Raw genomic sequence first — 288,358 nt, forward strand, 5'->3', positions numbered from 1 at the left:
ACCACCTACGTATGTTAATAGATTATATAATATGTACTGTATTTGTTTTTTAGTTTCTTCCAGATTATCCAGATTTTTGATAATCCGGATCAGTTCCGGTCCCACTTAATCCAGATAAACAAGGTTCTTGTGTACTGTCCGCCTCCGTAGTGTAGTGGTAAGCACTATTAGCCGCCATCCTTGGAGGCTCGGGTTCAGTTGTCAGAAATTTGAGATTGGCAGGAGGGTTGGTTTATTATTAAAAATGTGTACACAGTTCACCTCCATGTGTGTGCCTAAAATGAGCTTACCAACCTGGGACAAGGACACAAACAAATATTTTTACCGATATGACAGGATTTAATCTGGAAACTGAACCCAGAGACTCTGAGTAAGATGCAGGGATGGTACTACTACATGTTGGGGCTAGCTTAGAAATATGTTTCAAGTGTTATGATCAGGACGTTTTTTCTGCCAGTATGCTTCGGTACACATACCGGTAAACATAAGATTATAAAAATTGTGCTGGAGATTTGCATTTATTGTTTTAAGAAAAAAGTGTCTCCACTTAGGTGCTGCCATCATTACTTGATGTTGAATTATGGTGTCAGGAAGTGTCGATAGATTAATTCTCATCCATAGTTATTGACCATATCATAAGGTATACTATATCAATCCGGTTCAATAGGATTACACTTTCGACTGTATGTGCTTGCCACTTAAAATTAGAGGACTTTGTTCTTGTGACTGTGATCAGCTGTACCACATTGGAAGAATTCTAAATACTCATTGAGTGGATCCAAGTTACAGAAGTGTTTCTGCAGTTTCAAAAAACTATGGATTACTCGTGACACATTTTGGAAGTGCAAAACAGGAAGAGAACATGGATAACAGTGAATTATGTATGATGGTCTCTTAAGAAAAATTACGAATATTGATTTTATTCTTGATCTTCGTCTTGGTCTTATGCTCCTCGAGAGTTGTCAGAACTCAGCATTGAACTACAAGCATCCGCTATGGCTCTTTATAAGGTTCATAAAGTAAACAAAGACAAAGTCACCTCCATACAAGCCATGAAGGCCCTTGGAGGAGTGGAAGGTAAAGGCTTCCACCATTGTGAACCATGGCACGTGATGGGGTAGAGTGGTTAGCTCTACGCCCGGCCGCCTTTTACCCCCAGGAATTAACCTGGTACTCATTTTTGGTGTAGGCTGAGTGAACCTCAGGGCCATATGCACCTCCAGAAGTGGAAATCTCGCTTCTGAAATGTTTACGACTTCCTGACGGAGATTCGAACCCACGTCCTTTCGGGCGAACGAGCACGCCTTTACCGCCTCGGCCAGGCAGCCCCTGTTCATAAAGTAATATCAAATTTTTATGTTTGTAGATAGGAAATTTAATTGAGGGTCTTAGCATTGTGAAGCTTCAAAGGGCAGCCAATGTGAAAAAGCTATCGTGAAATGTTCCGTAACAGCTTAAGATGACAGGTGGAAAATAGTCTCTTAACAAAAGAAGACACACGCAAATACCAGAATGGACAAAAGTACTGTATCCTGAATGTTGGCCAGATAATGTTCAGATAAATGTCACATTTTGTGGAATTGAAGTACAACATTTGTATAGGTAATTACGGATTCAAAATAGGCAAATTCTAAGAGGTTATTGTGAATTCCTTGTTGAGAATAAAATGCCAGCATCACTACTACCACCACTTGTAAACCATTAACAGCATTCCCATTTCTACCTCTGAATGTGAACGAGGTTTCATGCAAATTAACTTAATACTGGCACCAATAAGGGCTCCCTACACCTGACAACTGTGAGTTCATTGGTGTTTAACAAGTGGTAGGTCCTCCTCTAAAAGATTTTTGACCACTACAGTGACAGTCTGTCGATGTTTATTACGGTCTGGGTTACCCGCGTGTCGTCCACTTCCCCGCCTACCTTTGACTAATGTGTATAACAGTTAAAATTGAAATAATTGACAAAGAGATTTAACCTATTCAATACAAAAGAATAAGAAATGTAGTGAATTACATTCCCATTTAATAATAGATAGAAATGGTACCGGTTTCGACCCTAGTCCAGGTCATCATCAGCCGATTAAGACGAAAAACAATGCATAGGATCAGTAGAAGAGGCGATATAAAAATGTAATGGGGGTAGACACTGTAAAACTTAGAAGAAGTAAAATGCAAATCACTCAAAAGAAAACAGTGCGCAATTCTCTGAGCGGCAGCATAGCACACGCAGCGCTAGGCAAAGTCCCACAATGTTTACAAATAGCGGAGAACGGTTAAATGAGCCAGTTTTTAAATACTGTCAGGCATAAAGTCACATCACAATCGAACACATACGAAGATTCATAATCGTGCAGGAGTTGAAGATGAGTAGATCCATTGAAGCAACTTGCCAGCTCCCGGTGATCGTACGTGTTCGATTGTGATGTGACTTTATGCCTGACAGTATTTAAAAACTGGCTCATTTAACCGTTCTCCGCTATTCGTAAACATTGTGGGACTTTGCCTAGTGCTGCGTGTGCTATGCTGTCACTCAGAGAATTGCGCACTGTTTTCTTTTGAATGATTTGCATTTTACTTCTTCTAAGTTTTACAGTGTCTACCCCCATTACATTTTTATATCGCCTCTTCTACTGATCCTATGCATTGTTTTTCGTCTTAATCGGCTGATGATGACCTGGACTAGGGTCTACCTATTATTAAATGGGAATGTAATTCACTACATTTCTTATCCTTTTGTATTGAATAGGTTGAATCTCTTTATCAATTATCTCAATTTTAACTGTAATATTCTTCAATACGGAACAATAAAATGTTTAACTTTTAATGTGTATAAACATACTAGACTGCAATGGTGTATGGAACGACTTCACTGGGGACAGGAATGGTAGCAGATAATGTTTCTGGACTAATCCAGGTTTTATTTGTTTGAAAATGAGGGCCGCATTTTGGTTCGCACAGACAGGGGGAGAGGCATCACATTGATTGCATTCGTACAAGATATACAGCACTGCCTTATGGTGTGGGGTGCTAATGAATACAACCACAAACCACAGTTGGTGCGTGTCCAGGGCACTGTGACCAGTTTGACCAACGTGAATGACATCCTGCGACCCGTAGCTATACCTTTTCTGCACGACACCCCAGACGCCATATTTCAGTAAGACAATGTGCGACCACATGTTGCTGCATGAACACTTGCCTTCTTGTTGTCACAAAACGTCGGACTGTTGCACTGGCCCGCCCAATCACCAGACTTGTTGCCAATCGAAAGTGTGTGGGATATGGTGAAACGACGGGTGCTGCGCTGTGACCCAATGCCAACCACCAAAGATGAACTGTGGAACCAGGTGAATGCAGCATGGATGGCTATACCCCGGGACTCCATTCGCGCCTCATACGCATCGATGTCATCACACATGGAACAAGTTATGAGTGCCCATGGAGTACCCAGTGCCTACTAGGCAACAGGACACATGCTGAACTTAAGTGACTGAAATGCTAATTGTTTCTGCAGAACATACTAATGAACATGTCGTATGAATATGAACTTCCTATCTCTAGTCTTTCAAGGTGTTCTGTTTTTTTTTATGAACATGAGTGTATTTATAATTGTGCACTTCAGCATATAGAGGGTGAGCAGGAACTAACAAGTAGTGATGGGCAATGCTCTTATTTGAGACTCTCAAGATTGATGTCGCAGATCTCGAGACTGTCACGAGAATCTTGAGACTGATTCTCTTTTGCAGCGATCTGTGTGATGTCTCAATAAATATGAGTGTAAGCTTGATAGTGTTTCATCAGCAGTTAACTGTGTAAAATAATATTCTCATATTTAACAATGTGTGCTGATAAATTTTGTCAAAAGCTTGGATAGGTAACTGCATGTTCAACTATGAGTCCCTTAATACTATTAATGAAAGGTAAAACAGAATGTCATTATCTTTAACAGTTCATGAGTTATCTGAGGTAGACATCTAGCTGAATTTGTTAATAACTGTAGATAGGATGTATACCTACTTGGATACCTCACAACTGTTGTCGACAGGGTAGATGTTCAACAAATTATTAAATAAATTTAGTGGACAGCTTGCAATAGGATAGATGTTAGCAGAAATACTTCTGGGATAATCTGGCTCTTAAAAACACATATCGCTGAAGGGGAACAGTCACAGAGAACACCTTCGGCCTGGTGTGCATCACAAGAAGAGTTGTCCGCTCATTGTGTGGCGAGCAGCCTACAGGTAGATGGAGCTGAATGTTGTTTGTGCCAAACATGCAAATAGCCAACCACGGGCCTTCTCCATGCCATAAATACGTGTCAGCAAGTGACTAGGCTGTTTGTTTCTTTCATTTCTATCGAGATCTATTTTGACACAGTATAGCATAATTATAAAGGATACGGGTTCTGGCATTGTATGCAACTGTAAGTACACAAATGAGTAGACTAATTACAGAAATTGACGGCTACCGTAGGCGTTCATCGTTGTCGGACTCCATATTCTATATCCATTTGACCAGTGCTTGTGTTTACCGACATTATGGTGACGAAGGAAATAATTCCTTACAAGATAAGGAAATGTTCAATAATAGCACGGCTAATAATAATAATTTCGTGTGGCTATTTCTAGCCGAGTGCAGCCCTTGTAAGGCAGACCCTCCAATGAGGGTGGGCGGCATCTGCCATTTGTAGGTAACTGCGTGTTATTGTGGGGGAGGATAGTGTTATGTGTGGTGTGTGAGTTGCAGGGATGTTGGGTACAGCACAAACACCCAGCCCCCGGGCCAAATGGAATTAACCAATTAAGGTTAAAATCCCCGACCCGGCCGGGAATCGAACCCGGGACCCTCTGAACCGAAGGCCAGTATGCTGACCATTCAGCCAACGAGTCGGACATAGCACGGCTAAATCAACATGACATGCGGTTTCTGAAACTAGACTCTTGAAGGGGCACGATATACAAGGCTTTAAAAAAGGAATGGAATTTCTGCCCACGGAAACCTCATCATGCGCAGGAGCTAATGTCTGAAGGCTACACTTGCAGAATGGAGAGTTGATGTGTTGGCACAAGGATTGGCCTCAATTGTTTCAAAACATTTCCTAGAGTGGCAAGGCCATATTCTATTCCATGTTGTTTGAGAAATTAGAGGACATCACAGGTGTCAACACCAAATTTTGAGGTATACAGTTGTATTCCTATTTAATAATAATAATAATAATAATAATAATAATAATAAAATTTTACATAAAATTTCAAGAAATTTACTTTCTAAATATAGAATTTATACTCCTTTTTCAATGTCTAATTACCTACTTACCTCCCATCCACTTTGTAGGTTACGTGATGTTAAAAAATATTAACCTTTCAAGCAGTAATGACAGAATAAATAGTCATAGCCACATGGCTTCCTAAGTGGCCATGATGGAATATTCTGTCATTACATTGTAAATATCTTTTGGCAATGGGTATGACGACTTATTCCATCGTAGGATCCGAGATCGCTTTCCTTTGTGCGTGTATGTTAGTTTTGAGCTTTGCCTACAGCAGTACTCTCCTAAAACCATGTGACGTCTGAGAGAAGAAGAACTGTTTGATTTGTTACACTGTGACAATTTGGAGAGTGATGTGTCATCTGATAGCGAGACATGTTGAAATATCAGGAGACAGCGAGTGCAATGGTGAAAGCGACTCAAGTGAACATGACGGTAGCACTAGTGGTGATATTCAGCTCGGTGTGTGTACAAAGGTAGGATCTGATTGGCCGGGATTTATATTTATGGTGCAACTTGGACTAAATGTACAAATTGAAGACTTAAATAATCTGCTAGAATATAGGATGAATTTCTCTCCCTGTCATGTCAACTGCATGTGCATGGTCGTATCTTTGTTTGCTGAGTACTATCGAAGGAAAAGGGGGGAGAAAGTAGTGAATTTTGTCGAAGTAAGGAAGGAGCTCTTTCATCTGGAGTCAGGTTAAGATGACGCTAGGATCTTTGCTAAAAGCCTGTGAATAAGAATAATATGGGATAGACGAAGTACTCAATTTTAATGTAAAGTAATAGTATTTGCTGCATGATAGTTTAAGGCTTGGCTGCATCCTGATGTGTGTGAAGAATTAATTCATCATGCCGAGGTGCGAATGTCCACCCAACCAACACTAGCTAGGGCCCTGTTAAAGAAAACTCTGTTTGTTTGTGCTTGTTTAATTACCTTTTTTTTAGTTCATTTTATTTTATTTAAATTAATTAAATTGGTCAGATATTTTATGCTGATTCAATGAAGGTAGTATACATTCATATCATGTACACAGTTGTTATTATTATTATTATTATATTATTATTATTATTATTATTATCATCATCTGAGATAGTAGTAAACTCTAGCTTGCTAGCTTGCGGGATTGTGGTAATTCGACGATGAAGGGTATGAATTTTTGAACCCCGGACTTCCGTGAGATTGAGATAATATGAAGTGATATTACGGCCCAAATATTGAGAGATTTATTGGATGAACAATGCCTGTGCTGATTTGAGCATGATTAGAAATGCATCAGTTTTATTGCGGGAATAAAAAGACCCATTGAATAGGCATTGTAAACGCATCAATGTTGGTTTTAAATAGAGTAGAGCCCGTTGGGAAGGCGAATGACAGGCAATATTTATTGCAAGCCGCCCCAGTGGGGTCGGAGCTTGTTTGTTTTGGGTAACAGCAGGCCAGCTGAATGGAGGCCGAGTCCGTTTCGTCAAGTAGTGTAGTCTACTCAAACATTCTGTTCTTATGCTAGTAAAATGTTATATTTTACGTGATTACCACATTCTCAAAAGGCTAGGTCAAATGAATGCAGGGACCTTTAATTCATACACCTGTAGAAGCGATAGATAGGGTCTTGATCTTTTTCAGGATACCCGATGTGGGAGAATTGTTGTTCTCCTGTTCATATCTCGGGCATGGTGAGAGGAGTAAGTCACACAAACGGCGGATGATGGTAAACAAAATGCAGCCACTATTGGTGTAAAATGTGATATGTGTTTTTCTTTTTTAGGTGTTATAAAAGTGTAAATAAGAACGTTTTGATAATTAGTGATTTATTTAATTTAGGCTTCATATAATAATAATAATTTCGTGTGGCTATTACTAGCCGAGTGCAGCCCTTGTAAGGCAGACCCTCCGACGAGGGTGGGCGGCATCTGCCATGTGTAGGTAACTGCGTGTTATTGTGGTGGAGGATAGTGTTATGTGTGGTGTGTGAGTTGCAGGGATGTTGGGGACAGCACAAACACCCAGCCCCCGGGCCACTGGAATTAACCAATTAAGGTTAAAATCCCCGACCCGGCCGGGAATCGAACCCGGCACCCTCTGAACCGAAGGCCAGTACGCTGACCATTCAGCCAACGAGTCGGACTTTAGGCTTCATGAAAAATCCTTTGATAGTTCGTTTAAGTGGAGGGTTTCGACCCTATGATGTGTATAGTTAGTCCTCAAATGAGGTGATTTGTAGCAACTAGAATCGTGTTCATTTTAGTGTTTTGGGAACAGGTTGTAACTCCGTAGAGTTTGCATATCATTTTATAATTTCATAAATTCTTTAAATATTTTATTTCTCGTGTTATGTTCGATTTAGGCAGCCAGTCTAAGTCGAATCTCAGAGTAAACCAGTGTTACTTGTTGTATTTTAAATATGTAATTTGGGAACTCATCCCGCGAATGTTTATGTCCGTAAGGTCATAGTTTCTTTTTCCCTGTGAATAAGCTAGGTTCATTATAATACTGTTTATCGTACTCAACAGTTAAAATGGTTGGGTTAATTAACATTGAAACAAAATTAAATACTGTGAACACCCAAGTGCTTAATTTGAGTATGTAATTTTTGTGTTGTTAAATTCAGCAGCGTAATGTCAATAGACCACATAAAGACTCTCATAAAGATGTGGATCGAAAGTTCACTTGGGTGATAGCACGGACATCATTGCCCATTGCTGCTAATTAATTTAAATGTATGTAATTTTCAAATTGATAAACAAGGTTGTAGACTGTAAATTTGTTCAATGAGAGTTCATTAAATGTTTGTAAAATTTTATTCGCGCCTGTTTTCATCAAAATTAACATCCTGACCTCTTCCGTTTGTTTTAGGCCAATAGGTTAGTTTTTTAAGATTTGTTTCTATCATGCCGCGAACGCACCGTGCCCTTGAGAGGCTGGTGTTCTGATTTTCAAACGGGAGAATAGCGGAAGACCTCGCTATGCCGTAAATGGCATTTGTCGCCCATGTGAGTGGATATTTATATAAAATCCCAATGTGGCGACATTGTCATCAGGCAGAAAAAGGTCCCTCGACTGTCGTCTTCTATGGAGCATGGTCCGATGTGTTTATGACCCGAGAGGGTTACATCTATGTTGCCACATGGTCTCATGAGCTATGGGAGGTGATGGGAAAGGTCCCAGTACAAACAGGTGGAAACAATGGCAGGAGGGTACTCAGAATGAGGAAATAAAGGCTAATTTAGGAATGAACTCTATGGATAAAGCTGTACGCATAAATCGGCTTTGGTATTGGGGTCATGCGAGGCGAATGGAGGAGGATAGGTTACCTAGGAGAATAATGGACTCTGTTATGGAGGGTAAGAGAAGTAGAGGTAGACCAAGACGATGATGGTTAGACTCGGTTTCCAACATTTAAAGATATGAGGTATAGAACTAAATGGGGCCACAACACTAGTTGCAAATCTAGGATTGTTGCGATGTTCAGTAAATTCAAAGAGGCTTGTAGACTGAACACTGAAAGGCATAACAGTCTATAATGATAATGTATGTATGTATGTTGGATTTCCATCATTCTCATTTGAGGTTAGGGCTTCACCGATATCCTTGGTAGCCCTCAGTATACACCACTGGGAAATACCAACAGAATAGTGTATTCTATGAAAAGAAGCATATACATAAGAGGAAGGAAGTAATGTATACTACACAAATACCGTATTCCAAGATGACCCTGAATGCAAGACAACCCCCACTTTCTCCTTCAGAAAAATTAAACCAGCCGTAAAAAGTGCCTGGTAAAATCATGTGAATGCCTTTCTTGTACAGTACCGGTACACATTTTTAAGACTACTTTTGTTTTCACACCAACACCAAATATTGGCTTTAGTTTTGGTGCACTTTTTTTTTTTGCGGCTGCACAATTATTCTTTATTTCCATGGGTTTAATAATCATTCACTTAAAATTGGCATCATAATATCAAAGAGAACCCATTGAAAATTTACCTACCTGTTCCATGATGATCCATCAGGAAAATATTCCTGCTGTCTACAAAACCGTTACTTTTATTCAGCGTCAGGTACAAATAGCTGCCGCTATATGCACATCTCGCTTGCCGGGTTCGGCCGACTTCAGCTGCTAGCGATGTATAGCCCTAATAAAGATGCAAACGTTGAAGATCAAGGAACAAGTTTATTGCGTCGTGGTATGGCCATTCCGCCTTTGGGTTTTTTCACGCACATACCTCGATTTCATCTTTGACTTCTTTAAAGCATCCTTGTTGCGGGCCACTGAATGAATTGTTTGTACAGCACGCATTTTTTAAGCTATCTTTGACATCACGCTAACGCCGAACATTGGTTTTAGTTAGGCCTAAGCCGTATTTTCTTGTGGCTGCACAATTATTCTTCATTTCCGCGTGTTTAATAACCATTACAGTTTTGGCTAATGACATCGATGAACTACAAACTCTAATACAAGATCTTGTCTCAGCCTGTCAAAAAGTGGGACTATCCCTGAACCTTTCTGAAACCAAGGTAATGCTCAACAAATGGGCCGCAGAAGGAAAGCTCAGTGAGTATCTCTCTCTTGGCAAGCTTGTGAACATAAAACGGGACTAAAGGCCAGAAATCTTCCGACGTATCAAACTAGAATGGCAAGCCTATGGAAGAAATTCTTCAATCTTCAAATCCAACATGCCAACCCACCTAAAGAAGATAGTCTTTGACCAGTGTGTTCTCCCGGTACTGACTTATGGTTGTGAAACCTGAACATTGAGAGAGTTTGTTAACCCTAAATATTACATTGCCGAGCACGTGGTGAATTTCGTTCACCATTCATTTTTCTTAGTCTTAACAACTGGTTAACAAGTACTACCTCTTAAAGGATTGATATTGTTACTCCTTATGTGCTTTATAATCCTTAGACATAACAATTACAATACCAAATTACAAGTGACAATACATACATATAATAATAAAATTTAAAAATGTTCTGGGGTTGAAGAATGAAAATAAAACTGAAACAGATGAATACTTAACTCAAGAGGACTTAAAATGAAACACTTCTAACAATCTTCATTAAACCGAGCTCGATAGCTGCAGTCGCTTAAGTGCGGCCAGTATCCAGTATTCGGGAGATAGTAGGTTCGAATCCCACTGTCGGCAGCCCTGAAAATGGTTTTCCGTGGTTTCCCATTTTCACACCAGGCAAATGCTGGGGCTGTACCTTAATTAAGGCCACGGCCGCTTCCTTCCCACTCCTAGCCCTGTCCTCTCCCATCGTCGCCATAAGACATATCTGTGTCGGTGCGACGTAAAACAACTAGCAAAAAAAACAAAAAAACAAAAAAAACTTCATTAATCATTATTATTCTCACAGCTTACACATCTAATGCATCTTTTAGTGTGTGTTTTACACACACAGTTATGACACTGATTACATTTCATTGTGGTGACTTGATTTTGTTTCTGCTCACAGTGAATGCATCGTCTTCTCTTCGATGGCACTTAATTCTTCTGATGTTTCTTCCTGACGGACATCCGGAGGCAGTGTTCCTATCTTAGCTCGTTCAACCAACCACTTATTCATGAGTTGAAACGAATTATTCTTCAAAAACACGTGCCTCTTTACTGGTTGGTTCTTCGTATTCCCTTTATGAAGTACCTGACTATTTATTCCAGCAATGTTGAGTATTGCAAAAAAGACACGCATGGTCCACTGTGGGGTTTCCCGGGCTACTGAGTACTTGCCTTCCATTTGGTCGACTCCGCCTTTAGTTAGATTATAATCCAGTATAGCATGGGGTTTTGAACTGTTGGGTTCGCCGTGCATAGAAGAAAGTAAGATAACTGCTTTGTTCCTTTTAGGAACCTGTGTAATGAGCATGATTTCATACTGAAACCCAAATGTTGTTGAACCAATTGGCCTATCTTTTTGAGGAAGAAACTGCTGTTGAATTTCTCTTTTATTCTTCCTGAGAGTGCCTATACTTGTTATTTTATCTTCTAAAAGATCAAGGACTAGGTCATAGCTGGTATATCAGTTGTCAATTGTTAGATTACAATGTTTTTCCCTTCACGTGGTCTATTAGATATTTCACTATATCATATGGTTTATTAGAGAGTTAATGGGGGCCAGGAGGTTGCTTACCACAGTATAACTCCAGGGATGAAGTATAAAAAGTTTTTGCATCATTCAGGGCGTAGAATTTTAACCCATACTTCGCCGGCTTACTTGGCATGAACCGTATAAATGCGCATCTCCCTCGAAAAAGCACTGGTTTCTCATCTGTCGTTACATATTCAGTTGGTGTGTAGCTCTTTTTACAGGTCACTACAAAGGAATCATACAATGTGCGAACTGCTGCAAGTTTATCTATTCACAGGCGATCGTTACGAGCAGTTTTATCATCAAAACAAAGACTCCGTAACAAAAATAGAAACCTCCTCGATGACATGCAGCCTCTTGCTATTTCCATTCCAGTTCCGTCTTTTGCTCAGATTTCTTCCACAGATGTGTAGTGTTCACCTTTCAAACCAGTGAGGAACAATAAACCAATCAAAGCAATTATTTCTTCATGGCAAGTTGGTTTAGCATCACGCTCACGGCTGTAAGTCACTTCATCACAATACCTTGCAATATAAATGTTAGTAAAAGAAACTATTTCATCAATCATTTCAGAATCAATTATGTGTAGGAAAGCATCCATTTCACAAGACACTGTTTTAGCATCTCCTTTTGAAGAAGGAAATATTTTTATTATACTTTTTGATTTAATCCTAGAAGTAGCCCTTGAAAAGCTAGTGGTGCACCACATTGTTTCGTCTTTCCCAAAGAAAAAATCCCTCTCTAGCTAGTCGTGTTCATAGCTATCAACTAGACCTACATCACCTTGTTCACACTCACTGTCATGACCAATGTTTGAATAATTTACCACTTCATCTTCACCATCAGAAAAATCACAAACTTTAGCTCCCTCAGATCCTTCCTCTTCATCAGATAATTCCTGTAACAGCGTTTGTATGTCCTCATCCTTCACAAAATTTGCCCTACAATAAAAATGGATAGTTACTTTTGTTTCCTCTATAGTCTATATTTTAAAATAATGAAACTCCAAGAATGTTTAAGGTACAATTTTACTTACATTTCCAGGCGTGTGGTGAAGAAAGTTCCCCAAATGACGGCACGTGCAAGTCAAGGTCGAATAGTGTCACGCACAACTTCCTGAACAGATACCGCTACACTGTGGCTATTGATAAGACTTTGCCGGAAGGTACTAGCAGCGCCACGGCTGTAGCTCTTACGAACTAACAACTACAGATGAAACATGCAGGTTGGTGAACGAAATTCACCAGTGCACCCGGTTTAGGGTTAAGCAAAAACTCAGAACAGCCCAAAGAGCTATGGAATGGTTTATGCTAGGCTTCATGAAGAAAGGCAGGAAGAGAGCAGATTACATCAGGTCTGTCACAAAGGTCAGTGACATTTTAGAAAGGGTGTTTACCCTAAAATGGCAGTGGGCAGGCCATGTTGCTCGGAGAACTGATGGTAGGTGGACAAACTTGTGCTTGAGTGGAGTCTGAAAGATCATCCGAGATCAAAGGGAAGACCACCGGACAGATCGGATTAAGAAACCTGGAAGATTACTGGGATCAATTGGCAGAACATCGCCCGAGACTGTCCCAGATGGACAGACCTCATGAAAACCTACCTTGCTTCGGATTTAAAGAGGCCACATCACAAAAATGATTGAATATGGCTGATAGTGACAGTGATTAACCATTGACTTAAAACTGACATTATAATACAGAAGAGAACCGATGAAAATTTGCCTGTTCCATGTATCTTTACAATACGACGATCCATCATGAAAATATTTTTGCTGTCTACAAAATTTAATTTTACTAAGCGTCAGGTACAGTAGATGCATTATAACTGTCACCAAGTATCTATGGCCTTTCTAAGAATTCGAAGGCATGTTTTGATGCCACTCTGTGGATTTGAAAAAAGTTTTTGTAGAGGCTAATAGAACATTATTCTATCATCATTATTTACCAAGATCCAGTGATGTTACACAGACGCATTGTACAACCGGTTGCCGCGGCTAGCGATATACGGTACAATAAAGAGGCGACGTTGATTGTCAACAAGTCTCATGTGTGCATACGCAGGTGTGTGTGTGTGTGTGTGTGTGTGTGTGTGTGTGTGTGTGTGTGTGTGTGTGTGTGTGTGTGCGCGCGCGTGTGTGCGTGCGAAAACTAGCAGCATGGTTACCGTGGTAGCTACCAGTGGTGTTCATTATAGTGATGGGCAACGCTCTCGCTCGAGACTCTCGAGACTGACGTCGCAGATCTCGAGACTCTCGCGAGAATCTAGAGACCGATCCTCCAGTAGCGCAAGCTGTGCGACGTACCAGTAACTACGGCTGTAAACTTGACAATATACGCAGTTATTGCGTAAAATAACATTCTCATATGAAAACGTGACAGCCAATACATTTTGTCAAAAGCCTGGATATTCAACTATGAACCCCTTAATACCATCAACTAAAGTCGAAACAGAATGTCAGTATCTTAAACTGTTCACGACTTCTTTGGGGTGGACATCTTAGATGAATAACAATGCATAATTTGTGAATAACTGTAGATAGGATATACACCTACTTGGATACTAGAGGCGTGCATTATTCGAACCTGAGACGGGGAAGATGTGCTTTGCTACATACGCAACCCCCATTACACACGAGTGGAATGTGTAATCTAAAATGCCCGACTTTACTCCAATTCTTTCAGAAGGGGTAATGGGCAACGCTCTCGATACCGATTCTCGTGTGCTGCGAGCTGTGCGACGTCCCAGTAACTACGAGTGTAAGCTTGATAGTTATCATCAGCAGTTTTCACATGGAAACGTGTGCGACGATAAATTTTGTCAAAATTCTAGGAAAGCACTGCATGTTGAACTATGAGCTCTTTACCATTAACAAACGTGAATACAGAATGCCAGTATCTTAAACTGTTCACGAGTTATACAGGTGGATTTCTTAGTTGAATAACCCGTGTAATTTGTTAATAATTGTTATTAGGATGTAAATCTACCTGGATGCCTCACAATCGTTGTCGGCAGGGTAGTTTCTTGCGATTCAGATCGAGCCGGTGGTGTTCTGTGATGATTCCTCTTCATTGATATTATGCGTTTGTAAGTGCCGGATCATCCCAGAAGCATTTCTGCCGATGTATTTTACTTCTTTTGAATAAGCAACACAGTGGGCTGTGCTATGTGACATCTCTTAAAAATAACCGATATCCACGACTAACGTTGCATTTCGGACATCGTCTTCAAGTTGTCGCGTACAATTAGACACAGTTCACACAGTGCACCGTCATATATAGAAGTACCTACCTAATTATGACGCCAATACTCTATAGCATTGTAGGTAGGCTAATTATTTCCTTCGTCACCAAAATATCGGTAAACACAAGCAGTGGTCATATGTTATTGAATGCGGGGTTTGATAACGATGTACACCTGCCTGTCGGAAGAATTGGAGCAAATTGAAGCAATTTAGATTGCACATTCCACTCATGCGCAATGGTGATTGCATATGCAGCAGGGCGCATCTTTCCTCATCTCGAGTTCGAACAATGCACGCCTCTAGTATCCAGTTACGTGTACCTACAGTAGCCGTCAGGTTCTGTACATAAACCACTCATTCGTGTACCTACCAGTGCATACAATGCCCGAATGCGTATCCTTTATAATTATGTTATACTGCGTCAAAATAGACCTCAGTATAAATGAACGCCCTAGTCATTGTTGACATGTATTTTCGAAAATGAGAAGGCCCGTGGTTGGCTATTCGCATATTCGGAACAAACAACATTCAGCTCCGACTACCTGTAGGCCTACGACACGCTGCTCGCCGCACGATGTGGGGACAACGCTCTCGAGATTTCTCGAAATTTCTCGCGAGAAATAATGCCTGCGCTAGTCTCGAGAAATCTCGAGACCTTGTCTCAGACTGCCCATCACTAGTTCATTACTGTTAGATCGCGAATGCAAGACGACCCTTGATTTTTCATACGTCTGAACGTAGTTTAAAAATTATTGTAGTGTATTATAGTAACTTATTTGGAATTAGAGTGCTTATTTTGAGGAGTCTTGTGAATTTCAAACATAAATTGTAATTTTCTTTTCTGTTTGTGCTTAGTAATAACCTGTTGCAATTAGAATACGTCTGAACGTAGTTTAAAATTATTGTAGTGTTTTATAGTATCTTATTAGAAAATAGTGTGTTTATTCTATTACTGTGAAATATTTATGTAGTATAGTAGAAGTATCTGTACCTAATAGTAACTCTCTTACTAGAATTCTGTTGTAGTAATAAGGGTAGACTTAACTGCAGTTTAGAATTGTGTAATTCTTGTGTATTATTCCCTGTTTCCAGTAATTGGGTAAAAGCAATTTTCATCCTGTTACGGTGTTGTAGGAAAACAAATCATACAACTAAGCAGTATTGTAGTGTAGTAGTAGCCTATATTAATTACCTTACTGTCGTGTGATCTTTGTAAACTATCCTAGACAATATTTCTTTCCTTTCATTTTTATTTTACACAAAATAAATTATCTTATTTTTTCTTTTCATTATTCAGTAAAGAATGGCTAAGGAGTGCAAGTGTAGGAATTGTGGGTGTGGGAGTATGAGGGAGGAGTTGGAGAGTTTGAAGGAGATAATTAGGATTCTCTTAGAGGACAGGAAGGAAAGTAGGCCTCCCTCAAACAATGTACAGGATACAGTAGGTGTAAAAGAGGGATGGGAAGGAAAGGGGGGAATTGTAGAAGATAGGTGGTCTAATGTTTTAAGGGGAAGGAGATTGCGGACTAAGGGCTCCATTCAGGATCAGAATTCAGGACAGGACAGGTGTCTGTGAGAAATCGGTACGAGTCACTGCAGGTAGAACAACCGAGGAAAGATGAGGAACAGGGAACTGTTGCTGAGAAGTGTGGAAGTAGGAGAAAGCAGAAAGGTAGGAAATGGAAATCTGGAGTAGTGGATAGGAAAAGACAGGTGGAACAGGGTCATGGGATGGAGAAAAGGGAGGAGGAAGTAGCTTCTGCAGCTGTCAGGAAAGATAGGACTGACCAGGAGGGGAGATCACATGAGGTGGGTAGGGTTGAGGCTCTGGTCATGGGGGTTCCATTGTTAGACATGTCAGGTGTGTGGAGGAAAGAGTACCAGGGTAGAGTGTTATCCAGGAATTAGGTTAAGGCAGTAGTTTAGGAAAGTCAAAGAGAAGGAGGAGGGAAAGGAGGAGGTGGCAGTGTTTTACGTTGGTACTAACAATGTAAGACAAGCAGGTATAAGTACCAACATAGTTGGGGGCATGTGGGACCTGGTAAATGCAGCACTGATGAACTTGAAGGAAGCAGAGATTGTTATCAGCAGAATACTGTGTGTAGAAGGGATACTGACTGGAAGGTGATTGGAGATTTAAATGAGACTATAGAGTGGGTATGTGGTAACTGGAAGTGAGATTTCTAGATCCTAATGGGTGGGTAGGAGATAGGGATCTGCAATCAGATGGCCTTCACTTAAACTGCAGTGGTACATATAAGTTAGAAAATTTGTTTGGGAGGGTAATAGGGAGGTACATTCAGGGAAACAGGGTGGTCTAGGGAGCAGTAATAAGGGAACAGGGAACTGGAAATCAAGTAGGGATGAGATAAAAATGTTAGTGCTGAACTGTAGAAGTATTGTAAAGAAAAGAATAGAAGTAAGTAATTTAATAGGTGTATATACTTACCAGATATTGTAATAGGAGTTGCATCATGCTGAGAAATGATATAATGGATGCAGAAATTTTCTCACGGAACTGGAGTGTGTATCGTAGGGATAGGATGGGAATGGTAGGAGGGGGAGTATTCATTCCGGCGAAAGAATTTGTAAGCTACGAAAAAGTTTAAGATGACAAACATGAAATTCTAGGTGCAGGGCTCATCTCTAAAGATAGCAGGGAACTTGATATCTTTGGAGTGTACAGACCGAGAAAGGGTAGCGCAGATGCTGATTCAGAATTACAGGGTTATTCTAAACGATTGTCGGGGTTTCATGAATTTTTTTCTGAAAACGTGGAAAACATACCATTTTTATTGTTGAAGTAACGGTTAGACAAACTCTCAAAGTTTTTGTTTTGCATCAACTGTAGTACATAAGTTACCACCAGATGGCAGTAATAGCAGTGTTTAACAAAATGGCGGTTAGCGATAAGGAGAAAGCTTTTTGTACTCTTGAATTTCATCAACACCGATCCGTTACCAGAGACCAGCGCCATTTTCGGACAAAATACGGGAAGGAGCCTCCTTCCGACAACTATTTGCAGATGGTACGTACAATTTGTGGATACAGGTTGTTTGTGCAAAGGGAAAAGCAGTGGGCATCCCGCTGTGTCAGAAGCGGATGTGAATCGTATTAGGGGTGTTTATCTCCATAGTTCTAAGAAATCAACTATGAGATGTAGCAGGGAACTGCAAGTTCCTCAAACCACAGTATGGCACGTGTTACGAAGGCGCCTAAAGGTAAAGCCATATCGCCTACAATTGTGTCAAGCCTAACAGCAAATGACAAAAGGCCTGTTTTTCAACTTTTGCGTGGCACTGCAGGAACGGATTGAAGAGGATGATAGTTTTCTTGACAGAGTAGTTTTCAGTGACAAAGCTACTTTTTATGCAAGTGGAAATGTAAACAAACAAAACGTTCGCATTTGGGGTGTAACGAACCTCCATTGTTATGTGGAACATGTGCGAGACTCTCCTAAAGGTGAATGTGTTCTGTGCCATTTCAAACACGAAGGTCTATGGCCCGTTCTTCTTCAATGAACAGACAGTAACAGGGCTAACTTACCTGGAAATGCTCACAGAATGGTTGTTACCCCAGTTGAGTGACGACAGGGATGATTTCGTGCTGCAACAGGATGGTGCACCACCTCATTTCCACAGGGAGGTTAAAGCATTTTTAAACCAAGAACTTCCACAACGATGGATGGGATGCGGAACGGAAGGTGATCTGATGCTCTTACCCTTTCCACCACGTTCACCAGATCTTACACCATGTGATTTCTTCCTGTGGGGATATGTTAAAGATCAGGTATTTGTTCCTCCTCTACTGGTGGATATTCAAGTGAAGCAGCTCAGCCAAGCCACCTTCGAAAGCATCACCGCTGCCATGTTGACTCGTGTGTGGGAAGAGATGGACTATCGAGTAGATGTGTGTAGAGTGACACAAGGCGCACATATCGAGCATTTGTAATGTACTATGCATGTCAAAATAAGTTTATGAGTTACAGTACACAATAAAACAGGATTCATATTCCTACGTCAATTGCACTGTGAGTTATGAATTTTTGTAACCCCGACAATCATTTAGAATAACCCTGTATTTAATAAGATAATCAGCTATATGGGAAACGATAAGGAAAGGAACACGATTGTAGGTGGTGATCTCAATTTAACAAATATCCATTGGGAAGGTAATGTGAACAACAGGAAGCATGACCAACAAATGGCAAATAAGTTAATATGGGAAGGGCATCTGATTCAAAAAGTGATGGAACCAACTACAGGGAACAATATTCTGGATGTGGTGCTGGTAATCCCAGTTGAGCTCTATAGAAAAACTGAAGTAATGGATGGTATTAATGATCACAAAGCTGTTTTTGTGGTAGTTAAAAATAAATGTGAAAGAAAGGAAGATATTAAAATTAGGACTATTAGGCAGTACCATATGGCTGATAAAACAGGCATGAGGGAGTTTTTAAAAAGTAACTATGATCGGTGGAAAACGGTAAATAAAAATGTAAACAGACTTTGGGATGGGTTTAAACTTAAAAGCAATTGTTGAGGAATATGAAAATAGGTTTTTTACCTTTAAAGGTGGTAAGGAATGGTACAGATTCACTATATTATAACAGAGAAGTAAAGAGTAAGAATAAGGAGGTGCAGGCTGGAAAGAAATAAAGTTAGAAATGGCCGTGGAAGTAAGGAGAAATTGGAGGGGCTTCCTAGGAAATTGAATCTAGCAAAGAAGTCAGCTACAGATAACATGAAGGCAAGCATAATTGGCAGTCATACAAATTTTAGTGAAAAATAGAAGAGTATGTATAGGTACTTCAAGACAGAAACAGGTTCCAAGGAGGATATTCCAGGAATCATTAATGAACAAGGGGAGTGTGTATGCAAGGATCTTCAAAAGACAGAAGTATTCAGTCAGCAGTATGTAAAGATTGTTGGTTACAAGGATAATGTCCATACAGAGGAGGTGACTAATACTAAAGAGTATTAAAATTTACCTATGACAACAATGACATTTACAGTATGATACAAAAGTTGAAAACTAGAAAAGCAGCTGGAATTGTTAAGGTTTTGGAGGATATACTAAAGATAATAGGTTGGGATATAGTACCATATCTGAAATACTTATTTGATTATTGTTTGCATGGAGGAGCTATACTAAATGAATGGAGAGTTGCTATAGTAGCCCCTGTGTATAAAGGAAAGGGTGATAGACATAAAAGCTGAAAATTACAGGCATTACAGGCAAAATTACATGACATGCATTGCATGTAAGCTTTGGGAAAGAATTCTTTCTGATTATATTAGACATGCTTGTGAAATTAATAACTGGTTTGATAGAAGGCAGTTTGGGTTTAGGAAAGGTTGTTCCACTGAAGCTCAACTTGTAGGAAACAGTAAGATATAGCAAATATCCTGGATTCAAGAGGTCAATTGGACAGTATTGCTATCACCTATCGAAAGCATTTGATAGGGTAGATCATGGGAGACTACGGGTAAAAATGAGTGCAATTGGACTTGACAAAAGAGTGACTGAATGGGTGGCTATGTTTCTAGAAAATAGAACTCAGAGAATTAGAGTAGGTGAAAATTTATCTGTCCCTGTAATAATTAAGAGGGGAATTCCTCAAGGCAGTATTATTGGACCTTTATGTTTTCATATATATCAATGATATGTGTAAAGAAGAGGAATCAGAGATAAGGCTTTTTGCAGATGATGTTATTCTCTATAGAGTAATAAATAAATTACAAGATTGCGAGCAACAGCAAAATGACCTTGATAATGTGAGATGGACAGTAGGTACGCAATGGTATGATGATAAACGGGGTTAAAAGTCAGGTTGTGAGTTTCACAAATAGGAAAAATCCTCTCAGTTTTAATTACTGCATTGATGGGGTGAAAGTTCCCTTTGGGGATTGTACCGGGTGGTACACCTCCACGTCGCTAATTCGAACTTTGCGCCAGTTGAAACCCCTCTACTGGAGGAAGCCGGAACTTTATCTACTGTGTTAATTTTCAAGTTTCTCAGAAGATGTCACTACTTGGAAATTTTGAAGTTTCTGAACTGGGTCGTTTTTGATGTATTTTTGTTTTGCCTGTAGTAAGAAGTGTGGACATTCTCTTCTAGATGGCACTACTGAAGAAATACAATTATGCACCCTGGTGCGAAGTGAAAGAACTATGTTTTTGAAGAAATTTGGTGTTCATAAGTTTGTTCTTTGTTAAATTTCTTTCAGTCATTGTTTAAGTTGGCAATATTAACCCTTTCTTTCCCCATGTTTTGAATTTACCAATCCCGAATTTCTCGAATTAATTTTCCACCAATAATGTGTTTCTTCTTCATCTTGTGTAGGGGTTTTCTTGGTTAGCCAATAAAATTCTTGTGGGAGGGTGTTCTCATTCTTGAAACGCCTCGAACTTTCCGCGAGAGTATATAAACTGCTGATTTTCGGGTCTCCGCGCCACTTCAGTAACATCTATCAGTGCGTAAAGTACGTAGCAGGGGACGGGAAGCGCCTCTTTCTTCGGGCAGCAGTTCAACCACAAGGTAATGGCCGTTTAATAACTTATTTTCTTGTTAGCTCAGCAGTTTAACTCTCGGGGCAGGTCCGAAGCTTTTCCACCATGTAACTTTTCCCCTAAAATGTAAAGACACTTAGTATCTATTCTATCTTTTAAACTACATATTGGGATAGAGAGTGCTTAACCCTCTCGAGCTCCCACTCATATTGCATTGAGGTGAACTTATTTTTCACAACCGTTTCTTCCTTAACGTAATGTAAATTGCTTCCTTCTAAAAGTCACCTCTTTAGTATGGGATTAGCCCTTGCAGTAACGGCCTAGTGCCAAGTAGGTTTTATATAAAGTGCGTTAGGAGTGCAAGAACGCCTCCTCTCAAGTTGGTATTTTAGAGGCCACGTAATTAACCTTTCCTTACTTAATAGGCCTCAGTAGGTTGGGTATTTTACCCCTGTTTTCATATCCTTGGAGGACAACTTGAAAGTGGAGTTTGGTGTGGCCTTGGATAGACTCTTACTTAAGAGCAGATTGCTCTTTCTAAAAATTTTGTTTCCTGCGCGCCTCGAGGAGGCTTTACTGTGTAATTGGGAGCAAGTGCTCCTGGGCATGATAGGGGTCTTCTGCCCCTTTGTTGAATTGTGTATATCGTAAAGTTGGGCTAATTGCTCAAGAATTGTGAGTCCGGGGCTCGAAGCCCAAATCCTGTGAATACTGTAATTGTACATTTGTTACCTTGCTACTCTGTACCTGCCATTCTTGTTATTTCTTGATTTTGCTGAGAAAATATAACCTTGTTAAATTTTATCTTAACTTTAATTTCGTATTCTGAGACCTGTTCACCCCCGCACCTTCTTTCACCTCTGCTGTTCCACAGATACCTCGGAACAAGTGGTAGCAGAGCGTGGTTGAATGGGTCTCAATTTAGCCCCTTTTGACGGCTAAACATTGCCTTATTTTTGAACTCTAACAATTTTCTCAGTTGCTGGAATTTTTTGATTTTTCCGTTTGTTTTCAAAATTGCTTTGTCATCATGCCCGGCCCTCGCGATGTTCTCCATCTTAACTATTTGCGCAAGGAGGAGTTGATCTATGAATTAACTATTATAAATGTGCAATCTGGAGGCACGGTTGCGGTAGACACAAATAAGGTTAGAGAGTCCTTTGATTTGCCCATTTCTATCCCCACTTTGGGAGAGAAAGAAATTGACGACTCTCTTTCCACGATCACTGACAATACTACTGAGCTAGCATCTGTAGTTAGTTTTTTTGAAGAAAATGATCCTTCTCCTAATCAAATTAAACGTGTGCAAGCCAGGTTATTTCATTTTTCTAATAGAGTTAATGATCTGTTGTCTCTGAAGTTGAATGACGTTCAGAGGAAGGAAGCTAGTATGGTTCTTGAAAATCTTTCTGAATTGTCCAGTAAGGTTACCCAATTGTTAACTGGGGAAGTTCCTCCCAAAACTGATCAACCCACTACGGTGAATGTAGGTAGCGAGGAAGAGCCTCCTAAGGGAGAAGTCAATAGGAAAACCGTTGGAGCTCAAACAATCTCTGCCCCATTGGACAACGAGTCTGAACACCGTACCTCGTTGAATAATGTACGTTCTGAATTAACGTCTTCGGGAGATGTTCAATAAATTTCCAATTCCTTTGCAATTTAAGAAAAGGCTAGAAAAACAACAGATAGGGAATCTGCCACTTGGGTGACTGCCCTAAATGCAAATCAGTAGTGATTGATTGATTGATTGATTGATTGATTCTGAGAAAAAACAGTCTTGGATTCGGAGAAATATGGTATTTCACAACAATAAAACAAGCAAGAAACAAAATGAAAAAATAACTACCGTAGGCCTACTCTGCAGTTATTCTACTTAGACTTGTTCTAATTATAAAATACTAGGAATAACAGGCTAACTATACAAATGTGTAGCTACACTAAGTACGTACATGTATGTATAAAATGAAGATCAACCTGAAGAAGCTGATCTTGAGTAAAGACAAATCTATGAAGCCACAATACTGTACTATAAAGACAAATAAAAGCTTGAGTCCATAGGCATCACTGGCCTCATGATTGGTGCTCCAGAGACCATTCCCAGCTCCTCGTGGACTTACTGGAAAGATCTGGACTAAGTGCTGACCTTCTTGACTCCATTGTGACAGCCGCATTAAAGGGGTCGATAGCCATCTTCAGAAACCACACCTATACACCACCCTGAAGCTACTTCATTTAAGTATTAGAAAATCTTTTGTGAAATAATATCTATTGGTTAAGGTACTCTTTGCTGGCCCCATGGTGTAGGGGTAGCATGCATGCCTCTTACCCGGAGGCCCCGAGTTTGATTCCCAGCCAAGTCAGGGATTTTTACCTGGATATGAGGGCTGGTTTGAGGTCCACTCAGCCTACGTGATTAGAATTGAGGAGCTGTCTGATGGTGAGATAGCAGCCCCGGTCTAAAAAACCAAGAAATGCGGCCGAGAGGATTCGTCCTGCTGACCACACAGATCCCCATAATCTGCAGGTTTTCGAGCTGAGCAGTGGTTGCTTGGTAGGCCAAGGCCCTTCAAGGTCTGTAGTGCCATGGGGGGCGGGGGTAAGGTACTCTTTGTTCTTGTGGCAGCCTGCAAGTTTTTTAATAAGATACCTAAAATACAGATTATTATTATTATTATTATTATTAATATTACTATTTGCAAACAAAAATGCACTACTATTACTACTGCTGAATCTAATAACTACACTGCAATTCTAAACTTCACTTAAAGAATATCTTAATTTCAACAAGTTAACAGAAATATAACACAAATGTGATGAAAACTAAATACTTACATTATTACAGCTGGTAGATTACTACTATTTTTCCTACTACACAGGACAGGAATTAAAACTGCCCTTAAATGCTGAAGAAAAACAAAAAGGATGTCTATAATAATTTCTCAATAACCTCTCTCAAAACTATGCTGGAGACTTTAAATGCAATTATCGGTATAAGATTCTAAATTTTTACTCTATCGTATGCTGACAATATGCCTTTGCTGGCAAGATGTGGTGTTTACACTGCACTCTGTCTTGTGGTATGGGCTAGAATCAATTTATTACTTTCAATGACCTGTCTCAGTCTCATCCTTGGCTTTAACAATATGAAAGTGACCGAGGTATGTGTGATGCTAGTAATACCATTCCTTGTGCAGACAGTCCCTGTTATGAATGGTGTGAAAATGTCACTCATAGGGTCGGTTGGTGCATGCACTTCAGTGGGCTTGGCAGCCTGATATGTAATAGCAACTTTTGGCTCTGTGAGGGAAGCAACGGGAAACTACCTTACTCATTTCCCTAGTATGCCTTTTCAGTGACGTCTAGGCTATCTATGACAGCTGAACTGTGCTGCAGTAATCATCAACACTACACAGACCGTTAACTATCTTGACAGTGAAATACTGTATATTCACTTCAACTCTTTATCAACAAAACTGACACTATTGTATTATTTATATCAAGAAATTATCACCTTCGTTGCAGGTGCTTTTGATCTTAACAATGCTAGGTAGACCTACTGTTTATGAAATACTGTGTCTAGTACCTAGGCCTATACGGATATAATTAAGCCAAAAAAATTGAATATTATATCCTATTTCCCCCAACTCTGATATGAAACAAAGTAAAGCTAACCTACGTAACCTGCAATACAAAATCTACCAAACACCAATGGAACTACTCAACGTGAAATTTTCATAAATGTTGCTAATCTTGGTTATTATCAACAAATACTAAAACATCAATATTTATTTCAGTAAATGGATCATACATACACAAAACTAACCATCTTTTAAAAGGTACTAACCACTTTACCTCCAGGATAAGAGTATTTTCAACAGCTGGCTGTCCACCAGCGAGTCCATATGACATGCCTTTAGGTCTTAAAAGTAGGTCTCGTTGCAGTATTTAATCTGGAAAGTATATGAGGAAATTTGGAGGAGGAAAGGAGGAAATCTTGTCTAATACAGTGTCCAAAAGAAATGACATTCAGTGTCCAAGTCCTCTTGTAATATGCCTCTTCAAACTAAAGAAGAGTGACAAAAGCTCAATCACTTGTATGTCTTCAGTTGGGAAAAATTTCCCCCAATATATTTGTCTCATCGTTGCTCTATTAAATCTTGCCGTACCATAAATTAAAACCAAATCACATATTTCATGATTTGACAAAGTCATTTTGCCTGCACTCAGAGCTCTGCAGGTGCACTGACCTCGAGACACACAGACTTGGAACACTGCACAACCTTGGAGGGGAAGGTGACCTGGGGAAATCACAGCTGTGTTAATGTTCTGTTTAGCAGTGCCTAGACTTTCCAAAAACACTGACTAAGAGTTAGCAATTTGTTTTCTCCAACACTACGTAAGATGCTGGTTTACTTGCTTGTTGTTCAAAGGGCCTTAACATCTAGGTCATTGGCCCACACTAATTAAGATAAGAGGAATTTGTTTTTAATATACACTGGTAGAAAAAAAATATCCGAACACCAAGAAGGGGTTGTGCTAGATTAACGAACGTTGGTAGGCATGTTTATACGTCTGAAAGATGACGTTGATTTAAATTTCCTGCAAATCGCATTAGTGTGGCGCTAGTACTGTGCGAGAGCATTAGTTACCTGCGAGATTGAACGGAGTGACTGTGACTGGGTCAATAATGCCTTTATGACAACAAAGAGGCTAATATCAACAGCTCACTGTGGTTGAACGAGGTCATATAATAGAGCTACGTGAAGGTGGATTTTCCTTCCGCGCTATTGCTGAACGGCTTGGCAGGAATGTCTCCACTGTGCATGCTTGCTGACAGAAGTGGTCACGAGGAGGTATGCTTGCAAGAAGACCGGGCTCCGGACGTCCCCGTGGCACCACCAAGAGAGAGGACCACCGTATTCGGCGTATGGCTGAGGCACAGCGGACTGCGTCTGCAGCAGCAATTCGAGCAGCAGTTGGCACCACAGTGATGCAACAAACTGTTCGAAATTGGTTACTTGAAGGACATCTCCAAGCCAGATGCCCTGCAGCGTGCATTCCACTTATCCCAAACTACTGCCGTCTGCGACTTCAGTGGTGTCAAACGAGAGCTCATTGGAGGATGGAGTAGAGGTTCATTGTGTTTTCCGATGAACGATGGTTCTGCCTTGGTGCCAGTGATGGCGGTATGTTGGTTAGAAGGAGGCCAGGTGAGCACCTGCATTCTACCTGTCCGCAGCGTCGACACAATGGATCTACACCGGGAGTTCCGTTCTGGGGGAGCAATTTTCTATGATAGCAAGAGCACACTCGTGGTTATCCCACGCACCCTGACTGTATCATGTTGCCTTGGCCTGCTCGATCCCCCAATCTGTCCCCAATCAAGCACATATGGGACATCATTGGACGACAACTCCAGCACCATCTACAAGCGTCATTGACAGACCAAGTGCAACAGGCATGGAACTCCATCCCACAAGCTGACATCCAGCACCTCTACGACACAATGCATGCACATTTTCATGCCTGCATTCAATAGTCAAGTGGATACACAGGTTCTTAACGGACCAACATGGCACATTTGCGATGACATTTCTCATGCAGATATTAACCTGTAGCCTTATAGGCTACCTTTAATCAAATATGTTACCTCCAAAAACATATTGTCAAAATTTCCGTATTCTACATTCCTTATTTCATGGGGTTTGGATAAATTTTTTCCTTCAGTGTTTTGACTTAGAATTCCATCTTCCACCACCATCCAAATGACATACCTTATTTCAATTATACTCTCTATATAAATGATTCCAGGAGAAGATTCCTTAGGTCTTAAAGTAGGTCTCATTGCAGTATTTAACATGGAATGTATACAAGGAAATCTAGAGGAGGAAAGAAGGAAATCTCAACTAATACAGTCTCCAAAAGAAGTGGCATCCGGTGTCCGAGTCCTCTTGTAATATGCCTCTTCAAACTGCATGGCTATGGAAATAGGGATTCAGTATATGTACACAACAAAAACCCTAGAGACAATGAGTGTTAGGTTAAAATTTCTTTCATTGTTCTCAATGTACAAATTATCCAATCTCATTTCTGTATGTCACACTATATACTTACTCCAAATTATCCAATAAGAAATAAACTTGCAAATTTTCACTGATGAACTTTTAATCTTTTGAAGGAAGGTTAAAAATCAGTGTATTTTCAAAACTTTGTGTTTGACTATGTGCCTTTTCTTTCAAATGTTAATATGAAAATCTATTAATTTTTAATCTTTTGGGCATTTCTTCATAATAAATACATCAGATTTTGAAATTTAATTTCTAATGTTGGAACTCTTCACCAATCACATAATTTACATGGAAGCATAAAGCCTAGAGCAAGTTTGATTAAACTTTGTAATACTAGTGTGACAACTAAGTGGTCATCTCATGCTGCCCACGATATTCGGACATAGTTATATTTTTCTGTTTATTCAATGAAATATTATGCAACAAATCAGTTACCATTATATCCTTAACCAATATGACTCATACTGTCATTATAATTTTGAAAATGAAACTCAATAATAATGTGCAAGTACAACTGTAAATATAATTTCACTTCTATATTGCACAGAATGAATAATCATAAATTACTGTACATAAAAATTACTTGCATTCTAATTTTTAAGAAATGTACAATACAATGAAGCAAGTAAGTAAAGAAATAACTTAACCAAACAACTTATACAAAAATAGGAGTGCAAATAAAGTTCTGACATGTTTCTATCATCTTTCTTAATACAGATAAAAAAAACAACTGATTTTACAATCCCTTTTCCTAAATGTGTTAATGTCAATTTCTATAACAAAAACTGGGTAGTAATGAAGTACTGGTATTTAATGCATATTTTCCATTCTCCAATTATAAGAGCACCAGACTCTCCAAATGAAACTTTCATGTGGGCTAAAGTCAGCTACAATGTACCGGTATCCATGTTCAGGAAATTATTGTTAACAATGAATGAAATAGGTGATGGCAGAGAAGCGACTTGGTTATCTCAAAATATGTGGAAAAATAAATAAAGAGAACAGACCACACAGTACCGGTTTCCCAGCTATTGATAAGGAATTATTATATATTGAATGTGATATTTTTTATTAACTTTTTTTGTGTTATAAGATAAATAAACTGAAGCCAGAACAATTGAAGAGTAAGGATTTTTGTAGAAAAAGATTAATAAATCACAGATTCTCATTTAGACAAAGAAGGAAAGTTAAAAAGAATCTTAGTTCTACAGCAAACCACATGACTTTTCCACGCAATGATTTCCCAGCATAATTTATTCTTTTGTCTGTCTAAATAGATAATCTAAATAATCTAAAGAAAGGGAAGATGTTCCATAATTTAGTCAAAGTGGTTTCGTGGGCAATGTAACCTACTCAGGCACATTAGGAAATGACAACTAATGTGAATAGGCCATAAGCTTTGGCATGGCAGTTTGATGACTGAAGTGAATGAAGGCAAAATACCAGACAAGCATCTCCATGGAACACCAAGAAAGATCTTCATGAACACATTCCTTGAGAACATTGGACTGAAAAGCTATGGAGAGGCAAAATATGCTGCTCAAAACCAAGCCAAATGGAGAGGACTCATTACAGGGGCAAACCAGTTGCAAGACGAAACCCCTCATGATGACAATGGTTTTGAGTAGCAGTTTCTTTATTATTATGTTTTATTAATTATGTATTATCCTCTTGTATTAATCTTTCTGAAAAAAAAAATTAAACTGTTTTGTGTTAATGTAATTATCCTTCATTATTAAAAATATTATATTGTATTTATGCTCAAATAGTTGTTGACACTATGAAAGTTGCAAAACAGAGCTAATATAGTGGATGTAAACTTCTTTTCTTCTTCTTTGTAAAAATATACAAAACAGAGCTTGAGAATATCCTCTTGCCAACAAGCATATATTTAAAAAAAAAAAAATGACCATTAATATAAGCTTACTAATTGTTAATTCAAAAGTTATGATGTATTAAAAGCCTTAAAACTCTAATTGTGCTCTTGGAAGTTAAAGAAGTGCGAAGAAATATAAAGCAATGTTAACCTCATCTTTCACGAAGGTGAAAGAAAATAAAGAAAAAGTAAAGCAGTAAGGAAGGAAAGATTGGAAAAGAGCAGTATTTGATAGAAATAGGAAAAGAATATAAAAGTTTGGAGAATGAAAGCTTATTATTTCATTGTGTTGTATCTAGGAATGATAATCTTTCAGAGATAAAAAGCAACCAATTCTGACTTACATTTACTTAGTATGTCATATCTTGTGAGACGCTTCAGATGTTTTGAAACAAGAGAAGATGTGACACATTCTACCCCACACATATTGAAAAGTAATGTTATATTTTAACTTGACATATCTGATATAGTATCGTAATTTTCAACTCAAAAGTAAATATGGTATAAATTCTTGAAGTCTGAAAAGTTTGGAAGTGAATTCAAACTGTAGGCAGTCCTACTGAATACAATCTACTTCAGAACCATATTATAAATCATCAAGACAAATGCTGTTTAATCTTTCTCAACAGTCTCTAGTAAGAATGTAAGTACTGGCAGGCCTATCAATAAAAGATGAGAAGTGGGAATGAGATTACATGAGACAGCCCATCATATTACTGTACCCATGGGCTTGTACTTCATCAGCTATCATTCATAACCATGAAAGAATAATTACACATAAGATGTCTTGATCAAAAAAGCCAGAAGAGGGCACTATTTTAAGAATAATAGCAGTTTAGATTTCATAAAAAATTCCAACTATTGGATGGTGGACAGTTTTATAATGCAACATAACTTACAAGCTTTTCAGTCTATCAAACATGAATATACTATTTAGAAAACACAAAAATTCCTGTAAAAAGGAACTTTTTTTTTTTTTAAGTTCCATACTCATGATCAAATACATCCAACATATTTTAACAGTGGTTGGTCATAAGACCCCCATCATTCTTTCAGAAGGCCACTACAGACTTCATAGTAGGAAAAAAAAAAAAAAAAAATCTGCAAAATGGTACCGGTATACTGATGACAGCTCAGAATAATAATAATTATTATAAATATAATAATAAAATTATTATTATATATTATTCATTGGGGCCATCTAGGACCATGTTACATTTGGCAGTGTGCTTCACTTTCTTTTGAGTCCAGAATTCCCTCATTCTCTGTGAGTGGGCCAGCTTGTGTTCCTCTGTCCAGGTGGTACCTTGTCTTCGTTTCGGTTGTTTGTCTCAGTTTAGCTAATTCGTCAGTATCTTTTTGCGGAAGAGATCCCTATTGAAGGAGTCTTCGGGTTTTATATGCAGCATTTGGAGGTCTCCATTGGTGTTCATAAACTGGGACATTGTGGTTTTGGGTTTGAATTCAAAAAAGTGAAAGGTCTGTTTAGTCAACCTGTTTCCGTCCACTCGTTTCAGATGACCATAATATCGTGCCCGTCTCTTGTGGATTGTTTCTGTAATTTTCTATATTTTACTGTACACTTCTTTGTTGGATTTTTTATAATGGGTGCCATTCTTATAATTGGATCCCACGATACTTCTGATGATTTTGCGGGTTCTTTTTATTTTTATTTTTTTACTCCAGTTCTTCGAGGAGTCCTTTATTAGCATTTAGGGATAGGGATTTGGCTGCATACATAACTACTGGCTTCAGAACAGTTTCATAATGATGTAGTTTTGGGATAGGCATTTTTTGTTGTAGACTGAACGCGATGTTTGATGGGCTATTTCAAGTTTGTGTACTCGTTTCTTACGTGCTTCTTTGTCCAGTCCATTTTTCATTATAATCTCACCCAGATACTAAATTTTTCTACTCGGTTGATCTTTCCGTATTTTGTCTGGGGTTTTGCTGGGGCATCTTTGGTGTTAGTCATTACTTTGGTTTTCTCAAAAGATATCAGCAAGCCAGTTTGTTCAGCGATTTCTTTTAGAAGGTCGATTTGCATCCTAGCAGTTTCTACATCGTTTGACAGAATGGTGATGTCATCAGCAAACGCTAGACAGTCGATCATGATTATTATTATTATTATTATTATTATTATTATTATTAACTAAACAATACTGTACAGCGAAGAAGTCTGAAATTTTTTGGACACATTTTTAGGATGGATAATAATACTCACAAAAAGATTATTTAATGTAACACATTCCCAAAAGAGGGGAATAAACTGGCTGAAGGAAACAAGAGGGAAGCTGAATGAATTGAACATCAGAGAAGACATCTTGACAAAAAATCACAAAGTCTTCAGGACCTCAGTAAATAAACACACATTTGTGGTAAAAAGTAGCAGCAGGACTGGTACATAAGTGGTCAGAAGAACAGACGAGGCAACACAGCGGGTTGATGAAGAGATTTTGGAAGAATAGGAAGGTGAAAGTTCATCAAGCCAATGAACAAGTTCCACATGCTCTGTGAATGGGCATAAAGAAACAAGAATAATAAACTTAAATTTCAAATCTGCAAAGACTGATTACATCACCAGAGGGCGACACAATGGAAAGTTACCAATAAACAAGCCAGCTGACATCATGCCAGTGACAGCGCATTGCACATAATAGTTCTAGGTGGACAAGTGAGGAAAGAAGAACAAAATGAGGAGAACTTCATTAATAAGTTATAACATTTCAAGAATTATTAGAAGAGTGGTCACAGGTTATAAAATAAATGCTTTTACACTTCTCAGTAACATTAATTTAAATAAAATAAATTTAAATCATTATTAAATTATAAATGTGATTTGATACAATCTGATGATTTTCTTTCAAGAGTGAAACGTCATTCCACGGTGAATTTCTCTCATCGGTTAGCCGGAAGGCGTGCCCAGCTTACCTGCCTCCTGTTGATCATCATTTCCCATTACACAGAGCAGTGACAGCAGTGAGGAATGCCTGCACTTTGCATTTCAGGTCCGTGCGTAGAATGTGTATTAAGTGTTGATCTGCCGCTCCAACTGTTCTCGAGTTTGTGGTATAATTCCCATAATGCCCCCACATGTGCACACTGTAGAGGAAAGGGCATTTATGTACAATTATGCAAAAACAGAGTCTTGCAGAGAAGTTATTAGGCGAATTGTAACAATTTCCAGGTGTACGCCCTCTACATAGAGAGACCGTACGGAAACTTGCAAACAAATTGAGAGGAACTGGTTCGATAAGAAGCGAAGTGTTAAAAAACATGCACGTAACGAGGATAAAGTAAATGAAATCACAGAAAGATTAGAACATATGCCCACAAAATCCCTAGGACGACTTGGACAAGAAGCTGGGGTTTCGAAGAGCTCAGTATCACGGGCTACGAAAATGTTAAACATTTTCCAGTATCTCCTGTCATAAGGTACGAGCTTATTTTCTTAATTACTAATTTTCTTAATTTTAATATTATCTCATGTCATGCACGGATAAAGCGAGCGAAGTGCTGGCCTTGTTGTTATGCCGTGGAATGGGGAGTTATGAGTCAACAGGAGGCAGGTAAGCTGGGCGCGCCTGCCGACCAACCGATGACAAACTCGCTGTATTTTTAATTAAATTTCTTTTTTCAGGTATAATCTCTCGTTAACTGTTTTCTTTTTCAAGTTTTTCTAAATTTCATTTCATCATAAATTAGTTTTCACAGACTGAAGAACCTAACGGAGTTGAAACTGAAAAGAAATGGCTTCCACTATAAAAAATCTGAAGATTGTACGTATGATAGCAATATGCTATTCCTTTTCTGAGACACTACACTTGACAAACTAGTGACAGAAACTCTTATTCATTGTAGAAGTCTTAAAGGATAGTTCACATTCAGGTTTCCAATTATACAGTCCATGTTCTGTACCAGGATTACTTGGTACAAGAACTGGGAAAGATCCAAAGGAAAGCAGCATGATTTGCTCTGGGCGATTTCCGATAAAAGAATAGTGTTACAAAAAGTTGCAAACATTGGGCTGAGAAGACTTGGAAGTAAGGAAACGAGCTGCTCGACTAAGCAGAATGTACAGTATAACAATTCCAACTTGTTATGTTTCAGATGTTCCACCTTTCCACCACTTTAATGTTTTCTATGAAAAACAGAACATGTACCGACTATTTTTTTTGCTATTTACTTTACAGTGCACCAACACAGATAGGTCTTATGGCGACGATGGGATAGGAAAGGCCTAGGAATGGGAAGGAAGCGGCCGTAGTCTTAAGGTACGACCCCGGCATTTTCCTGGTGTGAAAATGGGAAACCACTGAAAACCATCTTCGGGGCTGCTGACAGTGAGTTCCGAACCCACTATATCCCAGATGCAAGCTCACAGCTGCGCGTCCCTAACCGCTCGGCCAACTTGCTCGGTGTACCGACTAATTTTAACATAAAATATTATTATTTTAGTCTAAGAAAAATCGTAAGATTTTTTAAAGTGGTAGAAAGGTGGAACTTCTCAAACTTATAATTTGGAATTTGTTATATATAATAATTCCACCACAGACCAATATGAAATTCATTCCTTGTAATAAGCAGAATATTTCAAGCTGTCAGTGGAGAGATGGCTTGGAATGACTTAGTAGACGAATCACAACTCTGCTATTTCATGGGGTTCTAAACAAATACTCCATAATTATTTGTAGAGAAGACTAAACGCCCCATTCACAGAACTAGACCCATTTACTTCGGGTACCCAAATGTTCTTAAAACTAGAATTCTCAATAAGAAGTAATTTTCTTATTAACTTCGACAGACTTTTTTAAGTTGTCCTTGAGAGCAAGTAACGCAGCTCCTGGTAGTGCGGGCACCACATATCCTAACCAACCATCTAGGCACCTACCCATGCAAATCACCTCCGGTGCGGACGTTACCTTAGGGAAGCTATTACCTGGGTGACAGCCCTAAATGCAGATCAATGGTAACTCACTGACTGACTGACTGACTGACTGATTAACTGACTGACTGATTCTGTGGGAATTACTGTATTCATTTAGTGTAACAAACTTGTATAATTAAGTGAGCTGCATAAAATGGAGATAGATTATATAATGATCAGAAATGTACCATGGATGGAAGAAAACTTCATAGTAGTTCTCGTAACAGTGGTGGTGGTGGTGGTGGTGATTATTGTTTAAAGAGAAAATACAACTAGGCAACCATCCTCTTCTCATAACAATGTGCCTTACTGAACTATGAATATTTGGAATACAAGAAACGCCGCATATTTGTGGGGCAATTCAAAGACAAAATGCCTGAGCAATTGCATACTTTTCAGTATGAGAGCCCAAGTCGGCAGGTTCAAATCTGGCTCAGTCCGGTGGTGTATTTGAAGGTGTTTAAATATGTCAGTCTCACGTCAGTAGGTGGCACATAAAACAAGTTGCCTATTTTTTTTTTTTTATCAATCAATACTGATCTGCATTTAGGACAGTCGCCCAGGTGGCAGATCCCCTATCTGTTGTTTTCCTAGCCTTTTCCTAAATGATTTCAAACACTTGTGGGAAAAAACAGCACCTCGGCATATCCAAATACCTTAAGTAGATGGGACGTGAAACTAATATCATCATTTATCCAATGATATCCCACTTTGGACCCGTTTTCCATTTTCTTGATGATGTCTATTCTAATTTAAAATAAACTTTGTGTCTCCCTAATCTATTTCTATTATGCCTGATCATCTTTACATTTTTAAATTAATATTTTTGCAAGTCTAATATCATCAGAGTGTAATCCTATAACATTTTTCTTTTAAACATGCAATAATATAAGTGGGACTATAAAATGCTAATGAGCTAATGGCTAATTTGATATTGTCCCTCTTCTGTCAATTTTAGTTGATATTCCTGATATGTATGGACTTTCATCCTCCACTTTGACATTCTTGCATGAATTTCTACTCTGTACTGTATGATGGAATTAAAAAAAAAAAAAGAGAGAGATGTCTGATTCTCCTCTTGAATGTTCTTGGTTTTTCTAAAAAACCAAGAAACACTTCAGATGATGCCAGAAAATATCTTCACATAGAGGAACCATGTCAGAACTTTAACTGCTGAAGGTCAATTTTGCTGACAATTTTCCTTATAAACTTTCATATGAATTCACAATGAAATGACAATATTATACAAAGAAAAACTATGTTTCTCAAACCATTGCAGCACATACCAAACAGTAATATATACGTATATATAGATATATACTATTACATAATTGACACACAGGATTCAGTTCAGATAATTTATATCTAGCATTATTTTCATATTCCAATATAATAGGAATAAACTAATGAACTACTGGAGTTCCAGAGACCAGGAAACACAAAAGCAAAAGATTACATTTGATGAGCCGTCCACTTTGTATTCATTTCAAATTGAAACGAAGGAGGTGAACTATTAGGAAGTAGTAATATTACTACTTTTAAAGGCATTGATGGTCTTAAATGGCCCGTCTGTGGAACTCCCTTAGTGTTGGTTATACTAAACAACCAATGATGTTGTAACCTCACATGTCATTTTTAACATGGAAATAAAATATTGTATTGCATTGTATGCTTCATATTGAGTATATAACACACATGTGGGGATAAGCACACTATTGGCGTAGTTTATGTATTATGGATTTATTTTTAGTAAGTTGATTTATTCTGCCAACTAGCTAGCAAACTATTTATTTCACTGCAGTTATTTTATTTTCATTACGAGATGTAGGCCAAAAAGTTAACAACAACAGCTGTGCAGTGATTATTTTTCTCTACTCATTTCTTGTAGGGTAAGGACTGGGCAGGATAAGGTGAAGTTAATACAATTATTATGCTATTCATATGATCGCTCACCACATCAGAAGTGAGTTGATGTAATTTAGATTAACAAAGTAAAAAAATTCATAAATCAATATTCATAAATTAACAACATATGTAACACAAAGACATAACTTAACAGTATAAATTTAAAAATGTAATTTAATGACAATGATTTCTTATGATCAGACATCATATTCATTGTTCAATTTTAATACAATGTGGTCACTGGCAAATTCAAAGGTGAGTTCTGTCAAAGTCATCAACTTATATCATAATGCAGAAGTATTTAACATGTCATTACTTAAAACATGAGTAAATGATGGAAATATAATTTCACACTTGTGATGAAGACATTCTGTTTTAATTAATTTAGCAACTTCATAATGAAAAGTAAACCATATTTTGTTTTAATTCCTTTCATGTTTGAGCTCATTATCAAAAGTAACAGCTTATTTTCATTTTACTTATACAGTATATAAAATGTTTTTTTTTCCTTCTTTGTAATATGAAACCATGACATATTTTATGCAATAATCTTCTTGTGTAGTGGTTTAAAAGAATGAAAAATAACAGACAGTTACAAGTAGGGACAGGTTAATGTCTATCATTCATAAAGCCAAGAAAATCTATTAAAATTTTAGACAAAGGTCATAACTTAAAGCCAACCCCATTTTGTAGGGGGTAGTGTACCTGCCTATTTCCCAGAGACCCCAGGTTGGATTCCTAGTCAGCCTAGGGATTTCAATTCTGGAGCGACGGCTGCTGCTGTTTTGCTACTATATACCAGAGACACAGCTTACCAAATCCATCATAAATAATGATAATATTTGTTAATTGTTTATACAAACATAATGTCGAATAATCGCTAGAGTCAGTGTTGATATTTTCTACCAATGAGCAAAGGTTTTTCTTATTTATTTCTGAACTAAACAGTATGTTTGCCACCAATTCCCCTTGCACTGAACAGAAGGCCATATGTCTCTGTTGCTGCAACTTCCATAATATTTCTCCTTCAAAGAAGGAATCCAGCTTTGATAGACATTCTTTTCCTTATAAACATTTTCAGCTTCATAGATTTTGTTTCAATGCATATTGTTAGGTCAAGAATATAGACAGTGTTACAATGTTTCTTCGTCACTACAATATCTACCAATTGATTTGCTCCTGTATAATTTAACACATTGGTGATGGGCCCTGAGAATTCTCCTAGTTTCTTGGCCAACCGTACGTGACGGGCTACGAGAATTCTCGTTTTTATAGACCTCGTGTTTCCTTGATCGCTGCTACAATCTGGTGGAGAAATTATAAGTTTTAAACACTGTAATCATGGAATAAATAGTATAAGGCAGATTTTGCTCCATCTTTTTTTTCTTTAAACCTTCATCTAGTTATCAAAATAATATCTGAAATGTTGAGCTATTTCTTGGAGCTTCAGGGCAGCTGTCGGCATGGCGCGGTGCATGCATTTGCTAACAGATATGGATATTTGTGATCAATTATGTGCAGACCAATTATCAGATGTACCTAGAGAGAGTGAATTAGATATTTCTAATTATGTAACTGATTCTTACAATGATTTTGGTCCTTCTATGTCACATCGTAGGCAACAATCTCGTGTTTTGGAATACCGGTGCAGCAGTGACACAAATATACACAAGTCAAGTATAGATAGCACTTGTAGTATGTAGTAGGTACAGATACAGTTTTGTAATATAGAAGTTTGAGGTCATTACCTAGAATACGTTTCATGTTACATTAGTTTCACTGGAGCAATGTAGTTTTGTTCTAGCAGGCTTGAACTATCCAGTCAACGGGGGTAGCAGCCTCCGTTCTGAACCGGTTACCAATGTCTTAAGACATGGACTTCTTCATAGGTGTCATCCATTATCTTTCGACAACTGCAGAAGTACATGCTTCACTTTATGATGTCTCTCGTTGATAAGCAATTAAATGAACGGGCATGATCAGAGTACATGACAGTTTCTTCTTTGCATATCTTCTGCAAGGGACGTTCCGTTCATTCCATTATCATTACCAGGAACTCCACAAAGCTTAGCATAACTTGTGTTCAGTTTCAATAGGGTTGTCTACTCTGATGATGTTAGGTGGGTATTATCTGATCTAAAGTTGTTAGTTAACATGAATTCTTTACATATGCCTTGCCAAGGCATCAGCATACCAGCCTTCAAATGATTTTACTTTCAATAGCCTGCATAACTGTTTACTATTTTAGCAGCAGCAGCAGCATTAGTAGTAGTAGTAGTAGTAGTAGTAGTAGTAGTAGTAGTAGTAGTAGTAGTAGTAGTAGTAGTAAGAGTAGCTCCCAGTTCCATTAGCCTAACAGAACATTTTTTAACTTTGTGGTCATAATTGAACATGTTCAGAAAGCAAGGGTCATCACTTTTAGAAATATGTTTGAGATAAACAGGTGCTGTAATGGCATACAGTTTATTAAACCACGTCCACCGCATCTTTCATGGAGCATATAACATGTTAGCAACTGTCTGGAAGACAAAGAATTTCTTTGACAGTGTGTAGAATTGTGACATCCAGACTTTCAAGGATATAAAGTGGAATCTTTGGTAGTGGTGCTGCCTACAGAGGGTAAATGAGGGAAGAAAAGAAATATTAATTATGTTCAATTTTTAATTCGGCTTTAAAACTAGTGACTTTGTTTAACTTCTCTAAATTTTGGTAGAAGGGCACAAACACATCTTTATTAAAAATAAAGAAATCTCTAAATGTGAAGCCTAAATATTTAATAATTTCGTTATATGATATAGATGATATAATGTCTCCTAATTCTAAGTGTAGGTTGGATTCTGACAGCTTGACATGTATTACAATCGCTGAACTTTTGCTGGGGTTTACTTTGAGATCAATCAATGACAAGAGATTTTTTCTTGCATCAATTATCTGAACAGCTAATCTGATGCTACTAGCAGATATAACTTGATCATCAGCGAATCCTGTAAGGCAGACAGCTTTAACATCATCACACAGAAAACAGCCATACTGACTAGCGAAACTTGGATCACAGATCTCACCATAAACATGGTCAGGCTGAATAATGTAGGTGACATTGGTCCACCTTTGAGGGCACAACATGAACAGTAATTTATCTAGTGCACAGACTGACAATTTCTATTTGTATATAGTTTTCTTTAGGTAGATAAGAGAATCAGATTTATAAGGCAAGATGAAACTCCTTGGGCAATAGGACAGTTCTCGATATGAGCGTGAGCAGTGTTATCAAAGGCAAGGGAAATATCAAGTGGCCACAACACAATCCCTGATCTTAGATTTAGCATTCTTCCAGCAGCCAGAAATTAATCAGGAATTTATACAGTATCGTGCTAAATTTTATATAGATATGCGCTTAATTTTTTTTTTTTCATATTTATTTGAGATTTCAATTCATGATCTAGGACTCTTTCAATTTCTAATTATGAAGTCAACTGTTATTGGATGCTGAGAAGATAGGTTATTGATATCTTTCTTTTGTAAATTAACATAGATAATATGTCTTAATTTTGAGGGTACATATCAAGCAATGAGCAGTGCTAGTACCATAAATCTGAAGCTCTTTTGCAGTTCTAAGGAGTCCAGCAGAAGAATCCAAGGACAGGCCTTCAATGGCTTTTTATTTATTTATTTATTTATTTATTTATTTATTTATTTATTTATTTATTTATTTATTTTTTATGCTTTTGGTAGACGTTTCAAAAAGTACTTTGTTAATCATTCTGAGTTAGATCTGTCCTGATAGATTCATTTGGAGAGCCAAATATGTTTTGGAAATTCTACTCCATTTCACCAAGAGCTATAGGACACTTTTGTGGATTGTTTGCATCCATGATGTTTCAAATTAGGACTTTTCTGTTATTGTAGTAATTGTACCGAGCCATTTTGTGTTCGTACCTCCTTTGCTTTCTTTTCTTTCTTACCTTTGAGGGTTAGACAAGCATTTTCATTCATACCAGATGATTCTTTGTGTCACTTCCTCGTATGGTAGTATTGTTTAGCTGGATGTTCTGGTCCAGGTAGCGTGTCGACTCAATCAATCAATCACTACTGATCTGCATTTAGGACAGTTGCCGAGGTGGCAGATTCCTTATTTGTTTTCCTAGGCTTTCCTTAAATGATTGCAAAAAAATTGGAAATTTATTGAAGATCTCCCTTAGTAAGTTATTCCAATCCCTAACTCCCCTTCCTATAAACAAATATTTGATGGGCTTCATGCAGAAAATTAGTAATTTTATACTCAAAATGATCAGGATCAAAATATGAAAGATTATTATAAATTTCCTGAAATTCTTTATGCCATTCTTTTATCTTTGAACTTCTGGGGTTATCTCTATCACATTACTGGGGGCTGCATGAATTTGGATCTTCTTGGAATTTTTCAAGCTTAATCTGTAAAATTACCACCATCAAACTTAGTATCAGTTAAGATAAAATATTTTTGTCTTCATCACAAATTTACTTTTGATTAAAAAACTTCAATTTCCATCATTAACTCATTTTCTCTGTTAAAGTATGTCATCTTCCTGCAAGCAAGGAAAGATCTTTTAGAGAATGGTATATGGACTGTGTGCATTTACACCAAGTTATAGATTGCAAAATACTTCATTCCTATTTTCATAGTCTATTTTAAAAAATAAATAATACATGACACATTAATATTCACTGGAAAAATATATGCTGCAGAAAAAAATGCAATGACAAAAACACACACATACGAACAGAAATGTCGGTACTTTCATGATAGTTATGAGGTTAGGACACTAATAGGCTATCTGACCGACAGAGGTAGTTTATGGAATCATGCATCTGATGATTTGCAATTTACAAAGTTTATATTACTTCAAAGTTATGAACTGCATACTATACTTTGTACTCGTTGCTATAGAGATAATATACGTAAATAGGAAGCATTTGGCCTGCCTTAGCAAACTGCTTGGAGACTGGAATCTAGGGTGTGTTCCAGTTTGCTTTTTTTTACAAGCACAGCATGGTTTGGTATAAATTTGTTGCCATATAAAAAAATGTCTTTCCATTTCATTCCTATTATATAAACAACAATCTTTGGTTGAAAACACAAGTATCACATACGAAAAACACAAAACACAAGATTAATATATGTACAAAATATTATCACTGTTCAATCAGTCCATTTTTCTTCTAATTCATTTACGCTTTTCTTTCAATATTTGGAAGTCCCATACTTACCTTCTGAAATATTTACGAATCCCTTTCGAGGACAAAATGAGATCTTGAGATTATACAATACTTACACATTCATTATAGATCACTTTATACATAATTCACAAAATACATACATCTTAGGGACTTGCTAATCATTGCAGAAATGCACGAATTCATTTTGTGTGATATAGGAACGTAATATAGTGAATTTCACTTTGGCAGACTCCTTTGCTAGCTACATATATATATAAATATGCTATACATTAGGTATAACAATTCAGCCTCATTTTCTTTATAATTTCTGCTAAATACAACAGAATGCATTCTATTGTGTAGTTTTACAGTAGCAGGTCACATGCAATTGAAACCATACATGCTGTAAATTTCTGCAATTGGGAAGTCCCTAAATTGAAGCATTACCTTCAGTGACAATTTAACAGTCATAATCTCTGTGATTCACACGATACAGCTGACCCAGAGCTGTTGTGATATTTATAATCACAACAGCCAAGCTACCCAAACTTAACACAAGGTCTTGTTAATTTTGCACATTATCAGCCAAACCTTTCTTTCACCAGGAACATTAGTTTTTTCTTGCCTTTATACGCAACTTTCATATTTTCCACAAGCTGTGTAAATTGTGCATGGCCATCATGAGCAAGAATGAAAGTGTCCCTTGCTTTGCCAAGAAAGTCTATGAAGTCTCCATAATGTCGAGGAGAAATATGCGTTAGCCGAGAATGTGTAGTATTTACATATGCAGCTACAGCAGCTTCCAAAAGTTGACGAAGAGGTGGTCGATCGTACGAGAGAGGTTTCACTCCACCTCCACATCCACCACGACTGCTACTCCGATGATGATGGTGGTGATGGTGATGCTTGCCTCCATCCGTGGTGTTTGCGGGAGGATGAGGGCAAGATATTCCAGGAGCAGTCATCGAACACCGCCGTAGGATGTCTGACAGCACTGTCGCACACTGAACATTCTTCACGAGCAGAGGAATCATGTTGGTCAACTCTGATTTGCCAAGAGAATGACTCAAGGCACATGCCCAATGAATGTCATTAATAGCTGGATGAGTGTCCTGGAAATATAATTGACAGTTTTAGTTCATAGCAGCCAATTCATCTGAACATTAACTTAAACGAGAAGAAAAAATGTTTATGTGTTGAACTACATTCATTCATTCATTCATTCATTCATTCATTCATTCATTCATTTATTTATTTATTAGATACAGCCTATGGAGGGCCATTTTACATTAATAAAATAACAAATTTAAGTAAGTATAATCAGATAACAATGGGTGTAAACAACAATATTAAGTATCAACAGTAAATGAATAACAATATCAATGGAACAACAATGGCAATGATAACTGGCAAGAGTCAGTTACAGAGTTAGGGGAGTATCGCTTTCCAGTAGCAATTTACAGCATCCTTCCTACAACAGTTCTACCCATGGCACATCAAATGATTCCTGTCTTTCAGCTTCGCCAACCAGGCTTGACTCCTGAAACTCACATTTCCACAATCATTATCTCAGTGGGTCTTTCAGCATGGTGGGTTGCTGCATCCAAAGGTCAACTATTAACCCTTTCCCGCCCACATTTTTGCTCTGTTTATCCCCGCTTGAAATTGAAGCAGAGCACATGGTTTCAGAAAAAGTTAAATAGAATAAAAACAATTGATCACAATGTATTCACATTTTCAATAGCATTAGAAGACATACCATCACATCCATTTCTTTATTTGTAGAGTCATAAGGTTGTTGGTTCAAACCTCCAACCCCACTATATTGGTGATACTCGACACAGAGGTAGGCTGCATTCGTCACATTCTCATGTTGTCTGAATCCCTCTAAAACAATGATCACGTGATTCCGGAAGTGAAATGATGCCCATTTATATCATTCCTCTGAGCAACTATCTTCCCATTCTGTATCTATTTTACCAGAATGTTCCTCTTCGAATGCTGCATTGATATATATATATATATATATATATATATATATATATATATATATATGCAATTGGCTATGTCACTGAATAGTTTGTCTCTTCCTAACATATGTAAATAATAATCTATTTCTCGTAATACTCTTTCCAAATTATGGACAAGTTCAACATCATGCATGTAATCATTCGGAGTAACCAAACATTTGTGTTATCTGAATTGCTGCAGCATCGCAATCGGGTCAGATTTCTCGATATCCATTTTCACTTATATCACTATTATCACTAAAATTATCTTTGTTGAAATGTTATTCATTCACTAAAAATTAACCTCCACCCCTATTCAACGATTCTGTGTCACTTTCTTCACCTGCATTCAGCTCAGCTTCAATATCCACAGTATTCAATCCTGTCACGTTTACGAATGAAACAGCTGACCCGTGCTCGTGAAAATTCAAGTCTGTTGCCTAGGCAACGTCAAGACAGATTATTGCTCTTCTTTTATTTCCTAAGCCTTGTAGATTGTACTGCAGGTTCATAAATGCCTTATAAACACTTCACTGCTGAAAAAATACAAAACTATTGCATAGAATAATGCAGATAATGCAGCTAGGCACTTTCGGGCGCTAAGGACCGGAAGGTAAAGTGAACAGACGGGTGCTTTCGGGTCCTATGGTGGGAACGAGTTTAATTGCCTAGGTGATAAATTCAAGCCCCAGCCCTGACCCAACGAAAACCCAGTACCTTTCATCACTTAATATCCTGGTCTCAACACAGTCAAAAGTATTTTGAGGCAAGCTTTTAACCTTATCTCGTCCTTCTCTTACACCAGATTTTCTTTTCAAACATTTTTACAGTAACATCCAGCCGACCACCAAACCTCAAGAAGATTCTCCTTTATCATTAAATATTTCAAACTCCACCTTCTTGTGCTATCTCCTTTGAATGTGCCTATAAGAATTGTGATCTGTATGCACCGGTATAATACGAGGGTAATTCCAAAAATAAGGTCTCCTATTTTTTTATAAATACAGAACTCTGTTCGTGTGGCTGATGGTCACAATATTGTAAAGAGTGTTTCCCACGCTTGCATATAAACACACGCACGCCACATTGAGGCACTCAGTCCCGGCTTGGCAGCCGTTGAGAATGGAGCTCCCGTTGGATGTTACTGCCAAGTACGAAGTCTCTTGCAAAGTATGAAGTGCGCGGAGTTATTTGGTTTTTGAACACAAAAGGTACTGAACCGATTGAAATTAATCGCCAATTGACGGAAGTGTATGGCGAGTCGTGCATGGATGTCAAAAATGTTCGTAAGTGGTGTAGAGAGTTTGCAGCCGGTCGGACTGAAATTCACGACGAACAAAGGAGCGGGAGACTATCAATTTCCATTGAGACAGCCGTGAAGGTTGAGCAAATCATGAGTGAAAATCAGCGGATCGCCCTGGATGATCTCTGCAATTTGGTTCCTGAGGTTTGCCGATACGCCACTCAGAGAATTTTAACGGAAAAGTTCAAATATCGGAAGGTGTGCGCAAGATGGGTGCCACGCATGCCGACTGAAGACCACATGCGTTAACGAGTTTATTTTTCCTGCACATTTCTTCAACGCAGCCGAACAGGACAACTTTTTGGACTCTACTGTCACGGGTGACGAAACCTGGGCGTTCCACTTTACACCTGAGACCAAGCAAGAATCATGCCAGAGGCGTCATCCCTCTTCGCCAAAGCTGTGGACATTGAAGCAAACAGTCTGCCGGTAAAGTAATGGCAACTGTGTTTTGGGATCGAAAAGGGGTATCACTGGTCGACTTTATGCCCGCTGGGACCACAATTAACACTGACAGGTACTGTGAGACCCTGGAAAAACTCAGGCAGGCAATTCAGAACCGGAGAAGAGGAATGTTGAGCAAGGGCGTAAACATTCTCCATGACAACGCTCGCCCGCACGTCGCCCGGCAAACCGTTGCTCTCCTGCAACAGTTTCAGTGGAACATCATCCACCCACCCTATAGTCTTGACTTGGCGCCCAGTGACTATCACTTGTTCCCTAAGTTGAAAGAACATTTGGCTGGAGAGCAATTCAGCACCGACGACGAGGTGAAAGATGAGGTTCACAACTTCCTGAACAGCATGGCGGCGAGCTGGTATGACATGGGCATACAAAAACTGTCACAGCATCTACAAAAATGCATCGACCAAAATGGTGATTATGTAGAAAAACAGCTAAATGTTCAAGCTGTAAAGTGATGTAAACCATTGTAGAAATAAACCGGTCTGTGTATTTATGAAAAAAATAGGAGACATTTTTGGGATTACCTTCGTATTTCTAGCAACACCATCAATAAGGTTATCACCACCATGACTGCACCTCAACAAACAGTATGTTTAGTGCCCAGTCACCTGACTTATACACTGGACTAATTGCTATCACCTTAACATTTTGACAAATATTTCCTTGCTTAATGGACATATTTCAGGTAAAATTTAAAATCTTAAAATTGGATGGATTTTTATATACAATAAAACTAATAAATGGAGATGTCTGGCTCCATGTCTAAATGGTTAGCATGCTGGCCTTTGGTCCCAGGGGTCCTGGGTTAGATTCCCGGCAGGGTCAGGAATTTTAACCATAATTGGTTAATTCCGCTGACACTGGGGTTGGGAGTATGTGTCGCCCTCATCATCATTTCATCCTCGTCACGACACGCAGGTCGCCTACGGGAGTCAAATCAAAAGACCTGCATCTGGCGAGCCAAACTTGTCCTCTGACACTCCCGGCACTAAAAGTCATACGCCATTTCATTTTTCAATGGAGATAAATGGCCACACACTCAGTTGTGCTGAGCATACAATACTGTACACTTGCTGCAAAGCATAGCAATTATTTCTCTAGCATATACGTAAAGGAGATGACAGATTGTAGTAATTTTAGAGTGAATGCAGTAATTATGGGCAATGATGGGAAATGAAGGCAGATACACTGACAATTCAGCCAAAGAGCGGGACAAAACTTTGAATATGATTATTTAAAGAAAATTAATATACGACATGCCTCACCCCCTGAAGTATAACGACCTAGTGGGAGCAGCTGTACCTTTTAACCACAACAGTGGGTCAGTGCCAATTTTAGCACCAACTACAGGAAGTGGATCGAGCAGTAATTCTGAATATCTATTACATGAGAACAACTTTCATCACAGTCTTATCCCCCTCCCTAATATATTGTACTAAGTCATAGCGAAATAAGAAATAATAGCATAACTTCATATATCGTATGAGGTCGTACCTGTGCTTTATGAGCACATACCTCTGCCATCTCTTGGTGAATTTTAGAGTGAACTACTGGCACTCTTAGCACAGAGTATTTACAAAAGATTGCTATGTATCTTAATGTTTGGTGATCTTTGGATAGTAGTTTAAATGCCTTTGAAAGTATGTGACGCACATATCGTAGCAAGGTCGCACTCAATACAGTATAAACAGAAATGGTGGCACGGTGAGCGGTGGTTTGTGTTACTGATGAGGAAATACCATACTTGCAGAATGAATGTGTTGATTTAAGAGGTTATACCGATGAAAGTGATAGCTACAGCAGTGGTGATAGTGATTTTGAAATAAAAATCAAAATATTTGAAGATGACTATTATATGAAGGAAGATAATGGACCTCCGCTGGCAAAAATCTCAATTAATTAGGCCTACACCAGTACAATGGTCTAATAATTTAGATTATATCACACCTGATCCCTTCACTGAAGAACCTTCACCTCCTTACTTGTAGGATCAAGTGTGTTGGACTAGTTTTCAGTATTTTCCAGGACTTTTTTGAACTTTTGAGAGACAATACAAACCAGAACGCAAAAATGAAGCAACAAAATAAAGAGGATCTAAAGTGGGAACCTAGAAGTATATAATTTGTATTATAGTGAAAAACTATTCCAAAGTAAAATATGCCCTTAGAAATAAAAACAAAACTATTATATTTGAACTATGAGTTAGGTCCCTCCAGTCGTTCAAATTGCCCACTACATATTTTCTAAATTATTTTAATCTGTCAGAAATAATCTGCCCAGTTTTGGTTAGTGAAATTTTCATTTTCCTTTGTCACAATGTTACATGCATCCCTCCTAAAAATTACACTATATCGGAATAGTAGTGTTATTTTACTACCGTTCAAACATTGGCTCTACAGATCTGGAGTTGTAAGGAGAAAAAGATGTCTGGAAGGTTGCATTTGAGTAGTCTCAAAGATCCGAGGCAGAGGGTTAACAAAAGTATTTGTCACCTAATCTTTGACATGAGAAGAAAAAAGTAAGGATGGCTAAATTGAGACCACATTTGCAAATACTGCACTCCTTTTTTAACAGAAATTGAGACCTTTCTATATTTTAGTAGTTTGCCATTTGTATTTTCAGCCCAAACTGCAACTACCAAAATAAAATCACACCATCTTTCCAGTAACTTTTCCAAGTGGGGTGGCGATGCTGTAAATCAGTTTTCTCTTGCTACATAAAACGCATAAATTTGGACTGAGAAGTTTGTTATCACCTGATTGTATGCTAGGTGCACATTTTTCATGGCAAGCATGGCAAGCTTGTACGCTCGGGTTGGATATCCTCTATGTTCCATGTATCGTGCAATTGTGAAGAGTTGCGAGGACGTCATGATATGCGATGCAGCATCAATAACAATCTGATAAGCTGTCTCAAAGGCGAGGGCTTCATTCTCGCAGAGAGTCAGAGCATTCAAGGCACAGTTTGGGGGATCCTGAAACAGTAGATAATGCATAAATTCAAAGAATATCAGGTTATAAAGTGCGTATAAAATTATCTTTGGGGTCATATGTGTGTAAAGGGGACCTTTGTTTTGCACAGTAAAATGGTGAAGGGGACTGGTTGAGCACCCTATGGATGGCCTGGCTCTTTAGTACACATATCTCACTGGCACCAGAAAAAAACACTCGTTTGTATTTGGAGTGTGGAAAATTATCCATACTCTTGTAAAAAGATGCATGGTCTGCTCTGGTCGAATTCCGCATGCAATTGGTCATTTGGCTCCCTTATTCTGGAAGGGTGATGCGTGTTAATAGTGGGGTTCATTTCCTAAGATACAAAGTTAGCATCGGCATGTCCGGCCCCACAGTGTAGGGGGAACGCGTCACCCAGCGTCCCCGGGTTCGATTTCCGGCCGGTTCAGGGGTTTTTAATTGTAATGATTAATATCCCTGGCCTGGGTTTTTGTGATGTCCTTAATCTTCCTTTTCTCACACACAACATTCCACACTACCACCATTCCAATTACACACAGGTTCATACAATATGGTGCCAGTAGGGGCAAAAGATTCACATGGGTCGACGCCCCGAACAAATAGCATTTTTATATTATATTATTGTTAGCATCTGCATTCTCCTCTTGGTTCTCTCTCAAGGCGGATTTGTCCATTTCAAGCTCTTGCTCCACCAGGGAGTTCCTGCCTAGGTAATGGGATAAGGTAAATTTTACGTTTGTAATTATGTCTTAAATTAACTTGTTTTTCTCTCATTCTACAAGGCAGTCTCACATCTTCGATGATTTAATTTAGGCGAAATAGCACTTTCCAGTGCTATGATACATTTTTATTTGGGAGGAGGCAACTTTACCATATAATACGTAATATAAAAGTCATGCCATTGTATTTTCTTTGTTTGCCTGTTTCCAGTAGAATGGGGCTAGCCCACTGAATGAAAGCAATCTTCAATTCTGAAATAGGTTTGCAAACAGATATGTTGCCAGCTCATGGTAGGTATTCATTATATGGAATTAAATGCATGGTCATATCTTTGAAATCCCCTTGATGTCTGCTAGATTACTTGCGTTTCCTAAGCTGCTATTGTTTAACTTTTGTTTCTGAAGTTTTAAATTCCTTTGATAAAATCTTTAAAACTGATTGTGTTTATTTGGTGCAAGGAACATCACCCAGGTTCTGAGGGCAGGACCACGAACCCAAGTGCTTGTGCACACTTCCATAGCAAAATAGTTCATTTAACAATTTTGTATTTCGTGAATTTGTGTATTTTAACAGTAGACCAAATTTCCCACGTTGAAGGATAGACGTTTTATGTTTAATAAATGATATTATAAGGAACCCGATTGTTTTCTTCAAGATTGCAAGTGTTACCAGGTTACGTTACTATGAGGGTTGTCTAGCACCTTCTACATCCTATTGTCTGTCTGTTCATATCTTCTTTAGTTGTCCCTGTTATTTGTGCATTTTATTTTTCTTCCCCTTGTTTTGTTTTTATTTTGTGGCACATTCTGTTCTGGCACCAAGAAGACTTGAGAACTGAAGAGCCAAGCATTCTACAGGGTGCTAAATCAGTCCCTTTCACCATTTTACTTTGCAGAACAAAGATCCCCCTTTACACACACATGATGCCGAGGATAATTTTACAGACACTTTATAAACTAGTACAAAAGGAAACGAGCAAAACAAGTCTCAAATTATATTTGTATATATAAGAAAAATAACATTTAAAAGCAAGTTAAAATTTTATACTGGATTGTGTGAAAGTAATAAATGTGAATGGGCAAAAGGATTCAAAGGACAGGAATGGAAGAAATGGGAAAGCAAGAGGAAACAAGTGAATAAAAATAACATTCCTTACAGATATAAATATAGCATTAACCAGATGTATTAATTTTGTTTTATGTTTCTCCTGTCGTCTTCTAACAATATAAACTTCTTCATATTTTTATCTGTTAATTTTGCTCTGTTTATCCAGCACTTATCATTTAATGACCAAAGATCTCCCAGAATATCGTTTAAGAACTGGAATTTATCTATGTGAAGAAGTGGAGAGTTTGTTCTTTAGGTTACCATGTTTGTATCTGTCTGTTCTTTCTGTTGCTTCCCCTTCCCACAGTAATCTCTCACTGGATTTATAATGTATCTTCCTGCTTTCTTTCTATAACTGTCATTGCTTAAATAAACATGTGGTTATGAAAACAGGCAGGATTTTTTTCTTTTTAGGAAAGTATTAAAAGATCACAAACAAAGAGAATTCAAATAATTTAAGGAGTAAATTGAACAGCAGTAAAACACAGGGTTTATTTTTAAAAAGAATTGCCTCTAATTCTATCAATGTTAAATGATAAAACAAAATTTTGTTGCAGAATGCTTAACCCTAGAACTGACAACTGTCGAATATTCAACACTTTGATCCCTGCTGTAGTGGCACTGTTGAATATTCAACATGTTCATAGTCCTTCTCGTAATTTCCTCATTTATTCAACAGATGTCATGACAGTCTGCTTCTTAACATACAATAGAGGAAAATGTTGAATGGGTCTGCTTCTTGTCATTCTTGATGTCCACAGCAACTATGAGTTCAGTTTCATTCATATTTACCACCTCTTAGGGTGCAATTTCACTGAAATAAATGAGTGCAGTTCTCCAACAATCTGTTTGAGTGCCTTTGTAAACAAACCTTCACGGGCTCTGCTTTGCTATTCTATTTAATTTTATTTCATAGTTTTCCGTTTGGTGCTTATTTCTGTATATATATAATTTTATTGATTATATACAGTTTTAGCAGAGCGAGTGAGTGAGTGAGTGAGTGAGTGTGTGTGTCATATTCACTTAATTACAGAAAAGTTAGTTATGAAGTAGTATAAAATTTGTTGGAAGATGAGTGTGACAGATCTGACTTTGAGGGTATTGAGAATGAACCAACAGATTCAAAGTCAGATTTGGAATGTTCATCAGCTGTTTCTTTGCCTCAAATATTGCAAAGTGAAAGTGATGACGAACCTAACATAAAGCAACTTATCATAAGAACGTGGTTTAAGGTTACGCCTCTAAATGATTGCATGCCAATACATTTTTCCCTAATATTATCAAGAATATACCTCTCAGTTTGTTGAAACCTTTGTCAATAATATATCTGTAATGCACTAGCAATCTGTATATCTCACTTTGTTTGTGACATGTTCCAGTTTTGTGTACATAAAAGTTTTAGTGTTATTTTGAATTTAGGCACTACACTTTCTGAATAGATTGTACATTTTTCCAGTCAAAACATTTATGCAATTTTGTGTCACTACAAGAATCTTCAGATTATTAGCTTTATGCAGACACATAAAATTTGGTAGATTTATCTCATATCTCGTTGATATTTTGTATTTTATTCAGTCAAGTAAAGGCTGCCACTACAAGATTTAACATTGCCAGTTCTAGCGTTAATATGTAATATGAACAAAATACACGAATTAATGTAGTCTATCTGTGTGTAATTCTAGGAAATGTAAGGCCTTAAACAAAAAATGGAGATGAAGATTAAGGTGATTTGGAGATGGGATAAAGCTTATAATAAGGGAAAGAAACATAGCAATGAAAATGCGGAACAAAACAGCAGAAGAGGATGAATAAGAAAAAAATCATGAAACGTTTAGAAGACTAGTATACTACTATTTCCCAAGACATACAAATTAAATTAAAGAAAAGAAATTTAAAACTACCATTTTACTTTACTCTGATCTGCATTTTGGGCTGTCACCCTGGTGGCAGATTCCCTGTAAATTGTTTACCTTGTCTTTTCTCAAATGATCTCAAAGAACTTGGAAATTTATGAAACATTTTTTTTGGTAAATGATTCCAATCTCTAATTACTCTTCTAAGCAAGTTATGTGAACATACATGCTACAATTTTCAAATAAAGACCTTATTTTTTAATATGATATCTCCATAGTAACTACAGATAAATATTAATTGCTGTGACAGGAGGAGGGCGGGAAAAGAAGGTAATATCAAAATAGGAAATCCGAAATCCAAAATGTATGTATTGTTTATGGGCACTCACTTTATTAGCACACTGCAAAGCCAGGTTTCTTGCACAAGTGGACAATTCTTCTTGTTGAGCAAAGGTCAAGTTGAGTCTCATGATAGTACTATGAGACATAATGGTGGTTGCTACTGGACCTAGAAATTATGTGAATGCAATCTGTTAACCATCTGTATATTCAACCTATTAAATTTTATAGCTGTTTATGAAAGTATTAAGAACTTAAACTCTTAAAATGCTATTCACCTCAACCTGCTATCATTACCTCAAAACTTCATCATGCAACCCCCTCACCTACCCTAAGATGGGAATTGTTATTTTGGACTCGCCTCCACTTTGCACCATTTTATCTTTGTTTACAAACAGAGTCTGATTTTGATGATTTCCTTTCTCAACTGCAATTTTTTTTTTGGAAAGTTGTTCTAATTTTTAGAACATATTGTATTTTCCAGATCTTTATATCACACGGCTTGATGTGGTTCATAGCGATGGTACAGCTTGTAGACAGCTTTAATTTTCACGAAAATATTACCTCTACATTGCTGACCGGGTGCTCCTTATACTGCCCATACCCTGTGTCCAGCCATTTCCTGAGCAACTTATGAAAGCTCATGCATAGAATCAAATGAGCCTGGCTTCACTAACATTGTACCGAACGCGCACCTTTTAGCGATACTACATGGACACCCTAGTGCTGAATAGGTCGACATCGGGTATCTTCGAGATTCGTATTGGTAACCTTTGAAACACAAACTATACTATGAATCGCAGTGCGACATCTGGCTTACACTAGTACTGTTGCTGTTTATACAGCAAAGCCAAACTATAGAATTCATGCTGGAAACAAGATTTGCATCGAGAAATGTTATATAATGTGTGTGGGACACAGTTGTTGGCGTAAATAATAACTGTATAGAAAATTCATATTGATCGATCATATTATCGATTCAATTCAGATTTAAAATCCATTCTGTTGGCAGTATAACCGGAACCCAGAGAGTTCCCTCCTTACTCCTCACCCCCGTACAAAGTAATATCGATAAAAGGTGCGCGGACTATACTGATTGTGATAACATTTATGGAAACCTTCTGAAGGAGTCCTGAAAATGTTTTCTGGTGTGTTAAATTTGTGTAGTAATGACCTCGGTGAAGGGGCACACAGCAACTTATACAGATATCACTGTTCTGAAGTCTGTATATCTTCAGCATCACTACTCACACTTTCATCAGAAGAGATTTCAATATCAAACTCATGTTCTTCAATGTTACTTGGGCATTCCAAACAATTATCTAATTTAACATCAATCTATTCTGTCTTAATTTTTCACCAATTGCTCTTAATTTCATAAAAGTGTTCAACAAATTATTTAAGATCTTCAAGACAGTGATTTAATGAAGTATACCAACATATAAGAATTTTCAAATGTTGTGTTACATCATCACGACAGCGACTTATTTTAGTGTACACTGAATATTAGATCAGAACTATTTTCAAGTATTATGCTATCAATTTTTGTTATGTTTATAGCCAATTAGTTTTTTTACATGTTTTAAGATCCTATGGCTGATGGCCTAATATCAATAGGCTGAAACTAGTACCATGATGAAAATAAATTAAAGTACTAATTTTATATGTATTGATTAGGTGAATTACCTCATTTGTCTACAGTAAGTATATTGTCATCAATACAGAACGTGTAAATTATAAACTTTGATAATTATCTGCATACAGTTCATTAAATATTTTGTCCATGCAGTCAGTCTGGGAAACACTATCTTATCCACCACATGGCTCTTTGAACAACACAAACATGAGGTCAAAAAACTAAGAAAACGAATCATAAAACAGAAGAAGAACAAAAAGTAAACATAGCATGGAATACACAAAAACTTCAACAATGAGATATCAACCTTGACCGCTAACTAGTTTCAAAAGTTCCAACAGATGTCACCGAATGTACTAGTCTTGTAAACACAAGTTAACTCTGGACCCGTCATCAATGTTTGGCCAGCCAAACACACGTAGACTCGTCCCGTCAGCAATGTGTTGCTACTCTCACGATTGATTTTAGCAAGGCATTACAATTTCCTTTGCATTAGCTAAAGTTAATATGGCGATTGTATTTTTCAAACTGACATATCACCGCCCTACCCCTCAACTGGTTATTTTGTAAACTAAATATCAAGAGCAAGCATCATAAAAATTTTTTTTGGTTGTTAAATAGTCCATAATTTTCACGAGTCTTGAAATCTTCAGATATGTTTGTATCGACCAAAACCCATGCTAAATAGCAACTAGCATAAAAATGGATGAATACTGAAGTTGTATAAGGGATAATTTAACAAATGTATGTTAAAGGTAATGAAACAAAAGTAAATTTTAAAATTATATGGTATGTCCTAATTTTATGAATTTCATGGATTTAACAGGAAAAAAACCTGAACATGTGGAAAAAAATTACCTGTAGCTTCAGTTGGAGTGAACAATTGGTACCAATTTTGCATAATGGATACCAAAGCCTCAACACCAACTTCAGTGGCACAAGTTACAAGCCAGCGAACCATTTCTCGTCGCCGCCAGTTCAGAGATGACAGCGTCATTCGCATAACCTGCAAAACAAAATGTAAGCGGTGCATAAAATATCACAGTTGGGCCCCACCAAAATTATTAGGAATTGGTCAAATGTAGGTCTTTACCAAGGTTTAGGCTGTTTAAAAATGAATTAGTAATTTCACTTTGTCCTACAAGTATATAAATTATGTTTGTAGTGAAACAAATTCTTGAACAAACTTCACAAGATACGAATTATGGTATGTTTCACAAAAGAAAGCAATACTGTCTTACTTCAGCACAACGCTCACCTGTAATCCTAGTTCAAATGCCACACTTAAGAGTGTTGGATGCCGTGGTCCATTCTCGGGAGTAGCAAACCTAAAGGCATCTTGTGCCAACTTAAACAGATGAGAGGAACTATGGATATGTCTTTGTGCAGATTCCAACACAGTACGGAGCCTCAAAACTTCACCTGAAACAAATTGGTAATTTTATAAGGTGGTTTAATTAGTTAGGAGAAAACCTACAGCTTGTTATCTGAATACTTAAAAATATTGATAATAAAATCAATGTTGTACATCAAGACTGAAATTTCTCTATTCTTTATTTCTACACGTTTTTATTTACCTTATACAATATTAATTACCTTTTGCTGCACTAAGCATAGTTGAAGCCAGAGCACACTGCTGCGTCTCAATGTGCCCTAACGTGAACCAACGAGGGTAGCGACTAAGCACAAGAGACGACACGTTTCCATTTACAGGATCATCAGCGTCTTCATGCTCTTCTAGGATGGGTAACCTTGAGAATAAGATTTAATTTATTAATCAACGATCCTTTTCCAACATAACATGTTCTGTTTATGTCAGAGAATTCAACAGCAAGAAAATCAAGATAAGGATAGGAAAGTTGTCTATCCCTTAGTCCCGATGAGATGAAATTATATGCCATGTTTCTGTGACTGGATGCCCTTCCTCACGTCATCAAGTTTCCTACATTTATTGAACAAATTAATTGCACAAATAATAAAAATACTTCTGTGATTTGCTCAGCCTCAGTCCAATTCCTTGATATGTATTTTGATTTTTAAAAAGTTTTATACAAGGATCCGTTCATGTCAAGCACAACATTTACATGGAAATTTTCATAAAATTCACTTCCCTGTAACTCTTTATGATTCTATAAATGAACAAACAAACAGGAATGTGATTGTAGGTGTTGTAAGTGTACCAAATGTTAACTGGGAAGGTAATGTGAATGACAGAAAGCATGACCAAGAAAAGAAGAAAGAAAGAAAGAAAGAAAGAAAGAAAGAAAGAAAGAAAGAAAGAAAAAGAAGAGAAAAGGAAGGTGGTAAAAGTAAGAATAATAAGTATTACCATATGCTAGGTAGGAGAAGCATGAGGGATTTAAAAAAAAGTAATTACGATTGGTGGTAAACAGTAAATACAAATGTAAATTTAAAAAAATAAAAACCCCTATGGAATGGGTTTAAAGCAATTGTCAAGGGTCTTGAAAACAGGTACAGTATGTCCAGTTGCTCAAAACAAAAATGAAGGCAGGGTATTGGAAAATGTTCACAGGCACATCTGTGCATGTCGATTAGTATTTTTGACACATTGCTGAAAACAGGTTAATGAAGATATTTGTAGGTTGTAATAAGGATGTGTAGGACCTTAAATTAGAGTATGGGGCCCTCACCAGGATTAATGATTCGAGAACTGGAGAAGACCAAAAGCCAAGCAGCATAATTTTTACTGGGTGATTTCTGACAAAAGAGTTACGTTACAAAAATGTTGCCAACTTTGGGCTGGGAAAACCCTGGAGTAAGGAGACGAGCTGCTCGACTAAACAGTATGTTCTGAGTTGTCAATAGATAGATGGCGTGGAAGGACATTAGTAGGCAAATAAAACTGAATGGAGTTTTTAAAAGATGACCTAGGAGAGTGAGGGGAGAAATACCACATGAGGAGTACTTCATTAAATATAAGTCATAACATTTCTACTATTATTAGAAGAGTAGACACAGGTTTTAACATAAATTATTTTTGCACTTCTTAATCATATTAATCCATTCATAATTATTTTTGTGTGATTTCAAAGAATCTGATGTTTTTCCACGAATGAAATATATTATACAGAGTGCATCAAAACTACCGACAAAATATCAGGGATGCTTTTCCTCTTATGTTAAGAACAATCATGCAATTGGATTGATGGAGAAAATTTTTCTTTTTGAGAAAATGAGGTTACTTTTTTACTTGCAGGGGCGCGATTCAAATTGATGAACTCACCGTATTTGTATCCCTGTTTTTTTTTGTCTGTATAGTTCTGATACACCCTGTATTCTAATTAAGTTGTTTCTTTTTTCAGGTATAATCTGTAGTTAAATGGTTTCTTTTTCAGATATTTCTAATATTTTATGTATTCATAAATTAGTTTCGTCAGACTGAAAAACCTAACTGTTATAGACTTCAACTCTGACATGAACCTACTTTGTGACCATCCATAGCATCACTACAACTATCCAACAAATAGTCTTCGATCTGCTTTATATCCCTCAGAAAATTAGCTTGAATACTTGTCATGCTCTTGAAAAATCTTTCCTGCCTGTCAGTATGCAGACTACTGAATGCCCACAACGATATACAGATTAATGTGCACAAACAGAAGCAGCAGGAAACAAAATATTTTATAAAGAAGGCTGAGCGTCTGAGAGTATAGGTCCCACTATTAAAGATTTATGTAAATTCCTCCCAACAGCACAAAAGCCAAACATAAATGACAATACTTTGAGAGTTCCACTCATCAAAGAATCCTAGGACATGGATAATTTCACGTGAATTGCCCTTGTCAAAAAAGCCAATGGGTAAACAACCATCTTGAGGATCAACTTTTCTTTCCACAAACTTTATCTCTAACATCCCTTCTGAACATGTGTTAAAATGAAACTAAATTTGAACTTATTGTGCAGATACTTTTCTCAGTGCAAATCCGAACATAATTATGACTTCTTTAACATATACTATATTAAACAGTTCCACTAAACATAAAGGGTGTATGGTTTGTAATTCTAAACATTATCTACAAGATCAACTCATTACCATTCTATTACATAATTAATTCTAGAAAGAAGTAACATAACCTCACCATATTTAACTTACCTCATGGCTCTGAGCCCAACTTCATAAGCAAGGTCGGGATAGTAGTTGAGCAGAGCTAGGAACAGGAACCTGGCAAACGTGTGCATGGGGATACTTTCTGGATGAATACCCAAGCCCAGCCCACTGGATGGGCCACCCTCGAGCAACACTATTGCTTGCCTTCGTAGAACGGCCACTAAAGTGTTGTCTAGTTCGATCTCTTGGAGTTTTGCTATTAAACGATCTTCCTGCTTGCATGATTTTTCCTGAAATAAAAAATTCTTAAGTGAAGTGAAGAGTGAGTTGCATGGGTCATAAAGAGTAAGCCAGGGGAATTAAATCTTGCTTCCTTCCTTTATAAACTACATCCTTTCCTCCTACAGCTACACCTTATTTGATGCCATTATGGTCCTTCACTGTGTACTGTGGCCAGACATCAGCAGGGCTGAGAGAAATAGTATATTCCAGGATACCAAGAAGAGCATCCCACAATCTCAAATTATTTATTTTATGGACCACTGTCTTAATTAAGAAGAGGTCATTAACAAGGAGGAGCCACAAAACTTTGATAATATATCCCAATCAAATTGTTTTATACACGTGTATTATAAAGTCCACATCTTTCAAAAATTTACTTCCAATGAAGTATTAGAGATGCAACTATGAAAGAATGAATTTCAAATTACAACCACTGCTATGTTAAATTACAACTTTGTCAAAGCTGTATGTGATAAGGGTTGCCTTGGGTTGCCATTTCAGTGATCTGAGAGACAGAGTTTTAGTTTACAATTTCCTTAATATTCTAAATAATGGTGTTGGAACAACAACTTTTAATTTGTTTTTTGAATATCCTGATAGTTTGAACCCTATTTTAAACGAGTACCATTAGGATTATAGTTTGGAACAATTCCTCTTTGACTGATAGATAAATGTTGCGATATCTCTGACGTAGGACTGGGCAGTGACTTAATTTATGTTACGTATGACAGGTCAATACAAGAGTTTGCACAATTATCAATTCTTCATTCCACCAGAGGTTTTTACACGATTTTTGAAAAAAAATGTTCGGTAGATCTCCTTCTGCCAGTTTGTATATGGAATCAGTTAATTAAACAATTAAACATCAATTAAAATAGTTTTTACATGATTTACAGAGGCTGACTATACAAGGTTCACACTGATAGTAGACAGTATTATTGTATTTCCTCTTCATTTCATTTTCCATTCTATTTCCTGAAACTAAAACTATTATAACTCCAATAAATAGAAAAGATCCTGCCAAACAAAGACTTATAGACACAGAATTATTTAGTATAACTTTATGGATAATAGCTCAAGAGTGTGTCAAGCATTTAACTTTAATGAAGAAATGAATGCAGGATCAGAACTGCTTTCAAGAAGATGAAATGTTTACTATGCTTCGGTGACCTGAGCCTAGTCCTGAACATCAAGGATTGTCAAATGCAACATATCCTCAACTCTGTTATTTGGCACTGAAGCATGGACTGTTTCTGCAGCTACAGAGAAAAAAAAATTAAGTTTATGAAATATGGGTGTAGAGATAGATCTTGAGGATCTTGTGGATCAGCCAGATCGTAAATGAGGAGGTTCTTTGCACAAAAAACTGTCAATCTCACCTGATATTGCATATTAAAAAGAGAGGGCTTAAATATTCTTGGTATATTGCAAGAACCAAGGAAAAATATTAGCATCTAAAAATCATAACACAAGGGAAACAGGACGGTAGAACAGGACCAGGTAGTAGATGTATTTTACAGTTAGAGTACTTTAGAGAATGGTATGAATTGTGGACTTTTTCAACTCTCCATGACTGCACTCAGTAAACCAAAGGTACTGTATTTATGATGCTGTGATGACAGCCAACATCCAGAATGGGTCAGGCAATCAAAGAAGAAGAAGAATTATGCTGTTTTAGAGGTGTGGGGTATCACAGTCAATATATATATATATTACATAAACTTATGTTCTAATACCGTATTTAAATATTCACACTAAACAGAAAAATAATTGCAATCGTAGTTTAAGTGATTATGAAGAAATTCTACTGGACATTTGCAGCTTCTGATTCAATAATAGATTTTTCTTCCAGGGAAATAATATTAAAAATGATATCATCAGATACTTGTATCTAGAGCCTTACAAGAGTGATAAAGAGGAGAGATAAAAGGAAGATACAGTGGCGTGCGATGAACATATTCATTACCCCAGCTGAAAAAAGTTTTTTTTAAATATAAACAATCGTTGGCCCACTACACTCTCCAAAATCAACATTACCATTTTATAAGGCTGCGTTTTTCATGGAAAGGTCTACCTGAGAAAGATCTTTCAAGAATATTTTCAACCACATGCTCGCACATACTTCCAAATTGATATCCACAGCAGTGACGACACCATCATAACTTAATCTATAGCAGATTTTAAACAACGTAGTTACAGATTCATCCGGTGACACTTCGTGATAGTACAGTCATGGTTTTCACAAAAATACATTGGGACTAACTATTTGTTTTTTACTTAAAAAGCCTAATCCAAACTAATCAGCAAAATTTAACTGGTATTTTACCGTCGCTGAAGTTATATAGTTTCACTCGCATACTGAGGGTACGTGCATCAACGACAAATGAGGGATAATATTTGTCATGATTTATAACACACGTTATATTCATGAAGAATGCCACAGAACCCGCAAAACACTACAAAAAATTCACTAAATACCACCATCACAGACAACCAAATGTAAAATTGTTTTACTTCGCGCTTAAATCTGTGTTCATGCTGGGCAACCTAAATATTTTTCTGCGGCTATCGGAACACATACTCTACATGTGTCATCAATGAATTGCTCGAAAAAACTGTATACATGCCGAAACCCAAGACTAAAATATATTCTTCTATATTACAATTGATTTCATATACTGGCTCTATTTTTATTAGCAAGACAATGTGCAAAGTGGCTATACTATTAATAGGATGATATTTCTCTTGCAGTCTCTAGTGTGTGGCGCTGAAGACTTTGAGTGTCAAGTATTAAACCTAACATTATCTTACCTAAGCTAGCTGGCCTGTCACCGTAAATTGCTGTCGGGGAGTGCTCACAGCCCCACCCCGCTCCCAGGACAAGGAAGCTTCAAGGGCCTGTGTCACCCAAGCGGCCTTAAATTTCGCTGGGGTAGCTCTCTTTTGCGCTGGCAAGGAAACCCAGCTCGCTGGAGAAGCTGAACTACGGTAGTGCGAGCGGATTGTCGAGACAGCCGTTCTTGGCTCAGCTTAGATGTTTGCAATTTTTTAAACATTATAAAAAGCGTTCTAAGGAATAATTAGAAAATGTTAATACAAAGTTCTTTACCCCCGCAGCGCTGGAATAGATGAGGTTCAGTGCATGCCACTGGGAAGATATACCCATAGTATTTTCCTGCATCAAATTTTGTTATTTTTCATTGAAGTCTATGAAGTCCCTTCATCATTTCAAATGAACCTTTCTACTTTCATCCTAGAATTAGCTGTTTTACTACTGAATGTAAAAAGCATACCTGTGCATACAGTCCTGCTGGCATAATTCTCTGCTGCCCAAGTCCGATAAGAGCTACCTCAACGGCCAGCGTGAGGTAAGTTTCGGAGCGATCACGTGAAGCCACCACTGGTACATGATGATAGCGAGGTGGCACATTAGGACTAGTGTCCTCCACACCCACAGGATCTGAAATAGGACCATTGTCTAATGAGATTTACTAAGTAAGTAAAACCAGAAATTTTCTTATTCAAACCTATTTCTTATTTCTCCATGATCAAACAATTAGACCTATCACCTTACCTCAGTAGCAATGAACTATCGCTCTTGAAACTTGTGTGCAATCTATTAACACTTAAAATTATATATTGTTATATCACATTAGATAATCTGTAACATCACAAAATATGATGACATCTTCTTAATGTACTGTCATTGTATTTGATTCCAAAACCATAAAAGTTGTGATTCCTGAAAATATAAAATTGGTTTTTTTTTTCTTCCTTCAGAATTTCAGGTACAGTAAAAAGTCCAATAGGACAAAATGAAAGTACTAATTGAGGCAGTCTGCTTTACATATGGCAAAATGTTTTGAAAAATGTTTATGCGGAGATGTTGACTGGAGTTGCCAGATGTCCCGGATTTTACAGGACAGTACCATATTTGTGTTAAATACCCACGCTCCAGACAGTTCTTATCCAGGACAGCAAATGTCTCTGTTTTGAACCTAGAGAAAAATACGCCAGTGTTTCCACCTTATAAGTACCAAGAGCTTTTCTTTTTTCTTTCACAGAGGATAGATTTCTTCACTCCTTGGTTTCTTTGTCTGGTGCGAGTTCATAGATTTTAAAAATTGCTTTTTATTTTATTGTTTGTAGTTCTCGGGTTGTCCACCGTGGCGAATAAAACACGTAATAGTGCACAGCTACCTGAGGTAGTCCAAGACCACCACATGTTCGTGTGAAATTGTCAACTGTGAGAAATATTATGTTCTGTTGACTTAATTAGGTCTGAGCTGTTCATTTCTATAAATTTTTCTTGAGTGTCACGCAGAGATTTTTATGAAATTGCTAATGACAAAAAAAAAAAAAAAAAAAAAAAACTGTTTACAGCACTTCAGAGAAATGAAAATATATTGAAATTGAAAGGACCGGTATGAATAATTAAATAAAAGTTTTCTCCTATTTATTTTACGTTGCAGCGACAGAGGCAGGTCTTATGGTGACGATGGGATAGAAAAGGGCTAGGATTGGAATCGACTGTGGCCTTAAGACAGGCTACATTTGCCTGATGTACAATGGGAAATCATGGAAAATGATCGTTAGGGCTGCGGACAGTGGGGTTCAGACCCATCATCTCCCGAATACAAGCTCATAGGTAGATGGCCCAAACTGTGCAGCGAACTTGCTCGGTAATATAGGTTTCAGTCATGCATGCATTAATAAACTGCACTATGATGTCAACATAATAATAAGTGTATCATTTTGAAACAAAGTTTATAACTTTTAGAATATGAGCCTGTTGATATCCTCGACCACACATCTGTCCCGTATTTAGATTTCATGTAGCTGGCAATCCTGATGTAGACTCCAATCATAAAATTAAATAATGGGAACTTACATATTTGAAAAGGTACCAAGTGTTACTAAGCAACACTTCTCTAAAATTATTTTTATTATACAACAAAAAGCTGGCCTAAATGACTGAAAATTCAGTGGATTTATATGAACAACATTTAATGTATTTTCGAAAAACTCATGAAATGCTCAAACGCTACAGATAATGAGGTTCCAGATTTAAAAATTCTTTCCCAGATTTTTAAAAATGTTATGTATCTGAATATAACAGGCTATTGAAGATAATTGGAAAATGCTTTACAAACAAAGGAACATGTTCATTTTGTGTGGAACACAGGTAATAATTAACCACAAACTGAAAGCTTTTCTCTCTGAAACTGTTTTGCAATTTCATAAACTGTATGGTGTTGCTGATAGGCATCAGGAAATTATAGAGTCTCTCAAAGTCACTAAAACCCATATTTTTTTTTATCTCAAAGCATATTTCACATTATTATCCTTCACTTCCTGCCAACATATTGCTTTTTATTTGCAGTGTTACAGCAAAGCATTTAGCAAGTCTATGAAGTGCTCATCAAACCCCTGTGTGTTAAATTCTTCACCAGTCTGGATTTGAGCTGTAAAAAATGTGTTATTTTATGATGTTTAAGATCTTGTTGTCACTTTCCATAGTTTTATGTTCAACACTAATGCCTTACGAATCAACTAAACTAATTCTCTGGGCAATATAACTTGATAAATAATCCAAAAGCTGTAATCAAATAACATTATATGGAGATAGTTTCATATATAATGACAACTATATATGTTATATCTTATGAACATGTGGGAGCACGATACATCCAGTATATACTGTACATATGAAAACCTGAATCACACACTAACGAATGCCATCAACAGATGGTGATTGTGTGCACTGTCTAGTGAACAATACACGAGTAAGTTTTTATGCAACCAGATGAATGTAAGTGAAGTTGAATAGCGATCAAAGTGATAATTGCATCTCTACATGTCAGAAATTCACTCCAGTCTCGTGCAGAGCTAAGAGAAGTGTTGAGCAATACAGCTTTGCCATATGAAACCACTGAAGTCTTCAAACAGAGACATAGAACAACTATGGAATTGTCACAGAATGTAAGTTCCATGTCCATTCCCATAGAGGTGCCTGTTACTGTTCTTGTAAAGTACTTCATAGAAGACAGCTGCTGAAATGTGCAGGAATTATCCACATAGAAGTATTTGTTTGTAAACAATGTTCTGAATGTTTGCAGATGCGCAAGATTTGTGTTCATTTTGTCCATAACATTTCTATCTACTTGCCATTAGCTCTTGTACCCAGACCCAATTTGTTGCTACAGTTGAGAAGCACATTCTACTGGCCTTCAAACACAAAGTACAGCAAATTTTTTAAAATCTATTCAGGGGGTTGCCACTCGTCCGGTCGCTTGCACTGCGAGCCTGTCTCCCATCAAGCGAGCGACAATCCCCTGAACAGATTAAAAAATGTCCCCGTATATTTACATCGTTGCTACCCTATAATAAATAATTTAGTATGATTGTTGCTAACCTGGCACAGCCCTTGTAAGGATGGTGCTTGAAGGGTGGGCAGTTTCTACCATGTATGGGAAACTGTGTTCTTGTGGTAGAGGGTAGCACTGTATGTGGTGTACAAATTGCATGGATGTTGCAATCAGCACAAACATCCAGTTTCTCAGCCAAAGGAATTAACTATTTAAGATTAAAATCCCTAACCCGGCCGGGAGTCAAATCCGGAGCGCCATCAGGACCGAAGGCCCCTGCACTAGCCATTCAGCCAAGGAGCTGGATGCTGCTACCTTACTTCAGTGGGTTATCATCAGATAATGATCAATAAGGACCATGAACATGAAGTTTATAACTTGCTTCTACATTATCAGAAGATTCAACCCAGTTGCCATTACTTCTGAAACAACCCTCGTATTTTATTAGTATTTTTCTTTTTAAGTTCTATAGGAAGTAATCTAAAGTTCAACAGTGCCAAAATTTGAAATTCCTCTCTTTGACACACCCAGTTTCCTTCCGTTATTTACATTTCAATGCCTCTCAATGCTGATGACCATGAGTAACTAGAAACTTTCTTCATACAGTAAGAATTTGTCCCAATATTTGCAGTACTCAGATTTACCCTTGTAAGCTCAAGAATAGTAAAAGAAATATGTCATTACAGTAATCAACCTAGGTCAATACATCACATGTTAAGTAAAAACACATTAAAGATACATATTTCAGTCCTATTGGGCCTTCTTGAGCCTTGAAAAAGAAATATAAAGTTTACAGAAATACTCAATTTCTCTTATTTGTTTTATGTTGCACTGGCACAGATAGGTCTTATGGCGACTATGGGATAGGAAAAGGCCTAAGAGTGGGAAGGAAGTGTCCATGGCTTTAATTAAGGTACAGCCCCGGCATTTGCCGGGTGTGAAAGTGGGAAACCATAGAAAACCACATTCCGGGCTGCTGAGAGTGGGGCTTGAACTCTCTATCTCCCGGATGCAAGCTCACAGCTGTGTGCCCCTAACCGCATAGCCAACTCATCCTGTCACTTAAAGTCCATAAGAACTTAACATTAAATGTATTGACCAAGATGAAATACCGAAGTACACATTTTCTTTACTGTAAAGTAAATACGGAACTAATACGAGAACCTTAAATTGCAATGCCCAAGAACAGCTCTATCACTAACAGTTCGTTCTACACCTTGGCTGATGCAAGAATTCAACCACAGGAATAGCATTCTCCAGATCTTCCAAGCAATTTGTTAGAAAGCAATTATCTTCTTCAAGTTGATTCATTTGAGTATAAAATAACAAGACATTTGAGACACTGGGCATTTTAACTGCCTTGCAGAAAGAAACATTTTCCTATAGCTGAATAATATATGAATTTAAAACATCATATAATGTAGCCAACTGAAATTTAGCTCACCAAAATAGGAAGGTAACCGTGGTGTTTGATCGTCTGGTATGAGCGAAGCTTCTGCAAGTGTATCGAAGAGGCAGCCAACAGGATCGAGGGGATGTCCCACCCAACCGTCACCCCAGCCATTGCAACTAGGCAACAAAGGCGGCACTGCACCGGTACATCGCGACGTGCAGGGGGTGGGCAGATTAGTCGTACCACCTCCATTACGAAGCTGCTGCTGACTTTCATGCCACCTACGTTGTGCAATAAGTTGCTGCTGCTTCATGGTTCGAACTACAGACACTGCCAGCCTTAGTGCTGCACTCTGATGCCCGTGAGACCGCAGGGCATCAACTCTTGCAGCACATGTTGGGAGAGGTTCTGGAAACACCAATAGATACATGGTAAGTCTGCAACTTTGAGACTATAATAAATATTAAATAACAACTCAAAATGGCTTCTTGAAATATTTAATGTACATACCATGCCAAAGTGGCTGCCCCTGGGAGTTGAAACTACCAGAAGTGAGAGAGCTGTCAGGAACATGGCTACAATAAGTGTCACTGGACAGAATATGCTTTAAGTGAAGGTTATCCCATGACATGCCAACAGCATCAAGAGCCCTAGAACAAAGGATAATTATAAAAATAGTAATTAAATAACACACGAAGGATATAAAGCCTGATGAGCTAGATAAAAAGCTATTCCACATATTTTCAGATGGAGAAAGTAACTGTTTGAAAACCTTACCTATGGAATACAGTTCTAGGAATGGCTGAAGTGGATGGCCTGGCATGATGAGGTCTCTGTGTTCCGAGAAGTAAACGCCTGTTGTTGTTGTTGTTGTTACTGTTGTTGTTTTCCATAGGGCGATACATCCCGCCCCCTTCATCATCTGAACTGCTGTCCGAGGAGTCAAACGCCATGTGCATCTGAAAATTCATGATTTCCTTTTAACACTTCATTATCAAAATGTCTTCATCTAGTTTACGGATACTGAAGTGTACAAGCAATTTAAGATATTGAAATATTTATATATATATCAGACTGGGGGAAGGAGGGGGAGAAAAATTTCTGATGCAATATAAATTGTGAATGTAATTACTAGTATTTTAATACTTTCTTTGAAATTAGAAGACGATACAGAAGTTTTCAGTTACACCATAATAAGTTTTTTTTTTTTTTTTTTTTTTTTTTGTGCTAGTTGTTTTTTATGTCGCACCGACACAGATAGGTCTTACGGCGACAACGGGATTGGAAAGGGCTAGGAGTGTGAAGGAAGCGGCCGTGGCCTTAATTATGGTACAGCCCCAGCATTTGCCTGGTGTGAAAATGGGAAACCACGGAAAACCATCTTCAGGGCTGCCGACAGTGGGGTTCGAACCCACGATCTCCCGAATACTGGATACTGGCCGCAATCAAGTGACTGCAGCTATCGAGCTCGGTCCCATAATAAGTCATGCATGAGAGGAGCTATCTCACATGAGAAATTAATTCCCTATTGGTCAGTATTTGGGGCAACCCTGCCCTATTTAGGGGTAAATTCATTGTCATACTTATAGAGCTAATTAGTTTTTTCTAATCAAGAATGTAACTTCGGTGATAGTGCCAGTTGCTGGTTTGGACAAGACTACAACATAACACATTGAACTCTGTCTGAAATTAGAGTTCACAATTAATACCGTATTTACGCGAATAATCCCCGCACCCTAACTTTAGGAAGGCTGATTTTGGAAAAAAAAAAGCCCACATTGTTGCATATAAAACCCGCACCCCAATTTAGTGCCTCAAATTTAAAAAAAAATAACAATATGCAGTTATTATTCACCTAAATACGGTATATAATGTATGACAAATAAAAATTGTGTTTTACACTCTGATATAAGTTCATGAAAATCCTCCTCCAGAAACTATCAACTACTTTTAAAAGAAAGCTACCAGATTTCTGTTTACCCCTCCGTCTTGCCGAGGTAAAGGTTGTGGTCTGAAGTCTGGATCCTCCTGTGGACACACGTCTACCATTGTCCATTTCTCCAACAAAGCCTTCCAATGCAGTTTTTCTGTCGCACTGCAGTGTGGATTTAGTACTATGCATACCCACAGAGCACCTGAAATATCCAGAAAACAACATAAATTAAAAATTTAAATGTTATTTTATTTTATATAATCCAAAAACATCAAGCTAAATTGAACACTGCCAGAACTGAGCACATATTTCTTCTGATGCCTCCAAGGAAAGAATTGGCAAACTTACAAAGAAAATGAAGGGTTTTTTAAATTTACAATTGCTTTACGTTGCACCGTCACAGATAGGTCTTATGGCAACGACGGGATAGGAAAGGCCTAGGAGTGGGAAGGAAGCAGCCATGGCGTTAATTAAGGTACACAGCGAGCTTGATAGCTGCAGTCGCTTAAGTGTGGCCAGTATCCAGTATTCGGGAGATAGCAGGTTCGAACCCCACTGTCGGCAGCCCTGAAAATGTTTTTCCGTGGTTTCCCCATTTTCACACCAGGCAAATGCTGGGGCTGTACCTTAATTAAGGCCACGGCTGCTTCCTTCCCACTCCTAGCCCCTTCCTGTCCAATGATCGCCATCAGACATATCTGTGTCGGTGCGACGTAAGGCAACTAGCAAAAAAAAAAAAATTTAAGTATAGCCCCAGCATTTGCATGGTGTGAAAATGGAAAACTATGGAAAACCATCTTCAGGGCTGCCGACAGTGGGGTTTGAACCCACTATCTCCTGAATACTGGCAGCACTTAAGTGACTGCAGCTATCAACATCGGTAATGAAGGAAAGAAAGAAAAACAAATGAGACATGACTGAATTAAAACAATTCAATACTGTATATACATATTTCCATCATTAGATGGAGTAATGATCAACTCGTTTGAGACATCTGCAGTGAAAAAAGGTTAAAGTTATTTGCATAATTGATGCTAAAAAATGTGTTAAAACCTAATGAAGACAAAGAATGCAAACAAATGAGACATGATGGAAACAAACAGTAAGTGATTATGGTGAGGTTGTGGACTTCTTAGTCTAAAACTGCAGTGTGTTATAATTAAAAAACAGGATGAAATCACAGTGCTGAAATTCAAAATGACAGTCTGTCTCCGTTGAGTCACCATCACAAATAGTTAAGAAGGGAGCGAAAAACTTGAGAAACTAAGTTTGAAAGGAAACATGTGCCAGGTAAAATGTGTGCGACACATAGCGGAAAACAGCCAATGAAGTTCAGTTTTTTTTTTTTTTAATAGTTGCACTCTTGAAAGGCCTGACCTTCTCAATTTATTAAGTTTAAAAAGTTTTCTTCACACTTATTTTTCACTTATTAGCCCAAGTTTCTCATACAACCTCATTTTTCCCATTACAGATTTGAACTTTATTGTCATTTTCCACTATGTGTCACATACATTTTACCTTCTCAATTTTTTGCTGCCCTCCTGACTATTAAAAATAAGGCAAACACACCTAGCCAATATTGGACACGATCATTGAGAATGGGACTGCTAAAATTGAGAAGGTCTCCAATGATGTTGAAAACATCAAAGAAATCCATTGGTCTAGCCCTTCAGACAAGCAACTCAACATTGGAAACATCCTAGGGATATGAGCTACGAATTTTAAGTAAATAAAATTTAATAAAGTATGAGAATATATTCTTCATTTATTCCAAAAAATTACAATCCTTTTCTTAATGTTATCCAGTTGATTAAATGAGCAGTTTGCCTTTTTCTACCACTACAAACGCTAATGTGAGTCGATGCATTGTTTCACTTAAGCACCATTATGAGCGCTAATGTGAGTCAAAGCAGAGTTTGACTTAAGCCCTTATAACTACATTCGGTGTGGACATTATTCCTAAATCAAAAAATGCCTGAGGGTATTAAACCAAGGAACACATTACAGAAAGAATTGTGTAAATAAGTTAATTTGGCTAGGATTTGAATCAAAAACGAAAACTAGTAAAGCAACAAGCGATTTTAGGCTGCTTTTCCGGAACTGCACTTAGACCGGAAATTATTTTTGAAATTTGTTTTTTAGTTTGATAGAGCTATTCAAGACTCACAATTTGAAACATTTCCAGGCTCTTTAGCCCTTCAACTTTTGGCACAATTGAGGAAATTACTTCATTTAACGTTTTTCATAGTATAGGGATCCCTACTTTGTCTGCTAACATTAAAAACATTAAAAAGATCTTAATTTTGTGAGAGTTTTCTGAATCAACTTTTCCCAAATAAATTTTGTAGCAGGAGTACTCAGTCTGAGAATTTTAAATAAAAATTTACTATTCATGCTTATCTCATATTCACACTTACCTAACTGATCCCATAACTGTCGACACTTGTCTGTCATGGGGGTGCCCTGTGTCTTCCACAGGATCAGTCTTGGATCAGACAGGAACTGTTCAGTGATTAGAGTCAACATTCTTGCACCATTTGAATCTTGAGCTCTAAGCATCTCTCTTACCTGCAAAATAGTCCAACATTACATAATGTAATGTGCATGTTTTGACAAATTTGACCATTTTCGGTCCTTATATTGACTAATTTCATATAAATATACTACAGGTGATGGTTTGATCTGCCCTGTCAATATATTATCAAGTTCCTAATTTTGTACAATTATTTCACTCATACATGTTTCGGGAGCCTCAACTCCCTTCATCAGCCATTTCTACCTCAAAGCAAGATTCCCCATATCTTAAGATACAACATCATTCAGCTATACACAAAACATCGTCAAAATATAATCTTATTTTAACAAATACACATATAATAAACATTTCTAGATAATGTTTGTTATGTACTGTAATAGAATACTTTAAAACATCAGCTGGTTTCCTTGGAAAAGTCAAAGATGAAATGTTCCTTGTTACTGTTTGTTCTGTATTTGTTTACTGTTGTAGCCCGCTTTAAGCATATTAAAAAGTAAAGTTATATACAAACAAAATTAAAATCTTCACTTTGTTGCTATTCGAACACTTCCTAGAATGAACTGATATACCACTGAATTATTAGACATCTTAAGACCTAAATGCATAATTGATTACATCTGGTCAAATGGAATCATGTTATGTTGGTGTTGGGCTGGAATTTTGACAGAGGAGATCGTTGATTAAGGGAGTTGGTGCTCCCGAAACATGTACGAGTGAAATAATTGTACACAATTAGGAACTTTATAATATATTGACAGGGTGTCTATTTTCATGTTCACACTGACCTTTATTCATATAAAAGAGACTACAAATTCTTTAAGGTTTATGAGATTTATTCCATTCATTACCTTTGCAAAGAGAGAGTTAAGTTGCTTGTTGGCATTGTAGTAGCTCCCTTGCGAGAGGTAGGACTTGACCTGTTCACATACTTGCTCCTCATCAAGGTGCCAGCTGTGATCGTCATCTGCACTTGCACCAGCTGTGGGATCAGGAGCACCTAAAAATGTCAACACAACAGACATCAGACCCTGGTGTCATCTTTCATATGAGCATATGAATTTAAAACCGTAAAATATTTAAATATCAGATGATGGTCAAAAACTTTAGTTTCTTAGTAGTAGTCAGTGGCGTTGAACAACCTGCATAAGCGGAAACGTATCAGGAAGAAAGAAGAAGTCAGTGGCATAGCCAGGAATTGAAGATGCGAACGGATCGCCTGTAACTAAAATCCTAAATGTCTGACATACAAGCTTGGGTTGGTAGCATTTGAGGATTCACTAAGAACGGGCATGATGCCCAGTTCAGTTTCTGTCTTCATATTTTGTGTTAATTTGTGGAGTTTTCTGCTGTTTATTTTTGCAAAGAAATCTGTGTGGGTTTTTTTTCCTTTTTTGTACTCATTTTGATTTGGGATGCCACATCTAACTAACAATACGCATGTTACAGTTGACAGCAAAGGAATACATATGCTGAATAGGACAAAAATAATATATGCTTATTTGCCACTTGTGATACGGATTTCATTTCAGTATTCAGTTTCAGATTAAGGTAACATAGCCACATGGATTGTAAACAGGCTATCAGTAGAAACGCCACAGATGGATTGTTTCTTCATGCTTTATATCTGATTAAAATTGAAAATATTTCAATAAGAACAGAACCAGGTGAGGACCCCTCACCCCTCATCTGCTTATGCCACTGATAGTAGTAGTAGTAGTAGTAGTAGTAGTAGTAGTAGTAGTAGTAGTAGTAGTAGTAGTAGTAGTAGTGTATATTGCCTGGCTGAGTGGCTCAGTAATAAATGTAGGAAATTTATTTTAACTTCAACCTATTCAATACAGTACAAAATGTTAACGTGTTAGTTAAACATCATTAAAATAATTGAGACATGTTTCGCCCCCTTTGTTGGGCATCATCAGTCATATCAATACCTCAAAATTCTACCAGACGTCTGGTTGGAAAATTGTAAAAACATGTTGCGTGAGTGAATACATTAAAAAAACTTTACAATATCTTATCATTAACAAAATATCAAATTGATTAAACATATGTTGCACTAGTGAACATGCTTGTGAATTTTCACTTAAACAAGGCTGTCATATGTGTAGTAAATGAAAATAGTGATAGTCTAAAATCTTATGCGATGCTAAAGTTCGAAGACAGTTTGAAATTTATATACAAATATTGGGAATGAATGCAGAATACATAATTATAAATACTGTACACATATTTTACATGTGAAATGATGTGGAAAAGCATTCCAAATTTGCGCTAATTTAACTTAAATTTGATCTTAATATTACGTTCATGATGTGGTCTAGTGGAATTAGCATCAAGATGTGAGAGTTTGTATGCGATTTATGACCAGCTTATGTGAAAACGTTTCTTTATGTCGTAATTCAGCCTAGATGTCTTAAGTTGCATAATTATATTTTAGATCCAAACAAGTTAGTTCGCTGGAGTATCCATGGGCTATTCAACTCTGTTGGACACACTCTTATGATTTTCATTACTTGTAATGAGTGGCTCAGTCCGGTGATATCTGAAGGTACTCAAATACGTCAGCCTCGTGTTGGTAGATTTGCTGGCACATAAAAGAACTCCTTCGGTGTCTCCGAAAATAGAAAAAAGTAGTTAGTGGGACGAAAAGCTAATAACATTATTAGTATATATTTAATATATATAAAATGAAGTTTCAAAAAACTGGAAATCTGGATTATTTCTAAGAGGTTAAAATCAAGTAAGGAGAGAGAGAGAGAGAGTGAGAGAGAAAAACAAATAAATAAATAAATAAAAGTATTTATGGATATTAAGAGATGTGAGAAAAGGATACCATAATAGAATTAATATAAAATGATAAATGAGAAGGGCAATCACATACTGTCATGCAGTACAATTAATACAACCAAGTTTTTGAACATAAGGCAAATTAAATGTTGTCACCTTGATAAGAGGGCAAATTAAGCTTGATAAACTCCTACCTGGTATTTGGTTTATTTCTGAACGCTGCTGAAGGATTTCATCAGCTAATTTCTGTGCAGTTGGTAATACTTCTGTATGATGTTCTGAGATAAGGTACTGGATGAACTTCTGCAGCTGCTGCCGATCCATCTGCAGGAGTGTTTCTGAAATAAAACAAAAAAAAAAAAAAAAAATTTTAATGCAATGCTCTTATTGGTGTAAATATGATAGGTGCCAACTTTAGGTAAATTCTTTTTTACCTCTATCTTGATATGTCAGGGCCTCATCATCACAATAACATTCAGTTAACAGTCCAGCAGTATGTGCCAATAAGCACAACATTACACAAACAGTTGAACATTTATTTCATTTTGAGTTGAGCAAGTCTTTCCAAGAAATTTATCATGATGTATATGTACACATAAAGGCACTACTCATCGGTAACGTAGATCCATGGTGTTCCTCATATGGTGGTACTAACTGCAAGTAACGTGGACCCATGGTGTTTCTTACGTAATGGTACTGTGCACAAGTAGTTAATTTCATGACTCTAATGTCATCATACCTTAGTCGCCTCTTACGACAGGCAGGGGGCACCGCGGGTGTATTCATTGTCTGCGTCCTCCACCCACAGGTAGATGGGTGTTTGAACCACGAGAGCCATTTTATAACGCTAAAGTCCGCCGACAAGCTGGTTAGGGCCCCACTATCCACTACCTGGGAAGCGCCCCCTACTGCGCCAGCGTAGTCGGTTCGTGGAAAACAATCCGAAATAGGGCATTAATCAATTACCAAAATTTAGAATATTGTTTTGGGATTTGAACCGTGGCCACACTGGTAGCGACAGTGTCACTGAGCTATAATGACCAAAACCTTGGAATGTGAATGTGTAGTCACTTTCTTTTTTAATGAGCGCATGGTATTTATTGTATGTTATCGCATTTAATATTTTTTCAGACTTAAATTTAATGATCAAAATATAAGTCAACTCTCACGTACATACAAATCCTGTGGATACCCACATCCAACATAGTATCTCTATTTTCAATTATTTCTGAAAAAAAAAATGTTCCTGGGAGGAAATTAAACAATACATGCGCTCACTGGAATGATCAGAAGAATAATCGATGGTAAGTACCTGCATAAATTATTAAACAATAAAATAGATAATATGAATTTACTGTCGCTATTGAATTCTCGCGTACCTCACTTGCACTCAAGAGAACGCAGCAGCACATTAGGACTGAAAGAGCTCAGACGACCGACCACAACCATTCTCACCGGGCGAGTTGGCCGTGCGGTTAGGGCCGCGCAGCAGTGAGCTTGCATCCGGGAGACAGTGGGTTCGAACCCCACTGTTGGCAGCCCTGAAGATGGTTTTCCGTGGTTTCCCATTTTCACACCAGGCAAATTCTGGGACTGTACCTTAATTAAGCCCTTTCCTGTCCCATCGTCGCTATAAGACAAGTTGTGAAAAAACAATTCTCCACTCTATACGTCATGTAACAACTATAATGAAGCTGTTAGCATTGACAATAACTTGGACTTCGACATGTCAATATCCAAATTCATAAAACGTTTTGCAGCTACACTGCCACGACACTAAGAATTAACATCACACTGAAAGCTGTCAAAAAGCTACTGTAAGTACTGAATAATTTAGTTATTAAGAAGTTTATTTTTAATTATTAAGATCTAAGACTTGGGTCAATGTAATTTAATAAGTATTCAAATCATTTATAGTTTTACTGTAATTGAGGTTTACTACTCTGTTTTAAACTGGCAATTAAATAAAAAGAATTACGTTTTTGAACGACTGTACAACTTTCCTAACAACCTTACAGTGTGAGCTATCTCAGTGAAGTAAAAACAACCCAATTCAATCAAGACAGAGTTTTTGAAAACTTAATTTTCACGGCTTCACACTTATTCGTATTGAACTTTCGCGAGAGTAGGATTGGCGTAATGACATCACCATATTGCCATTGCGACCGTCAGTCTGTAGGCAACCCGTACATTCTACCCAGTACAAGTCTCATTTGTGAACATACAGTACTACTACAGTTAAACCTGCAACTCCCGTTGAACATTCAGTGTCTTCTTGTTAATCTGAGAAAAAACTGCACGACCCTATTATAAAACATTTAACCAATATCAACTTACAAATATAAATTTATATACCTATTGGCTATATCAATACAGAGGCTGCCTGGCGTGCTCGATTCGTCCGTAAGGACGTAGGTTCGCTTCCCCGTCAGAAAGCTGAAAAAATGTAAGAAACGAGGTTTCCAATTCGGGAGGTGCATATGGCCCTGAGGTTCATTCAGCCTACACCAAAAATGAGCACCAGGTTAATTCTTGGGGTCAAAGGTGACCGGGCGTTGAGTTACCCACTATACCCCATCATGTGGCCAGTGATCTTAACAAACGCCTACTTTAGCAAACGTGTATGACAGTACCAGGATTTATATGGTATTTCTCTCTCACAACAGTATGAAATAAGAGTTGAGCCTAATTTGACAGCTTAATTTATCTTACTACCGAGGTTTATTTCAAAAGTACGGTATTTATGTTTAAAATTGAATATCTGAGGAAAAGAACACCTGACAGTACTATGGTTACCATTTGTTTGTAAATAACATTAACTATCGGGTAGCATCCAAAGGCGTAAGATAAGGCTGTGTAGTCTCCCCAGCTATACAACATCTATGCCGAGCACATCATGAGGAGAGCTCTTACTGTAATGGTTGATCTCGTGGTAACTCAATTGCTGGACGAATAATCAACAACTTGCGTTTTGCTGACGACACCACACTCATTGCCAGTAGTGGGGATGAGCTTGCAGATTTACTTGCAAGAGTAAATGATCCAAGTCTCATTTCCGGATTAGAATCAATTTGAAGAAGACCAAACTCATGATCATTGATCGTGGAAATCAAACGCACCTCACAGGTCGATTAAAGGGACTGCAGTTGATTAATGACCTTTTATACCTTGGGTCATGTATAAGAGAGACAGGAAACTGCGATAGATAAAGAGGCGTATTGTCCTGGGACGTGCAGCCATGAGTAAACCAAGAACTGGTAGCACTGGACAATATCCAAAATCACGAAGATTCGATTGGTTGAAGCACTAGTATTTTCCGTGTTCTTTTACGGTTGTGAGACATGGACCATCAAGGCTAAGGACAAAGACAACACCAATGCCTTTGAGATGTGGTGTTGGCGTAGAATACTACGTGTAGCTTGGATCGGAAGGAGAACAAATGAGTCCATCATTAAAGAGCTGAAGATAGTAAAACGTCTCTCTACACGTGTCGGTGAAATAATACTTCGGTTCCTTGAACATAGCTTAAGGAGGGATGGAGACAACCTGGAAAAGTCTATCATAGAAGGCAGTAGACCACATGGAAGGACAGCAAGCAGGTACATAGATCAGGCTAGGAAGATAACTGACCCTCTTCAGAACGTCCTAAGAATAGCTGAAGATCGATTTGGGTGGCGACACTTTGTGAAGCATATAACTCTAGAGAAAAAACAGTGGGGTCACGGCACTCAATAATGAGTAATACGACTGATGATGATCGGGTAGGTAACACAGAGAAAACTGGAATATTTGCCCGGTACACGAGTAACCAAATAACGGGCAGCTCAAGTTCCGTTGACAATATACTCGTAATATGTGGTATCAACTTCTCCACTTTGGAAATTCCTCTTATTTATGAGGAACTTTTACACAAAGGATACATTACATTGATGAATGTATTTCGACGCGTGTTCTTTAAAAAAATGAAAATGAAAACGAAAGTATAAGAGTTGTAAGACTTTTTTTTCAGTGGTTCTGCACAGCCTAAAGAATCTCTGGAAGTAATTAATGTACCGGACGCAGGATTTACTGCAAATTAACAGCTTGAGAAAACACTTTCGTAAATATGGAAACTTTTGCGCAATGCAGTACAATGAATAATTCCCAACGATATTGAAGATTACGCAAAACAGTTTCCTACAGAATTTATTTTCACAAGTTAGTTCTGAGTCGCAGAGGTTTGTGTCCTTGGCTGATTGGTCAGCGTATTCTTCGGTTCAGAGGGCCTTGGATTCGATTCGATTCGCAGCCAGGTCAGTGATTTTAGTCGCGTCCGGTTAATTACCCCTGTTCGGGGACTGAGTGTTTGTGCTCATCTTTATAAACACCTCTTCGTACACAAAACACAACACAACTCACAAGCAACCAGGGGCGTACGCAGAAATTATTTTCAGTGGCGGGGGATATTAAATTTTAAAATTAGAAATTCCATAAAATAACGTTAGGTGCATATTGCGAAATTAGAAACAGTAAATTAAAACTTTCAAAATAACAATTATTTAATTAAGACATTTGTATTCATGTTGATTACAATAGCAGACGTCTCCCGGGATTTTTGTCCAGCTCATGGATTGTATTTTCTACGGTCATATGTTCTTTGTGTATAATACAGTATACAAAAGAGCTAACATATTCAAACTTTCCTGTGCAGTCAGATTCTGCAAATAACCTTTTAAATATTTCAGGGATGAAAAAGAGCGTTCTAATCTCGTGTTGGTTACTAGTACGACAGCAAACAGTTTCAGTACTCGATGTTCTGTTGGGAAAAAACACTGTCGCAAAATTCTAAGTGCAGAAATGGTTCAGGATGACTGCTTTTAGAAGAAAAAACATAAGTTACATAGATTTATCTATATGTATTAATGGAAGCATCAACACATTGTTGGCAAATACGTAGTTCAAATCAAAAGCCAAACACTGAGCCTCTCAATATCTTCATTTACATGGTTGCCACAATAGGGGGGGGGGAGGGGAATTTATCCACAAATCCCCCCTCCCTCTGCATACGCCCCTGCAAGCAACCGCTAATAATATAATAAATACACCCCTCCATATTAAGTTAACGTCAAGACAGAGACCCAGCCGTACACTGAGCATAATTCACACTTGTCGTCCCGAAGTAATTGGAAAAAATGTCAGGAAGAAGGAGAGAATCAAAGGAACGTGGTTATCTGTGATGATTAGAAGTCTTCACTTCAAAATACAAATTTTCCAGTAGCTTTGTGTCGTATCTAAAGGGATTCATTCAATTCTATAAGGTACAGCGCATTCGATCCTGTCAAACACTTCTGCACCGAGACATGGTAAGGGTCCTTCATAACCCTAATTTAATTGGATACCTCGAATCTCTGAACAGTGAACGCACAGAAAAGTTTCCCTCCGCAAGCTTCAACCCTTGAACACACATTAATTTATGTTTAGTTTGCGTACATGAACAGTGGCTAAATATGTATACACTTCATTAAAGTCGAATATGCTTGACAGAAGTCATTGATATTGAACCTTATTGAATTTGGTAGTGTCTGGAGACGTTCAGTGGCTTAATATATGGCCACTTTCTGTTCTGCGTGTCGTTTTCTGCACTGTGATGCCATCTGGGCTGAAAGTGGCTAAATATTTTAGAGACGGAGTTCTTGCGTACCTAGCAGTATCACGTGTTGTGAATATTCTCAGTTTGTTGTTATTTATTGAGTGTTTCTGGAGTGATTGCCGTATTATATCCCAATATTCATATTTTCATATAAGTATAATGATTTTTAACCATTGTCAATAATCCATGTGGAGATAATAGCTAATAGTGCATATATTTAGCCACTGACCTGTAAAAGGTTACCAGAAATCTCTACGCGTGTTTGAATACTCTTCGTTGGTTATCATTGCAGTTTGATTAACTCTTTTGTTAAAACGTCCGTACAGACAATTGAAATCCGTTTCTTCCTACGGATTTTTAAGCTTTATACGGTTTAGAAGCAAAGAAAATAATATGAAATACATTTAAATGTGTATGTTGGAAGACTACTACTAGTATCCACGGAGTTTATCATCTTCCTGGGGGTATTCTGCAAGCAATCTTGTACGGTAGTTTTATATCGTCATCACAGCCACGGGACCTGATTTTTCGTGGAGTACAATAGGGTTGTGACAAATCATATCAAAAATTCCACGTGCACTAGTCAAGATTCGAGTTGTGACTGCCTTGGTGTGAAGCCAGTGACGATATACTTCGCTATTACGCCCCAAGATCGCTTGTAATGGACGTATCCGTACCATGCATTCTAGTTACAGTAGTTCAAGAATACTGATTGCCACTCAAAAGCTAACCTATTGCGTCAGAAATAGACTCCGCAACTCCGAGCACGTAAGGCGAGCACTTGCTCAACTGCGCAACTCTCTTTAAATATTTGCAATGATTTAAGAGGGGAAAACTAAAACGAGATGATATGTCGGCTATAATTTCTTCAGATGACAATATTATAATAATCTGCCAAGCTCCTTGGCTCATGAACCCCCCTGTGGGTGAAGGAGGTAGAATAACACCCACGATATCCCTTGCCTATCGTACGAGGTGACTAAAACGGGCCCCAGGGGCTCTCAACGTGGGACCGTGGGTTGGCGACCACGGGGCCCTTAGCTGAGTTCTGGCATAGCTTCCACTTCTGACAGGCTCCTCGCTTTCATCTATCCCATCCGACCTCCCTTGGTCAACTCTACTTTACAAACTCTGGCGGTATTATGTATCGGGGCCGAGGCAGTCTCATTTCCACGCCCTTCGTGGCTCTGGTCTTTCTTTGGCCGATGCCTTCATTATTCGAAGTGTCGGGCACATTCCATATGTTCCCTCTAATTGGTGTTAATAGAGGTTGGTTACCGAGTTGTACTTCGTCTTAAAACAATAACCACCACTACCACCTCCTTGACAGAATGGTCAGTTAATTGGCCTTCGGTGCAAAGAGCCCCGGGTTCGATTCACGGCCTGGGATTTCAGCCACGTTTAGTTCATTCCTCTAGCTCGAGGACATGGCGTTTTAGATAGTCTTACCACAAATCTTTATTTACATACAACGCATCACGGTATCAAGAAACACACACACACACACAAAAAGGCAGGGTATTCCGCCGTAGAACTGGGATTAATCCGTATTAGTCTCAGTAGCCATTGAGTGTAGAAAGATGACCTTTTAATATTATGTTAACTCCTGTCTTTTGCAAACACTGATCTAGAATAGCTTTAAAATACGGAATTTTTAAAAAAATATTCCCGAATTTTAATTGTTTTCTGCATCTATACTAATATAATAAAGAGAGAGAGTGTGAATTTTGTGAGTTTGTGTATATCTGGAGGGTAATCTCAAACTACTGGACCGATTCTAAAAATTATTTTATTAATGTAAATATACATTATCCCTGAGGGACATGGGCTGTATTTTATTTTCAAAACAATTCGAGGAGGGGGAGGGCGACGGGGAGATTTATATTTTATTTTATAAATGCTAGGCTAACATAGGCGAAATATCGATTTTGTCGTACAAGTCGAGACAAACTCATTTTAAGCCCCTTGAAGCAAAGAACAAAACTTGGTAAGACCTACGGGCCCAAAAACCATGTTTTAAGGCCCTAAAACCAACCGTTATGGAGATACTGGCACCACACTACCCCTGCTTTAGGAATCCGATAAAGAAATGAACTGCGTGACCCTGGCAACGTCAGGTCCGAGATTCTACAGCAGCAAGATTATGCATTACGTCCAGACGTACAGTAGCTGCCAACCAAAATTGGTACACATATGACTTACCACCTGGAAAAAAATATACTGTTGTGTATGACACTCATAGGACTCCTTTCGGTGGGGATGGATAGGGGGTGAAGTATAAAAATAATAGAAAACGACCTACATTAATGTCGAATCCATAGTTTTCAAGGTCCCAGAGAGGAACTGTGACAATCTGGATGCCGTTTAAGTTATTGTTGAGCCCCAGTCGGAATGTCTAATATGACGAAGATTATGAAAGTATGCGTGTATGCTCAAGTATACGTTTTTCATCAAGTCGTAGCAGTTGTACGACCGAGCTTGGCATGATCTATCGTGTTGTGTTCAGTGAAATCAGCAGCACGGTAACGTAGTGAGTGCTTCAAAACTTAACCAGATAGGTTAAGAGTGGAGGACTTGTGATTAAGTGTCCGCGATTATTTGACCGATGCTTGGTTTGGTGCGGTTTTTGCTGTTCTTATCGAAATAATGACTCACGTTTAGTTTAACGCATAAGGCTTGCATAATATACCGGGGTAGTTACGATTGAATGGTACTTGATATCAATGATACTACATCAAACATGCAAAGAAGCACGGCGGACTTGATGCGTCTCTGTAGCTAGCTCCTTGAAAGAAGCTTAATAAGTCAGAAATAAATTCACCCTTCATACGGATATGGCGAGAAAGTGGGGGTGGGAGTGGGGAGGCGGATTTGCACATGCGAGAATTCTCGCACGGGTACGCTAATTTTATTATACAAAATAAAGTATTCAAGAAATGTCAACCAAAGTAGATCCATACTGCCACAACAGTGTGACAAATATTGTTTTAAAAAAAGTGATTTTAAGTAAATTGCAATTAAAAGTAAAAGTTTGGGTAACGCTTACCTACTGCAGAATATGATCTTTAAAATCCTCCGCCCGAAAAAACACTGCATCTTGAGACTGCACGCCTCCAGGAAGGTGACCAACTAATAGAACAAATATTTATCTTCAAAATACGCCAAACCACAGTATTTTAGAGTAAATAGTCTTGAGATGTGTGAAATCAGTAGGGTCCGGATTCATATGCACTAAAAACTCCGAAAATATGCATGCTCATATGCACGAAAATATGCACAAAAAATAAAACAAAACACACTTGCCAGACGCATCATTTAATTTTAACTCTGTGATAAACTGATAAACATCTTCAATTCCTTGCAAAATGATGTAAGCCAATAGGTTTCAACAGTTTTTCAATGTTTTCAGGAGTCAATAACTTTCTGTTGTCTGCTGGAATTAATTTTTACGCTGAAAAATGATCGTTCTACGTCGACGGCCGTAAGTGAATACTTGAACATTGGCAACGACTTCTCGGAACATTCTTCTGGCAAAATATTTAGGCATTTTTATAGTTTAAGCTGGTGAAATACTGCAGTAGACGAAGAGCAAGTTAACAGATGAACGCACTTGTTTAAGCAAACCTCGGGAAGCTACTTTAAGGAGAAGAAAAGAGGAATGTCAGAAAGAAGGAAATAGCTATTGTGAAAAGCGTCATTATCCGTCTACCTGCTTATATTGCGACACTGAAAGCTTGTTCCTTGATCAGGGAATGCTTCTTATGCTGCCAAGGGATGTACAGGGTTCACTAGACTTTAAATTTCATTCAGAAATCTTAAATATTCGATCACATATTAGAGAAAAATATGTCTGTATATGCCCTAACGCTCAACGTTCAAAATATGCATTTGCATATACGCATATGCGTTTTTTTAAATCCAGACCCTAGAAATAAGTGATACATTGCACAAAACGTGTCTTGAAATAGAAGTGCACCAATATATTAAATAAATTATTTAAAATACTAAATATTCGAATATTTGAGTGAAACAAACGCTACATTAAACAGAATGATTCACACGTTAATAAAATGTAAAAATTTAAAAAAAGGTCAAAATTTGCCGGTTTGGACCTTTACTACTTTCCTTAACATCACCGAAAATTACACTTCTGAAGTCATGCACCCGATAGTTAAAATGCTATGGAAAAGCTTTTATAATCGCAATCTGTCTTATTAATATGTAGAAAGTAAAGGAGGAGTTAGTTGACATCCTGTACTATCCCACGCGCTGTGTGAAGTTTACGGTACAATCTGAGGGAGATTATCAAGAATCATTACACCTATTACATAACCCGTTTGATATCTTCCTTACACAAGATTATTAATTGCTTTCATGGTATCGCTTAAAGGGGCGCGGCTGATGGGCACCGCAGCAGTGCAGCTTTAAGAGCGGAGAGGGACAGCAGCGTTTTTAGCCCGGATCGATAGAATAACCGCCCCCTGTAAGGTGCAGGGGAAAAGGGGGGGGGGCGCTCATTCCTCCACTTTCACCCGCCACTGGAGAAACTGAAGACGACCATGATGGTGATGAAGGGATAACGCCACCAATCAATAGCAAAAGAACGGACCGAATTAATAGATAATGTCGCATTGACGTAGGCAAATCAACGGTTCTCAACAATTTCTAGCAGCTAAGTTACTTTCAGTCATGATTATCTTACTGTACAAGGTGGTGGCAAAGGATCTTAGAGGTCGACGCTAATTAGGAACTAATATTTAGAGACCCCATGAAGAAAAGAAGATCTTACAAGGTTCACCAACAAGGAATGATCTTGGCAATATCAAATAGGATTCTGCACCAGAAGAAAATGCGAACTGTTCAGATGAAAAATAGCCTACAGGTATTTCCGCAACCAGACTGTTCCCAAGAATACTACAGAAGGTCGTTCGGGATCTCTGGGGACGATGTTTTAAGGGTAATTAGCTTATGAAAACCCATGTCTCCACAAACGATCATGCCCAATTGAAAATTCAACATTTCTAGCTATAGCCCGAATGGAGGCACTCCCGTGTATGTGTAGCTTGCCCAATTTGGGGAAAATAAATAAATAAATAAATAAATAAATAAATAAATAAATAAATAAATAAATAAATAAATAAATAAAAATATTAAACAAATAACAACAATAATAATAATAATAATAATAATAATAATAATAATAATAATAATAATAATAATAATAATTTTTCCATCGTAGCAGACATTTTCGCAGAATTACCATGTCTACATTATCCCACTCCTCCCGACAGACTTTCCAGAGGCCATTGATAGTGTGTGGACGTCTATTCTCTAAGGCCCCGAGTCCAAATGCAATGGGTGACCCATCGGGTGCTTTCAACGGAATGTAAGTAAAAGGAATTGTACGGATTCCAGTTTCCATCTCCATTCTCTCTAAGAACAGACGAGGTGTGTCTGGATGTTTTACCTTGATGAACCCATACTTGAATTTTCGCCCTCCCATACTCACACCAGGCAAATGCTGGGGCTGTACCTTAATTAAAGCCACGGCCGCTTCCCATTCCTAGGCCTTTCCTGTCCCATCGTCGCCATAAGACCTATCTGTGTCGACCGCTGCATTGCACTATGAACTGAAGAATTGAAAACGGATAAAAATACCACACGCAGATCAAGTTAACGATTGTAATTAAGTATGACTGCCCAGTTCTACAACAGGAAAAAGAAAATCGAAAGAAAGCACACGATTTGTTCTGGAAGATTTCCGACATAGTGTTACTAAAACGTTGCAAACTTTGGACTGGGAAGACTTGGTTGGGAGTAAGAAGACGAGATGCTCGACTATGTGGTATGTTTCGAGCTGTCAGTGGTAAGGTGGCCTAGAATGACGTAAGTAGAAGGATAAGCTTGAGTGAAGATTTTGAAAATAGGAAGATAAAGTTAGAATTAATTCAAGAGGGCAAAGTGGGGCAAATATTCATTTATAGGACGAGGAATAAGGGATTGGAATAAATTATCAAGGGAAATGTTCGATAAAATCCCAAGTACGTTGAAAATATTTAAGAAAAAGCTAGGTAAACAATTGACAGGGAATCTGTCAGCTGGGCGATCGCCCTAAGTACAGATCGTTGATTGCAAGTTGCTTTACGTCGCACCGACACAGATAGGTCTTATGGCGACGATGGGACAGGAATGGGCTAGAACTGGGAAGGAAGCGGCCGTGGCCTTAATTAAGGTACGGCTCCAGCATTTGCCTGGTGTGAAAATGGGAAACCACGGAAAACCAGGGCTGCCGACAGTGGGGTTCGAACCTACTTTCTCCCAAATACTGGATACTGGCCGCACTTAAGCGACTGCAGCTATCGAGCTCGGTCAGATCGTTGATTGATTGACTGACTGACTGAAGCATACTGACAACTCAAACACCGTCCAGGCTAGTTGCAACATGCTCGAGCAACTTTCTTTGATAGTTCGCTGAAATACACCCAGCGGACCGGGATTTTGTTGCAGGGTGATTTTACACGATCGCCGAAATTGACGCTGTACAGCTCGGTTCGACATTCTGTACGTTACTGGTGCTCACGCGGTTGCAGGACTAAAGGAAGATAATATTACTTACTGCTTAGGGCTGAACTACTGTAGATGACGCCGAGGTGGTGGTGGTGATTGTTTTTCAGAGGACGTACAACTGGCCAACCATCCTCTATATAACACTAATCAAAAGGAAAAATGGAAGGGATCTGACACTTCCAAAAATGAAGATATCGGTCAAAGAAAGACAAGGATCACGCAGGGCGTGAAAATGAAAGACTCCCTAGGCCTCGAGTTCTCTAATACCGTCGGAGTCGGTAAAGAACAAGAGTTAACCATGGGAGGTGCGATGGAATAGATGAAAGTGAGGAGCCTGGCACAAGTAAGTGGAAGTAATGTCAGGACTCAGCTGAAGGCACCGTGGTCACCAACCAACGTTCCAAAGTTAACAGCCCCTGAAGCCCCGTTCAGTTGCCTCTTACGACAGGCAGGGGTTACTGTGGGTGTTTTTCTACCGCGGAGGAGTCTCATTTGGATGACTTCCAGTGTCCACTTTTTAATCGATACCTTCAACCTTCGAAGAATTAGAGTTATTCCTTGGTATATGAGGATAAGAATTTATGACGTATGAGAGGTGGAGGTCATTGCACTTAGAACAATAAATACCACACCACTATCGCTCTACGGCAACATTAACAAATGTAGGCTATAACTCATTACCGTTTCTATTTAATGTAGGCTTATGTATGCTTTAATCATGAAAAGTATTCTTCGATCTAAATTCGAAACAATTTAACTTCAAATAATATGCGAGCCAAACTTTTAGTCTAACTAGTATCATCTAGAAGGAAATTGACGAATACACAAAATCGTCTGACTTATTTCCTGTTGCTCCTACTGGAGCTCAAGCATCCGTGAAATGCTTTCATCGCTCTTCATTGTTGGACAGTCTCTTCACCTCGCTCCTGGTCTTCTTTGGACGTCCACGCTTCGAGCCCCCTACGGATTCCAACCCATGGCTTCAGTAGGCTTTCTGTAAGTGTGCCCTATCCATTATTTCCCCTCCTTTATTCGGACTTCGATTGGTTATTCTGTTACCTCTTTAGGTATAACATCCAACAATCTTCTGTTGGTAGTTCAGCGCAGACAGCGACACGAATACTTCTAGTTGCTTTGTAGTCTTATAGGCAATGTTCTATGTTTCGCACCCACAGAGAAATTGCGCCTACTGAACTAACAGTGGTCTTGAAAAGCCGGAATTTGCTTTTCCTCAATATGTTTAGATTCCTCCACATAGGCTTAAGAACAAATGACCGGTCAAAGCTGTGAGCTTGCATTCGGGAGATAGTGGGTTCGAGCCCCACTGTCGGCAGCCCTGAAGGTGGTTTTCCGTGGTTTCCCACTGTCACACCAGGCCGTACCTTAATTAAGGCCACGGCCACTTCCAACTCCTAGGCCTCTCCTACCCCATCGTCGCCATAAGACCCATCTGTGTCGGCGCGACGTAAAACAAATTGTAAAAAAAGAACAAAAGAACAAATGCGCCATTCACTTTCCACAGACGATTCTTAACTTCTTGTTCCTGGTCTTTTACCCTATTTCTTAAGGTCGCCAAAATAAGTGCAAACTCTTGTCCTCATTCGGAGGTGGTACAGCTCTTTTAAGGCACACCCCCAATGGGGGTGAACTGCATGAACCATTTCAAGCAAATACCAGCCCTCCTGCCATTTAAAATTTCTGGCAGTACCGGGAATCGAACCCAGGCCCGCAAGGATGGCAGCTAATAGTACTAACCGTTGCGCTGCGCTGCGGATTTGGCCCAGTTTCACGGCCGGATGCTCTTCCAGGCCCCAACCCTGTGTAGATGGATGTAATCACTATTGTGCGTTTCTGTGACTGATGGTATATGTCTTTTCACGAGAGTTTAATCCTGATGTAAACATGGTATGTCCACGTCTCCGCCAAAGAAAGAGTTGTGATTCGCTGAGCGTGTAGTACCGACCTCCACCCCGTCAACGTCTCGTGTTCGGACGTACAGGGCTGCGCATCGCATACGACAACAGTGCGAAGATCTGAACTTCTGAATAAACGACTAAATCTAGATTCTGTTCACTTAGTTTATTGAACACATTCACAATGCACTGCCTATGGTCACTTCTGAGCGGTTTTCCTCTTTTGTGCTTCACTACACGCGATGGTCCTACTTCTTGCTCCATTTCTCTCACTATGGATATTGACACTGACTGCTGCTACAAGATGAAACGCCTTATCTCCACACTGTACCACCACTACGAGAAAACTTCCTGTATTACACCACGCCTTATGCCTTCATTTCTCGTTATTATTATAAATAAAAACATGTATACTAGTATATATGATAACCATATATTAATTTGATTACGAACTCTTCCAAATTTGCCTGCTGCCATTTCTTGATGGATACAGTACTTTTGTATCCATCTCTTAGCACAGGCCAGAGTAAAGTGTAGCTTCCACCGAAGTCCCAGTCTCATCCATGGCTGTGACAATATGGAAGCTGCTGGGGTACAGGTGGTGCTGAGTAATGACATTCAGAGCACGACTAGTGCATCTGAGTGTTATGAAAGGTGTTGCTCATAGGGTCAGTCGTGCTGCAATAGCACTTTCTGACCCAGTGAGGAAAGCAATGGCAAACTACCTCACTCCTCGTCTTGCCTAGTACGCCTCATTTTAGTGCTGCCATTGGTTTTTGCGGTTTCCTTATAACTGCATAACATTTGGTGGTGCTATTTGAGGATCCAACCAGCCTCTGGGCTGATGACCTAACAGACAGACAGACAGACAGACAGACAGACAGACAGACAGACAGACAGACAGACAGACAGACAGACAGACAGACAGACAGACAGACAGACAGACAGACAGACAGACAGACAGACAGACAGACAGACTCTTCCAAACTCTCTAAATGTAATAAACTAAAATACAATAAAATTAATGCGACCTACTACTTTTCTTCGAGCTTGCATACAGACGAGCGAGTGCGACGGTTGCTTCTCCAATCAACTACGTCCATGTCCACGTGCAAAGAAAACGTGCTCCGCCTATTTCTTTACATCAGGATTAAACTCTCGTGTGTTAGCTGCCTCTGTGGATCAGCGGTAGTGTCGGCCTCCGGATCCCAAGATAGCGGGTTCAAACCCGGCAGAGGTAGTCGGATTTTTGAAGGGCGGAAAAAGTCCACTCGACACTCCATGTCGTACGATGTCGGCATGTAAAAGATCTCTGGTGACACATTTGGTGTTTACCCGACAAAATTCATTAAATCTCAGCCATAGACGCCCAAGAGAGTTTCGGTTTACTCGGTCTGCCATCTAGTGAGGGCCTAGAGTAAAACGTAACGTCGAAATTGACGAGCAGACAGCCAGATGGCGTCAAATTGAAATGTCTGCACACGGTAGCTGAGGCCATACGATTATTATTATTATTATTATTATTATTATTATTATTATTATTATTATCTCGTGTGTTGTTACGTGTTGCGTATGCATGCAGATGTGTACCGAGACGAACACAACACCATCAGTTCCGGAACCAGTGGAATTAATCATACGCAGTTAAAATTCATGACACAGCCAGGAATCGAATCCAGGACTCTACGAACCATTTCGACGATGCAACTAAGGAATCGGGACTCTTTAATGTTGCCCTTTGCCCCTGTGAAAATAATGTAAGCCTTGCTAAGAAAGAACTCCACCGAGCTCGATAGCTGCAGTCGCTTAAGTGCGGCCAGTATCCAGTATTCGGGAGATAGTAGGTTCGAACCCCACAGTCGGCAGCCCTGAAAATGGTTTTCCGTGGTTTCCCATTTTCACACCAGGCAAATGCTGGGGTTGTACCTTAATTAAGGCCACGGCCGCTTCCTTCCCACTCCTAGCCCTTCCCTGTCCCATCGTCGCCATAAGACCTGCCTGTGTTAGTGCGACGTAAAGCAAAAAACTCCTTCCAAGGTAAGGCTACACACCCGAACAGGAAAATACCCGTATAAGGCCACTAACTTGTTCGGTGTACCGTCCTGGCCACCTCCAAATTTAATTCGTTCTATTCCCACTCCAGTTTGATGTAATTTATTCCCTATCGTTCTCTCTCCACGCGGGCCCTAGTCACCCTCTCTGCAAGTTCTCTTGCATTGTTTAGTAAGTACTTCACAGTCTGAACCCCCGCAGTAAGTGGCCACACTTCATTGCTTTCTTACATAAGGCACATTTACTCCCCTACTTTCTCTCTATAACCCCTTGATTCATATTAACCCGCATCATCTTCTGAATCGTTTCACTGCCCCCTAAACCATTCATCCCGTAATTCTTAATTGTGTTCCAGGGAATTAGAAAATAATTCAAAGCATTATTTTGACAAAAATGCATTTTAAACCAGGATGTCCAAATCCGTGTCTGAATAGTCAGTCTTGGGCCTCTGAGTTCGATTCCCGCACGGGTCGAGGATTTTAATCTTAGAACGGTTAGTTCAGTTGGTTCGGAGACTGGGCGTTTGTGCCATCCCCAGTATACTTGCAACTCAATATCACATACAACACTATCCTCCACTAAATCAACACGCAATTTCCTATAAACACCAATGCTAGAAATAGCCATACGAAATTACTCGTATCACCACTCCATTCGAAATAGTATTCAATGAACAATAGTGTTTGTTTTGTAATTATTAAATGACCAGGTAAATGTCGGACAACTGCCTTTTCCTCTTATTCAGCCGCTTTTCTTACACTCTGATGGTGAACTCTGTCGCACACGAGGACCTGGGCCAGTTTTATGGCCAGCTGCCCTTTCTGACACCAACCTTATGTGGAGGCGTATATTCATTATTCCACCCTTCTGTGGCGGTTAGTAGCGTGATGTGTTGTGTGCATATGAAGAAGGAAATGCATTTTTTTCACTCTCCGTCTGTCTGTACGCGCATCACAAGAAAATGGCTGAAGAGAATGCAATGAAAATCGGTATCTGAAGTTATGGAATGAACCACTACAATCTAGGCTGTAAATAATTTTATTCACGCTGGATGAAATGGTAGTTTAGGGAAAGAGGTCTAAAATTGAATTTTTAAGTACCGATGTTATTATGCAATGTAATAAAATCGTATTCACAACGTGTGTACAACTCCACATAGAATTCTGTATGGAATGTACACGGGTACACCAGCTAGTATTGTATAAGTAAAACACACTACCATCCAAAATTCCATACATACATCTTCAATAGTTCATCAATGTTCTCTGTATGTAGTGGGAAGTCTGCGCGCGCGCGCGCACACACACACACACACACACACACACACACACACACACACACACACACACACACACACACACACACACACACACACACACACACACACACACACACACACACACACACACACACACACACACACACACACACACACACACACACACACACACACACACACACACCGAGATCGATAGTTGCAGTCGCTTAAGTGCCGCCAGTATCCAGGAGATAGTGGGTTCGAACCCCACTGTTGGCAGCCCTGAAGATGGTTTTCCGTGGTTTCCCATTTTAACACCAGGCAAATGCTGGGGCCTTGCCTTAATTAAAGCCACGGCCGCTTCCTTCCCATTCCTAGCCCCTCCCTGTCCCATCGTCGCCATAAGACCTATCTGTGTCGGTGCGACGTAAAGCAAATAGCAAACACACCACTGAGCGCGCTCTGTGCAACATCCGGCTATGCATCCGAGGTGTATACTGGAGACACAATGCGTCAACATCATATACGTATTTTCTGTCACGATGAATCAACGTAGAGAATTGAGGGATTTCGAATGAGACATGATTGTAAATTCTAAGTTCGGGAATTTCGTCGGAGGTATTTCACAAGTAGCCAGGTCCACTGTTAGCGATGTTATTGTGGAGTGGAAACATCAGGGAAGCACTGAAGCCAATCACCGCTCTGATAGGCCTGATAGGAACTGCCGAACTCTAAAGCGTACTCTACGAACCAATCATCAGACATCCTTGCCAAGTCGACGTCCGTTGCAAATCAAGGACAGAGGTCAGAGACAGAACGATCCGTCGGGAGGAGATAGATCTCTGTTTTCAGGATCCTGCTGCTGGCCACAGGAGACTGATAACTCGGACGAATACTAGACGTCGCTTAGAGCGGTGCAAACAACGCTGTCATTGGTCTATGGAGCAGAGGAAGATCATTTTATGTAGTGATGAGAAGATTTGTATGCAAATGTGTCTTTTGTCTGCCGATATGTAGACTTCCAAAACCGACAAGGAAGTGCGTTTGAAAGTAAAATTTAATCGTAATGTCGGTAAACGCTCCTTTAAATATGTTCCAGTTCTCTGTAAAAAGTCGTAGTCTGAGATCAATAGCTTAAGGACAGGAGTCATATTCATGAACTATATAGGTGTTCTTAAAATGTTGGTAGGACCTGTACAGCATATAAATCCGATGTCTAATGATGAGTCACGGTGTATGTGTGACACTCAGATGGGCATGTGTGGACTTGGCGAATGCCTGGCGAGCAGTATTTACCCGAGTATATTGTGGCGACAGTTAAATTCTTCGGAGGTCAGGGTCTGTTTTTCCTGATTTGGACTCGGACCATTAGTTCTGGTCGATGGCACAATGAATGCAGATGTTTATGAAAACATTTTTCACAATGGCATGCTTCCCCCACTGTGGCAACAATTTGGAATCTGACCTTTTCTGCATCAGCATAATAATGCTCCTGTCCTGAAAGTAAAGGACCTATGCATCATAGTTCGAAGAAAGTCAGGAGGATGGACTGGCCTGCTCAAAACTCTGATCTGAACCCCATCGAACATCTTTGGAATGAACTAGAGCATCGGTTGCGTGCCAGATCAATTCTCCCAACAGCCCGCCAACTATTCACCATACTTCAGAAAGAATGGAAACAACCTCCAGCTTCAGCGTATCAGAACTTACAAGGAAACCCTTCCAACTGTAAGTCTCCGATCTGACAGATTTGGTACGACGACTTCAGTAGGAATTCTTCGTTGAGTCATATCAAAATTAGATGCCCAGTCGTACATTTAGGACCTGTTTTGGGGTGTCAAAATTGGCACATTTAAGCTCCACGTAGACATGAGTGAGCTGTGGGAAGCAGGCAGAGGCGGGGTAGTAATGTGTGTGCGAGAGAGAAAGAAAGAAAGAAAGAAAGTGGCACATGAACTGGCCGGTCGCCCCGCCTCTACCTGTTCCCCGTCGATCATTCCTGTCTACGCGATGCTTAAATGAGCAAAATTTGACACCCCAAAACAGGTACTAAATATACGACTGGGCATTTAATTCTAATATGCCTGAATTAAACACTCCTACTGAAGTAGTCTTAATAAATCTCAATAAGATCGGAGACTTACAGATGGAAAGGTTTCCTTGTTAGTGGAAAGCCTTCCGCGAATATCAAACACTGTAATAGTAGCAAAAGGAGACGTACACGCTATTAGATACTGGTGTCTTTGGAACGAACAGCAAAGTGTGTCTACATAGTGTGTGACAGAGCGGGACGTGACATATAGGCATTTACAAACATATGTTATCTTTTGAAGTAGTGGAGATATTTAATTTTTTTTCACTAGATTAAACGAAAGTATATTCTATAGAGAAAAAAAATTGGCGGGAGCAGAGTCAGAGCCAGGGTCGCAAATCTTTTGGGCGTAGAATATGTCGCGCGCGCGCGCGCGTGTGTGTGTGTTGGAAATAAGTAAATGCTCTGAATTTTAGAAATATTTTCCTTTGCCTGCGTTCTCCTTTTGCGAATGCTGTCAGACCACTCTATTTCCAATCTTTATCATTTCAATTAGATCTTCTGGAGTATCTATCTCCACAGGCTAGACGGGAGCAGTAGACATACACTGTTGCGGGTTATGGGGCTCGGGTTTCTTACCTTGCATGTCGTTGTGTGTAGATAAAGAGAAATGAAGACAAACACACATACCCATTCCTCGAGCTAGAGGAATCAATCCATACGGAGTTAAAATACTCCAATCCGGCTGGAAATCGAACCTGAGATCCTCTAAACCGAAGTCCAGTAAGGTGACCATTCGGCCAAGGAGCTGGACACAGAAATGAAATGGCGTATGGCTTTTAGTGCCGGGAGTGTCCGAGGACATGTTCGGCTCGCCAAGTGCAGGTCTTTTAATTTGACTTCCGTAGGCGACCTGCGCGTCACGATGAGGATGAAATGATGACGGCACATACACCCAGTTCCCGTGCCAGCGGAATTAACCGATGATGGTTAAAATTCCCGACCCTGCCGGGAATCGAACCCGGGACTCCTGTGGCCAAAGGCCAGCACGCTAACCATTTAGCCATGGAGCCGGACGCTGGACACATAGAGAAGGTAAGTGCACTTCGAAGTCATCACACCATATGCGGTGTCCTCCGAGGGAAATCTACTTTGTTATTATTCGAGGTACTTCGTGGTGATGTGGATTACGTCACGTCTCTTCATGTTTACAAAACAGTGAAGATGTAATTCTTCAATCAAATACATTTTCACACTCAAAACAATTCTTTTAGAAGTACAGATGATGCAAGTTTTGTTCTTACACACTTGTTACGTTTTCTTGAAAACTCTAGAAAGGAAAGGAAACAAATTCTACACATTTCTTCAGTTCCATAAAGGCTCTGTATATGAATTATATTACGGTACGTTGGATTTATGGATAGCCATGAAGACGGTATCTCTCCCTAACTAAACAGCGGAACACGACCTCATAAAATGTGAGCGTGTCGTGTCGTGTCAAAGAGTGTCATAAAAACGAACACACATACCATAACTGTAATGAATTCCCCTAGGATACAGGAAATTACAAGTCGCTTCGAAAGCAATGGGATCCCCTTACGATGAAGACTTACTATTCGCAACAACATAGCGCAAAGTGAAATTGTGTGCCTTTAGAGAACTTCATCTCGAAACTAACAACCGTTCTTAAACGGAAACACACCGAGCAAGTTGGCCACGCGGTCAGTGTCGCGTAGCTGTGGGACTGCATTCGGGAGATGGTGAGTTCGAATCCCACCGGAGATAAAACATCGATATTTTGTTTTTTTGGTGAAAAATTTTTAATGACTGAAATTGAAAGGATTGAGATTCTTTTTTCTTGTCACGAAGTTATTTCGCCGAATCAAACAATTTATCACTGTAAAAAATACTTTGTTTGCCAATTGTAATTTTAAATCCCATTTTTCTCCCTTAATATTCTGATTCCAGAATTTTTTCAAATAGTACGGATTTTTAAGTAAAAACGTAAAAATTACACAAACTTTAGTACGATATATCTCTATATATACATTACCTATAGAAAAATTGATACGTAGCGCTTTTAAAAGAAGTATTATCTACCTAATTACGAATTTTCACTAACACGTTAATTAAATTTCATGAAAAACATGGAATTCAAAATTTCAAAACCAAAAATTTATTTTGGAAGAGCTATTAATTGTATGACAGAAATTTTCGTGATATCTCTATACTTTCATATAGGTGACATTCCCAAAAAGTTTCGTGAAAATCCATGTATTAGATAAAAATATATTTTTATCTCCGGAGTGTCGCCTTAAGATGATTTTCCGTGGTTCCCATTTTTACATTAGGAAAATGCTAGGATTGTACCTTAATTGAGGCCACGGCCACTAACCTCCCAATCCTAAACCTTTTTCCATATCCGGCTCCATGGCTCTATGGTTAGCGTGCTGGCCTTTGGTCACAGGGGTCCCGGGTTTGATTCCAGGCCGGCTCGTATATTTTAAACTTCGTCTTGTTAATTTCTCCGGCTCGGGTGCTGGGTATTTGTGTTCGTCTTAAAATATATAAGTGAAATTCATCAAAGTCAATTCATAATTAATAATCAGAAACCTACAAAAATGTAGCTGGCTAAATGGTCGTTAAGACCGAAAGCCAAAATAAAAAAATAAAATTAAAAAAAGACTTTTCCATCCTTACGTCGCCGAAAACCTTTGATGTGTTCACCACCACCACCACCACCACCATTAGTAGTTTTACTAATTACTGAGCATCGAGATCTCATAACTATCATTTCTGCATTGCAGCATTGACGAGACGCGTCCATCCTAAGCGGTTTTCAGCTTTCCTTAACATGATCTGAAGAGGTAGACCAGTGACCTTTCTTCGCCTGATCTAACCGTCTACTTGCTGTTCTTCCTCGTGGCCTACTGCCTCCAACTTTGCCTTGCAAAATGTTTTTCCAAGTAATTTCCCTTCTCTTCTGAAAACATGGCCAAGAAACTGGAGGTAACATTCACACGGGAAGATAGACGTGTGTTGATGCTCAGTTCGTTCACAATGGAAACATTAGTAGTTCTTTCCGTCCAAGGTACACGCAGCATTCTTCGCCAACACCACATCTCAAAGGCATCAATTCGATTTTTGGCTCTAGCATTCACGGTCCAGGTCTCACAGCCGTAAATAAAAAAGACTGAGAACATTAGTGATTCCACCAAGCGCATCTTCGTAGCTTTTGATATTGCCCGGTTCTGCCAGAACTTAGGAAATCTAACCGTTTGATCTCTTTAGTAGCTTCCAGTCTCGTTGATGACAGACCCAAGGTATACAGATTCCTTGACTATTTACAGGTCCTTTACACATCCTGTAAGTAGGATTTGACTACTACTAAAAACGTTTTCATTCCTCCCCTGAAGGAGGAGGCGGGCCTCTTAGACGGTAACGTCGTCTCTCAGGGCGGGAGATTTGTCACGGTGAATGAGATGCTCGGAGAAGGGCAGGGTGTTGGCAACCATGCCCTATACTAGGAACTGTTCCGGCATTCGCCTTAGTGCAGGAAAATGGAAAACCATGGAAAACCATTTTCAGGACAGCTGACGGTTCGGGTCAGCAGTGAGATCTTGGATTTGGCCTTGCTGATTAACTACCATGTGTTAATGCGACGTTAAACCACTAGCAAAAAACAGCAAGACAAAGTTTTCACGTTTGATTAAACTTAGTTCTTGACTGCTAACATGGAGATACAGGTTTAATTTTCGGGCCTACCAAGACCAACTACAATACAGTATATCAGGCCTTATTGCAGCTATCGATATTAGCTAAAATGGCGACGCGATGGGTTTGTTCAAATATAAACATGAGCACGTGCGAAGCATCAGTTTAGTTCTTTCTGTTTGTTTGTTTGTTTGACTGTTTGGGAAACGTTAGTGTAGTGATGCATTTATTGAAATATGGTTTTAAAACTATTTTGATTGATTTATTTATTTATCGTATGATGAATGTATGTACACACACACACATATATATATCCTATAGTTTCAGGATAAATGTGCGTAGCCACAAGTCCGTACAATACTATAACTCTAGGTCTAGTATTTTGAACCAATCAACTGCTTCATCCGATGTGCGGTGAATGTCCATTAGCGTTCCTTTGAAAGCTCGAATTGGGCAGTCAGCAACAATGTGGCGGATTGACTGAGAAGAGGCACCACAATCACAATCTGCAAAGCTAGACCAACCCCATTTGCACACTAGATAACCACGTTGCTTCACGTCACCATTACACTGCCCTACATGTGTCCTCCGGGTGGTGCTAAGAAAGCAACAACACCGAGCTCGATAGCTGCAGTAGCTTAATCGCGGCCAGTATCCAGTAATCGGGAGATAGTGGGTTCGAGCCCCACTGTCGGCAGCCCTGAAGATGGTATTCCGTGGTTTCCCATTTTCATACCAGGCAAATGCCGGAGCTGTACCTTGACTAAGGCCACGGCCGCTTCCTTCCACTTCCTAGGCCTTTCGTATCCCATCGTCGTCGTAAGACATATCTGTGTCGGAGCGACGTAAAGCAAATAGCAAAAAGCAACAGTGATAAGATGAGACCGAACTGTCGGAAACGACCTCTCGGTCGAAGAGCGAACAAGAAGGAGATGTGTGGTCCTTTTCAGGACCCTCAAGTTCGTAGAATTGGACCATCGCTGCACATTTGATATATTAGGACGTATCGATTGTATTCTGTGTGTGGATGTAATTCATATTACAGCAGATGCACTCACATTCAGATCAAGTGTACTTAACGCACCGTCATAATTTCGTAGTTACAAATAATGTATTAGGGTGCATTAAAACATTCGACGATGAATTTGTCAACGGAGAGGATGTTTTCCGTGTGCTTGATGAGCTATTCTCTTTTTCGGATAAGGCCAAATGTCAGTGTTGGTGCATATCCTAGTACATTTCTCAATTACTATTCCTTTTGCGGTTTTTAAAAGTGGGGTTATAAAAAGTAAAAATGAAATGTCGTATGGCTTTTTTAGTGCCGGGATATCCCAGGACGGGTTCGGCTCGCCAGGTGCAGGTCTTTGACTCCCGTAGGCGACCTGCGCGTCGTGATTAGGATGAAATGATTATGAAGACAACACATACACCCAGCCCCCGTGCCGTTGGAATTAACCAATTAAGGTTAAAATCCCCGATTTGGCCGGGAATCGAACCCGGGACCATCTGAACCGAAGGCCAGTACGCTGACCATTCAGCCAACGAGTCGGACGTTATAAAAAGCGATAAAGCTATTTATTTTATCTGTGAATGAAGATTATATGCTCTTTGTTAAATTAGAGGACAAGTTATCAACTGATATACTGTCTTTTACAGTACGTATTTACGTTGCCAACCATTTTGGTGTTAAAGTGCTTTATACGAGAATGCATACCCCACCAACTCTGTCAACTCCTCTCCACAGTGTAAGCTTTCCGGCACGCTGCAGCAAGGTTTTACGTTCCGCTTGAACCGAGGAACCTCGGTCCTACACACTACAATTGGACCTACATGTATATTCTAATGCCCTAAGAAGACCATGCCACCAGCAGTGACCAGACTATTCCTCAGTGCCGTATTATGAACAAGACTTTAACGTGTTCACAAAAATTTTTATCAAAGCAAAAATATTCACAGAAAGTGCCTCAGATCAAGACTAATACGCCACTAACGCGTAGCTATCTTTAGACATTTTACACGAACTATTTTAAATGTGACATTATATGACTTATCTAATCTGTGTGTCTTGTTGCTATATGCAATATCTATTCACTTGCTTGGTTTATATATGGCTGATGATGATATTGTATACGTGTCGAAACCGGTACCATTATAATTAAAATGCAGTAACATAACCTATGTGCAACAGTTATGTATTGAAAAGGTGGATTCCATTATATTAAATTGCTTTTCAGATGTATAGCAGTTTGGTGAGTTATTATCAGAATCATTGTTTATAGATCATTGAAATTCGTGACAAGGTTATGTTTCTAGTAAATTTCTTGATCGAGGTAGGCTGTTGTATTTAAACGCGTATGGTAATATAAAGGTCATTCAAATAAATGTCTTTCTAAAATAAGTATTGATTTATAGGAAGAAGAATTACGGTCTGGAATAATTTACTAAGGGTGCCCTCTACTATATCTAAACCAAACCAAACCAAAACCAAACTAAACCAAACCCTATGGCACTACAGCCCTTGAAGGGCCTTGGCCTACCAAGCGACCGTTGCTCAGCCCGAAGGCCTGCAGATTACGATGTGTCGTGTGGTCAGCACGACGAATCCTCTCGGCCGTTATTCTTGGCTCTCTAGACCGGATATCTACACCAATTTGATAAATTTCCGAATTCTAGGTGGACAATTGATACGGAATCTGCCACTTGGAAGAGAGCCCTAAGTACAGATCATTGGTGATTGATTGAATTGAAACTGCCACACCTTGAAACGCACCAGCTATTCCCCGGAACTGATATTTTAGAATGCAAGTCTATATTACTTATTTCCTGGACCATACTAGTTCATAGAGAAAACTTATATTTCGAATTTTCCACTTATTACTTATCTAAACATAGGCTATTTCTACATGGTATTGGTCTATTACCCAAGGTAAAGTATTATTTTCGTTATTATTGACAACTTGGCAATTCAGTACGATAATCAGAAGGTTATGTTTATGTAACTTCACATCACAGCCTGCACGGTTCCTAGGTAACATTGTCTGGCCAGCCATCCATAATTTACATCACAGCCTGCACGGTTACTAGGGTTACACTTTTTTCAAGGTAACTTCCGTAACGCATATTTTCAGATGATCCCCAGATATAAGACATTTATGTCAAAAGGAATTACGAATATATTTGATAAAGGTAAACAAATCCATGTTGAGAAAACGCAATATAAATTACAATACATATTATTATTATTATTATTATTATTATTATTATTATTATTATTATTATTATTTGGACTTAATTCTTGCAGCATTAATGAAATAATCATTACATAGAACACTATCAATAAGTAGCCTACTTCAAGTCATTGTTGCCCATAACCTTCAAACATGCATCTGAAAATAAATGCCTTAGCTGCATGATGTAGCAAAAACGCTACACTCATATTTCATGACTTTTTAGTAACAAATATTGTAAATTAAACAATATTAGACATTTATGCTAAAAGATAAGTATATTGTGGATAGTGGAGTATTTTTGGTTAAACTTCAATCGTCCGCGAATCACCTAGAATTATATTTGGATGGTACTCATGAATGTACAGCCGCCATGACATGTCCAACTGCCTCATGCTAAGATAACATAGCACATAGATGGAGAAAATCATTGCCCTTAGCCCCCTGTAGCATAATTTCTTGAAGTACAGGTTTCAAAGATATTGTGTACATAGCTAGGTTTATCATCTTTTAGCATATTACTCAACTACAAGAAGATAATTATGTAGCGAAAACGCTACACTATGCAGGTCTGATAATATTGTAGATGGTCTTGGGCCTACACATGACTTAAAACTGGCGCGCAGACAGGAACGTCGACGGCTCAATCTCGTGAGAAGAACTAGGACGCTGTCTGAGATAAGAATTAGCTTTTCTCGTCGCGAAACAAAGGTTTGAATGAAAGTACCTTTACACGAATTATCCTAAGGTCATGAGCCGGAACTCAACAACTTTGCAGACAAAGACTTCTAACGTCTCTTATCCTGCAACTAGCATACTATGACTTAAAACATCTATACGCCTAACATGAGTTGGAGTCTGACATTACAGCAGTCCTAAACCACTACCTCTCTCTTACTGATTTACTGCTTATCTAATGTATAATGAATGAATTACACAGAACGCCCTCAGCAATGTTTACAGCTATATTGCCAGTAGAGAGGCATGGCTACCAACACGTAGGCAGATACCTTGCCCTTCCATAGCAACACCGTTTCAATGGCCGCAGATGTCACCGTCATGTGATGATGATGGTGGTGACAAACTCTTGCGTCAAAGCTCGTCGTGTTACTGATGATGTTTGTTGTTTAATGGGGCCTAACAGCTAGGTCATCGGCCCCTAATGGTGCGAAGTGCAACGAAATAAAACTATAATTAACCCTTCAAAATGTATCCACTGACTAAAATATAAAACGAATGATGATGAAAAAAGGACTATGAATCCAAAACAATCAGCTGATCCAATTCACAATGCCTTCTCTCTGACATGATGCTCGTTATAAAATAGGGTCCAAAATCCGGGTCACCGGCCCCTCATAACAGTACTAATAACTGGTAAAGCAGAACCATGGTGTTCCTCCAATAGTGGTACTAATCACAGGTAACGTAGACTCATGGTGTTCCTCGCATGGTGGTACTAATCATGGGCGCTGGTATTCTCGCGGTGTTCATCACATAGTGGAACTAATCGCAGGCCACGTATACTCTTGGCGCCGTTCACCTTGTGGTACTAATTATAGGCAACGCAAACCCACGGCGTATCACACATTATGGTACCATCCGCAGGCGACAAAGACACATGGTGTCCCTCACATAGTGATACTAATCTTGGGCAACAGCCAAACTCGTGGTGTTCCTCACACAGTGGTACGAATCAGAGGCGAAATAGACCCGTGATGTTCTTCATATAGTGGTACTACTCATAGGTAACTCAGAGCCATTCTTAACAGAGGGAAACAGACACATTCCAGTGCAGCGTACTGCACCTTTTCTCACATGGACATTAGTCCGCGCAGCCGAGTGCCTGCCCTTCTTCCACCCTCGCCTCGGTGGAATACACACAACGGTACTAATCACAAGTAGTCTCATGGTTTTAATTTCATCATCCCTTGGCCGCCCCTTTTATTCGTCTCTTACGCTATTTGCTTTACGTCGCATCTTATGGCGACGATGGGATAGGAAAGGCCTAGGAATTGGAAGGAATCGGCCGTGGCCTTAAGGTACAGCCCCGGCATTTGCCTAGTGTGAAAATGGGAAACCACGGAAAACCATCTTCAGGGCTGCCGACAGTGGGGTTCGAACCCACTATCTCCCGATTATGGATACTGGCCGCACTTAAGCGACTGCAGCTATCGAGCTCGGTCGTCTCTTACGACAGACAGGGGAGACCGTGGGTGTATTCGTCGTCTGTGTCTCCCACCCACAGGGAGTCGTCGTGTTACTACTAGATCAGAAATGCTTAAGGCTGCCTCTCAACATAGTCGTGTCTCCCAACTCTATGACTTTCACAGAGCTACTATCATCAACATTAGCCCTTGTTATACTCGCGTTTCTGCAACGGTTCTAAGGATTCATAAGACGAACACATGGTGCAGCATGTATTAAATGGAGAATGCCGGGTTGAGAAATTAATTGCACTATGTACCCATTTGGCCATTTTCAGAAGTTATAGAAAATATTCACCAAGGTTCTTAGCCAATGTGAAATAACTAAATAGTCCTAACATTTCTGTGATTATGGATGAAATTGTTTCCAACTTGTTTTACGAAGGAATTTTTATTCGGTGGGAGGTTTTAGAACTTCGAACTCTCTGACGATCAGAATATTACATTTCTAATTATTTATACGATTACAAAGTAATATGTTCCCATGGCACGTCATTACAAAGATAATGAGTGGCCTGTTCCTGCTGTGATGCAGGAAATAGTTTTGTTGTTGTTTAATGTTTTATTCAATCAACTTACAAGCCCACAGTCCCCGCAAACCATATCGAAGCTCGTTTCAATACATAACTGGCATCTCGTGTTCCATTATTGATGACATTCATATGTTAACATTGTACAGCCCATCTCGGGTATGCGACTTGTCCAACTAACGAGTACGCTGTTGCTGTCGTCGTCTGCTGGGAGCAGGACAAATATATTTAAGGGCAAAGGCCTATCCTGATGATGTTAAATTTAACAGATTTACATCCCGGTTTCTTTGGAACTGTCCAAGGTAATAAAACGAAATGTTGATAGGATATAGATTAATATCTAATACATTTACTAATCAGGGGCTATCAGGCCGAGGCGGTAAAGACGTGCTCGATTCATCGTCAGTAAGTCGAAAAATTTAAGAAACGAGATTTCCGCTTCCAGAGGTGCATATGGTCCTGAGGTTCACTCAGCCTACACCAAAAATGAGTACCAGGTTAATTTCTGGGGGCAAAGGCGGCCGGGCGTAGAGCTAACCACTCTACCCCACCAAGTGCCGAGGTTACGGACAGTGGAAGCCTTTACCTTCCACCCCTCCAAGGGCCTTCATGGCCTGTACGGAGATTACTTTGCTTTGCTTTTTACATCTCTTGGTTCTACCTTCATTAGAAATCAAGATATGGATTTCTTAAATCAAGTTCTTAAACTGCTAAATTTATTTATTTTAAACAAATATTTATGATCAAACTATGTGTGGTATATCTACCATCGTAGATCCATATAAAAACAATAATGCTGTTAATCAGAGTAAAAATTTTAAAGCTCTACCTGAAGGTGACACTCCGGAGATAAAAAAAATATATTTTTATCTTATGCGTGGATTTTCACGAACCTTTCTGGGAATGTCACCTACATAAAAGTAGAACATTTATTTCATATACAATTAATAGTTTTTTCCAAAATAAATACGGTAATTTCTTATGAATTTTAATTCCACTTTTCATGAAATTTAATTAACATGTTAATGTAAATTCGTAATTAGGTAGATGATACTTTTTTCTTTAAAGCACTACGTATCGATTTTTCTGTACATAATTTATATAAGGAGATATATCGTACTAAAGTTTGTGTAATGTTTACGTTCTAAAATTTTGGGTTTAAAAATCCCTACTACTTGAAATAATTCTGCAATCAAAAATTCCATAGCAGGTTTCTTAATATAGCTGTGGTACATACACCATACAAATTTTGTTACATTTGCCAGAATATTATAGGAGAAAATGGGATTTAAATGTAAAATTACAATTGGCAAACAGAGCATTATTACAGTGATAAATTGTCTGAATTCAGCGAAATAACTTCGTGACAAGAAAAAAGAAACTATTTCAGTCATTAAAAAAATTAATCAAAATGATCAAAATATCGATTTTTATCTCCGGATGGTAGCCTTAAGCAGTTTCTGAGAAAATGGGAAAAAATCGTGAAAAAATGTAGTTCCTCAGGAACTGCACTTGAAAGTGACATGCCACTTACAAGACGTGGATGCTACAATGATTCTTACCACATCAACATCAGCCATGATATAATATAATAGCTACCAATGTAGCCAACTTATGAAGCAGGAAGTTTGGTATATATCAACATAAATTACAGCCTTCTAGAGCAAATAATTCCCGAGATATCTTGTCTTAACTCAACAAGTGTTGATGAAATCTGGAGAAATGGCTTGTTCAGTAACATTTTTTTAAATGTATAAATACTCGCAGTCATCCAAAATCAATTAAACATGCATCAAATTGAAGAAGAAACACCAAAAAATAATTTTCCAGGAAAAACAAAAAATCGACCATTTTTACTAATACGGCAACGGCCGTAGCCGTGTTGAAACACCGGATCCCATGATATCTCCGAAGTTAAGCAACATTGGGCGTGGTCAGGAGTTGGATGGGTTGCCACGCGCTGCTGGTGGGGGGTAAGGGAATGGAGGAGCGGAAAGGAACTGGCCACCCTACCGCACGTAAACTCCGGCTCAGGAACACCTCTGAGGAGGTTCGGACCTGCCTTCGGGTAGAATAACCCTTACCTTTTTACTAATACAACCTTTTACTGTATACTCGCCTAACGTGGTGAATTTAAGAAAAAAGGCTACTAAGAGTTACCCTATCTAATCACAGCCCTATATTCTTTCTCCCTTCACCAATTTGAGAATTCTAGCGAGATTACATCTTTCCCAGCGTAAAAAGTGGGTGATATTTGGTACATTGTATCACAATATCTATTTGTCCTATGGAAATGGAATTTAGCATGATTGCAGAAAGCATACTTCTACTTTAGAGAGAGTTTTTAGTATTTTCGAAATGTTAAAACAATATAGTCATGAAGCGTATGATGAGAAGATCGAAGTCTTTGAAAATAATGTGTATTTAAAGACGTGTATTTGGGTTGACCATGAGACCAACCAAGAAGTATCGAGCCGAATGAATGAAGAGAGAGAGCTGCTTCTTAAGCCAAGCAAACAAAGGAAGCTAGAATACCTGGGCAATCAGAAGAAATGAGGGAAAGTATCGAATAGCCCAGCTCGTCATACAAGAGAAGATCTTCGCGAAGAGAGTTAGAGGAGCTATCGGATCTCTTTGGCTAACTTGAGGAGAGCCTGACATGTGCCTCACCGATTCTGATAAAACTTTGCAGGGCGTTCTATATTGAAAATAAAGAGACACGTGTTTCGCCGTTTTTCTAGACACTCCCTAGTTTTTGAAAAAAATAGATGTAAAATTGATTACGGAAAATCGTATTTTCAATGCTATACATCGAAATATCGTCTAAAAACATGTTATACTTATATAACATGAGGTTCAAAGTTAGTAATATTAGAGCTATTACCGTTTTTGTGATTCTGCGTCAGAATACCAAACCGCTGGTCCGTGTTCGATTCAATACTGTTTTTTTTTAGGTGAATCTGATAATATTCTGGTAATCAGAATAGTTTTATTTGTCTTTTTCTGAAGTAAAAGATCGGGAGGTGATTAACGATCCGCATGTAATGTTTAATATTTGATTATTTCAAAAACTAAGGAGTGTCTAGCTAAACGCCGAAATAAATGTCTTCATTTTCAATATAGAACATCCCTGAAAACTGATGAACATCGGTAAGGCACATGTCAGACCTTCCCCTTGTAAGACCCGAGGGAATAGAATCAGAGGTCTTCAACGTAAATGTTCCGAAAGCCACCAACAAATCTGAAATAGCCATGCTGATAGTCAACATTTGGAACGAAGAAATATATACTTTTCATTACAAGCGACAACCGAGATTTTGGAAAACTGCGATTGAGAACATCGCAATATCAGGATATATCGGCGGTAACCTCCAGGTTTAAATTAATAGATTTGGAGTGGAAGCATTATTATTTCACATTAACGATAAACGCGACAAAAATATTCTGAAGCGATTTTGAAATATCTTAATGAATGAATTATATGATTCTCGTTAAGAAAACAGTGATTTCTGTTTGGCAAATTATAGCGAAATAAAGCGATAAGGCCAGTTTAAATAAAATTTACTTATTTTGCGATAAGTACAAAAATGCAATGAAATTCTTGGAAAATAACGAGCCTGAAATATTATTCCGATATTACGTTGTGAAAGGCAACAGAAGACAGGAAAAAGGATTTCTCAATTCGACACAAGTGCCTTAATGGTACTAAAGGATACAGATCTCTGCACATGGTTATGGGGTATTTAGGGGTTGCAGTAAGGATTTAAAGAAGAGAGCATAGAAGTCTCTGGGAAGACCCCAACTAGAGTATTGTTCCAGTGTATGAGACCCTCACCAGGTTTACTTTATTTAAGAACTGGAAAAAATCCAAAGAAAAGCAGCTCGATTTGTTCTGGGTGATTTCCGACAAAAGAGTAGCATTAAAATAATGTTGCAAAGTTTGGGATGGGAAAACTTGGGAGAAAGAAGACGAGCTGCTCGACTAAGTGGTATGTTCCGAGCTGTCAATGGAGAGATGGCGTGGAATGACATTAGTAGACGAATGTTTGAGTGGTGTCTTTAAAAGTAGGAAAGATCACAATATGAAGATAAATTTGGAATTCAAGAGGACAAATTGGGACGAATATTCGTTTATAGGAAGAGGAGTTAGGTATTGGTATAACTTACCAAGGGAGATGTTCAATAAATTAGCAATTTCTTTGCAATCATTCAAGAAAAGGCTAGGAAAACAACAGACAGGGAAGCTGCCACCTGGGTGACTGCCCTAAATGCAGGTTAGAGGTGACTGATTGATATAGGGCTTTCTCTGACTTGTTTCACATTTTCCACTTAACAGCTAGGGTGATAGTTACCAGCTATGATCGAGTAGGGTGAAAGGACAATGTTCTCTAATCAAGTGCTAATTAAGATTACATACGGAATAATTCATGATTATCAATATTGCTTCTCTTTATATATCTATCTTTCACATAAATAATTCACAAATCACAAAAAAAGATACTTTTTATGAATAATTTTAGAAAATTATTGCAATGAAATTCAAGCGATGATGATGCTTGTTGTTTAAAGGGCCTAACATTTAGGTCATCGGCCCCTAATGGTACAAGGTGGACGATATGATATGATAGTTAAAAATTTTAAAATGTATCCAATGACTAGAATTTAAAACGAATCATGATGAGCAATGATTGTGAGTTTAAAATAATCAGTTGATCTAATTCGTAATGCCTGTTTTTCGGTAAAATTATAGATGCCAGATTAAGGTAGAATAAGACGTTGCCTTAAAATACAATAATATATAATGCAAATTAATATGTTAAAAATCACATTAAAATATACAAACTAAAATATAAAAACTTAAACAGAGTAAATAGAATAAAACGTAGTAAACGGTGATACAATGACTAATATGAAACACTACGTTTATATACAATAAAACAATCCACTATCATAAAACGGGTGACGAGGTCTGCTGACTGCTCGTCATATCGTAGGATGAGGGAGATGGTACTCAGGAGTTTTAGACTACGGCGCAGATCGGCCAGGTCCACGCAATCCGTAAGGATGTGTAATGTGGTAAGATGATTGCCGCAAGTATACACCGGAGGGGGTTCTCCTTTCAGTAAATAGGAGTACGTTACTATACCGTGGCCGATACGAAGACAACATAATACCAATGCTTCCCTCCGAACAGCCCGAAGGGAAGTACTCCATATCTTCGTTGTTCCTTTTATCGCTCTCAGCTTATTTAGAAGAGGGGTGTGGCCTGCCACTCCAACTCCCAATGGAAGATAGCAGAATGTCTCAGCTGAGAGTGAATATCACTGGCTGGAACCTTAAAGCGATGAGGCATGGCCTGTTTTACGAAACAGTGCGAAATATTTTTCCTTTTTCGCGAAATCGTAAATAAATTAATGCAAAAAAATAGCATGCCTTACTGATTACGGGTTCTAATGGGCCGAACCCCTAATGTTTATGCAAACCTCATAGCATTACTGTCGTGCAAGTAGACTATACTTGTTACTGCTTCAGTAAGTTTACATTCTATCCTATTACTGCATAAACATCCGGGCCCTACTGATGAGTATATTAAATACAGCCCTGGTCTTCGAAATTTCTGAAGAAGGAGGTGTGATTTGTTAAAAACTTTTCACGATGAAGGTATTGAAAGACAAGTCTAAACTGTAAGTCTTAATAAAACTGTTCTATCCTACGCCCCTTAAAATGATTTTCTCTTTCTTTGAAAATGAAGAATAACTATACCCTTCCTTACCACAATAATTGTGAAAATAGATAACATTCCAATCATAACTAGCATCGTTTCTACAACGAGAGAAGAAACATTCGTGCGCATAATGTTAGCGATATTGAAACAGACTGGGAAGATAATACCACTGTGCGGCTGGCTGCGTCACTGTCAAAGAGTTTAGTTAGAAAATAACAGAGTGTGCGCAAAGATACGCTTGAACTGCTATAGAACAAACCAGCAAAGCTTTGAGTTCACATGCAGGCCTTGCTTTTATCCTTCGTCCCTTTGCACACCTTCAATGGAGGTTGTACAACGAATTTTGTTTGCTTTTGTTCTGTTCGTTTACAGGCGGATAAGCAAATATTTTGGGGAATAATAAATGAGACGCACAGGAAGGTGAAAATGTTCAAGAATTCACGATAATTTACGAGGAATAAGAAGTAAGGAGAGGGAGAATGGTTTAAGTGTCCAAATCCTTCCCAAACGTTGATTATTATTATTATTCGACTCACGGGATGAATGGTTAGCATTGAGTCCTTCGGTTCAGAGGGTCCCGGGTTCCATTCCCGGCCGGATCGGGAATTTTAATCACGTGTGATTGATTCTTCTGGCTCGGGGGCTAAGAATATTTTATAAAATGTCTTTAGTTCCTGTAACTGATAAACTTCCGGAGTTGAGTTAAAAATCCGTTTTCTTCGGGTCAAATTATAATAACTAAAGGCATTTGTTATTGCATAGAAATAGCTAGTTCGTTATTGCATACTTTGTGATAAATGTATGCATGTTCAGTTCTCAGCCTTAAGGCTGGTTGGATCCTTAACAGCTCTGCCATCAGCTGTCACCGCGGCCTAGGCATCACTGAAGAGGCGTACTACGGAAATGAGTCAGGTAGTTTCCAGTTGCTTTCCTCACCGAGCCAAAAGTTGCTATTACATATCAGTCTGCCAAGCCCACTGAAATGCATGCATCAACCGACCCTATGAGCAACATTTTCACACTATTCATAGCAGGGACTGGCTGCATAAGGAATGGTATGACTTGCATCGCTCATACCTCAGTCACTTGCACATTGTTAAAGCCAAGGATAAAGCTGAGACAGGTCAATGAAAGTAACAAAATTGTTCTAGCCTATATCAGGAGGGATAGTGCACTGTAAACATTAGGACCCACCAGCAAAGGCCTATGGTATTTTAGTGTCTAAAACAGGGCCTCTCAAACGGACAAAATCTCACGCGTGCAAATCGAGGCGCAAGAGCTCCGTGCACTGTGCATCGGTTCTACTCGTCTCCGCTCGGACCAACTCTTCGTCTCTGGGAATAAGGAACTGTAGTACGGAAACGATCGAGTCAAAAGTTATTAATAACCCTGATTGTTTAACATCCCTCCGTTCTTAACAGACGCCGGGGTGTCGGACTGTCGTCCGCAGTAGTTCTTTAACGTGCCGGAAGTCAACGACATGGAGTTGTCACCTTTAAGCACCCATAAAAGCCACCGAACTCAGTCGGGTTTGAACCTGTTAACTTGGAATTAGTAGACCAACGCCGTATCTAGTACACCACTGTGGCCGGTAGTCAAAAGTCATGCCTGCATTGACCCAGGGGGGGGGGGGGGCATTTCGAACATGGAGCAGCTTGTGAAACTTTTGCAGGCAAACGGACTTAAATGAGTAGAATTTTGCTTAACTTTTGACTCGATCGTTTCCGGACAACGGTTCCTTATCTCAAATTAATCCAGTTGTCGTCCTCCATCAAAGTTTGTAACATCATGGATACACCCTGTATTTTTATGTCTTATGGCGACGATGGGCCAGGAAAGGGCTAGGAGCGGAAAGGAAGGGACCGTGGCCTTAAGGCAAGTCCTAGTGTGTAAATGGGAAACCACGGAAAACCATCGTCAGGACTACCGACAGTGGGGTCAACTACAGTTCGGTCCCTTTTACGTAATGCATATCAAAACAGCAACAACTAAGAGGCTACATTTCATTGGTTTACTCAAACTTTTTTTAAAAAGTGAAATTAAGTTGTACCGGACATAACTAGGCCTAACATTAATGTCTTGTGTCCACCTCGTGCCTTGAACTCGATGTGTCATTGACTCGACAAGTTGTTGAAATGGAATATGCATCAATTAGTTACAATAATTGATACTAGATGGCACTTACAGATTTGGAAGTTTTATTACACTCCACCAGATGTCTCTAGCTTGTCCTCCCTCACATTTTCTCATGTTATTTGCTTTACGTCCCACTAACTACTTTTAGGGATTTCGGAGACGTCAAGGTGCCGGAATTTAATCCTGCACGAGTTATTTTACGTGCCAGTAAACGTACCGACACGAGGCTGACGTATCTGAGCACCTTCAAATACCACCGGACTAAGCCAAGATATCACCTGCCAAGTTGGGTCGGAAGGCCAGCACCTCAACCTTCTGAACCACTCAGCCCGGCCTCTTCCAATTTTCTGTCAGCTGTTGCTTGCTAAGGTGACCTGTGTGCATTTTATGAAGAATTGTGTGGAAAATAATTCGCTAAGTATCCAGACAGCTTTCATTGTGCTATTATAAAGTATTTCCCCCGAACGCAAGGTGACAACTACGTAACCCAAACCGCGCAGCTACTCACTCGGTAAGTTTTGTTTTATTTTACTTTTTGCTTCGATTGTATCTCGCTGGTCGGTAGAGAGAGAGAAACAGGCCATTTATGATGGTCGGAACAGACAGCAGATGACGTGGTACTCTGTGTTCCGCTACATCCAGTGCCCAGACCCGCGGCCTTATGAACAAACATATGGCATACGTATTCCTGCGGTGAATACAGAAGCTTCAAGTAGCACTTCGAAATACACCGGGCGAATTGTTGGCCGTGCGGTTATGGGCGCGCACCTGTGAGCTTGCATCCGGGAGATAGTGGGTTCGAACTCCACTGTCGGCAGCCCTAAAGATGGATTTCCGTGGTTTCCTCTTTTCACACCAGGCAAATGCTGGGGCTGTCCTATGCCTTTCCTATCCCATCGTCGCCATAAGACCTATTTGTGTCGGTGCGACGTAAAGCAAATAGCAAAAATACTGTAAAATCCCTATGTAACCTTGTTCAGAAGATAATTTAAATTTATAATAATTAAACAGTTCATACCTAAGAGTATTAAAAATAATTGTTAGGCTCCCAAGTCTTCTTTTTTTCTTTTTTTTCTTTTTTTCAAGTTGCTTTACGTCGCACCGACACAGATAGGTCTTATGGCGACGATGGGACAGGAAAGGGCTAGGAGTGGGAAGGAAGCGGCCGTGGCCTTAATTAGGGTACAGTCCCAGCATTTGCCTGGTGTGAAAATGGGGAAACCACGGAAAACCATTTTCAGGGCTGCCGACAGTGGGGCTCGAACCTACTGTCTCCCGAATACTGGATACTGGCCGCACTTAAGCGACTGCAGCTATCGAGCTCGGTCCCCCCCCCCCCTCCGAAGTCTTCCGAAACTAACTTTGATAGTGCTATTTGAGTGCTTGTAGTCACATTTTAGTGCATATGTAGGCTACCTAAAACAGGAGTTTTAATGCCTAATTGTCCTAAGCTTACATACCAGAACAAAACTCTCTCTCTCTCTCTCTCTCTCTCTCTCTCTCTCTCTCTCATCCTAGAACGAAGAGTACGAGAAAGGCTAAAGAAAAGGTAATAAAGATGGAAAGTTTGTTACTATTAACTCTACCATCTTCAGAATTATCTTTGGGAGATAAAAAAGGACTTCCATAATGTCCTGGTTCTTATTGTTGAGCACTTTTCATTCCTCGCCCTGAGGGAGGGGTGAGGCAGGCCACCTAAAGGGTTACGCCCTTTCTCTGGCCAGGATATGTGGGCTGGTGGGGGAAGATGTGTGGATAGAGGGAGATGGGTGGGTGAGGTATGAGCGTTTGTGGATTTCACTCTAATTTTTTTCCATGAGGGTTTACATTGATTTATCTATATATATTACAATGCATAATTTCTTTTTCTTTTTGACTGGTTATTTTCGGCATACGACCCTAGTTACATACATACATAGCTTTTTTAAGTATAGGAGGAGCTTGGTGGTGTTGATTTTACATCTTTGTTATTATGTGCATTTATTTACTGTTTTATACACTGGGTTTGTATACTTACATATATACAAATGAAATGAAATGGCTTATGGCTTTTAGTGTCGGGAGATCGCAGGACGGGTTTGGCTCGCCAGGTGCAGGTCTTCTGATTTGACGCCAGTAGGCGACCTGTGCGTCGTGATGATGAAATGATGATGAAGGCAAAAAACACACACACACACACACACACACACACACACACAGCCTCCGTGCCAGGGGAATGTATGTATGTCTCCAATGGACTCAAAAATTACTGGAACGATGTGGCTCAACATTTCGAAATTCGTTCTTATTACACAAAAACCTCGTTTATCCGGCCCTCATTAATCCGGATCTCTGGTTTATCCGGATCGAAAATAATAATCAAAAATTAATTTTTACTTGTACACTACTTTTACGGGGTCAACTCTTCTTGAATGTCTTTTCCGCCCAGGATATTTAAGGACAGGAATTGTAAGTAATTCGGCCCCGGTGTATCAAAGGTACCGTCCCGGTATTCACCTGGAATTGAGAATGGGAGACCATGGAAAGCCATTCACAGGACGGCCGAGGTGGGATTCGAATCCACGCTCTTCTGAATGCAACGCACTACTAAGTTACCGATAGTGAATTCGAAAATTAAACCGGTGCTCAATCAGAAGAATCAATGACTCATGGAGAAGCAACAATGCAGCTAGACAAACTGATGACCTATTTAGAATCCTAGACTGAAACCACACCGGCAGACCTGTTGTTAGTAAAATGTCTTCGTGATCGTGCTGCGCGCAAACGCTATACAAATATAAAGCAGAAAAAACTTGTACATTATTTTAGTGCATAAAACAGTCCTAAAAGTATTCTTATATTTTTTTGTACAATTGAAAAAAAGGTATTACTGCACAACTTATGTTAATAACTAATATAACATGTACTGTACTTTTTAGTTTTTCCGGATTAACCGGATTTTCGATAATCCAGGTCAGTTCCGGTCCAACTTAATCCGAATAAACGAGGTTCTTGTGTAGACCTACTCCTGGGAGGGTTTAGGAAGTGGTTTGAACGAAAAAAAAAAAAGAAAAAAAAAAAGGGAAGGAAGGTATGTAAGCCGCATGACAAGTTAGATCAGCGGGTTGCGTAACCAACAGTATGTGAAGATTATGATGCGTTTCTTAAAGCTCTTCTTCTTCTTCTTCTTCTTCTTCTTCTTCTTTAAACGGTATATAAAAATGGAAAGTCCAACTTCAGTCCCCATGGCACAGGGGGGTGAGAAAGAGTGAAGAAAGAAAATTTCGAAAATGACAGATTACGGGTGAATGTGTGTGTTTGTTTCAGCATAGCTCTCAACCAAACTAAGATGGATATATAACTTACTATCTGGAAAAATTACTGCAGGGGCAAGAAACCCCTAGCACCCCTAAAGGAAGGGATGAAGTGTAAAAATCCGAAAAAATGACCGATATTAGTGGCGAGTTCATAGTCTTTGGGATAGCCGAGATGAACCGTGACACTCTGGGTGCTGTTTGAGCCAAAGTTCATTCCCAATCGGGATGGAGGTTAGAAGGCGTGAAAGGAATGTCCATAATGATCGAGATCATGGATGTACGTATGCATATTCCAGCATAGCTCTCAACCAAACATGATGCTCGTATGACTTATTTGGGAAAGAAAACTGTAGGGTAAGACACCCCTACGGGCGAGAGTGGAAAAGGGGTGAAATATTAAAATAATAGAAAACGAACAATATTAAAAGTTAAAACGATATATATGTTAATAAATACAGTTTTTCTTTTGCATTTCATTAAACGGTTTAGAAACATACAACGCGGTTGAATTAATAAACGCGGGCGAAGCCGCGGACACTGCTAGTTTTTTATATAAAGAGCATGGGTGATTAACACATTTTTTTCAGCTGTGATACGTCATTAATGATTGTTCAAAATGGTTATCCTGTGACAGATTTTTTGAAATCTCGATCGTAAGGCTTCAGGATGAGCTTTCGGTCTTAAATCTCCGATCAAGAAGCAATTGAGTGAGTTAGCTGCGCGGTTTGGGTTGTGTACCTGTAAGCTTATATTCAAACCCCACTGTTTGTAGCTCTCAAGATTGGTTCTAGCGATATCGGGAAATGTAATTCAGATTAGCTGATGGAATGATCCTTTCATCTTGTATTTGGTGGTGATGAATGCGGTGAAGAGGTCCGACTGGTTGACTGAATGGTCAGCGTATTGCCCTTCGATTCAGGGTCCCGGGTTCTATTTCCGACCGGGTCAAAATTTTTATCATTTCTGATTCATTCTTCTGGCTCGGGGACTGGGTTTTTGTGTATGTCCCAACACACTCCTCTCAATATTCAGATACCACACCAACTACAAACCACCACAGAAACACGCAATGGTGATTTCATCCCTGCATATAGGGTTGGCGTCAGGAAGGACATCCGGCCGTAAATGTGCGACGCAATTCGCACCCGCGACCCCACATGTGTCGAAAAAGAAGAAAAAGTAAGAGATGCGGTGAAGAGGCCGCGGAGAAGGCAAGTGATAAGTCATTTACCAGCTGGGTTTCCATTCTACTTCGAATCGTGATTATTGCAAGGTGAAATTTTCACCTACAAAATCATGTGGTATGAAGAAGCTTCAGCGAGCCCAAATATACCTAAAGCAATTGGGCAGAAAGGAGCATTGCGTTGGATAATAAGAAAACCGTATAGAACATGTACGATATATTTTCCTATTAAACCAGAAAGTCAAATGACAGTTTCGGATGTCTCTCTCTCTCTTCCCCCCCCCCCCCCATTTGCTTTACGTCGCACCAACACAGATAGGTCTTATGGCGGCGATAGGCCTACGAGTGGGAAGGAAGCGGCCGTGGCCTTAATTAAGGTACAGTCCACAGCATTTTCCTGGATGTCTCTATTTGTATTGGCTTTGAAAGAAACTAACGTGACTTATTACAGAAATTGATGCACATCAATGACAAGAGTTAGGTGGGCCTATCCTCTATGCGCACTTTTCTTTGTCCGGACGAAGCCCTCTCCAGCGGAGTGCAAAAGAGGACTAACGAAAGGCACTCAAACGCCACCCTAAAAATCTAACCCTTTTAAGGAAGCTCTTTACAAAACGTATCTTTGAACAAAGTGCACCTGTAAATAAATTATTGCCTTCTCCTACGACTAAATTCGTTTGAGGCTATTAAGGAACACAGCCCACAAAAATGAAACGAACATACCTCAAGCGGATGTTCTTACTAATGGAGGCCTCAAGCCCCGAGTGGTGGATACCTCCAATTACTTGACAATCATTAGGAAGTACTGAAGGGAAAAAAAAGGCAAAGTGAAATTTTAGTTATAAAAATGTTATTTTTATCGTGCCTGACTACTGACTGAAAGATTTACACAGTAAGATACCAGATATTGTCTAGACTCATAGATTGGTTTACCTTCAACTCTCCACGGCATCGGCACCTCCGACAGGTGCCAACTTTTCATTAAAGCTTCCATCTGTTTACCGTAATCATTCATTGGCCTCTTCTTATGGTTCTTATTTTAACACATCTCTAAGTCTCCACCACATTCCACCACCTCTGATTTACTTTTTTGTTTTGTTCTAATCTTGAAGTAGCCTACATTTTCAACTTAGTGGCCATACCAAGTAGCAATGCCAACAAATATTCTGCGATTCATTTTCCAACGTTAATTCAATTTCTTTCAATATCTGTTCTACATAAAGAAGTGGAGGAGGGGTCTCCAAGCCAAGCTCACTACTTGCTGCACAGTAAGGAAATACTTTTCGGGAGGTACGTACAAATATTATTTTCCACTGATTACTGGCAGAAACCCGAATATATATGACAAAATGAAGTCTTATTTCAAAAATGAAAATAAGTTGAAAATTTGAAGTTTGTAGATCAGGTAGTATTTAACAATAGATGATTTAGGGCTTTGCAGACATACATCACAATATTTTCATGCGTACTAAATAATAATAATAATAATAATAATAATAATAATAATAATAATAATAATAATAATAATAATAATAATAATAATAATAATTGTACCGGAGTTACACCCACCCCGTGCATTTAAAACTAGCGCGTTGTAGAAGACATTGTATGACAGGAAATCTGAAACCCATTTTGGAAATAGTTTGAACATTTCTCGAAAGATGTCTACTATCAGCTTATGTACGCCCCCCTGGGGTGAAGATGAATTATTAATTTTCGAAGTAATTTTCTGCGTCAAACTGAATTGTTTATAGTTTGTTTTTGGTGTTCTAAAGTTATGGACACTTCTATCTCTTCCCACCAACTTAATATGTTAGCCAATTAGAAATTTTGTATATTTAAGTAACCAATCGGAAATTTTTGATATTTATTACATTAACCAAAAGGAATTGTGGGTGTGTCAGGGTCTCGGACCAGAGAAATCTGGAACCTTCAGGACATGTCTTTGTGAACGCCCCAATCAAGAGGTTTAGAGTGTGTTCGTAACGGATGCAGAGGGGAAAGGCTGCCTCGTCCATCTTCGGCAGGTCTACCAGCTCAAGGTAATGGCAGGTTCGGTTTTAAAATGTATAAATGTTTGAAAGTTAGCTCGAGGGGTAGGTTTAAAATTTCTTTCGCAATGTAACTTTTCTTTCTTAATGTAAATTCTCAATCAAGTCTAAAGAACTTAACTGAAGTTAGGGAATAGAGAGTGAGTTACCCGCTTGTATTTCCTCTCAACTTGATATTGTGGTGACTTATGATTTTGTAACCTTTAAATTCATCTCTTAATTCTGTAAACTTTCTCTCTATCTAGTCACCTGCTGAGCCTCTTTAACGTCGGGCCATAAACCCACATAGGATTTTAAGTATTTTTTTAATGTGAATTTCAAGGCGTGAAAGTGCTCACCTCCTAACATTTCGATTTTCGAACCTTTTATTTTTTACCAAAGACCACGTAGAGTGGGTATTTGTTACTCCTGTTACAGTCAATTTCATTCATTTTATTTTAAGGCAAATCAGACTGTTAAGCCGATAAGAGAGGGAATATTGTTTGTTTTTGTTAAATGTACGTTGTGCTTTTGATAAGGCCTGGAACGTGCAAATTTTAGAGAATAGTCTCCCGAAGTGTAAATTTATAGAGAAAAGACACTCTTCCTACTAATGTAAACATTGGAAGATCCGTCTCCTTGACTGTTGGCTGAAAGGAGCAGTGGTGCTCAGAAAAATTTGTAACTAGGGAACTTCAAGCTCAGGTTGTTAGTTTATTATTCTGATTTTTCTAATACTGTTACCGAAGCTCACCAGCTACATCTTGCACCTGAATTTTTTTATTTGCTTAGCAAAGTGTAAAGTTTGAAAATAAAAAAAAGGGAAAAAGATATATAGCTCAAATTTTATTAAAGTTTAAAAATTAATCTGGCCCGCACCTTCTTTCATCTCTGTCCACTACGATATTCCCGGAATAATAATAATAGTAATAATGTTATTTGCTTTACGTCCCACTAACTGCTTTTTACGGTTTTCGGAGACGTCGAGGTGCCGGAATTTGGTCGCGCGGGAATTCTTTTACGTGGCATTAAATCTACTGACACGAGGCTGTCGTATTTGAGCACCTTCAAATACCACCAGACTTAGCCACGATCAAACCTGCCAAGTTGGGGTCAGAAGGCCAGCGCCTCAACCGTCTGAGCCACTCAGCCCGGCTACGTGTCTGAAGCCGCAGTGAAAAGAGATGATCATGACGATGTTGATTGTTGTTTAAAGGGGCCTAACAGCTAGGTCATCGGCCCCTAATGGTTCGAGGTACAACGAAATGAAACGAAAATTCGAATGTCAAAATGTATCCCCTGACTAAAATCTAAAACAAATGATGAAAAATGACCATGATTCCAAAACAATCAGTGGATTCGATTCCAAATGCCTTATTTTTTGAGATGATTTGTGTCCAAAGCGGTCCAAATCCAGGTCACCGGCCGTTAATAATAGTACTAATTACAGGTATTTTAAAACCCATGGGGCTCCTCCCAGAATGATATCAATCGCAGACCTATGGCAACGCCCAGATCCGTGCTGTTCGGCACATAAGGTTACTACTCCTAGGTAACGTACATCCAAGGCATGCCTCACATTGTGGCACTAATCGCAAGTAACGTAGACCCATGGTGTTCCTCACGTAATGGTACTAATCACAAGTAGTCCCGTGGTTCTAAAATTATCATCGCTTGATCGCTCCTCTTAGTCGCCTCTTAAGGGCCCCGTCTTACTGTCCGTCTTGCCTGCGCAGTTCTAAGATGAGAGGTAAGACGGAACACGGAAGAGGACACAGACGCTCCGTTTTGCTGCCAGACTTGCGATCAGTTTTCGCTAGTCGTGCACGGATAACATGCTAGAGGAACTTCTAATTTACACCGCTCTAGCATTAGCTTTGAGATCAAAAGCTAAAAAGAAAAGGGCTTGATCAAAATGGGCAAAAGCTTGGTTACTTAAACGAGATACACTGTCGCATATAAATTTAATGAAAGATTTAACTGTTGAACCAGGTGACTGGTGCAATTATATGAGGACGCACAGTGAAACTTATTTATACCTTCTTCACTTGGTCAGAAAGAGTGACAGTGCAATGAGACGGGCAATAACACCGCATGAACGACTCAACGTCACACTTCGTTTCCTAGCAACTGGAAGAAGTTACGAAGATCTGAAATTTTCCGCTGCAATTCCAGTCCAGTCTTTGGGAGTAATAATTCCTGAGACTTGCGCTGCAATATATAAGGTGCGCAAGAATCAGTATCTCAAAGTAAGTAAAATTTATTTATAAGTTTCTTGTACAAGGTAAAAGGAAATGTATTTCATGTTAATTTAATATAAAACAAGGTATAATGTATGCTTAGAGTACAATAAGAAAGAATTATATAACGGAGTGTGAAAATTAACAGTCTTCGTCCAATCAACCTAAAAACAAAAAATATAATTAATTACATTGGGTTAAATTATATTTTAGTTGCATGATTTAATAATAATAACAATAATAATAATAATAATTTTATTTTGTTTCAGTTTCCAACAAAAGAAGATGAATGGATATGTATTGGACAGCAGTTTGAAAGAAAGTGCAATTTTCCAAATTGTCTGGGTGCGGTTGATGGAAAACGTGTAAAAATAACACTATACCGTGTACTCTTTACTTTTGATTTTCCACAAGCACGGACTACAACGGTATAGCTGTATGAATTCCATTAGAAACGCTCGAGGCATGATTCTTAAATCCGACATTATGTCCTACGAGCGAACTGCACTGTAGGAGCAATTGGTTAAAACTGACGCTAAGTCTGAAGACCCCACACACGCTCCAACTTGCTCACCGACTTACCTGTACACGCACAGAAAAATCACGCGCTGCCAGATTCGCTTCGAGCCAAGCCTAAGACGGTACAGGGATGAAAATTCTACCATACACGGTCCGTCTTACCTGTCGTCTTAGAACTGCGCAGGTAAGAAGGACGCTAAGACGGACCGTCTATGGGGCCCTTTACGCGAGGCAGGGGATATCGTGGGCGTATTCTTCATCTGCGTCCCCAACTCACAGGTACAATGTTAAAATAATAGTTGAACCAAACGTACGGATCATACTATACGGATTCATATATCGGCACCAGATGTACGACAGCATGACAAGCGGACTTAGAACATCACGCATATTTCCTATATTTTGTTACACACAATGACCATTATATGGTATCCGGCTCCATGGCTAAATGGTTAGCGTGCTGGCGTTTGGTCACAGGGGTCCCGGGTTCGATTACCGGCAGGGTCGGGAATTTTAACCTCGTCTTCATCATCATTTCATCTTCATCACGACGCGCATGTTGCCTACGGGCGTCAAATCAAAAGACCTGCATCTGGCGAGCCGAACTTGTCCTCGGACACTCCCGGCACTACAAACCATACGCCATTTCATTTCATTATATGGTAGCCGACCTGTTCGAAAACTTTTGAGTCTTATTCTTCTGGTAATTAAAAGGACGCCAGCGGAGCCATCACGATAATAATAATAATAATATTAATAATAATAATAATAATAATAATAATAATAATAATAATAATAATAATAATGTATCAACGATTGGTTCTAAAGCAAGGGCGTGATAAAGTAAGGATGACATGGAATGAGCTATGTCGTATGTACGCAAGCTCGGGGATCCTCATCACAGACGCTAAGCTGTAGCTCTATGAAGGCAGGACACACAAAGTGCATTGAATATTCATCAGAAGGTGATGGAGAAAGAGGCCTGTGGCAAGTGCAGCGTCATATATGAAACTGGCAAACCTTCCTGAAGCTTCAGTTCTTCACTTAAAATATTCCCCTTTTCTAGTACCAGTTTTCTCCACTGTTAGGGTTTCGTAATTTAAATAGAAGGAGATAAAAGAAACTCGCCATTGCTGTGCGTAGTCAGTGCAAGTTAGAACAAATGCCGGGATGGTAACGAACTTAAGGCCACGGCCGCTTTCTCCCCTCTTCGTTGTCTACCACTTGTAATCTTCCCATCCCACCCACAAGGCCCATGTTCCCTGTTCAGCATAGCAGGTAAGGCCGCCTGGGCGAGATACTGGTCCTCCTCCCCTGTTTTATCCCCGACCCAAAGTCTCGCGCTCCAGGACACTGCTCTTGAGGTGGAACAGGCGGATGCACAGTAGGCTTCGGCCTACAAGTGACCACAGCTCTGCACTCCGACCGACCAACCGGGCAGAGGAAGGGTGGCCACGGCTCTACACCTCTGCATTCGGGAGACGGAGAGGGGCTAGTCCCCACCGTTGTCTGTCCTGAGAATGGTTTTTCGTTGTTTTCCATTCTCCTGCACTAAGGCGAATGCCGCGACAATTCCTAGTATAGGTCACGGCCAACAACCCTCTCACCTCCGTACATCATCTTCACCGCTCTAAATCTCTCTGGCCTATAAGAGGCCCGCCATACTCTTTCAATGTACGGAATGTAGCGGTAATTCTGAAATATGACCACCTATGTGATTAGTATGGTTAGCTGCCATCCCCGGAGGCCCAGATTCGATTCCCGGCTCTGCCAAGAAAAATTTGAAACATGGTACAAGGACTGGAACGGAGTCCACTCAGCCTCGGGATGTCAAATGAGTAGAGGGGGTTCGATTCCTACCTCAGTCATCCTCGAAGTGTTTTTCCGTGCTTTCCCACTTCTCTTCCAGGAAAATGCCGAGATGGTACACAACTTACGGCCACAGCTGCTTCCTTCCCTCTTCCTTGTCGATCCCTTCCAATATTCCCATCTCCCCACAAGGACCCTGTTCAGTATAGCAGCTAAAGCCACCTGGGCAGGTACTGGTCCTCCTGCCCAGTTGTATCCCAGACCCAAAGTCTCACGCTCAAGGACACCGCCATTGGTGTGTTAGAGGTGGGATCCCTCATCAAGTCGGAGAGAAAAGCCAACCCTGGAGGGCAAACGTATTAAGAAGGAAAGAAAGAAGTTCTGAAAGATAAAGGACCCCTGACACAACTTACACCACCATAAAAGAAACATTACTACTATACATATTTAAAATCTAACAATAAACAGTCTAATAAAATATCCTTGATGTACTTTAGATCGCTATTTTCCCCGTACATGTATTTCATTCTTCTTCCTTGTGTTTAGTTTCATTATTTGTATTTTGTATTTATTTTTACTTACATACGTGTTATAAGAATTGACCGAATCGCTGGCTCAATAGCCAGCGTATTGACCTTCGGTTCGCAGGGTTCGATTCCGCCGGCTGGTTCGGGGACTGGGTGTTTATATCTGTCCCCACACTCTCCTCTTAATATCAGACAACACACCACACTACTAAACACCTCAGAATCACGCAATAGTGATTACATCCCTCCACATAGGGTTGACGTCAGGAAGGGCATCCGACTGTAAAGCATGGGCAAACCCAATTATGCGACACAATTCACACCCGCGACCCCAATGGTGAGGGGAAAGCGGCAGAAGAAGGAAAAGAAGACGTATGATAAGTATTGTTGTGTTAAGAAGGTACTGTATTGGGCTGTCTGTACTTTCAAATAAATAAATAAATAAATAAATAAAAATAAATAAATAAGTAAATAAATAAATAAATAAATAAATAAATAAATAAATAAATAATTCTGTCAACCTTCAGGACGACTATTTTGAACTAAATATTTCTTGCCTTGTTTGTTACTATTTGGGAATTAAAGTTTTCTTGGGTATCAATTTTTGTGTTCAACACAATACAATTTAATTTCCAGCTAAGTCACGAATTTTTCCACTGTCATCAATTTCTTAGTATATTAATGTATTTTTGAACTGCAAGAACTTTGAACTGCGCATGCCCATTATAACTAATACAAACGCTGCCTGGTTCTACATCGTCAATGGAGCGAAATACACCTCGCCACAGTAATTCTCAACTATACATGATACCTAGAACTTGTTCTGCCACGTTTCCTGAGGAACAACATATCTGTGCGTGTCTCTGAAAAAGAGTAATTGGTCTACACTTTCCGTTCCAACAGTCCAATCTTCCAACCATAGAAACACCTGCCACGTTTAAGGCTATGCTATTATGCTAATAAATAGGCCCCGGTTGTTTATGACATGTCATTATTTCCATGGAAAATACAACTTAAACCTGATTTTATCTAGGGAGACCAAAATTATGCAATTTTCACGGGCCATACAAAGTCACATTTTGGCTCTTAACGTGTTTTGTCATTTTCCTGTAATTTTTCATATAGGCCTAATGGTCTTATTTCACCGTGAATTTTCGTATTTTGTCGTATTTTTCTCTTTTTATTACATTTTTGCAGACCTGCTTGCAGTCGTCTCAAAGACGGATTGTTCACATCTCCTAATTGTTCTGTAATTTGTTTACAATTATTTATTTTTATTATTTATTTTATGCCTTCGTCTGTGGCGAAGTTAAGGATCACGGCCCTCTCTTATACTTAACCAAATAAAATCCAAAATAAACTTCAAAAAACAGAATAATGAAATACTAAAATAAAACAGCAAATCCTAACTTCACTTAATTCTTCCTTTCATGCTAGCATTCACACAAGCTGGTTATACATTTAATAGGTAATCTCAGCAAGACCGCTTAAAAGAAGCTAAACACGTGCAAATCCTTACACTGACTAGAAGGGAATTCCATAGCCTTGCACCAGACACTTTGAAGGAGCGGTTATATAATGAGCGATGTTCAGGAATTGAGAGTGTAGTAGTCGATCGCGTGCTATGTTCATGAGAGGAGAAGTGTAAATTAAACTTTGAGGATAAATGCTGGGGTTTGATTCGTTCAACAGACGAAATACGAGAGTGGGCAATGTGAATATATCGTAGTATATCCATTTTTAAGCAGGAGAGTATTTTATAGCAGGGGGATATATGAGTCGAAAATTTACTTGAAAATATAAAACTAATGCATGAGTTCATTGCCTTCTGTAATTTCAATGTTTGTTCCATGGTGACGTTTATAATTTAAATATCACAATAATTGAGAATGGGAAATATGAGGATCTGGATAAGTTTATTTTCATGATTAGTGGAAGAAGTGATTGGCGAGTTTTTAGAGGGTGAATTGACGAGTGAATCTTCCTACATATGCTTGTAATGTGCTCACTCCAGCCTAGTGTATCGCTTATGATAATCTCAAGAATATTTACACACTTCTGAAATCGTACAGCTACACCACACAGTAAAAGTGAAGGCAATAATTTGTTATTTACGATAATTAGCTGACTTTGTTGCCCTATTATAATAGCTTGTGAATTTTTAGGATTAATTAATGAACAGTACTCGTTAGAATAGGAGGTAATCAGACTTAAAATAGAATTCATCTGATGAATTCCAAACTCAATATCAACAGATTTATAGTGATAATATATACATGTAGATCACCTGCATATAAATGATACCTACAGTTGCTGAACTGAGAAGATACATCATTGATACAAAGAGTAAACAGAGGAGGTCCTAGCACGGATCCCTGTGGGACACCTGTTTGCTGACCCTTACAAGTCAATGTTGCGTGAAAATAGAAGATCGTTCCCATTTGAAAACTTACAATATACGTGATTTAATATTTTTACTTATTTATGATTATTGAATGTTCTTGATTTTAACAGAATATTTGCAATATAATGTTAAATTAAATGGCAGCAGTATTTTGAAGATTTAAACATATGACCAAAAAACTTTTAAGTCGTATTTATTGTCATGTTTTAATAAATTTTTAGGTCATAAATGCTTGCATATTTCTAACATTTTAAGGCCATAAACATCCAGGCCCTAGTAATAAATGTGCTGTTTTTCATAGGAGTTGCCAGTACTATATTATAACGCCACCGAATACCCAATTTTTTAAAGAACTGTACAGTGTTAGGTGCAGGGACTGTACCACAGCACGCCTGTTAAAATCTTCATCAGGAAGGCATTGGATGTGGTTGGCATGGCAACGCCAGAGAGAATACAAGTGCACGTTGTTTGACGGTGTTGGCTCGTGCTCTGACACACAATAACAAGGGGTCACGCTATCACATCCACAAACCACATCAGAAAGTAATGTTATATGACGGAGCTTCGTTCGCCGCTGTTTAAAATACAGCACTGAGAAATAGCAGTAGAAACGACTGGACGTGGATTGGATATGCAAAGATACAACTCTCAAAGAGCGCTTTCAATATGCCATTAGTGAAGAACAAAAACAAACAATATATATATGTAAATGTATCCGCTACGCGGAAAAATACGGAATTATGGATTTATTTTGGGGCTCAGAAGGGGGGAAAACAAGTACAGTTTCTTCGGTTGCTCTCCCTGTTAGCAGCCCCGTAAGACCGGGCGTTGGCCGTACGGTTAGGGGCGTGCAGTTGTGAGCTTGCATAAGGAAGATAGTGGGTTAGAGCCCCACTGCCGGCAGCCCCAAAGATAGTTGTCCGTGGTTTCCCATTTTCACAGCAGGTAAATGCTGGTCCAGGGTTCGATTCCCGGTCAGGTCAAGAATTTTTACCTCCATCTGAGGGGGTGGTTCGAGGTTCACTCAGTCTACATGATTACAATTGAGGAGCTATCTGACGGTGTGATAGCGGTCCCGATCTAGAAGGCCAAGAATAACGGCCGTGAGGATTCGTCGTGCTGACCACACGACACCTCGTAATCTGCAGGCCGCTGGTAGGCCAAGGCCCTTCGGGGCTGTTGCGCCGTGGGGTTTGCTTTGGTAATATTTAATGTAGTTATATATAAAATATAGTAATAAGGAAAGCAATGTTGATTAAGGATAAAAGGTTTCCACCTGTTCAATAACTAAACATAGTGACTTAATTAAAATATCACACATTTATTATTATCATTACGGCACCGGTTTCAGCACCTCCTGTGCCATCATCAGCCAATGGAAAATTGCAAGGTTCTTTTTAGGTAATTACGTGAAATATTCGTACAGTATAAAAACATATACAGAGCATGCTATCCTAGGTTGTGAAGTTTTACAATTATGTATATACATTAAAATCTATGTGATTAAAATACAAAACCAGATTAATCTTTATGGGATGTTAGACACGTCATAAAACACAATCTTGTATGTCAAAAAATGTTACAGCTAAAATATATGTGAATGGCCTTGAGGAGTACAAAGTGTTCCTTTGAAAAATATTCTTCAGTTTTTAGACACTTTCTGACGTACTGAACCAACGAATGATTTCTAGAACATTGTTCCTTTTTATGTGATTAGAATACCTAATCATTGTTCACGTTAATGTGAAACAGTTCCTCATAGCATGTAATCCTGAAATTTCTATAATATACAGATTTTTTTCTGTCAGAATGTCACAGTCTATGTGTAGCTATTCTAAAACAACTCATTTAAGCATAAGCTCTGCATTTTTGTGTTGTTCGAACATTAATGTAAGGCTGAGGCCGTGCGTTGATAGACGAGATCTTGAGAATTTCAATATCCGGCCAGTTGGCCACTTCGTGTTAGAGGTCCGTGTTGGTTCGAGATCGCTATTAATTTGTTAAATCCATCTCTGAGAGCGAGAGCGAGAGAGCGAGAGAGAGAGAGAGAGAGAGATATGCTTTAGGTAACGACGGAAAGGTTCTTTTTTTTTTTTTTTTTATTTAGTTGGAATGAGATTTATGTGAGCGGTGCATCGAACTGTTCTTCATACGCTGTTCATGGTGCAAATTAAGTGTACTTTGGTCATTTTGTGAACTTTACGAGAACTTTGCGAAATTAACCTCTTATATCCTAAAGGCTAGATCTCTCTATTTAGAGGCTTTTTACGCCTCTCTCACCATCGGTAGCCTATACTTTACATCGTTCTCCTGTGGACAATGTTTTCCATCAGCAGTTAATACTGGGTACGCGTAGAATTTGTCTGATGGTGCTTTCAGCGATATTAACATCACTGTGCTTTCCCGACTTCAAAGAGGGACGCGTTCCACGTAAGTTAGTCTTCCTTTGCCCACGCGAATAAACCTGGCACTCATGTTTTTGTTGTAGGGTGAATGAATACCAGAGCTACGTACTTTATCACATGTGACAGGCTCGTTTCTATATTACTCGACATTCTGAGTGGGAACTGAACTCACGTCCTTCTGAGCGAACCTAGCACTGTCGCCTGTGTATCTACTAAAAATCCACAGTTCTAGCAAATCAAAGTTGAAAAGATCCTAAGGATATGAGCTACAAATTTTACGTAAAACAAATATAATGAGGTATGATATTATATTCTTCTTTATTTATTCCTAAAAGTTACCATCCTTTTCTTAGTCATCATTATACGGTCGATTAGATTAAATTAGCAATTTGCCTTTTTCTACCACTATGAGCGCAAATGTGAGTGAATGCAGAGTTGTACGTAAGCCCTTATAACTGCATTCAGTGTGGAACATTTTTTAAAAAAACTCAGAAAACATCTGAGGGTACTGAACCAAGGAACACAGTACAGAAAAAATATGTAAATACGTTTTGGCTACGATTTAAATAAAAAACGAATAAAGAAACGGCGAATTGCGAAATTTGTTTTCTTTTTTGCTAGTTGCTTTACGTCGCACCGACACAGATAGGTCTTATGGCGACGATGGGACAGAAAAGGGCTGGGAGTGGGAAGGAAGCGGCCGTGGCCCTAAGGGAAACCACGGAAAACCATTTTCAGGGCTGCCGACAGTGGGGTTCGAACCTACTATCTCCCGAATACTGGATACTGGCCGCACTTAAGCGACTGCAGCTATCCAGCTCGGTAATTTGTTTTCTTAGAAATGTCCAAGAGTTACAATTTGAAATCTGTCAGGGGGCCCTTTAGCCTTTCAATTTCAGCACAATATATTGAGGAAATTGCTTAATTTTACGCTTTTCGAAGTTTGTCTTCTAAGAAATGTTTTTAAAATTAATTAATTAATTAATTAATTAATAAAAAGTACTGTAGATAACGATCTCAAGGTTCCGCTTCACAACTGTCTCCCGTACACAGAGATCACGCCGGGCGAGACCGGGTAGTACGAGTTATATTTTATGATTCACGAACCTGTAATCTGGTGCAAATCCTAACACTGGCTACGAATTCAAATGAAAGGAAACTTGCCATCACAAAAACGAAAAACTAAAAGAAGAAAGCTCGATGTGGTTCAAGAAAATAGAACATTTCGACATTTTATAAATAAGTTGTCGCAACAATTCTGTTACTGGAGTAATTTTCTCCGCCGGAAATTACTGGAATGGCAGTGCCCGCGCGTGAAGCTGGTATTCTCCTTGGCAAGCAGGAGAGACCGCTGGAAGCGAACAAGCCTGTGATTAGCAGTGCCAGATAAAACTGACCTGCAAACGAGAGCTTGGCAATTCACACACAGTTATAACCATCATGGGCTAGTGGATATAAAGATCTTGCGCCATGTTAGTTCAGAGCAAATGGTTAGCGCGCTCGTCGACAAAGATAATTCAAGTTCGATTACACAGGATGTCACTATTTTAACACACCCTTGTTATGAAACAATACGTTATTAAATGAAATAATTTCCAAAAATTTCAGAGTAATCCAGATTGATGATGATGACGCTTGGTGTTTAAAGGGGCCTAACAGCTAGGTCACTGACCCCTAATGACATGGTGAAAGAATAACCATGAATGCAAAGAAATCAGTGGATCCAATTCACAATGCCTTCTTTTTTTTAAATAGTTGTTTTACGTCGCACCGATACAGATAGGTCTTATGACGACGATGGGACAGGAAAGGGCTAGGAGTGCGAAGGAAGCGTCCGTGGCCTTAAGGTACAGCCCCAGCATTTGCCTGGTGTGAAAATGGGAAACCACAGAAAACCATCTTCAGGGCTGCCGACAGTGGGGTTCGAACCTAGTATCTCCCGAATACTGGATACTGGCCGCACTTAAGCGACTGCAGCTATCGAGCTCGGTACCTTCTTTTCTGAGATGGTGCTTGTTATAAAAAGGGGTCCAAAATCCAGGCTCCTCATAACAGTACTAATCACTAGTAAATTATAACCATGCTGTTTCTTCTAAATCACAGGTAACGTAGACACATGATGTTCCTCGCATGGTGATACTATTCACAGACCCATGGTATGTCACACAAAATTGCACCACTCGCCAGAAACGTCGAGCCATGGTGTTCCTCACACAGTGGAACTAATCACGAGCAACAGCCAAACCAGTGGTGTTCCTCACATAGTGATATTAATTAGAGGCAACGTAGGCCCGTGGTGTTCGTCATATACTGCTACTACTACTACTACTACTACTACTACTCATAGGTAACGCAGACCCATTCAGAACACAGCGGAACCGACACATTCAAGCGCAGAGTTGCGGCACCTTTTCTCCCATGTGTATCCCCCGCTTCGGTGGGATGCACACGATGGTAATAACCACAAGCAATGCCCAGACTCACTGTGTTCCTCACATAAGGATACCACTACTAGGTAACGTAGATCCATGGTGTTTCCTGCGTAATGGTAGTAATCACGAGTAGTCTCATGGTTCTAATTTCATCATCCCTTGGTCGCCCTTTCAGTCACCTCTTACGACAGGCAGGGGATGCCGTAGGTGTATTCATTGTCTGCCTCCTCCACCCCCGGGGGGGGGGGGGGGGGGCGGAGACGAAGGACTAAGTGTCTTCAAGATCAGATGTTAAGTCTTCAATATACCACCTACCATGAGATGAAACTGAAGACACCGAGCTCGATAGCTGCAGTCGATTAAGTGCGGCCAGTATCCAGTATTCGGGAGATAGTAGGTTCGAACCCCACTGTCGGCAGCCCTGAAAATGATTTTCCGTGGTTTCCCATTTTCACACTAGGCAAATGCTGGGGCTGTACCTTAATTAAGGCCACGGCCGCTTCCTTCCCACTCCTAGCCCTTTCCTGTCCCATCGTCGCCGTAAGACCTATCTGTGTCGGTGCAACGTAAAACAACTAGAAAAAAAAAAGAAACTGAAGATAAGGGATTGTGGTTGCGTCGAAAATGTGTAGCCTTTAGAAACTAATAATAATGTAGGTCATAATCAATGATAACGGGTGTGTCCACAGGGAATAACAACAACAACAACAACAACAACAACAACAACAACAATAATAATAATAATAATAATAATAATAATAATAATAATAATAATAGCAATAACAATAATAATATCAGGCCAAATGTTTGGGTAACTGTTCCTGACAGCTACAAAGTTAATTTCGGGGAAGGGAAATAGATATGTTGAGGTGTTTAAAGGAATAAGTTCAGAGATGAAAATAGACAAATTATATTATTGAAATATTTCCTGGCCCTTTAGCCCTTCAACTTTCGGCACAATTGAGAAAATTGAGTAATTTTACGCTTTTCGTAGTATGGGGGAGGGGGGTGACCCCTACTTTGTTTGCTAAGAAATGTTTTCAACGTGAAAATGAAGAAAGGAAAAAAAAAGAAAGGCAACGTAATCCTGTGTTACTCAAATGGTGTCAGAGGCTGTAGAAAACAAAGAGCTGACTAAAGACGACTGAAGAAAACTTAGCTGCGTAATTAAGAATGTCATGCCAATGATCGCCACTTATTGTAGAGTACACACGATTTACTGTCTATAGCGTCCGGATCCACGGCTAAATGATTAGCGTGCTGGCCTTCGGTCACAGGGGTCCCGGGCTCGATTCCCAGCAGGGGCTGCAATTTTAACCATAATTGGTTAATTTCGCTGGCACGGGGGCTGCGTGTATATGTCGTCTTCATCATCATGTCATCCTCATCACGACGCGCAGGTCCCCTACGGGCGTCACATCAAAAGACCTGCATCTGGCGAGCCGAACTTTTCCTCGGACACTCCCAGCACTATAAGCCATACGCCATTTCATTTCGCTGTCTATAGCAGGAACGTGTGTTGCGGGTCCGTACTTTGGTGCATCACAGGCGTTTGATGCAGGGATGGAGACAACACTGACATCACACGAGTCTCGTATTACCGATGGAGAAGATGAATTTTAGAGGAGAATTAGCGAGTGCTTCGACTGCAAAAAACAAGAGCAGAATAACAGAATGCAATGCGTGTTGATCATTAGAGGCTACAAGTTTTGGGGTCAAGAGTGAAAAAAGAACGTTAGAGCGAAAGGAGCCAACTGTTTCACCAAGGACTAACTGAGCGGTCATATATTTGATGCGCTACTGTGTCTGGTGAGAGAGCCGGATGTCAACAAGCAGTAATTCCTGTCATGGCCGAGTGTAATCGTATTGTTAACATGTATTACTAACTAAAAGATGTAATCCTCTAGGAAGCAGATTGTTTTATGTGCCTTCTGACTAGTGTGATCAACCGTCCGCCATTTGCCGGGCATGTCCTTTTTTAATGCTTGTCCTCTGTCCGGCAGGTATTTGTTATTTGCTATTAAATGTCCGGCTTTCTGCACGCTGTGTTCTTAGTTATTCTGTTTCCTACTGTTTTCTCTGTTGCAAAGCTATTTTTGTTGAAGTTCCTGTATTTTGGCCAATATTTTGGATACCCCTGTCAGAATACGTCATTTACTCACTCGGTTATTCGATGCGCATGCGCTCTGATTTCCTCACCGATGAAAAATCTCGCAATGCAATCGCAAGTGCACCAATCCATTTATGATCTCCCTCCCTACCCTGGCTTTCAGAAGAACTAAGACGGGTGGGTATTCTCCAAAGTAAGCTTCTATGATAGGATGAAAAATAAATTTATGCCTTTTAAAGTCAAACAGATTCAAACATCCCTCACTGAAATTGGTTCGAAAGAGAATGCATTGCATGTGTGGAACATGTTGGTTTTTATAAAATGTGCATTCAATATCTGTGTTAGTGGAGTAACAATTGAAGAGTTTCTAATGGATGAAGCATCGTAGTATGAAAGTTTGAAGATGTTCTTCCTCGCCTCGTGTACTTGCAATCTAAAGGTGTGTAGATAGACGATTCTAAACTTTTTGACCAATTTTGTAATTTTCAGAATTAAACTAGGACTTCCGAAATTCATAAACATACAATATTAGGTAAGCAGCGGTGTGAGTTTTTCAAATGTAGTCCTGACATTGAAACATTTAGTGAGCTACTTAAAATTTGTCAGTTTTATTTTACTATTCCTGAACCGCTGAAGGAGTGTTTTCCCTGATTAATACACAGTGATCAGAAGAAAGAAACCGTTTGCTGACCGAGTCGGTTAACGGTATTTTAATAGTGAAGGGCAACTTTAAAAACATGCCATGTGGGTGCAGTCGACAAGTATCAGCAAAAAAATATCTCTACAACTTCAGCATCTTCGTCAACATAACAATAATTAAGTATGTAATACCAAACTTTGTATTTAATATCAACATTCCATTTGTTCTCCACTGTTATGATAAGTCCTTTTATTAAGAACCTGTCCTCCATTTGAAAATTTAGAGATGGTCACCATACTTCTGAGGGACGTGTTGTTAACGTAATTCGTATATCGGCGAAGATCGAATACGGTATATGTGTGTGTGAGAGAGAGAGAGAGAGAGAGAGAGAGAGATATTCTTCGCAATATGAAGTATCTGTCAATGTTTTCACGGAACAAATAAGGATTACTCTTCCGCGTTACGTCATCCACACTTCCGATTGAGATAGCATGGTAGGTGTGTCCGTCACGTCAGCACACGTCACGTCTTGACTCGGCCCGTCACTGCTACAACCCAGCTCCTGACGTCACGGCCTAGCTCATCAGCTGGTAAGTACAGCCCAAGGCCAGGCGGCAATTAGCGGCCACTCTCATTATCCGCCTCGCAGCTTCCGATCCCTCGCAACGAAAGGAAACTGTCTTCTGAGACTGGGTCCCTACTTAGCCTGATGACATCAACAATTCGAACATCTATTGCAGCACTCAACGAGCACATATTTATTCATGGACATACAATAGTTCACTTTCCTCAGTTGTGAAGACAAGTGTTAGAATATGATGGAGGCTTCCCAAAGTTCAAATTATCATCTATCATTTTCGTGTGTGGAAATTATTATTATTATTATTATTATTATTTGCTTAACGTCGCACCGACACAGATATGTCTTATGGCGACGATGGAATAGTAAAGGTCTAGGAAGTGGAAGGAAGCGGCCGTGGCCTTAGGGTACAGCCCCGGCATTTGCCTGGTGTGAAAATCGGAAACCACGGAAAACCATCTTCAGGGCTGCCGACAGTGGGGCTCGAACCCATTATCTCCCGATTGCAGGATACTGGACGCACTTAAGCGACTGCAGCTATCGAGCTAGGTAGGAAATTATTATTGGACTTCTTCCAATTTATCTGGGGTCGACACTACGTGTGGATTTGACCGATATTTTACGACCGGCTGCCCTTTCTGAAGCCAACCGTATCTGGAGGAATGTTTTCAATATTGTATGTCTTTGTGGTGGTACATAGTGTGCAGTATTATTAGTATATGAAGCAGTGTGTACTAAGACGGAAGATAAATACCCAGTCCCCAAGCCAGGATAAAATCCCCGTCCCGAATGAGAATCGAACTCGTGACTCTCGGAAGTGAAGGCCACTCTACTGACCATTCAGCTAAGAAGTCGGCCAAGTATTATTATTATTATTATTATTATTATTATTATTATTATTATTATGCCTTTGCTATAGTGTTTACAGTGCACTATGGTATGGCCCAGGATAAAGTTATTACTTTCTCTGATCAGTCAGTCTCATCCTTGGCTTTGACAACATGAAAGTGACCGAGGTATGACCGATGCTAGTAATACCATTCATTTTTTTAAATAGAATTTGTTTTACAGATAGGTCTTATAGCGACGATCGGATAGGAAAGAGCTAGGAGTGAGAAGGAATCGGCCGTGGCCTTAATTAAGATACAGCCCCAGCATTTGCCTGGTGTGAAAATGGGAAACCACGGAAAACCATTTTCAGGGCTGCCGACAGTGGGGTTCGAACCCACTATCTCGCCTCTAACTGCACGGCCAACTCGCCCGGTAATATACCATTCCTTATGCAGCCAGTCAGTGTTATGAATCGTATGAAAATATCGCCCATGGGGTCGGTTGGTGCATGCACTTCAGTAGGCTTGGCAGACTGATATGTAAAAGTAACTTCTGGCTCGGTGAGGAAAGCAACGGGAAAGTATCTCCCTCCTCATTTCCCTAGTACGCCTCTTCAGTGATGCCCAGGCCATTTATGACTGTTGGCGGAGCTGTGGAGGATCAAACCAGTCTTCGGGCTGAATACCCAACATACGTAGTTAGTAGTCTAGTAGTAGTAGTAGTAGTAGCAGTAGTAGTAGTAGTAGTAGTAGTAGTAATGTCAGGGGTCGAAATATCCCAGGCGTCAGGTCATCATTGTGACTGGAAATACGAGTCTGGCGGGTAGGTTTTTCAGTAGATCTGATTTTTATGTGGATGAATTAAAAACAAATTATAATAAATTCTTTGATAGGACACATCTTAAGACACCCAGGACTTGTTCAGTTGGTTTTTGAAGGGAGTGTAGGTGGTAAGAACGGTAGGGGTAGACCAAGGTATGAATATGACAAGCAGATTAGAGCAGGTGTAGGATGCAATAGTTACGTAGAAATGAAAAGGTTAGCACAGGATAGGGTGGCATCAAGAGCTGCTTCAAACCAGTCTATGGACTGATGACTCAAACAACAACAATATTCTTTATCGGATAAAGTGTAGAGTTTCAGATTTATTTTGAAGTTAGGGACTGGAATAATTTACCAAGAGAGATTTTCAATAAATTTCCAAATTCTTTGCAATCATTTAAGAAAAGGCCCGGAAAACATCAGATAGGGAATTTGCCGCCTGGGTGACTGCCCTAACTGCAGATCAATCTTGATTGATTGATTGATTGATTGATTGATTGATTGATTGAACCCTATATGGAGGGAGATAATCACTACTGTGTGTTACTGTGGTGGCTGGTGGTGTAGTGCGTTGCCTGAATATGAAGAGTTAAGTTTTGGGACAAACACAAAGCACCAGACCCCGAGCCAGAAGAATTAATCAGATGCGACTAAAATCTCTGACTCGTTCGGGAATGGAACCCGAGACCCTCTGAACCGAAGGCCACAAAGATGACTATTCAGTGAATGAGTCGGGACATAAAAATGTTAATAAATACTCATATTTCATAAAGTGCTGTTCAAAAAGTCTTATTGGTCTGAAAGTAAACAAACAATTTAAAACAGCGATCTGGCAACGCTGTTCTACCTCCCGTTCTCCTGCTGCACTAGTCAGAAAATTGGCCGTGCCAGCATTCAACAAAACGGAACTTCAATTTTACATACAATCTCGCGAGCGTAACATTGGTTGGAACATTTCTCACAAGTGCAAGCAGCGAGAATTCCCTGGCGTACGCTAGCCCACGCTTTCTGCTAGTGTGTTCTCCTTTAATACCAGTAAATACTCACTTCACATTATATGTTGTGCTTTAATACAATCCTGAACTGGATCAAATATGGCAGACCTCATTCAATTATGTTATGAATGAAGAATGCCACACATATTAGTCAATACATACCACGGGAATTTAAAATCTTATGTGCATAAATAAAGCACAGGATAAAATGAAAAACACAAAATAGGATCAATAGATACAGTAGTCTGGGTACGGTTTTTTGGCCAAATGATCAGCGTCGTGACCTCCGGTTTTAGACATCCGGGTTTGATTCCCGGCTGGGTCGGGGATTTTTAACTGCGTATGATTAATTGCTCCAGTTAAATAACTCACTACACTACTAACCACCAGAGAAACATGCAATCGCGAATACTGGTGGCAGGAAGGGCATCCGACAGTAAAACTGGGTGAAACCGACACGAAGTACCCCCCCCCCCACAAGAAATTGGGTAAAGATTAGAAAGAAGAAGAGTGGTCTAAACGTTCTAGAGTTTGGGATAACGTGGTCATTTACATAGTATACTAACCAAGTCTGAAGCCGGCACAATTCAAATCCTCGCCGCAAGGTGGAGACTTTATTCATCCCATCCCTGACCCGGTCATTGACTGGAAAACAGGTTGTAGGTTTTCATTTTCACTAACCAAGTCTGAGCACTTTCCTGAAACACTGCACTACAATGGTTTATACGTTCATGACATGAGGAAAACGTCTTCACAGTGTTCTCTGGTTTTTTAAAAGTGGGTTAATATAGAAAAACCATTTAAAGTATGGCAGACGGTAAGTCTCGAAGCCCTCCTACCACCTACGTTCAGAGATAAGTTAGTGCCACCTTACAAGTGCTCGACGTACTGAATTAGTCCGGACAGCGATCTCACTCTGATAACAGTGATTCGATGATTCCCCTTAATTACTAGAGACGTTGAGAGATGCCTGGGTGCTGAAATTTTGACCTATATAATGGTTTTACTACGCCGAAAACCTACGATAGAAAGTAATCTCATTTAAACACCCTGAAACATTACCGATCATAGCCGACTATCCAACTGTACCACTGAGGTAAACCATCATCATCATCATCATCTGTTTACCTTCCAGGGTCGGCATTTTCCTCGGACTCAGCGAGGGATCCCGCCTCTACCGTCTCAAGGGCAGTGTCCTGGAGCTTCAGACTCTTGGTCTGGGATACAACTGGGGATAAGGACCAGTACCTCGCCCAGGCTGCCTCACCTGCCATGATTAACAGGGGTCTTGTGGAGGGATGGGGAAGATTGGAAGGGATGGACAAGGAAGAGGGAAGGAAGCGGCCGTGGCCTTAAGTTAGGTACCATCCCGGCATTCACCTGGAGAAGAATTGGGAAACTACGGAAAACCACTTTGAGGATGGCTGAGGTGGGAATCGAACCCGCCTCTACTCAATTGACCTCCCGAGGCTGAGTGGACCCCGTATCAGATATCGTACCACTTTTCAAATTTCGTGGCAGAGCCGGGAATCGAACCCGGGCCTCCGGGGATGGCAGCTAATCACGCTAACCACTACACCACAGAGGCGGACAATTCATCATTATTATTATTATTATTATTATTATTATTATTATTATTATTATTAGTCTATTATTTTTTCTATTTGTTTACGTCACACCGACACAGATAGGTCTTATGGTGACGATGGGACAGGAAAGGCCTAGGAATAGGAAGGAAGCGGCCGTGGCCTTCATTAAGGTACAGCCCCAGCATTTTCCTGGTGTGAAAATGGGAAACAACGGAAAACCATCATCTTCAGGGCTGCCGACAGTGGGGTTCGAACCTACTATCTCCCGAATACTGGATACTGGCCGCAGCTATCGACTGCAGCTATCGAGCTCGGTATTATTATTATTATTATTATTATTATTATTATTATTATTATTATTATTATTATTATTATTATATTTTGCTAGCGGTTTAATTATCACTAACTCAGAAAGGTTTTCGGTGACGTTGGAGGAAATCACTAAGACTGGGGCGTTATTTAATGTGCGAGAATGAGGAAACGGAGAAAAACAACTTTCAGGGCTGCAGACAATAGTGTTCGAACCCACCATTTCCGGAGTGCAAGACTACGGCTACACAGTCTGTACCGCACAGCCCACTCGCCCAGTAGTTTGTTTTATGAAGATCTGCCTGAAGAAAAGGAAAGTTGAGCAGAATTTAATAGCTTTCAAATGGATAATGTTTTCACAGTATGCTTTCGTGAACTGAAGAAGTAATCCAAGCTCCTGAAAATACAACAGAATAAGCAGAGCGAACAGAACGCTATTCTACTCGTCACGGAATAACAAGGACCGGGCACTGCTCTTCGCAATCAGGAAGTTGCTGATTCACGTAACGGGTCTGAAGATGTATTTGGTCATCAGCCCCGTGTTCTTGAACGAAGAAATTTGATAACTAGGGCTCCAAAGTTTAAGACATAGGTATAAATTTTCTTAAAAAAAGATCTTTAATATCCAGAAAAGAGCTTAAAAGCTGGCAAAAATGCGAACCTAATTCATTCATAATTTTGATTTTAATTACATATTTAATGAAGGAATATAATTTTTCAAAATGCAAAAGTCTGGTGGTATGCAACATACACTGCAAAAATATATGAGATAATACTTCTTTCAGACATCATATATATTTTTAAATCAAGATTTTTTTCGAAAAAATCCGGTGTTTGTTGAAAAAGTACTTGTAGAATTTAGAATCATTTAAATTAGTATAACTGGAATCATATTTGGCTTAACCATACTAGGGTTACAGAAATTGGAATTCGGAAACCTTACCTCAGTTAGCTTTGCAGTATATCACAATAATCATCTCCAGGCTGTTAGATGTAAAGGATCATCGGATTCGCTATTCGTGCGTACAATTATATAGTCACTATAGCCACTGTCACGTCGCTATAGTCATAGTTAACGCCCGGATTTCTATGTAATATCAAAGTGCCAAATATTCACAAAATATGTAATATTCACAAACTATGTAATAGTATTACTGCGTATATTAATTTCATTATGACTTATGGTAATGAAATTGCGTATGGATTTTAGTGCCGGGAGTGTCCGAGGGCAAGTTCGGGTCGCCAGGTGACCTGCGCGTCATGATGATGAAATGACGACACATACATCCAGTCCCCGTGCCAGCGGAATTAACCAATGATGGTTAAAGTTCCCGATCCTGCCGAGAATCGAATCCGGGACCCCTGTGACCAAAGGCCAGCACCCTAACCATTTAGCCATGGAACCGGACATGACTTATGGCTATAATATGAGACAGCAAAATTGTTTTAAATACCTACATAGTTTAGGACAAACTTATCGTTGTTACTTTAGATAAATTTATATAGCCTACTGTTTTCCAATTTTGACAGTATTAAATAACCAAATTAAAGGCATAATCAAAATCCTTCAAATATTTAAAAAATAATGTTATGCACTGTATATTACACAAGATATTGTTGTAGCTATAATTTCCTGTAGCCCTCAAAATGAAACACATGAATGTTACTGAATAAAGTTAACAGAGAAACTGTCTTTAACCGGGCTTGTTGGTCGTGTGGCAGCTGTGAGCTCGCATCCGAGAGGTAGTGGGTTCGGATCCCACTGTCAGCTGCTCTGAAGATGGTTTTCCGTGGTTTCCCACTTTCACACCAGGCTAATGCTAGGGCTGAACCTTAATCAAGGCCACGGCTGCTTCCTTCCCACTCCTAGGCCTTTCCTCTCCCATCGTGGCCATAAGACCTATCTGTGTCGGTGCGACATAAAGCCACTAGCAAAAAGAAAAGTCATATTTGCAAGTTTTAGACTTTACACTCACGTGTTTAATTAAAATAATTAAGGTAAATCTTCAAAAACGTAACTGCGTAAAACGTAACAGATAGTAATCAAACATGGCTGTATGTAATCACATTAGTAAGGATGAAAATCATACATACAGTATATCAGAATATGGCTCCATGGCTCAGACGGCAGCACGTCAGCCTCTCACCGTTGGATACTGTGGTTCAAATCCCGGTCCCTCCATGTGAGATTTGTGCTGGGCAAATCGGAGTTGGGACAGGTTTTTCTTCGGGTACTCCGGTTTTCCCTGTCATCTTTCATTCCAGCAACACTCTCCATTATCATTTCATAGCATTTATCAGTCATTAATAATCACCTTGGGAGTGGCGACCCCATTGTAATAACAGCCTATATATGGTTCATTCATTACATCCCTGACCCGGTCAAAGACTGGATAACAGGTTGTAGGTTTTAATTCATATTAGAATAATGTGTGTTAGTCGCTTAGCAACCCGCTAAGTAGAGAATGTATTGCGGGTTAGGATAAGTCTTCGCCTGCAATTATTGGAAGGATCATTTAATGATTTGATGGTTACTCAAAGTTGCCTGAACTTAAGAGACCTATCAATGTCTCATGATTCACCGGCAGATAATTCCTATGGGAATAAAGCAAAACTTAAGCAAATCGGTCCAGTAGAACGGACGGATGGATTTACCAAAGCAGTTTTTAGTGAACTATTAATATCCTCTTCCGACCCAGTGTCCACATATGTGGACATATATGTTTTATTTTCTGACTAACAATGAAATTCGAATTTCCCTCCAATATTACTTTGAGTGTGTTCTCAAAGGATCTCTCTTTAAACTACACTGTTTTTCAACATTCTATAACCTTCTGGGTAGCACTCAGCAAGTTGGCGGAAAGTGAAGACATGGATACATCACAGGACAGCCGACTTACAGGTAAATACTTGTTAATACTTCATTTACGGGCTTGTCTGATAAACTCTCAGTTAGTGTCTGGTAATCAAAGACCCGAACTGACGAATAATGCAGAAAGGTATTATTTTTATTTGGTGTCGACTGTATTTGCATGCAAATTATTTTGTCCACACACGTGGACTTTAGGTGTCTATAACAATAGCTGAGTAAGACTATTTGTCCACGCATGTGGACATTTGGTCTTACCAACAATAAGTTGCTCAAGGTAATGTAGAAACCATGTTGCCATGGCACCTAATTTAAATCTACATTAATCTAGAACACATAGGGGGAACTCTCATAAATAATCATACTTATTTAGTTACACAATCAATTATGTTTCTAGGTTTTCCGGTCATCTTCCTCTAGCCATGGATGTTAAAGACATGCAAAAATGTCGAAATCCTGGCTGCATAACATGCAAAGTCTACTTGTGCCCTTATGTGTTCATGTCAGCTGATTAAAAAGAATTCAATACTTTTAGAATTTATTTAAGTTGACCCAACTCTTTATTGAAGTTAAACCATTATCATACTCGAAATAGTAGCGGATTTCACCATTTATTGATAAAAGTGAACAAGAGGAATAGACATAATGCAGACCTAATGTCCACATTTGTGGACAAATTATATTAGAAACGTTCGACAGAAAAAAATATAAATATTGGTACATATGTGGATTTCATCATAGTTGCCTACTTGCGTGAGCGTTGGGTCTAGAAGAGGATATATAGATTACAAAGTGTATGTAAAATGAAACACGGTTATAACCATATCAGAACCACAATTCACCGACGTTTTCCATTTTCAGTTGCTTATAAGTAAAATAAATGGAATATGTAACTGCGTAAGGATCCGGGCGCTATTCGTTAGCTGTGTGCAAGTACAGTCAAGAACAGCTGCATGGAACCAGGGTGAGAACTCCTTCAGGAAGTGGGATGGTACATGAAATTTATCTACAGTCAACGAAAAGCTGCTTAAGTGAAGAAAAGTTACGCCCGTTTTGTTGATAGATAATAAGAAGAGTTAACTTCGCAGTATGCCGATCAACCGTGAACCCGCGAAGTCACGAGTTAGCGGATTGTCTATTGCAGTTGAGCGTTTTCATCAGATACAGACAATTTAAGAAAGAAGACAAGAGGGTAAGTAGAGTAGCCTGAGAATGAATTAAAGTGTTAAACTCTAGGACAGTACCATGCACCATTCCACTTCCTGAACGAAGTCTCACTATGGTTCCATGCAGTTGTTCTCGACTACACTGTCCACAGAGCTAAGAATACGGTGATCTAACAACGGCTGTGTGGATTTGTCTACCGTCGAAGCCCTTCATTCGATCAGAATTTTGATGGAAAAGACCAGAAGGAATAAAAAGAATCCTCACATGATATTTATTCAACGAACTTAAAAAATCTTTCGATCAGGTACCGGTACCGAGGAAGATCATTTGGCGATCCTTGTGGTTATAATAGGTTCCGGAATACTATTCAAGGTGATCGCAAACATATGGGAAGTAATCAGGGGTGGGGTACACTGAAGAACAACACAAGAAGCCCTATGAACGTAAGTCCTACAATATATAAAATTTCTGATCCGATAAAATGTATTAAAAGGTCTACCTATTTAAAAGTTTTCAGTAAGTATTATTCATTATATTATTAATATATTATAATAATATACTTATTAAGTCGAACCTCGATATCTCGAACCTCAATTACTCGAATTTTCAATATCTCGAAGTAACTTAAATTTCCCGGCCGTTTGTCCTATTCTTCACGTGTAGTTATTTCGTTATTACTCGAAATTCGGTTACACGAATTTCTCGATTTCTCGAAGCAAACATTTCCTCCCTTGAAGCAAAAATACTCTGTAACTCGAATTTTGTGCAAAATTAACTCTGCAATACGGCATTTGTGGTTTGTGAGGAACAGTTAACAAGTAAAGAACCAGTTACGAACCGGGCGAGTTGGCCGGGCGCGTTGAGGCGCGCGGCTGTGAGCTTGCATCCGGGAGATAGTAGGTTCGAATCCCACTATCGGCAGCCTTGAAGATGGTTTTCCGTGGTTTCCCATTTTCACACCAGGCAAATGCTGGGGCTGTACCTTAAGGCCAAGGCCGCTTCCTTCCAACTCCTAGGCCTTTCATATCCTATCGTCGCCATAAGACCTATCTGTGTCGGAGCGACGTAAAGCCCCTAGCAAAAAAAAAAAAAAACAGTTACGATGATGCTGGGAGCTAATATGACGGGAACCGAAAAACTAAAACTTCTAACGATCGGAAAATCTATAACGCCTCGTTGTTTTTCGTGTGTGAATTACCGGTGAAGTACGGAAGCAACCCCCGAAGTCGTGGATGACAAACCCCATTTACGAATCTCGGCTGCGTGGTACTAACGAGAATTTTCAACGTGAAGGGAGCAAAGGTTAATAGTAACAAACGGAAGAGACTAACGGATGTTTTCCAAAGTTGTTAACGTATTATCTGCGCACTTTTTAGCAATAAATTTACACCCTAGTGCTGAATCGGTCGACCTCGGCAATCTTAGAGATTCGTACTGGCAACCTTTGAAACACAAACTATGAATCGCTTATACATCGCTGTGCGACATCTGGCGTACACTTTACGTACTAGTACTGTTATTTACACAGCAAAGCCTAACTATAGAATTCACTCTAGGAATATGATTCGCATCGAGAAATGTTATATAATGTGTGTGTGACACAGTTGTTGGCTTAAGATAACAAGGGTTTAGAAAATTCATATCGATCGATCATATTATAGATTCAATTCAGATTTCATTTCCATTCAGTTGGCACCGGAACCGGAAGAGCTCCCTCCTTACTCCTCAAACCCGTACACAAATCTATCGCTAAAAAGTGCGCAGATAATAGGTATGTCTCTTGTTTCACTACTGTATGTACTGTATCCTGTCATCTAAAAAGTTACTGTAATAAGGGTTATAATTAAAGAGAGTTCTTTTGTATGTTTTTAAATACTGTTAAATACCGTATTCAGTATAAGCCCTTAGATACATTTATGATTCAATTATGTGGTGTACATGCTCAAAAACGGTATTCTCTCTATCTCGAAATTTCGCTAACTCAAAATAAAATCTAGCTCCCAAGGTGATTCGAAATATCGAGGTTCCACTGTTTATTATTATTATTATTATTATTATTATTATTATTATTATTATTATTATTATTATTAAAATACTACAATAGTAAGTGACAATATTGACTAGGTGGACCTTTTAAAGAGTTCTTTTAACAGAAAATAAATTTTATTTTTTATATATTGTCAATACGGACCCAGAATGAAATTTGCAAGTTGTATGAAGTCCTACTAGTCTAATAAATAAAATATTTTCTATTTTGCTTTTAAAGTAATAGTTTAGAAACATCTAACGGTTGAATTAATAAACGCGGGCGAAGTCGCGGGTATCTGCTAGTAAAAACATATACGAATAAAGAACTGGAATCACGGATAAGACATTTTTGCGGCTGATATTAGAGTACCTAATAAAAGTAGTTATAGGATTGTGAGCAACTGCATAAATATCTCGACAATGTTGTGAGTTCCACCGAAAAGAAAAGTCCTCTTTGGCCCGGTTGTATAAAGACAGCTGACCGGAGATCAATTTAGAACCTAGTTCTGAAAATAAACCGAGATTACGACTTTGTCGCGTTGTACAAAACTGAACTCGGTTTACACATGTGTAGTTCAAATGTAACCGGAGTTCAGAAAAGTGGACGTTGCAACACCGCAAAACAAATGAAATACGAAATAGCGTTGCCCGTTGGATAGTACTTATACGGTGGGATTGACGTGGCCTTGACTGTCAACAAATGAAATACGAATTTGCTTTGCCCGTTGGATAATACAATACTTACATGGTGAAATGAGCTGGCCATGACTGTTAACAAATGAAATACGAAGTTGTTTTGCCGCGTGACCGTCGATAATATAGTGATCTCGCGAAGTAAACATGTTCTGTTTTGTAAATTTGAAAAATAATTAAAATAATGAATTAATGAAGTAGTATTATAAAATTAAGTATTAGCAACGTGTTTGTATTGCAGTAGGCTATTGTTTATATGATATTCACATTACCTCACTTGTGATAATATCCAGCTATCTTTAGCAATACTATTTAACTACTAGCATTGGACATATTTATAACTCACTCGATATTATTAATGTATTCTTATGCAGATAAAATACAAGGAAACACTTATTCTAGGCTTCATGTTTAACATGAATGATGATCTAGGTTCAAGGAGATTAACCGACGAATATTTGGCAGTCAAATCTGAACTTTGATCAAGAAGAGATGATCTTAGATTAGCGTTTATACCACGGAAAATCGAAGTTCAACTTAACTGGCAGCCATTTTTCCTCGTTAAACTCAGATCGAATGTTTTATACAACCAACCGGGCCTTTAAGTTTCATTATTGACTTGATGGGATGAAAGTACCTTATGGGGATGACTGTACGTAAGTAACGATCTTCACATTTGGTTAATCACATTAACGATGTTTCAAATAAAGGTTACATATGGTTATGACCGTATTTAGGGATCACTGTGAGGATGTAAAATGAAATGAAATGAAATGGCGTATGGCTTTTAGTGCGGGAGTGTCTGAGGACAAGTTCGGCTCGCCAGGTGCAGGTCTTTTGATCTGACTCCCGTAGGCGACCTGAGGATGAAATGATGAAGACCATGCATACACCCAGCCCTCGTGCCAGCGAAATTAACCAATTATGGCGTTAAAATTCCCTACCCTGACGGGAATTGAACCCGGGACCCCTCTGACCAAAGGCCAGCACGCTAACCATTTAGCCATGGAGCCGGACGATGTAAAGGAGGTCACGTATAAGTTGCTGATAAGCCCTAATTATAGTTCCATGGTACGGGGCTTCTACCACGGTTGAATAACTCCAGAAGTGGAAAAGATACAGTGGCGAAAAGGCCTGCCTGTGATGCTATTCTGTGTAATGTCTCGATAACATACCTAGTTTCCTCCTTGTTCTAAGTGATAATACTGTAACTAATTCATCTGCGAAAGCCAAGCATTTCATTTTGATTTTATTCCCACCAGTCCTTATGCTTATGTCTGTGATATCCTTTTCCCCATTCTCCGATGACTATCTAAAACCAAGTTAAACGGACGAGGAGAGAGTCCATACCCTTGACGAACACCAAAGGTCAGAAATTTCCCCAAAACATTTCACCTTAGACGTCGTGTTTGTGAGGGTCTGACGTATCAGTTCTCTGGTCTTCCTGTCCATTCGAAGTTCTTCCAGTGTATAGAACAAGTCTGTCTGTGGACCGAGTCATACACTTTCTTCAGGTCCACGAAGGTGGCTATCGCGTTGTTGCTTCTGTGGATCTTCAGAATCATCTTTAGATTCCATATCTTTCAGCACACGAACGTTCTTTCCTAAAACCTGCTTGATATTTCCCCATCAAATGATCTGTTTCTCTAGTCGTTTTAGTAGGGCTTTAGATAGAACTTTGTAAGCAAGGGGTAGTAGGGATAGACCTCTGCAGTTATTCGGATTTGTTTTGGCACCTTTTTTATGCAAAGGACGAATCAACGCGCACTTCCTGTCCTATTATTATTATTATTATTATTATTATTATTATTATTATTATTATTATTATTATCATCATCATCATTATTGTTATTATTCCGTATATTAATAGAAACATATTTCGTAAAATACATTTTTCATCAAATTTACAATAAGTGTTTTGTAAGAGTTTTGTTATTAATTTCTATTGGTTTCTCTATCTTCCGATGACAGTTCCGTTAGCAGGATTGTGCCTGCCCTGAAATAACTTGTTTCCCTCTCGGCTCAAATAAGCTCAAACAAGAAATTGAAAGACAAAGAAAAGTTGTGGCAAATTGATTTACCCTCCTCAAATTCGTTTTTATTGTTACCACTGTCGTGACTCAGCGCATAAGGTGCTTGATCGCTTTCTTAAATGCGTATCCCATCTCATAATTACACATCCATCAACCGTAATCGACGAGATTTTGTAGTAATTTTAGAAACCTACCTTGAAGAAACAGTGCCCTACTTGCACGCAGGTTGCGCTTGATGGAGCATCCGTCATGGGATCACAGGGCTACCAGTGAAGCCTGACATTTTGAATCCAAGAGAAAGTACTCTACGTAGAAACAAGTGAGCAAGAGCTGTCAGATACGCAAACAGCTTAAAGTGAACTTTGTTGGAATTTTGTAGATGGCGGGCGTTATTAAGAAGTAATACCTTAATTTTGCCGTTTAACTCTCCATAGCTAAATGGCTAGCGCGCTGGCCTTTGATTCAGAGGTTCCCAGATTATTATTATTATTATTATTATTATTTATTATTATTATTATTATTATTATTAAAGCGCGTCTCCGTGGCTCAGACGGCAGCGCGCCGGCCACTCACCGCTGGGCTCCGTGGTTCAAATCCAGGCCATTCAATGTGAGATTTGTGCTGGACAAATCGGAGGCGGGACAGGTTTTTCTCCGGGTACTCCGGTTTTCCCTGTTAACTTTCATTCCAGCAACACTCTCCAATATAATTTCATTTCGTCTGTCATTCATTAATCATTGCCTCAGAGGAGTGCGACAGGCCTCGGCAGCCGGCACAATTCCTATCCTCGCCGCTAGATGGGGGCTTCATTCATTCCATTCCTGACCAGTCGAATGACTAGAAACAGGCTGTGGATTTTAATTTTTTCATTATTATTAAAGCGACTGTATTGTGGCGAAGACCGAGCTCGATAGCTGCAGTCGCTTAAGCGCGGCCAGTATCCAGTATTCGGGAGATAGTAGGTTCGAACCCCACTGTCGGCAGCCCTGAAGATGGTTATCCTTGGTTTCCCATTTTCACACTAGGCAAATGCTGGGGCTGTACCTTAATTAAGGCCACGGACGCTTCTATCGCATTCCTAGCCCTTTCCTGTCCCATCGCCGCCATAAGACCTATCTGCGTCGGTGCGACGTAAAGCAACTAGCAACAACAACAATTGTGGTGAAGTTAGGGCTCCTGGCCCTTTCTTACACTTAACAACTTCGTGTATATAAATATATATTTACAATATAATATTTACAATTTTACTATTCAAAAAGTTCAACAATTTACATTTTGATTTATACTAGCACTATAAAAACTGTAATGACCTAACCTAAACATATTAAATATTTACAACCTAAAGTATAAATTACAACTACATTCTGCAACATGTTATAATAAACAACCATATTCACTCCCATTCATGCATCGCATTCACATTCAAGAAAGACTGGAAGTGCTTATAAGATGACGCTGGCAGAGAATTTTAAACTGTCTTAGATTTAGCGTCCTTGATGTCATTGGGGAGTTCATTCCACCAGCTCGTGGAGGTGATCGTGAACGATCTGTTGTAGGTTGCGGTTCGATTTACAGGAATTTCTAGCGTACAGCCTGACTAGGTATTGAACAGGTGTAGTGAACTAGTGGACAGGTAAGGAGGAGCGTTTTCAAAAAGCACTTGATACAGCAAAGTAGTCGCATGGAGTCTACGGCTGTCATTCAGTCGTAACCATGATAGTAGGGGGATACGTGGGCATATGGACGTATGATACATATATTTTGGGCACGTTGCAGTCTCATGCCTTTTTCTTTATCTATATCAATAAAAATGGCATCGCGGGTTCGAATTCCGACCGGCTTGGCGATTTTAACCTTCATTGGTTAATTCCAATGACTCGGGGGCTGGGTCTGTGTGCGCAGTCTTCAGTATTAGAATTCATTATAGGTTGGGCCCCAGTCTCAAAGACGCGCAAATCGCCTATAGGGTGTCAACTCGAAAGACCTTACCAGGCCTCTTCGGAGGCTATAGGCCATTATTATAAAGGTCAACTTCCACATTATCTACAACACAGTAATTCTTTCCCTTCTTCCTTTTTATGGTTTCGCTATTTGTTTTACATAGCACCGACACAGATAGGTCTTATGGAGACGATGAGACAGGAAAGGCTGGGAACGAAGCGGCAATAGCTCTAGTGTGCCTGGTGTGAAAATGGGAAACCACGGAAAACCATTTTCAGGGCTGCCGACAGTGGGGTTCGAAACCACTATCTCCCATATACAAATTTGTTTTGGGTCATCTTAGAGCCTTTCCACACTGCGAGTGTATATTCCTTTGGCCGTCATGGAAGGTGATCAAGCCATCCTTAACAGTATTCTTTCAATATCTTTGATGTTCGTGTTAGGGCCTACTCAAGGAATTTTTAGATAATGCCATACATAATTTTATCGTGTCTGCTCGGTTTCATCTTAACATCCTCATCTTAGCAACAAGGAATTTTGATTAGTCTTCTTTGTAGCCCAGCATTCCGAACCATATAGAATAGCTGAATGGACAACTGGTTTATAAATTCTTGAGATAGATTAGGACCTAATCACATACTATTTTAGCTGTCCAGCCATTCTTTATCCAATTAGTAACCTCCCTACTGCTGTTGGAATTATCTTGTATTCCTGATGAAGGAAGGCACTTGTTCTTGTCACCTCTTCATTTTCTGTTTTTAATCCTTCGTGACTGGATTTTCTCATGGAAAATTTCATCCGCAGAGAGCACACCACAGTGCTTGTGTTAGTTGAAAAGACAATGAGGTGCTTATTACAGTAAACCAAGTTGAACAATTATTTTCGACGAAAACATGTCTCTGATGGGACAAGCACAATAGTCGACACAGATGGTATGACAATTTAAGAGGATACTAATTCCAAGAGTGAGAGAAAGGTTTTGGTTATATTCATAGAAGAAATTGTTAGAATCGAAGAGAAAAGGATAAGGTATTTGGATAATAATAATTTATGTATTTATTTTAATTTTTTAGTCAACATAGGACTACTTTAGTCAGGTTTATGGAGGTTTTGTCTTCTTTTTGTCAGCCCAATACTGTTTTATCCTTCCTGGTTCTGGAATCACTCTTCCTATTCCCTGCTTGCTGATTTGTCTGTATCTTTGCCTGTGTCTTTATCTTTCAATATCTTGAGTGTATTTGTTTGATATTTTAAATCTTCTATTGTAATATGTAACTCTCTCATATCTTTTGCAAGTTCTGTGATCCATCTTTTTTTTTTGCTTTACGTCGCACCGACACAGATATGTCTTATGGCGACGATGGGATAGGAAAGGCCTAGGAATTGGAAGGAAGCGGCCGTGGCCTTAATTAAGGTACAGCCCCGGCATTTGCCTGGTGTGAAAATGGGAAACCACGGAAAACCATCTTCAGGGCTGCCGGCAGTGGGGGCTCGAACCCACTATCTCCCGATTACTGGCTACTGGCCGCACTTAAGCGACTGCAGCTATCGAGCTCGGTCTATAAAATATTATTCTTACTCTTCCATAATTTTTCTACTACTGTATTGTTCTACTAATTCTGTTTCCTGATGTTTTTGTTACCGTTTATTCACAGCATGCCCCATTACATGACAGAAAGACTACATGCTTTGAGAAATCATATTACAAATGTAACTTAATTTTCTAATTACATGTGAGATACATTCTTAATTCTATGGCTGCTATGATGTACATAACAATAATAATATTAATGTAAACAAAACTATATCTTTTTTCACAACTGTTCAAACGATACAATTGAGTTCGTGAAAGGTCAGAACTGTTTAAAGTAATTTTTTACTAACGTGCTTTTCCTCACTGGCCACGACACTGTGCTTAAAGTATCTTTAATTTAAACGCTTCTTTCTCTCTCAAGTAATTCACAATGAAATAATAAATGGTCAACAGTGTAACCACCAGCACTGGATGAACACGTGGGACTATCTCAATTTTTAACATACATACATACATACATACATACATACATACATACATACATACATACATACATACATACATACATTATCATTATGGACAGTTATGCCTTTCAGCGTTCAGTCTGCAACCCTCTGAGAATGTACTAAACGTCGCCACAATCCTCGATTTGGAACTAGTGTTGTTAGAAACCGAGTCTAACCATCGTCGTCTTGGTCTCCCTTTACTTCTCTTACCCTCCATAGCAGAGTCCATTATTCTCCTAGGTAACCTATCCTCCATTCGCCTCACATGACCCCACCACCGAAGCCGGTTTATGCGTACAGCTTCATCCATCGAGTTCATTCCTAAATTAGCCTTTACCTCCTCATTCCGAGTACCCTCCTGCTATTGTTCCCACCTGTTTGTACCAGCAATAATTCTTGCTACTTTCATGTCTGTTACTTCTAACTTATGAATAAGATATCCTGAGTTCACCCAGCTTTCGCTCCCGTAAAGCAAAGTTGGTCTGAAAACAGACCGATGTAAAGATAGTTTCGTCTGGGAGCTGACTTCCTTCTTACAGAATACTGTTGATCGCAACTGCGAGCTCACTGCATTACCTTTACTACACCTTGATTCAATCTCACTTAAAACGATGAAAATAAGCTCTTAATTTTCAATGACCCGTTACCATTGCAATGAAATTTGACGTTAAATAAGTATGTTGGGAAAGTCTTCCTATTACGCTTGGAAAAATGATGGAATGTAAGTATGTAAGTATGTATGTATTTATGTATTTATTCTTTTATTACCGTTCCTCCCCCATCTGTGGGGTCGCGGATGCGAACCGTGTCGCACATATAATCTCTATTGCGTGTTTCTGTGGTAGTTGATAGTGTAGTGTGTTGTCTGAATATAAAGAGGAAAGTGTTGGAACAAACACAAGCACCTAGTCCCCGAGTCAGAAGAATTAATCAGACGCGATTAAAATATCCGACCAGGCCGGGAATCGAACCCGGGACCCTTTGAACCGAAGGCCTCAACGCTGACCATTCAGCCAATGAGTTGGACATATGTATGTATTTATTAAAAAAATATATTAACAGCATGCTCCATTACAGAAAGTAATACTACACGCTTGTAGATACATAATGACAGTGCTAATTAATACCTTATATACAATTATTACATATGACTTTTCTCAATATTACAATTTAGATGTGTGTCCACAAGTTCGTATTTCTCCACCGGCCAGTGGCCCACTGACTTTCATAACACTTCTACTAAGTTCATCTCTCTCGGAGTTGAGTAACTTACACTCCCAAAGAATATGGTCAACTGTATGATGATCTGTCCCCTCCCCCCCCCACACACACACACACGAGCGCGCGCGCTTTTTCAGTCTACTACGTACTCTAGGAATGTATGTATGTATGTATGTATGTATGTACACTCACTCCCATAAATATTCGGCCACTGATAAAATCCGCGAAAAAGTTATGACAATAACGCAACTATGAGCAGAATGTGAAACCAAATGAGAGTAAGTAATGGAACTACATGTGTGTGCTTATGTCGAAGAGGAATCACGGGGCATTGATGTACAGTATGCTTTAAAAGAAACGACACTGCTCACATGGATGAAATGAAACGCCTCAAATATATTCGGTCAGCCGGAAAGGCCGGGATTGTCGCTATGTTCGTTGACGGCGAAACGTTCAGTTCAGTTCCCCAGACAGGCAGACGAAGAAGGCTGACAGAGCGAGAGTAATGGTTTGTGCTTCGGAATGTGAAACTAAATCCGAAAATTAGTGCCCCAAGACAGGCAGGAGCTGTTTTAGTGGAGAGTGGAAATAACGTGGGTATTGAAACCATGTGAAGAGCACTGCGAAGGGATGAGTTCCTAGGGAGAAGAGCTAGGAGGAAAGCATACATTAGTGCGGTAAATAAAAAGATGCGGCAGAGTTCACAAAAACCTACGTAAGCAAACCCAGTGCTTGGTGGGAGGATGTGTTATTTGTTTATGAGTCAAAGTTCAACGTTATTGGGTCCGGTGGAAAGCAATTGGCGTGGTGGAAAGGTAACGAGGAACTCAAAACAACGCATGTACAAGCAACGGTAAAACATGGTGGAGGATGTGCGATGGTGTGTGGATGTGTTGCATCTAACGGAATTGGTGCACTGAGTTTCACTGGAACATACTTTGACAAAAGAGGACTATCTGGCTATCCTCAAAAACAATTTGCGACAATCTGAGGAACAATTTGATATACAACGTACTTTCAAGTTCTACTAAGATAATTACCCCAAGCACAAGTTGTACCTTGCCAGAGAGTGGCTGCTGTACAACTGCCCGAAGGTTTTGGAGACTCCACCACAATCACCCGACCTGAACCCCATCGAGAATGTATGAAGTCAAATGAAAGCAGCTCTCCAATTGCGGCCGCCAAGTTCCTTCACAGAGTTGAAGAGAAGATTGCTACAAGAATGGGTGGCATTAAGTCCTGATTATATCAAGAAAATTCTTGGCAGAATGCCGAATCGACTGGAAGAGGTCATAAAATATCAAGGTGACCTAAACAGTACTGAATGTGTAATAGGATTGTGAATTATGCGAGTTTCTGTTGATTTTTTATAGTGGCCGAATATTTTTGAGGCGGCACTGGAATTATTGCTTTTACTTAATGTACGACAGATGGCGTATTAATGACCGTTAGAAGAGTTTGACTTACATCACAATGTTTGTGGAACGTGTTATGTTTTCCCGCATGTTTTGTTGTCTTGTACGTTATCGTTATAGTGTAAGAATAACTAACCAATAAAAGTGTGTCAAAAATCAGAGTGACCGAATATTTATGGGAGTATATGTATGTATTGTATTGTATTGTATGTATGTATCTATTAATCAACTCTATTGATAACATCATTGGAGAAGTCTCAAAGATACACAACAAGGAGTCTTATCTCATACAGAAACTTTAACATTATTTAGTTTATTTGTTTTAAAATTTATAATTAGTTTAATGTCCTATGACTGTAACAGTCTTCAGTACGAGGGTGCTGGTACGTTTTTAACCCTAAAAGAAAACAGCTCTCCAGTATGGTCTATCGAAGGAAGAGGGGAACATAAAACCTAATCGTAGTGTCGTGGGAGCTACAAATATGTTTCCGCCCTTCTGGTGATAATATAGGCCAGGCTTTGGGCAGCTGCAGCGTTATCGCCATGCCAGAGTGACAACGCTGTTTATGTGATCACAAACCAACCGACGACCACCCAGTTCAAACACACTTGTGTAGCTTTTCGGTCGAACGGCTTAAATTGAAGAAACTAGTTTAAGGAATTTCATAGTTAATTATTCATATCATTCATTCATTATAACTTTATTAAAAAAATGAAGGTTTCTAATCTGACTGTCTGAGAAACATCCGCTAAATTAATATTTCGAACATATAATCATCTTTTTCCACATCTGTGGGGTCGTGGCTGAGAATTGTATAGCACATATGGATTTGGCCCTGTTTTATGGCCGGACGCCTTTCCTGACGTCAACCCCATATGGGGGGATGTAATCACTATTGCTTGTGTCTGTGGTGGTTGGTAGTGTAGTATGTTGTCTGCATATGAAGAGGAAAGTGTTGGGGCAAACACAGACAACCAATCCTCGAGTCAGAAGAATTAATTAAACGTGATTAAAATCCCCAACCCGGCCGGGAATCGAACCCGTGATCGTCTGAACCGAAGGCCTCAACGCTGACCATTCAGCCGACGAATTGGACACTTCGAATATAATAATAATAATAATAATAATAATAATAATAATAATAATAATAATAATAATAATATTATATGTTTAATGCCTCCTTCAAATGTCAGTACTACAGCGAATGTTGACAGGCTCAGTGTTTCTGACCGCAGAACCCTAAACGGACCTCCTACTGTGACCACTCGTTCAGTAAACCAGTTAACAACTGTCGTCGTGTCAGTGTTTTTGTTTCACTAATTTGTGCATCTGTACGCCATCTATCGGTTTAACTACAAATGAGCTGATACACAAGTTGCAGCGAGCTCCGTTCCTTTGTTTCAGAGCAAGAGAAAACTGAATTATTTTTTTATTTACACTCACAGTAACATAAGAGCGCGGAAACTGGTTATTTTATAAGCCTATAACTTAATCCTTGTATCCCCAATTAAAAGTCCTAAAGGAAGAAATAGACGTAAACGACGGAGTGGACCCTAGGGGAGTGTTGGGGGGGGGGGGGGGGGGGAAATTACTGGAGGTTAGAAACAGACACAGATGATAGTAAGAAAACCAAGCCGAACCCCGCGGTGCAACCGCCCCAAAGGGCCATGGTCTACCAAGCGACCGCTGCTCAACTCGAAGGCCTGCAGATCATGAGGTGTCGTATGGTCAGCATGACAATTCCTTTCGGCCGTGATTCTTTGCTTCCTATCCCGATGCCGCCATCTCACCGTCAGATAGTTCTTCAACTGTAATTACGTATGCTGGGTAGACCTTGAACCAGCCCTCAGATCCAGGTAAAAATCCCTCACCTGGCCAGTGATCGAACACTGGGCTTCCAGGTAAGAGGAAGGCACGCTACCCACTAAACCACGGGGCCGGAAAACTGACTATAAAGTAAATAAACATTCTGAGACATAATTGTAGAACCAACAGATCTGTTGAATATATTTTCTTACAAGCCTGGAAAGTTGGATTTTAGACTAAAGTGAACACACCATTCGCTGTAAAACTGCTGTTGTTGACCTTTATCATATTATTCTTGTTTTATATTTTAATGTAAGATTTTGTAGTGTACTGCAGTCTGAATATAAACATGATTCACTTATATCAGTATCCTTATATACCGGGCGAGTTGGCCGTGCGGTTAAGGGCGCGCAGCTGTGAGCTTGTATCTGGGAAATAGTGGGTTCGAACCCCACTGTCGGCAGCCCAGAAGACTTTTCTGTGGTTTCCCATTTTCCTACCAGGCAAATGCTGGGGATGTTCCTTAATTAAGGCCATAGGCGCTTCCTTCCCACTCCTAGCCCTTTCCTATCCCATCATCGTCGTAAGACCTATCTGTGTCGGTGCTACGTAAAGCAAGTCTTGCATGCGCGCACCACACACGCACAAGCACCTTTATTCTGTTCTATCATCATTTTGTAACCCCCTCCCTCCTCCCAATCGGCCAATCCCGGCTACGCCACTGACTGGACCTCTGAAGAAAGGGAGCTCCAAGAGAAAAAGACAAATCATTTTGAATATTGTTGAATGCAACAAAATGTTTGCGATATGATCTTCCAAAACACCGGTAGAAGAACAAGAGTTCTGAGTTTTATCAGATTACACGTTCCTAATTCCATTTTAATTATGAGTTCTGTCTAATTAGCTATTGTGTTGAGAGCACAATAGCTACAACCCGTGACCTTGCAGATAATTACACTTCTACACAGATATTCCTCGATATAATCCAACTCACGCACACTGCAGAAAAAAAAGATCATTTTTATTTTAATTAGTCCACGACAGGGAATTTTAGTTCTGAGTATTTCAATCTGTTAAAATTAAGATATTAACACGAACCTGAGTCACGACTCTTCGGTGCACTGTCATGTAGGCGATTGTTGTTAATAGAAGCGATTATTATTATTATTATTATTATTATTATTATTATTATTATTATTATTATTATTATTATTATTATTATTATTTTATTCTCTTACGGCCATTTGAGAGCATGTTAAGCAACTATCACAAATTACTGAAAGCCTTCTTTGCAGCCCAAAATCTTTGAATTCTTTCTCTGGCAGACTGTCTTCTTTCCCTTGTCCATCCCCTCTTCATTTTCTGTTCGTCATGGAAGCCTCTGAAGCTGTCGATCACTGATCTATGCTTTGCTCGGTTTAGGATGTCTTCTCGATTTAATCCAGACCTCCCTGAACTATTTGTCGGAGACTTTAGGTCTACTGCGAAGCGTTTTAAAATTCTGTTTTGTCAGCCTCTTCTCGTCCATTCTAAACAAATGTCCATAACATCTGAGTCTTCTTTTCTTCATTGACTCAATCTTTCACTCTCTTGATATATTTCTCGCCATCCTCCTAACCTATACTGGCCATCCACGATTTTTGGACTCTTATTACCTTGCGGAGGAGCTGCCTCTCAAATTTCTCGGTTCTCTTACTCCTGACATTCCTGTAATTCGGAGGCATTCATGTAAACACTTTCGGAAAGAAGTAATAATAATAATATGATTGTTTCGTGTGATTGGTGACGTCTGATAGGTTGTGTGATTGTGGTACATAGGCTAGTAACACAGGCATTTTACTGTACAGCTGAAGAACACTGTTCTTATAATTATTATGATATCATATTTTTATAGTTATAGAATAAATGTACATTATATTTAGCTGTTAACTGATATACATAGATCACTGTTTATTGCAACACTTGTATTTCCGTTACTTTATTATGTATTGTGTTTTGTTTATGCACTGCTTATGTTTTTCAGTTTGTATGTAACATTTTCTACTGTTATGTTCCGGATTTCTTGTTATCTTGTTTTATTTGTTGAGCTTTGCTTTCATTCTTCATTATATGTTCTCCATAATATGTGTTATTTAGGTTAGTTATCCTTTGGTTTTGTAATAGAATAGTACATCTCTTTTATATATGTATTATCTTGTAATTTAAGTGGTTAAGTGTAAGAGAGGGCCAAACAAACAAACAAACAAACAAACAAACAAACAAACAAACAAACAAATAAATAAATAGCAAGTTATATATTTACCGCAAGTGTAGATGAATTCTGTTGATCTTGCTGACAATAATTGCACCATACCGGGCGAAGATGATAGTGATAAATTCCAGTGTCCTCATTGCGGAAAATACTATGTCGGAGTTAATATTCTTAAGTCGCGAACATCCTCAGGTTTATAGACAGTCTCTCATATCGAGACAAAGTTATGCAAAACCAGCACCGGACGAAATGAAACAATTTAATTCCAACACAAATCAATCTGAAAATTGGGTTCTGAGGATCTATATTATATCGGTCTGCCATGCGAAATACAACCCTTTGTATCTGTAAAAACTGAGGTTACAATATTGGAGTCATTTTCTTCTACGGGATTTAGATTACTACAGTATACTTTCGATGCATGTGTCAATGAGTTTGGTTTCTTTCTATCTGAATCAATATAAAATCTCCCCGGTCCAAAATATCCGGCACGTAAATATAACAAGGCAGGGAAAGTAAGATAACATGGAGTCTTCCGACCATCCCATCACCCTAAAGGTAAATCGAAAAGATAAATTGAAGAGGATACCTAAATAAATACGGATACGATCACTTTCAGTTTCTGTATTACAGCGGAAGACGCAAGGCTATTCGGATAGTGGTGGACAAAGAAAATAACTCTTGGAAAGTTAACGCGCTACGACTATAGATCCAAGCTCTGTATTTGGAGACGCGTGGGTTCGAGACCCAGTGCCTATTCATAAGCCACAGCCGATTGCTTTCATCTTCTTTCTCAATTTCATTCACCATCAAACATTTAATCTTCATGAGCCTTGTCAACAGCAAGAAGAACAGCTGCCAGGACCATAAGGAAAGCACGGAGAAACACGTGGAATGAGAGGTGCCGGCAAACTACAGAATAATAGGAGTGTGGGAGACAAAGCACACCTCCTACAGAAACTACGATTCACGGCCAAGCCAACTTATGGGAAGAACCTATTGAGGAACGCCAAACTGCGATATTGCACGATGACCATCAGAATGCTGCATTGTACGCTACTGAGACCATGACATTGGGCAAGACAGATTGCATTGGATAGGAAAAGGAGGAAAGAAAGATACCGACAGATATATGGTGTGCCGAAAAGCAGGGCGAAATATGGGTGGATAGATCAAGGCAGGAGGCATGAGAAATTTCAAGTGTATTACGGAAAAGGATGTTTGTGGGTGACTGTAGTCACGTTCTAGTTCGTGAACCATGGGCAACGGCTGAGTGGCCTACTAAGTGATCCTGAGAGTCGGGATACCAGTTGCTATGGAATGGGAGTGGGCATCTCGGACATATTCCGAGTCATGGCCCTCCTTGTGCTCAGGCGGCTAGGACTATACAATCCACCGGTGGTCCATAACCGGTTAGAGGAGAGATCCTCACCTGGACTATGTGTAAGTAGGGTAGCATCCAGCTTCATGAATTTACCGAGCTCAGAACATTTTAAGCAAGCCTCGAACCTATGGGAGTAATGGAGTCCCACTCCCATTTCACAGGCGAGGGACTCCTTGGAAACAAATTGACGATGGTTAGACTCGGTTTCTAACGATTTAAAGATAAGAGGTATAGAACTAAACGAGGCCACAACACTAGTTGCAAATCGAGGATTGTGGCGACGTTTAGTAAATTCACAGAGGCTTGTAGACTGAACGGTGAAAGGCATAACAGTCTATAATGATAATGCAATGTATGTAATGTACAGAAAATGAGGTTGAGTTTCGTGCGACATTTGATGAGGATGGATGACCATAGGTTAACAAAGAAGATTTGGAATGCGACATGCTTAACGGGAAATAACTGGATGAAGGAAGTTAGGGAGTATTGGAAGGCCATTGGAATAATAGATAAATATTCACTAACAACTGTGCAGGAAAGATATTTTACAAAAGGCTCGTCGAAAGTCACTAATAGACCGATACTAAGATCAAGATCCAAATCACAGAAGCGGAGAGAAATAGGAATAGTGAAAGAATGAAGGAGTATTGAGAAGAACGCAGACGTGCTGAACTACTCACTCGAGATCCTAAGGGTCGAAACGAATAACATAAATAAATAAATAAATAAATCTTCATTAGCTCCTCTAATGAACGTAGCCGTAAACGTATTCCATATAAATTCATCTCATCTTCGATCCCGTATCAAGTAAGAAGTCTAATGGGTAGACATATACACTAACAAAATATTTGTTACTTCCTATTTAGATTGCCCAAGTCTTAATGTAACATTCTTAATGTTTAATTAACCCGAGATTCAAAATGTATTCGAATGGTAGTATAGTATCCGTGTTCGCGGTGCTGCTTGGTGCTGAACTCTATACAACCTTGAGCGACTTCAAATATTTCTCTTCAAAATTCATGGCTCTCCACGTCGTAAATGTCAGCCTGTAAAACATTTGGTAAATCATGAAGAGAAGAAACACGCCCAAATACAATTCCGAGTTTGCCACGTAGGGGGCAGCACAAACGAAACATTGAAATCTATACGAAGGTCACTTACATAGTTCCTTTCAGAAGAACTATGCCCGTAATTTGAGAAGACATTACAATTATGTTGAAAACATTTCTTAAGGGAAGTTAGGACTGAATTTATAAAAAATAGTAATTATTGATAGAATTGAATGAAATTTGGTTTATGGTCTCCTAATGGTGAAAGAAGGACATATGCCAATTTTCAGAAAAACGGCAACAGAACTTTCTGAGAAATTAACACTTACAATTTAATTTTTTTAAAATCTATAAGCATAAAAAATGCTCCAGCTGAACAGTTACTTCAAATATCACATTGAAAACTGGTGTACAAGCACTTCAAGGTATGGAAAGAATTTTAACAGAGACAAAGTCTGCATATGTAGTCCATGAATGTGAGGAAAAAAATGTGTTTTATGTGTTTATGTTTTTCTCAAATTACCCCTTTGTAGGCTACTATCTTTTAAAGTATCAACATTATAAAAAATTCCTTCTGTTAATATGAAGACAACACAGGTGTTAACAAGCCATGAAATTCTCATGGAATTTGAAACCAAATTGGTTCAGCTGGAACATTTTAAATACCTGAAAATTTATACAGGGTGAAGCGTAATTCGCGCACTCGGGCGTCGCAGCGCGACTCCTCACATGCCAGCAATAAAAAAATGTCTCTTACGAAATTTCGTCTTGCGAGTATATCCGGTAGAAAACGGACGTTGAAGAGTAGCAATCTGGCAACACTGTAACCATATGTAGGGTAACTACCGCTGTCAGCACGTTCGCGTCGTGCCGTACAGTTGGTGAAGTGGGTAGAGTTTTTGGTTGGCATGCAGGAGGTCGATGGTTCGATCCTGGGTTGAGGAGCATTTTTTATTTGCTAATTTCCATCTGACATTCATCATCATCATCATCATCATCATCATCATCATATGTTTACCCTCCAGGTTCGGTATTTCCCTCGGACTCAGCGAGGGATCCCACCTCTACCGCCTCAAGGGCAGTGTCCTGGAGCTCCATCTGACATTACCTACTATAATACAGTAAGACACCGTTTCTGAGGTCACATGTATCCTACATTTACAACATTTTGTAACGCGAAACAACAAATACCTGGTTAGACTAATAAGAAATAGACAGCTGAAACAAACAGGTTACACATCTAGTAGATGAAGTGATGCGAATAAATTCACGCCCACGACGTGGACAGGGCGCCTTTCAAAGCTGACCAATGAAAACGATTGTTCTTCCATTTCTAGGATCGTAGTATGTAAGTGCAAATGGTTTCTAGAGGACCCACTGCAATCGCTGTTGACGATTAAGATGCCAGATACCACACCACCTGGACTACATTTACGAAATAAAAAACATACGCCTCAACCCAGGATCGACCACTCGACCTCCTGCATGCTAACCCAAAACTCTATCCACTGCACCAACTGTACAGTACGACTAACTTCTGCTGACAGAGGTAGTTACCCTACATGTGGTTACAGTGTTGCCAGATTGCTACTCTTCAACGTCGTTTTTCTGCCGGATATACTCGCAAGACGAAATTTTTTAAGAGACTCTTTTTATTGCTGGCATGTGAGGAGTCGCGCTGCGACGCCCGAGTGCGCGAATTACGCTTCACCCTGTATATGAAAAAAAAACCCACATTTTCGTAAGTAAAAGCTAGTGGATGGGGACTCAACAGGACATTTAAATGTCACGTTAGTACTTTAAAAATGGCGGAACCCGAAAAATACGCCCCCCCCCCCCCCAATGATCCGCAGGAGTCCGGCGTACAATAATATGCATAAATTGAAATATCAATAATTTTTACTTTTTTCACCAAAAACTCAGTCCCATCCTCCCTTAACAAACAAAGTAGGAGGCCCCCTACTAAGAAAAACGTAAACTTAAGCAATTTCCAATATTGTGCGAAAATTGAAGGGCTAAAGGGCCCGGAAAGGTTTCGAATTGTGAGTTTTGGATAGCTCTATCAAACTAAAAAAAATATTTGAAAATCACTTCTCACCTAAATGTGGTTCCGGAAAAAACAGCCTAAAATCTATTGTTTCTTTACTCGTTTTCTTTTTTATTTAAATCCTAGTCAAATAACTTACTTATATAATTATTTCTGTAATGTGTTCCTTGATTTAATACCCTTAGGCGTTTTTTTGATTTTTTTTGAAAAATGTCCACACCGAATGTAGTTATAAAGGCTTAAGTGAAACTCTGCATTCACTCACATTGGCGTTCGTAGTGGTAGAAAAAGGCAAATTGTTAATCTAATCAACCGGATAACGATGATTAAGAAAATCATTGCGATTTTTAGGAATAAATGAAGAATATATTCTCATCTATATTTTTAAACAATTATGAAAATTAAAGTCAGTCTAGCCATTCTATCCGGTCGATTTCCTTCATTCTTTTTTTTAACTGAAAGGTATTCATGCACAGATTTGTCACCAGGTACTATAAATCACTTAACTTCCGCCTTCCTCAAATTTATTTGGATTTTTCAATTTTTTGTCTCTTTGAAGCAATCATATCTTTGGTTCTAATTGAGATACAGAGTTCATTTTCGCTTAAGAACACTCAGTGGATCAAGCTCTTTCATTTCAGCTCTTAAATATTCAAATTGGTTGATTCTGAGAAAAGTTATGAGTACATTTGTCTCAATGACGAAGACCTTTGAAGGACTTTTTAACAGTTCGGCGTATAGTGTTGTTCCAAGGAACGTTTAATTCAATTTCATTGTGTGATGTATTTTCAAGTGTTTTGTTGACATAATATTACATTCTATTACCACAGCAGATCATGTGCTTTATTTCATTAACTCGAAACTTTGCTAATACATCCGTGAGGATAGTAGCGAACAATACCATACTTTGTACATTGCAGGCGGAGCCAGCGGGAAACTGCTAGTACTTTATTATATCTTATTTACCTAAAATTTTTAGCTCTGCTAATATATGTTTTCAATATTAAAACAGAACAAAAAGAGTAATGGAAGACTGGAAAATGAAGGAATCTCTTGGTCTAGAAAGTTTACCGTGGATTTTGGAAAAAGGGGACAGTTGGTGACTAAGGAAAGTGGAGCAGACAAGATGAAAGAGAGGAATCTTGCAGAGGTAAGTAGCAGCAATGCCAGGAGAACTGGGAGTGTTTAGATGAGGAGGACGGGGGGGGGGGGGTAGCTTTATGGTAGTGTTAAGGAGGAATTTTACATTTCTGAAATAATCACTGTATGAGTTCACTATTTTCTGCAGTTCTACAAAATCAATGCAACATAAAATGCAGCACATATGAAAAAGAGGTGACTTACCGGAGATGGGGACCCTGAGGCGGACGCTCTCTGCATTGCGGATCCTGTACAAGGAGAGCGCTACGACGTGCTGACACCAGAAGATGTCCTTTGTGTCGCAGCTGCATGTCACCGACGTAATCTTGCATCTACAACAGGAAAGAGGAAGACAGTATTAACTTAAGCCTTATATCCTGCAAGAACAACGATTTTAAAATTATCAGCTAGAGATTAATGCAACACATATCTCGTCGAGCCTTGCATATTTGTCCTAGCGCCTGGCAGACAGACTTTAATTACAATCGTGGAGAAATGCTGGCAGCTTTCCGATGCGCTCACGGTATCCGAAGTAGGTGATGCGGCTCTCCTGTTCCTGTTGAAATGATCACAAAAACATTTCATACCATGAATACTGAAGGATGTTTCACCTACAGCAGTCGAATAAGCTTGACGTTACATAACTCTACACGTATTTATTTTTCTGAAAAATTATAGGTGAATTGCTGTTTTTATTAGCATTTGTCTGGTGTGAAAATGGGAAACCACGGAAACCTTTTTTCAGGGATGCCGACAGTGGGGTTCGAACCCACTATCTCCCGGATGCAAGTTCACAGCTGCACGCCCCTAACCGCAGGGCCAACTCGCCCGGTGTGAACTCCTGCAAAGGGTAAGTCGTAATTTGAAACACTTAATTTTTAAACGTCCATAACTATTGACCATTATGAAAATTTCTTCAATTTTATACAAGATAATTAGCACAATGTATCAAATGATTTGGTAAAAATAAATGTTAATATTATCTTCAGGTTTTATTTAAAAATAATGCTTATTCTAAAATTTGTTATCGTGCAATTTGGAACGATAGCGTGTAACTTGGGCAAGGTGATCGTTTAACCTGAACTGGTAAATAAAAACACTAACAAGTTATTTAATGAATTTATTACGAAATACTACGCAATCAAATCTGACACTATGAATTATCGTCGTCACTTTTGGCAAGTAGGACAATTCATCCTGAACTTTGGTGCAGTTTTCATGAGTCCACTGTTTGAAACTATTGCTCTTAAATCCAATCGCCATCATAATACAAACAGGTTTTGATTTGTTTTGTCGGGTCTTTAGTGAACAGTTTCTGGACCGCTGCTCAGCCAGAAGGCCTGCAGATTATGAGGTGTTGTGCGGTCAGCACGACGAATCCTCTCTGCTGTTGTTCTTGGCTTTCTAGACCAGGGCCGCCATTTCGCCGTCAAATAGTTCAATTGTGATCGCGTAGACATTTCTCCGAAAACGTTTTATATGACACGTCGTATTAAGCGATATTTTAAATGCAGTAATGAAATGAAATGGCGTATGGCTTTTAGTGCCGGGAGTGTCCGAGGACAAGTTCGGCTCGCCAGATGCAGGCCTTTTGATTTGACTCCCGTAGGCGACCTGTGTGCCGTGTGAGGACGAAATGATGATGAAGCCGACACATACACCCAGCCCCCGTGCCAGCGAAATTAACCAATTAAGGTTAAAATTCCCGACCCTGCCGGGAATCGAATCCGGGACCCCTGTGACCAAAGGCCAGCACGCTAACCATTTAGCCATGTATATATAGGACTAGGGGCCTGTGGGAGAAATCTCGCATGTTCATGAAGTATGTGGTGGTGTAGCCCCCTGGTGAACTACTGGTGAACTAAAGAATACATAAATCAGTACAACGTTAGACAGTCTTACTTACCACTCAATGTCTTCTTCTTCTTCTTCTTCTTCTCAACCGTTAGGTTTGTGGGTGAAATGCATGTCTTCCAAGCGTTTTCTTTCTTTAGCCAATTGCTTCAAGTGGCAATAGGTGTATTTGCCTTCAATGCCGTCTATAAGTTGAGTTCATGGTCTTCCTTTACTCCTCCTTCCTTCCAGCTTCCCTTCAATAAGGGTGGTGCACCAATCAGAATGACGAATCAAATGGCCAACAAAGCTATTCTTTTGAGAACATTCTCGTATGTGACTATCAGTCCAAGGTATCTTTAGTATTCGTCTCCAATACCACATCTCAAATCTCCTGAGTTTCAAAACATCTGCGCTTCGCAGGGTCCATGTTTCAGAGCCATAGCTTACAATACTCCATATAAAATTCACATAGTGCTTCCGCAACTCTAAGTTAACATTCTTGGATGTTAGTAGAGACCTTTTTTTTGTTTTTGAGAAGTCTTCTTTAGCCTGTGCAATTCGAGCATTTACTTCCGTTGTACATTTTGCATTAGATGTGATCAGGCTCTCCAGATATTTCAATTCATTTACTTGGACTAATTTCTCTCCATCCATTAGCACATTGACAGTTTGGTCACCCTCCCCAGTGCATACCATTACCTTCGTTTTCTTTTTGTTTATTCTCATACCGCACCTGGCTTGTAGTAATTCGTTTATGTGATTCAGTGCCTTTTCCATTCCTCCCTCATTCTCAACTATCAGGGCTATATCATCTGCAAAACGTATGGTACTGTAATCTTTGATATCTTAACATTTATGGTATTCACTTGAACGGGTGCAAATGCAAGTGTATTATTATACTGACGAATGTTCCGGAAGTAATTTTTGGTTTTACTATAATTCTTTTAACTGATAATTACAGCATATTATAATGACATAACTAACACAGGCGTTCCAGTGGCCAAAATGTGAAGTGAACAGCAATGATGGCGCGTATTTTCCTACAGCAACATTATTTGCAAATCGCACACTTCGTACAATTTTTTAAACTCAATTTTTAAGAAATTATCGAAATTTATGAAACGAGAGTGCAATTCGTCACTACTAATGTCTATTCTCTTTCTTTTGAATGCTCATTTGTCACGATCGGTTACTTGTGAGCGCCGCAAAAGGGATCTATACTACTGAAATAATATATAGGATTTGGACGGGGCCGTTAGATTTCACCGTTATATCCAATACGTTGTTAAAAGCGATGTCGCAATAAACGGCAAACTTTCCATAAGTATTAAGATATAACCTGTACCCCACTTCACCATATTTACTTATCTGAAACCTGTCCTTCAAATTGTCGGAGATTATAAATTATCACGAACGTTTCACCTTGGTAATCACAAAAATAGACACTTGTAATGAGGGAGGACACCTTTTGGCAATTCTCAAGGCAATATCTCAGCCGCATCCTTCAATCCAGTCGCCGGAGCATGAAGATGACTTCTAACAACATAATCACGTTGATAACCATAGCGTCCTCGTAAAGTTTCGGAATGGCTTGAGGAGGAAAGAGTCTCAGTAGTAAATTCAACTCAACAGTTGGGTGGAAGGGTGGAAGATTCCGATATTTGAATCATGGGTAAGTCTAGAGAAGAATCAAGCATGTGAGTAAAATTATGGGAATATGATTAGGTGTAATGTGTGATCGGATGCCGTATTGACCACCAACTAAATCCGGACAAGGATTGAGTTAGCGAGAAGCAAGTTTATACGAAAGAAAGCTCACCTCAACGTGAATCTACGAATGACATTTGTTAAGTGCTGAAATGAAATGGCGTATGGCTTTTAGTGCCGAGAGTGTCCGAGGACATATTCGGCTCGTCAGATGCAGGTCTTTTGATTTGACTCCCGTAGGCAACCTGCGCGTCGTGATGAGGATGAAATGATGATCCAGACAACATATATACACCCAGCCCCCGTGCGAGAGGAATTAACCAATGATGGTTAAAATCCCCGACCTTAGCGGGAATCGAACCCGGGACCCCTTTGACGAAAGGCCAGCAAGATAAGCATTTAGCCATGGAGTAGTCGTATGTTTGCTCTATTATCTTGTACGGAGTAGAATTGTGGAGTCTGAAAAACAATTACTTTGAGATGCTAGTATATCGACGTATGCTGAAAATGCCCATGTAATGCTCTACGTAGAGTTTAATCCTGACAGTAACACGTCTCTAAATATCGCTTTAGTTACACCACACGTCTCGAAGACGTGCCACTCAAAGCGTATTATTTAAAGTTACGTTAAAGTTACCATACGGAATGAACAGGAATAGAGGTGGTGGAGGGGATAACTTTCCCCTCCTTGAGGACTAGATTGTATTTATTCGCACGACACGTCAGAAAGTAGTATGGTGTAATTGTCAGGGTTAAGAAAACCGAACGAGTTGGCCGTGCGGTTAGGATCGCGCAGCCATGAGCTTACATTCGGGAGATAGTGGGTTCGAACCCCACTGTCGGTAGCCCTGAAGGTTTTCCGAGGTTTCCCATTTTCACACCAGGCAAATGCTGGGTCTGTAAGTTAGTTAAGGCCACAGCCGCTTCCTTCCTACTCCTAGCCCATCGTCACCATAAGACCTATCTGTGTCGGTGTGACGTACAACAATTTATAAAAAACTATATTTTCGTTATTTCTCTTTCTCTGACCCTTATTTGTATGTATTCCCATTAGCCACCACACCATTCCTCTTCTCTGCTAGGAAGCCTTTCTCTCCTTATCGCCATATTTTATATAGTTTTATAAAATTCTATCAGAGTCCGTTTAGTTCCAGGGACTTAACTACCTTCAGCGTTTCCCATTATTCTGATAGCCTCTGTCCCCTTCTCCCTAATTTTTGGACCATTGGCCAGTTTGTTCCGCAATTTACGAATGAAATTAACGACTGCTTTAACCTTGTCCCGGAATATACAGACTTTATTTATAACAAACATACCAATTTACGTTTCATGCTTCCTCACAAGTTGTTGTTCATTCTAAATTTTGTAACAAAAAGTAACCTATATGCTATTGTTTCTCAACGACCAGGTCCTGAAATGAATCCTATCGGACCGCAGAATAGTCTCGCAATGAAGTTTAACATTAATTAAATTTGACTAAAGAGCCTGCAGCGGACTCCAGGTCTGACACGCCAAAATCTCCAAGTAATTAGGGATTACATCCACCTGCAGGGAAGATGGGAACGACGACATCCTATTTTGTCAGGTAGGAGGGAGAAAGAGACAGACTTGAAGATAAATGTTTTCTAATTGGGCATCGAGAAACAGCGAACAAAACAGGATCACTTCCTTTCGCATGTGCTTGACAAATGTAACAGACTGTCACTAGCAGAACGTTCTCGCTCCTTGCCTATGAAAAGGCTGTACCACTTGCTGAATTAACGTAAAATGAGGAGCTGATATGTAATGTTAAGTCTACGAATCTCTGTAAATTCACAGCACAACATGGCACGTTGATATGTTGCTAATGTATGGAGGAACAAAGCATAACTCATTCGAGTCGCAACTTCTATATCACGAGCAGCTTCCTGATCGAAGATTACAGGCTACCAATACGTTCCGAAACCTTGAACGACAATTGCGGTCAACTGGGAATCCTGGAAGGATACCTCCTGTTAGAGATGCTCATATAACGTCTGGTCCAAATGAAGAGGCCGATTTGAACGTTGTCCAGAATAATTCTGACATTTGTACACGGACACTTGCATGACAAGCCAACATCAGCTGGTCGTCTGTTATGTAAATATTAGATATCAGTACATTTCATCCTACTATCCGCCATTACACTAGCAGCTCCAAGGACGTTATTTCACTGTTGCAGTAACATTTTGTCAATGGGCATTACGCAGTGTGACTAATGATGCTGCCGTTTTGACAAGAGTCCTGTTTTCACATGAATCACGATATGGCACTGTGAATCGGCACAATATGCAGTATTGGAGCGCGGATAATCCCCATTTGGTAAGACAGGATGCATTTCAAGTTCAGTGGGGAGTAAACGTCTGCTGCGGGGGTGTGAAAACTTGGGTGACTACATAATCGGGTCATATTTCTTCGACGGCCATCTGACGGCCTTCTTCAAAATGAACTCCCACAGTTGCTAGAGAATATGACATTCCTCGACCGATTACGAATGTGGTTTCAACAGAACGAGGTCCCCCAGACGGATCAGTAGTCATCCGAAAACCATCTTCATGCTTCAAAGACCTGATCCCTTGCCCACCAATCGTCTGATCTTACACCACTTGACTTCAAGCAGGTAGTGTACGGACAGGAGCCTGAAAATCCTGGTTACCTTCGGCAACTGATCACTGAGACATGCCAAGCTGTAATGTCTCGCATCTTACGAGCAAGAATGTCCTTACACCGTCGTGCTGAAATGTGTATAAACCAAGATGGTCAACATTTAGAGTACTTGCAGCGCTGAATATGCAGGGTGCCATGCTTCCTACCTACAGACCATGGGAGAAAGACGAGCTGCTCGCCTCCATTGTCTCTACTCCACTACATACTAAGAGGTGTTTGAAAAAAAAAAACCGTTCTGTCAATGGCGTGTGATTTGATAGAATCTGATTATGTTCTTTCAACAGTGAAACACAATTCTATTTTAATTAATTGGTTTCTTTTTAAGGTGTAATTCTGTTGCCATATGTTTTCTCTTTCAGGTACTTTATAAATGTATTTACTCAGAGTTAGTTTCGGCACACGGAAGAGACTAACAGTTACATAAAGAACGTACCAATTGAGCATCATTATGTATATTATTTCAGTAGTATAGATCCCTTCTGCGGCGCTCACAAGTAACCGATCGTGACAAATGAGCATTCAAAAGAAAGAGAATAGACATTAGCAGTGACGAATTGCACTCTCATTTTATAAATATCGATGATTTCTTTTAAAATGATTGTACGAAGTGTGCGATTTGCAAATACTGTTGCTGTAGGAAAATACGCACCATCACTGCTTTCCACTTCACATTTTGGCCGCTGGAACGCCTGTTTCATGTCATTATAATATGTTGTAATTATTAGTTGTGAAAAGAATGTTACCGGCAGCAAAACAAAAAATTTACTTCCGGAACATTCGTCAGTATAATAATGCACTTACATTTGCTTCCGTTCAAGTGGATTCCATAAATGTTAAAAACTCAAAGATTACATTAAGACTGTCTAATAATGTACTGATTTGTGTAATCCTTAGTTCACCAGGGGGCTACTCCACCATATACTTTATGAACAAGGGAGATTTCTCGCACGGCTGCACTATTATTATTATTCTGCAGTACCTCTTTAGTTTCACCGTCTTTGGGGTACTTTGAATCAATTATTTCTCTGTGTGGTGTTCTTTTCGTATCGCCCTGTATTTCTTCATTATTTCTGACCTTAGTTTCCTCCCGTCTTCCGAGATAATATAGATGAGGGTCCAAAAGTATTCCTTCCTCCTTGTCTTATTCGTTAACTACTACTTCTTTTTCTTCTTCTTCTTCTTCTTCTTCTTCTTCTTCTTCGTCTTCTTCTTCTTCTTCTTAGTCTTCTTCTTCTGGTGATAGGTTTTGTCTTGGAACCTTATATTTTCGTCTTTAGCTATTACTTTAGCTGTTCGATTGAATAGAGAATTTTCTGTAATTTTTAATTCCACTAGGTCTTTTTCAGTTTCTTTTTGAACCAGTAGTAGTAGTAGTAGTAGTAGTAGTAGTAGTAGTAGTAGTAGTAGTAGTAAGCCTCCGTGGCTCAAGCGACAGAGCCACGGAGCCGGCTTCTCACCGCTGAGTTCCGTGGTTCAAATTCCGACGACTACATGTGAGATTTGTGCTGGACAAAGCGGAGGTGCGACAGGTTTTTCTCCGGGTACTCCGGTTTCCCGTGTCATCTTTCATTCCAGCAACGCTCTCCAATATAATTTCATTTAATCTGTCAGTCATTAATCATTACCCCAGAGGAGTGCGACAGGCTTCGGCAGCCGGCACAGTTCCTATCCTCGCCGCAAGATGGGGCTTCATTCATTCCATTCCTGACCCGGTCGAATGACTGGAAACAGACTGTGGATTTTCATTTTTTCATTATTTTTTCCATAGGGCCTCTTATTTAAATAACGTAAGTCTGGTAAGGAGGGCAAGGAAAAATGTTCCGATGACCAAGGAAACATGGAGGTTTGTAGATAATTTAATGGTAGTTGAGTTTACGTAACTTGATTTGCTTTTATATGATCGTACTGGAGTTTACAGTACCTCAGATTCAGATCCACTATATCTGTAATGAAAACTTAGAGGTACAAGAACCGTACTAATTCAATAACTTTAAAATAAACACACAAAAAACTCATACATAAACACATACTTCCTAGGAATTACAGAAATTAAGTCGTGTTAGTAAGTCAACATGCGATATGAAAATTTTAACCTACAGATGGTTGACGAAGCAGCTGCTGTAATTTCATGGATGTTCTTCCTGTAATTATCTGACATTCATATTCATGATACTTGCATTATCACCCCAGCAGTGTGGACTCTATCTCGTATCTTAGAAAGCAATCTACATTACATTTCTGAGCTTGACAATTAATAGAATCAAATAATAATAATAATAATAATAATAATAATAATAATATTTTATTGCAGCCAATGGCCAAAAGATATTTACATTAATACACAACATTAGTCATCTCTGCAGAAGGCTATCATCGATTAGCGCCGACAAGTACAAATCATGGCATGATATCGTTCACAGCTCTTACCACAACGTTCACATACACAGTCCGTGTCTGGTTGATGGAATTTCTTTGTTTTACACAGCTTATAATGAAATCCGTTTATTGCAAAGCCTGTAATCAAGTGTCTGAGCTCATATCCTCCTGCTTGCCAGTCTTTGTAAACCATTGAGTCCGTCGAGTAAAATTCGCTCCATACGTCTCTCTTCTTTGCCCGTAATTTCTCTATGAACTGTAGATATGTTGGTGTAGTTGGTAGCTGTAGGTGACAACGGACATCTTCTACATAGAAAGGTTCGCGAGTTAACTCATATACAAGCCTTGAAGGCGTATACTTCGAGACACACAGTGCCTTTTTCAGAAAAGGAGCTTTCACTTTTTCTAATTGCTCGAACTGTTTCATTTTTAGATGCGGCCATACAATTTCTAATCCATAGGTGATCACTGGTGATACTGAGGTCAAATAGTTTCAGGGCTGTTTTGATAGATAACTTATTCAAATTCTGTATGTCGTTGATGGCTCTGATTGCTGCATTTGTCCTGTCATTGATGTGGGTAGAGAAAACATTACCTCTAGTTTGTAGTGTGACCCCCAAATACTTGAAGTTCGATACATTCTTTAGAGGTCTCCCATGTATATGAAACTCTGATGCTTTACCTCCTTTCCTAAATGTCATTGTTACTGTCTTTTCCTCATTTAACTGAAGTTCATTCTCTTCTGTCCATTTCACCAGCGCGTCAAGTGTCTCTTGCAGTTTCTCGCTGGACCTCGAGGCAATCACGATATCGTCTGCATACATATATATGCTTGTTTCTTCAGGGATTACTTCTGTAATATCCACCGTAGCAATTATAAATAGTAGTGGGCTTAGTGGATCCCCTTGTAGTACACCGGTGGTTTGTTGAATTGGGTTGGACTTCGCTATTCCGTCACTAATTTCTATGCAGTTTGAGGCCAGTATGTTCTGAATTAGTCGTTTGAGACTTGCATTGCTTCTCATTAATCTGTCTAGTTTCTCCATTATAATTTTTCGGCTGATAGAGTCGAAGGCTTTGGCGAAGTCGACGAAAATGGTATACAGCTTGCCTCCCGCTCTAGTTGTACCTGCTTCAGTATCATCCAGTAGACACTTGATGGTCTGAATCGTGTTCCTCCCTCTTCTAAAACAGAATTGTTGTTCTGGTAGTTTGGAATCGACTTCTCTAGTCAGGCGTTGACATAAGAGTTTTGTTAGGACCTTTAGCATCGTATATTCGAGAGCGACGCCTCTATAAGCGTTTGGATCTTCAGTGCTTCCCTTTCCTTTATATATCATTTTGACTGTGGACTTTCTCCAGCTGCTTGGAATCATTCCTTGTTTAAGGCATTGGTTCAAGACATATGTTATTGCTTCTTTTAGTGCCGGGAAAGCAATTTTGATGTGTTCATTGTAGACATTATCCGGACCGCAAGCCTTATTATTCTTGGAGCTGTTTATAGCATCTTCGACTTCCTTGAATGTAAACCGTTCAATGTCTAGGTCTTTTTCTCCCGTGCGTGTTTGAGCTAGAATACTGCAAGGACGTGTGTCTCTTGTACTTAATATGTTGTATCATTATTTAGAACATGATGTGAGAGTGAGTGAAGTTTAACTCTCGCTGAACACGAAACAGTACACAAAGGTACACGAGTTCGTGTGGGGAGAAGAAAGTGCGATACACACAGAGGAGCGGAAATAAAGTATTGTGTGTGGTGATATGTCTCCTATCAGGCCAGTACCTGACAGCCGGGTTTAGTGTTGGAACGGTTCCAGTTCATGGCCCTTGATTGGTGATTATCTCCCATCTAGCACAGCTGCAACATGTCTGGGGAGCTCCCAACGTACTCCCACTTACGTCCAGTGTTCTTTACCATGTTATGTTTGATATCAAAACCACAGCTAACGTGCCCGTTCGAGTTCATTCTTATTCAGAAGTCAAACTGATATTTTATAATTCTAGGAATACCGGGATAGTTGGCCGTGCGGTTAGGGTCGCGCAGCTGTGAGCTTGCATCCGGGAGATAGTGGGTTTGAACCCCACTGTCGGCAGCCCTGAAGATGGTTTTCCGTGGTTTCCCATTTTCACACCAGGTACTTTAAGGGCACGGCCACTTCCTTCCCACTCCTAGGCCTTTCCTGTCCCATGGTCGCCATAAGACCTATCTGTGTCAGGGCGACGTAAAGCAAAAAAAAAAAAAAAACTAGGAATAATGATAATATTTTAATAGCCTAATTTTATTGGCTCTGAGTCCCACTAACTACTTTTGACGGTTTTCGGAGACGCCAAGGTGCCGGAATTTTGTCCCGCAGGAGTTCTTTTACGTGCCAATAAATCTACTAACACGAGGCTGACGTATTTAAGCACCTTCAATTACTACTGGACTGAGCCCCACACACACAAAGCTAAACTAAGCTACGTTGTGCTACGTAATCGAACGAAAAACATCGCTCCAATGAAGTTATATGGTATGGTACACACAGACTGCTATCCTAAGCTACGCTAACCTAAACCATGCCAAGCTAAATTTTACAGATAGCCAGGAGGCGATTTTCAGCTGGCTTCGTGCATGCGCACAAACAAATGGAAGTGGGACTCCGTTATTGCCATAGGACCAAGGCTTGTTTAAAACGTTTTGAGCGTGCTCAGTAAACATTCTGTGAAGCAGGAAGCTACCCTGCTTATGCATAGCCAAAGGAAGAATTTATCTCTAACGGTTTAGGGACAACCGAAGGATTGTTTAGTCCTAGCTACCCGAGCACAAGGAGGGCCATGACTCACAATATACCCGAGATGCCCACTCCTAATTCCATAGCAGCTGGTACCCTGACTCTCTCGAATACTAATATTAATAAGAATAATAATAATCCCACGAGAGAAAATGGAATGTGGATTAAGGAGAGAACAGAGGACCTCTACTCTGACAGATTCACTGATGCCGTACGCAAGAGACGCCTGAAATTCTATGACCGTATCAAGTAGAATGGACAGCGGTAGACTCACCAAAATATTATTTAAAGTAATCAACTCAAAGAGGGTCAAAATAAATAGGCTAGAAAAAACTAAGGCAGACCTCCACGAAAAGAACATCATGGACATCATAGAAGATCATGGAGCCTCTAGTACAATAATAGCTAAGCACAAACTAGTGGAAAAAACCGTAAAAGAAAACTGGTAGGAAGCGGTCCACAGAAAGCAAGATGCAACACAATGCATTCATCAAGAGATTTTGGGCGGATAAGAAGGCGAAAACCATCAGGCCAATGAAGAAGTTCAAAAGCGCTCTATGAATGGGCATAAAGAATAATAATAATAATAATAATAATTCTACTGAGAAAAGAGAAATAGAATAACACCGATACAAAGTAATATAGAGTGGATGAATTCTTCGCAGGAACTGCCAGTCTTTGCAATAGCGAAGCGTGACATATAACAAAAACTCTTTCCACCTCAGGAACTGTAATCTGATATGTGAACAGTGCTACACAACAAGAAGTGTTTTTTTTTTACTGTCGCAGCTGAAAAAAGTGGCCATTGTAAATGTATCGTCAGCTTTAGAAAGACAAAAGAACACTGGAAATAAAGAACAAGGTGCTTATTTCGAACTTAAACTAAACCGAACTCAGGCAAATGGCTAAACATACGCAATTTCTTCCTAACTTACGTATATTTAACACCTAAAATATTAACGTAATTTAAAATTAATATTCTTTAAAAGTGGATTGTCTCATGGAATATCCTAATCATTCTAAACGAAAGTGACTATTTTAGGGTTACGTTCATGTTATCAAGAAGCTAATCGAAGTGTCGGGACATCAGGAATTTAGGGTAAGAAAATGACCTCCTTCAAGTACTGATGATTCGAGTTGACGGCCATCAGAATATTAGTTTCATATATTTGATAGAGTCATAAGTCATGGCAACTATTATTTTTTCTCGCGAACAGGAGACAACACGAAAATCTAAAATATGCATTTGGAAACGTACGGTATGTAGCCTACTTGCGTATGATGCCACTGGATGGTGTATGTAAACAACAGTGTGGGTCTAAGCATGCCCCCAATTTCAGTACGTGAGTGAGAGAGTCACAAAATGGAAGTCAACAAGCAGGAGCAACGATCGTATATTAAAATAGCAGTTCTCCGCGACAGAAATGCAGGCCAATGCCATGCAGAGCTCTGACTATGATCTAATCCCCAAAGTCAAGAAGCCATTACATGGACAACGGCTTGCTAACAAAGAGGAGATCGTAACAGCATTTCGGAGAGAGGTGTCACACGTTAATGATACACATGCAACGAATGGTATTCAGCGCCTGCCCCACCGCTGGCAACGCACAGTGGAAGCCTTGGGTGATTATTTCGAAGGACTGTAACCAGTGGAGACCTGTCCTTTGTACGTAGTCTTGTGCATTTGCTGTCTATACCGTAATAAAACAATGTTTACCAATGGCCTGTGTTCTGTCACTTCCGTACGAGAATCTCCTGAAATCAGAATTTGTCTTCAGGCACTGTGCATAAGTACATGCCCTATATTTCCAAATGCATATCTTAGATTTTCCGTGTTGTCTCCTGTTCGCGAGAAAGAAAATAGCTGCCATGACTTATGACTCGACCCTCGTAGTTTAAATAGCATTTAAGTATAGACAAGAGGACCCGTCCTGATCCGCAACATTCGTTATAAATAGCCCAGATAATTCGTCTTGATACGTCTGTCGTGGACATATTGCTTTGCCTGCCATCTTCAATGCTTTTATGAACATTTAATACGAATCGCGTTATGGTATGCTGCAGAATTCATCCATTCTGACGTCATCATGCCGTCTGTTTGGTGAAAATCTACCCATATATTCGCTTTTTTTTTTATCCTGCAGTTCTTGATGTAAAGCTTGGTATTTTTAATCGCAGTTCCTCTATTTGGAAAGGTTGTCTTGTGAGCTCATTGGTTAATCTCGAAGGAGCGCTATTTGCCAAGCCGAGAATTTTTTTCAAAATTCATGGCCTTCATTCTTTCTAGTGTAGCTAGGTTATCTTTCGATAGGTGTTCCCAGATAATGTCTAAGACGCATGCCATGATGGGGTTGGTTTGTACGTAGACTTTTTTCTCTTAGCAGCATGTAAGTTATTAGGAACGCTCTGCCATCTGTTGAATACAGTTGGAAGCTGGGAAAGATTAGAGAATCAAAGAATATCTAGCAGCGAACAATATACTTCTGTGATCAGAGGAAGTGTATACTCTGTGGCTTGACAGGTAGTAATCAAAGATGGCTGCAAGCAATGACAGTAAGGATGAAAATCACATATATCGGAATACTAACGAAGGTGCTCAACGTTGACTAAACTTAAAAATCTATCAATGTCCCGTGATTCATCGACAGGTAATTCCGCAGAATTAAAAAAAAGCACATCGGTCTAGTAGAACGGACGGGTGGATTTGCCAAACCTGTTTTAGTAAACTCTTAATATATATAGATTCTCGATAAGACACACACGAAATGGTTACAATGACGAGTTTATAATCTGTGTCTGTCATCGACATAATTCTATGAACTGTGTAACGGCGTTGTAGAATAGCGTTTGGCATAATAGCAGGCTTCATAGCCTGAGCCGCGTCATATAAGAAAGGCAATAAACTAAACTAAACTGTACCCCGGTCATACGAGAATCGGTTTTCGAGTAAATAGGTATCCGGGTACCAGCTTCTTATTACCTGGGTAGCCCTAATTCAAACCGTGAAGAAATCTTGCAGAAAGGATCAATTAGTGGAACGGTGTGATCCAAGTCCGTTGAGGTGCGTGTTGTGACCAAGGACATGCGGCCATAGACCTTGAGGTGTACGAAGTGCAGGCGGCAGGTGATAAGTAACAATAAACAAAGCCGTTATATTGGGCCTGGAGCATGCTGGTGACCGGAAATGCGTCCGCGCGTGCACTCCAAGATGCTACCTGGCGGAAGGAAGTGGTAGCGTCAATGACCTCCCTCTGTTGGTCAAACATTAATTACCATAGCCCGTCAGCATTCAGCGACACGTTATCAAGACACCATTTGAATGCAAAGAGCGTTATAAAGTCTTCGTCCCTTGAGCCAATGCTTCCAAGTCGTACAGGCCAATTTCAGATCTATTTACAGTGGCAGTAGCGGCGATTGGGGGTTAGAAGTGGGGGGGGGGGGGGCAAAAATTATGCAGATAACAGAAAGTAGCCAGGTTGAGGGATATAGCGAGCGGTGAGGGGGGGGGGGGTTTATACACAACAAAACTGAACAAAAAAGCTACAAAATGGTAATTTTTTGCTGGGCTATGAGCGAATTTCGACAGAAAGGTAAAGGTTATCAGTAGAGCCCGGATTTCCATACAAATGTATGTTTTTAAATAAGCTGGTTACAGTTCTGAAACTTCGCAAATATGCGTTTTGTGGTTTAACGATTCAAATAACCGTTCTTTTTCCTTGCATGTTTGCATGTTTTGACTTTTTCAGGAGAAAATTCATGCATAATGCATATTTTGAAGGCTTTTTTGATTTAATAGCGAATATTTGGACGTTTATATTGCATAATATGACTTTTCTTCCGATGTTGGCGCATATATAATGTTAATTTGCATGATAGTGCCTTTTATGAATGTTGGTTTCCATAATTCGGGATCATTTTTCCACGTTATATAAGATGTTCCAGTTATACACTGCTATAAATTGAACCGTAAATTGCGCGTTACTCATTGATGGCTCATTTTTCACCTATGTTAGACGAACAAAACAAAACTTATATAGCACTTCTGCGACGCCGCGTTAACGAGATAGCGACTTACAAACCTGAACACCCTTCCGTTGCTGTCCTGGAACTCTCACTCGTCACACGTCTTTGATATCGCAGCAAGTGATTGAGGAAATTCAAATGAGTCTGCAGTCATCGCATGTAGAAGTAACTGCGGGAGCTAGAGATAAGTCAAACAAAGTGATCCGTTGAAATACTTATGTTGAATTCGTCAACCTTATTAAAGACGCACTGTGGTGCAAATGCAAGAGAGGTACAATTTGTCTTCATTTAAGTATGCACCTGTCGCTTCTTGTGACGTAAAAGATTATTTTGTGTGCTTAAGAATGTGCCGACAGATAAACGGATGAGCTTAAAGCAAGAAAATTTGGAGAAATTACGGTAGTTGTACAAAGTTTCCAAAAGAACTGCATTTTTGATAGTGCATATTTTTCAGTTTATTGTGCATGTTTTGCCATATTATATTGCATGCATGCATGCATATTTTGAGATTTGATAGTGCATGGAAATCCGGGCTCTAGTTATCAGTTTACCAACTTAAGGGCGGCAATAATAGATAATAGTTTTTTTTTTGTTGAGATTTTCATTCAATACTATACTTTCACCAAAGACACAATATTGCGCACATATTACAATTAAATAGAAGTACGGCGTGATTATAAAATTTTAAAAAATCATTTAGTATTTGACTACAAACTAAGAAACTAACAGACAATATTAAAGAGACTGCCAGACACGAATGCACGCGGCAAGCAGGTGAATCTGACCTCAGTGTCCATGACCTTGGCAAAAAATATACCCCCTGTCATCCTTCCTCAGCCAACGGCCGTAGCCGTGTTGAAACACCGGATCCCGTGAGATCTCCGAAGTTAAGCCAACATTGGGCGTGGTCAGGAGTTGGATGGGTTGCCACGCGCTGTTGGTGGGGGGTAAGGGAATGGAGGAGCGGGAAGGAACTGGTCACCCTACCACGTAAACTCCGGCTCAGGAACACCTCTGCGGAGGTTTGGACCTGCCTTCGGGCAGAATAACCCTTACCTTACTTACCCTTCCTCATAACATTTGCGAAGTCTCCACTACTTGCTGCAGCGCTATACAAATCGGTTAGCCGCGATGAACGACAATTTGTGCGTATTTTCGATAATCATTTTGTTAATAATTAAAAATTTGCACAAACTTTTTTAATCATTCCTATAATTCCTAGTTTCAGCAGGCTAAAATGTAATGTTTTCTCTAAAAAGTGGGGGGGGGGCAACTGTGCCCCCTCCCCCCCCCCCTTAGTCGCCGCTTCTGTACACTGGCGTATACTGAGAATAAGACGTGGGCTATCACTAGATTTAGGTTACCGCTTTTTATAGATTGTTTAGTGAATGTCAAGCCTTAAGCGTTCTGAGCTGCAGTCAATAGCCAACGGAGTACCCTGCTGTGTTGTCAGTGCTGTTTCGCAAGCTACCGCCCTAGCTTCTGCTACTATCAATAATAAACACCTGATCAGTGGAGATGGTAGCCTAAGGTTTAGCAAATTAAAGTCTGGCTTTGTGGCGAAATGGATAGAATGCTTGCTTTTGGTCCAATGGGCCCGGTTCAAGTCTCAAAATCAACCACCTCAAGAATCAAGCACACCTATCCGTCCCCGCCCCCGGTCCCCGCACCTATCGGCTATTCGGCAGCAAGCCGTGCGGGTCTAGGCGAGGGGAGAAGGACGCAGTTTTTTTTTTTTTTTTTTGCTAGGGGCTTTACGTCGCACCGACACAGATAGGTCTTATGGCGCCGATGGGATAGGAAAGGCTTAGGAGTTGGAAGGAAGCGGCCGTGGCCTTAAGGTACAGCCCCAGCATTTGCCTGGTGTGAAAATGGGAAACCACGGAAAACCATTTTCAGGGCTGCCGATAGTGGGATTCGAACCTACTATCTCCCGGATGCAAGCTCACAGCCGCGCACGGCCAACTCACCCGGTGAAGGACGCAGTAATATCTTTCTCCGATGCCTTGCACTCAGAAATACCAGCGACATTTTATCTCACTGCGTTCAAGTAGTGCTGGTAACGGAGCGGTTTTTCCCGGAGCGAGTGTTCGGCGCGTATTCATTCGGAGCTCCGATTTACTTACGAGTAATCTGCCACGCGGTAATTTCAAATTATTACTGATACATTTACTACATGGTAGACTGGATAGGAGCATGTTCCAACAATATTTTTGGTATCATATAAACAAAAGTAACGCAGTACAGTGCCAAGTAGCTTACATACAGATCACAGTGAATGAAAAAAGAATAATGTCATATCTACATTACTGCTAACTTTGAAAAATTAAATAAACATGGACCTAGGTAATGTGCATAAATCAAACGAACTGTGTCCATTGTTCGGTTAAATGTTCCCATTCAGAAAAATTATTAGCTGATTGTGGAGAGAGTGAATTTCGCCGATCCGTTATGATCCGCCCAGCCGTTGAAAAACTTCTTTCGGCAGGGACAGAGGTGGCTGGAACAGAAAGATACCAGAGGACTACGTCACTTACACCTTTCGATGTGTTTTCCTTAACCCAGAAGAAATGGCAACATATCAATTACAATGAATCTCCTTAGCATTTCGTCCATTCTTTTCTTTTCCTCGTTATCTTCGCAATACATTACTACGGTGTTACCACTATCAGCATTTGCTTCAATATTTTCCTCATGGAAATGCCTTAAATGATCCAGAAGATTCGATGTTCCTCCACCTGTTGCATATAACCGACCGCATAAAGAACATTTTGCCTGTTTTCTACCGACATCTCATTCAAAGAAATGCCATACCTCCGATTTCCGTTTTGGCATTGGAAAATATCCGATGTACCTTTAACACAACGCGCGATTGCACGAATCCGTTCTACTGTTTACTGCCGTGCCCAGCTGTACATTACTTGTCTATACTTCGCAAACCTGTCTCCGAGCACTGTCTAGTGACGAATCGTGTGACACCTCCGGATGCCCTCCCCTCTCCAACCCTTCTTACTGTGTGGAGATGAGAAGAATGCACGAATGAGGAATGTGGTCTGCAAGCACGAACTTCCTGTTCTGCCCAGACAGGTCGGCTCTTATCTGCTCTTATCTGCTACACGAAAACATTGACTCACACTTTGCAGTTTGCTGGATTACAACTGACAAGAGCGAAGAGCTACTAGTAGAAGATAATATAAAGTCGCCTAGGTAGTAGCGGAGTTACTATGGTAACCATTGCGTCACGGGCTCTGCTGGTGAAAACCCCTTCGCCCCGTGCCTCACCGGGCATGTGCATTCTTCTGATCTCCCAACAATACTAGCATCGCTCTCCGTTACTCCTCCGTAAATACGCTCGCCATTCGTCGATAGTACCGGAGGTAACCGGATGGGGCATTTCAATCGCATCTCCGATTCAGTCAACGGAGAACCGCGTTCGCTTGCCAGCACTACGTTCAAGTTTTGTAAATGGAACAATGTGTCAGATGCTTACATTATAATGTGCTTTACAATTCCATCGTTCTCATTTGAGGTCAGGGCTTCATCGATAGCCTTGGTAGCCCTCAGTATACACCACTGCTCAATTACTACAGTCACTTAAGAGTAAGGTTATTGAACTTTTCCTCAATTTCCTGGAACACAAGTAAATGTTACTTTCGTATTGTGTTGTACGTCAGTTTGCCATACGATTGCATTATTTTAAACACATGTTAAAGGATGAAAATTCTCATTCTGTTCTTCCAGCGGAATAACCACCCATGCATTCTTGGAGCGTTACATTGTTTCTTTAGTCTGATGAAGTGTTAAAAATACATTGCATAAACAAAACGTATTCACATCATCGTCCATACATTTTTGAACTGCGAAGAGAATGCTGCCCAAGCTCTTAAATTGTCATTTAAACAAGAAACCCGGGAAGGGCAGTATTCATGCTATATAATTCTCCTTTGTCTCCATGCTTCTCACGAAATCACAAGACGAAAAGGAACTGCTTCCTCCTAGTATAGATACACAATTCAACGGTAAGGTTACAGATTAATAACGTATTTGTTAGTAGTGTTTCATTAGAACGATTGGAATAATTTACGGATAAGTTTACAAGTTGCTTTACGTCGCTCCGGCACATATAGGTCTTATGGCAACGATGGGGCAGGATGATATTTGTTGTATAAAGGGGCCCAACAGCTAGGTCATCGGCCCCCGATGGTACGAGGTGAACGAAATGGGAATTAAAACTTCAAAATGTATCCACTGACTAGTCTAAAATGAATGACTATGAACAAATGATCGTGCACTAAAAATAATCCGTGGATCCAATTCACAATGCCTTAAGTTCGTTCGTTCGTAATCTGTTTACCCTCCAGGGTCGGTTTTTCTCTCTGACTCAGCGAGGGATCCCACCTCTACCGCCTCAAGGGCAGTGTCCTGGAGATTCAGACTTTGGTTCGGGGATACAATTGGGGAGAATGACCAGTAACTCGCCCAGGCGGCCTCACCTGCTATGCTGAACAGGGGCCTAGTGGAGGGATGGGAAGATTGGATGGGACAGGCAAGGAAGAGGGAAGGAAGCGGCCATGGCCTTCAGTTAGGTACCATCCCGGCATTTGCCTGGAGGAGAAGTGGGAAACCACGGAAAACCACTTCCAGGATGGCTGAGATGGGAATCGAACCCACCTCTACTCAGTTGACCTCCCGAGGCTGAGTGGACCCCGTTCCAGTCCTCGTACCACTTTTCAAATTTTGTGGCAGAGCCGGGAATCGAACCCGGACATCTAGGGGTGGCAGCTAATCACGCTAACCACTACACCACAGAGGCGGACAATGCCTTAAGTATTGGGATAATACGGTACTTAAAGGGGTCCAAAATCCAGGTCACCGGCCTCTCATATTGGTACTAATCATTGGTAGAGAAGAACCATGGTGTTCCTCCTATAGTGGTACTAATCACAGGTAACGTAGGCCCATAGTATGTCACAAACAATGGCACTACTCACAAGCAACGCAGACGCATGGTGTTCCTCACACAGTGAAACTAATCACAGGCCACGTATACTCATGGTGTTGCTCACATAGTGCTACTAATCATAGGCAATGTAGACCCAGGGTGTATCACACATTATGGTAACGCCCACAGGCAACAAAAACCCATGGTGTTCCTCAGATAATGGTATTGCTCTCAGGCAACGTACACCCATGGTTTCCAACACAGTGGTACTTATCACGGGTGCCAGTCAAACCCGTGATTTTTCTCATAAAGTGGTGACAACCACGGGCAACGTAGACCCGTGGTGTCCCTCATAAACTGGTAGTACTCATAGGTAACGCAGACCCATTCTGAATACAGTGGAACCGAACGGTGGAATGCACACAATGATACTTATCACAAACAACGCCCAGACCCGTAGTACCGAGCTCGATAGCTGCAGTCGCTTAAGTGCGGCCAGTATCCAGTATTCGGGAGATTGTAGGTTCGAACCTCACTGTCGGCAGCCCTGAAGATGGTTTTCCGTTGTTTCCCATTTAACACCAGGCAAATGCTGGGGTTGTACCTTAATTAAGGCCACGGCCGCTTCCTTCCCACTCCTAGCCCTTTCCTGTCCCATCGTCGCCATAAGACCTATCTGTGTCGGTGCGACGTAAAGCAAAAAAACAGACCCATAGTGTTCCTCGCATAATGGTACTCCCATGGTAGACCCTCGCAAGGTGGTACTAGTCGCAAGTAACGTCGACCCGTGGTATTCCGCACGTAATGGAAGTAGTCACATGGTTCTAACATCATCCCTTGTTCGCCCCTCTTTTGTCACCTCTTACGACAGGCAGGAAATACCGTGCGTATATTCGTCTGCGTCCCCCACCCATAGGGAGTGATAGGACAGGAAAGGGCCAGGAGTCGGAAGGAAGCGGCCGTGGCATTAATTGAAGCACGGCCCCAGCATGGGAAACAACGGAAAACCATCTTCAGGGTTGCCGAAAGTGGGGTTCGAACCCACTATTTCCCAAATACTGGCCGCAATTAAGCGACTGCAGCTACGGAACTCGGCCACGGATATGTAGTCTACGTGCAACGTGTATCGATGCAATATCTCTCAAAGGTTTTCAGTGACTAGATAGTAACCGTAGTCTTTAGGGGTTCGAACCAAACCTCTCCTCCAGTTACCAGACTGTTTTCATTCCTTCCCTGAAGGGGAACTGCGAGGTGCCGGAATTTTTTTTCTCTTGTTTTTGTGTTTATGGGTTCTTTTATGTGCCGGTAAATCTATTGAGGGGCTGCCTGGCCGAGGCGGTAAAGGCGTGCTCGGTTTGCCCGGAAGGACGTAGGTTCGAATCCCCGTCAGGAAGTCGTAAAATTTAAGAAACGAGATTTCCACTTCCGGAGGTGCATATGGCCCTGAGGTTCACTCAGCCTACACCAAACATGAGTACCAGGTTAATTCCTGGGGGCAAAGGCGGCCAGGCGTAGAGCTAACCACTCTACCCCATCACGTGCCGAGGTTAACAATGGTGGAAGCCTTTACCTTCCACTCCTCCAAGGGCCTTCATGGCCTGTACGGAGGTGACTTTGCTTTGCTTTGGTAAATCTATTGACAAGTAGCTGGCGCATTTGAGTATCGGACTGAACTGGGATCGAACCTGCGAACTAGTGCTCAAAACCATTCTACCATCGAAACCTCTCAAAATCCTAGAAAAAAGCAGTGGACTCAAATCCGAAACATCCGGGACGAAACTTGAATTAACTTGCAGTCTTACTAAAATAGTGTAAGTTTCTTTTCACCCTGCTGGGACTGCTCGATGGTGTGCCATCTGCGCGCAGGAGAGGTACGGCAATCCGATGAATGCTGAAAGAATCCGTTTTCGGGTTAGGTGATCCACCTAGCAATGTTATCGAATTATGACAGAAGATACAGTAATTTGTTGTGCCCTGCGGCAACCTCTGTTCATTAACATGTCCAGCAATCTACAAGACCGTTATGAGAGGGCTCGGATGTTGAAGACCTATAAATTGCCTAAAAATGGCCTGTAAAAACGATCTAAAAATATCAAGAAAGATCTGAAAGCTGGCTAAAAGGAACATAAAACTGCGATTTAAATTCGTTCATAATTTTACTTTTAATTACATATTTAATGAAGAAATTATAAACCTACAACCTGTTTTCCAGTCACTGACCGGGTCAGGGATGGAATGAATGAAGCCGCCATCTTGCGGCGAGGATAGGAATTGTGGAGAGTGTTTCTGGAATGAAAAAGGACAGGGAAAACTGAAGTACCCAGAGAAAAACCTGTTCCGCCTCCGCTTTGTCCAGCACACATCTCACATAGAGTGACCCAGCGGTGAGAGGCTGACGCGCTGCCGCCTGAGCCACGGAGGCTGCTTAATGAAGACATATGTTTTAAATTACAAAATTTTGGTGGTATGCAACATAATGAAAAATATATGTGTGAAATCTTTCAGATATTATATATTTTTAAATTACCGGTAACATAATTTAAAAAAGAAATTTAGAGTTTTTGTTAAGTACTTGCAGAATTTAGAATGACATGTTTTCTCCACCTACAATGAATTCGAGGTACATCCTGGAGAAAGAAATTGAAATTAGTATAACTGGAATTATGTATGGCTTAACCACACTAGGGTTACAGAAATTGGAATTGGGAAACCTTACCTCAGTTGGCTTTGTAGTATATCACAATAGTCATCTCCAGGATCGTCGGTTTTCAGACAGCACATTGCAAAACATCGAGAAACTTCTCTTCAGATCATCGGATGTTACGGGTTCATACTTTAAGCAAATGAGATCTTCCTCTTCAAAAACACTCCAATCAAAATTTTCTCCTTTCAATATTTCACTTATCTTGTACATAATACCCCTGGTTTTTTCAAGCATTAGGTTCATTTTTCATTTCATTTTCCTTTTTGCTACAGAAAAGATGTTAAAGAGATGATGGATGACTGGAAGCGAGACTGGGCAGTACAAATGTGCTCGAATCGCAGAAAAAAGCCGTTAAGATCTAAAAAAAAAAGTACCGATAAGCCAAAAACGCCGAAGAAGACAAAAAAAAAAGGACAAATAAAACCCACCATTTGTGTCCTGAAATGACCCAGAATGAACACACACACATATAATATATATTTATTATGTTGCGCCTCATCATTGGACACTCGAAGAAAAAACTTTTTCTCAACTTCACAGCCCTAGGTATGAACAATGCGTAAGACTTGAGGATTCGCACTTTGAACAGACGCTGCACCGAAGCAGTTATGTGTGTGTGTTAGCGTTGTTACCTTGCATGTTTTAGTGACCTAGCTTTATGTTCAGAGCATGTTCGTTTTTTCAGTACGATTAGATTTTCGGATCGCTGTTCTACTTGGTAGTTTTAAACCTTATGGTGCGTCTAATGCTTTTTCATTTTTGTTTTACAATTTGCTTACGTCGCACCGACACAGACAGATCTTATGGCAACGACAAAATAGGAAAGGCCTACGAGTGGGAAGGAAGCAACCAGGGTCTTAATTAAAGTACAGCCCCGGCATTTGCCTTGTGAAAATGGGAAACCACGGAAAACCATCTTCAGGGTTGCCGACAGTGGGGCTCGAACGCACTATCTTCCGAATGCAAGCTCGCAGCTGCGCGACCCTAAGCGCACGTACTTAATGCGTAATCAGATAATGAAAATGTCCCACATGAAGAATTACCTGTATGTATTGAATATACCCTCGAAGGTCCCATTCTTGTTGAGTCCACTTACCTGCTTCACTAGTCACATTCAGGACAGACAGATGTGCGTCTCGAAGTGTACAGTAGCAATGAATATGAATAGTCCTACTAATGAAGACACGGACCTATTTAGAACGGTGCTATGTATGTAAATTTACTGTAGCCATTCCGCACGGTTATGAAGATTAGTCTGTATGCTCCGCCGAACTGCACCTAATGTTTCTCGAACAGAAGCTGTACAAGCTACCACAGTAGCTGCTTCATCCGTGCGATGAACTGTTGTCTTTACCGATTTCCTAAATATAATCAAATAATTAAAATGTCCCACATGGAGATTTTACATGTATGTATTGAATATACCCTGGAATGTCTCCTACTTCCCTTCTCATTAAAAGAATGATCACCACATTATTTTATCTATTTATTTATTTATTTATTTATTTATTTATTTATTTATTTATTTATTTATTTATTTATCTATCTATCTATCTATCTATCTATCTATCTATCTATCTATCTATCTATCTATCTATTTATTTATTTATTTATTTAGCTTATGGTACAAATTAAACCGTACAAATTGAGTTACATTACGATAGCAAAAAATAATTTACAAAACAGAATAAATATATAGAGTCAAGGTAAAAAATTAAGTACAAATCGAAAGAGATATGTACAATACAGAAAAATACATAACTACACAAACACAGAAATAATGAAAAATATAAGTAAATACATACATTAATAAATGAAAACTAAACTAGGATGTTCAGTGGCTGCAGCAACTGAACAGTCGTTGATGAATGAAGCTGTCAAAAGGTCGTCGGGAAGGCTCCGTGTGAGCAAAAGAAGGTGATGTGTCTCACTGTGTGGAATTCTTTACCACAGTTACAGCTTGGAGAAGATCGAAGGCCCCAAGAATGCATCGCAGAGCAGTGTTGCCAATTTAGCGGATTTTCCGCTAAATTTGGCGGAATTAGAAGACTGTCGGCGGAGAAAAATACCATTTAGCGGACAGCGGATTTTTTTGGCGAAATTCTAGATTTATTATAGAGGAATTTAGCGTTTTATCCATTATATTTTTTTTAAATGTACTCCAGTCTGTCTCTTGAGCTATTCCGTATTTCTTGTCAGGAGCTAACAGTCACATGAGGAAAACATGTTATTTGGATTTGATGTTATGAGATCGTAGTATCAAATTTGTAATGCGTGAGGAATGGGTACTTACCTCTTAGTTGACGAATGACAACAGATAATGAAACTGTGAGAGAGTGGCATTTATATTTATGCTATGAAGGAAGACCGTTTAATAAACTGGTTTAATAATCTGCTTACCCTCCAGGGTTGGCTTTTGCCTCGGACTCAGCGAGGGATCCCTCCTCTACCGCCTCAAGGGCAGTGTACGGGAGCTTCAGACTCTGGGTCGGGGGATACAACTGGGGAGGATGACCAGTACCTCGCCCAGGCTGCCTCACCTGCTATGCTGAACAGGGGCCTTGCGGGGGATGGGAAGATTGAAAGGGATAGACAAGGAAGAGGGAAGGAAGCGGCCGTGGCCTGAAGTTAGGTACCATCCCGGCATTTGCCTGGAGGAGAAGTGGGGAAACCACGGAAAACCACTTCGAGGATGGCTGAGGTGGGAATCGAACCCACCTCTACTCAGTTGACCTCCCGAGGCTGAGTGGACCCCGTTCCACCCCTCGTACCTCTTTTCAAATTTCGTGGCAGAGCCGGGAATCGAACCCGGGCCTCCGGGGGTGGCAGCTAATCACACTAACCACTACACCACAGAGGCGGACCCTCGTAAATTTAAAAACAGAAAACAAGAATTGTGTACGCACGTTCAATCCAGAAACTTACAGTAAAATTGTTTGGCTCGAGTTCACCTACATGTAATTAGGGTGAGTAGAATTGAAATTTACTTAATACATTGTGTTAACTGCATGGTTACTAGTTGCATGCCTCAGTGAAGATTCCAGGATACGCCACTGCTTTACGTCCTTTCTTGTAGTGTATGCATACCCGAAGATCCGAAGATGCTTTTTTCTCAATCTGTAATCTGTAGCTTGCGGTAGTCAAATGCAGTTTGTTAAACCGCGAACTTGAGTTTTTCTTTGAGAATTTTGGAGTGAAATTATTAATTAAGGTAGTAAATTATTCATTTCTGAAGTAGTCATGAATACCTTTATGAGCCCCGTATGTTCTACATATTTTAATCATAGAAAAAGCTTGAATCGTTATTGTAAGACAAAACATTCAGGTAAAGCAGTGATATTTACATGCGACTTCTGCATCTACAATATTATACGGGCCTCAAATCATAACGATATAATAATGTGAATATATGTATATCTTTCATAATAATATTAGCCACTTACTTTCTTTTTAAGATGCTCGAAATAATGAATGTGTACCAAGTAGCGTTAGAACCAATTATAAACTGAGCTCGCAATAGCAATGTGAGCGTTCAAATTACAAGGCGTGTTTTTTTTAAGTAAGTGCCGTTTTGATATAGAACAAGTAATGCATTTTTAAACAATTATTTTTTACACGCATATAAAGGCACTTTAATGTCGTGAAGCCAGCTTCTGAATTCTATCCTCCTCCACTGGCACGCGGTCGTTTTAAGGTCACCATCGTCGTCGCGTCGTTGACTTCCTAAATGTTCTTTCAGGCGCAGGAACAAGTGGTAGTCACTAGACACTAGGTCACGACTATATGGAGGATGATCAAATTGTCCCCAACCAAATGAAGTTTTTTTTTTTTTTTTTGCTAGGGGCTTTACGTCGCACCGACACAGATAGGTCTTATGGCGACGATGGGACAGGGAAGGGCTAGGAGTGGGAAGGAAGCGGCCGTGGCCTTAATTAAGGTACAGCCCCAGCATTTGCCTGGTGTGAAAATGGGAAACCACGGAAAACCATTTTCAGGGCTGCCGATAGTGGGATTCGAACCTACTATCTCCCGGATGCAAGCTCACAGCCGCGCGCCTCTACACGCACGGTCAACTCGCCCGGTACCAAATGAAGTGATGAAGTCTCGGGTTCGATTAGCCGTGTGAGGTCGCATATTGCCATTAAGCAAAATAATCCCCTTGTGAGCATGGCAAGCCTTTTTTTTTTTTTTTTTTTGGATTGCGTGAGCACAACTTCCGGTAATCTAAGAGTCCTGACAAATTCATAACGAACACTCCTTGAAATGTCAGCCAACTCATAACTTAATAACGCAATCGCAAAAGCATCTGTTTTCTCGAACCTTTGCATCAACATTTTGCACCAAGTGTTCAGTACTGACAGACGGTCGCCCACTACGCTTCTCGTTGTGGACATTAGTACGGCCTTCCTTAAATGCTCTAACTCAATTTATTACCATTCCTTTGCTCATAGTGTGTTCTCAATACACTTCACTAATTTGCCGATGAATTTCAACAGCTTTAATGTCTTTTCCATTTAAAAATCGAATTACAGCTCGTATTTCACACCGGGTGGGACCGTCTATTGTCAGAGGCAATTTCAATACGCACAAGGAAACGTAAATACGGGCGAATGCTTCCGTAATGGCGTTTGTGGCTAGCCTACAGATGTACGTACTGAGTGCGCATGCTCTGAACGACGATCGAAGCGCTGCAACGGCCATATTTAAAAACGGTACTTACTTTAAAAAACATGCTTCGTATATTACTGAACCCGTAATTCTGTTCACAATACACTGAGCTCGAGGAAAGTGAAAATTCTTAGTTTTGAAAAGTCCAAACAGAGGAAGGGTGTGGCTGAATGAATATTCTGCCACGACGATCATGCACGAATTTAGCCGGTAAGACTGCCGAGTGTCAGGAGCTGGAACAAACTGACGACTATTCCTTGTTTTCCCCAGTTTCACATTTTGACTCTGAACGAAAGCAGACATAGTGCCTAACATAGTCCACAGTCGCTTCCTTCTAAATTATCCGAAAATTACAAAAGTAGTTTTTAATATTGTTGTTTTAAGGGGATAAATATTGAGGACTCTTATCGAACCAGCTAATTACTTTTCACATCTACAGAGAAATGTTCGGATAGTCACATTAGAACAAAAATTTTCACTAACACACTACGTATCTGATCCCGGTAACTGTGATGTCCTCAAACCCTACATGAAATGAATAAATATGGTTTTTGGCTTTATATTTGGTGATTTCTGAGCTGGGTGGAGGTACCAGGTGTATGCGTAAGTTTTTACCGGTTTTTGTGGTAAAGAAAAAACACTTTTCAAGGGAAATTAATTTTTTGTTTGTTCAAAATATTGGCAATCGGCTTGTACACACTTCGCCCATTTATCAGGTATGTTATGAATACCATGAGGGAAAAACTGCTTGTCTTTGGCGGCAAACCATTCGTCGACCCCCTTTCAAATTTCCTCGAAATTGCTGAAGTGCTGCTCTGCGAGCTCGTGTCCCATTGATGCGAAGAGGTGATAGTCAGATGGCGCCAGGTCGGGGCAGTACGGCGGGTGCGGAAGGATGTCCCATCCAAGTGATTACAAGGTGTCTTTCACTGGTTTTGCTGTGCGAGACGGTGCAATGTCGTATAACAAAATCACTTTGCCATGTCTTCTGGCCTATTCCGGTCGTATTTTGATCAATGCGTGATTGAAATTAATCATTTGTTGGCGATAGCGTTGCGCATTGAAGGTTTCGCCGGGCTTTGCCTGCAATTGCTCATGTTCACACTTTCTTGGTCTACCAGAGCGCGCACTGTCTTTCACATTGATATCCCCACGTTTAAATTGTCGAAACCATGTCTCACATGTTCTAATCGACGGAGCGTGTTCACCATATGTTTCTACCAGGAAAGGATGACTTCCCACAGCCTTTTCCTTTTGATTAAATAAGAAAAGCAATGCGTACCGCAAATGTTCTTTTTCAGGCACAAACATCGACATGATCACTGAACAGCACAGATCCTGGTGTTTGGGGGGCTCAACTTGTGTGTGTTGGTTGGTTAATGTCAGACAAACAAACTAACGCATGTGTCAAATTCATACGCTGCGTACTGCTCGCTGGAGCCATATCTTAGTGAAACCGGAACAGACCTATGCATACACCTGGTAATTCCCTCCACCAGGTCCTCATGCTTTTTATCGGGCTTGCTAGTCATTTTCTCATTCAACCTATAAAAATAAAGGAGGTAAACAACTGACAAGGAATCCGATAGCTGAGTGACAGCCCTAAATGCAGATCGGTGGTGACAATTCACTGAAGACCTACAGGCACCGGCTATCCCTACAGGCCTTCTAATCTCAAATAGATGAGGATAACAATATTAACAAGAAAAGCAAAGTAACATAGATAACAATAACAGTCGTTTAGTCTCGTATAATAGCGAATATAGGACAAGACGTCCGGCTCCATGCCTAAATGGTTAGCGTGCTAGCCTTTGGTCACAGGGGTCCCGGGTTCGATTCCTTGCAGGGTCGGGAATTTTAACCATCATTGGTTATTTTCACTGACACGGGTACTGGGTGTATGTGTCGTCTTGATCATCATTTTATCCTCATCGCGACACGCAGGCCGCCTACGGGAGTCAAATACTAAGACCTGCACCTGGCGAAACGAACATGTCCTCGGACACTCCCGGCACTAAAAGCCATTTCATTTTTTTAGGCCAAGACAAGTTCCCCTCTAAACAGCCTTCTCTAGTTTCTGTGCTCTGAAGATGATGGGCCGACAAACGACGAGGCATTAATATAATACCACAATACGGAACGTGATCGGTATTCAGAACGCAGCTCTTCAAGGAGGTGAACAAATATAGTGACGACCAGAAAGGCTCAACGGATGATCGGGAAGAAGGCAGTTCCATTGTCCATTGACAGCTTTGCTGCAATACGACGTTAGGCTCTAAGTTAGAATTGGGAACATGCATCATTTTCAAAAATATTTTTTTTGAAAAATACACCAATGAAATAGTACGTAAACGTATTACATTGTGGTATGTTGCCTTGTTTTCTACCATTAAAAAATTATTTAATAGTGCCTTTCCGCAAGGCGAGTGAAACGGCCTCTGACGTAAGCGGCGCGCTGTGACGTCATGATCCAGTACCGCATGGAGCTCTATTAGCCGTTGTGCATCAGCCGTTGCTAAAAGCCGATTGTTTATTATTCACGATCGCGAATAACTTCGAAATGACAGAAGAAAGGTTCGAAACAGCACAGTCAGACAATCTACCATGTGTAGATGTCATCATTCTTGAAAAATGTGACTTTTGTGGCCGCAGAAATTCGCGGATAACAAGCAAGTTTGTAAGTGGCGTCTTTTATATACGTGCAATGTACTGTAACCCATAGTATTAGGATAACAACGAACCTGGATAGATATCACATCACTTTCAACATTTCCTTCTAGACTGATTCCCCTATTAAAGAAGAACATTACATTTTCGGGCTTTCAGCATTAGTAAAGTAAGAAATCGGATTTCAGCACTAACATAAACATATAGGTAGCATTATAGTACTAGTCCGCTTCTGTGGTGTAGTGGTTAATGTGTGCCACTCCCGGAGGCCCGGTTTCGATTCCCGGCTCTGCCATGAAAGTTGAAAACAAATAGTACGAGGACTGGAACGGGGTCTACTCAGCCTCGGGAGGTCAACTGAGTAGAAGGGTTTCGAATCCCACCTCAGCCATCCTCGAAGTGGTTTTTCGTATTTTCCTACTTCTCCTCCAGGCACCTAAGGCCACGGCCGTTTCCTTCCCTCTTCCTTGTCTATCCCTTCCGATCCTCCCATCCTCCAACAAGGCCCCTGTTGAGCATAACAGGTGAGGCCGCCTGGGCGAGGTAATGGCCCTCCTCACCAGTTTCATCCCATACTCAAAGTCTCACGTTCCAGGACACTGCCCTTGAAGTGGTAGAGGTGAAATCCCTCGCTGAGTCCGAGAGAAAACCAACCCTGAAGGATACACTGATTAAGAAAGAAAGAAAGAAAGAAAGAAAGAAAGAAAGAAAGAAAGAAGGAAGGAAAGAAAGATCATAGTACTATAGGGCTATAATCTTTCATTCCCCAAAAAATATATATTTATGGTTGGGACAACTGGCCTACCCACTTCCAGGGCCCATGAAAGAGAATTAAATATCTTTGTGGAGGGAAAAAGTTAAACATGATAAAGATAAATATGACTTCATCTAGTTTTCACAAGTCGGGCTAAGTGGTTCAGACTGTTGAGGTGCTGGCCTTCTGACCCCAACTTGGCAGGTTCGATCCTGGTTCAGTCCGGTGGTAGTTGAAGGTGCTCAAATACGTCAGCCTCGTGTCGGTAGATTTACTGGCACGTAAAAGAACTCCTGCAGGACTAAATTCCTGCACATCGGCGTCTCCGAAAATCGTAGAAATAGTTAGCGGGGCGTGAAGCCAATAACATTAATTACATTTAGCTTTTAACAAGCTGAGCATAGCAGGAAAGAAAAGTGTCCCGGTGACATTTTAGTCGCTCAATACAGGAATGTCTTTGGGTGCTGTGACTTTTTTTTTTTGCTTTACGTCACACCGTCACATATAGGTCTTATGGCGACGATGGGACAGGAAAGGCCTAGGAATGGGAACAAAGCGGCAGTGGCCTTAGGTACAGCCTCAGCACTTGCCTGGTGTGAAAATGGGAAACCACGGAAAACCATCTTCAGAGCTGCCGGCAGTGGAGTTCAAAACCCACTATCTCCCGGATGCGAGCTCACAGCTGCGCGCTCCTAACCGCACGGCCAACTCGCGCGGTATTTTTACCCTTCGGTTTATTGACTTGGCTTGTATAACCTAAAACTTAGGCTAAGATGGATAATATTTTAAACACCTACATCACTATTTTCACCTGTGTGCAATTATGTTATTTATTTCATTAATATTATGATAATTATTATAATTGAGCATTGTTAACTTATAAGACCCCAACAGACAAGCATTGGTTTTGTGTAGAGTTATACATTTGTTAAATTCACGTTGTTTCCTTTCATGATGTACACGCCTATTCTTTGTTACATTATAGAGTATTTAGATATAGCCTACATTTCTTTACCAATTAAGCTCTTCAATAAAGACATACATAACTGTCCCATGCCAAGATATATTGGTAGAATTAGAGCTGTCAAAATTGTTCATAACCCCTTTGATTTATTATCTTGACATGGATCACCCAAAACATAGGTTAGGTTTGGAGAATACTTTAATAATCAGCATTATTTAATGCACTGTTTTTTACTTTCATATTCCAAGATGTAATTGAAGCATTTAAATAAAGCATCATACATTAAAATTTAAAGTTTTACCACTAGAACAGCTGACATGGAAAGGTGATTTGAAAATTCAAACAAATTCATCTTACGTTAAAATCTTCAAAAAAAAAAAAAAAATAAATAAACTGTAGACTTTTCCGATATATCACCAGAATTTCTCCGGCTCGCCAAAATCCATTTCTCCCTAGTTTTAGCTCTTTGGAACATTTATAAACAATTTGTTTGGTATGGTATGCGATGTGCTATTGCACATCGGAACTCTACACTTTATAAGTTTTCTGCCTCACTGTCTGCGCAGGATTCATTTTAAGTCTAAAATATACCACTCAGATTATTATCCAATGTATAGACCTCGAATTTAACCATACTAGACACTAACGTAAAGTAGAAATACGCGAAGTGTATCCTGCTTCTCACAGCACACTATGTGTTACTTCGTCTGCTAATTCAGTCAACCTGTACGATGACGTCAGACCAATGAGATCGCGTGCTTGCGTGACGTGACATTTTCGTAGATTTTTATCACGTTTGGATTTATTATTTGTACATTCTGATCACATTTTTGAATTCTGCATGAAATTTTGAATCAGATTAGCATATTTTTAATTAAAACCCCGGATCATGCATGTTCCCTATTACAGCCAAGAAGCTCAATCTTCTTCGTCCGCGTTCCTAGCAGTCATGTGACTCAACACAGCTCCGGGACGCTGAAAATACAAAACCTTGATATGGAATACGAGCAACTCATGAATGAGTGGTCATGGTGGAAGGATAGTTCAGGTAACACAGCACCTGCTTCCTGTGGTATACAGATAGAATGTATTATCCGCGAAACTTCTAGTGACACTTTGTTTTACGGGGTGAGGAGCATCGAAAATGTGATCCAAATGAATTTTCCAAACCTTCATTTTCTAAAGCCCACTATTGCGTCACACACGCACAGATGTATATAGTCTTTTTGTGATTCTCTTTTATTATCCACATAATATCAATCATTGTTTTTTTTTATTTGCTTTACGTCGCACCGACACAGATAGGTCTTATGGCGACGATGGGACAGGGAAGGGCTAGGAGTGGGAAGGAGGCGGCCGTGGCCTTAATTAAGGTACAGCCCCAGCATTTGCCTGGTGTGAAAATGGGAAACCACGGAAAACCATCTTCAGGGCTGCCGACAGTGGGGTTCGAACCCACGATCTCCCGAATACTGGATACTGGCCGCAATTAAGCGACTGCAGCTATCGAGCTCGGTAGTGAAATAGTTAGAGTGGCCTACGTCATTTTACTTGTGGTGCGTGGATAGACAGGAAATGTGTTAATTCTCTTAATTGTAGAAACAGATTTCCTCGCATATGCAGCAGATCGTTCAATCGACTTACTGAGGGGGAAGAACAACTGTCCCTTCTTTTTTATGTATTACAATTACAACAGACTTCTACGTCTGCTATTATTTTTCTGCACTCACTGTGTATAGAACGCGATGCTCTGTTCAGAGTAGGAGTTCTAAGATATTCATATGATATAGTTGGATTTTCCTCAGCCATAGTAATAGGTTTCAAAAGTTCATTTTTGACCTATATTTCTTTACTTTATTGTAAACATAACTATATTATTCGAAGTTTTGCGATTACACCACCATATAATAGATTCACTTTTGGTGTCATAGGTTGCCAATCCTTATCTCGAAGATAACCGAGGTCTACCGATTCAGCACTAGGGAGCCGAAGTGTCACTAAAAGTTTCATGGATGTTATATGAGCATGAATAAGGCAGGGGACAAATTCGGTCCCCGCACCTAATTTCGTCCCCTTAGGAATTTCCAGTTCGCACGGTTGGTACCTAATATTTAGTCGCGCGCACACGCGTAGCCTCATCCCGTTGTCTTGTGAGAGTTGGTTGTGTGCACCACGTTTAGTTTCCGTGTACAAGGATTAATTTTTTATGCTGAGCTGAGTTTCGTTCAGCATTCAAATTAAGAGCTGTTATTCCTAGAGTGAGCACTGATATGTGTATGAAATACTGGGCTGCATTTCAGTCGTGTGGTATGTAATCGCTACAGCGAGGTGATTGGCGTCAGTTACTATAGCGGTCATTATTATAAATCAGCGGATGTTCGTAATTTCGTCCCCCTTCATTTTTTATGTATTTATTTATGAAGTTTATTATTATTATTATTTCCAGGTGGGAAGCAGTGGGATCCAAATTACATGAATGAATTAGTATGAAACCCTACATCCCGTGACCAAGATTTGAAATCATGAATCGTGACCAAAACTTACCGGATCAAGCATTGGCTGTCGGTTTTGGCGAGGGTATTTACTTGCAGTAAAGACTAATTAGTCCTCAAGAAATATAAATTGCTACAAGTGAATCGTTCGGCTCCTTTGCTGAAAGGTCAGCCTTCGGTTCAGAGAACTTCGGGGTTGGATTCCCGACCAGGCCGGAGATTTTAACCAACCACATGTGAAATTACTCAAGTTCAGAGGCTGAATGCTTGTGTCCATCTTAATAACTTACACACTTTCATTTACATGCAACACATTACACTACAAACTACCGACCACCCGGAACATAATAAATAAATAATGCTATTGTTTTTACGTGCCAGTAAATCTATCGACATGATGCTGACGTATTTGAGCACCTTCAGATACCACCGAACTGAGCCAGGATCCAACCTGTCAAGTTGGAGTCAGAAGGCCAACGCCTCAACCGTCTGAGCCACTCAGTCCGGCACCAGTGAAACACGCAACAGATAGCTCCACACTGGACTGGTGTCAGGAAAGTTATCTGACCTCCAGATAATTTGGAAAAGGCCAGGGGGAGGAGGAGGAGGAGGAGGAGGAGGAGGAGGAGGTTTATTAGTGACTCGCAGATTCGTTAGAATTCATACAGTAATTTATAATGTGAACATATAATCTATAAGATTAATCTGCTCTACATGCCTGCTATTTTTTTTTTTTTTTTTTTTTTTTTTTTTTTTTTTTTTTTTTACAAATGGCTTTACGGAGCACCGACACAGATTACGGCGACAATGGATAGGAAGCGGCCGTGGCCTTAAGGCGACACTCCGGAGATAACAATAACAGATAACAATAGGTATTTCGGTCATTTTGGTGAATTTATTTTATGACAAATTGAAAGGATTGAGATTCTTTTTTCTTGTCACGAAGTTATTCCGCTGAATTCAAGCAATTTATCACTTTAATAATGCCTTGTTTGCTAATTGTAATTTTACATTTAAATCCCATTTTTCTCCCATAATATTCTGCCAAATGTAACAAAATTTGTATGGTATATATCACAGCTATATTAAGACATTTTTGATTGCAGAATGTTTTAAAGTAGTAGGGTTTATTAAGTCAAAAATTTTAGAACGTAAAAATTACACCAACTTTAGTCATCATCATCATCATCATCATCATCATCATCATCATCATCATCTGTTTACCCTCCAGGTTCGGTTTTCCCCGCGGACTTAGCGAGGGATCCCACCTCTACCGCCTCAAGGGCAGTGTCCTGGAGCTTCAGACTCTTGGTCGGGGGATACAACTGGGGAGTATGACCAGTACTTCGCCCAGGCGGCCTCACCTGCTATGCTGAACAGGGGCCTTGTGGAGGGATGGGAAGATTGGAAGGGATAGGCAAGGAAGAGGGATGGAAGCGGCCGTGGCCTTAAGTTAGGTACCATCCCGGCATTCGCCTGGAGGAGAAGTGGGAAACCACGGAAAACCACTTCCAGGATGGCTGAGGTGGGAACCGAACCCACCTCTACTCAGTTGACCTCCCGAGGCTGAGTGGACCCCGTTCCAGCCCTCGTACCACTTTTCAAATTTCGTGGCAGAGCCGGGAATCGAACCCGGGCCTCCGGGGGTGGCAGCTAGTCACGCTAACCACTACACCACAGAGGCGGACACCAACTTTAGTACGATATAATATATCTCCTTATATACATTATGTACAGAAAAATCGATACATAGTGCTTCTAAAAGAAGTATTATCTACCTAATTACGAATTTACATTAACATGTTAATTACATTTCATGAAAAAATTGAATTAAACATTTCAAAAAAATATTTTGGAAAAACTATTAATTGCACGCGAAAGAAATATTCGTGATATTTCTACTTTTATGTAGGTGGTATTCCCGCAAAGTTTCGTGAAACATGCATTACGTATAAATATTTTTACCTCCGGAGCGTCGCCTTAAGGTAGTGTCGGCTCGTGTGAAAATGGGAAACTAATAAGGAAAACCATCTTCAGGGCTGCCGATGGTGGGTTTGAACCTACTATCTTCCGAATGAAGCTCAAGTGCACGGCTAACTCGCTCGGTCATAGATATTAAGAGAAGGGCAGGACGAGGAGAATCTGAGTCATACACCTCCCTCCCAATACAAGACTTTAGGAAACGTAAGAAAAGAATCGAAGTAAAAGTTCCTTATGAACAGAATTTCTGAACAGCCTGCAATAGATCACTCCAACAGCACGTATCAAACACAAAATTTACATGGTGGGCAAAGAAATCCGATCTCCAAATTTATTTCTTATTCCCTAGAAATTCCTGGAGAATCTACTCCATTTGTAGGAAAATGCGATTGTGTAAAGGATAACTAAGACAACGAAACTTGGGAATGAAAATCACGGAGATGCTAGCAAGCAGACTGTTTTGTAGCAGTCGCCCCAGGGGCGCTGCAGTCGCCAGACAATATACAATCAGCGAGCGTACGTCAAGCTCTCCACTCGGCCGGCCGCAGTGAAAGCGAGCACATCAACAGCTGAAGCGAGTATCTCGCACATTAACTGAACATTTTATCGATATCACGCCAGGTTGCATCTGGTCCGATGTTAGCTCGGATATGAGAGGGTTGGGCTGGATTTTTGGCTGGTGTTACAACAAGGCAAAAATATTCTGAGCGGTCTTCGAATAATATCATGCAAATATAAACCAAACATCCATTTCATCTGCTCCACCCCAGGAAATATACTTGAGTGCAGTAAGTGGAGTCTGGCTCCGATTCTCACACTGTTTATACTCATGTTTCCCTTATTGTTCACATTAGTTTCCCAGTCCAATCTCCCCGAGTAAACTATTGAGTTTTGTGCGAATGCTGGGGATGGTTTTTGTACGTATTTCACACTTTGCACCCTTACTTCGCCTCTCTTCAGAAATATTGACACTACTACTTTCCGTCTGTCGGAGCCTGGATGTTATGGACCTAAATCGTACATCACACCGTCCATTTCGTGCAGTGGAGATTTCGAAGAAAGGGGAAGTAGACACCACGGTGCCTTGTTGTTGTTGTCGTCGTCGTCGTCGTCATCGTCGTCGGAATCATCAGTCTATAGACTGGTTTGATGCAGCCCTCCATGCCACCCTATCCTGTGCTAATCTTTTCATTTCTACATAACTAATACAGTCTACATCTGTTCGCACCTGCTTTTCATATTCATAACTTGGTCTGCCTCTACCGTTCCTACAGCCTACATTTCCCTCAAAAACCAACTGTACAAGCCCTGGGTGTCCTAAGGTGTGCCCTATCATTCTACCTCTTCTTCACGTCAATTTTCGCCAAATCGAACGCATCTCACCAATTCGATTCAGTATCCCGTCATTCGTAATTCGATCTATCCATCTTATCTTCAACATTCTTCTGTAACACCACATTTCAAAAGCTTCTATTCTTTCTTTCTGAGTTAGTTATCGTCCATGTTTCACTTCCATACAATGCCACGCTCCATACGAAAGTCTTCAACAGCATCTTTCTAATTCCTGTATGTTCGAGGTGAGCAAATTTATTTTCTTAATAAAGTCCTCCCTTGCTTGTGCTGGTCTGCATTTTATGTCGTCCTTACTTCTGCCATCGTTAGTTATTTTACTACCCAGGTAACAATATTCACTCACTTCCTTTAAGACTTCATTTCCTAATGTAATATTTCCTGCATCACCTGACTTTGTTCAACTGCACTCCATTACTTTTGTTTTTCCACTTATTTGTTTTCATCTTGTACTCCTTAACTAAGACTCTGTCCGTAACATCCAGCAATTTCTCCAGATGTTCTGCAGTCTCTGATAAAATAATACCATGGGCAAATCTCAGAGTTTTTATTTCCTCTCCTTAGATTGTGATTCCCTTTCCGAATTCCTCTTACTCAGAACTTTCTTCAGCTTTTCTCACGTATTTCTGGGGTAGCTATAACACCCAGGCTCATTTTGGTTTTCGTCAGGGCTTTAAGGTCTGATGTCACGTGATTTCTCAGACGAAAATCCTAACTTAAGATGGACCAGGATTCGAAACTTAGCTTTCCGAGTGGAAAAACCAGCAGCTAAACCCGTGAGAAAATCACCCCCCCCCCCACTAGTTGTTTATCTACTGGAGTTCTCTAATCCATAAATAATTTGTACGTTTGTTGATAACTATTTGAGCTTCTTTTCTTTCCATATTTCCATATTACTCACCACCAACATCACTCCCGGTTACTCATCTGGTGTGTATGCATTTTCCTTATTTTTCTTCTCATTTAATTTCCAGATTTTGCAGGTTTATCCATTACAGTCTGAGTCTTTCCCTCTCCCTATTGCCTTTAACTTTTCCTTCAAAAATCTTTTTTTATTATTATTCATTATAACTGTATGATTAGACCAAGTTAACTTCTTCCTGGCCTTTTCCCAGTCACCTAGGGTCGGCACTTCGAATGGATTTAGCCTAGTTTTACGGTCGGATGCCTTTCCTGACGCCAATCTCATGTGGAGTAATGTATTCACTTTTGCGTGTTTCTGCGGTGGTTTAACTAGACCCGTTTTACTTTCAGTTAAAATTATTTAACTACACCATTTTCAATTCTGTTTTAATTTAACACTGGCTTTCATCAATCACCTGTAGACTGGAAACTTTTGCTTAAAGTCTTTCTTTGCATCATAATGCTGATCTGTGGAATCGGAACTGAACCGTCTGTAATTAGTTAATTGAAAGAATATTCGTGCCCCCAGCCTCTCAAGCTTATCTGAAGTTGTGGAAATAAATAGGTGAAAATCAGCATTTGACAACGGTGTACGAATTCTCTGCGGCCAGGATCAGACCATTTAACTTGAACTCCTTGGGTTCTATCAAAGCAGGTGCCTCAGTATGCAAAACTGTAAAGTTAGGTTTCTATGGTAGGTAAGGGTTATTCTGTCCGAAGGCAGGTCCGAACCTCCGCAGAGGTGTTCCTGAGCCGGAGTTTACGTGCGGTAGGGTGGCCAGTTCCTTTCCGCTCCTCCATTCCCTTACCCCCCACCAACAGCGCGTGGCAACCCATCCAACTCCTGACCACGCCCAATGTTGCTTAACTTCGGAGATCTCACGGGATCCGGTGTTTCAACACGGCTACGCCCGTTGGCTTAGGTTTCTATAATCTGATTTAAATTTAACATAACCATAAGTGAAAGAAATGTTCAAGGATAAGAAGAAATAATGTGTCGAGTAGAAGAAAACATGAAAGCAAATCCGTAACAGTGCTTCCAAAAGTGATACTTATTGTCTAGTAATGCCGAGAATATTTATAGCCTAATGCAGGGCCCCTCAGGATGAATGCACCGGTGCATTGCGCGGCGTAAGGTGCAAAAGACGACTTTGCTAGGTTGACAAGAGTGCAGATTCCCCACTCGTCGCTTTTGAGCAATAGCTCTGTCTCTTTCTCTACGCCTGTCTCGCTCGCTCCGCCTGTCTCCCTTTTCCTTACTGTGCAGCGCTCCGCCATCCGAGCCAGTTGAGCCGAGCTTAGCCGAGTCGCCTCGAGACAAAACGCTGGTCCCAACCGAGCCGCATCGGACCGATGCGCGGTGCACAGAACCTCTGCGCCTCGTTCCGCACGGGTGAGATTTTGGGCGTTTGAGAGGCGCTGGCCTAATGAATGGCTATACGAGTGGCAGAAAATCGTACAGGCCTGCAAAACAAACGAGCAACATAATACAAAAATTGTAAAATATTAATCCTTGGTAGTCTTTCAAACAGATGACCTGACAAATATTTAACCTACGTACTCAGAGCATAAAACATTAATCCTTAATAGCACCAACTGACGACATATCCCAAATGGCTACATTAGCTAAAACAACAAGCTGGCTAGAATTCTTTGTTAGAAAATGAAAACCTACAACAAGTTTTCCAGTCTTTGGCCGGGTCAGGGATGGAATGAATGGAGCCCTCATCTTGCGGCGAGAATAGCAATCGTGCCGGCTGCCGAGGCCTGTCGCACCACTCTGGGGCAATGATTAATGACTGACAGATGAAATGAAATTATAGTGTTGCTGGAATGAAAGGTGACAGGGAAAACCGGAGTACCCGGAGAAAAACCTGTCCCGCCTCCACTTTGTCCAGCACAAATCTCACATGGGTAAGTGGGAAAGCACGGAAAATCACTTCGAAAATGGCTGAGATGGGAATCGAACCCCCCTCTACTCAGTTGAACTCCCGAGGCTGAGTGGACTCCGTTCCAGCCCTAGTACCAATTTTCAAATTTCGTGGTAGAGCCGGGAATCGAACCCGGGCCTCCGGGGTTGGCAGCTAATCACACTAATCACTATACTACAGAGGGGGACGAGTATTTTTCAAGGATTTTAATTGTTTTAAAATTAAAAATCCCTGTGGGAATTTGTCGCCCCAGCCGTTGTTTCCTTTCGCCTTAATTATTGACCCGAATTTAAAAATAGTAGCTTGACTGTCTTGTACAGTCTGTTTTAGGAAACTCTTCACCATTAAGAAAGACTGAGGAAAGATATTTCCCGTAGAAGTTGATCCTGATAGTGCGACATATCAGATGTGTGATCACTCGTACCTTATCGTGCTTTAACTCTAAGCTAATGTGACGTACCATGTAGCGTTATAGAGCACAAGCAGAGATAATGTATCATAATGTAGCTGTATAAATTTCCCAGTGGAGTTGTAATTCAGTACAGGGAGCATGAGATAGGCATCGCATTTCTGTCCTCAAAGGATTGTTCTTTCGTTGCTTTTTAATTCACGGAAAACATTTTTTAAACCATGAAAATCATTACGTGATGTTAACTAGAGGTCACGATGGTAAAATGGCCTTGCATAATAGAACTACTCTCTTCAAAAATCTCTCAATTATCAAGTTGCAGGTCAGACTGAGAGGTTCAGTCGGTTTAAGAACTTTCCTTCAAGCCAAGAGTACGTGATACCACCTAAGCTCAAATCCTCAGCATTTTGAAGACGTTTAAATGTGATACCTGGACATGATACACGCTTTTGGGCTTGTGTGTGTCAAAAAAATAAGGTAAAATTCTTTATGTTTCGCAGAGAACTATATGCTCTGCATCATCAGAAGAAAATCTCGACTGTCCTCGAGAAAGGCACTGTCGGCAGCCCTGAAGATGGTTTTCCGTAGTTTCCCATTTTCACACCAGGCAAATGCTGGGGCTGTACCTTAAGGCCACGGCCGCTTCCTTCCCAGTCCTAGCCCTTTCCTGTCCCATCGTCGCCGTAAGACCTATCTGTGTCGGTGCGACGTAAAGCCAATAGAAAAAAAACTAAAACAATGAGCTTTGAATTTAGACGTTACCCAATAGAAGTGGAAATGGTACATTCATTCGTCGCCAGATGGGTCCTCGGACGCGGCGGTACAGCGCTAGCGTTCGAAACGGAAGCTGACGAAACCATTAGAATCAGTCTGAGAGGGTCACATAACATAACAGGCGTACGCACGTATGAAGGTATGACTGACACAAGCCTGGAATGAAACATCTGACGATGAGGAAAGAACGAATTTGGAAAACACTGGAACGAAATAACAATAGCGAAGGGACAGGGAAGGGAACTACCTACGTAAATCCTTAATGACTGGCAACCAGGTATTACTTAATTGATAGCCAGTGTCCATGTTGAAATTGTTACGATTTCTACGTATTTCCACAGCTTCCCGTATAATCCTGGACCTGTAGTGTCTTGTGTGAGTAAGAGCTCGAGTATCTTGGAACATAACAAGACCCGATGATAGAGCGTGCTCAGCTATTGCTGATTTGTCTGGCTGGTTGAGACGAATATTACGTTCATGTTCCTTGATACGAGTACCAATGGACCGGCATGTTTGGCCAGGAACTGATACCTGGAGTTAATTTATATCTTGAGGCTCCTAACAGTTATTCCTTCTTTCTCTGCCCTAGCTTACATTATCTTGCAAAACAAATGGCGCAACAGCTTAGTGAGGGCACTGTACTACCAAGACGACTGCTGTCCATTCAGATGACCTGAAGATAATTGACTTCCACGTGGTGACCGGGTCCACTGGCCCATATCAGACAACTCCTCAGGTGGTCTCATGAGAGTGGGTGAACTCCTCTCCAGCCCTCAGCTCAGAATTAAAATACTTGGGTTGGATGGGAATCGAGCACGGGTCCACCAAGTAGAAGGTAAGCACACCTATCGGAGAGTCGCCGAAAACCCGCATGAGTTCGTATGGCGTTAAACAAATATAATGTATTTAATTATTTATCTATCGCTGGGGTCATCGAGGACCACGTTAGGTCTTGTTATATTTGGCAATGAACTTTGCTTTCTTCTTCTTCTTCTTCTTCTTCTTCTTCTTCTTCTTCTTCTTCTTCTTCTTCTTCTTCTGTTACCCTCCAGGGTCGGTTTTTCCCCCTCGGACTCAGAGAGGGATCGCACCTCTACCGCCTCAAAGGCAGTGTCCTGGAGCTTCAGACTGTCGGTCGCAGTATACAACTGGGTAGGATGACCAGTACCTCGCCCAGGTGGCCTTACCTGCTATGCTGAACAGGGTCCTTGTGGGAGGATGGGGGAGATTGGAAAGGATAGACACGGAAGAGGGAAGGAAGCGGCCGTGGCCTTAAGTTAGGTACCATCCCGCCATTTGCCTGGAGGAGAAGTGGGAAACCACGGAAAAACACTTCGAGGATGGCTGAGGTGGGAATAGAACCCACCTCTACTCAGATGACCTCCCGAGACTGAGTGGATCCCGTTCCAGCCCTCCACTTTTCAAATTTCGTGGCAGAACCGGGAATAGAACCCCGATCTCCGGGGGTGGCAGCTAATCACACTAACCACTACACCACAGAGGCGGACACTGCTTTCTTTTCAGCCCATTATTCCCTCATTCTTTCTGAGTGGGCCTGCTTGCGTTCCTCTGTCCAAGTGACACCCTGTCTTCTTTTCGGTTGTTCGTCTTGGTTTAGTCCGTTCCTCATTATCTTCTTTCGGAAAAGATCTCTGTCAAAGGCGACTTCCGGTTTGATCTGTAGCACTTGAATGTCTTCTTCGGTGTTTCTAAACCAAGGCATCGTGGTTTTAGGTTTTGAATCAAATAGTTGAAAGATATGTTTGGTCAACCTGTTTCCGTCCATTCGTTTGAGGTGACGGAAAAATCGAGCCCGTCTTTTAAGTATAGTGTCCGTATTTTTTTTTTTCTATTTTGTTATAGACTTCCTTGTTGAATCTTTTTTGGTGGATGCCATTCTTGTAGTTGGATCCCATGATTCCCCTAATAGGGATGTAGGCAGAGAAAGTTCGCGCCAGATAGCGCTCGTGTACTACTGGGTAAGCGCAAAGCGATCGTCTTATGTTTCCCCCAGTCAGCTGCGAGTAATGTATAGAATGTGGCCGAGTTTTCTGAGCTAAAGCCGATTGTATCTTCTCTAATTTTACTCCAAGACTATTATAATTAATTGTATAGGTATATCCCCTAGAATATTACGTACGATTTTCAGCGTTTAAGCCTTAAACAGATGCAAAATGAGCTACGGACCAGAGACGCTAAAACTAGCGGGAGGAAGGAAGAATTAGTACAGCGGTAGTTAGAAAATTCTAACACGCTTTATTATTCAAATAATAAATAGGATTCAGCATGCCTTTTTCTAAAGATTACAATTACTTGAGTATTGTACATTGATAAATATATAAATGCACCTCCACAAGACTTAAATCATAAATAGATATTTAAACACGCACTTGCTCCCGTGGCTTATAGACTTCGAATCATGCATGTTCTTTTAAGGTTGATGGCTTACATGAAACTGAAGGTAACAGCCTTTGTCCACCACCAAAGGCATGTGAATATTCTTGTGTTTCCCAGTGCCGGTTCCTTTGAATATTTAACCATCAGCCATAAGATAAAGATCACTATCACAAATTTGCATCTGATGGATTATTTCGTATTCAGAAAATCGGAAATAGATGGAGCACCGTTTCCAACTACAAATCATTGTGTTATTTTAGATACAGACTTTTCAGTGAAAAGTTTGTTTTGCTTATAAAAGGTTAATTTCAATCGGGTGAAATTATAAAATGCAGTGCTGTTAAATCCGAGTACACAAAACATAAGACCTATAATGTGAAGCTTATTTTAGGAGTATCTGGTGACATTACAGGAGGATAATGTGAACGTTTTTCTGGAGCAGGCCCCAAGGCATGTTGTAATAATATTGCTGCTGTAAGCTACGCATTAGAGCACTTCCCCAAGACTGGTATTATTCAGTGTTCAGAAACATGCAACCAAAATGTATAAACTTTTCAGCATCCCCCTGCCAAACGGTTGAAGCCAGTTAGCCCTATGAAAGTGGAATGTTTGCCCTTGGAACAAGTTTTGCTATGTATAATCTCAGTTGCACCAGTTATAACTCTAGTCGAGGGGTATTTCTGTCTAAAAGCAAAGGGGCTGTTTTAGTCGAGGGGTATTTCTGTGTAAAAGCAAGGGGGCTGTTTTCAAGGACATTTTCTCTATCAGACCAAATGTTCAACTCTTTAAATTGGCAGTACATGAAATTAATCCAAACATTAAATATTCTTCCAAGAGTAGTATTATTGATTCCGATGTTAAGGCCTAGTTCTTCGTCAGATTTGTTGGTCCTTAGCTTCATAACTGTCAAGAAGAAACACAGTGTGTTTTCTCCCAGAACAGCAAACACCACCATATTACAATGTTGGACGTCTACAAACCTTGTATAAAGCAATATGACATCACGATTACGCATTGTTTACTCAACAACCAAATTACCTGTAGTATTTTTTGATTGCTGATGTCTTTGAAAATGCGAGTCACAAATGTGACATTCACTTCTTCGGGTATATTTACGATTTCTTCCCGTACTTCGAAGGAGGTCATTTCTGCATATTCCGATAGTTTAGGCTTATCGTGGTACTTGCTCTCTCACCTTTAAATACAAACGCATAAATTCGCTGGTTATCAAAATGCCTAATCAGTTTATAGGTAGGATATAGGAATTATTTCCCTTCGTAAATCGCACTTACCCATCAAAGTTTTCGTGAAGTCACCGGGTTTAAAATAATGGGAACACACTTGAATATTTTCGGTCAGATTCTTCTCACCGAAATTTTTCCTTCTAATAGTATGTAACCATTTCTTCCTCTTTTCTTTATTTTGTGGAAACTGGTGAAACGAAAAAATGGGCTTCCCTGATTTTTTCAAAGAGGAACACTGCAACAGCTCGGCATAGTCACGAAAATAACAACTTAAGCAACTTAAATTCGTGGATATTTAGCGGCATGAGTACACAGGAAACAAATGAAGAGCGCATTGCGCTTACCCAGTACAACAGCAGTGCGCTCTATCGGTGCTAGTTCTATACATCCCTATTACTCTGCGCTGCTTTTCCTCCAGTTCTTCGAGGAGTCCTTTATTTGCATTTACGGATATGGTTTCGGCTGTATGCGTAACAACTGGCTTCAGAACTGTTTCATGGTGACGTACCTTAGTGTTTTAAGAAAGACATTTTTGTAGTAGATCGTGGGTATTATTATTATTATTATGATTATTATTATTATTATTATTATTATTATTTCAAGGCCACACTTGTTACAAAAGCGACCCGTACTACTATGTCTTCAATGTTAAGTAAATGTTCATAAAATGAGGTGATTCGTGAATTACTGTACCTTATATTTTAAATTAGAGAAAGGGAACAGGAGTAGTGGCATTAACCGGATCAAAAACAAGCAAATAAATAAATAAATAAATAAATAAATAAATAAATAAATAAATAAATAAATAAATAAATAAATAAACAGATTGCGTGTTCACGTTCTCCGGTAGCAATTCTACCATCCTCATGACTGGCATGTCTCACGGGCAGCAGACTGCCAGCAAGACGAGGAGTTGCTAATTTCTGAGAACTTCGCGCACAGGAGCGCAGCAGCTTCGTAAGACTTCTTGCTCGGCAGTGAAGAGGCTTATTATACAGTTACCAATAAAAAACGAAGGGTGCGTGAAGATTTAAATATTTATTGTAAGTATTATTTGCTCTTAACGTTATACATGTATGGGTAAACTAATTATATTGTACCACACCGAGCAAGTTGGCTACGCGTTACGTGTTGTATAATCTCAAACTTACATTCGGTGTATTTAAACCTCTCCGTCCGCAGCCTAGAAGATGGTTATTCGTTGTTTCCTATTTACACTACAAGGCAAATGCCAAGGTTGAACCTCAAGACTAAACAAAGACCACTTTCTTCTCAGTCCTAGATCTCTCGTCGGAAACCTATGTGGGTTAGGGCAAGAAAAAGTTTACTGGACGGCTGCCATATGAAATTTTTTCAATAAGGAGGTTTCTTTAAAATGAAGATTTCATCCTTCCATGCATGGGTATAGAAAGTTCTGGTGCAAGGTCACTTGAGACACTTTGTGGCAATCGTGTTTCGTGTATAATTTTCTCTATTTACAAGATATTTAAACGAACTATCTGTGTGTAGGTTGAAAGAGGAAGGTCCAAATGTTAGAACAGTTTGAGCGAAATTAAAATCCGATCATTGGGTCTGAAAATCGAGGGGTCAAATTTTAGTTCTTTTTTTCAAAATCAATACTTTGATACATATGAACTCGAATTGAAAGGTACATATTGATACCATACATCACTGAAAAGGGCAAGAAATGAAAAATACAACGATGTGCATACACTTTCTGTTCGTTAATTCGGACAAATGTTATTAAGATGCAAATTTGGCTGAAATTTATATACATCAGTGCACACGTTTAAAAAGCCTTTCACCAAGCTCGATAGCTGCAGTCGCTTAAGTGCGGCCAGTATCCAGTATTCGGGAGATAGTAGGTTCGAACCCCACTATCGGCAGCCCTGAAAATGGTTTTCCGTGGTTTCCCATTTTCACGCCAGGAAAATGCTGGGGCTGTACCTAATTAAGGCCATGGCTGCTCCGTTCCCACTCCTAGCCCTTTCCTGCCCCATCGCCGTCATAAGACCTGTGTCGGTGCGACGTAAAGCAAAAAAAAGCCTTTCTTGTACCTCATCAGGGACATCTATTATTCAATAAACATTTTATCAAGAAAAACTAAAATACAGAGTAACAATAAGGTAGGCCCAACGCAAAAGAAAAAATGAAATGAAATGCCGGAAATCGAACCCAGGACCCCTGTGACGAAAGGCCAGCACGCTAACCATTTAGCCGTGGAGCCAGACAGAAGAAAATATTCTATATGAACACATGGATCAACCAGCAGTTTAATTATGCTGAAGATACAGCCACTGCTGTTGAAGGGGTCCAGTTGAGGAGGGTTAAGGATGATGATGATGATGATGATGATGATGATTTATATGTTTTGTTAGGTGAGTGAAGTATCATTTAAAACAAATTGTTCGCCCAAGAGAGACTATTTACACTGCCATCTAGTAGGCCTGGAGTAAAACGTAACGTTGAAATTGACGAGCAGACAGCCAGATGGCGTCAAATTAATGTGTCTGCACACGGTAGCTGAGCCCATGTTATTATTATTATTATTATTATTATTATTATTATTATTATTATTATTATTATTATTATTATTATTATTATTATACTTTGAAGCACAAAGTGTAACAAGCAAATCCACACACTTTGGAGAAACTTGAGGAAAACGTACGAACTGCAATAGGAAACATTACAATGGCCGAGCTAGATCGTGAGAATCGAAATATGTTTACCTGGTGCAAAGCCTGTGTAGCTGCGGACGGAGGACGTTTCCAACACTAGCTATGAGGAAAGAGTTTAGTTGGGTGTCTTATACTTTATATGGAGATTTACAGATTTAAGAAAGAAAGAAAGAAAGAAAGACAGGTGGGGCCGCGGATGTGGGGGAAGCTATCCGCGTGCGAGCGGTCAGGTTTTACATGGAATAGCATGTATCACCAGCACCGAGCACTTCTTCGTTGGTGACTTGGTCTACTCAGATGAATTTTAATATTCTGCGACATATCTACATTTCAAAAGACTGAGTTCTGTTCACTATCAGCTGTCTCTGAGCAGTGGCAGAAAGTCGGCCTCCGAATCCCAAGATAGCGGGTTCAAATCCGGCAGAGGCAGTCGAATTTTTGAAAGGTGAAAGATATTCCATTCGACACTCCATGTCGCAAGACGACGGAATGTAGAAGATCTCTGGTGACACACCCAATAATTCATTAATAACTCAGCCATAGACGCCCAGGAGCCACTCTTTACGCTGCTACCTAGTAGGCCCGCCTATTGCCATTTCTTGATGGATGCAGTAATTTTATATCAGTCTCTTGGCACAGGCCAGAGCAAAGTGTAGCTTCCACTGAAGTCCCAGTCTCATCCATGGCTGTGACCATATGGAAGCTGCTGGGGTATGGGTAGTGCTGAGTAATGACATTCAGAGCATGACCAGTGCATCTGAGTGTTATGAAAGGTGTTGCTCGTAGGGTCAGTCGTGCTGCAATGGCACATTCTGGTCCAGTGAGAAAAGCAATGGCAAACTACCTCATTCCTCATCTTGCCTAGTACGCCTCATTTGGGCTCTGCCATTGGTTTTTGCGGTTTCCCTATAACAGCATAGCCTTTGTTGGTGCTATTTGAGGATCCAACCAGCCTCTGGCCTGATGACCTAACAGACACCTAGTAGGCCTGGAGTGGAACGGAACGTCGAAATTGACGACCACATAGCCAGATGGCGTCAAACTAAAATGGCTGCACACGGTAGCTGAGGCCATATTATTATTATTATTATTATTATTATTATTATTATTATTATTATTATTATCATCATCTATTTGTTCGTATCGGCCTACTGAGGACCACGTTCTTCTCTGGGATTTGATCTTTGAGCAGTGCTCCTTCATTTGTTGCCGGTGTTGCTTTTTTCCTTTCCTCCGTCTACGTCTTTCCCGTCTTCAATTTCGGCCTTTCTTGAAAACTCTGTTGGTCTTTTAGTTTCCTCCTGAGTGGGTTGCGTTCTTGTATATCTTCATAAGTGATCCCCATCTGCTGTAGATCCCTTTCCACCTCCTTGAAGCAAGTTGGCTGGGTCTTCCTATCTTTAAAATAGGTAAAGATCTGGTTCGATAATCGCGTGGGTTTCATTCTTAGCCATAAAATGCAATTCTCCTTCTCCGAATGACATATCTTCTGGACATGAGTATACAGCTCACGGTTATGCCTACGTCTGTATTCATCTTTGTCTTTAATTGGATCAAGAATGTTCCTTAAGATCTTTCTTTCTTTCTTTCTTTCTTTCTTTCTTTCTTTCTTTCTTTCTTTCTTTAATTTCCAATTTTTCTATCAGGCCTTTCTTGTTCATAGCAGGGCATTCCACTGAATTCAAAACTTCTGGCTTTATGACAATGCAGTAATGTTTGAGTTTTGCGTTCAACGACATGGAATTTTTGTTGTAAACGACTTTGGTTAGTTGATAAGCCATTTCCATTTTATTCATGCACGCCGCGAAAGCTTCTTTTTCAGAGATGTTTGGTTCTATCCACTCGCCAAGATCCTGGTTTACTCTTAGCTCTCTTGGTGCTGGCTTGATGTTAGTTACGAATTCCGTTTTCTCTAAAAAGATCTAGAGGCCTGCTATATCCGCCTTGCCTTGAGGTGATTAATTTGCTTTGTAGCCATGTCTAAAGAATCAGAAAATTGCTAGACCATCTACAAAAGCTAGGCAATTAATTTAAAGGTTCATGTTCTTGTAACCCAATCTCACACCAGTTTGGAGCCCATATTAATTTCTTTGCGCCACTCACGGATGACTTTTTCAAGGACTCAATTGAAGAGCAGAGGCGAGGGCCCGTCTTCCTGCCTAACTCTTGTCTTTATCATGAAAGCGTTTCAAATTTCTCCCCTGAACTTAACTCTGGAGGTTGTGTTAGCTAGGGTCCGTTCGATGATTGCCCTGGTTTTGTTATCCCAGACACATTCCTTTAGGAGTTGAATAAGAGTCATTCTATTAATCGAGTCATAGGCCTTACTGAATATGACGAAAGCATCACAAATTTCTTGTTCCTTAGTTTGAGGATAGATTTCAGATTCATAATTTTCTCGGCACATGAGCGCTCTTTCCTGAATTCTGCTTGATACTCTCCCAGTCGTGGATCAAGTTTTTGTTCTACCCTAATCTGCAGAGCTTTTGAGATAATTTTGTAAGATACCAATAGGAGATAAATGCCACGGAAATTGTTAACATCCGTTTTGTCCCCTTTTTTATACAGTAGGTGAATTAAGACAGAAGTCCAGTCATGAGGAAGTTTCTCGGTTCGCAAACCTAGTTGATGTCGGTCAATTTATCAATCATTTTGTTACCAGTATTATTATTATTATTATTATTATTATTATTATTATTATTATTATAATATCGACGAAGACTTAAATGCCCAGTCTTAGACAGCATATACCACTACCGATAACACAACACGCCAGTGTTTTTCAAACCACAAATAGTGGTTAAACTCAGGATATTTTAACTTCAGAAACAAGCCTGTAGCACTGCCGATTCTAGTTTTAAATTCTGAATTGAGATCCTTTATAGGTACTTAAAAAGTGATACACTTCTGTTTCCATCCAAGCAGATAACAACGTTATTGATTTTCTGCTTGCTGACTACCATGAATCTTGTTTTCTGAATGCTCATGTTAAAGCTGCGCATTTTATAATAGAATTATTACTGTACTGTACAGTTGCGTAATTACTGATACATATCTTCAATTACGTAACAATTAATCATTAAATTGAAAATTATTTTTGATAATATCTAGAAAAGGGACGGCAGGATTGTGGGAGGAACCGACGAGAAATATACTAACCAAAACTACTTTTACTAAATTCCAAATCAACTGGAGTCAATAGACAACCGTCCCATCCAATAAGCAGCCTTAATAGTAGTATGAAATATGCTATAGCAATACTGAAGAATACGGGTTCTACCAAAACCTGATCCACATAATTATGTAATGTGTACCCTAATTGGCCAATAAAGATATAATGCGCCTAGTGGCGAATTACTGCTGGCTTTTTTGTAACATATGACAGGTATCGCTCAGAGAGCGAGTTATTTTACACTAAAGTCTCATTTCCTGCACCTGCATAAACTGGAAGAAACCACCTGCAAGGAGAATAAATTGAGGCGTTTTGCAGATCTTTCCATAAAAGAGTACAAAATGTGACACAGAAACAACACACACAAAAAAATTAGCACAGAAGTATAAATATATTAACTAACACGTTGTCAAAAAATAAAATGGACATTCTAGAAGGATACATGGAAGGCTAAAAATAATGAACTTTAAAACGGTTTAAATAAGTGACTAAACGGAAAATGGATAAACCAGGCAATGTAGAAAAAGTGTCCGAGCAAAGTAAGAGGAAAGCTTGCGATAACTAATGAGGAGGTACATGAGGCTCTGTCCCACACTAGTAGAGCTTTGTTACAGAGTAGTCTATTATTATTATTATTATTATTATTATTATTATTATTGAAGGAATTTGGCCTAGACAACAGAACCAGAACAATCATCCAACAAACAATGACTAACACAACTTCGAAAGTGAAGTTCAGGGGAGAGATTTCAGACGCCTTTGAAATCAAGACAGGAGTTAGGCAAGGAGATGGACTATCACCTCTACTCTTCAACAGTATCCTTGCAAAGGTCATCCGGGAGTGTAGCAAAGAACTGAATAATCAAGGAGTTCAAATCGGAGTCAGGCTAAGGGGCAAAAAACAAAATTTTTGGTGATTGCCTAGCCTTTGCAGATGATCTTGTATTTTTCCGATTCCTTAGACTCAGCCCTGGAATAGGTTTTTCAGCTAAAACACAAGCAGCGAAGGCAGGCCTACATATCTCTTTTGAGAAAACAAAAGTTTTAACTATCAAGATAGCACCCAGAGAGCTCACAGTAGGACAAGACAAAATGATACAAGTAGATAAGTTCAAGTATCTGGGAGAACTGATAACACCAAACTTGTCCGAGAAAGAAGCCTTTACATTACGGATGAAGAAAATGAAAATAGCGTACCATTTAGCCAAGGGCGTCTACAACAAAAGGTCCATATCTTTCAAAACGTAGTTGAGACATTATTGCAGTGTCATCCGTCCAGAGGTCTTACACTATTCAGAATATCTTGCAATGAAAAAAAAAAAAAAAGAAAAAAAAAAGACTGATCGAGAAACTGGAGGCCAAATAAAGGAAGATTTTGAGAGAGACCTGAGGTCCTGTCAAAGAAGATGGGGAGCGCAGAAGATGACATAACGACAAACTATACTGTACACCCACGTAGAGGAGATTACCGATACCATCCGGAAAGGAATTAACTTGGATGGGCGTAGATAAGGCCCACGAATATCAAATCTAAAAAGATTACCGAATTATTCAAAACTCCCAGAGAGAAAGAACGAACTTCGGAATTTGACTTTTATGCAGGAATGAAAATATAAATCTACAGCCTGTTTCCTGTCACTGGACCGGATCAGGAATGGAATGAATGAAGCCCCCTTCTAGTGGAGAGGATAGGAATTGTGCCGGCTGCCGAAGCCTGTCACACTCCTCTGGGGCAATGACTAATGACTGGCAAATGAAATGATCTGATATTGGACAGTGTTGCTGGAATTAAATATGACAGGGGAAACCGGAGAAAAATCTGTCCCGTCCAGCACATGCAGTGACCGGGATTTGAACCAGAGAACGCAGCGGTGAGAGAGCGGCGCGCTGACGCCTGAGCCACGGAGACTTCTTTCACGCAGGAATAGCATTCCAAAATCTCCTATGAGTGGCTCAACTTGGTAGGTTCGGTCCTGGGTTAATCCGGTGTTTTTTGAAGGTACTCAAATACGTCAGTATCGTGTCGGTAGATTTACTGGCACGTAAAAGAACTCCTGTGTGACTAAATTCCGGCACCACGAAGCCTCCGAAAGTCGTAAAAGTAGTTAGTGGGACGTAAAAATCAATAACATCATTATGGGCAAACAACGGCCGTAGCCGTATTGAAACACCGGATCTCGTGAGATATCCGAAGTTATGCAACATTGGGCGTGGTCAAGATTTGGATAGGAACTGGCCACTCTACCGTACGTAAACTCCGGGTCAGGCACACCTCTGCGGAGGTTCGGACCTGCCTTTAAGCAGAATACACCCTTACCTTGTTACGGGCAAAGGACAGGAGCCTATAACCCCTTCCAAGACTTGTCGACCGTCAGCATAAATAACGAAGGGATTTTGGCACTTGAATAATTAAAATCGAGTCTCACCTGTCGAAGCTGACGGACACTTTGTACTTCTTGTCGGGCTCCAGGCTATAGGCGGAGGAAGAGGGGCTGCTCGACCTGGGGGTAGATACGATACCGCTCAGGTGGAACCCTGGAACACCAAACATAAACCATGACAATGGGTTTGAACAATTGGATATTCAAGATAAAAAGGCAGTATTCCTGAAATTGCAAAGAGTCGTGAAACATTTCATAATAACAAACAATGAGTAATTACTATGACGATAAGCAAGAAAACCAAAACATTCACTCTTTGAGAATAAATATATAACACTCATAAAACACTCGAGGAGCATAGAAAGTCCATTCAGGATTTGTAAAAACAAGTAAATATGGTTGTAACTCCTTATGGCACTATGTGAACGTATACAATGCTACCCCTAAAAATATACAAAACAGGGCGCAACAATGTCAAAATTTAAACAAAAAAATAATAATCAATGGATAAAAGAAAACCAACAATAGATTTTACATACCAAGTAATGTACAGTGGTTTTGGGCCTATGTTTTATATTTGTTAGGGTTTACTCTTCACTCAGATTGTACAGTATTTGTGAATATTTTCTAAACTCTACCAATATTATTTCCTTGTGTTGCACCGTTACGAGCCTCGGCTCAGGTGCGTTCCTCGAGTAAATTAAAAAAAAAAATATAGAAGTTAAGTATGTCGTTCTCTAAGCCACCTTGTGATGTACAGTTTTGCCAGTAATTTTAGGGACATGCTGTGTGATACGAACATTGGCGACCCTGCCGCTATATTATTAGGTTAAAAAGGAAAATGTTTAACTGTTAATTATTAACAATGGGAAAAGAGTATTTGTTTCGCCCAAACAAGGCGTTTCTATGACGACTGTTACTCTTTCTAGAAGATTTTTAAGGGAACGAAAAAAGTTTGATTTTTCGATAATAAAGTACCGTACAAACTTACTGAATAACCAACTGTGATACAATTTTGAAATATTGCTGAATTGTTTCTAACACACTATATTTAGTACTTTTTTTTTTTTAAGAAGTTGCTTTACGTCGCACCGACACAGATTGGTCTTATGGAGACGATGGGACAGGAAAGCGCTAGGAGTGTGAAGGAAGCGTCCGTGGCCTTAAGGTACAGCCCCAGCATTTGACTAGCGTGAAAATGGGAAACCACGAAAACCCATCTTCAGGACTGCCGACATTCGGGTTCGAACCCACTATCTCCCGAATACTGGATACTAGCCGCACTTAAGCGACTGTAGCTATCGAGCTCGGTATATTTAAAATTAGCAAGGATGAAATGTACCTTGAAAAATTATTTCGCAAACAGACAAGCATTTTCCGAGGTTTTTTTTTTTGTCGAGACAACCGGGGGGGGGGGGGGGAGGGCATGGTATAAGTTGCTTGATATTTTTAAATGGAAGCATCTAGCGCACCGCGGGTTGCCCAGCAGCGTATCTAGGGTTTAACTGTGTAGGCAAGATATGCACCGCGTGCATAGTGGCGGATACTACCCATATACACGGGTACTGTAAACCCATAGTGATCCACCCACAGACTCATGGTATTCCTCACATAGTGGTACTAATCGGAAGAAAAGTCGATTCATGATGTTCCTCCCGTGACGATACTAATCACAGTTAATCTCATGGTTCAAAATTCAGCATCCCTTGGTCGCCCCTTTTAGTCTCCTCTCATGACAAGCAGGGGATACCGTGGGTATATTCTTTGTCTGCGCCCCCCACCCCACAGGGGGTGACTGGCAAATTGTTCTCTGGAAACAGTAAATAACTGATGTATTCTACCGAGAGAAAAATATAATCAATGTTGAGATCACAAGTACTTTAAGAATTTGAATTGAAGGCCTCAAAGCGCCATCTGTGAGAGAAACTGCCTTTCTCATGGCAGTTAACAAGACAGATCTCACGATCCCGCGATACTGCGCGCTCCAGCAACCAGAACTAACAAGCGGGAGAATCAAAATGACCAGCAAACTGACTGCTTAAGAATCTGAATTCAGAGTTTGTTATCTTCTTCCGCTCACGGTTGGATACATCACTATTAACATGCAGCTGCTCTTTGACGGATAGTCGGGAGACCAGCCTCCATCCCGGTGCTTGTAGAAAAACGTCTCACGTACAGGAACGGGAAAACAACTAACCACTTTCACTGTTCACAGAGTGAACGAGGTGCTGGAATTTCATCCCACAGGAGTTCTTTTACGTACTCGAAATCTATCAACACGAAACTGAGGTACCTGAGAACATTCAAATACTACCGAACTGAGCCACTCAGCCCGACAGTGAACCAAGATTCAGTGGTCCAATCCCTGTTAAGATGATGATGTTTATTAATGTTTAAAAGGGCCTAACAGATAGATCATTGGCCCTTAATGGTACGAGATGCAACGAAATGAAACGATAATTAAAACTTCAAAGTGTATCCACTGACTAAAATATAAAATGAATGAAGATGAAAAAGTGACCATGAATCCAAAACGATCAGTGGATCCGATTCACAATGCCTTCTTTTATGAGATGATGCTTGTTATAAAAAGGGGTCCAAAATTTCAGGTCACCGGCCCCTCATAACAGTACTAATCACTAGTAAGGCAGAACCAAGGTGTTCCTCCTGTAGTGGTACTAATCACAGGTAACGTAGACTCACGGTATTTCTCTCACGGTGATACTAATCACATGTAATGTAGACCCACGGTATGTCACGTATATTGACACCACTCACAGGTAACACAAACCCATGGTGTTTCGCACTCACAAGCAACGCAGACCCATGGTGTTCCTCACACAGGGAATAATCACGGGCGCCGGTATTCCTGTAGTGTTTCCTTATTTAGTGGAACTAATCACAGGCCCCGTATACTCATGGTGTTGCTCACATAGTGGTACTAACCATAAACAATGTAGACCAACGGTGTATCACACATTATGGTAACGCCCACGGGCAACACAAACCCATGGTGTTCCTCACATAAGGGTACAACTCTCAGGCAACGCGGGTCCACGGTTTTCCTCGCATAGTGGTACTAATTACGGGTGCCAGCCAAACCCGTGGTGTTTTTCACTTAGTGGTACTAATCGCAGGCAACGCTGACCCATGGTGTTTCCCATAAAATGGTACTACTCAAAGTACGTAGACCCATTCTGAACACAGTGGAACCGACCGGTGGAATGCACACGATGTCACTTATCACAATCAACGCCCAGACCCTTAGTGTTCCTCGCATAATGGTACAGTTCCTATGTAGACCCACTGCTTTCCTCGCAAGGTGGTACTAGTTGGAAATAACGTCGACCCGTGGTGTCCCGCATGCAATGGTACTAATCACAAGTAGTCTCATGGTTCTAATGTCGACATCCCTTGGTTACCCCTTTTAGTCACCTCTTACGGCGGTGACTAAGTCAAATCACGTTGGTCTGATCACTAGATATCGTGGGGATATCGTGGGTGTAGTCTTCGTCTGCGTCCGCCACCCACAGGGGGGGGGGGGTTGAGTATTCCGAGTTACTCTATACTAGGCTATATCTAGACGACTTTAGATTATTTTGATTGATTGATTATTTCATGTTTCAAGGTGGCAATGTCACCATATCTTAGATTATCAAATTTTACGTACTTATGTCCGCGTGTACCATGACCTAGATATCCTAGCTTCTTAATGACAAGTCGATTATATTAGTTACTTGGACTGCTTGTCAGATAAAAACTAGTGCGGTAACTGAGGTCTAGCTTGGATGGGTGATAAGCATTGCGTAAAGAGCGGTGACTGTAAGTCAAATCACGTTGGTCTGATCACTAGATCATATCGGATCAATTCTAGTATGAGATATGGAATCTGCATTAGGTGAACGACGAAATCTCCTGATAGGTCAAGAATGGTTAAATCAAAAACCAAGGACATCAAAATTTCATGTTATGTGATGTAATTGTGTGACGTACCCACTCGGCCCACAGATGTGTGACAAAATTATCACATGGCGGGTCACTTTAATATTAATATAAATAAATTATATCTCATTGTTTCTCCATAAACAATATCGCATGGGCACCAGCCTTCAAGCTTATGGCTTGAAAACGAAAGTTGATAATAATAATAATAATAATAATAATAATAATAATAATAATAATAATAATAATAATACGTAATGAGACTCAAAAAACTCCCAGGGGTGAGGTGACGGAACACAAATCATTAAGTACACTAACTTGGAATGTAAGGATCATTAATAATAATTTCAGAAAATACAAATTAAAACAGCTATTTATTAGGATGAAAAACGTGACGTAAGGGCGTATTAACGAAATCTGAACTTACGGAAGCAAAAGAAATATTAAATTAAATGAACTCTAAGAACATGAATTGTAACGCGTAGACTTGCAGTAATTTAAGCCATTAGCTCACCATTTGTAGACTTTGTTATCTGGAAGCTGATGATTGTTGATGGATCACTCGCACCGGCTGCGTCATCTGTTGTTGGATTCCAGTCCTACTTCTGCTTCGTGCATAATACACTAGCTGTAATATGAATTTCCTGCCTTAACACTCCTACTGTACTCCTTACATAAAGTCGTAATGAGTTCTAATTTTAAGCAAAACCACCATGAGATGTTCATGGAGAGAATACACTTGTATTCGTCCGTATTACGGAACAGTAGCGTAACTAAATTCATAATAAAAGCTCTCCTTCCCTGTACTAGTCAAAACCGGTCTCCCGTTGACTATACCTCTGGTCATTGAGATAACAAGTCCCAATGAGAGTAACTTTTGAGTAGGATCCTACGGTACTACTCAGATGCGAAGTGAACTAAGTTAAAATCTTCTCCGATGTGCAGACGCAGAATCGTAGTAAGATTGTCTTCCAAGAGTGTCTCTGTGTCTAAGAGTAAGAAAGTGAATGTCCTGTCCAGCTCTTGTCTTCGAAGTATATAGGTTCAAAAGTCTCCCTCCATCAGCCATATCACATGGTCCAGTAAGATTCGAGGTCTCATCCCATCTCCTATGTATTGCTGTGAATCCATCACGTTGCTTCATTTCGTCCATTCACATAGGCTAAACTTTCCCGCGAAACCAAAGCGCCAGGTAGCGAACTTCGAAAAGTCGGCGTTAATAGTGTTTCAACTGTCTCTTCAGAAGGCGGAGAGGGCAAGGTCTCTCGTAACCTTCATGACGTACATTTCCTGGAAATGGGCTGAAATTAGCCTGCTGACCCTGGTCACCTTACAACGGCTATTGGAAAATTTACTGCAAGCTACTAATATGAATGATGTTGAAATACTTTACACAATTATTTGTTCGTTCAGAATACGTTATAGCCGTGATACAAAGAAATGAAATGATGTGAAATGGATGAATTTTTTTTTTGCTATGGGCTTTACGTCGCACCGACACAGATAGGTCTTATGGCGACGATGGGATAGGAAAGGCCTAGGAGTTGGAAGGAAGCGGCCGTGGCCTTAATTAAGGTACAGCCCCAGCATTTGCCTGGTGTGAAAATGGGAAACCACGGAAAACCATTTTCAGCGCTGCCGATAGTGGGATTCGAACCTACTATCTCCCGGATGCAAGCTCACAGCCGCGCGCCTCTACGCGCACGGCCAACTCGCCCGGTGAAATGGATGATTAAAACCCTATAAATATATATACATATTAATTTAAAAATGATCTACCAGTGATCAATTAATTAGACAGTTCAATAATTTATCACATGCTGTGATGTTCCAAACATCACAATTGCACAGAACCTCTATCAAGAAGAAAAAGTAAAAACTGGTTTGACGATCACGACTGTGCTTAAGGTATGCGATCGACGTCTGTTATAATCGATCCGCATTTACGAATGCTCAAGGGTGAGAGTGTCGTGGCTGGTTTACATACCTCTTTGTACGGGCGAGTTGGTCGTGCGGTTACGAACGCGCAGCCAGTAGATAGTAGGTTCGAACCCCACTCTCAAAATTGATTAAAATTGGAACTCCATTTCCAACCAGTGTGGCAGTTCTTGTTTTATATATATATTTAAATATATAAATTGTGCCCTCCTTTGCGTCCCTTATTTAATCAGAAATTTGTATTGATTGTAATCACGTTCAAAGAAAGTGCAAATCATGAATTGTGAATGTCAGAACATCGAAGGAGTGTGTGGTGTAAGAGAATGTCTCATGTGATATTTTATGTCTGCCATTTTTGTCATGTCTTCCCTGTATCTGTCATATGAATATACACATTGTTGTGCGATTTGTAAATTTAAAAGGTTTGCTGGCAGTATGGCAACATAAATTTTATAAAGACACACTCGGCAGCCCTGAAGATAGGATTCCGTGGTTTCCCATTTTCACGCCAGGCAAATGCTGGGACTGTACCTTAATTAAGGTCACAGCCGCTTCCTTCCCACTCCTAGGCCTTTCCTATCCAATCGCCACCAAAATCCAACCTGTGTCCGTACGACGCAAAAAAACACCTCTTTGGAGAGCAATTCCGATACCTTGGTATCTCTTGAAACTGAATCTGACTTTTACCCGGAAGCATTAGGTATCAGCCAGGGCTCTTCCAGGGATTTTATTCCTTGACTGTGGACTGAAAATGGTTTCTCTTACACTCATAAGACTAACTGCGCAGCTGTTTGGTATTAGAGGTGCCCGGCTCCGTGGGAGCCTGGTCAGCGTCTCTGTCTTTGGAACTCGCGGTCTCAGATTCGATTCCCGGCCAGATTGTGAACAGTTAATTCCCTTGGCTTGAGGACTGGGTATTTGTGTTGTCCAACATTCCTGCTAACTGTCACAGCACACACAACACTACCCTACACCACATTAACATGCAGTTTCGAGCTGACCTCTACTTGTTGGGTTGAAGGAATGAATGAATGAATGAATGAATGAATGAATGAGGACATGACAGTCAAAAAAGCGAGACATTCCACAAGTCCACACTGTAATTTTAAAACTACAAAAACTAACATTTTCAAAAGCATTGTGTTGCCAGTTTCCCTCTTTTTTGACCAAATTTAAAAGTGTTTACAAAACGCCTTGTGGGCGTTACTCCGATCAGGAGATAAGTATGCCGTGTTGTTCCCACTTTCATCTCGTGTTTAAATTACGGCTTTCTTTTCTGTGACGAAGTAGAAGTACAGTTATCACTATCCAAAGCAGAATCCATTTGAAAAATCACAAAAACTTAAAGAAAACACCACTTAATACAACACGCCTCGGACGGACGGTAACTCTGAAGTCGGAAGGGACATCCGGAACGCTTCACCAAAGATGCTATAACCTACTTCTTTTCACTTTCAAAGATCACACTGTTGGCAACGGTTACGCTGCTCAGTTGAAGCTAGACGGCAAGACAGTTGCGTATTGTGAAAATTCGTATCGATGGCATCCATCCACCATCCATTATGTAACAGCTAAGCCTTGTTGCTGCAGCCATATCCCACGGTCTTCAGCAGTCCTTTTTATCGTGACAATGGAAGCAAAATCCAGCCGAGTGATTATGTTCCTAAGGTATGACAGACGTGATCTTCTTCTAGACTTCTTCCCTAGGACCTTTCCTTCGAAGACATTCTGGTGTCATGTCGTAGGACGTGTCCAAGAAATTTAGCTTTCCTCTGCTCTATAGAATAAATTAAGGCCTGTTTCTTATTAACGTCATTCAAGATTTTGATATTAGTCTTTTTCTGTCCAACTCGTCCCTGTCAGTCTTCTCCAGAACCACATTTCCGCAGCTTCTAGTATTGATTGTGCTTGTTTTCCCGAAGTCCAGGTCTCTCAACTGTAAGTTAGCACACTCCAAACAAAGGTTTTAACAAATTTCTTCCTGATTTCAATTCCTAAGCACATAGGAATACCGATGGCAACAGCACGAAAATTCGTTCAGATAAAAAACGAAACAATTGCGAGACAAATGACGTCCAGCGCGGGACATTTACAAAATACCTCCCTCGCTCCCTCGTCAAGCACCTATCTTCCCAAGGGCTGGACCAGACTGATATGCAACATTATTTCTTATCATGTAAACCGCCTGGTAGCCACGGTCGTTAAAGCGTAGTCTCTCTGATCTGGCACCGTGGTTAGCCGGTTCGAATTACGAAGGTGGAAAAAATCCACCAGAATGTTGCCCATCAGTGTAGGAGAGGTGGAGGTATACTATTTCTAATCACTGGATTGCGCGCCAAACGCCTGGCTTAAATTCCAAACCTCTCTGCAGCGTTAATACGGAATGAGGGAATATGACGCTGTTGATGGTGATTCGGCCGTCGGATGGAGACGTTAAGCATTGAGCGGACCCTTTCGTAGTGTTAAATAAGAATAGGCTAATACCCACACGCATACGCGCGCATGCTCGCAGGTTACCCCAGAACGTAAAACAGAAAAATCCTTCACCAGGTCTCTCCGGAGACCACATGCAATGAATTATTTACTATTATTATTATTATTATTATTATTATTATTATTATTATTATTATTATTAGAGAGATAGTGGAGTGATAAGGAAGCTTAGTAACATGGCAGAGAATTTCGTCATATTATTATCATAACCATTAAGGCAAATCAACGTGTCGAGTGAAATGACCATGCGATTACCATTATAAAGGAAAGAATTGAGGACAATGAGTAATTATGTGTCCTTCAGTTTCTTTTCCACTTACGAACACAAAACTCTATAGAATTGAAAGCTGCACAAAGAAAAAAAATGCAGTGTCACCTTTATTTCAATGGAAAGACTGAAGGTCATCTCGAAATAAACACTGGAGGACACTCCCTTAACCCACTACTGAGAATTCCAGCTGGAATTTGCCATTTTTCTAGTTCTGGTATTAACATGTTTCCATTTCAAGTGCTAATGTTGAAAACGTACGTAAGGATTTTTGAAAACGGTTGTTTAGGTAGTGTCAGCAGAAGCAGAGTTTACCGTCATGTTGGCAGTGTTCACATTATTATTATTATTATTATTATTATTATTATTATTATTATTATTATTATTAAACCTCATCAAGCAAACACTCACTCACACAAAATCAAAAGTAAAATTCATCGGCGAAATATCAGGTCTTTTCGAAGTTAAGACTGGCGTTCGACAAGGCGATGAACTGTCGTCACTCATTTTCAATCTCGCCCTGGATAAAGTTATTAGAGAGTGGGAGAAACAACTGCAAATTCAGAACCACTGGAAACCAATTCTACTCTGACGAATAACAGAGGACACCAATATCAGTTGCTTGGCTTTCGCAGACGACCTAGTAATACTAGCGGACAGCAATCTAACAGATAGAAGTCCTCAAGGAATGTGCTGAAAAAGTTGAGCTACAAATTTCATTTGAGAAAACTAAGTTCAGTCTAGATTTAACATTAAGAAACTACACACAAAATACGGACAGATAACAACGGGTTCCACACTTCAAATACCTTGGTGAAATTGTGGAACCAACAGGGTTAGAAAACGAAGCACAGAAATTTCGGCTACAGAAACTGAAGAGTGTGTTCTGGAGAACATGCGACAGTTACAACAAAGAATGCCTGTCGACAAGCACGAAGGTCAGGGGCTACAATACTGTGATCAAACCTGAAGTTTTATACGCAAGCGAAACCCTGGTACTCAACAGAAAACGGGATCTAGAGATTATTCTGAAGGAAGAAGGAAAGATCGTGAGGAAAATTCTTGGTCTGGAAAAAACTGAAGACGGATACAGACGGAAATTCCGTAAAGCAACGGAGAAACTGTCCAACCTGGCAACAGATATTGGAAAACGAAGATTCAAATTTTATGGACGCGTTCAAAGTCTTCCAACAATAGGGCTTACACACAAGATCATTCCATGCAGCGGAAAACCGAACAGTCTACAATGGATCCAAGAAGTCAAAAAGGACCTGGAGAAAGCCCAGATAGATATATCAGAAATATCAGATGGAAATCTGTTCCGTACAAAAGTAAACAGATGAGTAGTACAGCTAGAGAATGAAGATCCAAATGGACTGAAGAAAGGAAGACAGCCCACGGAGAAAAAAAATGAAAGCCGTATGGAAGACCAGAAAGGCGAATCATAAAAGCGCTCCTTGATTGAACAGGGTCCATACGCAAACAATACCCAATTATGGTTATCACTGAGGCAGTGGACAGCCAAGAAAGCCTGGCAATAAGGCTGAGAATACCGTCGTGCTGACTATATGACCGACTAGTATCTATAGGGAGTGTTACTGGGCAGTAGTACTGTAGAATAATAATAATAATAATAATAATAATAATAATAATAATAATAATAATAATAATAATAATAATAATAATAATAATAATAATAATAACAATAATTATTTAGTATTCCGTTCCCTCATTGAGAGAAATCAATTAGTCACGGAAGTTAGTTAGAAGATAGTGCATGTAACACCACGTATATCATTTGTATGGTTTTATGGATAACAACATTTAAAATCCTTGGTCCATTTTTAACCAAATATAATTATCAGTTGAAGAGTTGCAGAATAACATCTTCCGGAAAGTGTTGTAACCTCATAATTATATTTCTGCATCTATAATGTCTTCGTTAATTCAGGTTTTGCGGCCAACACAACACGGCCGCCAATTGTTATCTTTAACTTCTTATGTAAATGAGTGCCTTCCGTCCAACAACATGGCTCTTTAATTACTATAACAGTTCAATCAATAAACGTATCACATCACCCCAAATGGGAAACACGTCAACAGCCTAGAAAGTGGAAGAGGAACAAATTGCTAACGGTGGATAGGTTGGAAGAACATAAAAATCCAGACGCGTCTCCTCCCGCATCGGACGGCGTTCTGGTCCGCGTCTGTTTCCCCATGTGAGGGGGGTGGGGGGGGGGGGTTGGTTGAAGCCAATGCGTTATGGAAAGCCAATTCGAAAATCAAACTACTCCAGGTGGTAGCTCAAATGAGAAATTTACCGCCACAATCACTGGCGCAAGCAGGCCGGAGTGTTCTGGAGAGCCTGCACCACAACAGGAGGGGAAGTCGGAGTCTCCTGGAAACCACAAAATCAAGACGAAACGACAATACTAGTTAGTAACGCTGAATGCGAATCATCATCTTAAGGTTGGAAAATTCCAAGAGAAAAAATGGAAGAACGGGATATAAAGATATTGGCCATCCAGGAAAGAAGGTGGAGAGAACCTCCTGTTCTACGTAGAATCCGAACTACAAGAATGTGACATTTCATTTATAAAATCCCATATGCTTTGACCGGTAATCAAGCCAGTGAGAAGCCAGGGACATTGAAACTCTGCTACGTGAAATTTTAAGAGCCAAATGAATTTGAAGCCTCCGTGGCTCAGGCGGCAGCGCGCCGGCCTCTCACCGCTGGGTTCCGTGGTTCAAATCCCGGTCAGATCTCCCGGTGAGATTTGTGCTGGACAAAGCGGAGGCGTGACAGGTTTTTCTCCGGGTACTCCGGTTTTCCCTGTCATAAATTAATTCTAGCAACACACTCCAATATAATTTCATTTCATCTGTCAGTCATTAATCAATGCCCCAGGAGTGTGACAGATTTCAGCAGCCGGCACAATTCCTATCCTCACCGCTAGATTGGGGCTTCATTCATTCCATTCCTGACCCGGTCAAATGACCGGAAACAGGCTGCGAAATGTTTTTGTTTCATTCAAATGAATTTTAGTTTTTAGTCTTAGGTCACGTAGCTATCTGCTTGCATTCGGGAGATAGTGGGTTCGAACCCCAATGTCGGCAGCCCTGAAGATGGTTTTCCGTGGTTTCCCATTTTCACACTAGGCAAATGATGAGGCTGCACCTTAATTAAGGCCACGGTCGCTTCCTTCTCCACTCCAGCCCTTTATTATCCCATCGTCGCCATAAAACCTATCTGTGCCGGGCTGAGTGGCTCAGACGGTTAAGGCGCTGGCCTTCTGACCCCAACTTGGCAGATTCGATCCTGGCTCAGTCCGGTGGTATTTGAAGGTGCTCAAATACGTCAGCCTCGTGTCGGTAGATTTACTGGCACGTAAAAGAACTCTTGTGGGACTAAATTCCGGCACCTCGGCGACTCCGAAAACCGTGAAAGAGTAGTTAGTGGGACGTAAAACAAATAGCATTATTATTATTAAACCTATCTGTGTCGGTGCAACGTAAAGCAAATTGAAAAAGAAAATACTGCAGGTAGGAGAGTATTAGAGAGTTGAAGAAAGGCATAAAAGAAGAAAAATCGATCGCAAGATCCGTCACAAAATTACTAGAAAGAGAGAAAAATGGATTTAGCTTCGAATTGAATATAAATGTCTGTATTGGACCTCGTCATTGTTTTACATGCATTGTACAGCTCATTGCTTCGGGATTACCTAATCTTAAAGCTTCCAATGACAGGGTAAAAATAGTAAGGTCAGCTACAAGGATCCAAACATTTCTTTTAAAAATCTCTTTCTGCGCACAGAGATTAACAATAATGAATTCTCATGTGCTTGGAAGGAATTTGTTGACAGGGTGGGGATCAAAGAGAAATACTCAGTAACTCAAGTAACTAAACTCGAAGGATGAACCTTAAATGCTATACTCGTAAAATCCTTCTTAACACTTAGTATAATACACAAAGCAGTTTACAAAATAGGAATACATTTCACTAAGACTCAGACGTGTGCACAAAGTATCCATACAATATTCTTTCGTTCAATATTTGCAGTTTGTTACAACTGTTCTCACTCGGGAATACGTTTGCCACGATTTAATTAAATGAAAATTTATTAGTCTTCCCATATCGTTGAAAGCACTTGCAGCAGTTTTTAATAGTACTTTCCTCATATTTTATGCCTGTTATTCTGTGGAACGCTTTATTTTAATTCACGATTTATGCATAGCAGTATACTCGACGCTCCCATGTGTATACACATATGCACACCATTTGTCTTTTATGTGATCAAAAATGCAATAACTCTTGCATACTAAATACAAACTTTACAATGACTTTTAGAACACAGAGCCATATTTATAACCCTGAGCCTGCATATTGCATTCATATAACGTCCGTAGATGCCAGGCGCGATCATTTTTTAATCGTTTGAACAATGCTCCCTCTGGCGGATCAATGTTATCGGGCTGATGCTTGGGGACTTCGAGCCTATTGATAAAGCTTATGGGGGTGATCTTCATGCAAATAAAGGAAGTGACTCATGATGCACTCCGGGCTGCAGCAAGAGACTCATTGGAAGGCGGGTTGCGTTGTTTCAGGAGAGCTAGCTTGAGCAATACATAGATCTTTTCTTGACCAATGCACAGTTGCCAGCAGTAGTTTCTATCATTACTGACGTGCCTTGAACTTCGACGAGTGAATCTTGGGACATAATAGGACAAAGAAAAGTAAATATAATAAAGATATATAAACGTCCGGCCCGTTCATCTAGACCCCCTGTGGGTGAGGGCGGTAGAATAACATCCACGGTATCTCCTGCCTGTCATAATAGGCGACTAAAAGGGGGTCCAGGGTCTATACACTTTGAAGTATGGGTTTGTGAACATGGGAACCTTAGCTGAGTCCTAACAATGCTTCCAATTACTTGTGCCAGGTTCCTCACTTTCATCTATCCTATCCGACCTCCCTTGGTCAAAACTTGTTCTTTTCCGACCCCGATGCTATTTGATTGCGAGGACTAGGGAGTCTTTCATTTTCACGCCCTTCGTAGCCCTGATCTTCCTTTGGCCGATACCTTCATTTTTCGAAGTGCCGGATCCCTTCCATTTTTTTTTCTCCGGTTAGTGTTATATAAAGGATGGTTGCCTAGTTGTACTTCCTCTTAAAACATTCACCAAGACCAGCACCATTCATCTAGGTAGCCAGTGCTTGGCAACGCTACTAAACCGGAATCACAGTTACATATTCAACAATACAAGGAACAACAGTCCAGCTCCAATACTCTAGAACAATTGTATTATTCTAGTAGATATGAAAAATTCACATGCATTATTTTGAAAAGAATATATCAGAAATAAGTACAAAACAACATAGTGGTACTAAAGTCAAAGAAATATTAATGTTTATTTAATTCCACCTATTCAATACATAACGAGTAATTTTAATTAGAATTAAATCATATCCTGCACAAGAGACTCCGGGCATTTCTAGAGTATCAAATTCCTGAAGTCCAGACTGGATTTATGAAAGGAAAAGGTACTCGAGAACAAATCTTAAGCCTAAGACAAATCATAGAAAAGGCTAGAGAATTCAATGTTCCGGTATATCTGTGCTTTATTGACTACCAAAAGGCCTTTGATACTGTCAAATGGAACCATCTTTGGAAAATTTTGGATGACATGGGTTTGCCACTCCATTTAATTGATCCCCTCAAGTCCTTGTATAAGGAAAATACAGCCAGTGTGAAAATTCAAAACAAACAGTCTCAGCAGTTTCGTACAAGAGCTGGAGTTCGCCAGGGATGTATCCTGTCACCGTTACTTTTCAATATCTATGGTGAATATGCAATGAGAACTGCATTAGAAGGCTGGGACAAAGGGTTTTCCATTGGGGGATGCAAGATCAACAATCTGAGATTTGCTGATGACACCACCTTGATAGCATCATCTGAAGAGGAGTTGACAGAGCTGATCAAGAGAGTAGAGGAAGCAAGCCTAGAAATTGGATTACGCCTAAATCGACAGAAAACCAAAGTCATGATTGTTGATCGTAAGAACAACAACAGTCCACATATCAAACAGATTGGAGGGTGTGAAGTTGTACATCAGTATGTATACCTAGGCTCCTTACTATCCAATTCTGGTGGTTCCAAAGATGAAATATAGCGCAGAATTGAAATAGCAAAGGTAGCAATGATCCGTCTGCGGAAGATCTGGAAAGATAACAACATCACCATTAAGACAAAAAAGAAGCTCGTTGAATCTCTAGTCTTCTCAGTCTTCTTATATGGCGCAGAGACGTGGACCATCTTCAAACGTGATCGTGAACGGATAGAAAGCTTTGAAATGTGGTGCTGGAGGAAAATGTTAAGGATTCCTTGGACAGCTCATCGCACGAACACATCAATCCTGAACCAACTTCAGATAAAAGTTCGTCTATCGTGTAAGGTCTCTCAACGAATTGTACGCTACTTTGGACATATAATGCGCCGAGATGGTAGTCTACAAAAGCTGATTGTTGAGGGCAAAGTCCAGGGAACCAGACAACGAGGACGAATACCAACGCGATGGATTGACATGGTGAACGGCCCCCTACAGTGTTCTCTCAGAGTAACCACATTGAAAGCTTTAGATAGGGGTGAATGGCGGAGGATGGTTCATCGGCTAGAGGGCTGAATATTATGATAGTCACGACGCCTCAGCCATGAGGCAAAACGAAGAAGAAGAAAAAGAAAATCTTATTAATTATACAGACATGTTTTGCCCCTTTAAGGGCATAGTCAGCCTTAATCTCAAACCTGAAAGATAATAAATCAGGATCTTGATTGTTCTTAATTTTAGTTGTTTTAAGATAAATTACTAATTATAAAAGTGAGGATGAGCGAGAGGGATGACAGTAGTAATTAGGGAGGGCGGCAGAATTGTCTCATCACAAAAGGCAAACTAGCTTTAAAATTTATTTAAACTCCACTTGGAGTAATCAGTAACATTTTTCTTCGTTATTACTCTAAAGATTGAACTGTTTAGGCTCCAAACTTATGTCTTACGTCCTCAACCAATACAGGGCGTCGTTTAACAAGATTCGACGCAGAAATAATCGCGTTCTTGTAGAACTGCTAATATGCAACTTGTTACCACATTTTTAGACAAGGACATTTATGAAAGTATATAAACTACGACTGCTTGTAAGGCTTTACAAAGGCTTTATTATAAGAATATCTTAACTACTGTCATCCCTCTCGCTCATTGTTTGACGTATGTACCTACATCATCTTCACTTTTATAATTTGTAAGTAATCTTTAAAAAAAAAATTAAGAACAATCAGGATCCTGATTTATTATCTTTCAGGTTTGAGATTAAGGCTGAAGATGCCCTTAAAAAGGGCGAAACATGTCCCTATAATTTACTTATAAGATTTAATTCCTAATTACAATCACTATGTATTGAATAGGTGAAATTAAATAAACATTAATATTTCTTTGACTTTAATGTGCAGTTCAATACGGACCAAAATATGAGAATTATAACGTGTAATAGTGGTACTAATCATAGACAATGTAGATCCACGGTGTATCACTTTATGGTAACACCCACAGGCAACACAAACCAAGGGTGTTCCTCAAAGAATGGTACTAATCACGGGCGACAGCCAAACCCGCGGTGTTTATCACACAGTGGTATTAATCACAGGCAACGTAGACACATTCTGAAAACAGTGGAACCGACCTGTGAAATGCACACGATGACAATTATCACAAATAACGCCCAGACCCGTAGTGTTCCTTGCATAATGGTACTGCTCCTATGTATCGTAGACCCATGGTTTTCCTTGTAGGGTGGTACTAGTCACAAGTAACGTCGACCCATGGTGTTGCACATATAATGTTACTAATCACAAGTAGTCTCATGGTTCTAATGCCATCATCCCTTGGTCGTCCCTTTTAGTCGCCTCTTACAACAGGAAAGGGATACCGAAAATGTAATCCCACCTACAAGGGGTTCTACTAATATTACTATAGTATCAATATTATGATAAAATTACAGCCAATGATATTCTATAATAGCTTCTTGAATATTTAACAGTACTGTATTTATCCATACTGGACGATAATTTTATCAGCTCTTCCAGGAACTCATTGAGCACTTCTAAAAATTATTTTCCGTGAGTACGACGGAGAACATTACTGTTAACAATCCTGACTGCAGGGTTAGCTTTAACAATCTTTCAACCCCCTTGTTTTCATCTCTCCTAAGTACCAATTTTGCACAAAATATCGACAAATTTAACAAGCACGCAGGCGAACGCGAGTTATCTACAAAGCTGCTTGTATAGACAGAAGTCAATCACAAGGTTCGGAGGGGGGGAGGGATGGGTTTTAAAGTATGTAGCATGCACCGTAACGAGTTTTACTCCAACACAAGCCTTCCATTGCAAATGTGGCAAGAGATAGGTAGTGTCTCTAATGCTCCAACCAACTATTCCTCTTTTTTTTCTTTTTTTTTTTTGCTAGTGGCTTTACGTCGCACCGACATAGATAGGTCTTACGGCGACGATGGGATGGGAAAGGCCTAGGAGTTGGAAGGAAGTGGCCGTGGCCTTTAAAGATACAGCTCCAGCATTTGCCTGGTGTGAAAATGGGAAACACGGAAAAACTATCTTCAAGGCAGCCAAAAGTGAGATTCGAACCCAGTATCTTCCGGATGCAAGCTCACAGCCGCGCGCCCCTAACCGCACGGCCAACTCGCCCGGTACGAACTATTCCAGTTCGGGTCCAAAGTTCAAAACATTAAATAGTCGTATCACGCAAATTAAATCAGCTCACATTTATCCAATAACTGTATTTACACAAACAGGGAAAATTATAATTTACTTCATCAGTCCCGTGGTGAAAGAGAAGCCTGTCTGCCTCTTACCCAGAGGACCCCGAGTTCGATTCTTGGCTAGTCCAGGGATTTTAATTGTCTAGAATGAGGAAGTAGGTATCTGATACGAGAGGTAACGGACCCTGCCGTGGAAGGCAAGCAATAGGATTGAGGATGTCATACTTATCACGTGGCACTGAAAGCTATCTGGCTGGGCAGCAGTCTTCTTGGTAGGTCAAGGCTACTAGTAGGCTGGCAGGTTTCATTTCTTATTTTATTTAGTTTTTTTACAATTTGTTTTACGTCGCACCGACACAGATTGGTCTTATGGCGACGATGGCATGGGAAAGGCCTGGGAGTGGGAAAGAAGCGGCCGTGGCCTTAATGAAGGAACAGCCCAGCATTTGCCTGTTATGAAAATGTAAAACCACGCGAAACCATCTTCAGGGCTGCCGACAGTGGGATTCGAACCCAGTATCTGCCGGATGCAAGCTCACAGCTGCGGACCTCTAACCGCACGGCCAACTCGACCAGTTATTTAAATTTGTAACCACATGTTTAGCAACTAGTTCCGAGTCTATACATTAGTCCTGACAACATTTAAGGACCTTTACACGTAAAAAGTAAAGCAAATTCACCTTTGTATATACCATGCAGGTCCTTGATTCGGAACTAAGTTAGAGAGAATGGTTAGCTCTACGTGCGGCCGCCTTTGTCCCTAGAAACCAACCTGGTACTCATTTCTTAAGCAGGTTGTTTGAACCCCAGGGCCATGTGCTTTCCCAGAAGTGGAAACCTCGTTCCTAAATTTTCGACTTATTCACGGTCGTTTCCGCGTCTTTACGGAAGAACAGACACTTTTAAGAAACTCGCCTAAGAAGTGCCTCTTTAAACGCAAAAGTAAGAAACAAGTAAATATGGGAGCTGTAAATAAAAGTAGTGACAATGTAGTGCAGACACGAGGTTTGGGTATATGAGCACTTTCAAATACCACCGGACTGAGCTAGGAGGAACCCACTACCTTGAGCTCAGGAGCCCAGCGTTGAGCCATCTGACCTGCTCAGTCTGGCATACTAGTTACATTTTTCTTTTATCTACGGTATTTGTTTTACAGGTCTTACAGTGAAAATGGGATAGGGAACGGCTTATTTAAGGTACAGACCCAGCATATGCCTATTCCTAGATGGGAAACCACAGAAAACCATCTTCAGCCTACCCGACATTGGGACTCGAAGCCACCATCTTCCGAATGAGAGCTCGTAGCTACGCGTCCCAAACAGCGTAGTGAACAAGATCATCAGTTTATCAGTAAATGTACCTCACCTAGTAAAACTAGAACTTCAAAGAATCGTCACTATGAAACGCAGACGTAGATACGATAGTGTGAAAAAAGAAAAGTCTGAAATCAACAAAATGAACGTATGAGCTTCGGATACCATTTTAAGACTCCCTAACGTTCTCTGTCTCAGAGGTCCTCAAATTATTATGAGATTATACCCCTCACTCATGTCTAAAAGTTAAATGTACCCCGCACGAAAAAATCGCTAATTGACAGGTTTAAAGAGTATGAGTACCTGGCTAAAAGGCATTTTTAAATTTATTATAAACCATTTTTTAATAAATATCCAAAATAAGACGAGATTGTGATAAAATATTAAATGCAGTTTTATAACACATCACAAGAAATGTAAGAGTTTGTATAATGTATTATATATATAATGCCGGCCCCGTGGTGTAGGGGTAGCGTGCCTGCCTCTTACCCGGAGGCCCCGGGTTCGATTCCCGGCCAGGTCAGGGATTTTTACCTGGACCTGAGGGCTGGTTCGAGGTCCACTCAGCCTACGTGATTAGAATTGAGGAGCTATCTGACGGTGTGATTGGCGGCCCCGGTCTAGAAAGCCAAGAATAACGGCCGAGAGGGTTCGTCGTCCTGACCACACGACACCTCGTAATCTGCAGGCCTTCGGGCTGAGCAGCGGTCGCTTGGTAGGCCAAGGCCCTTCAAGGGCTGTAGTGCCATGGGGTTTGGTTTGGTTTGATTATATATATAATACATGTCCTGACTGACTGACTGAATGAATGAATGATTCATCATCGCCGAGCCAAAACTACTGCACATTAAAAAAATGACATTTTGGGGATACATTTATGCTACAGCGCAGGTGTTCACTAACGAAGGTTTCTTGGATATTCGGTCGATAGGGGGGTGAAAAGGGGGGGGTGAATTTTTAAAATGAGCATGTCTATATATCAAACACTTAACACTTTAAAGACGTGAAAACTGGTGTATGGAATCTCCTTTATAAATAGGGGAACACGTAGTTTTTTTTTTTGGAAAATCCAATTAAGAGGGTAGAAAGAAGTGAAAAGGGGGTTAAAACCTTTCTATGACGATAGTTATATCTCAAAACCTAAAGCTGTTACAGACGTGAAAATTCGTACATAAAATCTTTAAAAATAAAGAAGCACGTATTTTTTATTTTCGCATAATCCATTTAAGGGGATGAAAATAAGTTAAAAAATGAATTTTTAAAATAAGTATATTTGAAAAAACTTGGCATGTTACAGATTTAAAAAGTGGTATTTAGAATCTTCTTTAAAAATAAAGAAACCGCATTTTTTAAATAGAAAAATCCACTTAAGGAGGTGAGGGGGGAGTGTGAAAAGGACGAACGGGGGTTAATCCTTCTTGTGCAATGATAATAAAGTAACAGGATACCCTGTCTGTGAAATGAAATGAAATGGCGTATGGCTTTTAGTGCCGGGAGTGTCCAAGGACATGTTCGGCTCGCCAGGTGCAGGTGTTTTGATTTGACGGCAATAGGAGACCTGCGCGTCGTGATGAGGATAAAATGATGAAGACGACACATACACCCAGCCCCAGTGCCAGCGAAATTAACCAAAGATGGTTAAAATTCCCGACCCTGGCGGGAATTTAATCCGGGACCCTGTGGCCAAAGGCCAGCACGCTAACCATTTAGCCATGGAGCCCTGTCTGTATGAAAGTTTCACAAAACACTGGACTTTTGCCTCAATATAAAATATAAAATTAATAAATAAAGATGAACCATATTCAATCTTAATTCTGGAATTCAGACATTGCGAACCATCAAAATTTCAATGAGATGCGTGGGCCTGCATGTAGTGACAATTTTCTGATGTGTCTTATTCCAGGTGAAACTTTCCAGCGAAGCATGGCTCAATATATGCATATTTAACTTCCTTCTAATTTAATTCAAACTGCTCGTGTACCCCACTCAAATTCTCAGACGAACCTCTAGGGATACGGGTACCGCATTTTGAGAACCACTGCTCTTATCAGACTCCGCAGAGGAATGGTCAGCGTTCTAGTCTTCAGACCGCGGGATGATGTAGCGTTCGATTCGTGGTCGATTCTTGGCCAAGTCGTGGAAGTATGATTAATTTTTATGTCTAAGTCTAGGTGTCTGATTTGTTCCTAACGTTTCGGTAACTCGTACATCGTCTATTATACCGGAACACATTTTACTTCCTAATACAGAGCCACTTGCCGTCATCAGAGGGACTGCTTTATGAGGGTCGCACTAGGATGTAATAGCCGAAAGGAATAATTATTTCATATACAACCCTGACTTTCTCTGCCGAGGTCTACTAATCAAGAGAAAATATGCCACGACACACCATAAGAGAACCCCCAATCAATACCACTCTTACAACGCCGAGTTAGCAATATGGGTTCCCAGACTTAATGCCATACAAAGAGAAAAGGAAGCGAGTGATTAAGGAATGGCATCTCCATGATGATGAACGCATTAATAATCACCGAGTGTTACGAGTAGTAAATTTACTGAAGAAACCAGAAAATCTACAATACAACAAAGAAAATGAAGCTCTCTTTTTTTTAAATTCATGATAACTATAGCTTTCTCCGCCTGGTGGCCATCATCGTTAAGGCGTTGAAGTCTAAACAGTCTGACACCGAGGTTAGCTGGTTCGAGTCCTGTCGGTCGAAGAATTTGTCACCATCGGGATGTTGGCCGGCAGGGCAGGGGAGGTGGTGGCATACAATGCACAATCACTATACTGCGTGCCAAAAGCCTGGATTAAATTCCAAACCTCTCCGCAGTGCTCATATGGAGTGAGGCTGATGGTGATTTGTCCGTCGGATGGAGACGTTAAGCCTTGAGTAGAACCCTTGGTGCTATTCGACAGGAGTAGGCTATATGCCGACAACGGGTTTCACCCTCTCCTTTCGTACTATCATATATCTCGTCATTCATTTCATTAACTCCTCTGATGAGGTTGATGTCAGGAAGAGCATCCGGTCATAAAAACACGACACGACAAATTGTCCTCACCTCATACCCGACCTCGTAGAGAAACAGGATAAGGGTTGGACAAACAAACATCTTTCTCTGTCGACTTTTTCCGGAACTGCAGAAGTTTTACTGGTAGCATTTGGAAATGGAGAAATATTGAACCTTCACGTCGATTCAATCTTTTTCTTCTTAGGACGCCATCTCCGTACGAACGCTGGCGATCCAACTGATTACGTTAACTCGCGAAACAACAGCTGGAAAGATTTAATTACGAGATTCTGAAAGATTTCGTAGGATGGAAATCTAAAAATGTGAAAATTATTTACTTTAAAGGTTACAGTTCCGCTTAACTCCAAAAAGTGTCAAAAACAAAGAGAGGAAAGCATATACAATATGTATAGCTCTTGTTGGTTGTTCTTCCGGGTTGAACCGTGTTTTTTTTCCCTGTATATTCCGTACAGTTCGCCAGGTTTTACGCAGTACTTTTTGTCAAAGCTACTGAAATACCCCTACTCGTACCGCGGTAATCAGTTTCCCAGGCAGTAATACTGCAAAATATTCGAAACGTCGGCAAATTAACAACACTGTGAAAGTTTCATTTCTCTAGTTCTGCTTCAATTTACCCAACCCAATTTTAGAATCCTCTTAACAGTCTGCTTGCTATACAGCTGGTAGTAGAAAACTGCATTCTTTCCGGCTCATACACAACTCAGGATTTCGCGTTGAGACGCTATTCACGTCTAACACAATGTTATAGTGTCCACCCCTGCAGTACGGTGTTGCGTCGCCGAGCGCTATGGACGTAGGGCAGCCCTTAGGCCGCCCAAGCATTGTGGCTACCCAATGGGACGCGTCGGCCTCAGGGAGCTGACAGTACGCTCCTGGCAAGCGGATACATCCTCCCTCTAACAGTGTATTCACCCTTCCCACGGATGAACCAGAAAGCCCTGTAGCAACGGAATATTAGTTCTGAAGGGAGGTTTTTTTTTTTTTTTTTTTTAAAGTAACTTTCTAAATTCAAACAATCGTGCGGCTGTGAACTTGTAATCAGGAGATAGTGGGTTCGAACTCCACTGTTGGCAAGCCCTGAAGGTGGCTTTCCGTGGTTTTCCATTTTCACTTCAGGCAAATGTTAGAGTTGTATCTTAATTAGCTGGGATGAGTGGCTCAGACGGTTGAGGCGCTGGCCTTCTGACCCCAACTTGGCAGGTTCGATACTGGCTCAGTCCGGTGGTACTTGAAGGTTCTGAAGTACGTCAGCCTCGTGTCGGTAGATGTACTGGCACGTAAAATAACTCCTGCGGGACTAAATTGCGGCACCTCGGCGTCTAAGAAAACTGTAAAAGTAGTTAGTGGGACTTAAGGAAATTTTTATTATTAAGAAGACCAACTGCATCTATTATAGGGTAATAATAATAATAATAATAATAATAATAATAATAATAATAATAATAATAATAATAATAATAATAATAATAATAATAATGGGGTGTGGCCTCCGGAGAGGCCTAGTGCAGGTCTTTCGATTTGACTCCCGTAGGTGACCTGCGCGTCTGTGAAGATGAGGCCCTATCTACGATAACATCTAATGCTCAAACCGTCACGAACACCCAGCCCTCGAGCCATAGGACTTAATTAAAGTTAAAATCCCCGACCCGACCGGGAATCGAACCCGGGATCCTTTGAACCGAAGGCTAACAGGCTAACGATTTAGCCATGGAGCCGGACTATTATAGGGTGGCCCTCAAGGTTGGACGATGAAAATAACCTTGTTTTCGAAGACCTATCGCTCGCTTGTCTCCTGGGGATCCAATGGACTTGGCTGCCACTGAAGGCCAACAGACATACACTACAGTTCCAGCATCGAATTACACCTCCTTGCTTCGTCGACGGCCACTGACGACGCGGCATGATACCTCCCAACAACGTCGAAAACACCATGCCCCTATCCATCCAGATATTCCGAACGTACTTTGGCACTAAAGCGTCCCTGCTCGCACTCATTCATCAGAGTAATCGCAAGAATGGAATTTCATCATGGTTGTTTCCCTCAGCACCTGCACAAAAAACAAGTACTACGATCTCCCTTCTGTTCATGTTCAGCTGATACAGCTGCTGATCTGAATCACATATTCTTTGGATGACCACACCACCTTGTTCGCACTACTTGCCTACTACAAAATTTGCTGTCACTGGGATACCAATTACCACCCATTCTTTAGTCAAGTCTCCAGAAAAGTGACCCATCTGCCTACTTTGAGTGATACGCATTTCTTTCTGACATTGGACTGAGAATCTAAAATTTTAACCTAGCATCGATCTGACGCTACCAGAACTACAACACGAGTACATCAACGAATCGTTCATTATAATTTTTGTCCTAAATTTAAGATAATTGCTTTTAAGCACATTAAGGTTAGATTTAGCGGTAAATTAATAAATACGTTTATTCTTTCTTCTTTCTTAACATGTTTACCCTCCAGGGTCGGTTTTTCCGTCTGATTCAGCGAGGGATCCCACCTCTACCGCCTCAAGGGTAGTGTCCTGGAGCTTCAGACTCTGGGTCGGGGACCGAACTGGGGAGGATGACCAGTACCTCGCCCAGGCGGCCTCACCTGCTATACTGAACAGGGGCCTTGCAGGGGCATGGGAAGATTGGAAGGGACAGGCAAGGAAGAGGGAAGAAAGCGGTCGTGCCTTAAGTTAGGTATCATCCCGGCATTTACCTGGAGGAGAAGTGGGAAACCACGGAGAACTACTTCCAGGATGGCTGAGGTGGGAATCGAACCCACCTCTACTCAGTTGACCTCCCGAGGCTGAGTGGACCCCGTTCCAGCCCTCGTACCACTTTTCAAATTTCGTGGCATAGCCGGGAATCGAACCCGGACCTCCGGGGGGTGGCAGTTAATCACACTAACCACTACACCACAGAGGCGGATAATACGATTACTACTAGAGAAATATATAGGCCTACATACATGCTTTGCTACATTACGACTACCTCTCGGCGCTTCAGTATGCCATTTGTTCATGTAACACTTTTGTGTTTGAAGTCTTTGCTCACTTCTTTGAACTTCTTTGCTTTGCTTGATGCTATTTGGTGGGGAGAATTGTTGACTTGTGCCCGTAACTCCTTAATTAATACCATTATTAATATAAGTTTCTTTCAACAAAAATCCATTTTGTGTTATTTATGATATTCTTTTCACCTCCATTTTCCCGTCTGAACTGCACGCGCTAGTCATGATGGACAATGATATTGAGAATTCACAGACGTAACTGTTACCGTGTTTTAGCGGTAGGTAGAGGTGAAAGAAGGTGCGGGCGTGAACGGGTCTCAAACTACGGAATCAAAGTTAATGTAAAATTTAACAAGGTTATATTTTCTTTCCAAAATTCAGAAATAACAAGAATGGCAGGTACGGAGTAGCAAGACCACAAGGTACAATTACAGTATTTACAGGATTTGGGCTTCGAGCCCTGAAAACACAATTCTTGAGCAACTAGCCCAACTTTACGATATACAAATTTCAACAACGGGGCAGAAGACCCCAATCAAACCCTGGAGCACTTGCTCCAAATTGCACAGTAAAGCCTCCTCGAGGCATACAACACTCAGTTTTCAAAAAAAAAGAGCCACTCGCTCTCTACTGTAAGCCTCTCCCAGGCCACACCAAACTCCACCTTCAAGCTGTCCTCAACGGACATAAACACAGGGGTAAAATACCCAATCTACTGAGGCCTATTAAGTGAGAAGAGGTTAATTATATGGCCTCTAAAATACCAACTTGAAAGGAGGCTCTCCGCACTCCTAATACACTTTATTTAAAACCTACTTGGCGCTAGGCCTTTAAAGCAAGGGCTAATCCCATACTACAGAGGTGACTTCAGAAAAGAACAATTTACATTATATTAACGAAGAAGGTTGAGAAAAATAAGTTCACCTCAAAACAATATGATTGGGAGCTCGAGAGGGTTAAGCACTCTCTATCCCGATATGCAGTTTAAAAGATGAAATAGATACAAGTTTCTTTACATTTTAAGGAAGGTTACATAATGGAAAAAGCTTCGGACCCGCCCCGAGAGTTAAACTGCTGAACAAGCAAGAAAGGAAGGAATTAATCGGCCATTACCTGGTTGTTGACTGTCGCCGAAGAAAGAGGCGCTTCCCACCCCCTGGTATGTACTTTACACACTGAAAGATGGAACAGAAGTGGCGCAGAGACCCAAAAATCAGCAGTTTATATACTCTCGCGGAAGGTTCTAGGCGTTAGGGGAAAGAAAACACCCGCCCACAATCACTTTATTGGGTAGGATACAGCAACATATTCAAGTTGGGGGAAGATACCTCGGATTGGTCAGAAATAAATTGAAGAAATTCGGGATTGGATACATACAAAACAAGGGGAAAGAGAGGGGTATACAGCCAACTTAAACAATAACAGAAAGAAATTTAACAAAAAACAAACTTTTGAAATAAAAATTTCTCAAAAAAAAAAAAAAAAAAAAAAAAAAAAAAAAAAAAAAAAAAAAGTTCTCTCACTCCGCACTAGGGTGCACTATTGTTGATCTTCAGTAGTGTCCTCTAGAAGAGAAAGTTCACACTTCTTACTTCAAGCAAAACAAAAACACATCAAAAATGACAGTTCTAAAACTCCAAAATTTCCACGTAGTGACATCTTCTGAGAAACTTGAAAATTAATACCATCAATAAGGTTCAGACTTCCTCCAGCAGAGGAGTTTCAATTGGCGCACATTTTAAATTAGCGGCGTGGAGGTGTACCGCCCGGTACAATAACATTTCCATTCATCGGTGCTAGCCCAGGACCTCAGGAATGAAACAAAAGACGGTACGATGAAGCGGAATAGTCACCGTAGTTAAGCATCTACATTTCTATAGTAATAATCGTATTTATTATCTACTTCTTCCTTTATTCATGGTGTCTCTTTACGAGTTCCTTTTTAGCGTCGACCTCGAAGATCTTTTGCTACCATGTGTTTTCTTTCATTCCAATCTAGTTATCCCTGCTCCCTTCATAAAGTGCAGGTTCTCCTTATTGGGTCTTCTCGGATATTTCTTCTCTCTTCACCAGGTAATCTCAGTGTGGATATTCTGATTCTTCCCAGCGCCTCACATTCATAGATTATGTGTTCAGCTGATTCTTCCGCGTCATTACATTTCCTACATACTTTGTCTCTTATTACTCCAATTCTATATAGATGCTTCTGAAGATGACAGTGTCCAGTCAGCAGTCCTACTACCCATCTTGTATTTTCTCTGCTGAGTTCCAGCAGTTCCTTAGTATGCTTCTTGTTTGGGTTCTTTATTAGTTCCTTTGCAAGCCTGCATCCTGGAGCGTTTTTCTAGTTTTCCATTTGTTTCTTTTGTACTCATTTGCCTGTGTAAAGTCGGGCTTGTCTATAAGAGATCCCACATATTGGTTCTGGGCCCACAAAAGGTGTTTCAGACGCTTTTCTTGCCAGTGTGTCTGCTTTTTCATTACCTTCTATACCTGCATGCCCTGGTACGCATATTATTTCAACAACATTGTACTCAGAGATTCAGAAGAAGTGTATGACAATACCAAACAATTTTGGATGTAACTCGGACAGCTTCAAGTGTCTTAATGGCTGCTTGGCTGTCTAAGTATGAAAATGTTCTTTTCTCTGTAGTTCATTTTCAGATTTTCCTCAAGGCATGTTGTGACGGCTATCACGTCAGTTTGGAAAACTGTGGTGTGTCTGCCTAGGCTCATTTGGATTTATCTCTCAGGTCTTTCCCCGTTGATCCCTCCTCCTGTTCATTTCTGAGTCCTTGAGCCATGTGTCCACCACACAATATCTTCCCTACCAATTTTCCTTCTGTTAATGTCTCAGTCTTCCTTTTTTGTTATCTGGGTATCAAATGGTTTCTCAAAGATATACTTTGGAATCATATGATCAGCTGGCATGTGTAAAATTTCCCCCGTTATTACTCTGTTAATTTTACAGTGTCCAAGATTGGGACTTTGAGTCTTCCAGCATCCATTTTGCTCCAATCGATATGCACTCATTCTAGCCTGTCCCTCTATAAAGTTACTTAATGGAGGAAGATCTAGTAGAGTATTCAAGGCTTCTGTCGGCGTAGTTTTCATAGCCCCAGTTATGGCTATACATATAATTCTCCCAAGGCTATTTAGTTTGCTACTGACTTTTCCTCGACTTACTTTCATCCACCAAATGATTGCTGCATAGGTCATCAGTGGTCTAATGATCATTGTGTATGGCATTCATTAATTTACCGCTAAATTTATTGTTGATTTGTGTGAAAGAAATTATTATCCTCCATTTAGGATAAAAATTACAATGAAATTACATGGATAGGATTCCTTCACATAACCCTACAACACTCCTAACCTCTTCTGTTCCATGACCTACTCACGTGAACCACTGGAAATCACAAAGGGCTTTACGATGAGAAGATGAATTGATCTCTCCTGTATCCGAGGATTAACTAACTAACTAAATACGTAATTTCCTATAAATCCCTTTCTTATATAATTCACTGGCTGAGTGAGCTTCGTCCCGATCGCAAAAAATATTCTTGGTGACTCCACATACAGAAACGTTGCATTTCCCGCGAAAAACGAGACATATCGCTACCCCCCTCCCCGGAAAGAACAATTTAGATAATAATACGTACAGGATTTGTGTAATGCATTAAGAGAATATACATCCTTTCATCTGCACTGTCCATACAAAAAATGAAAACAAAGAAATAAAACAGATTACAGTGCATCGCCCGCACAAAACTCTAGCCTGTTATTGTATGTAACAAATAGCCGAAAACACTGCGGCAGGTTATCAGTGCATTTTTGAAATCCCAGTTATCAGCTGCACCTAGACAAGAATGGGAATGCGCTTGCACTGATATGCATTTTTAAACAATAACATTCCGCTTGCAGGTTCCATTCATATTATATTTAACATTTTCTATCATCACATACTTTAATAAAACATGGGCTTTTCAAATACGCACTAGCCAACTGATAAAACGATCGCTATCAACAGTCACGATGAATGACACTGCTGTAAGGCAGCCATAAAAAGGGTATTTAATATTTAAATGAATAGCGACCCACATGCGCACAGTAATACCTATAAAATATGTCACAACGTAACTAAAATGTAAATCTGTTCTCCGTGCCTAACATATAAAATGGGTATTTTACATGGTTGGCAAGTGACGTCCTAATGGATAGCGAACATATATCCTCCTCTACACTTCTGAAGGGCAATCGCATGACTGTTGTCGTAATTTTATGGTAATTGGATACAGATATGGCTTTAGAGATAAAATACACACATGTTCAAAATCATCCAATGATTTGACGAGCTCACGGTTTCAGATTATGCTTATCTGTCGACATGGTTTAGCCAGAGAAAAGAACGTTTATTACAGAACTGAGGAAGGCACAAGAGTCAATTCATAAAATCTACTTTATCACATACTATTTTAAAACATTCCTGCGATATTTTAGTTCAGTCACAACCTGCTCCCTCAAGGATTCCAATATCAAATGCATTCGAAACTTCGTTCATTATTAAATAATAATAATAATAATAATAATAATAATAATAATAATAATAAATGGAATGGTTTGATCCCTTTTGCAGCGCTCACAAGTAACCGATCGTGACAAATGAGCATTCAAAAGGAAGAGAATATACATTAACAGTGACGAATTGTAATATAATTTTATAAATAACGATAATTTCTTTTAAAAATGACTTAAACATTGTACGAAGTGTGCGATTTGCAAATACTGTTGCTGTAGTAAAATACGCGCCATCATTGCTGTCTACTTCACATTTTGGCCGCTTGGACGCGTACTGTAAATATAGACACAAAGATTGTAAATAGTATTCTATAATAATTTGCTTGAAATAAAAACATAACCATCTTTTTCCTTAAGTCTCTCATTATATGAGTGTATGAACATGCGAGATTTCTGCTAGTCAGGTTTTTATTTCCCTTCCCACCGAATTTCGAGTTAAGTTCTCTTTATAATAAGTTAAAAAGGACAATGTAATCGAAAATATATCAGCGGTGCGGTAACACATTTGCAGTGCCAGAGAGGAAGCCAGCAGCAAGCCAGGCAGACAAATTCACCTGGCGACTGTCTGGGGGATGGGTACCGGCACACAGTAAACCGCAGTTAAACCCAGTAGCCCTCTGAGTTGGAATATAAATTATTTATTTAACATAATTGTGGTTGCATTATGGAAAGCTAGTGAAAATAGGGTAGCAACGCATTTCGTTACATTAATACGCAATGTAGAGGAATAATCTTCTTTCCTCCCTCCTACCTCCGCCCCCAGCCATTATAAATTACATAATTACACGAGCACAAAGACACTTCTTCATCATTGCATTATTCACAGTAATATAATATGCCGGCAGTATAAATCACGGCTACACAAGTAAAGCTAAATACATTAGCGCATTATACATTATTTTAATTTCAGAAGCCACAGGCGGTTTCTAGTTGTCAAGCTTCTGTGTAAGTCTGATTATTATTATTATTATTATTATTATTATTATTATTATTATTATTATTATTATTATTATTATTATTATTATTATTATTATTATTATTATTATATGCGAATAAGCCCGTTAGGACGACGCAAAGTACTTAGAGGCGTGCATCTGCCTTCCTTTGTGCCCATATTTCTTTCATTCTTTTACTGTGGGCTTCCTTCCTGTCTTCAGACCAGGTTGTTGCAGTCTTCTTTCGTATTTTCTCTTAGCCAACTTGCCATTTGCGAATTTTGGATCTGAAGATTACCCTGTTTTGGACATCTGCTGGTGTAATTGCTTCCTGTTTCAAATAGATGATTTCGCTAATCCATTTTATTGTGTCTGTTTTAGCCTTACTCTTGTTTTTATAGAATTCGACTATTTGTTTAGCGAGTCTGCCTGGATGTATTCTTTTATTATGTACATAGAATACTAGCCTGCGTTTCCTAATGTCACTGCGAATATTTGTGTGTTTGATTTCCTGTCTGTCTCTAAGTTGGTATTGTCCATCGGTGAGTTTGGGGCCTGGAATTTTTCTTATAATGTTGCATTCCTTTTTCTCAACGTTTTCAACGCCTGCTTTTCTGTTCAAAATTAGTGTCTCTTATCCATAAAGACATTCTGTTTTAATGACTGTATTATAATGTCAGTTTCGTGTGCTTGGAGATACATTTTTTGTCATAATATTTTGAGTTAGTAGGTAAGCAGTTTCCATCTTTTGACATCTAATTGGCTTTTGTTTCGAGTCCATTTTGCTGAACTGTTTCACGAAGATTATTATTATTATTATTATTATTATTATTATTATTATTATTATTATTATTATTATTATTATTATTATTGATTTAAGCCCACTAAGGAGCGCTGATGACTAGTTATTCCTCGATGTTCTTCTTTGTTCCCAATATCTCTGCTGATAATTTCTCCTTTCTCTCCTGTAAAAGGGGCTTCCGACTTCTAGGAACTCTAGGTGGTGGGGTCCAAAACTGTACCATAGCACAAAATTTGGAACGATCTATATCAATTCTGAAATCCGAGCCGAATCCAAGTCCTTCTGTAGTTCATTAAGCTTCAAGCTTCCAGTCTTGCAGCTTTTAACCAAAGAGAAGATCTTCTTGGTAAGCCTGTTGCTGTCCATTCGTTGTAGGTGTCCGTAGAACTTGAGCTTCCTACGTCGCATGCTGGTATTGGCTGATTCTAACTGTCGATACAGCTTAGAGTTCGATTTAAGTCTGTAGGTTCCATATGGAAGCAATCTCGGTCCATGAATTTTCCTGAGGATACGTCTTTCGGCTTTCTCTAGATCATCCATGGTGCCTTTTTTGTTCATCAGGAGGGTCTCTGAGGCGTACAAAAACTGTGGTCTGACAACATTTTTGTAATGACAGATCTTAGCATTTTTCGAAATGCACCTCTTATTATAATGGTTGTGGGATAGTTGGTACGCTGCACTGATTTTGTTACACCTTTCTAGGATGGATGTACCGTCTCTACCATTGGGGTAGGCCCATTCACCAAGATAGTGGAAGCGATTGACTTTCCCAATCGTTCCATGTATGGTCGTTAAGCCCAGATTCGTCTCTGGTGGGGTATTATGCTGACAGTGCACTATGTCTTCCGTTATGATCTAAAGCATGTCTTATTTTCATCAGGTTATCCCATTGCCAAAAAAATGCGTTTGAAATACAGTAAGTAATGTGTATTAAAGGCAAGAAATATTTTACTACAGGGTGGGATATACAAATCTTCCGCTCAAGTGCCTACTGAATTATGATGTACAATGGATGTTGCGGGGTAAACGAGCAGCACGGCTAAGAATGTAATTTAACACTAGTTCAAAATTAACCTTACGATGAATATGTATGCGAAATTAAAATAATCAATGCATCTGATTCTCAATGCCTTTTTAATACCAATTTAAGAACATTAATTAAAATGCCATGATTTCATAAAAAATTCGTACGTGTTATAAAAAGTTAAAATGAATGAATGAAAATCCACAGCCTGTTTCCAGTCATTTTGATCGGGTCAGGAATGGAATAAACGCGGCCCTCATCTAGCGGCGAGGATAGTAATTGTGCCGGCTGCAGAAGCCTGTCGCACCACTCTGGGGCAATGATTCATGACTGACAGATGAAATGAAATGATAGTGGAGAGTGTTGCTGGAATGAAACATGACAGGGAAAACCGAAGTACCCGGAGGAAAACCAGGGTGCCCTCCGCTTTGTCCAGCACAAATCTCACACGGAGTGACCGGGATTTGAACCACGGAACCTAGCGGTGAGAGGCCGGCGCGCTGCCACCTTAGCCACGGAGGCTCTTTGAAAAGTTAAAATAATAAATCAATTAAAACCATAAAACAGTTAAAGGATTAAATAGCTACCCAAAAATGAAATTTACAGTCAAAGCAAATGTAAAAAAAAAATCTAGAATACAGTTTTACTGACGAGGTCTGCTGACTGCTGGAAATCTCTCATAATGAGGAACATGGTGCTAAGAAGTTTTAGACAGCAGAAATCATCCAGGTCTTCACCTTCCGTAAGAACAGTTATCACGGTCAGACGTCGTTCTCGAGTAAATAGGGATGCATGTCTATACGTGGCCGATCCGAAGGCGGCACAATACCAATGCTCCTTTTCAGGAGATCGGAAGGGAAGTCTTCCATACCTTCCATTAATAAATACCTCAGCTGAGAACGAGCATCGCTTGACGGAATCCTTGTGCCATCGGTTTAAACTCGTTGCGAGTTATGACAATAGGTTAGGACTAGGAAGGTAGCAATCTTAGCCTTCTTTACGGCACAGCTCCGGTATTTGGCTGGTGTAAAAATGGGAAACCATTTGAAACATTCTTCACGCTCACTGATGGTAAGGTTCAAACCCTCCACCTCCTGAATGCAAAATTATAGGTATACATCCCGAACCGTGAAACCATCTCTCCCTCGGTACTTCACAACTTTAAAAATAAGAAATAAAGTCATCTAATTTCTCACTTTCAACGTAAAATTAAACAAGAATGAATTAATGTGGATTAAATGGGTAGAGATACAAAATATACAATGCTAAATATGATATTCGACAAGGTTTCAAATCCACTGACAACCAATGACAAAGGGGACGTTTTGATCGCACCCTGCTTATTCTTTCATGGAACGAGCGTACATTTTAAACGCTAAAGGCGACTGTCGGGCAAACTGGCGTTCAAAATGTGTTGAAACGTCACAGATTGCGCCAAGAGCCATAGTAACTGTTTCACATGAGTACATATGTTAACGGACACAATAAATTGTATGTAGAAAACGCAGTCCATTGACATCCATTTGTCGTTAGCTTGTTCAGTAAGTTACTAGCGAGTTTATTCACATTCAAGAACAACTCGGCAAAATAACTATGACATCTGTAAGTGTATTCACATAAGTTTTCAAAATATTTCAACTCTTTGGTCTCGGAGTCCAGTAGAGTAAAAAATGTCGATAGCTGCAGTTGCTTAAGTGCCGGCAGTATCCAGTCTTCGGGAGATAGTGCTTTCGAACCCCACTGTCGGCAGCCCTGAATATGGTTTTCCGTCGTTTCCCATTTTCACACCAGACAAATGCTGGGGCTGTACCTTAAGGCCACGAACGCTTCCTTCCCATCCCTAGCCCTTTCCTGTCCCATCGTCCACGTAAGACGTATCTGTGTCGGTGCGACGTATAGCAAATTGCCAAAAAAGAAATAATAATAATGTTATTGGCTTTACGTCCCACTACTTTTAAGGTTTTCGAAGACGCCAAGGTCCCGGAATTCAGTCCTGCAGGAGTTCTTTAATGTGCTATTAAATCTACTGAGACGAGGCTGACTTGTTTGAGAGACCGAGCTCGATAGCTGCAGTCGCTTAAGTGCGGCCAGTATCCAGTAATCGGGAGATAGTGGGTTCGAGCCCCACTGTCGGCAGCCCTGAATATGGATTTCCGTGGTTTCCCATTTTCACACCAGGCAAATGCCGGGACTGTACCTTAATTAAGGCTACGGCCGCTTCCTTCCAATTCCTAGGCCCTTCCTATCCCATCGTCGCCACAAGACATATCTCTGTCGGTGCGACGTAAAGCAAATAGCAACAAAAACTTACTTGAGAACCTTCAAATACCACCGGACCGAGCCAGGATCGAACCTGCCAAGTTGGGATCAGAAGGCCAGCGCCTCAACCGTCTTGAGCCACCCAGTCTGGCGATATTAATATTTGCACCTACCTACCTACCAGCAAGGGAACAAGAAGGATTCCAGCGACTATCAAGGTATTTCATTGATCAGTATACCCGACAAGGTCTTCGCTGGTATCTTGGAAGGGAGGGTGCGATCAGTGGTTGAGAGGAAGTTGGATGAAAACCAGTATGGTCCCAGACCAAGGAGGGGCTGTCAGGATTAGATTTTCAGTAAGCACCCGATAACTGAAAACTGCTACGAGAAGAATAGACGGTTATGTTTATGTTTCGTAGACCTAGAGATGGCATATGACAGAGAACCGAGGGAAAAGATGTTCACCGTACTGGGGGACTACGCCAGTGGCGTGGTCAACGGAGGGGAGGGGGGGGGCTTACTGGGGGTTAAACCCCCCAATGGAAACTTTACAAAAAAAAACACACGAAAACTAACAAATAATAAACTAAATAAAATTTTAGAGACAAGTGTGGAACCAACAAATCTGTTGAATCTATTTTCTGAGAAGCCTCGAAAATTGGATTTTAAATTGTAAACTGAACATACAATTCGCTGTAGAACTTGATCGTATTGTTCTTTTACTGTATTTTAATGTAAGATTTTGCAGTGTACTACTATGTCAGATTCACTGGCTGAATGGTCAGCATTGAGGCCTTCGGTTCGGAGGGTCCCGGGTTCGATCATCGGCCGATTCGGGGATTTTAATCGCATGTGATTAATTTTTCTGGCTCAGGGACTGGGTATTTGTGTTTGTCCAAATACTTTCATCTTCATATTCAGACAACGCACTACACTCCCAACCACCACAGAAACACGCAACAGTGATTACATCCCTCCATAGAGGGTTGGCGTCAGGAAGGGCATCCGACCGTAAAACAGGGCCAAATCCACATGTGTTCACAGTTCGCACCCGCGACTCCACAGATGTGGGAAGAGCGGTAGTAGAAGAATTTTGTAGTGTAGTGCAGTGCAGTCTGAATATCAACCCGATTCACTTGTATCCGAGTCCTTATAATGACAAGTCTTGCACGCGCGCACAAGAACCTTCATTATGTTCTGTCATTTTGTAACTAAATCCCCCGCCCAATCGGCCGTTCCTAACTACACTACTGGACTATAGGATTAAGAGTGGATTATTAAATGAATCAGAGGCATTTACTCGTATGCTGACAATTGAGCTGCTGTGAGAATTGATGGTAGAATGAGTTCTTGGTTAGATAAGGCTGTAATTTTTCACCTTTCTTATTCATAGTTTACTGATAGATATTAAGTGGCAGGGAGGGATTCAATTAGACGAAAATGTAGTAAGAAATCTGGCATATGCTGACGACTTTGTCTTAATGGCAGATTGTGCCGAAAGCCTGCAGTATAATATCTGGAAGCTGAAAATAGGTGCAAGGAGTATGGTGTGAAAATACCAAGACTAAACTGGTACCAGAAATCAATGTCAGATTGGTGATAAAATGATCTACCTGTTCCAGCTTTGTAAGTATTTAGTATATGTGTTCTCCCTGAATGGTAGTATAATTATTGAATCAAGGTGCAGTAAAGCTAATGCAGTGAGCTCGCAGTTGCAATCAACGGTGGTGTTTTGTAAGAAGAAAGTATCTTTACAACGGTTTGTTTTCAGATCAACTTTGCTTTCCGGGAATAAAAGCTGGGTAAACTCAGGCTATCTTGTTCACAAATTAGAAGTATAAGACATGAGAGTAGCGATAATGACTGCTCGTACAAACAGCCGGGAACAATGGCAGGAGGGTACTCTGAATGAAGAGATAAAGGCCTGGTTTGGAATGAACTCTATGGATGAAGCTGTACGCATAAACCGGCTTCGGTAGTGGGCTGATGTGAGGCGAACGGAGGAGGATAGGTCACCTAGGAGAATAATGGTCTCTTATTGTGTGTAAGAAGAGTAGACCAAGACGATGGTTAGACTGAGTTTCTAACGATGGAAAGGAGGCCACAGAACTAGTTACAATAGAGGATTCTGTCAGCGGTTAGTAAATTCACATAGGCTTGCAGAATGAACGCTGAAAGGCATAAACAGTATATAATAAATAAATAAATAAATAAATAAAATATCATTTATATACATTTGGAATTCAGCCTCATACATGCATTTATATACTGTACATCCTATTATTTGTCACTATAGTAATGTCAATTTCAGCAACCAACCTGAAAAATCTTTATGAATGAATTAAGAGTATCTATGAAGTCCTAATCAGCATCTAGTACTGTGGTTCCTTCAATTCCAATGCCTCTTACCCTGGGATCATTATGAACGGCGCACCAAGATTGGAGAGTGTGTTCCGTAACCAGAAATAATTTATCCCAAGATTTTCTTGCCTTGAGAGTGAAAGAATTCGGCGTGAAATCACAGCCAAGGTAATCACCGACATCTGGATCTGAACACTGGATTTCTAATTACCGTAAATTCCTAAACCACACGAAACCAAACCCAATCCCATGGCACTACAGCCCTTGAAGGGCCTTGGCCTACCAAGCGACCGCTGCTCAGCCCGAAGGCCTGCAGATTGCGAGGTGTCGTATGGTCAGGACGACAAATCCTCTCGGCCGTTATTCTTGGATTTCTATACCGGGGCCACTATCTCACTGTCAGATAGCTCCTCAATTCTAATCACTTAGGCTGAGTGGACCTCGAACCAGCCCTCAGGTCCAGGTGAAACTTCCTGACCTGGCCGGGAATCGAACCCGGGGCCTCCGTGTAAGAGGCAGGAACGCTACGCAACTCCACGGGGCCGGCACCGTAAATTCCTAATCCATCATCATCATCATCATCATCATCATCATCATGATCATCATCATCATCATGAATGTAGTCAAATGCGTTCCATGTCTCATCAAGAGCTCTCTTCACCCACGGGTTCTCAACTTGCAGTGGCGACTCGGGGTAACCAACTGACTCTGACATTGCTTCCATTAGCTTATTCCAGGCTCCCCACCTAAATCTTTCACATCCATCCTTCCCTGATCAGATCTTGTTACCTTCCAACGGTACAAGGTTTGCGAGACCTGAAGGGTTTCATTTTCGCGTTTTTCATGGGTTCTCCTTTTCTTTAGTCAGTGCCTGTATTCTCTGAGGCGTCATTCCAGTAAAGATATGACAAAAATGAAATGGCGCATGGCTTTTATTGCCGAGAGTGTCCGAGGACAAGTTCGGCACGCCAGATGCATGTCTTCTGATTTGAGTCCCGTAGGCGACCTGCGGGTCGTGATGAGGATGAAATGACGATGAAGACGACACATACACCCAGCCCCCGTGCTACTGAAATTAACCAATTATGGTTAAAAATCCAGACCCTGCCGGGAATCGAACCCTGGACCCCTGTGACCGAAGGCCAGCACGCTAACCATTTAACCATGGAGCCGGACGAGTAAAGAGGTGATTTAAAATAATAATTACCTTGTACACTGCATTTGGAGCAAGGAACGATCAAGAAAACCAACAGGTTTAAGTACCTGGGAGAATGGCTGGAACCCAATCTCTCCGAAGGCGTAGCATTATCAACTCGAGTTAATAAGCTAGAAGCGGCATACCAACTGACCAAGAACAGCTGCAATAAAAAGTGTCTGCCGAAACACTAAACTAAAGCACTACCAGATAGTCATCCATATTACAGTACAGAGAAAATATGCACACTATTTACATAAAATTGTTCATCACTACTTGCAAAAAAAAAATTCAATGCTAAAATTTTAAAGACATTTCTTGTAAAATATGACATGCAGTGCTAGTAGCTGGTAGCTTCCGTGTACTCACTGAAGGAGATTTGAATTCTGGCCTCGGAATAAAAAAAATGGGCCCATATGCACATCAGAATATTTGAAAGCGTTTATATATTAAATAGTTTTCACTTGTAAAGTGAAGTGTATTGATTGGGTGGACCATTAAACCTAACACTAGTTCTTAATTTAAACTGTATCAACATGGATCTGTATAATAAAGTTCGTAAATTGTAACACCTAGAGTATGTAACCTACTGTTATTCCCACACTTTTTAGTGATAGATTTTTGTACTGGGTTGAGGAGTAAGGAGGGAGCACTGCCGCTTCCGGTAATACTGCCAAATGAATGGAAATGAAATCTGAATTGAATCGATAATATGATCGATCGATATGAATTTTTTAAATCTTTATTATCTTACGCCAACAACTGTGTCACACACACACACAATATATAATATTATATAACATTTCTCGATGCGAAACTTGTTCCTAGCATGAATTCTATAGTTTGGCTTTGCTGTGTAAACAACAACAGTACGAGTACGTAAAGTGTACGCCAGATGTCGCACAGCGATCATAAGCGATTCTTAGTTTGTGTTTCAAAGGTTGCCAATACGAATCTCGAAGATAACCGAGGTCGACCGATTCAGCACTAGGGTGTCCATCTATCACTAAAAAGTAAGCGTACACTACTTGGGTTAAAAAACAAAATGTAACAATAGTCTGAGTTGTTGAACTCTGGCATGACGTGAAAATACAAATTACTTCATTCACCACGTCCTGTCACTTCAGAATGTACGACCATACGCATATTATTAATTAAATGATTTCACAGGCACTCATCCAATGTAATTACCTGCCATATAAACAGACTGCGACGTGCGATCCAATAAACAACTTATCTGTGGCCACCAATAATCCGCAGCAACTCGAAGCATGAACAAATTGCGCGGTTACATGTGGGAGAGGAGATGATGCATGATTTATCGTATTGTGAAACCCATCTCAACGGCCCCAGTAGTCACATAGCGAAGTCGAGGACGGTGGATCTTCCGAACGCAGAGACAGGAAAGAGTTCGAATTAGGAGGTAGTAGCCGTGGCCTTAAGGTACAGGTACAGCCCCAGAATGGGAAACCACTGACAAATATCTCCAGGGTTGCCGATGGTGGGATTCAATTTTTTTTTTTTTTTTTTTTTTTTGCTAGTTGTTTTACGTCGCACCGACACAAATAGGTCTTATGGCGACGATGGGATAGGTAAGGGCTAGGAGTGGGAAGAAAGCGGCCGTGGCCTTAATTAAGGTACAGCCCCAGCATTTGCCTGGTGTGAAAATGGGAAACCACGGAAAACCATTTTCAGGGCTGCCGACAGTGGGGTTCGAACCTACTATCTCCCGAATACTGGATACTGGCCGCACTAGCGACTGCAGCTATCGAGCTCGGTGGGATTCAAAATTAAAAGAGCAAGGAGGAGAAAAATGCGCTCAGAATGATGGAAGTCGGCAATCCAGCCTTGACCCTCGGCCTCCGAGCAATTTACCTCTCAACTCTGGCACTCCCAAATACGCCCTACAACTTAACAAAATCCACACTTCTAGCCTTTTAGGCAAGCAACTGGATGTTTAAAACATCCTAGGGATATGAGCTACGAATTTTAGGTAAATAAAATATAATAAAGCATGAGAATATATTCTTTGTTTATTCCTAAAAAATATAATCTTTTTCTTAATCATCGTTACCAGGTCGATTAGATTAGCAGATTGCCTTTCTTTTTTACCACTACGAGCGCTAATGTAAGCCAGTGCATTGTTTCACTTAACCTCCACTAGGAGCGCTAATGTGAATCAATGCAAAGTTTCACTTAAGCCCTTATAATCACATATGGTGTGGACATTATTCAAAAAATCAAAAAACGCTGGAGGGAATTGAACCGAGAAACACATTAAGAACGACTTATGTATATAAGTTAATTTGGCTAGGATTTGAATCAAAAAGAACACTAGTAAAGAAAAGCGATTTTAGGCTGTTTTTCCGGTACTGCATTTAGGCCGGAAGTGATTTTCGAAATTTTTTTTTTAGTTTGATAGATCTATCCAAGACTCACAAATTGAAACCATTCCGGGTTCTTTATCCCTTCAACTTCCTGGGGACTGGGTGTTTGTGTCGTCTTTAACGTTACTTTCTTCACATTCAACACTACACTTCCTCCACTCCAATTACACGCAGATTCATATCACATAGTGCAAGTAGGGGCAGAAGATCTCTATAGGTCGACGCCCCGAACGCACAGCATTAAAAAAAAAAAAGCTAACAGTTTTAAGAGAAAATTCATCTTTTCCTCATAAGCCATCCCTACTGATTTGCATATACTTTAAGCCACTTCGCAGATTCTATCTACAGTGTTACACAGCTATCAAATCCTTTGCTATTACGTGTTATATCACACCTCTAATCGCGCATCTTGGTGGGGTCGCGGGTGATAACCGTGTGTCACATCTGGATTTAGCCCTATTTTACGGCCGAGTGCCCTTCCGAACCTCGATCCCATGTAGAGAGAATTACTCACTATTGCTTATTTCTGTGGTACTTGATAGTGCTGTGTTGCGCTGTCAAGAGGTGTGTGTAGAGACAAACACGAACACCCAGTCCCCGACTGAGAAGAATTAACCAAGTATAGTTAAAATCTCTGACCCAGCCGGGAACCGAACCCGGGATCCTCTAAATTGACGACCTTGACGCTGGCCATTCGGCCAACGAGCCGGACTTCCTGTCAAGATAAGCAAATATATTATTATACACTGATCAACAATTTAGCCTGTTTTAACAGTCGTCGATTTCGTTCAAACTACGGAAAATTGATATACGTAAAAAATAAACAGATCCGTGTCGGATTGTTTCTGCTATTGGTCCATATGTGACAAAAAATGGCCCCCTAAATTTAATAGCATGTACATCTGTTCGGAATTTGGGCCTGAGCATCTGTATTACAACTGGTCAAGCGGTCAGCGTTCCCGACTTCCACGCAGCGTCTCAGGTTCGAGGTGGGTCTAGGCCTCGCTTCTACCTTTTCTTTTCTTTTCTGATAGATTTTTTGTGTTGTGCTTTGTCCATATGGACTAGGAAATGAGCCGATTAAATATAGCTGTATGAAACTAATTTACTAATATCCCGTCCTGATATTCGTGCCTTAAAATATCTTCGTTTTTTTTTCGTTATCCTTTTAACCACCGCTGTAGTTATGATTAGAGCTTGAGATAGAGTGAAACGTTTTACAAGAAAACATTAAGACAATAGTAAACATATTTGTTATGATATAGTTTGTATTTATTCCGTGCTTTTCCTAATAGTAAGTTCACCGAGCTCGATAGCTGCAGTCGCTTAAGTGCGGCCAGTATCCAGTAAACGGGAGATAGTGAGTTCTAACACCACTGTTAGTAGCCCTGAAGATAGTTTTCCGTAGTTTCCCATTTCCACACCAGGCAAATGCTGGGGCTGCACCTTAATTTAGGCCACGGTCGTTTCCTTCCCATTCCTAGGTCTTTCCTTACCCATCGTCGCCATAAGACCTATCTTTGTCGGTGTGACGTAAAGCAAATAAAAAATATAGCAAGTTCGCATGGAGAAAGAAAGAAACAGATAAATGAAAAAGAGACAAGAAACTAAATAGTAAAGTTAAGGTGCTAGCGTATCTTACACCAAAGACACCCACGACGAAGTCAGAAACGCTGTAAAGGTGCAAAAATATACTTACGCGCAAATTCCAACTGGCACGCAAGCTGTTACATTTATTGAAGGTCCATTTTCTCGTTAAATAAGGGCAAATGGCACAAACCCACGGACACGTATGTTTTCTTAAATGTGGATCGACATTCCAAGTTTGAACGAAATGTATATTGTTTGCTCTTGCAAGTTATTCTGCAGTATTTGTTATTGGCTTAATTTTACCGAAGCAGAAAGGTCTTCTCTCATCGCAAGTTAATGAGAAAGGAATCAGGTTCTTCAGTGCTCTATTGGCTCCAAGTCGGAAATTCCGCACCAATATGGAACCAGAACTCCGACAAAGACGATTCCTTAAATTTCCTTTTTAATGGAGAATTGTTAGTGACGTCGATGGGTCATTATTTCTCATTTGCATTCCGAGATGATCGCCCGGAGTATTCTCAAATGGATTTTAACTCAATCAAAATCGTTAAAATGTTTACAAAGTTATTGTATAGAATTATTTTATACAACTATTGCAATCGTATACGAAGTGAAAGATAAACGGAAGTAATTTGTAACCAAGCAAATGTTCAACTTATCTTAGTCATCTCTGATTCCTTTTGATCGAGAGTTAAAGACCGCATATCCTTCCTAATACGAATTTTTCAGATGAAAATTCCAGCTTAGGAAAAGCGAAATCCGAACCTCTACCGTCTGGGAAATACGCCAGCGGCTAGGGTAATTCGTTAATCACGTCTCCCGGAAGCGAGTCGCAAGTACTTAGAAATATTCGAAATCGCCGACTTAGAACTGTGAACTTGGCACCCGTCTTTCTTTTAGACTCTCGAACCGCACATATTCACATTGTTACTGAATTATCAGAAGCCTATTTGAACTTAATTTTTCATTAACTTTCCAGCCCAGGAAGAGTGAAGTGTACCTCACACGTTCTTCAACTTCGCCAGAACTAATGGCGGTGTAGGAGTGACAAGATGCAATAAACAGCGTGACCTCGTCGAGGATTTCCCACTTGTCATTCCTTCTTGAGCAAGGCCGCGATTTGTGGTCAGCGAAACTCGTTCAATGGTTTAATACACCTAGGAAATACCACAAGCCAATCGATAGGTCAGGAAATGGTTAGAAATCGCTATGTATGACGTTAATGGCGTTTTTATCAAACAAGTATGACTGCCCACTGATTTTTCCTTTCTATAATAATTATTCAAGCACCTATCATAAAAATATTCAAATGATTCTAGCTGATTGCCTTATGATCATCATTTATGTAACTTTAAACACTACCTCACTTCCCCGTGGTTCTAAAACAAGTTCTTGTTATCCTTGTCCAACTCACAGTATCATAATTGTTACGGTTTTTAAGCAAGCTAGCTGATAAGCTTGTACTTACGTGAAACTTAACGTGATTAATGCCACAAAAAACTTTCTGAACCAGAGGTATGTGGCTTTTCATTTCAAGAAGTTCACATGCATAGGCCGCCATTCAAAGTTCAGCTGCCTCGTTGTTTTAAGTTCCGTCAGCTGCTCAATAAACAGTAATATTTAAATTGTTGTACTGTCTTGTCAGTATATTCTAGCCATAACTCAGACATTAAGTAAGGCATGTTGTAAGTGGCAGGATACTCCCAAAAGACTTGATACTGAAGTAAGCATTGGAATGGTGTAATATACCTGAAAAGGTTTTTCTAAATGCCTGTGCTGGAGCTTTTGTGTTTTGCCTGAAAGGTGTGACAAGGTGTTTTAGTACCTGCTGGAAGGCGAGTATTTACAACTATTTAAATTATTTCTGCTCCGAAGCAGAAGTGTGTGTTATTTGTCAGTTTACCGCGAGGTGAGCTGTTGTATTATGTGGTTGATAATGATAATTTATTGCCTTAAGTTAAGTTTATAAATACGTTAAGGAAAGATGCATGTTGTCCTAGACAATATAGCACTGTTAACGTCTAGGACAAAACTAATTAAATTTAGTATACCAGCAGTTAAATAATCATAGTAGGAAAATGTAATGCATGCATCAAACTTGAATAAATTGCAATAAAAGAGTGCTCTCTCCCTTATTCCCGGACGATACGGAACTAGGGGATGGAAATACTCTATTCTATTCTACTAAATAAATGAGAGCACATTATGGGAGATAGAGCCTCCGTGGCTCAGGCGGCAGCACGCCGGCCTCTCACCGCTGGGTTCTGTGGTTCAAATCCCGGTCACTCCATGTAAGATTTGTGCTGTATAAAGTGGAGGCGGGACAAGTTTTTCTCCGGGAACTCCGGTTTTCCCTGTCATCTTTCATTCCAGCAACACTCTCCAATATCATTTCATTTCACCTGCCATTCATTATTCATTGCCCCAGAGGAGTGCGACGGGCTTCGGCAGCCGGCACAATTGTTATCCTCGCCGCCAGGTGGGGGCTTCATTCCATTTCTGACCCGGTCGAATGACTGGAAACAAGCTGTGGATTTTCATTATGGGAGATAAGCCGTCACTCTTCTTAACTTTTACTTGCAGTCATAATAATTCCGTAAGCTGAAATCATTAGGAAAGGATAAATTACATTAATCGAACCTTCGTCGTATTTTCTAAAAAATCCAATTCATAACTTAAAAAATCACACTATACTTTTGCAAATCTTCATAAAGGTAATAAATACACCATTAAAATATTCCAGTAGGGGTTCAAACGGAAAGGTATCCTGATGACAGTTCATAGAATCTGTATCCCAGGGATGTGAATTTCCAAAATCGCATATGTCCTGCCTGGGATTCGAACCGTATGGTGAAAACTTCACTGGGCTATTGTGGCCCTCAATACTTTTCATGTTCTATACTATACACTCATGAAGAAATATCACTGTCAAAAGTTCATCTTGGGAAGTTCCATAACATCAAACATTGCGCCGCCAAGAGAGAAACAGATGGAGGTTATTACGACTCTCTGTCTCCCTCTGATTTTTTATTTAATTTTGTGCGCCACTCAGCCACAAACAAGCCTGCAGCTGAGTCCATGTAATAATTCCGACGTGACGTGACGTGACGTGTATGCGCCACATGGAGTGACAGTCCGTGCCACACTGCCACACAGCCATCGCCCCGCCCCTACGCCACAGACCAGCAGTCGAGCATGGTCTCAAAACTCAACCCAGTACATAGAACTAAGCCATTTCTCAAAAGTTGACATTGATCAAAAAGAGAAACACAAATACTGGTGTTCGTACCACTGGAACCAGTTGGGAATTCGTTTTCAACAGGCCTAAATACTACTACTACTACTACTACTACTACTACTACTACTACTAATAATAAGAAGAAGAAGAATAAACTTCACGTCCCACTAGCCACTTACACGGTTTTCGGAGACTCCGAGGCGCTGGAATTTAGTCCCGGAAGAGTTCTTTCACGTGACAGTAAATATACCGACACGAGGCTGACGTATTTGAGAACCTTCATCAAATACCAGCGGACTGAGCTAGGATCGAACCTGCCAAGTTGGGATCAGAAGGCCAGCGCCTCAACCGTCTGAGCCACTCAGCCAGGCTAGTTTGTAGTTATTCGTTAAATAATATAAATAAACATTTCGAACTCCAGATTGTCTGTGGATAAATTATGTAGATCTGCTACAAGAGATAAATCAATTCGACAAAAGTAACTAAATTCAAACACCCAGTAGAAATCATTCAACCTTCAGGATTAAATCGTGAAACAAACACAGAGAGAATCTCTAATTACAAAAAGCCTATAGAGAATCACTTGGGACAGATGCAACAACAACAAAAATATCGTGGAGCACAAAACTAAGACAGAACAACGCAGTAATTACACCTGAAGCGTTATACGCATCGGAAACCTTTATCATTGGAAGCAGATCACTAATTAAGAACATACAAAAAAGAAAAGAAAAAGAAAAAGAAAAAAGAAAATCCGATGGAAATCTTCGGCCCAGAGGGAATCTGGATAAAACAGAAATACCATGAGCTACGAGCCTCCGTGGCTCAGGCTGCAGCGCGCCGGCCTCTCACCCCTGGACACCGTGGTTCAAATCCCGGTCACTCCATGTGAGATTTGTGCTGGACTAAGCGGAGGCGGGACAGGTTTTTCTCCGGGTACTCCCGTTTTCCCTGCCATTTTTAATTCCAGAAACACTCTTCAATATCATTTCATTTCATTTGTCAGTTATTTATCATTGCCTCAGAGGAGTGCGACAGGCCTCGGCAGCCGGCACAATTCATATTGTCACTGCAAGATTGGGGCTTCATTCATTCCATCGGTCAATGACTGGAAAACAGGTTGTAGGTTTTTCACCATGAGCTATATTGACATCCTGATAAATAGGAATACGTGACAGGAATTATATGGTCACATTCTCAGTATGGATAATGATAAGCTGGTCACAAGAATTCTCAAACTGGCCTTCTCGCTGGAAGTCAAGAACAAATGGCTAACAAAGTGAAAGACACGTCCAGGAAATCGGCATCACGAGCGACTCTACGTTCATAACACTAGCAATCACCAATTTTCAGAAAAAAACACCAAAACAAACCAACTAAACCTGGACAAAAGAACGAAAATAAAAGGTCAGTGAGAAGATAACGAGAGTTTTTGAACAGAAGGAAACAAACACCAAATAAATAAGTTGAATTTTACTCCTCAGTTGGGAATAATTTACGTATTATATATTATTATTATTATTATTATTATTATTATTATTATTATAACCATAATCGAAGAACTGCCACAAATAGCTGAAAAGACCGGCATAATGATCTTTAAAACGACAAAATACACAGACCCTGAGAAGGCGGAATCAACTAAAAAGACATTTAAACATCTCTTTCAAGGCAAAATTTGCAGTAGTCAGACAGAAGCACTTCTACGCCCCTGGTATGATTGAGAAAAGGGGAAGAAGTTCCTCAAGAGTTTACTAAAGCCCAAGAAATTGTCACAGGGATATACGTTCCATCCAATATCGAGCTGTATACCAATAAGTTATAGAAGATATATCAACCAAAGTGTGAAAGAGGAAGTGGACCTTTAACGGACATATGAAGGGAATTAATCCAGAAAGGTTAGAATAATAAGATACTCGCGCTTCAGGAGAAATGGAAAACTCGTCCCCACTTGCTGGGAGAGGTACACGAAGATGCACAGGAACGAACGAACTGAAATTCAAGACAGAAAACTCATTAAAAATAATGTTGTAGATTGTAGGGAAAATCCTGCAAAAACTGGTAAACCTTGGAACATACCAATGAAAGAATCACCGACGACGAGCCAAAGGCTGAAAAACCTCCGCCAGGAATGTAAAGAAAACGGTGTAAGCCTAAGTACAATAAACTGCTAGTAGCCAGTGTACTCATTGCCCATAGTTGGCAATATCGCAGTATTAGTAGTAGTCAAAAGAGGTGAATAGAAATAAGATTATGAAGATGGAACTAGCCTACAAGCTGATCTACAACAAGAAATCAATAACGATCAGAACGAAGGAAACTAAGACACTACAGCACACAAGCTATTTATATACGAATGCCTAACTCAAAACTGGAAAGCGGAAGCTGAGAAGAAAGAAAGAGAGAACATTTTCAGCAGGATATTAAGCCCTATAAAAGCAGATGACACCTAGAAGATAAGTGAGGAGTGAGAAGTTGTACTTGCGGCAATGAAGTAGCGGACGAAATGAGTAAAAAGGCGCCTTAACTTTTCCGGGCATGTCTAAAGGATGAACAACAACATACTGACCAAGATGATTGCGATTATGTCAAGAAATGCAAGACTACCACGATCTGGATGAAAGAAATTTAAAAATATCGAGACGATTCAGGCCTAACATGGAACACGAAAGTAATGATACACATACAAAGAGTTTTAAGAACCCGAAAAACAGCAGAATCGGGGCGAGGGAGAGAGGGAGACCAAAAGTCTGCTATTCGCTTTACGTCGCACCGACACAGATAGGTCTTATGACGAAGGGATAGGAAAGGCCTAGGAATGGGAAGGCAGCGGACGTGGTCTTAATTACGGTACAGCCCCAGCATTTGTCTGGTGTGAAAATGGGAAACCACGGAAAACCATTTTCAGGGCTGCCGACAGTGGGGGTCGAACCTACTATCTCCCGTATGCAAGCTCACAGCCGCGCGCCCCTAACCGCACGGCCAACTCGCCTGGTACCAACAGTCTGAACATTAAGATGTTTTAGGAGCGGAAGAGGCAGAAGGCAGCTAAACGTGGTCCACAGAAGGTCCAAATATCGACGACAACGATGATGATGATTATGATAGCTTAACATCCCTTCGAATTGCTAAGGGTTTAACAGTTTGCAATGTTATAAAAAATATAGAGTAGCGTAGTTATTGCACTTGTTGGTAGCCAATGACACACATGAGAATGATTAAGAACTTCACCAAATGTCACTGGGCTCAGTCAGGATCAAACCCACCATCTTCTGTGAAAGAATGCAACGACAGTGTCACGGAGACAGTAGGTTTTTTTTTCAATTCATCAGTTTAACCTTCGTGCGCGTATCAATAATCAGTTCAGTGCATCACCCCCACCCACCCATATTCAAAAACATGACTAAGCATGCCTGGAAGTAAGCTACATTTCCAGTTGAATGTGATTTATTTGATGTTCCTGACAATGTTATGTGGGAAACTGTGCAGTTGGGAGTTGAGCAAATCGAATATTCAAATTCGTCATTCATCTAAACTCTTACTCTGTTTACAAGTGCATTTAACATATTCGTACATCAAGACCCACAAACATGGTTAAGTATATGCAAGGACAGCTAAAATAGCAGAAATCATTATTTAGCCGAAATTTCTGTCGTATTTGTGATTGTACCAATAGCTATCTCGTTACATACAAGTATATTTGCCACTACGGGCAGCTAAACAAACAAACAAACAAACAAACAAACAAACAAACAAACAATGGTTACAGCTGAACTCTCCGTCGTATTTAATTTTATACCATTATCAGTCGGGAAATTCGCGAATGTTCCTTGTAGAAGTCGTCAAAAACACCCGATATAGGACACGATAATCAGTATACCGTAATTATATTGAAACAATTACTAGGAAATATTAAAATTTTCTTGTTCAATGATAACCAGGGCTCGGAAGTTGAGGAATCTTTTTTTCTCTCGAGTGTCTGAAGACTAGGCCCAACATAATACACGTTCATTCCGGGTCATTGTAGGCCAGAAAATGGTGGGATTTATATGCCCTTTTTCCGTACCTTTTTTCGGTGTATTGGTCTTTTTAGCCACTTTTGTTAGGTCTTAACGGCTATTTTGCAACCTCATCTTCTTTGGACTAGGCTACATTTCTACTGCCCATTCTCAATTCGAATCACCATTAGTTCATCCATCACCTCTTAAATATCTTTTCTCTAATAAGTATGTATATTACAATTTGTTTTACGTCGCACAACACAGATAGGTCTTATGGCGACGATGGGATAGGAAAGGCCTAGGAGTGGGGAAGGAAGCGGACGTAGCCTTAACTAGGTACAGCTTGGTGTGAAAATGGGAAACCACGGAAAACTATCTTCAGGGCTGCCGACAGTGGGACTCGAACCCACTATCTCCCGGATGCAAGCTCACAGCTGCGCGCCCCTAACCGCACCTCCAACTCGCCCGGTACTACATGTATTTGAATAATACCTGAAAAGAGGGAAATGAAACTAAAGTAAATGAACAAATTAAACCAGTCCTTAGAAAAACAGGGGTATCAAATTATGTGCAAGATAAGTGAAATATTGAAAGGAGAAAATTTTCATGCGAGTGTTTTTGAAGATAAAGATCTCACTTTCTTCAAGTATTGTAACCGTACAACAGGGTTACAGATTCCATTCAGTATTTATTATTATTATTATTATTATTATTATTATTATTATTATTATTATTATTAACCCGATTCATTAGATTTTATATTCTGTTTCTCATCATTTAGACTGTATTAATTAGGTATCACGCATAGTATTGTATTTAATCATAGGTTAAGTGAATATGTTTGTAATTATGCTGTATATTAGTGAGATTTGTTGGTTTGATATAGTCATTCTGTGGCTTGTAACTCTAGCCAGATGTGTTGGCAGAGTATTTTGCAGTAGAGGCTAAGTTTAACTGAGAATGTTGTGTGCAAGTAGATTTCACGGTGACGCATGCAATATAGTCTTCTGTAATCCGCTTGGGCACGCTTAGACGACACATGACTGATGACATCAGTGCGTGGGCACGTGATTGCGACCAAGTGTCTGGATTCGCCAGCTACTGTATGTTGAGGTGGAAGGGATGACCCGAGAGTAGGGAAACGAGTCGTCATGGCGAAGTTATAAAAGTCGAGGCAACGGTGGTGATAGGTATCATATCATATCTAGCAGATCATATGTATCAATCAGATGTATCAAATGGAAGAAGTGGTCTTAGAGTGATGGTCAGAGCTAAGAGTTGTGTTTGAAGAAGTCTTGTAATAATCGAGGAGGTCTACAAGTGGTGGTTGTATCCGAGCAGAGACTGGTACTATGCTGATAAAGAAACATCATCATCTTGTGAGGATGGACTTCACAAGATGTTTCAATAATATTTTCCAATTTCTTATAATATATTGAGTGGACGTAATTACATTGGAGCTCCCTACACGCGTACATGGTATGTAGGCCAACTCCTTGTTATATAAGAAGATAACAGCAGGCGGCTCCCGACTTCAGCTCATAGGTTTTCCCAGGAATTTCAAGTTCAACAGCTGTGTATGCAGACATCAGGTAATTAAAGCATCAGACATGTTATGCAGTAATAACATGAAGAAGGTTGTAATCAGCGGCGATATCATATTTCACTTCAAGCTCATGCCAATAGCTTTTTTTTGTTTAGATTAAATTTTCTTTTTATATGTTACCGCAAATCTCACTATATATTTGTTAAATTAAAATACGTCAATGCTTGTTTATTGTGACGTAAATTATAGTCCTAAACTCAGTTTTATTTTAATTATAATAAGTGATTCTCTTTCCAAGTACAATTCTCAATTGTGGAAATGCAACCGTAATCTAATATTGTCCTGATCCATATCCCTGTATATTGCCAGATGTGTGAATTTATACCTCACGCCTTGAGATAACTGATATAAGAGGTATGCTCTACCGATTTTTTTTTTTTAAAGCAACTGGCGCTCAAACAAATGTTATTTATATTGTGTGGAAGATATGAAGGTATAAGAGTAGTGGTTGGAGTAGCCACAGTATGAATCCACTAATTTCAAATTCTTTCTCCAGGATGTCCATTAAGAGTTCGCTGAATTCACGGAAAAAATATTTCATTCGAAATTCTGCAAGTACTTTTTTAATAACACGGAATTATTCTTTTTTTGTCAGTTGTGTTAATCTAAAAGCATATAAGATCTGAACGAAGAAGTATTTCAACTATACATTTTTACACTATGTTGCATACCACCAGAATTTTACATTTCAAAACATTATATTCCTTCATTAAATATGTAATTAAAAGTAAAATTATGAATTAATTTGGATCGCATTTTTACGTCTTTTTTACCAATGTTTAGCTCCCTTTTTTGATATTTTTACGACCTTTTACATGCCGTTTTTAGGATTCAACTTCTGAGCTCTATTGATAACGGTATTGGTTTATATCTCACTAATGAATCTTTACGGTTTTTTGAGACGCTGGTATGCTGAAAATTTTGCCTTGCAGGAGTTTTGTAAAAGCCAGGAAATCTTTGGGTAAAGGCTGGCATATTTGAGAACCTTCAAGTACCACCCCACTAAACTAGGATCGAATCCGTCAACATAGGATCGCTCTTCCATCTAAGACAGTAGGTCCGTCATATACTACGATCACAACCGTCATTAAAATTCTTTGTATCAGAAATTTTACAAATTACTCTGTTACGCTGTGATCCCCCAACTTGTTACCTTGCATTAGAGAGTCAATAAAACAAGCTTTCAGAAAATATATAGATTGTATTACTTTGTAATGACCTGTCACACTTAAACATGAAATGGTTTGATATGAGGAGAAAATTCACCGAGTTGCTATTACTTTTTTCGGCAGTGTATATGAGGTGACACGAACGAAGGAAGTTGCTTTCTTAAATAAACTGTGCTTAACCTCGTCCGGCTCCATGGCTAAATGGTTAGCGTGTTGGCCTTTGGCCACCGGGATCCCGGGTTCGATTCCCGGCAGGGTCGGGAAATTTAAACCATAATGGGTTAATTTCGCTGACACGGGGCTGGGTATACGTGTCGTCTCCATCATTTCATCCTCATCACGACGTGCAGGTCGCCTACGGGCGTCAAATCAAAATACCTGCATCTGTCGAGCCGAAGTTTTCCTCGGACACTCCCGGCACTAAAAGCCATACGCCATTTTAATTATTTTTTTTACTTAACCTCGCAACGATACTTAATGGCGACGATGGGACAGGAAAGAGCTAGGAGTGGGAAGAATGCGGCTGTGGCCTTAAGGTACAGCCCCAGCATTTGCCTGGTTTGAAAATGGGAAACAACGGAAAACCATCTTCACCACTACCGAACCCACTATTTCCTGGATGTAAGCTTGCAGCACGGTCAACTCGCTCGGTTCGAAGGAAGAAATTCAGTAATAATGTTATTAATGGTGTTACGTTTACTGTTTTCAGAAACGTCGAGGTGCCGGAATTTTGTTCCGCAGGACACCCGTTTACCTGTTGCTAAATATATGGACACTAGGCTATCGTATTTGGGCAGCTCCAAATACCGCCAGACTGAGCCGGGATCGAAACGGCCAGCTTGGGCTCTGAAGGCCAGCGCTCCTACCATCTGAGTCATTCAGCTCAGCAAGGGAAGAAGCAAATGATAGATGGGCCCTATTGGGCCATCTCAAAAAGTCACTCATTCCATGATAACAATCTCAGTGGACTTTTGTCATCCATCACGAGCTATACTAAAACCAAGTTCATCATGACATGTTCGTTGTCTATATTTAGCTTCGCTCAGTTAAAGTGAAGACATTTTTGTACATTTTTCATTCTATACTTTTCATCATATAAAACATTCCATGTCTTTTTCTCTTTTTCATGTGTACCTCCTCCTTCCACTTCAATTTCCTTCCCTTTTCATCACTTCCTTTTCAATTTATTGAGGTCTTTTCAGTGGCATCTCCAAACAAACTCACGTCGGCCGTCTGTTTTGATTTATTTTCCTATTATATTTCGAACTCTTTCTCCACATGGAAAGCCTGCTACATAATGTTACGGATGGGTTTTAAAATGAAATGTCCCCTCGAATTATTATACTGTCCAGTTCTGCACATTATATCTAATGAATATATTTACAAGTTGCTTTACGTCACACCGACACAGATCTTATGGCGACGATGCGATAGGAAAGGGCTAGAAGTGGGAAGGAAGCGTCCGTGGTCTTAACGTACAGACCCAGCATTTGCCTGGTGTGAAAATGGGGAAACTATCTTCGGGGCTGTCGACAGTAGGGTTCGAACCCCACCATCTCCCAAATGCAAGCACACAGCTGCGCGCCCCTAACATAACATAATGTATCCTTTAATTCGCTTCAGTTAAACGGCATTTCGGTTAAACGAGTTCCGGATAACAGAGGTTCTACTGCAATAATAATAATAATAATAATAATAATAATAATAATAATAATAATAATAATAATAATAATAATAATAATAATATGGTCTCAGCTACCGTGTGCGAGCATTTTCATTTCACGTCATTCACCCTGCCTGCGTGTTTACCCTGCCATCTAGCGGAATAAATCGTATATCTGTTGGACGATCTATGGTTTAAATCAGTGATTTCCAAATGGCGGCCCGCGGGCCACCCGTGAAGCCATACTTTACGGCCCGCGAGGGCTTTTTAAAAGATATTTTATGAAATGTTAAGAAAATTTACAAAAAAAAAGTATTTCCTTCGTTCAGAAATATATTAATTTTTGTACCCTTTATAGACACAAGTCAGAACTAATTAATTCTTTAATATTATTTCCTGTTTTTAACTATTCACTTGATCTGAATATATTTTTGATTTTTAAATATTTATAATCCTTACTTGGGCGGAAAATGAGCCCTTAGATATGCCAGTGCTTGGTCTTACCCATTATAAAAATGGCCACGGGATCCATGCCAATGTCACTGTGGGCATGTCATGCAACGTAGAATAAAATGAATACGAAGAGATACTTCAATTGCCATGGGTGTAAGAAGCGGTTTCAATTCTTCGTTCTTCTCCCACTGGTAGTACTGGCTGGTACAGTGTTGCTCACTCAAAGAAATTTTCAGGGAAGTTCTCCTGGAAGTGCATTGCTGAAATTTTAGGCGCTTAAAACTGTATAGTGTATATCATTGTTCCCTTCACACTATTCCACTAAATTGTTCTCCTTTAAGTTTCGTTTTGACTATATTATTAATTTAAATTTGTCTTCAGGTATTTTTCCCCTTTTGTCATTTGTCAAATATGAACTGAAATTAACTGATATTGTTTGGTGTTATTCAAAATTCAATTGTCCTGAGTATAATAGTGTTTTAATTTTAATTTCACTCTTTTATGAAACTGTACGCTTCGAGTCGCACGTTGGCCAGGCCGAAGAGGTGGACGCCGAAAAGAATTCAATTTACCAGCCAACTATAAACTACTATAAAGATAAATATCCCCTAGACAAAATTTCCGTCCATGGACTCATGATCGGAACTCGAGGAACATTTCTTAAATTTCTTGTACAGCTATGGGATTCTCTCGGTCTCAGCCGGACACGACTTCACGACATCGCTATCGCCGCAATACGAGGTTCAGTGACCATACTCTGCAATCATCTATATAACATCTGAAGAACTATATTTGCAAATTTATTCCTGAGCCTTGTGGTTATTTTTCTACCTGGCACACTAGCAAAGTCAACAGTAACTTAGAAGACAAAATACTGTGTAGTCGACATACTTTGTCCTTGTGGCAGCCTCCGCATGGGGGAAGTTGTAATAATAGCGTTTCACGTAATTATAATTATTAAAAATTCGTTTCAGTTGAACTACGCATATTATTTCATACTGGCACCTCTGTTCTATTTGCGGAATTTTACGAAAATTGGTCTATTATGCCTGTTGCTCACGGTAAAATTTTCTGTCAAATTCATTGTACAATAATTTAATTTTATAACATTTCTGTTGCTCATGGTCAAATTCAAGTTTTATAAAACATTTGATAAAACTTTTCATAAAATAGGACATGTTCTATTCCGTAAAATTAATTTTACGAAACGAACCAATCAGCGAAGCTGACATCACAATGATGTTGGCGCTACGTCGTGAGAAGATTGTGAAGCTCGATTGTAAACAAACACTTCTTTCTAAAATGGCAGGATCGGGTGGACTAAGGAAGCTGTTAGTGTTTTACTGACAAATACCAGAAATATCCTTGTTTGTACGAAGTTTAAACACCACTTTACAACAACAGAAATGCAAGAAGAGAGGCAGAAAACAATCGCCGAATCCCTATATGAATGCTGGTCTTCTAACCTCAACTAATTTTCGACCAAAGGCAGCAATCCTCTACCTTCTCTTCTTTTGATCCAATCCCGAGTCCAGGATTTCCTGGCATTTCTTTTCTTCCTTTTTACCACTGTAGAACATACAAGTGCAGCAAAAGCAGCAAGTTTTGCTTTGTTTGTTGGAGCCATACTCTCAAACACACTGTAAGTTGAACAGGTGATTCTTGGTTTAAAAGTTTTTCTATAGATGGCAGCACATACAAATCTTAGTTCAGAAGTGAGTTAATAGATGGCCATCCTGATGCTTCGATAGATTTGTAAAAATAATTTTACCGTGAGCAACACAACTTGTTTTTACCAAAATTTTATAAAATTAATTGTACAACAAATTTTACGAAACATTTTACCGTGAGCAATAGGCATTATTAAAGCGAGCCCCGCGATCATACCTAAGGTAGCCAATGTGGCCTTCGACCTCTTTCAAATTGGAAACCTCTGGTGTTATTAGACGCGGTGTGTCTTTCAGCCTTCAAAAATCTCTATGTCGGGTTTGACCCCACCGTCTTTAGATCCAGAAGCAGACATTCTACCATTGATGTACGTAGTAGCAGTAGTAGTAGTGATTTCCTTCTGCTTGTATGTATTAATCCGGCAGGAAATATACCAGTGAAAGTGAAAACAACCGTACGAGGAAAAACTGATAACTGGTTGAAGTCGAGTGTATTTTATACAGCCATAATTACATCTCCAGACGAAAGTAAGTCGATTTAGAGCAGTGCAATTAGCAGAGCGCACAATCCCCATCTGATCCGTAGATGGTGGTGCTACCTTTTAATTTTATGGCAGGTGCCTCGTTAGGTCTGCACGCACTCTTATCAGAGAGCTAAACGTGTGAAGAGGAGTAATTAGACACTAATGATGATATTGTGAGCTGGTTCAGAGGTAACGTCTCTGCTTCTTGCCAAGAGACCCTGCATTTGATTCCAAGCTTGTACACGGAATTTTAAAAACGCATGGTCTTTTTTTTTTTTTTTTTTTTGCTAGGGGCTTTACGTCGCACCGACACAGATAGGTCTTATGGCGACGATGGGATGGGAAAGGCCTAGGAGGTGGAAGGAAGCGGCCATGGCCTTAATTAAGGTACAGCCCCAGCATTTGCCTGGTGTGAAAATGGGAAACCACGGAAAACCATCTTCAGGGCTGCCGATAGCGCATGGTCTTTGATCTGAACAGGGTTCACTCACAACCCTCTGCGGTTGGCGGGGTTGGGAGAATAGAATATATAGAATGTACCCCCCGCTTGACATAAGAGACGACTAAGAGGGGTAACCTCAAGCGCTCTAAGCTTAGGAGCATAGGTTGACGATCATAGGGCACCAGCTGACCCTGGCCCTGTTTCAACTTGCTGCGGTCTGCTCAAACTTTCGTATGTTCTATCCGACTTTCCTTCGATAACTCTGGTTCTCTTCTGACCCCCAAATGTATTAGACGTGGTGATGGCTGTAGTGGTGGTTATTACTTTATGAGGAAGCACAACTGGGCAACCATCTTCTGTAACTTATAACACTAATCAGAGCGAAAAATGGTAGGGTCGAATACGATAGATGAAAGTGAGGAGCCTGGCACAAGTAAGTGGAAGCAATGCCAGGACTCAGTTAAGGGCCCCGTAGTCGCCAACCCACGCTCCAACGTTCAGACCCCTTGGGGCCCCTATTACTAGCCTCTTATGACAGGCAGGGGATACCGTGGCTGTTATTCTACCGCTTCCACCCACAGGTGGATTAGACGTGGTGGTGGTGGTGATTATTGTTTTAAGAAGAAGTACAACTAGGCAACCATTAACATTAATTAGAAGGAAAAAATGGAAGGGGCCCAACACTTCGAAAAATGAAGGCATCAGCCAAAGAAATACAAGGGCCACGAAGGGCGTGAAAATGAAAGACTCCCTGGGATTCGCAAGCCTAATACCATCGGGGTCGGAAAAGAAGAAGAGTTGACCAAAAGAGGTCGGACAGGATAGATGACAGTGAGGAGCCTGGCACACCTAAGTGGAAGCAATGTCAGGACTGAGCTATGGGCCCTATGGTCGCCAACCCACACTCCCAAATTCAGACCCCTGGGGCCCCTTCTAGTCGTCCCTTACGACAAGCAGGGTATACCATGGGCCTAGGGAGCCTCATTTTCATGCCATTCGTGTCCCTTGTCTTCCTCTGGCCGATATCTTCATTTTACGAAGTGTCGGACTCCTTCAATGTTTTCCTCTCTGATTAGTGTTAATAGAGGACGGTTGCGTAGTTGTACTTCCTCTCAAAACAATCACCACTACCAGAAAATAATAATAATAATAATAATAATAATAATAATAATAATAATAATAATAATAATAATTGTTACCGTGTTTTTGTGGTAGTTATGCATGAAAGAAGGTGCTGGGTGGTGAATAGGTCTCAAGCTACTAAAGTGAAATTAATTTTAAAATTTAACAAGGTTATATTTTCTTTTCAAAATTAGGTAACAACAAATAGAACAGGTACTTAGTAGCCGAAACACGATTGAAAAATACATTTACATAGGTACCCCTTTTGGGGCTTCAAAAGTCAGAAACATAATTCTTGAGCAATGATCCCAACCTTACAATGAACACCATACAACAAAGGGGCCGAAAACCCCCAAACATGCCAGAAAAATTTGCTTCCAATTACACCCAAAAGCCTCCTTGAGGCAGAAACACAATTTTCAAGAAAGGGCAACTTCCCCCTAAAATACAAGCCTATCATAGGCCACTCCGAACTCCACCTTTAAGCTGTCCTCCAAGGACATATACACAGGGGTAAAATACCCAACCTACTGAGGTCTGTTAAATGACAAGAAGGTTAATGCATGACCTCTAAAATACAATTTGAGAGGAGGCGAACTTGCACTCCCAATACACTTTGCTTAAGACCTACTTGGCACTAGGCCGTTAATACAAGGGCTAATCCCATACTACAGAGGTGACTTAATAGCAATTTACATTACATTACGGAAGAATTGGTTGAGAAAAATAAGTTCACCTCAAGACGATGTGAGTGGGAGCTCGAGAGGGTTAAGCACTTTCTATCCCGATATGTAGTTTGAAAATAGAATAGATACCAGTTGTTTTTACATTTTAAAGGAAAGTTACATGGTGGAAGGCCTAGAACCCGCCCCGAGAGTTAAACTGCTGATCTAGCAACGAAAGAAGTTATTAATTGGCCATTACCTTGTGTTGAACGGCTGGAGAAGAAAGAGGCGCTTCCCGCCCCCTGCTGAGTACCTTACGCACTGAAAGATGGAACAGAAGTGGTCCGGAGACCCTAAAATCAGCAGTTTATATACCCTCGCGGAAGGTTCTAGTCGTTAGGGGAAAGAAAACACCCTCCCACAAATTCTTTATTGGGTAGGACCCCGCAACCGATACAAGTTGGGGGAAGATACACCAGATTGGTCAGAAATTAATAGAAGAATTTCGGGATTGGATACATTCATAACAAGGGGAAGAAAGGGGTAAATATTGCCAACTTAAACTATGACAGAAAGAAATTTAACAAAGAACAAACTCTTGAAATTAAATTTTCTCCAACAAAATAGTTCTTTGACTCCGCACTAGGTTGCACTATTGTAGATCTTCAGTAGTGTCCTCTAGAAGAGAAAGTTCACACTTCTTACTTCAAGCGAAACAAAAACACATCAAAAATGACACAGTTCTAAAACTCCAAAATTTACAGGTAGTGACATCTTCTGAGAAGGTAGAAAATTAATACCGTCAATAAAGTTCAGACTTCCTCCAGCAGAGGAGTTTCAACAGGCGCACATTTTAAATTAGCGGAGTGGAGGTGTACCGCCCGGTACAATAATAATAATAATAATAATAATAATAATAATAATAATAATAATAATAATAATAATAATAATAATAATAATAATAATAATAATAATTTCGTTTCTATAGATTTGATCGTCGCACCTCCCGTATGCCTGGATACCGACTGTACGTCGCCAATATTGAGCTTCAAGCAACAGAGTGGTAACATCGTTGGTAAGGATTTTCTGATAGAGGGGAAGCCCACGAGGAGTGAACAGAACTGTACATATAAATAATAAACTCTACTCAATGGTCATGAGTGAAATCGAACGACCGTTAAAACACTTAAAGTAATCATGTAGAGGCCTTTTGTTCACGGGTCAATCCGCAGCGTGAGAGAGTTTACTCGCGTGCTCCTCCACTCCCTGCAAGATTCCCATAACCTTTCATTTACACTTCAAACAGTAACTAGTAACAAATTCTACAGAAAATTCTGAATTTTGAACAGTAGTGTGTTACTCGCGAGGAGAGTGAATAATACATCTTGTAAGCCACCTACAATTCGGGTCACATCCAATAAAATATATAATAAAATAAATAAGGCATTATAAGGCAGTAATTAAGCCGGAGAAGCAGAGACACTCACTAGGTATGGAGAGGAAAGGGTAAATCGAGAAACTGGAAATCAAGGGGAGAAAATTTTTGAGGAAGATCATGGGTCCCAAATACCAAAATAACAAACAAGTTTTCTATAGAAACGAAGCCTACGTAAAATCAGAGAGACACTCTGATACCATGAGGAAAAGGAGGAATGATTTCTATGGACACATACTCCGAATGAATCCTGACTTATTTTACGAAAACTAAGCCAACATTCTCCAAAAAGCCTGCACTACCTCCACTTAAAATGGCAGACCTGTTTTATACGGAGGATTTCAACTCCAAGTTTTGTGTGGGGAAAACCAAAAGAAAGTTTGTTCTACACAAGTATGAATTTCTGAAGTCATAAACCTAGCAGCGAATAGATTTATTCGGTGAAAATATGTTGATCATCTGCTTTTAGAGAGGGAAGACTTGTACGATGTAATTACTTCATCAACAATCGGGAAGTATTATGTAACCAGTCTGACCACTGGTCATCGTGAGATGCACAGGATATCTGCACTTACCTACTATAATGACAACAGCCCGCGTCTCATTGGGGTCAAAACCCTAAAGCCGCCACGGGATGGGCTCTTGCGAATCGCACTTAAATTCTCCATAATCGCAATGTATGACACGTGGCGACACTGTATATGGAGAGTAGATAAGGCATAATGGCTTAGAATCATTAGAGAGTACACAGAAGTAGTATGAACAACGAGAACTGTACTTATGGTTTGTTACAGCGACCACCTGTTATTTATGTGTTGGTGAGATTTACTGTGGAAAGTAAGACAAACTGTCTGAAATACTGTAAGTATCCCAAATAATGTTTCTTCACAAGCATGACTGACATGAAAGTGCCGAAAAGCTCGAGAGAATGAGCCAATCCATTGAAAGGCCATAAATTGCCGTTTGGACCAATATTAGGATAATTCACTCAGAAACTGTACTTTCGATTGTGAAATGTTGGAGCAGTATCCAAACGCTTGCCATATTTTTGTAACCACGATATGTTTGCTAACCAACTTTATATTACAGTGTGTATCTGTGACATTACAAACTTTCAGAGATGATGGAGGTGTGGTTCCAATATGATGAAGCCCCACCTCACTTTGGACCGAGGGTTCATGAACACCTGGATCAGACATTCCTTGCAAAGTGGATAGGAAGAGGAGGTCCTGTTCGTGGCCCGCTCGTTCACCTGATCTCATCCCACTTGATTTCTTCTTGTGGGGCCATGTGAAAAGCCGTGTGTATGAGACACCTTTCGAGACTGAGGAGGATCTCTTGGGAAGAATTATCGCTGACTGCGACGCTGTTCAAACGACACCGGGGATATTCGAATGGGTACGACAGAACTTTGTGAGACGATGCCATGCCTGCATTGACGCAAGGGGACGCCATTTCGAACATTTGTTGTAAAAGGAGCAGCTTGTGAAACTTGTGCAGGCAAACGGACTTAAACGAGTAGTATTTTGCTTAACATTCGACTCGATCGTTCGCGTAATATGGTTCCTTATCACAAATTGATTCATTTGCCGCCCCCCATCATTCCTGAAGTTTGAAACATCACGGATACAGCCTGTATACTATCTCATGTACTCGTGCTTCACTACGGAATTCTACATTGTATACAGAATTCTAGGTGAAGTAGTGTACACGTTGTGAGTAAGGTGTTATTTTCCTATGACTTCGTTCACATTTTTTTTCTCTACAAGGGCCCCTTAACATACACAACAATAGCAAGTAGCCTATATGTTAATCAAAGGTTCTTGTAGTATGCTCGCCAAATTTGAGCACGGTCCGTGAAGTAGTTTTGCGCGAAGGAAAGGAAGACAAAGAGACCAAACACAGCAAAACATGTTTTCTCGAACTATTAGAGATAAGAAGAAAATTCATATCTGGGAAATTGAAATTCAAGTACACTTCATGCGCTCCAATGCACAGTACAACTAACAGTTTAGGAAGCGTATTCAATTTTAAGAGTCCAAGGCGTAAGTTTCCCTTTTATTTCATTTATTTTCGCTACATAGCCCACTTAAAAGATAGCGAGATAGGAAGTAGGCTGTGTGTTAATCAACGGTATCAGCTATAAGACTGCAAAATTTGAGCCCCATCAGTCGAGTAGTTTTTACGTGAAAAAAAAAAAAACCTGATAAACATACAAAATTTGAGATTTATTATGACTGCCATTTTTTCTTTAAATCATTGTTCTCGCGGGGACCTTTTAATACTCCGGTATGATACATAGCTTATGTTACACGGAATGATGTTAGCTTTCAAATGGTACAAGAAATTTCAAAATCGGTCCAGTAGTACCTTAAATTACCCGTTACATAGACACGAAATCACAACGTGTGTTGTTTAAAGGGGCCTAACAGCAAGGTCATCGGCCACTAATGGTACGAGCTGCAACGAAATGAAACGATAATTAAAACTTCAAAATGTATCCACTGACTGAAATATAAAACGAATGATGATTATAAATGACCATGAATCCAAAACAATCAGTGGATCCAATTCGCAATGCCTTCTTTTCTGAGATGTTGCTCGTTATAAAAAGGGGTCCAAAATCAAGGTTACCGGCCCATCATAATAGTACTAATCACGGGAAACGCAGACCCATGGTTTTCCTCCTATAGTGGTACTAATCACAGGTAACGTAGACTCATGGTGTTCCTCGCATGGTGATACTTAGCCCTATCACATATATTGCAGACCCGTGGTATGCCACACATTATGGCACCACTCGCAAGCAGCGCAGACCCATGGTGTTCCTCACATAGCGGTAGTAATCACGGGCAACAGCCAAGCCCGTGGTGCTCCTCACATAGTGGTACGAATCACGGGCAACGTAGACACATGGTGTTCTTCATATAGTGGTACTACACAGCGTACGGCACCTTTTCTCTCATGAACATTAGTTCGCGCAGCCGAGTGGCCTCTCTCCACCTCGGTGGGATACATACGATGGTACTAATCACAGGCACCGCCCAGACCCAGGACTATCCTCACATAAGGGTACTACTCCTAGGTAAAGTAGATCCATGATGTTCCTCACATGGTGGTACTAATCGCAAGTAACGTCGACCCATGGTGTTCCTCGCGTAATGGTACTAATCACAAGTAGTCTCGTGGTTGTAATTTCATAATCCCTTGGTCACCACTTTTAATCGTCTCTTACAACAGGCAGAGGATACCATGGGTGTATTCTTCGTCTGCGTCCCCAGCCATAGTGGATACAAACTGAAAGTGTCTCCTTGGATACTAAAGAGAGTTAATATTGGGCCCTTCTACTGATGCAAAGTTCAAGCAATCTTACATTACGTGAAGAAATTCTGCCCGTTTTGCCACCTCCATTATCCGACGATGTATGGAGTTCAAATCCAACACTCGACATAATTCCTACACGACCCATGTATTCTGCTGAACTACATCTCCTGCTCAATGCTGTGTGACAGAACTGGTGCAGTCGGTTGGTGTTTAGATCCGGTTAGATTTACTGGAATGCTAACGAACCGCTTTCAGAGCAAAATTCTGACGATCCAGGATTTCTCAAAACTGACAGTAGTTGAAATTCATTTTAATGATCAAATCTCAAGTATCTCAATGTTTGTGATAATCAGAACAACTTTTCTAAAAAACTGAAAAGTACTTCACGAAAATTTACTAGCACTTCGAAATAGATGAGAGTTCATATGGTGAAATTCCCCGCTCCATAGTATCGGCACACATTGCTGCTGAACAATGCACCACTTCCCTTTGACATCTCGCATTGTCTTCAAGTTTCTACGTCTCCTCGCGTCATATCTCCCAAAATCCATGGACTGTGCAGACAAGAAGAAAGGAGCCTCTGCATTGTTTAGCTGGACTTGGAACTTCAAATGAGTGGAACACAAGAAGTTGGGTGAACTCAATGGGGAGGGAGTAATCGATTAGTTCGCTCCCACGGGGACACCAGCTGATAGATATCAGTTGGTGGTTCTCAAGGAGCGAGTGGCTTAAACCACTCGACAGTTGCTTTAATGGGAACCGTTTTCTTTACGACACATACTCCAGTTCTCCGTTCCAAATCCACCCCTTAGAACGCCAAATTAGATCTCGAATCTCTGATTTTCTTAACAATTCTCTCCATTACAAGCCAGAGAAAGCTGTAAGTGTCACGACCAAGTAGGAGGTTCAAGTTATCATTTCTTGACCAGTGGGTCATTCTGAAGGTAATGCTGTCAGGCAAAATAAAATAGTAAAGAGTAAAGTGTAGCTTCCACCGAAGTCCCAGTCTCATCCATGGCCGTGACAATATGGAAGCTGCTGGGGTATGGGTAATGCTGAGTAATGACATTCAGAGCACGACTAGTGCATCTGAGTGTTATGAAAGGTGCTGCTCACAGGGTCAGTCGTGTTGCAATAGCACTTTCTGACCTAGTGAGGAAAGCAATGGCAAACTAACTCGCTCATCTTGCCTAGTACGCCTCATTTTGGTGCTGCCATTGGTTTTTGGGGTTTCCTTATAACCGCATAACCTTTGGTGGTGCTATTTGAGGATCCAACCAGCCTGTGGGTTGATGACCTAACAGACAGACAGATCAATAAAAAAGAACCAAACCCCATGGCGCAACAGTCCCGAAGGACCTTGGCCTACCAAGCGACCACTGCTCAGCCCGAAGGCCTGCAGATTACGAGGTGTCGTGTGGTCACTACGACGAATCCTCTTGGCCGTTACTCTTAGCTTTCTAGACCGCGCCGCCATCTCACCGTCAGATAGCTCCTCCATTGTAATCGCGCAGGCTGAGTGGAGCGCGAACCAGCCCTCAGATCCAAGTCAAAATCGCTGACCTGGCCGGAAATCGAACCAGGGGCCTCCGGGTACGAGGCAGGCACGCTATCTCTACACAGCGGCGGTGGTGAAGCATTATCAATGCCGAATATCAACTAAAAATGGCGGCCACTATCAAGCAACATGACAAGGAAATAATGAGTTATTTAATGAAAAGTGATTAAAAATGTATGTATGTTTAGTCCTCAGCGCGAAGGCTGGTTGGATCCTCAACAGCTCCGCCATCAGCTGTCATAGATGGCCTAGGCATCACTGAAGAGGCGTACTAGGGAAATGAGGAGTGAGGTAGTTTCCCGTTGCTTTCCTTACCGAGCCAGAAGTTGCTATTACATATCGGTCTGCCAAGCCCACTGAAATGCCTGCACCAAGCGACCCTATGAGCAATATTTTCACACCCTTCATAGCAGGGACTGGCTGTAGAAGGAATGGCATTACTAGTATCACTCACACCTCAGTCACTTTCATTTTGTCAAAGCCAAGGATGAGACTGAGACAGATCAATGAAAGTAACAAAATTGCTCTAGCCCATACCAGAAGACATAGTGCACTGTAAACACTAGGTCCCGCCAGCAAAGGCAATGATTAAAAATATAAATAAATATAAAATTTGTAAGAACAATTAAAAAGGTTTTATTTTTTAACGTCGAAAACATTTCTTAGCAGACAAAGTAGAGGTCCGCATATTAGGAAAAAACGTAAAATTAAGCAATTTCCTCAATTGCGCCGAAAGTTGAAGGGCTAAAGGACCCGGAAAGTTTTCATATTGTGAGCCTTTGATAGCTTTATCAAACAACTACTATTACTGCTTTTCCTACACCAGTGGGGTCGCAGGTGCGAATTGCGTCGCACAACTGGATTTGGGGAGTCTCCGTGGATCAGACGGCAGCGCGTCGGCCTCTCACCGCTGGATACCGTGGTTCAAATCCCGGTCACTCCATGTGAGATTTGTGCTGGACAAAGCGGAGGCGGGACAGGTTTTTCTCCGGGTACTCCGGTTTTCCCTGTGATCTTTCATTCCAGCAACACTCTCCATCGTACTAATAGCCTATATCTGCTTCATTCATTCCTTTCCTGACCCGGTCGTTGACTGGAAAACAGGTTGTAGGTTTTCATTTTCAACTGGATTTGGCCATGCCCTTCCTGACGCAAACGCTTTATAGAGGGATGTAATCACTATTGCGTGTTTCTGACGTGATTGGTAGTGTGGTGTGTTGTCTGAATATGAAGAGAAGAGTATTGGGACATACACACAAACCCCCAGTCCCCGAGCCAGAAACCCGGGATCCTCTGAACCGAAGGGCAGTACGCTGACCGTTCAGCCAACGAGTCGGATGATGATTCTACCAAACTAAAAAAATAAATTTCGAAAATCACTTTCGGCCTAAATGCACTTCCGGGAAAAAGCCTAAAATCGCTTGTTTCTTTACTAGTTTTCTTTTTTATTCAGATCTTGGCCAAATTAACTTATTTACATAATTTTTTCTGTGATGTGTTCCTTGGTTCAATACCCTCAGACCGTTCGATTTTTGAAAAATGTCCAGACCGAATGTTGTTATAAGTGAAACTCTGCATTGACTCACATTAGCATTCGTAGGGTGGAAACAGACAAGCTGTTAATCTAATCGACCAGATAACGATGATTAAAGAAATGATTGGTCCCCCTCTGTGGTGTAGTGGTTAGAGTGATTAGCTGCCACCCCTGGAGGCCCGGGTTCGATTCCCGGCTCTGCCACGAAATTTGAAAAGTGGTACGAGGGCTGGAACGGCGTCCACTCAGCCTCGGGATGTCAACTGAGTAGAGGTGGGTTCGATTCCCATCTCAGCCATCCTGGAAGTGGTTTTCCGTGGTTTCCCACTTCTCCTCCAGGCGAATGCCGGGATGGTACCTAACTTAAGGCCACGGCCGCTTCCTTCGCTCTTCCTTGCCTATCCCTTCCAATCTTCCCATCCCTCCACAAGGCCCCTGTTCAGCATAGCAGGTGAGGCCGCCTGGGCGAGGTACTGGTCATACTCCCCACTTGTATCCCCCGACCAAGAGCCTGAAGCTCCAGGACACTGCCCTTGAGGCGGTAGAGGTGGGATCCCTCGCCAAGTCCGGGGGAAAAACCGAACCTGGAGGGTAGATGATGATGGAAATGATTGTAATTTTTAGGAATAAATAATAGTACATTATGCAACAAGCCTATAATAGCAATCAGAGTTCAGATTTTCATCATGATACAACTGTTTGACTAATTAGGTAAGGATAGCATCGCACCTGCGCTCAACGCACTAGCTTCGCACTTGTTTACAAAATCAAACATGTCGGACACACATTACTGACATCAATACACCTTCTACATCCAATATTCCATAACCACACGGCAAATTCCCGGTATCGTCGAGCATAAAGAATATATTCTTATACTCTATTTTATTTACCTAAAATTCGTAGCTCATAACCCTAGGGTGTTTTCAACATCGAGTTGCTTGCCCGAAAGGCTAGAACTATGGATTTTTTATTTATTTATAAATATTGAAAAATATTAACATGTTTATTGTACTTTGTAAAATAATCCTCAGCTTCAAAAAGTAAATAATATGCTGATATTTCAAGATAATTCCAATAATTCAGGAGTCTGAATGAAAAATGAAAACCTACAACCTGTTTTCCAGTCATTGACCGGGTCAGGAATGTAATGAATGAAGCATATATAGGCTGTTAGTACGATGGGGTCGCCACTCCCAAAGTGATATATTAATGACTGACAGATGCTATGAAATGACAATGGGGAGTGTTGCTGGAATGAAAGATGACAGGGAAACCGGAGTACCCGGAGAAAAACCTGTCCCGCCTCCGCTTTGTCCAGCACAAATCTCACATGGAGTGACCGGGATTTGAACCACGGCATCCAGCGGTGAGAGGCCGACGTGCTGCCGTCTGAGCCACTGAGGCACGAGTCTGAATGTTCGGGTAAAATAGCTTGGAGATTTGTACAGGATAATCTGCAATTCCCGTTGTTTTCCTCACCGACCCAGACGATGCTATTACATATCAGTCTGCCAAGCCCACTGAAATGCATACACCAACCGACCCTATGAGCAATATATTAACACCATTCATAGCAGGGACTGGCTGCGTAAGAAATGGCATTACTAGCACCGCACATACCGCGGTAACTTCCATATTGTCAACGCGAAGAACAAGACAGGCAGATCAATGAAAGTAACAAAATTGCTCTAGCCCGTGCCAGAAGACAAAGTGCACTGTAAACACTAAGTCTCGGCAGCAAAGGCATCTCAAAAGGTTAAGAAACCAAAAACATCATGGGGAGGAAGAATTATATTGCCCGTTATTTGCATTATCCACATATAATTAAAAATTATTAATGGTTTTCGTCCTTACTGATGAACATGAAGTATCAACGATTTCATAATATCCTCCCTCTTCTTTCTAACGCTTGCTCAAACGCGGTACGTGGTAAGTAACTCTCAGCGTTTCATCTGTCACAGAATCATATGAATTATTTAAATCGCTTGACTTTCCCAGCCTTCATAAAAAGAAACGCACCTTGGTTACAGCAAACCAACAGGAAGGGATCTTGCGAATTATTCAGACGGAAAAACAAATTACCTCCAGCTGAAGTATTTAACGGGTGAGTCAGTCAGTGGAGCTGATTTTTGAGTTCTTTTGACAGACACTTTCATGCGTCCCTAATTTCACTTCACTTGAGCTCACCCTAGGATGAGGCCAACCTCGCCCTTCAAAGTGTTCTGAAGAGCACGAAACTTATTCGTAGTTGCGTACGCAAGACCGCGTTAACTACATAGGAGCTGGTGGGTGTTCGTAGCCAGACTTCCTCAGCCAGCTTCGGGGCGAGATTTCAGTCCTTTGGTGGCTATTTTCTAAGAGTTCGACTGGCTTCCTTGGAAATGGATTTCAATCCCTACCAGGCTGTAACCAGCCTAGTGTCTGTACTAGGATTTTGCGTTTTACAATTGGTTTTGCGTTGCGCCGACGGGAAAGGGCTAGGGGTGGGTAGGAAGCGGTCGTGGCCGTAATTAACGTATAGACCCAGCATTTACTTGGTGTGAAAACAGGAAACCACGGAAAATCATCTTCAGAGCTGCCGAGAGTGGGGTTCGAACCCACTATCTCCTGGATGCAAACTCACAGCTGCGCGCCCCTAACCGCACGGCTAACTCGCCCGGTAGGATTTCGATGACATGGATGGTATGTCATATTTTAACTGGTTCACAACAGATCCCTGAAAGTTTTTAAATCTTCCCAAATGTAATTTGGAATCATGTGCTGAAGAACATAAATGCATTGAGACTTAAAGACAGGAAATAAATAGTTTATATTCATATCATACTGCGTTTGTCTTGGCAGTTTAATTTGAAGAATGCGATGGATCAAGTTCACCTGTTCATTATCATCATTGTGTAACATGATCGATTTTATTCACAATGCGCATATTTTATCTTTATCTAGTACTGCCCGCTGATACAGTTAGCGACAGTGACGTCACACTTTAGAATCCTCTGCAATGATCATGTACAAAATTGTAGAAATATGCAACCTGAGGGGAAATAAATTTCCCTAATAATCGGAACAAGAGGATGCCATCATTTACGTGCAAAGGAGTGCTAAAAGAATCAAGATAAGAAGTCTGATGAACACAATAGCGAGTCTTAATCTGTTTCACACCTAGTTTCCAACATTTCTGAAGATTCATCCCCCTGTGCTGGTTTCCGAAGATTGCAGTCTTGGTGTATGGGTAATCATGAATTCTTGCAGTACTTCTTCAGTTCTTTCTACTTTCTGCGAATGCGGGTTGTATCTGTGTTTGATAGAACTGCAGGCATTTCAGTTGTATGGATATGGGTGGCAAATGTGGAAGTGTGCTCTGTTAAGCCATACTGGACAGCAGTATTCAACTGAGTAAACTAGAGCAATTGCAGTCATTTGTTTAAAAAGATATCGCTAGCATCTCTGAAGAAAGCAATTGCTAATGGTGCCAAGTCACATCAATTGTTTGAGTGTTAAGTCACACAGCTTGTGCTAATATTAGCTAACCGTACACATCCCCTCCCCAAAGCCACCTACATATATACACTGGCGGTGGGGGAGGATTTAAAGAACCGTTTGTTTCGGAAATGGGTGTGAGCTACAAGGCCAGGCCCTAAGAAAACTTCCTGTTGCTGTCCTGACTTCATTATGGCGGGCCTACTTTTCACTTCCACACTGTAATGACCAAGATATTGCGTGTCAAGAAACAGCCAATTCCAATTATCAATGTTTCTCGCTTTCTGAACCTTTGTTTTACACTGCCATTTTACGACATCAAATTGAGAAATATCTAATTAACGGCCAGAAAGAAACAACTCTCTAATTATTGTTCAAGAGGAAGATACAACTAGGCTATGGATATGACAGGCTATGGTTTGGCTGAAGTAGAAGAGGTTACATACTGAGCTGTTCATACTAAATATCTTATTTTCGCCGATTTTCTCACTTCCTAATGAAATGAAATGGCGTATGGCTTTTAGTGCCGGGAGTGTCCGAAGACAAGTTCGGCTCCAAAGATGCAGGTCTTGATTTGACGCCCGTAGGCGACCTACGCGTCGTAATGAGGATGAAATGATGGAGACGACACATACACCCAGCCCCCATGCCAGAGAAATTAATTATGGTTCAAATTCCCGACCCTGCCGGGAATCGAACCAGAGACCCCTGTGACCAAAGGCCAGCACGCTAACCATTTAGCCATGGAGACTTCCTAATGGAGCCGCAGGACATTAGTGATAAGCGATACCGTGATTGTCTGGTATCAGTTATTTGTAACCGTTACGTGATCATAGTGTTACTGGGTCGTCCGTGCTGCTTGATATGTGTAGTTTATGATCAGGAGAGGACCTTGTTATTGTGACTTTGGTTGCAGGGCAGAACACGACGGTTGCCAATTTATTTCTACGAGCACAAAGATAATTTTTGCATCTAGGTTTGTTTGTTGGACATGCTGAAATCCAACCAATGTCAAAAATAACAGGTTTAGGACCAATATTTGGCAACGGTCGTGTTCTGTACCGTAACCGAATATTTGGTACGTGCTAGAAAATGAAATTCAACACATTTTTATCTGGGACATGTGAAAAATATAATGGTGAAATGAAATGGCATACGGCGTTTAGTGCCGGGAGTTTCCGAGGACAAGTTCGGCTCGCCAGATGCAAATTTTTTGATTTGACGCCCGTACGCGATCTGCGCGTCGTGATGAGGATGGAGACGACACATATGCCCAGCCCTCGTGCCAGCGGAATTAACCAAAATTATGAGTAACTCTGTTCCCGGCCAACTAACGGTAAGGTTAGGTTTACCACTGCAAGTTTCCCTAGATAAAAAAAAATTAATCACTTCAACAAGTATCGAAGCATCATATGATCCAAAAGTAAAAAGTTAATTGTTAAAAGAAACTGAATTAGTATAAAACGGAGCAAATAAAGTACATTAGTCACTTTTTTTGTCATTTGCGCCTACTGAGGACCACGGGGCTCGTATCTTGTAGTCAACTAGGCCTTCTGTTTTCTCCCCTTCCAGCATTCCTTCATTTTCTGGCTGTGAGCCAGATTTCAGTCCTCGGTCCTCATAGGTCTGCTGCTTCCTGCGTTCTTCTTACTGGCAAGTGACATTGGAAAAATTCGTCGCTGGATAGCTTGCCGAAACTGTGGGCGATCTTGTATGGACTCATGCGGGATCTCCAGTTGTTCCAGATCTAACTTATCCTAAGTGATCCAATTTATTTATTTATTCAGGATCAGCCAACAGCATAACACCGAATTACAAAGATCCGAGCTATGTACAACCGATATTAATTTATCTAAAATGAAATATACTTATATATACATTTACAAAGGACACAAATATGCACAATAAAACTGTACAATCATATATAATACATATTTACATAAACAACGACATTAACAAAGAAAAATACATTTGCAGTAAATACAGGAGCTGAACATGAAAGAACAAGAAGGAAAATTAAATTATATGAGAAATATCATGGCAGAAGGAAGGAAACGTCACGAAGATGTCTAGGCTCTTGTTGATAGATAAGGTATTAAGACATTGCTGGAATACGTACAGAAAGGGACCCTTGGGTGAGAAAAAGACGGGAGTAAGGAATATGGAATAGGGTCTTCATTCTGGTATTACGGGATGGGGCGTGGAGGAGGAATAAGGAAGCTAAATCTGCAGACCTAAATAGACCATTAGCTGTTTTGTATAGCAGCTTTAGATCGGCTACTTTCCTCGGAGCCGAAAGAGTCTTTAGTTTCCGTTTCCCAAGCACTTGGATAGTGCTTAAGTTGCGACAAGCAGGGACCCTAAAACTGATATTACTAGCGATGACGAGGTTTAAGTTACTTTTATATTAGGAAATAATGAGCTCAATTTTTATAAATACCGATACCTTATACTTACAATAATTTGATTATCTTAAAAAAATTACAAATGCCCATTAGGTTGGCAATCATGGTGCGGCACCTTCCTTGATCACACCGTTTCGTGTGGGTAGAGTTACGTCAACACATCTCGTGATATCGCAGCTGATCACAGTCACAGTTTATGTAGTAACATTCACTACTTCGGTATACAGTTTTATGAGGGCGGGCGAAAACCAACACTGGGGTGAAACCTTGAAATCATGGCTGATCACAGTGACAGCATAGGAAGTAACATTCATCACTCGTGATTTCTAGACATCGGTGAAAAAAATCACAGTTCATGAAATACCACCCATCACTACAGAACATGTTAATATGGCCTAGTTTTACGTCCGGCTGCCCTTCCTGACTTAAATCCTATGTGGAGGGAAGTATTCGCTACTGCGTATTTTTGTAGTGGTTGATAATGTGTGTGTATTTTGTATGACTGAGGATATATGTATTAAGATTAACGAACACATCAAGTCCCCAGCTAGAGGAAGCAACCAGGCGCGCGTAACATCTCTGACCTAACCTGAACTCGAACGCAAGGCAATCTGAATATAAGACCTCAATACTGACCATT

The 288,358-nt window shown here is 40.1% G+C and overlaps 1 protein-coding gene and 1 pseudogene across 1 annotated transcript; one reads left to right on the plus strand and one right to left on the minus strand.

Moving 5' to 3' along the window:
- The first annotated feature begins 17,873 nt into the window (after positions 1-17,873).
- On the plus strand, positions 17,874-18,561 carry LOC137500456 (uncharacterized; annotated as a pseudogene).
- Positions 18,562-35,931: 17,370 nt separating this feature from the next.
- On the minus strand, positions 35,932-218,453 carry LOC136872158 (zinc finger SWIM domain-containing protein 5). Its single transcript, XM_068227349.1, has 18 exons — positions 218,420-218,453; positions 215,519-215,627; positions 161,867-161,994; positions 73,065-73,208; positions 70,932-71,080; positions 69,965-70,115; positions 67,595-67,749; positions 66,392-66,573; positions 66,125-66,264; positions 65,666-66,022; positions 61,147-61,313; positions 57,617-57,861; positions 55,099-55,253; positions 54,761-54,924; positions 54,361-54,508; positions 51,917-52,035; positions 47,628-47,846; positions 35,932-42,207 (listed from the first exon to the last, which is right to left on the minus strand). The coding sequence occupies exons 1-18, from the start codon at positions 218,451-218,453 to the stop codon at positions 41,677-41,679; spliced, it is 3,297 nt and encodes a 1,098-aa protein (XP_068083450.1). The 3' UTR covers positions 35,932-41,676.
- Between the last annotated feature and the right edge of the window lie 69,905 nt (positions 218,454-288,358).

This window comes from Anabrus simplex, chromosome 4 (genome assembly GCF_040414725.1).
Source record: "Anabrus simplex isolate iqAnaSimp1 chromosome 4, ASM4041472v1, whole genome shotgun sequence".
NCBI classification, from domain to species: Eukaryota; Metazoa; Arthropoda; class Insecta; order Orthoptera; family Tettigoniidae; genus Anabrus; species Anabrus simplex.

Bases quoted from the DNA above. Each gene is read 5' to 3' on its own strand.
- LOC136872158 (XM_068227349.1), bottom strand. From the start codon at position 218,453: ATGTGTGATACACCGTTGGTCTACATTGTTTATG. The intron at 70,116-70,931 runs GTAATGAATGGA...ACTATTTTGCAG, and splicing joins TTAACTCTCTCTTTGCAAAG to GTAAGAGAGATGCTTAGAGC. The intron at 54,925-55,098 runs GTAATTAATATT...AATTTGTTTCAG, and splicing joins TATGCTTAGTGCAGCAAAAG to GTGAAGTTTTGAGGCTCCGT.